Source organism: Brachycentrus maculatus, unplaced genomic scaffold (genome assembly GCF_059751285.1).
Source record: "Brachycentrus maculatus isolate JH-2025_06_01 unplaced genomic scaffold, ASM5975128v1 h1tg000077l, whole genome shotgun sequence".
NCBI lineage: Eukaryota > Metazoa > Arthropoda > Insecta > Trichoptera > Brachycentridae > Brachycentrus > Brachycentrus maculatus.
In genome coordinates, this window is record NW_028280831.1 from 21,457 (window position 1) to 297,500 (window position 276,044).

General features: G+C 31.1%; 3 protein-coding genes across 16 annotated transcripts in view; 1 reads left to right on the plus strand and 2 right to left on the minus strand.

Annotated features, from left to right (window-relative positions):
* Positions 1-26,458: 26,458 nt before the first annotated feature.
* On the plus strand, positions 26,459-233,876 carry bru3 (CUGBP Elav-like family member bruno 3). Of its 7 annotated transcripts, none has more exons than XM_088257255.1 (14): positions 26,459-26,850; positions 41,227-41,275; positions 77,196-77,321; positions 144,177-144,256; positions 214,843-214,956; positions 216,101-216,244; positions 219,017-219,212; positions 220,166-220,315; positions 220,416-220,625; positions 221,396-221,521; positions 226,680-226,757; positions 230,052-230,228; positions 231,923-232,117; positions 233,007-233,876. In XM_088257255.1, the coding sequence occupies exons 1-13, from the start codon at positions 26,791-26,793 to the stop codon at positions 232,048-232,050; spliced, it is 1,638 nt and encodes a 545-aa protein (XP_088113381.1). In that variant the 5' UTR covers positions 26,459-26,790; the 3' UTR covers positions 232,051-232,117; positions 233,007-233,876. The 7 variants fall into 7 exon arrangements, with proteins under 7 accessions (XP_088113381.1, XP_088113382.1, XP_088113383.1 ...); XM_088257256.1 differs by having other exon boundaries at positions 230,070-230,228; XM_088257257.1 differs by having other exon boundaries at positions 219,038-219,212.
* An 11,456-nt stretch (positions 233,877-245,332) lies between these two features.
* On the minus strand, positions 245,333-268,046 carry LOC148311068 (poly(ADP-ribose) glycohydrolase-like). 5 transcript variants are annotated; one of them, XM_088257250.1, is made up of 16 exons: positions 267,755-268,046; positions 266,930-266,984; positions 266,661-266,839; positions 265,712-265,864; positions 265,109-265,215; positions 263,043-263,186; positions 262,885-262,964; positions 262,007-262,172; positions 259,841-259,971; positions 259,199-259,386; positions 258,608-258,848; positions 257,617-257,723; positions 256,802-256,982; positions 253,193-253,856; positions 250,225-250,319; positions 245,333-247,950 (listed from the first exon to the last, which is right to left on the minus strand). In XM_088257250.1, exons 2-15 carry the CDS (start codon positions 266,943-266,945, stop codon positions 250,310-250,312), a joined length of 2,367 nt encoding a protein of 788 aa, XP_088113376.1. In that variant the 5' UTR covers positions 266,946-266,984; positions 267,755-268,046; the 3' UTR covers positions 245,333-247,950; positions 250,225-250,309. The 5 variants fall into 5 exon arrangements, with proteins under 5 accessions (XP_088113376.1, XP_088113379.1, XP_088113378.1 ...); XM_088257253.1 differs by lacking the exon at positions 253,193-253,856 and having other exon boundaries at positions 256,787-256,982; positions 267,755-268,038; XM_088257254.1 differs by lacking the exon at positions 253,193-253,856 and having other exon boundaries at positions 247,812-247,950; positions 267,755-268,038.
* Positions 268,047-270,228: 2,182 nt separating this feature from the next.
* LOC148311069 (poly(ADP-ribose) glycohydrolase-like) overlaps positions 270,229-276,044 on the minus strand; it is a 24,333-nt gene continuing 18,517 nt past the window's right edge. For 2 of the 4 annotated variants that reach the window (XM_088257263.1, XM_088257264.1), the window contains one exon: positions 274,918-276,044. In XM_088257263.1, the coding sequence (XP_088113389.1) occupies positions 275,845-276,044 (200 nt within the window). In that variant the 3' untranslated portion in view covers positions 274,918-275,844. Of the gene's footprint in view, positions 271,594-273,798 lie in introns of those variants that run through there. The other 2 variants (XM_088257266.1, XM_088257265.1) reach the window with 2 other exon arrangements.

Genomic DNA, 276,044 nt, shown 5'->3' on the forward strand with positions numbered 1-276,044 from the left:
GATCGAAACCTTTGCGACAGTATCGCGCAGTAAAGCGTTTATTTTTTTATGTAAAAGATGTGTTTTGTTAATTTTTAAATACGTGGTTGTTCCTTGAAAACCGAAATAAGCTTTCCATTTTAAATGTATACACAAATTTGTTATATTTAGATAAAACTGTTAAAGTTTGAATAGGTAATATTAGTTTTTGTTAATTAAATTCTTCATTTCAATTCAATTCAAATATTTCGTTCTTATTATCAATTCTTTTCTTAATAAGTTTATAACCTTTATGTTCCAAAGCATTTACGTTATATCCTTAGCTTATATGCACGTATGTGTACATGTTACTAAGAACAAAATGGGAAAAAGAAAGAAAGCCGTAAGAAGTAATGATGATGCTCCCATAAGACCGTTTTTTTCTATCACAGAGCAGAGAGGTTGGTACTTGAGAGCAATCGCTATTAAAAAGAATTGCATTTCCGTAATTAAGCTAGTAATAATAAAAACGAGCGATAGAGACTAGAGCTCCCTTAAATTGAGGGCGGTTTTACACAAATTTTATTATTTTGTATACAGTATGGTGTTTATCAACGTGTGTATTTGACATAATTGGAATCAATGTTTTTATTTTTATTTTGTTCCTTAAAAATACTCTAATATGATACAGAAAAACGATTTAATGCGATTATTTCTTCGGTATACTTTTTATGTAATTAATATTAATTTATCATTCAATTTTATACAAATTTAGTTTACAAAACACATGTGTTAAATATGTAAATGTACATATTATTTACAAATTTTTGAGTAAATACTTTAAAAGCGTCATAAATCGACAATTGTGTTTTATTTCAATTATTTATATTGGCTTTTTAGTAGTTTTGTTGTTATATATTTATACAATCGTGTTTGAATTATCATGTCAGTTATTTGAAATAGTGTAAGTTGACTGATTTTTCTTTTTATATAGGTAGTCATTTATTTAAGTTTTTTTCATGCATCATCTTTGATTACTTTTAAAATGCCAAAAACATTTGTGTCGCAGTTTCATTATTAACATTTTGCTTATTAATGTATAATTTGAATCATTTTTACAATTTTTTGCAATAATTTTAGTGCAGTTTTTAAATAAATTAATTTAATAGTATGAAATATTACCTTGATTTACTTAACAAACATAAGTGTTCATAAAAAACAATAATTATATGAAAAACTAGTTCAACATAAAACTTTCAATTGTTTTGACCGTGGCTTTGTCAAGTCATCAAAATAAATGAACGGGTTTTACAGTGTATTTAATTTTATGTATTTTTTACTCCACCACATGAAGCTATAAAGTAAGTTTTTCACTGGGCGTTAATAAAAGTCGGAGTTCATCCCTACTTACCCCTTCCTTCTTGAGATCTCCTCTGCACCTTTAGGGTCTCTTTTTTGAGTAAATATGTGAAGACATATTGCAGGACGTGACGAACCAGTGTGGTCCTAAATCACGGAGTGAAATGCTTACAAACGGGTGTTGTGGAGATGGGGGAAAGCAATACGTTTTCCCCGACATTTTAAGGGCAACAAGTGGAGATTTAGCTCGGAAAAATAATCGCCAGAAAGTGAAAACATTGAGACTACTTGCACGTCGTAAGTAACACTTAATTGAAATAATAGTAACTATCTATATTTTGGTAAATATCAACTAAAACTAAAAGTTACCCTTACGTCAATTCCCAAAAGTATAGGCAGAGAAAATAGAATGCCACACCAATCTGACTTTGGAAACAATCAAAGGCTCTTTTACTTTCTTGCATTTCCTCATTTATAACCGCTGATTATTCCAACATCTGAGCTGACCACATTCAAATATTTTTCTAAGAACATAATCTTGACAAGTTTTCTTCGCTCTTCTTCACATGATGCATTCTAAATTAATTTTGTTTTTTTTTTTAATAAAATTAAGAATTAAAATGATCATATGAAAGGATAATGAAACAATCGAAACATCAATATAGGATAAAAGGTAAACCTCTACTTGTAAAATTCCTTTGAAAATCGTATTTAGGTGACCGATATAAACGAGTAAATGGGAATAACTTTTTGAAACAATGAGGCAAATTGTATTTGAGGAACGTACTGAAGAGAATTAATTACGAATTTGGTTGGTTTGATATGTATTTTATTACGAAAACGAGTAAAATGGATCTTTATTGAAACTTAATTTTATATTTCTCTGTGATTTATGTCGTTAAAATAATATATAACATTATTTTAATGACTTTATACAGAATTATATATTTTTTTTAAGTAGAGATTTTTTAAATTATGCACGTTACTGGTGTAAAATTTTGTCGTATTCTTCCTTAAGGCACTCGCATATTGTAGTAAATCACGAGGCAATACCATTTTACACAGGCGTTGAGCATTGTCAGAAGATGTTTCCAGCTTTATTGGGCGAAATATTTTGCGCTCGCATATGAAAGATATTGCGTATGAAAGTGGCACTAGGTAAAGCAGTAAAGTGTATTGATGTAATTTGAGCACTCTCTTGGCTTTGGCAGAGAGTTGAGCTTTCCGAACGTGACTACGTTGTACCGGCAGATCACTCATACAACACGGAAGACACGAAGCTGTTGAGTTTAGAGGCTTTCAAAATTACGCCGTGTGATATTGGCTTTTCAACATCCTCGTAATATATTTGTGACAGTTCATGATGATCCCTTGTATTAAGTTTTAAAAAGATATATTTCAACTCAAATTTTAAGTAAAATTATTTTGTAAAAACTAAACAACAATTGCTTTGTGTAAAACTAAATAACAATACGTACTACCTCAATTAGTTATTTGATTAATCTCAGCGCTACAGTGTGGTAAGTTTTATTTTTACAAAATACGTATTTTGGCCGAATCGTGTCAGATATTATGTCTCTCAGATTGGTGATCCTGTACTTTTCCTCACTTATTCTACTCTTTCGTTCCCCCTCCCTAAAGTAATAGACCATGATCAGTTCTGAAATACGGTCTCGACAACATATTGCGTTGAATATATTACTCATATGTCGAAAAAAATCAATGGATTTATAAAAAAAATTATGTATTTTTTATAATAGATTTTATCCGTGCTAAATCGTATCATAGCAGTTTTATCTTGGACGTTTATTTCAAAAACGTAAGGTGACCAGTCCTGCACATCAAATGCTAAAACCTGCACATAAAAATAAAACAAAAATCACAAATATTTATTTTAATCATCCCTGGCAATTGAATTTAGAACCTCCAGTGCGGTAGCTGAATACGCTAACACAACACTTTGGAAGCAGATAATAATTTAATTTGATTATACCTTATTCAATATTTTCATGTTTTTGTTCACAATTGGAAATTCAACGATTCACACCAGCTTACATCTGGTTCTGAAAGAGAAGCGGAATCCGCTTCCCCATAATCGCTTGTTGAGTAATTACTTGATCCACATAAAATCTACCCTTTCTCTCCTTATAGTGGAATACTACTCAGCTCTTACATACATTACAGGCTTTTGTTCTAGAACCCCTAGAAAATATTACGTTGATAATTTTCAAATTATGTGAATCTAAATCAAATAAAAATTTAATTCTTGAAAAATTAATTTTTATCATTGTTAGTTTTTCTCTTCATATTTTGACAGCTGAGATGTCTTCGAAAATCACTATAAGAACATTTTTCATTATTCTTTCAAAGCAAATCAAAAGATGTTTTCTCAACTCAAATGAAGATCTATCGTACCTTTTTGTGTATATTTTATGCATTAGTACACTTCCTCATTCCAAATATTTTATTTTTATTTTTAGTAAATTAACCTTCCTAAAGGTATTTTTCCGCAAAAATACAAAAAATAAAAAATTACAAATTCATATGTTTTTTACTGTACTTAATATTACAAAACATGTTATACTAACCGATTACAAATTGATTAAAAAAATAAAAAAGTCTTTAAATTTAAAATAAAAACACAAATGAAATTACATTAAATATTTATGTTTTACACGAATAATTATGAAATATTATTTGTTTTAATTATAAGTGAAATAAACGTAATCCTTTTTATTGTTTAATTTTAATAATAAAATAATTATATCTTGAAACTTTTACATTTTATTCGCATAATTCACACTCGCCTAAATATACGAGTATGATTTGAATATTTTTTAATATAATTTCGTATTTTAAATTATTCAATAATTATTTATCTAGTAAATAAATTCAATATAACGCAATCAAATGCATGTTTGATTTTTGTTAATATCATCAAGTTCCTTTATTTCTACATTTCAAATGGAAAGAATTGTGTTATTTTATATTTTGAATCAATACCTCGTCAAAAAATCCAACCCTCCCCTAAGGTAACATTTTATTATTCTGCGCAGCTCACTTCCTCTTTCATTATCTTTGAATGCCTGTTCTAGATTTTCCTGAGCCGTTATTGAATGGCCCTTTGTAAAGGTTTATCAGAATTTAATGAATTATTTAATAAAATCTTTATCTATGTATATTCCGAGAAATTTACCATCAAAGTGATAATTTAATCATATTTTAAATACGTTATAAAAACCAGTACAGAATTATTCAAGTGTAAATAATTTTGATTGGTCGATTTGTGACCTCGTGATTATCGGCGTGGGATCTGAGTCTAAATTTCTAGGTCACTAGTAGTTCTTCTCACTTCTTACCCTCATTTCGTCTAATGGTGCATAGAGCGCTAAATCAAATTGATGCCATGTTAAGTTGATCGTTGATTATATGAAGCCAAAGCGACCAGTTTCACGATCGTGGTACCAGTCGAAAGAAGTATGAAATAAATAAAAAAACGTTTTTTTTACCCCCCCTGGGAATCGCACCTGAGATCACCCGCACGGTGGTCAAAAGCAGTAACTATAACACTATGGAGGCGGACGAACAAGTACTTTTTGATTCTTATTTTTATGGCAGGCTTTTTTGGCCTACGAAAAAGTATCAAATGTAATGCTCTGTGAATCAAGTATTTTACAAATATCATTTATTTAACTTTTAGTATTTTGAAATATATTTTAATGATTTCTATAACGTACTTATATATTTGAACCTTAGAGGCTGCACACTCCGCAAGGTTTGAAATTCAAGTAAAAATATATTGAAACGTCGACAACGTACACACTTTTAATACACAATGTTGACTTTCAAAATCAACATGAAACTATTTAAATAGCAATTTACTTTTATAACTCCTTTAATTATGATCATACAGATATTATTTCATGCAGTGGGAGTTTCGGAGTGAGAATTGAACAAATCCTCGGAGATTTTCCGACTTTGTATATAGCCAGGTTCGGGCCGGAATAAGGTATAGGTCAGCTGGATAATAATTATCTACGGCTTAAAAATATCCCCTCGCCTAAGACCCACCATTATAAGTCATTTCTCTCTCTATCTCTTACCCAATTAAATCCTTGGCAAAGACCCTCTACTAGCGTTGTTAATTGGCTTCCCTCATATGCCAGTTAGGGGAATTAACTAGATAGCTTCATCCTAGTTAGACCTTCTTATTTTCCATTGAATCGGTTTTGCAGCCCTTCTGCCTACCCCCAATATTCATAAAGTCGGTAATATTCGCTCATTCATTAAAACGGCTCTAATGATAACGTCATCTTAACTTTTCCCTATATAACTAAATGGAGCTTTTGGCGCATAAAAGAAGCTCGCTAGATTGAAGATTAAACAGACGTATTAAATAGATGAGGGGTTAAACAAAGACTGAGAGTAAAAAGAACGAAAATTAAGTTTTCCGCCTTAATCAAGTATGATGCAAATGTAACATGCTTTTTTATATGATACCGTTTACCTCAATTTTCCTTGGAACGGGAATTAATCTTATAAGGGGCTCATAAGTAGGTACAGGTACTCTAGGATCCTCACCTAAGTCCACGTTCTCTTCGAACTATCTAAAGTGTCTTAGTAATAATTATAAGAGGGGCTTCATAAAAATACGTAGATACGAATGGATCCTTAATACATGACAGTAGTCTTTCTATTCATTTTATTCGTTTCAAGCAAAAATATTTATTTTTAATAAAAACAAAATATTTATTGAAGAAACTGTCCATTGTTTCGGCTGTAACTTTGTTAAACTTTAACTATTTATTTTCTACTCCGAAAATGTATGTAAAAAGATTCGCAGCAATAGTTTTTAGAGGTATGAATTAAACAAATTTTAAAGCATTAAAAGTGTATTTTAGTAAATAGATAAAGTCGTAAAATATTAACAAATGAAATTTAAAATATTGGGCTGATATCACTGCCAGTAAAATTAAAAGTGAACAAATTATTTTTATGTAAACTTTCTACATTCATTGACGGTTTTTAAAATATTTTTTTAAAGAAAATATTCCCACGATTTTTATAAAAATAAAAACCGATTATAGATTTGTATACATTTTCACATTTATACACATATAGACCCTCATACATATAATACAAATAAATAAAATATTATATTGAGTATATTTTTTCTTAAATTTTGTAAATAAAATATGTATTTACATCGTAAAAAAGTATTATTTTCATTGAAATTTTAAATTGTCTATTAAAAATATATAAATAATATCATGTTTATTGGCACATTCCAATTCAAAACAGTAATCAAAATCCTATTTCTACATTTCACGAATACAGGGTTTTCAGGATAACGTTACAAAAATGAATGCATTTTGCGTAGCACTATATTATGGCTCGCATGCGTCAATGACTGGGTTTGCTTTATTGGGGATTATTAAAGGGTCGAATATACTTTTTGACCGCGCTCAAATTTGTACATCCACCACCTGAACGCCCTCGCGGCAGGTAGGTATGTACTAACGTAAATAAATTGTACTCACGTTCAAATTGCAATGGTTTTATTCGCGGACACAGAAAATACAAGGGAACTGTAAATTATAGGAAAACCAACACGTCATCAGTGGACGTGTTATATTACGACAGTTGAAGAGGATGTTATTACAGTGCCGAATGTTATGCAACCGAATGTTTCATACAGTGTTCTTTGTTCTTATTATGATATCTGCAAAATTGAATGTGATATCAGTGTACAGTACTATCATTAAATATTGTGCGTGTATTTGATTTTTTTTTATGATTGTTTTTCTTTATTTTTGGGCTTAAAATGAAGGGTGCAAATCCTTTGGGTGCATATATCGTGTAGGTTATAGAAAACACAAAACTCTGCTCTTATTTTCAATTACAACCGCATTTTAAGTTTATTTTACAGTTCTTTCCTCACATATTCCTGTCACATGTCCAAAACATCTAAACACGCCTTAATTTTATCGGTAATGTTTATCTCTGCCTTCCATTTTTTCATTTAATTAAATCATTAAATTAATATTTTCAATTCGTCTGAAAGATTGTATTTTGGCTGCATCCAGTCTACTTTCATCCTTCTTTTGCCAACTCCGCGCTTCACTTTCGAACTGTTAGTACCAGAACTACATTTTGTACTGCTTGTTTAGCTTTCGCAGTTAAGTTTTTTGCTTTAACCAATTTCATATGTTAGTTTTAGCTATTAAAAATGGTTTATCGTTCGAATTTGCCTTTGGTAAGGTAACTAGTTTATTAAGTATCGTTACTCTACTACACGATTTGTTTTTTATTCTTTTTCTGTAGTTTCATTCTTGTGGATTGGTTTGCAGCAACAAATGATACCTCCTTCGCCATTCTGGTCTATTATGCACCACCCTCTTCAGCTCTTCATACGTTTTCGATCAGATAAAACAAATCATTCTGTAAAGTTTATTTAGATTAAATCAATTAAATTAATAAAACAATTAAATTAAAGTAATTGATTGCAATGATCATTAAAAGAGATAGTTGTGTGTGTGGCATTGGATTGTTTGCAACAAAACCAATTTACAACCCAGATTGACCGACCAATTTTTCAATTAATAACTGGTAAATATTTCGGTCCACGCCATAAATTTCAATCAGCGTTAACGAATTTACTGCGAACAGCGCTCTGTGTTTTCGGTTGTCTCAATTTATCATAACGTAAAATATTACTAAGTATCGCACTCAAAATCTCCCCCATCCCTTGCTGGGGGTTTGTTTAAAACTTTGCCCATCAATTCCCAGAGGTGAGTGCGACTGTTGCGAAGATTTTCATTTTTGTTTATGCCCGCAAAAGTGGAAACAAATAATGCGGTCGTAATTTTCGGTTGCAGTCAAACTTAAAAATGACATTATGAACTCCCTTCAATTTTACTGCTGTCATCAAATTTATATTGTATTATTTATGCGTTTTGTTCTTCCCTATTCTAGTCAACTCTATAAGTTTCTTAAGTTACTAACTAATCTGAATTTGCAAAACAATCTTCGGCTCATCCGCATTCATGGGTCTCTTCATACATATCCTGACCTGATTGCATTGGAAATCATGCTAAGTTTTCCTCGATCTTCCTTTACCTCTATAACCAACTACAATTGCCTCATAAATTTGTTTAATTTTTTTCTTCACTCATTCGATTCATATTCTCGAACCATCTAACCACATATATTTTGTATATTGAAAGCATTGTTTATTAAAGTCGTATTACACAAAGTGAACGATAGATGATAGAAAGAGTGTCATCTAAACACACTTAATTTTATCGATAACGCTTAACTCAAATATGCATTCTTATAATTTCTCATCGCATAAAACTTTTTTTGTATTAATTTATGTAACGTAATAACACACATCTATGGTCCTACACCTCAATTATGATCCCGCACGATAAATTCGATATCGGAAATATGAGCGATATTCAGTGGCTCGTTTAAATGTATTCTGCGAAACGGATAAAATATTATTGATGTGGAATATAATTAACAAATACCTCTTTTGGTCAAAAGAAATTTGATTACTATGCAATAAAGTTGTGCAACCTGTTTCCATTATCAATGAATTCATTAAAAAGCTAAACTTAATGTAAAAGAACTGTTCATTAATAAATATAAGTGGATAGATCTGAAATAGATCGCATCATTTGGCCATGTCGTATTTGATTGCATGCCATAAACTATTTTCATTCACTTTATAAAATTAAACTTTGTTTTAACCACTTTTTTGTTACAAGTACACTTTAACCTACCGGTTTCGACAAGAACCTTGTCATCGTCAGAGTTTATTAAATTCTAAAACATTAAAATACTCATAGTACTCCATACACCATTTGACAATATATTTTCATATGGTGTATGGAGTGTGTGGAAGTTTTTGGTAAGGGAATGTAATTAACTTTGAGTATTTTAATGTTTTAAAATTTAATAAACCCTGATGATGACAAAGTGATTATCGAAACCGGTAGATTAAAATGTACTTATAATAAAAAAGTGGTTAAAAGAAAGTTGTTTACTTTTATAAAGTTTATAAAATGTGTCTCAAAGCATCTGCGAAAAACATTCAAGAAAAAATATTTTCATTCATCTAATTTTACAAGTAAACACATTATAATTTTTAATTTATTATTACGTTTTTGATGAATTTTTTTAAAGCTATAAATTATCCATCTCCTCTTCTTTTCATAGTTTACATAGTTTCTTAATTTGATCAATAATCTGTATTCTTTCCTTATTCCACCATTCAAACATCTTTTATGCATAGTTTTGCCACACATTTATCTAAGAGGTTGCATTGACTGCATTAAGTATACTTTTACCCTTCTTTTACCAGCTCCATGTTTCATTTCCACAAATTTTGGTTATTACCAGGACTCCGTTGCGTACTGTTAATAAAGCTTTCACTTTAGGCTTTAATTTACTATGACATTACTAATTTTATTGTACAATTCACTATTTTCCAAGATTCAATTTCTTCTCGCCATCTTCATATCTCTAGAAACCAGTATTTCGTTATAAATTCCTTGAAACGTGTAACATACTACGTAATAAATTAAGCCGGTTTTATTGCTGAAAAATTATTATAATTACGACGAGAGTATATTATTTATTCGAAATGTGGTGATTTTGGTGAATGCGGAGCCAAATTATACCCCTATTTCGTGAAGTAAGCTAATTAGGTACCTACTCCTGTAACACAGTATATTAGTTCAAATTACCCTTGTTAATACCATCTATAATGTACCATTTCCAACCCGGAGACCATCATTGCTCATAAAAGTTAATTTGAGCTCACTACCGGATTTGCTTACTTGATGTACATGCTGTCAATGAATGATAAATTGAGATTGATTTCGCAAAACCGAATGCTTCATAATGCCGAGAATGAAAATATCACCTTTATATCCATTTGAAATCTTTTTTGATATATTTTTTTTGGATTTTTAACTGATGCTGCATTAAATTGGTGCAGAGTAAGTTCGATCTTGATGATTGTGATAAAACGAGATGATGGTAGATATAAAACGATGATCTCTATGGTAGTGATAATAACGAGTGATAAAACATAATTGTATTAAAAATATTATAATTATACTTATTCGTATAAAATTGACTCTATATAAATAAGAAACTAACTAACTTGTTATCGCATATTTTCATATGTTGTATGGAGTGTGTGGAAGTTTTTGGTAAGGGAATGTGATAATATATGAGTATTTTAATGTTTTAGAGTTTAATAAACTCTGATAATGACAAGGTTCTTGTTGAAACTTATTAACGCTCCGCTTTCCCGCATGGGTAGGCAAAGAGAATAAAAAGCCACAGCACTCTGTCTTTTTAAACAATCTTCGCCTCTTTGACATTCACTCATCTCCTCATACACACCCGCTAATTATTCTAACTCCAAACCTGACCACATTAAATAATCATCGAATAAAATAGTGATAAAATCTACCGATCTAAAACACTGAAAATTCGAATTAGTTACTATAACAATACTTTGTGTTACAATTTTTGTTCACAAATTCTAGACTCGCTTCACTCATGTTATTTACCACTGGTGTTATTTACATCAAGATTTTTATATTATTTATTGATTTATCTACAAAACTGAATTATAAAATGTTAATAATTATCTGGGCATTCACTGGGCTCACGATCTGTGAATGGCTGGTTCAAAACACATTTTCCCTTAAACCAGTCAACGACAGGTTGAAAAACCCTGAAAAATTTTTTTCATTCGTATTTTTCTTCGGCTATTTTGAGATTTATTTTTTATTTAAAACTTGCATAAAATCGTATTTCCTCGGATACCCACTCTCCTATAATTTTGTATGTATTTTTAACAATAAGCCCCTTAGGCTATCAAAAAAGTATGAAATCGAAATATTTACGTTTAAAATAAAAACGAAAATACCAATTTTAATTATACCAAAATGTTATTATAAACTTTTTTAAAGATGACTATTAATATTGTTTCGTATATACGTAGGTTTATAATATGGTGTTTCAGTTTTTTTTTCATTACACGTTTTGCGATTAAATGCGAGATGAAATCGGTCCAATTAATTTAAATTTCCAAAACAATAAAATAAGGTGAAATAGGTCCCAAACCGTCACTCCGCGATATTGTCTTTCCTCTGTACGTATCCCTTAGCGCCTATTTACTTTACGCTTAGTATCGCAGTCCTCTGAAGCCCAGAAATTTTATTTTTAAACAAAGTTCCGCTTTCTAAATGCATTCAAAAAACACGACCAGTCGTAAAAGATATAGAGAGATTATTTTGTATTCTTTATACGCAGATGAAAGGGTTGATTACATTTTTATATGACCTTTGCAAACATTATGCATAATGAACCCCGATTTTACGGACGAAGATAAGAAAAGGTTATCCAAAAAGCGATCTAAGTCCACCGTTAGATTTAATTATACGATTCGAAGGTGGCTAGCTTTCAGCGAGTTTCAAAGTACAAAATGGTTTATTCCGCTTTTTTGCAAACGGGGTAAATATTTTGCCAACTTATTAAATTAAAGCATTCTTCTAATAGTGAATGCCATAACTGTACTTCACTTGGTGAAACTACTGCTAGTTTTAGATTAGATTTGTCCCGTCATTTCTCGAGAGAATTCTAGAAACAACTACGTCATAAGCGCTCCCTCCGCTATTTACTGAGGCATGAACCCTGGATGGGATACCTTCTCCGTCTTCTCTCTCCCTTCTGCGCTGAACAATTTAGGCAGATATCCCTCTCTTACCTGAACCAATTTTCGAATCTCTTTTATGTAAGTCATTCTCCATTTCACGTAACTCACTGTTCTCATTAAGCCCGCCTTCACGATAAAATATTGCAATTTTCTATTAACTTTTCTATTTGTAGAGAAATAATCGAGTCGAATTACTTCATTCTGTTTTTCAACATCGTGCTTAATGGAGTACTTACAGATAACGAATTCATTTTTTATCTTTGTACTTTATATAGGAACCTGATTATTTGATATACGAGTATATACGAAATTGATACTAGTATTTTTATTCTCCTGATCATTGTGAAAACTCAGATCAATAGACAGTTCTAGATTAAATGCAAAAAAAAGGATGAGATGATTTGTCACTGCATTATCTAATTTTTTAAAAACCTAATTGTATGAATCGTTTTATTTCCGACTCTATAATGGTTACACATTTTTCAACCCTGTTGGAGGTCCCGAGTTCGATTTCTAGGAAGATTTAAATATACATAAGTATTTTTTTACTCTAATATTTGAATTATACTACCCTGGACTGATACGCAGCCTGAAGCGCAGAAATAATGATTATCCTGACTTCCTTTAATGAATTGCTAAATAAATAGTTCATTTATTTGATGCAGTGCCCTATGCACCATCGGGTGCAAACGAGGTTCAGTAGTAATATGATTTTTTATTAGTGTTAGCTTTAAATAAATATATATTTAATCATAATCATATTTCATTACACATTACTAGATTCTTCGTCGTACTAACAAAGATGTATTCAATCAATGTTGGACTATATTTATTCATTATATACATGTACTTCTCTAATGCCTCCAATAAAAGTAAAAAATCTTTTAAAAATGTTTTAATGTCTCTATAAAATGTATTTATTTTTAATACAGGTTAAACTCAAATCAAATCAAAATTATTTACATAATAATGATTTAAATTTGTGTCACGGAAACAATTAAAGTGTTTTTTTGTACCGCCAGCAAACAATCAATTTTATTTTGCATAATTTATTCAAATACCGAGGTTCTATTTATTGATGATCATAAAATTAACATTCATTGTTGATCGGAAACTCAATTTGCATTAATTAAGCCTGAAGTAGATCATATTACGCATAAATAAGTAATTACGAACTATCAAATATTGTGTACAAAAGGATTTAACGGATTTAAACCTTTCCGATTTTTATAAAATAACGAAAAGGATAAAATAATAAACAATCTCAATTGATTAAAATATGAATTAGAGGTAAACAGTTTGTTTTTCAAACACCATCTCCATTTTTTCACCTCTTAAGAAAAAAAATACTTCAATTAAAATTTAATATACTCAACTATACATATATATAGAAAAAAGGATACCACCTTTTTTGGCTGGTAAATTTGATCAAATTTTAGCGACCGTCTGTACCCTAATAAATGATTCCCAAACATTTTAAATATTTTGTTTATTGTTAACAGCGTGCCATCTTAAAAAATATTTATACTTGTTTTAATTTTTTTTTATATTCAAGTAACAAATTTACCATAAATGTACTGCTTATGTGTTTTGATGCATTCAGCCTCATTATCAAATACCGCATATACAGTTTAGTCTTAATTTTAAAGTTGCACCCTTGGGACATTGAAATATGAATAGAGGTGGAAACAGTTTCTCCTTTTTTATCAGTTGGAACGTGGACATCTCTCTTCTTTTGGACCCTCTTCATCATTTCTTCATCATTAAACATCCCAAAGGCCCAAACCTAAAATTTAAACTAAGCTTCATATACGGTGTTTAAAAATAACGCTGAATTCGTCAAATCACGTGCCACGATAGATTTTAAGAAAGAATAGTATTTGTTATTTAAAAAATTTAAATAAAAAGGATAAATATTACTGCAAAGTGACTGCTGATTGAATAAATGAGATTAGAAAACGTTGTCGGGTTGTGGTCCCGTGGTTAATCTTGCGCACTCTTAAGTCGGAGTTTCTGGGTTCAAACCCACTCTCCTACAAATTAAAACATTTCCTTTTTAAATGAGCCGCTTAGGCTCACAGAAATAAGATGAAATTTAAGTATTTTCTTAAACACAAATATTTATCTTTTTATTTAAAAAAAAAAAAAATATATATATATATATATATATATATATATATATATATATATATATATATATATATATATATATATATATATATATATATATATATATATATATATATATATATATATATATATATATATATATATATATATATATATATATTTATATATATATATATATATATATATATAAATATTATATATATATATATATATATATATATATATATATATATATATATATATATATATATATATATATATATATATATATATATATATATATATATATATATATATATATATATATATATATATATATATATATATATATCTATATATATATATCTATATATATATATCTATATATATATATATATATATATATATATATATATATATATATATATATATATATATATATATATATATATATATATATATATATATATATATATATATATATATATATATATATATATATATATATATATATATATATATATATATATATATATATCTATATATATATACATATATATATATACATATATATATATATATATATATATATATATATATATATATAAATATATATATATATATATATATATATATATATATATATATATATATATATATATATATAAAATAATATCCGTTTTTTATTAAATAAAGAATAATAACTTTTAAAAAAACGACAAATGTTTTAATAACTTAATAATAACAATAATTCTTTGATGAAATTTATGAAAATATATCTTCTTCACTTTTTAAAAAATCCTCAAAAACGATGGAAGATAAAAAAAAGTTTGAAAACTACAGGGAAAATATGAGTCGGAAGGGTAGAAAGAATGAGAAATGGAGTTAGCCATGATAGAATGCAAAGGGGGAGCCCTTTGACACAATTTTCATTTTTAAGTGTCGTTTAATTTTTTAAACCCCTTAACTCGGCTCTGCTGTGAAATCGCCAACCATTACTCTTTCTTCTTTTACACTACGGAGACATTTGATAATTTTACACCGGAGAACCACCCTTAACCAACCCACCCCCTACATCCCTATACAAAAGCTTTCAAACCGAGATCAAGTTATAATATTGCTCATTTTGAAAAATCTCTTTGCCAAACTGTTTTTACGTGAAATTTAAAAAAAATTCTGGCAGATTTTATTTTTTATTTAAAACACAGTGATTTCATGATACAAGTAGCTTCTGAGTATTTGTGAAACATATTTTACAATAACTATAATTTCAATTATCATACAAACTTGTAAACCATGTCAATTATGTTGTCAGAATAGTTAAAAATTAAGATTCAGTGGAATCCATAATTTAATTTAACCTTTAAAAACACGTTTCGATTTTCATCGCCAATACAGTATTTTCCCCACAAACCCAAAGTAGGCGATAAAAAGTTTTAATTTTTACTCCTATTTTCTCCTATTCTAGGGAGTGCATGTGGTATTGTTGATCTACAGGGTGTTTACTTGATAGTTATTATATGTAGGTTAGGTGATCAGTCTTACAATTTTATTTATCTCAAAGTAAAATTTATTAGTGAGATCCAGATTTGTTAAAAAAAAACTACAATATGTTTTAAAAAAATTAAAAATACTGTTCATCAAAAATAAAACACTTGCATTTGACCACTCAGTGAGTTTTATTTTATTTCACACAACTAGTTTCAAACAATGTAGATATTTTCATGTACAGATGATCACAACTTTTAATTTTTCAAAAATATGTTTTTCTGATTATCTGTCGATGGAAACATCTGTAGTTTTGGAAACTAGTCATATAAAATTAAATCAAACTAAATAAGTGGTCTTAAACAAGTGTTTATTTTTAATAATCAACATATCATTCCCCAAAGTTAATGCCAAATCAATAAATAAAGAAAAATAGTTCATCGGAAAAGCACTAATAGACTCATAAAACCGTACTCGTTCTAGCGAATGTACGCAAAGAATAGTTGTCAATATTTTAAAGTATTTTATTCTTCTCATTTGATTTTTATATTACATAACTGGATGGATTTAATTAAAAAATAAAATGTTCAGATTAAAAAATGAGGGTGAAATTGTGTGTTTCACGAAGCCTTATTGAAATGACCTCCCTAAATAATCTAATAGTAACAGCTTGTGGAGCCTTTGTCAAGATGTTTTGGCGGTGCTACCCTTGTTTACTACTCAACTCTTGAGAGAGGAGCCACTACATTTGAGGCGGGAGAACTGTAAACGAAAAACCGGAAAGGCTGCAACGATAATTAAGATTCTGAATTGAAAAGACAACACGAGCTCGGCAACCCACCCTTCCGAAAACATTAAGTATTTTTAAAATTATTTTTGTCCATTTGCATTTCGCTTTGACTGTAATTTACTGTAACACCTTCCTCAATATTAATTTGTATCTATATAGAGTAATTTTTACTAAAAGTATATATATTTTTTTACCAATTAGATAATTGTTTTAATTGATTTTATAGTGTTTTATATAAAGTACAATGAAATAATCTTTCGTTCGTATTAACTTTGTACCATTTAAGTAAGTGTTATAAAATGAATATTTTTTCTCAGAATAAAAAATTGGTAGGATAAAATCTTTTTAATTAATTACTTCGGTGACTTTCACAAAATACGCACAGCGCGCTGAAATCTTAACAGTTTAATTTGGCTTAAATATTTGTTAAAAATCTTTTCACCCAAATTATCTTTTGTGGCTAAGAGTTGTCCAAATGACTCTACGCGCTCCCCTCCGACAATCATGAATATTCTAATTGGGTCCCGAACCCTCGCCAGCACCCGAAACCTTAAAAAATTAAAATAGATAATACTGTACGGCGGTTGTTATAATTACGGTGTCCGTACACCGTATATTAATATCATTATTAGATGGCGGACTTCATGCATAAACATCATGTGTGCTCAAGGCTCGGTACGGGCCCTAATAGCTTCATACAGCGGCATTGTACAAACACCTGATATCCTAATTCTCTTCCCACAGTTATCATTTCGTAAACCGCTCACTTACTCTTTTTGCGTTATTTCTCCTATGTTTTTCGGTTCAAATTTGAATACGGCTAGGACATTTCTACTCCACGCACGTCAACATATTACTGTATCATTTCTGTTCTCTTATAGAGATAAAACATGTATTACACGAGCTTATATGGTAATGATAAAAGTGAATTTACTGAATTTTTTCTCGTTATATAACGCGCCAATTAATGTTATCTATATAATTATATATTAAAAATGTCATTGCTCTCTAATTGAGATTAGAAAACCATTGGAATAATGAACCATTTTTCCTTTTCACTACTGCCTGAATCGAGAATTCGATAAAAAGTTTTGAGTTGCGGTTTTAAAATTATTGACATGGATCTTCCATAATCGTGAGAAGCGCCGAGATTAATTATTTTTGATAAAACCGACACCGGGTAAGGGATTTTCTTCAAAACGCAAAGTTTTCGAGATATATAAAAATAAAAGCTGGTATTAAAACTTTTTGAAGTAAAAGATGACATATTTTATGATGAAGATAGGAGATTTTTTTAATCTCCTGATTCAATAAACCGGCAGGCTAATTGGTTTCCCGAACTTTACGAGTTACTTCGTTAGCAGAATCTTTATTTTTTGGAAACAATACATTCGGAGTATAATTTATCGTTGACGTTAATGTACTCAAATTCAGCAGAATAAAGAAGTTAATCGGTTTTAAAACTTTTGATATAAATCTTCTTTTCTAACAAAAATTAAAAATCACGTTTCCGAACAATAACAGTCACAAACTTGAAATAACGACAAAATAATCCTCAATATTTAAGGTCCCTTGCTTATTCATTTTTATTGTAATCTGTGCATTGGATTGCATTTTTAAAATGAACTTCATTATTCAATTTGAGAGCATTCTTCGATATTCACATTATTAATTGGTATGAGTGCATACATGTCCATTCATTATGAGTGCATTTTTCTATGTACTAAGTCAACATTGGTATGAAATTCTGCTTGAAACCTATCCGAGAAAATTTGATTTCACTCATTTAAAGCAACTGGAGTAAATCCGGCCCAAAGTTATCTAGAAAAAGGGGAAAAAACTGCAATCGAACTTCTCACATAAGAATCCTTAGAAAATGTTTTGAGGGCCGAAGTTCGATTTTATCCGGGCGCTCGAGTGGAAATACAAGGGGCAGAATCAAACTTAAAGACGTTTATTACAACAAACAGCTCCCCCGAACACATAATGGCTATAGTCAGTCCCTACCATTGGCACTGCGCAGTGTAAGAAGAGGGGTGCGGGGGTGTGTTGTTGTATCAAACGTACACGGTAAACAAACGCCATCTTTAATCACATTTTCTCTCATATAACTAGGAGGAATCTATAAAGGAACTCTTTGTATTATCTTATTAGTGCCAAGATAACACATGCCGAAAATACTCGATACGCTCTCGATGCATACGAGCGCGTGTCATCTATAGCCTTGTGCAAAAGTCGAGCAATCGCTTATCTTATAATCAGTACCTACTTTAAGTTATATCATTATTAACAATTGAGAATCAAATATACATACATATCGTAGTCATAGAGGAGAATGTGACCAAGTGCATTTTATTTTTACAAAAACGTGATTTATACCATTTGATATCTTACTAGCTTAATATCGCCTTAATTTTTTTTGTATTTTCTAAAATAAATAAATTTTATCTGGTGAAAGCTACATCAGTTGTTATATAATTATATAAAATGGAATTCCATCAAAAAATGTCAGTCCAAAGCATAAATCTGATAGCATTCCAGTTAAAAGTTTATATCTACATATGTATTAACAGTGTGTTTCTACCTCATCGAGCAATGTAGGCGTTTAATTTATAAATATACTAAACCTCTCAACTGTATATATTTCAAAGCACTATGCACAATTCATTAACGCGAACTTGTAATGTCTAATAACACAGAATTTTGTGTTTAATTAAGTCATTTATTTCCGCTTTATAATCCTTAGATTCCCTGTAGAACAGTAGATCTCTATTTTAGTGACTACAACAAATATGAAACCCTAAGTAAGCTGTAGGGTTAATCTAGGTAAGTATCTAGTGTGGGGGTACATTGGTCGGCTGTATTTATCTCTCCCAACCCAGAGGGCGCTGAAAGGTGAAACTACCTACCTGCCATTTGAAGCACATTTCAAAATATAAATGAAATATATAACTTACGTTTCTTATTCGAACTTTTACTGCATCCAATGCACAAAACATTGTTTAACGCATTTTTTCTTGATCAATCATTATATAAAGGCAAATGAATTATTTTTCATTAACTTGTACAGATTTTATTTTAAAAAGACGATGAATAATACGTTTATACACAAATTAAGCTTGATTTTTTGTTCAGTACACTGAAATGATTCAACATTTAAATTAAATGCTTTAAATAAGCAATAAAAAAAGTTGCGTGACATTTTTTAGCAAATGTTTTTTCATTATGATTTGGGCATGCGTATTAATATTCTTATCTGCAGGGTGTATATGTCTTCTTCTCCTAACCCTTATATGCACCCGACGGTGTATAGGGCTCTGTATACTATAAACGGAGTATTATCTTGATCGTTTACACATGAAGGAAAGGTGATCATCCCTCCGCCTCAGCTACCAGTCCGGGGTAATAAAAAATATTAGAGTGAAAAATCACTTATATTTATTGGACCCCACCCCCCCTAGGAATCAAACTCGGGACCTCCATTTTGGTTGCCGAGTGTGCTGAACATTACACTACGGAGGCGGATAACCAATAACTATATGTCACTGCATCGAATAGATACTCTGTTAACTTGGTAATTATGTACATAAAGGCAACCGGACTCATACAGCACTTCAGGTACTAAAATAGTTAAGAGTAATATTTAACAAATATGAGAGTAAATATTTTACTTATTTTTATTATAACCACACTGGGAATCGAGCCCGTGACCCCATGCATATTAGTTCAATGAGATACCTACATTCTTTAAAGACAAAGTTAACAACGTATTTATAAAATGTCATTTGTTTTATTGTCTTTTTTTTTAAATAAAATAAATAAAACTAAAAATGTAACTGTAAAACATTCAAATATAACTGCAACATTATATGTATCTTTGAGTGACAAGTAAACGTTTTGAAAGATTGTTTTAAAATTAACGGATTATATCTGCGATATGGTTCATGTAAAAAAAAATTTTTTTTCAAAATATAATTCTCTTTTGAATACAAACTGTCCCAAAACTGAACCGAAAAATCTCCAAACATTGTTATCTACCAATACTTTGAATTTGGTTCGGGGAGCTTTTTCATATTATCTGTTGACGACCCAATTCGTCGCCCGAAGCTCCGTTCCTTTGAGTTTCATAGACAAGTTTGTCTGGGGTTTCAATACGGGTTCATTTCGGTTGGACATTAGTCGATATTACGTCAAATATTTGGTTCCTTGTTTACTTAGTTTCGCCAGTTATTGCTTTGGATATCGAACATAATGGGTCTATTGAAATATTGGATATTTCCCATTCGGTATTAGTCCAGAACTTAGTTAGGAAAAGCTTAATCATCACTGTACATTAGAAAACTCAGAATATTTGAATTTTACTAGTTAAACAACTAATTTTCAAACCTTTGGTCGTCTTTATTTGCGAAGTATACTATTCCTAATAAAGCATTAATATACGCTCAAAACCCGGAACTCAATAAAATATTTCAAAGAGAACCACAATAGTTAATAAATCGAATGGACTACAAATGTTGATTGAATGTTCGTAATTATAATACATAGTATTTGAAATCCCACATTCGAGTAAACTTCTACGAATAGAAATCTACCTATATTTTTAAATTCTCTACATCTCTCTTTATTGGTTTTCTCATTCATTCCTTCTTGTTCCCCTCCAAGATTCTAGTAATTATTCCTTTGTGGTACAGGAAATGACAATCATCCCTTTTCTATTTTCGATTGTTTCTAATATGGTAAAAATCATATAATTTATATTTGAAGCACTAACTTTGTGATTTTCCATTTTATAATTAAAATGTTATTTTGTTTTAAAATTACTATAAATATTTTATTATAACATAAGTATAATGTCTACCGGTTTCGTAACTAACCGCTTCTTTATCGAGACTAATAAATACAAGTATTAATCAGCAATATTTTTCTGTAATAAAGAGTCCTATCTCTTATTTCTTTGTTTTATTTTACAAAGGGATAAAAAATCTCTCTAAGAAATCTTTAAGGTCTCTTATATCGAGGTTCAACTATACATATTTCAAACATGTAATTTTTTCCTCGGCTCTTATTAATTTGCAGTGGCTTGTATGATCAACGTATAAATGGTTGTTTAAATACGGGTATGCAACCCTAAGTACATTAGCTTTTGCTATCGTTCTTCTTTCCTGCCATTTTATTTCCAATATACCCGATATGTACCTCACCCTGCGCTCCTTCTCTTACATTATATGTATGTGTACTTTTTTGCATGTATTAAGAAAAGGACAGATTACCTTAAATTATCGACGTATGATACAATACATATGATACGATCCCTTATGAACCATGTGAGTGCAGATAGAAAAAAATATATATCATCATTCTTCATACTTTTGGCATAATTTTTAAGCCTGATTGTAATAATTCAAATAATAAAGAAAACGCTTACGTAACAATATTAAAGGCTTAAGGCTTCTTTTATACCGGAAGCGTAAGCAGTATTAAATGAAGGGAGATATATGTAAATCGTTTTAAAATGTTTATAAAATAAGAGATGAAAGCCACTTTCGGTATTCTGAAGGATGAGATTTGGCTGACTGGAAAAAGTGTATCCATAAAACATAAAATATTCGGATTTTCCGATTCCCCTAAAAGCGTGTTAATATGAAACGAATTTTAATATCACCGACATGACATATTCTGTCGTAAAATTCCAACCTCAAATATATTTTATGATGAAATGAGATCTCCATAAATTGAATCAAATAGCAGTGGCGTACCAAACTTTTTATGGTGTCGCCATTTTCTATCACATTATTATGATGCCCTGGAAGTTATTATGGTTATTAAATATATTTTTTCCCGTGGGCAATCGTCAAAACTTATTATTGAATCGATTTTAGTCACAATGCAAGATTTTTTTAAATAACACTCTGTCGATACCATTGCAAATACATTCAATTTGAGAGTACTTTTGCAATATAAAACAACTATTACGAAAAATCAATATATGAAATATCTTGAATCGTGTTTTGATAATATATGGAAACTTATAAAAAAAGGTCTTTTAAATTATTCCAATACAATATTTTAAAAGTTAACGTAGAATGTGAATATATTTTGTAGTGAATTAAACGAGTATGTTACTTCTTTAAATCCTTATTCGCACCCTATGGTGCATAATGTACTTTATTGTATCGACCCAGTGTTGTCTTGACCTTTAATTTCGTGAAGACAAGGTGATTAGTCCTGCGCTTTTTGTTCCATTCCAGAGTGATTTTAATTAAATATAAGAGTAACAATATTTATTTAGACTCCTTTGAGAATTGAATCGAAGAATTGCTACAATTCTACAAAGATGCACAAAATATAATAAATGAAATAAAAATGAAAGCATGAATAATAATTGAATATAATCTAGAATAATAATAAAATATAAGCTTCAGTAAAAACAATAATACAGGGGATTATCACCCATATTTATTTGATCCCTCAACTGAACTCGGAACTTCTAGTACGGCATTTAAACGCATTTACCACTACAGTATGGTTAAATGTATAAGTTAATGTATAACATGTATAAGTTAATAGATTGTTGGGTAATATTTCTAAAATGAAACACGGTTTTTGTTGGATTAACGCGTCACCTACTAAAATATACATAAATAAATGTAGAATTCAATCCAACAAAAACCGTGTTTTATTTTGAATATATTACCCAACAATTCAATATGGGATTCCGCCAACTGTCTGCAGTTACAATAAATAAGTTAATAAATCTTATTCACAACATTTTTTCTCATTTGTGCAGGGAAAACATATTTATTAATCCTTTGTTCACCTTTGAGGAAATAAATTTCATAATTCGATCCCTGCACCCGTTCTGAAACAAGTATAAAAGTTTGTACAACCTTTGTTTTGTTATGTGAAGTAGTAACGAGAGGGGTAGAGCCGAGTATTGCAGGAGTGGGGGGAAGTCCCTCATGCCGCCTTCACCTACCCCCGCTTGCCCTTGGGGCGACCTCTTGCTAAGCTTATACCGAGTCGATAAGGATAAGGAAGTCTCCTCGTCTGCATATGATGAACTTCGACAATTTTGCAAGCGTCGATAATGTAAATATAAGCTTAATTAAAACGCTGTTAATCACTTATAGTTAGTAAAAGACATAACACTATTCGTATTTTTATTATTAAATGATAAATTTTCACATTTGTGATAAAAATTAACCAACTTACTAACTAACCATCACGCCGCTCCACCGCAGGGGTAGGCAGAGAGAATAGAACGGCACACCACTCTGTCTTTGCAAACATTCTTAGCCTCTTCCAAGTTCATGCATCTCCTCATACATACTCGCTGATTATTACGACACCTAAACCTGACCACTTTCAAGTATTTGGCATACCTGATCTCGGTCTTCCTCTACAAGTTTTAAAATAATAAAAATTACAGTGACAAAAAAATCTATTTTATTAATCGAATATTTTTCGCTTCGCTTCGGATTGACGCAGTGTTAACTTTAACTTCAACTCCTTAAAAACAAGGTGACCAGTTGTGCGCTTCAAATCATCGGGTACAGGAGTAGAATAAATTTTGAAGGATACTAATGGATCAGATGAAGGATATTGCTTTTATACAGGAAAGAAAATAAACATGTGATGGTACCTACTTTTAATAAAATAGTTATATGGGAAAACCAGGAATGTTCTTCAACCTGTGCTCGTACAAGCTTGTGTTCATGTCGTATAATTATTTCATTATTTTTTTGCCTTACATGAAATTGTAATTATTAAAAATACTTTTAACTTAAAGAAAAAGGCAAAATAGTACTAAAATATCAACTGGTTCACAACATGTTTTAGATACTTTACACGATGAAATAAATACAACAATAAAAATATAAAATCGTACTTGGCTAAAATATCCATTTTAGAAAAGTGTAAACTACTTCTTTATGTAAAGTGTAAAATTGTAAAATACCACTATTGGTATCCAGATGGTGCATAGGGTACTGTGGATCCTAAGATCAATTTGAAGAAATCAATGTGATCATTCTAATCATAATACCAGTCCTACACTCATGATTCAGGGATAAAGACCTGGATTATATTTGAAGTAATACAAATGACGCGTGCATAGAAGCAAGGGTAAAGAACATTACAATTACTTGTCTTTGGAAAGAAAACGGAGGTGATTTATTAGTTATAACAATGAGAAAATCAGTTATAAATAACTAGGATACTCGGGGTCGCCGTAGGTTACCTACCCGTTGCTAATTTATCCTGATAGTTGCTAAATTTGTATACGTCCCTTGATGTAAAATCAATTTATGTACCTTGAAATTTTTCATTGTATTGTTATGCAGTATATCTTGTTTTTATTACACTTTATGTTGTATTATCAACAATTCTTCGATATAAATATATATAAATATATGCTTTAAAATAATAGCAACTTCGAAATATTCCCATTATATTGTAATTGGAATAAAATAATATGCATAATTAAACGTCTAATTATTCTCAATACTTATTATGAAATTCAATCTCTTTGATTGTTAAAGGATGAATTTCGAGAGCTTAATCTCATTAGATAAACAGTAAGACATTATGTAATTAATATGTAGATACATTATAATATATGCTTCTGAAAAGTAAATACATAAGTGCGGAGCAAGTCAATATTATTGTACGTAGGATGTAAGAAATAATATTTTGAATCATGTAAGATAATATAGCAAATACATGTACGTAAGATGTTTATATATGTTTTAAAAGAGATATAAAATATTTAATATCAGATGAGTTCGTGTTTATAATATACAACTACAAAAAATTTATTTTGCATAATTTTTTTATTTAAAACAAGTCCTGTAATTTTTTTTACACATAATCAAGAAAATATAATAAATTCATGTACATAAGATGTATTTAAGTAATATTAAATTAAAATTAAAATCTGGTGGTGTCAAAAGTCTGCGTAATTGGAGGGCATGTATGACTAGATGTATGGATGTATAGGAAGCTAAGAGTGTATATCAGGACGGAAGAATGTAGCGCTCCACCCTCTCTGCTTACCCCTGCGGAGAAATGGCGTGATTATAGTAGTAATATAAAAAAGATGTCTGCCATTTTTAAGTCCTGAAAACTAAAGGTCACCAAAGTAAATATCGTCAAAGAAAACTCTCTTACCAAATTGTTTTGAAAAGTGCATTTTTTATTAGGGAAATAAAATAGCTGTTTTGCCGTTAATCAACTTTAATTTGTGACATTGTGTTAGATTATATGTAAGTGAATTCAATGTTTTCAAAGTGTCAAATAGAAGGAAAATAAACAAAGCCCAACTTACCTACTTGTTGAGCGTGGAATAATATCATGTGCTTACTCAAGCCGAATTTTCGTTTTCCTGTTCTGGGCATATAATTATTGAGAACGAAACCTTCTGTATTATTTAAATGCAAAGCATATTTTCCACATTTCCAAAATTGATAACTAATTCGATCGGATAATAAAAAATTCATATAATTCGTGTGATTTATTTTTTATAAATATTTAATACCAAACTAGAATCTCGGAAAACAATGTGTATTCTTACTGCGTGGGGTAGAAGAAAGTTAATTGTAGGGTTTAGAATATAATTGAGAGTCGAACATTTCGTGTCTCGACGTTTGAAAATTCCGTCAATCCACCGAAATAGCTGCAGTACAATTTATCCAATTAAAAGTTTTAGTAAAATCCACGCCTACTCCGGCACTTAATAAATTATGAGAAATTACACGGCCACCTTCCGTTATCATTGCGTGTTTCCTAAATAATTAACGCAATATACAGGCCATCGATTTATCTGTTGGGCTGGCGGGCGGCGGGTGGGGGGTGGTGCAGGCGGCGGGGGGGATCAGGGCAGCGGGAGAGGTGGGGGATGCACGCACGCGATTGGTCCGCCGCTCACGCAGCTGCGTGGCCCCCGCCTCCTCCGCGCGCTACCCGCGATCATCCCCTAGCTCTCAGTTCACACGACGCCCGAGACCAGAGCGCCGCGTCGCCGACGTCTTCGCCCTACGAATTCCGAACCATACAACTGACAGCCGTGCGCCGTACAAACTAACACTTTGCATTTCAAAACTCATACAAACTTTACAAAAAAAAATTAACTTCTTTTTTTAAGTATTGTCGTCGACTTCTCGGGTGTTTGTGACTTATTCGAGTTGATAATTTAGCTTTATTTAAGCTTCGCGCTTTCGCAGTTTTCAACTTAAAAACTTTTAAAACAACTGTCAAAATTCAGGAATCAATTTGTTGCCGTTTCCTCCGCGAAATTAAACAATCCCAATTTATTTATTTTCACCAGGAGTGCACAAAAGATATCCATATGGTTCACCTGGTAGAAATTTACCGATCGGCGAAAGTTGAATACTCGCCGTCGGTTATTGTAAGTACATATTTTATAATTTCTAATAAATTTTAGAATAGTTTCAAAAATATAGGAACAAATAAAAAAGGGTTTTTTCTTTTATTTTTTTTCTTTAATTTCCAATATCGAATAAATAAAAATTTATACAAATATTTTTTGTATATTATCTTTTTAAGGATGCATATTATTTTTTTTTTAAATAAAATTAAAATAGTTTTTTTTTTGTTTTTCTTACAATAAAAAAGTAAAGTAAATTTTTGTTAATATTTATTTTACCATTTGATATTTTTTAAAACCATCAAAGAAGGTTTTTCATTTCTTTTTTGAAAATTAACACATATCGGAATGGGTTTTATTCATTTGAAAAACCGCTCGTTTCAGTTGCGCTTGTAGTTTCCCAGAACCGCCGCACAGTTGCGATGGCGCCACTTGATGGAAAACTCAGGTGCACTGAATTCTGTTAAATAATATAAAACCAAATTCAACGAAAAAAATGCGTAAATGAAGTTCCAGAAAAAACTATTTTGTCAATAATATTATTGTTTAATGATTATTTACTTCTACGTAAAAATTATAGGCATGGTAAAAACAAAGACTGCGAAAAAATTTCTATTTCTTTTGAACATTCACAACTTTTAATAAGTATCCCTTAAAATGAGAATAATTAAAATTACACAAAGAAAATCTCTATTCTTGATTAAGCTAATATTATTTGAAAGATTTGATTTCAATAATTTTTTTTTGCACATTCATCAACGAATGATAAAAAGTTCTAAATTTTTAACACAAATTTCAAAAACGAGGATATCATTACAATAAAAAAATACTCTTTACAAACTAAGGTAGAAAAAAAAAGTTTTATTTTTTTAACGCATTTCTCATAACTATGTTATTTTATGCATTCTTGGTGTATATTTTAATGTTGAGTTTAATAAATTTATGATTATTTTCAAGAAATAACTGACGTATTTTATTTTGTAGTGTTCGTTTTTCCCATTAAAAAATATTATTTAACCAAAGCTAAAAGATATTTGTAAGTAATAATTATTAGACATAAAAATTAAAGTATTTAATTTATTGTTTTGTCATTAACTTTGTGGTAAGACATGTTACAATTATTAAAGAAAACACTTGTTTTTTACCACTTGTTTTTTTACTCAAGTGGTAAAAAAACAAGTGTTTTCTTTAATCATTGTAAAATTAAAGTAAGTCAAGAATAATCATTTTTATTAAAAAAAAGTTAAATCTATGACTTATTTGGTTTAATCAGTATGCTTTGTCACTCTTTATTATTATTTTACATTTCAAAGCTATCTAGACAATATATTGAATAAATATAAAGAACAAAGTAATTGTCAGTTTTGTTTGTTTTAATATTATTAAAAAAATTACTTCACTCTTTTTTTTAAGGATATTCCAACTGTTTAAAATATCTTATTCTAGATACTCTGTGCCTCTTCAAAAAAAAGACTTAACTTTTGTGCTTATAGATAGACAAAAAATATTTTTGAATTACATATAGTCATTTAAAGATGTTTTATAATTAAAAAATGGTGTATTAATTTTTATTTTAAATTTTTCAAAAAAAAAGGTATTTAATTTTTGTCAATACACAAACCCTTTATTTTTTTATATCCGCCATAAAAATACTTAATCAAAAATATTAAATTATTTGATATTTATTATATTGTTAAAATGACTAAGTTTTGCATTTTGAAATTTTGAAATCATTTGGGAATATTAATGAAGAATTTTAAAAAAGTTATAAATTATACATATAACATTGATGATTTATTTTGTTATTAAATTTACGGGTTTAAATGTTTTACACGAGTATACTTCATACAACGGTTATTTTATTAACCTCCTCGATAGATAATGCATCTTTTATCTTTGCGGAATATTTTATTTTACATCTTTAAAGCTGTCTTCCAAAACTGTTACTAAACAATGAGTATTTTATATATAAGGTGGATTATAATGCAAAAATATTTTTAGTGATTTTTCAAAACAGGGAAAAGTCGATTTAAATACTTCTAATATCCTTTGAATGTGAAATATTTTATTTGACATCTTGAGAGTTTGTTTCGAAAACTGTCAGTAAAAAAGTGCAATCCATATTTTTGGTAGATGATAATTTTATATGATTTTAAGTGATTTTTTCAAAACAAGGAAAGGTAAATTTCTACTGTTCGTTAAGACTTTTTCGATGAGCGCTAGTTTTGATTCGTTTGGCTTGATTCTTTTCCTTCTAACCCTTGTGCTAGTGGTGTTGGATTCAAACTTATGTGTGCTCGTAATTTTCGGCTATACAACAATGGGTTTGGCTAATCCGGCACGTTTCGAGCTAGAAAGACGCAATAATGGACGGTGTAACTCGGTCTCGCCGGCCCAGCTGTCTGAATGATTGAGCTTTTGGTTTTTTTCTTACTTTTTGCCGTTTCCACCCACTCCCGCGACTCGGGGTGAGTAGCCACCGGCGCAGCCCTTATCGAATTAGTGCCTCCGCGGCCCCGACTAAGTGCTCGCGCTCGACCGAAGCTCAAATGCAATTTGCAGGCAAGTATTTTGGGACCGCTTTACCCCGCTTTCGGTCAAACCCATCTTCGCCCTGAAGTTCTACCTAAATATTACGCCATAATTACATATTCCGTCTGGTCTTATTCCGCTGCTTGAGTTTAGGTTTAATCTGTATTTAAAAATAATTTCCTAACGCATCTATTCAAATTCGTCGGGAAATTATGTTTAGCTTTAGTTGACGCTTAAAACATACCTATAGGCAACGTGCGCAATCACATTTAAAATGAGTATGAGATAAACACTCCTCGCTCGTTAAACTTAAATCTTCCTCAGTGTTGAAAATACAACAAAAATAGACCCAGCACTTCTTTATCACATTGTATACAAATGACTACTTAATGGGGCCCGTTTGGCTGAGTCACCCACTTACAGGGTAGAAATAAACGGCGCGAATTTGCATTGAAATTTTAATTGTTTGCCGTAATCGTAAAAAATCTCGTTGATTTATCTTTACAACTCCGACTTTCCGTTGCCCCAACATGCAAGTGCTTTATTCCGAGAAATTAACTTATATTTTGATAAGAAGTTAATCAAAGAAGGTTTCTGTATTAATGCTTAAATTTTCAATCAATCAGCATACGTAAACTATATAATTAATAATCTCCATAACTTTGAAATTTTATTGCCCCAGTATGCAAGTGTTCTATTGATATTGCATAAGAATTCAAAAAAAGAAAGCTTCAGTACTAGTGCTTAAAACTTCAATCGATTAGTACATAAAAATAATCAATTTGTTTTATCTTGAAAACTTTACTGCCCCAACACACAAGTGTTCTCTTCTGGGAAATTAAACTTTTATTATATTAAGACGTTAATCAAAGAAGGTTTCGGTGTTAATTATTAATATTCAATCGATAAGATATTTTTTATGTTAGTATAACATAAAAAAATCTCTTTTATCTTAAAAACTTTCATAAGCTTTTTATTACCTCAACATGCAAGCGTTTGCATCTTAAGCCAATAGAAAGTATTATTTTGTTAAGATCTTAATTGAAGAAAGTTTTGGTGTTAATACTTAAATTTTTTAATCGATAAGCAAACATTAATGTTACTCGTGCTACTATTTTTCCCGAAATAAATTTTTAATACATCAGTTATATCAGTTTTCTTGTGAGATAGTAGTCCGTTTCTTTAACTAAACAAATCCCTCCTCTACAATTATTGAAGAGAGTTTAAAATACTTTTGATTACTCGAGAATGGTGGTGTAATCTTAGTGGATTTCTCTGTAACGCTTCTCCACTAGTATCCTCAGCAGATGGATGAGGAGAAGAGAGGCTGTGTTTGCAGACCTTAGAAGTATATTAGCGACGATGCTTTCTGCTTTCCATACTATGTGGGTCGTTTGGAATCATGAATAATTCATATCATCGGTGGAAGTAAAAGCCTCCTAACGCACTGCGTTACGTGATAATGGAATTGTGAGCTTCTGTCACTTCAGGCTTGTTGAAAACTTTAAACAGAGGCTTCTAAAATGTATTTTATACTTATTTATTACACTTTTTTTCATAATTTAAGCAAGGTATATTGCTTTAATTCAAATAAATTCATGTTTTTATCGTATCAAATATTATAAATTAATCAATAAAAAATATCGTATTCTTTTTTTTCAAATTTATAATTGCAATATTTTTTCATTCTAACTTATTTTAAAGGATAAAAGTAGACTAAATGGAATCAAAATGCAATTTTTCAGATAAATGCACGGCAAAACGATGTATGATACCATACATTTTTAAATTGTGAAAAAAATGCAAGGCGGATAAAAGCATTATCAATAAAATTAAGATAAGGATGTTGATATTATTTGGGCATTTGAATAAAATGAGTGAAGAAAGGACAGTAATACGAATGTATGAGGCGAATGTTGTTTTTAATAGGAGCAGAAAAAGACCGAGGGAAACTTGATCAAAATCTATTATTTCAAATACACGAAAATGACAAGGTCAATATCAGGTCAAGTCAGAATAATTAGCGGCTATGTATAAACAGATATATGAATGTCGAAGAAGCAAAGATTTTTGAAAGAAAGGTGTAGCGTTTTATGCCTACCTCATTTTACCTCATTTTATGCTCTCTGCCTACCTCGTTTCATGCTCTCTGCCTACCTAAATGCGAAGCGCCGAAAAAGTTAGTTAATTGGTTAATTAGAAATATCGCTTTTATAAAAAAAAACTTTTGATTTAACGACATTAAAATTGACAGGTATAAATTACTCAATAGGAACATTAAGTACCATTATTAAAAAAATACATGACTTTTTTATCATGTTTTACCATACTTCAGGGTAAAATGTATTAGATAATCATTAAATACATTGACCAAATTTTCATATAAAACTTGTATAAAGCCAAACTCTGTTTACGTAATTTTCGTATGTTCAGTACATGCCGCCAGATTGTATGAGAATGTTTGGAGTAGTAGTGGAAGTTTTCCAAAGTTGCAATTTATTTCGCCCTTTTGCCATCATGTTTCAATTATCCTTTTGTGTAAATGTAATTAGTCGGCGGCCGCTGGTGAAATATCGTCCAGAAACTCCGCGCCTTACGTCATAATAAATTTCTCCAACACCGCTATACTAGATCACATTTGAATGTGTGTACCATCCCTCGCTCACAATACCCAGATATCAAAGACTAAACTTGGACAAATCCACTTTGTAAAAAAGTTCTCAGTTTTAAACGCCAAATTAAGTTTCACGAAGTTTTTTCTAAAGCACATTTTTAAACTTTTTTTCTCTGTGCCCTTATATTCAGGCGTCGTGTTTTGTAATCATTACACGGTCAAAAGTAGACTTAGACATATGAATACCGAATACTAATACTGAAACACTCCTATTTAAGTCATTGCTCATTGGCTGTTCCCGGAAAACCAAACACCTTAATGAGTGTTGGATATAGTGCATACGATACAACATGACCTCATTTCGTTGTTTGTTTTTTTTTTCTTTTATACTTTGAAAAACGAAGGAAAATTCTGTGTTACATATGCATCGAATATATGGTTTAAAAAAACTATTTGTTGTCATTTTTTATAATATTCTGAATGTCTCCAAATACTTGTTCACGAATATGGGTTTTCTCCACTTAGAGTTATTTTTTTACTCTTTATTCGGCAACTCGGCATAGATGAAGAAGAATATGAATGTCTAGGTGTTTGCTGTCATTGGCTGGTTTTGTGTTATTATTTATAGTTGTTTGGTAAAAATATCATTTTCAATTTTCGATTCAAGCTTTCCGAAAAGAAATTAAATTGATTTTCTTGGTTTTTAGCTGCTAGCCATAGTAACTACAATTTTTTAAATAGTTTTTGATGGACATTGTAATCTTATTTTATTATTTTATAAAACCCTTAGCACACCCCAATGGCGCATAAGGCACTGCTTCATATAAACGCAGTGTTATCTCGATCGTTTACACATGAAGGAAAGGTGATCAGCCCTCCACTTCAGGTAGCAGTCCAGTGTAATATTGAATAAATATTAGAGTGAAAAAATCACTTGTATTTATTAAACTCCCCTGGGCATCAAACCCGGGACCTCCAGAATGGTAGACGAGCATGCTGACCATTACACTACGGAGGCGGACGTCTTAAGTCTGTGAAAAAAAATTATTTGCGCAAGTCGTTTTATATGCAAAAATACTGTAAATTGTTAAGCGTCCTTGAAGTGATTTCTCATGAAAACAGTGTTTTATAAATTGTCCATTATAAATTATTATTCTCAAACAGTGGAATAATTCAATAATGATTGTGTTGATTCTGCATTTCTAATTGAAGAAATAATTATGTAGCATTAGTTTTATTATCTTCCAGCTGAGATAACTTTCTGATTTCTCCGTATCTCTACCAGAAACAATTTGAGTAATGAATCGAGTAAGCTTTCCATCGAGTGAATAAATACTAAAATGAGATCTTGCTTCATTTAATTTTTGAACGCAGCCTACGAACCTTTAGTAAACGGCGAATCAATTAAACACAAACATTAATTTGTGATTCTAGTAGATTTTACGTCTAAATGCTCTTTTATCGAGCCTTTTCAATTAAAATAATACCCCATTAAAACATAAACATCGGGGAATGTTCCATTTAGAGTGTACACAACGCATTCTCCCCCGTTGCCGAGAATTAATCTTTGAGGTAATAAAAAGCGGTCCGCCTCTCGCCCAATAAAATTTTGCTTACATAACCAAACAGGAAAACGGGGCAATTTTTTAACCCACATATTTCACAAAAATGTGGCTGTCCCAAAAGGAAGCGTATTTAAAAATGAGCCATACACATACATGGGTATCCCTATATACTGTACACTGTACATATCCTCCCATAGCTGTCGTCAAATTCGCTCGAGCGACTCTCGCTGTTTGTGTCAATTTTAATTTGCCATTTTGACGACAACCTAATTAAATGATGTAACTTCATTTGATGGAAATCCGTAGTCCCCTGGTATAGTGTTTTACTGAAATATCAATTTAAAAATATTATTTTGATCTTCTCTGATTATCTCAAATCTTTAAACGAAATATATTTTTTCGTGGCGGGCTGTAATCCCGTGGTTAGTGTCGCGGACTCAGAGTTTCTTGGTTCGAACACACTCTACCACAATTAAATACCTATTTTTAATAATGAGCCGCTAAGGCCCACAGAAATAGTATTTAATTGAAAATAATAAAAACACAAATATTTCTCCAATTAAAAAAAAATAATGATTCGCGTTAAGTAAATGTAATGATTTTAAGAAATCCTTTTCATTCAAAAAGAATATAAACTTAAAAAATTTGCAAAAAGTAATCTATTTAGAATCCTATACTTCTTTGAAATTTTCACTGCTGTTCAAGAGTTTTTTTTCTTGTTTATTATACCATATCGCTCACTCCTTTCAAGAACGTCATAAATCAAAAATCGCCAATTTTGACTTGTGCATGTTTTCGGAATGCCCAGAAAATGTACTGTATCCCAGCAAAAGAAGCATATTTTTAACTTAATGTTTACCCGCTACAGGGCAGAAAGTGTTGTTTTTGCATTTTGAAGAAAAGGTATTGTTTCAAATAAACTAAATATTTTTCAGATGGAGAAAAAACCTTCAGGATTTACCTAAAAAGATATGTTGCATAGTTAAAATTTCAATAAAAGGCTTGATATTTATTTTTAATACATTGTATTATATTTTTTAACTTTAAAAACGTTCTACTGAAAAATCAAGTTTTTTTTATTATGACGTTCTTGAAAGGAGTGAGCGATATGTATTGACCTACCATATTTTTCTCTAACGTGTCGGCCAGCATTAAAGATCATTTAAATGCATTACACCTATGAAATTATAAGATGTGAAAAAAATGTCTCTTGTTAAAATAGCTAATTCCTTGATACTTGTACTTTTACAATCAGTATTTTAACTAAAATATTAGTTTGAAAACAAAAAAGTAATCTTTACTCTGTCTTTTTAAAAAATTAAACGATATTGGCTGTTATAGCGTATCTATATAATTTAAAGATATATATACATATTAACTATCTACATGTACAAACACACCATTTAAAAGTTAAGTATATTGAATAATATTGTAGATAAATATAAATTATAGCTTCGGAACTACCATAAATTACGTGCTAAATAAACTGAAATTCAGAATTCTGAAATCGTAATTAATTTCTTAATACTGAAGTTAAAGCTTGAAAGGGTTTTTTTCAACCTTATGCTCAGCAAAAAAATTGTGTTTTTATCCGAAATTTCTAAACTTATGTTTTCATGAAGTAAGATGTTAATCTTGAGCATATTTGTCGTCTTGATTACATGAAAACACTGTAAAATAAACTGTTATTTTTACCCACCTTGCTTTGTGTTTACCACTCAAATGCCAGTCGCCTTTACAAGTGACATTTAGGGGCGATTTCAAATCATAAATCTACCTGAAGTTGTATACGGACTTCGCGAGCAAACCTTTAGGGTCTAAGAATAGCTTAATATCGATCAATTAGTCTTCTAAGTCGAGTAGAAATGCAATCTTACAATTTAGCTCTCGGATCCGGAGACGGGTCCCATTTGAGCGTGTCTAGGATCCATTAATCCCCATAGTTGGGTTTTCACGCTGCATGACCACTTACAAATTAAATGCAAATACGGCCACTTTGTGTAATGAAATGCCAGGCCAATATTCGGGTGGCGTTCGTCACATGATACGATGATTTTGTACACTACATTGCCTGATTAAAAATATTTAAATACATCCCACTTTAAAAATATAATTCATCCTTACATTATCACCAAATCTAAGACAAAATTACTGTAATATTCATAACATAACGTTATTATTCATAAATGTGTATGTTTTATAAGTTATAAGCTTTAAGTATATCTTGCTTTTAATTTGTAATAACTGATTTTTTTTAGTCACTTAGTGTGTAAACGTTTATAATTTGTGGATTTCAGATGAAATCCTTTTTTTTAAGAAAATATATTGTAAAAATTAAGTAATTTTCGTATACAAGATGTTTATTCCTCAGACACTAGGGTGTGTTTTGGGACGGTTTTTCAGGCATTTGACTGTTATGGTTAATCAAAGTAATTGCTTACAATTTATATTATTCCTTCAAGTTATTGAGTCCTTTCTATATATGTTAGTTTTTAAATACTTTTAAAAAATTGGCAGTTTTTAACAATCAAAAATATACTGTGTATCTGTATATATATTTTTTTTAAATCCACACCTTTTCATTTTCTTATCAATTTTATATATTTTGGATTTACCAAATAAATTTCAATTTCAATATTTAAGGAACGTATTTTTTTCGATTAAAAATTAAGAATTAGGCGTAATAGCATTAAAATGAAAATGTCGTGTCTTACTATCTGTAATTCCTTTGATTGTACATTTTTTGTGAGAAACATGCATTTTAGTTAAAATCGTTTTAAATTTTAATTTTGAAATTTTATTTAATTCAATATTTTTCAATATTCCAAAATGTATCTTAGCATCATTTTTAAATCAAAATAAACCTTTTGATAAGTAAACCGTATAAGAAAACTAGAAAGATTGCAATTTTAAAGGATTAAAAATATTTTTCAATGCCTTGAGATGTAAAGAGTCATTTCCTGGCATTTCATCAATATGTCAAGAGTAGAAATTAGAGTGTAACCACTGAAGGGTTCAGGGGGTAGTTCCGTTCCATTACACCGGCTGGGGGCGGGCGAGGGGCCCGCCCGATGATGACACCACCATTGTCCGGACATGGCTGGCATCGCGACACGACTCGGACATAAAGGTTTCTACGGCAACAAAGAAGGACAACAAACCTTACTATCCACCCACCTGAACCCACCCTAACACCTTGGCTAGCACCCCCTTTACATCCACTCGTCCATCTAGGATTCTGCCCAATTGTTCAATGCCAACTGGTATTAGAACAATTCTTAATACGAGAACGTCGTTTGAAACTTTTCCTACCGTTTTGTTCAATACTCTTTTATTCTTCGTACTTTCTTAATGTACTTCCTTTATAAGAATCGTAATTTAAAGGGCACAATTTTTATCTACTTTTCATTGATCTTTTAAAAATAAATATTTAATATATACATATTACAAATATTTTAAATGTATTTCTATATATGTATATATATATATATATATATATATATATATATATATATATATATATATATATATATATATATATATATATATATATATATATATATATATATATTTATATATATATGTATATATATATATACATATATATATTTATTATGTATGTAAATATATGCAGTAATAAAATTTACGTTCTATTATTTATAATAATGCTCATTTGCCTGAAAATTATTATTATATTCTCATTTGAAGAATACGAGTTTTTTACAAATATGAAGATAATTAATTTTAACCATCGTATTTGTAATACCGCCTCTGTTTTTGTTGAATCTCATATTAAAAATACTCGTGTGATAATTTTGAAGAAAACAATAAAACGTGTCCCATTCAGTTAGTTCAGATATGAAAATAAATATTTATGGCATATTTATTCATTTATGTCGCTATTTTATTCTAAGCGTTTACTAAGAATTCACAATTAATTATGCGCCGGGAATTCAGGAATGTAATTTTTATGCTAGTCCCATTTGAATACCAATTTCCAGCAATCGAAATATGCATATTATAACTTTGCGTTGCATGAATGCAGTGACATTACACAGGGACCTCCCCCTTTTCGCGGTTTGATGCCCCTGCCGCAAATATACAGCCCAGGATGGGAAAACCGCAAATCTGAAATATTCATTCAGACATGGTCGCGTAGTGTGAATCTTCAATATATTACGGATTAATTCAATCGTGCTGGATTGGAAATATTTTACCTACAATTTCACAGCATTCCATTCCTTTAGGGACTACTCAAATTATTATAAATTATGGTATTTCAGTCACCGGAATGGATAATTTGATTATGAACTACATAGCTGTAACTGTCTACGCGTTTCTGTGGCTCAATCTACTTAAATGGAAAATGAATCATTTAAAATCCACAAATATATTATATATCTTTATCTATTTTCAGAAAGAAGCAACCAAAATATAATAATCTATTAAACAACTTGCAAACAAAAACATTGAAATGGTTTAGTGACAGAAACTTTATGTTTTATGTGTATTACTGTTACGTTCAGCAGGTATCGTTTTTTCGAAATTTAGGTAACGAAATTTTCAAGCAATCGGTGAATTCTTTTTAGATATTTAAGATTTTAAACAAACGTGTATTTTCATATATAAAGCAGCACAGCTGAATTTAACATCAAAGAACGATAATTATTTTTTCGGAATGATACTAAGTAAAAAAATATGATTAATACTTTTCCCAAGATCTCGAGATTAAAATTCATTTGAATAAATTTTTGTGACGATTTTTTTAATTTATATTTTTAGAAGAAATACGAAAATCTTGAAACACCGCAAATACATATATTTTCAAAAATAGTATTTTAATATGTAATAGATTTCTTCTTCAATTTCGCCAATTGATTTCCGTTTAAGGATAACTTCATCATATGTATAGACCGTTGAGAAATTTATGTTCTAACGCCTACCAGTAGAGCAATCAGTGCAACAACATATGTATAACATGTATACTATAATATATACACTACAAATTGCATAGTGTCTGATGGCAATTCTATGCATTCCTACCCTCCTAATGTACATCCTCTCCATAGACAATGCATTAGGGTGATTTCATTATATACTCACATATTATGTAGTCACATACATACACCAACATCAATATTTCAATTAATAATATTATGGCTAATTTTGTATTTTATAACTTGTAATAAAACTGAATACTCTGCCACACATAATTATTTTTATAAATATAAAACAATAATTTGTTGGTATGAAATACACATAATAATAGATAAACATATCATATAATAATCTAAATAAAAAAATTCCATACATTTTTGATTTTTAATCTGAAAATTTTACTAATCTAAATTATGAAAACGTCATTATGAAACATTAAATATTCTGATTTAATTATAATGCGCTTATAAAATGACTTTTATAATTTTAAATGTTAGTAAAAAAGTTGTAGGGTAAAATTTAAAATATAATTATATTTAGGTGAATACTGTATTCATGACAAATAAAAAATATTTCTTAAGAGTCAAGTGTACTATTTAAATTTAAATACTATACATACACCTTCATCGAGGTACTCGTATATTATCATTATGTAATTCGAATCTAACCGAGAGGTCGATTTTTGGTCAATATCAGCAATGTTAGTAAAAGGTCTAATTATGAATAGATATCCAATAAACCTAATGTCAATCCCAACAAAATAATAATTTATTTACAACATTTTGAGTGTGTCCAAACACTTGTACACAAATCTGGATTATATCCAATTATAGGAGTTATTTTTCGTATAATGGCTCGGATTATTAGCTAAAATAATAAACTAAAATCATATTTGGCGTTCCTCATGTACTCGTATGTGATTATAATCCATGATTCGGACAATACATACAATCGAAAGAGTCTCTCCTCAATATTCTTTTCATCTCACCAAAAGATGTCTCTAGTGAAATTTTAACGATTCAAAAACAATGTTTCGAAATTGGATCATACATACACATAAAGAACTTCCAAGAATTTGAGCAGTGTGCTTGTCAATCAAGCGTGCAATTGGTGAATGGATTTGGAATGGAATTGGAATAGGAAGTTTGGTTGTCAATAATGGGTAAAATTGGTGAATGCATGTAAAGTGATCACTTAAACCAGCCTATGACGATCGTAAGCCCCTTAAATGCCCGGACTTCCACATTCTTCTTCATCTTTGTGGAGATGTCAAAAAATAATATAATTAATTATTTAGTTTATAAAGCAAGTTTTTTGTTTAATTTTAGAAAGCATATTTTTTTCATTAATTTCCAAAAGTCTTATTCAACATTTTTTTTAATTCAAAAGTATTCCAAGGATCATTTCATAATTTTACATAAAAATATTATTAATTATATAAAATGCATAAATGAGCAGTTTTCATTTTGCAGTCATAAAAATCAAACAAATGGATTTCTGAAAATTAAAATTCCAAAATTAACTTTTAAAATCACCCTCAAGTCATTACAACCCATAAATGATTTTTTATTTCTTTAAATCAAGAAGCATATAAGGTGTGTTTGTTAAAAATTTTGACTTTACTTAATGCTCATGTACCATACGTATATAGGTAATTAAATTTTGAATCTGTTTAAGGTAAGTTACAATATATTACCCCCATATATGTTTGTGTCTTTCCGATTGTAAACGGGTATAAAATGTTATTTTTCTTGATATAATACAATAGCAATAAAACGAAAGAAAATCGTATTTAATGTAGGTACGTGGTTTTTCTAATATATTAATTCAATATACATTTCATATTTACTGACCATCGTCCGAATTCAGAATTATAACACTTTTTACATGTTTAATCGAATATCACAAAAAATGTTTTATTTATTTCATGTAGGGTCAATTTAGTATTCTATATAAATGATGTATTTCCCTTAATGTGTCGGATAACCGCCTTAAAATCTAGAATTCTTGTAAAGGGTGCGTTCCCTGCGAACTATTAAAGGTTGCGTGTTGATGAAAAAATTCTCTACTGCATACCTGACCGGCTACTTTTATAAAATAGAGGCTATTTTCTTGAGTATCGCAATAATTTCCTTTACCATCTACATTCTTCCATCTCTAAGTTGATAAAATAACAAAAACATACCCGAATGTTATTTTTACCAAAACGATTCATAAATTTTAAAATAACCACTGAGTTGTTAAAATCATATAAAAAAACACCTAAACTGAGATTTAAAAATAGTTAAAAATAGCATGGTTAGATTTTTTGTATTTATTTTATTTTTCTAAATATATTTATAACTTAATAATGTTTTACATACCACAGATAAATTTGACACTTACATATCTTATTTCATATAATAATTTCACATCCTCAACAATTCAAAATCTTATTAATGCTTTATTTTTGCCTATACAAATGCCAGGTCACAAACTCTGGAATGCTTAGGCTTTTTTCGTATAAGAAAGTTAGATTATTTGTCTTAAGCTGAGATACCTAATAAGCGTTGATAATCCATAGGGTAGATAATCCAGTGTCTGAATAAGTTTTAAAAATTGTGTTATTTCAAATACTTATTATCAAATCACAATAGTCATTGAATTAAATTTGTTGTATTTTTGTTTTTATTTTAATGATGCCTTGAAAATATGTTTGGTTTTTCTCTTTGGTATTTTTAATTGTTTGTTTGCTTGTTTTTCTTTCAGATGAACCGAGCTATACAAGTGAAACCAGCGGACAGTGAAAACCGCGGAGGTAGGAATTTTCTAAATTCTACTTTCTCTGTTCATTTCATTAATGTTTTAATTACAAATCCAGAACAATTACGAATTTAATCCTTGCAATGAATTTAAATTGCTCGTAATGAATTTGTTAATTGGATATTATGTTTGATTTAAATCTGGGTATTTATGCATAGCAAACAAAGTAATTTATCAAATAATCAAATTGTAGACAGTTTATTTTTTCACACATTTTGCGTGTATCCTTATTTACAAACCTGAATTTGTCTTGCATAATTTAAATAAGGATATGTGCTAAATAAAAAGCTTACTCAAATAAATCATAGATTCTGACACGAGCTCACATTTGAAACGACTTGTATGAATAAGTATGATACCATATGTATGAGTTCCAAAAATTTTAGTAGTGTGATTATTAATGATGAGTAGAATCTTGAGTGTTACACATGCAAAAAGCGATCACTTAAACCAGCCTACGATGGGTGATAAGTCCTGTAAAAACCTCAACCTCTATGTTCTTCTTCATCTATGTTGAGATGACATTGTTTTTTTTACAAATAAATCAATTTTAACATATAATTTGAAATGAAATTCAATAACGTTTTTTACTTGTATTACTATTTAAAATATTTATTAGTATTAAAATAAGACCACATAAAATAAAAATAAGAAAAAAATTGAGTTGACTCATATGTTTAATTTAAAAGAGATAAGAGATCGAGAAAACTCTATTTTAAAGGTAAATTATGTGTTATGTGCATAAAATTAACCAAAAAAAAATTAAATTTATAATAACATAAGAGTTTCTTGTAATAAAATAATTAAAATAAATTATTCCAGCTTTTATCGCATTTTTTCTCTCCTAATTTTATTTGTATTAAAAATGAATGAAAATTAAATAAAATCGATAAAATAGATTTGAAATAATCACCTGTATACTCATAATAAAACATTTGTAGTAACTGATATTTTTGTTATTAAAAAATAAACAATAGTCATTTAGAAAATACCAGCATTGAAAAAACTTTATTGCGATGATGATTGCGTTCTGTGATACGAGTTATAATAAAATTCTCATCGGGAACATTATTAAATATTATTACTACCTAGCATTCTTCGTAGCTATAAACCCAAATTATGTTTTGTCCGATATCATGCAACACCGACTTATTTATGTTACTACTGGTTCTCTATATATATCCGATACACATGCACAAAATACATGTATCGTAAACTGTTCCACAGAACCTACAAGGGTAATAAAATACCCCATTTTGTTTTATCCCCATAATGAACGGGTGAGGACAGCCCCCAAACCCAACCCCTATTCTCTAACCTAAAAAATCCACGCAAGATTAAGATCAAGTAACAATAAAGTCAACATCCGACAGCACTGCCATCTAATCATAGTATCGCAAATTAACACGAATTAATAACCCAAACTTTGCGTTAAACATGTGTTTTTATTTAAGCGGCTTACGCTGATAAAAATAAATTCTAATACAAATATCACGTGTTTGTGTGCGTGAGGAATAAGAATTTTGCTAACAGATGTTTATTTTTAGAAGGACATTAAAACAATTACTTCTCCGTTTACAAATTTTAAGGCAATCTACTCGTATTAGCACTTTTTTATGAACCACATTAGGTCGGTTTTATAATATATTTACATTTAATAAAATATTTCGTAAATCATTATTCTGTAAAAAAAAAGAACTATAAAGTTTTTGCCACTTTTATTTTATTTGACCAATGACCGGGTTTTGTCATTAACATTGAATTTTGTCAAGCCTCCCACCAGTATGGTGATGTCGGTAACGACAAAAGCCGGTCATTGGTCAAATAAAATAAAAGTGAAAAAAAGTATACAGTTTTTGTTTTATTTTATAAAATGCAATAACGCTTAAATCATTATTCGTTTAAAAAAAAAATAAAACTAATACTTAAACAAATAATAAATCTAATACGAGATTGTAAAATGATGGTTATTACTTAACTGAATCCAATGACATAAAATTGTAGAACCTAATTCCAAATTTAGCTATAATAGTTAAATTAACCCCAAATGATGCAAAACAAGACAACATTCACAATTCCAATTTTCCACCTTTGTCATTTTATATTAAAATTTAGGAATTTTTATAACAATACTTCTATTATTTTTAAAACTGCTATAATAACATTTTTGATATTTTTACATAGAAGTTTTGTTTTAAATTATACTTAATAAATATACGTTTCACAATTCAGAAATAAATATACATATGTAAGTATGTGAAATTAAATTTTTAAAAAATTTTAAAATTTAATGAATCAAGAATAACGTTAAAATAATTATATGGATTGTTACGAAAAAAAAACATAAAATAGTACTTCTTATTGATTTTAAAATTGAAGAGAATAACAAATTATGATATAATTCTAACTTAAAAATATATACAAAATTACTTTAAGATTCTTTATTTTTAACTGTGTTTTTTGTATCCGAACACTCGTTTTATTAACCGTACACCATACATATATTTGGCGTACTTGAATTCCTGTCATCGTCCTAGCGATGAAGCTTTCTACATGTTTACACATCGTATGTTTGACTTAATTAGTCTAATAAAGCCTCCAACCCCCGCCAGCAGATAATATCAAACAGTAATACCAATCCTCACGTACATTTCACAATTAAATCTAAGGGAAAACGAATTTACCAATGCTCAGCATACATCGTTTGATTGAACATGTTAAGCCATAATTTATTCATATCCTCAGAGACGTTTAAATACACTAATTGCTTGAAAACTTATATGTAATGTTTCGTGATATTCCACTAAGTAACCAAGGAAGGTTGAAGTTAGATAGTTTTAGGTTAAAATAAACTAAATATTGAATGATAACTTGAAATTTAATCCATTAGGGCTTCTATTACAATATTTATACATTAGTGATATTTCATTTATCTTTCAATCTATTAACGATATCGGTTCACAAAACACATGTATAATATTTGGATAACGATCGTAATAATACGCATAATTTTTATTTTGATATGTAAAGTTGTAGGATTATTTTACATGTATTTTGGTTTTCTAACCGCTTTCTAGATAAGTTTTTTTTTTGTGAAATAATAAAAACAAAAACAAAAACAACAAAAATTGCACCGTTATTTTTTTGCAAAATGAGTCGAATCGCTTGTCACACTTAATTTAAAGACATAATAGCATCTATAAATTCAATTGGAATTTTAAAATAAATCAATTTTGATTTTGTGGAATCCGTATCACTTTATTAAATTTAATCAAAAAGTATGTTATTAGATTAGTTTAAAAGCATATTTTTTTGAGAACGAAAAATCATTTTTTTCTCTAAATAAAATATTTATTTAATATATATATATATCCAGAAACGATCACATCGCTTTTGTGTAATCATACAATGCAATAGTAGCTTATGCATCATTGGATTGATATGAGAGTAAAAAGACGAGTAAATGACTGCCTGTCGTCATCACCCACATTAAATAAGTATATGATCATACCAAGCTTTTCTCGGTGTACTTCTACTTCTATTTCTTGCAATAATTACTTTACATTTTTGTAATATTTCCACATTTTTATTGTACATGTTCATACCGTCTCAACACACATTTCGTGGTTTTATCGATACCTACTGCTTATATTATCCTTTTATTTTTTCTTATTGCACCATTTGATCGTCTATCATACATTACATGACTTTAATTTATGTGAGTGATTCCTTTTTAACTGCATTAAGTCTTCTTTTATCCTCTTATGCTATCTCCATTCTTTGATTTATAAGCATCGTAAAGATGATAGTAAATAGAGCTAAGGCACTTGGGGTTGCATACCGATGCTTCTTAAAGCTACTGTATGGGGTAAAAGCTTAAGTGTATATGTCCATCAGGATAAAACTAAAACTTTGGTTAATAAAACTTTGAGGTAGTCAGGCTTTTTAAAGTGAAACTTCTTGGGTGGCGATTTAATCATAGATAAGTGGACGAGAATTGAGAGTGAAATTTCAAGTACGCGTCACGTTTACTAGACGCATTTCGTTATATGAGAGAGAAGAAAAATATAACGTAGATAGAAGGAGAAAGAGTGTTATACATTCCACGCCAATATACAGGCATTGAGATTTGCTTGCGTATGTCGATTTTTTCTTGGTGGGTAATTCAAAATGTTGGAGTAGGTAATTCAATTACCCTTGGGTAGTAGGTTCCCGACCACTGGTGTAGATCATATTATTTTACGACATTAAAATTCTTTTGAAGTCTGTTAAACATGACACCTTACAAGAGCTCAGAGCAGACGTGTACTTAGCTTTGAGAATAGATGTTTGCGAAGAATTTTTGTAAGAAACGAAGAACGTTTGACTTTGTAAGAAATGAAGAGATAAGGCGTAGGACGCAACAGATCTTGGTCACGAGTGTCGTCAAGAAAAGACTATGTACTCCGCATACCTTCCGGTAGCCTAAATTGAGCCTGCCTCTTTTACAACGCATCGGGTACGCGCCGCTCAGGACGACCACTGCTGACAATTCGCCGGTAGGTCTCGTCTGAATTTCAGGACGCGGACCAGGCTTAGTAGGATGCGCCTGACAGAAAAACCTTGAGACGGTTTCGTAGTTATACAGGAGAAAGTGGCCAAGTGCATTTTTTACAAAAACGTGATCATTGACTATTTGATATCTTAATAGCTTAATATTGCCCTGAAAAAATCCCAAAGCGATTTTAAACTTGGAAGTATAATATATTTACTTGTTAAAAATGACTAACTGCATTGATGTATATTTTGTTGCCAAGCAAAAGTGACTTAAATGGCCCTCCTGAACATTTAACGTGTTGTCAGTTGGTCACTTTCTCCTGTACGACTACGGTTTGTAGACTACATACGTTTCACATAGGGAGCGAATATGGTATAAAAATATTGAAATTCATTTAATACCAGGAAAATTCTGTATAACATGAAAATAAAAATACAAAAAAAACTAACTAACCATCACGCCGCTTCTCCGCAGGGGTGGGCAGAGAGAATAGAACGCCACACCACTCTGTTCTTGCAAACATTCTTCGCCCTTCCACGTTCATGCATCTCCTCATACAAACCTGCCGATTGTTTCGACTCCTAACTTGACTACTTTTAAGTATAAAAATACTTTTTCAGACATTAAAGTTTCCGTTTGCATAATTGCCGTGGAAAATTAATTTCACATTTAAATTATTATCCTGATGCTGAACAACACAGTAATTTGTCGCCAAGTGACACACGAAACACTTACTCGGTAGTTTATTGTTATTTCCCCTAAGTAGCGGTTAGCCACTTCAAATGCGCGTATTATATGTACGTTACATTTCTACAATAATAAAGCATGTTGTAGATATTCAGCGCACGGCTCTACTTACAAGAGGGGGTGTTGCAATTCGAATAGTAAAAAGTACAAGAATGCGTTTAAATTTATTCTATTTTTATTGTTTATGGCAATAAACATGGTTATACGTCACTTTTTTTTAATTAAATTAAATTTTTTTACTCAATACAGTGCATGTAACGTATGTATATCACACTCAACACAGTGCATGTAACGTTTGTATGACGAAATGAACTATTTTTTTCTTATTTTTATACTAAAGGTACTTTAGGTTAGTAAATTTACAAATAATGCATATAAACGGAGTGATTGTTCGAATAATTTTACTCAAAAATTTATTAAAGTGGTTTATATTTTTGTTTTTAATTTTAATAAATTGCATTTCAATTGAAATAATATTTAAAAGTCGTCCGTATTTTTTTAAACTAATTTTGCTCCAGGTGGATGAAACTAAAAATATACAATTAAAATAAAAATATTCTTTGGTCAAATGCGTCTAAAGTTATAACCGATTATTAAGAAATATATTTTAAATATTTATATATATATATATATATATTTATATATATATATATATATATATATATATATATATATATATATATATATATATATATATATATATATATATATATATATATATATATATATATATATATATATATATATATATATATATATATATATATATATATATATATATATATATATATATATATATATATATATATATATATATATATATATATATATATATATATATATATATATATATATATATATATATATATATATATATAAATATATATATATATATATATATATATATATATATATATATATATATATCCTTACATCCAAGTCCACTATCTATCTAAATAAATAATAAGAAGTGAGAGTCAAAAAAAACTATTATTTAATTCAATTGCAACGCCCATGACACGTAATACTAAACACTGATCATGGCAGACACAATGCTTCTTCACAGCCACTATTACTTAGCATTTTCAATGTTTTCGATTGGATTGGACTGTTTCAAAGATTTTCAATACTTTAATATATTCACAAGCTTTGTGATATACCTATTGGATATGTGTGCTTTCTTTTCCATTTAACCAGACTGAACCACAGCAATGCAAAGATACGATAAAAGTTTAATAGAAGATATAATTTTTGTTGTCCATTATATCATGTTATGTTATTTATGTAAATTACGATCAAAGTAGAAAAACGTATTATAGCGGCTAAGTAAATATTTGTTCGTTGTTGTGCGTGTGTTGTAGCAATAGTTTTGACGTGTTTATTTAAGAGTGCGAGACATAAATGATACACTATTATCTCAAGTGGCAAAGAAAGGGCTTTCGTTACCCTTTGCACGGATTGCATCCATCTCTCACTCCCGCATAAGTTAAGGTCCCACAAGACGGAGATAGCCTTAATAATATGAAAACGTTCTCTAACAAATGACAAAGGTTGCGTGTCAGCAAATCCGCCCTCTCGGTTTAAGGTCGGTGTGATCAATGTCCTATTTATAAGCTGAGCATAACGTGTTTCGCGTGATAAGGTATAAAACATGAGAGTGAATTTATCTAAGTCGCCAGCCACTTCGCGGGGATAGGTACTGTGAATTAGGGTAATATTATTATGTACAGAATTGTTTTTTGCACCCCCCTAGCCAGTGTTGATCCTTCGATTATTCTCACAAACTTTTTACGTGCATTCCGTCGGCATTCAATTATTGTAACCCACGCGAGTTTTATTTGAGTTTTTGATGAAGCAATTAAGGGTTAACGATCGTGTTTGTTGAATTTTGGTAATAAAGATTAAATAATAATTCTGACCCAAAACTTCTACGACAGTTAAACGCTTCATTTCGATTTTAATTACTAAAGAAACAACAATCTTTTTAAATCGTTATCATTTAATCAATCATAGCAAAACCAAAAATACTGTCGATTTTAAATATCTGTTGAATTCTTTAATTTTTTCTAGGTAAGAAATAATTTTTACCTCTGCTATTTGTTGATATTGAACAAATTGTGTTTCCAAGACGTTTTCTCTGAGAATTTAATATCACTATTTATATGCGGTTTCTGATTTCAGCCTAGATACATAATTTGTCTTGTCACATACAAGCTTCGTGAGGCATCTTCTCAGAATGATCAATTAGTGTTCCAGAACTCGACTGCGTCGCAACCCTCAGTCACATGCTCGCATTAACAATCACCCAATTATCTGATGAATCACACGAACTTTGTTCACCAAAAATTAATTAACCTGGAAGGCTTCCCGGTAGCGTCCTTAATTTGAATAAATTCGTTACTTATCAGATAATATAGTGTTCACAGACTTAAAAACTTGATCCACTAGACAGATGATGTTGCGTGTTTCGGGGGCAAAACAAAACCGAACGGCTTTAACTCTTAAACAGTGAGCTTTTTGGTGATTTATTTCCCCAATAAAAATTAGCATATTTTTTCGATGCGGTCAAACAGATAAAAACGGGCGAGTAAATTAACGGTAGAAAATGAATTAAAACGAAGGCAGAAGGCGGCAGGCGGCAGGCGGCACTTACACCTTGGAAGGGTTGAATGCGGCACGTGGTGTGTGCCGCGCAGTAGGGCAAAGCCGCAGTGGCAAGGAAGTGGGCCGAGGAGAGTTTTTACGAACGCGCTTTATTTATAATGACGCTTTCCGCCAGGAGTTAAGGAGACATTTCATGTTTGGTCGCCGTTATATCCAAAGTGTGAGCCGGCTATGTAAGGCAGTAAAATTTTACGTTTGTTAAGAGATTCGCGAGAGATAGGGTGAGAAAATGAAGTGCCGCGCTTTATTGTACTTTTATAAATTAACTTACTTTAATGATGACTGAAGACATTGAATATCTTACACACACAAGGTTTTGCTTTTAATTTTACGAGCAATATAATAAACTTTATTGCCAACCTCGATCTCTATTTGAAACCCGAGAAAACGAATGACATATTTGGCGAAATCCTTGCTTGCTATATTCTTTTACAACAAAAAAAAACATTCTTACTACGGCAAACACCTTTATATTTTTGAGTATTTATATATTTATTCAAAAAAATTGAGTGGGTCCAAATACTTGTTCACAAATCTGTATTATCTCCAAGTAGGCGTTATTTCTTACATTCTTTTTGACATTTCAACAAAGATGAAGATGTAGGTATGTTACGATGTCAAAAATTAACAATTAAATTACCTTCTATTTGGAGATAATCCAGATTTTCGAGCAAGTATTTGGACACACTTAAAACGTTGTAAATAAATAGACTGATGAAATAATAAAGTGAAATAAAATTTAAAATGATGGTTGCAAGCGTTACTCAAGTATGTGAATATAATCCAGGATTCGGACCTGACGTACAAATGAAAGAGTCTCTGCTTCGTAAAAGGTTTCTCATCCTGCCATAGATGGCTCTAGTGAGAATTTGTGTGGTGTTGTGGTCAATTATGGGTATAATTAGTGAATGTGTGTAAAGTGATCACTTAAACCACCCTATGACGGACGTTAGCCCTGTAAAGGCCCAGACTTCTATATCATTTTTAGCCTTTGTATATATGAATTAGACTTTTGAATGAATTAGCTCTCCTTAAAAAAATGCAATTTCTCTAATAACTTTTAAGAAACTTCTGAGACATTACTATTTATCATAAGAAGCCTAACTGTCCATCAAACCTCCTCCCTTAGTTTTTCCCTCTACTTCCTTCCTTAAACTCCCAGTTTTTTTTATATATTTTAATTTGTAACTTTTTAGCAATAAGCCCGCCAACATACTTATTTTCTTTTTTTTTCTGTATATATATATATATATATATATATATATATATATATATATATATATATATATATATATATATATATATATATATATATATATATATATATATATATATCTTTGCCGATAGAAATCAAAAAGTTTGGGGTTCAGATCTCATTACGAGTGAGCACGATTCTCTGAAGACGAAGCGTCCCGTCACAGGGGAGTTTCGGAGGCCTTCGGAATATTTGATATTTATATAAAACACACATTCCACAGAGCGGGGCATCCAGCCGTGAAAGGATTACCTAACCCTTTTCATCCATCAGAGGCCGTAATTAAAGTTTCGACTGACGCATTCCCAGTGGTAGGTGGGCACTGTACCAAGTACCGGGCGCGCATAAAGGACTAATTATTACAATCTGATCAGTGTTGTCAATCAAACGGACCCCCGCTAATAATCCTGATATTGGATTTATATTAAGCCTCCGATATATGGGGATACATTCACATACACGGATTGCTGAATCTGCGGTAGATAGCCATGTCGCTCGTGAGTTGTAATCTGAAACAGTTGTACGAAAATTTTTATGTAATCCGATGATACGGTTTTATGAATCGTATTGATACATAGAATAAAATAAAAAATATGTTATTTTTTCCACATTAATTATATCATCAAACTGGTCTGATGAAGTTGGTTACGACGAAACCAGGCTTATCAAATAAAATTCGTTTAGAAAAAAAAATAGTTTTTATTTTATTACATCAAATGCATTTCCCCCAAGAAATGTCAGTGTAAAACTTAAATCGTATTAATCAACTCAACATTTTATGATTTTTTATATGTTAACAATAAAAGTTATAAAAATATATTTTTATTTTGTCATAAATAAATGTTAGTAATATTTGTATATAACCACTCATCCAGATTTTCTTAACTACCGGTTTCAAGACGTACCAGTCTCTTCGTCAGGATAATCACTACAGCAGCATGCAAACAATACTGTAGTATTATTTACACGTCATCACTATACCACTATTCACACACTTACAGCCAGGAGTGGGCTGCAGGGGGCTCGGAGGGGCTCGCGCGAGCTCCTTGTTAAGTTTGACTTGGGCCGGCGAGCCCCTTGTTAAATTCAGAGAAATCAATATTCTCTTTTTAATTCAGTCCATAAATGTCATTTCTGTGGTTGGTTTAAATGTATATTAAGGATTTTTTATTATTATTATGAATTTTGGATAGTTAAAACAAAATTACACACACCCCCCCCCCCTTTTCTAAGTACCCGCGAGCCCCTTGTTAAAAAATTGGCTGCCTACCCCTGCTAACAACTACACAAAATGTTGTTCATATGCAATTTTGGTCTACCCGAGTACCAAAATCGGCCAAAATCGCATGTGATCAACATTTTGTGTCGTTATCGGTAGATCTCGGTAAATGGTTATACTCACATAGTAATATTACTAACATTTTTGTAAAAAAATATACAAGTAAATGACTAACCACAAAGTAGACGCTTTAAATATTTATAATATTGAGAAACGCCATACTAATCGGTGTTTAAAAATAATCTACACCTCTTCCACATTAATGCATTTATTCATGCATACCGCCGATTATGCATGAAGAGACGCCTGACCTAATCACTTTCAAGTATTTTAAGTATTTCATCGTGCTTCTATTACCAACAACATTCGCCTCATAAGTTTATTTTTCGTCGGTTAGTTTTCTAATTGATGTAAGAAGTAAAGACGTGCTTTCATATTTACAATAAATAATGTTATTGGATATAACTGAAGTAGTGTCAGATATAATAGAGGAGGCAGAGCTCCTTCGATCACAACATGAATTAGCGATACGCCAACTAAATGGCAAGAATAACAAAAACTTATTCCAAGTTGGTAAACTCGACAGGTGAGCTCTGAATTTGGGATTTCGTCGGTAATTATTGATTTACTCTGGCTTTGGGGTAAATTTGAGCGCGCACTCCTTACTAAGGGTAAAACATTAATTAATATCTCAGTCTTGGGTGAATACATAATATCCTGAACGCAAATGAAGAGAGAAGAGTACTACGCGATATAGAAAATGTAAAATCTTATGGTGAACGATGTGCTGAAATAAGTTAAAGTAAATACAAACCTATCAGCGAAAACTAAACTAGCAGTACACAACGGAGTTCTGGTTTCAACCCTTATGTATATTTAACCTAGTGAAGCGAAGTGGCAATAGGAGCATGAAAGTAGATTGCATGCAGCCGATATACGTTCGCTCAGACGAATGTGCGGCAAAACGGTCTTGCGTGAAAACATAATATCCTGAACGCAAATAAAGAGAGAAGAGTACTACGCGATACCGAAAATGTTAAATCTTATGGTGAACGATGCGCTGAAATAATTTAAAGTAAATACAAACCCATCAGCGAAAACTAAACTAGCAGTACACAACGGAGTTCTGGTTTCAATCCTTATAAATATATTTAACCCAGTGAAGTAAAGTGGCAATAGGAGCATGAAAGTAGATTGCATGCAGCCGAGATACGTTCGCTCAGACGAATGTGCGGCAAAACGATGTGTGATAGTTTTTCGAATTGTAATATAAGTATTTTTTTTTTTTTTTTTTTGTTTCTGCATTAAATAATTTTTTTGCCAAAAATCCTTATTTAAAAAAAAATATAACGTCTTGATTTGGGAAACTTTCAATTTTAATTAATTATTATTTTAAATATATAATAGTCATTTAAAATCATAAAAAATAATGTTAATAGAATACCCGTTTTTTTAATAAATTCAAATATTTGTTAAAGTCAGTAAATGCCTTATTTAAATATATTAACTAAAGAAACGACGTCTAAATAAATTTGGGTTTTATTTGTGTATAAATTGAAAATGGTCTATATATTGTATTATTTGCTTTAAAAATGTTACGACGTAGACGATTCCTTGAAAGTTTTACATTATCAAAACGTTTCGTTAGCATTGTGCGTTTGTTATTCCTAAAACGTGACAGTATTTACCGTTTTGGGACTCGTATTCGAAAAGTAATTTCAGCGATCGCAAAGTAAACAGTTTGCACATACAATAGTAAACGCCTCCGAAACGATCATGTGGAAGTAAAAATGTTTAGAAAGGCGATTTGAGTCCGGAATGGCCTACGAAGATCGAAACCTTCTGGCAAACCTCCGCTCGGTAGGGTGACTTGTCTTAGGAGGTACGTATGTGTCGTCTAGGTTTACAGCCTCCCTTTATGACGCCAATATACCGAATAGGTAATAAAAAACAATATCGGGCCAACGGATATAGACCGTACACATTCAATATCAGATCCTCTTCCTTACACGCGTGTTTTAAATTTATTTTTCCAAAATTTTGCGCCAGGATCTCAAGTCTGACTTTTTTGTCATTGAAAAAGGGAGACAGCGTTAACCATTTCACCATTCAACTAGTGATTTATGCTGGTCGTTTACGTGATAAAATGAATTTGAATTTGAAACCTTCTTCATAACTTATTGGCACTTCCTCTTTTATCGAAGCAGGTACTTGATATTATTCAATATATTAAAAATTTATTGTAGTTTATCTGCACGTGTTGAATGGAGTATAATTTACAATGTTAAATGTTTGACCTCATAACTTCATTTTTGTTACAGAATATTTTATGCGTCAGATGAAATAAGATTTTTCTCTTTTGTATTTTCTAAAAAAAACTTGCCTTTTACAATGTTAGCTTAACCGATAAAAATATTGAAACAAAAAGTGTAAAGTTTTGCTATTCTTTTTGGCGAAGTTCAAATAAAATTTCTCGGGGAAACTCTCGGAGATATGTAGTCTTCCACACTTCGGAGTCGATACAAATTCCATCCCTTCCATCCGAAGTTTTCGCATCTTATATCGTTATCATCGATCTCCATTGTTCTGGTGTTAAGTTGTTTTGTTTTCAGAGGTCTGAAAACGGCCCAGTTGAAAAGTTGTCCAAGTTTTCCAAACAAGTTAGTGTATCTGCCAGCCGCGGCGGGATTCTGAAATCCTGGCCGAGGTACCGCTACCCAGCGGATAGTACGTACGCTCGCAGATCTTCTTCTGCTAAATTGTTTTCCTGAATTCTCCCGACACTTCCCTTTATCGCTCATCGCAAAGTGATTTACAAAATAGATATCACCATCACCATGATTCTTTGTAGATTTATTTTACCTAATTACGCACTTAATTGATAATATAATACAATATTGATAAGTTCCTTGCAACGAATATTTTGTCAAAAATTCAGATTTTCCATCAAATTAAATTTGTAATATATTTTGTATTTCAAGTATAAGTAACTTTGTGGTGTGGTCATATAATATTGTCATTAACATTCATCGTTCGCTTTGTATAAAACCATACAAAAACATTACTTTACGACTACCGGTTTCGGAATAACCATTATGTCACATATAACACAAGTCAATTTGAACTATAAGTTTAAATGAAACTGAGATGGTTATTCAAAGAAATATCCAAGTATTTTTAGTTATAAAATCAATACGTAATCTCAACATTCATATTTTGCTTTGCGTTGCCTTAAATAAAAATAATAATAAGAAATGTACACATTAAATTATTTTTTATGTACAATTTTTTAAGGGGTACTCGATAAAAAACGTTAATTTATATATTTAAAAAAATTCACCCACTCTTCATTTTCGACCGACAAGATATTTGTGGATTTACTAATATATGTAATTGTAAATATAATAAATATTATTTAATTAATTTTATCAATAATAAATAAATTATCAAAAAAGTGCTTTAAAACTTGGTGTTTACAGGATAATATTTTTTGTTGTTGTTCTTTTTGTATTAGTCGATTTTATTTTTAGGTTCATTTTGCACCTGAGAAATAAACCCTACGTAAAGAAACACATTCACATATATCATACAACCCACACATTGATCATCATGCCGGCTTAATTGGAAGCCATCTTACCTTTCAATAAAATAACAACCCTTTGCACATTTCTGAAAATAAATTTAATATAAATGTGAAGGGATATGTCTATTTCATTATTTATGAACAGCAAAATCTGCTGGACTCGAACAAGCTTTAGCACTTAGGATACGGTGTCAATAAATTATAACCCTAAACTTTATATCAAAATGAACACGCCCGTCTTGAAGGGGGATCTAAAAATGGTTCTTTTCCAAACCATAAAATTATTCTTGCTTTGTGTTTGATGCGAAAAATAAAAATAAAATTATCCTCAAGAAACTGCTGACACGTATCCAGATAATCTTGTATTCGTGTCCCATATGTGACGTTTACTCAAATATTTGATCAGTATACATTTTTGATCATTTTGTACAATATAAATATTCAACAAAATAATCTGTCCTAATTCTACAATGAAGTCGCTCCCAGTTAAAGGGTGACACGAAATTTTGTGTATAACTCCGCTTTAATAAAAATAAATTATTGCAAAAAGTTCCCAACTGTCGCACTTCATAGCGTTACAGAAATTTTACGCATTTCCGTTTTTGACGGTTATTATCATACATAATTAATCGCCTCCCGATGACGTCTTCTTTGTAGGCACAGCCGACGAGGCCCGTTCAGAATTTAATACGATCGACCTAAAGTTTGATGCAATATTAACCGAATAAAACATTTTCCGAAACACGAGACTTCTCTTCCTTCGCGGCGGTAAGTTTATGAATTAAGCGGAGTATTAATTTTAGCCCTCTCCCTCCGAAGCTGCCATGACGCTTTGCCGGTCGGGTATTACGCGGTAATGCCGTAAACAAAGATGAAATTAATGATGCGCACAATGAAAATCCGTACTAAACCGAGTTTGTGTTTGGCGGAAAACAATAGGAGCTTTGCACCGCTATTTAGATGAATAACTAATCTAGACGCGTTCGTCTTGGAGACGGGCGACCCCAGCAGTCGAATATTAGCGACAGGCGCCGCCGCACACTCCCTCGGATTGTCTTGCCGGCCAGCGACCACGCGGGAGCGGTCTGGAACCATCTTGCGGCATCGCTCACCATTTATCGCAATATCTTTATCGCCGCTTTTTCATACACTCACTGAATCATTTGACATATTTTCTGGAAGTATGGCACTCGCCCTGTTTCACGGAAAACAATAAAATATCGCCCGTTATGAATGCTAAATACCTTCCGGGGCAATAAAACGCACTCGTTGCTGAAAACGTTGCCTAAATTTACCCGTTTTATTGAATTATGACCTTTGATTCTATCTCTATTTGGGATTTATTTTAACGATGGATAGGTACCAAAATAGTTGCAATACTTATTTGCGGTCATTAAATTATATTATATAAACTTGTACAAATATATATTTATAAACATACAAATGTACATTATTTACATCTTAAAAAATGTGCCTAACAATAGTTTTTGTTATGTGCCCTACTAACTTTCTTCAAAATTCAAAATAAATCATTTATCGGACGATAAAATATTGAAAGGTTCAAGAATACTCGTATGCCCTGAATAGGATACGATAAATAAATAAGCTTATTCTTAAATACGATTGTAATCTGGGAATATGAATACCGAATTATACCGCTTAACCTTAGGTTATGAGTAAAGAGAGTCGTACATTACGTACCCGAGAGGTCAAAGTTAGATTGAACCATGACCCCTATTAGCTGTGCATCCAAATCGAGTTTAACTTAGGTAGGTATACGGATTTCGGGACGGGAGCTTTTTTCCAACAAAGACCGTCGACATACCATCTGTGAAGGTTCACTCCAAACGAGGGCTCAAGGGTCGTACATTCGTCAATGTCGAATGGATCACAGTCACTAATGCGAGTTTTTTGTTTATCTGGTTAAAGTTTTAAAGGGGACATTGCGGACAGTGAATATCCGCGCTGTGACATGTCAATTCCGAGATTCCCTCTTTTTACACAAGGCCTTAATGCAAGAATGGACAGCGAATCTAATATTTATGTGCTTGTCCGGATTTTTCCTAAAATTTTCACTGGTTTTCATCACAAAAGCTTTTAAAACAATCGAGTACTAAAAGTAAAATGATCGCGGTGATTTAAAAATAAGCGGCGCTCATAAATCCAATTTTAATAAGGATAAGAGGGGAAAATCCTCGGGTATATGACAACTATGTGTTTGATGATCATCATATATCAAAAATATAGTTTCTCGTAGTTTAGGTACGTGGCGCTGGTAAAAGCTGGCCTCGTAAATTATACGCAAAGTACTTCATTCGCGGGTGTATCGCTGCACGGTAATAATGCAAACCAAAATATATGGCAGCACTTAGAAAATTAAAAGGATCAGCTCATCCCACGATTTCTATTGTGTTTCTGGCTCCATTATAACACTGGCATATCATATCAGCCGAGTGCATTGATGGACACAACCTAATTGCCTAAAAATATCTATTCAGTTGAATTACAATTAGTTTAAGCTCTAATCTTCCCATAAAACCCCAATTAAATGATACGGATAATAATTATTATAAGAACTAAGTAGTTCAGAAGAAACCGAAACATTAAAAGAATTCGAGTGAAAATGTATATGAAGAGAAAAGGGTAATAAAGAGGAAAAATGGGGATTACCTTTAGCCATTCAACCCTTAGTGGATTCAACTAATCCACTAAGTACTGCCTGTCTTAGAGTAGCCTATAACTCCCGAAAACGACGTAATATAAAGTTATTTATCATATTAAAAAATGTATATATCATACTAGCTGTACCCGGTCACGCGTAGCTATGGCTCAGTCCACTTGGAAAAGAAAGCATTTTCAATGCCATAACAAGGCGAAAGAAATGTCACAAATTTTTTTTTTATGTTTTTAATAATAAAATACAATTAAAAGACACTTAAAATCAGTGCTTGATTTTATTATTAAATAAATAAATTTAAATGGAGTTCTACAGATTAAAAGCCAAATCTTGAAATAAAATATAAATACAAAAATAAAATACATGTTCAATTTTCCTGTAAAGCTTCTGATTATGTCCCAGAGAATGTACGTAATATTTGGCAGTTAACAAAAATAATAGATCCATGAATTCAATGTTTACAGCCAACATTTTCAGTACTTCCCGAAATAATATTATTATATTGTGACTAAACCCCTGGCGGAGGGGCAGAATGCGTATTAAGTATGAGAAATGTTAGCGATAAACGGATTATGAAAGAGTCATGCAATTTATTTTACTGCAAATGGCACAATATCACAACAGCTCATCATAATTCTAAACTAAACGCCCCATTTTTATGTAATTGAAAAAAATAGGTAGAAAGGTATCAGGAAATATTCTTAAACATACGAAAATATAAGATTGAATAATACATACAAATATGTAGTGAATAAAAAAATATACGTATATTAAAACCAAAATTATTTTGTTTTCCCACATATATATTTTTTTTAAATATAGTGATTTTAACAGATGACAAATAAAAATATGACCATAGAAGCCAAACTTGCGGTTCACAACGCTGTGGTGCCGACACCATAGATTTCTCTGGTGAATTTTTAGTGATTCAAGCACTATGTTTTGAATTTGAAAATTCCAAGAATTAGAGTAGCGTGGTTGTCAATCATGGGTTAAATTGGTGAATGTTACACGTGTGTAAAGTGTTCACTTAAACCAGCCTATGACGGTAATAAGCCCCGTAAATGCCCAGGCTTCCATTGTTTTCTTCATATATGTTGAGATGTAAAAAAATAATGTAAAAGTATGTTAATAAATAATGAAGATGCATTATTAAATAATTCACTACACCATTATATGGCTCGGTTACGTTTGGATATCAATGCCGAGCAAAATTTGAATGGATGAGAGTTTTGACAGCCCCATTCACAGAGGTTTGGTGTAATTATTGAAAATATTTTTTGCTGACACGAATGATGGACGATGATGGATCGGAGTATAATGCACTTTAAAATAAAATTCTGTAATGAAATATAACGATGTAGAGTGGGACACACTGGTCCATTAACTGAGAGTCTGGAATACGAACTTCAGTGGGATAATTCGTTTTTAGCCAACATGATGTTTTTAATGGATATGGATATATGCGTACGAATACATCCAATTATGATTACCCCTGCCAAATAAAATAAACGCAAATTTTCAATGTAAAGTGTGTTAAGTATTTGATTAAAACATTTATTCCCAACCACGCGTCTCTGTGGCTCAGTATAGTTTGTTTATTTATTTATGGTTCACAAACAATGAAAAACAGAAAACACGAAATAAAATACAATGCAATACAAATCGTTTAAATGTTTTAAATGAATTAAATAAGAACACAACAAAGTAAAAGAACAAGTCAAAGCACAGGTTAAATACATATATAAGGATACTTAAATTGAAATTAAAATTAAAATTAAAAGAGACATTCCTTATATGTTTAATGTCATTATACTTGTAGGTATTCAATATTTTATCGGCTTTCCAGAAACACGTTGCTTACTTTAAGCAATATAAAATATTGCGTGTATTACTGTTACGTTCAACAGATGGCGCTGCCATTCGCGGCTTAAACAGTTTTTTTCCAAAACATACTGTTTTTTTGTATCCCACTTTTGATTATCCCAATTTTTCACTCACATTTTACGTATTTAATCAGTGAATATGAACGGATCAAATATAGTACAATAGTTTACGAACAACCAATATTAAATATGAATATACAGCACAAATACCGCGTGTTTGCTATACAAAGTCTTGCAGTATTTGTAACACCTTATATTTCGTGTAAATATTTAAGTAAAAACCCATTTTTATTACTATCTAGCAACATACGTACAACATTGCGTTGTACGTATGTTGAACTATAAATTTACAATTTTCCGCAGAATAAATAATTTTAAAAATATTTATATGCTTATGCATGATGAAGAAAATATAATAAAAAAATGTTATGTAATAAAAGTCATTTTATCATAGCAGTTGAATATAAGATCTCATTTTTCTTTATAAATTTAGTTTAAAAACGACCAAAACATTTTCCTTCAACCTGTCTATGTTTTCAAATATTTCATTTTTGAGAGCTAATTTTGCGCATATTTTTGTGCATGTTATGTACAAGGAATTTAATGAGACGGGAATATTAAAAATGAATGGCAAAGATGATGAACAGAGCAGAAGGCACGTGAAGAATGGAAATATTTGCACCGGTGAACAATATGCGATAAGCGCACGTATAACGAGTTTTTCTCTTCATTCTTTACGTGACTATGAGCTCACTGAAATAATTCCGAAGGTTCAGGTATTTTTTTCCCTGCTAAGAAATAATGATTTCAGATTCCATGTACTGCCTTAATAATACAATGAAACTGAAATCAAATTAAAATCCGTTAATACTTCTTAAAACATATGCTTGAATCAAAATTCAGCGTAAAAAATATTTTTACACATCAAATGTGTGATGTGTACCAAGTTTTAACTGTCCCCGAATTTTAATTATGATGGAAATAACAATGATGTGAAAAATGCACTGATGAAATATTTTGAAATTTACTTTGATTTAATTTTTATTAAATAAGAACGATTACTGTTTTTTAATCTCTTTTTCATGTATTACTGACACAAGTCTTGGTAAAGTTACATAACGTAAGATGATTTTTTTTTTATCTCCACACAATCCTACGATACGCAAACTTGGTTACTGATCAAAATGTTTAAAGGTGAACTTTGGTATTAATTCCATAAAAATCTTGATTCAAATGTTTTCAGTTTCCATAATAAAATTAAGTTTAATGATAATATCATTTTTTTAGGTTCCAGAAAAATGTGCGTAACTGTTAGTATGTAAAAATTTACGTCCATATTTTTGGTTGATTTAAGTTAAAATAATGGTTTTAAAATTGAATATGATATATATTGTATATTTTATTGAATTTTTTTTAAGACAAAGTTAACGATTAATGATAAGAAGGGTGTTTTAAAATATATCTTTTAAAAGTTAATTGAGTTTTCGGTGTTAAATTTTTAGAAAATTACTTAGTTTTTATTTCATTTATTTTTCCTTCAAAATTTCTACATACTTCAAGTTACGTATTTTGAGATGCATACAATGTATTAAAACATCACGGTTATGTTCTAACAAAATGCATCTTCCCGTCTCTCGTAATCCTTGCTCCACGAAATACGCTGGTCTAATAATACTTCCTACGTTGTTCTTCCATCCTTACGGCAAATTTGAAGGCTAAGTGCGGATGCTCCCGGTATGGTCCGCTGAAATAATTCCATCCCATTGTAAGAGGGCGCTTTGATAATTCGCAAGAGCTGGAGAACATTCTGCCATACATTTTGATCCCCTGGACTTTGACAAAGTTGTTCTCCCAAATTGAGTGCGCTCCGCTGACGTTGAGATCTGTTCCGAGAATGCAAACTTGTTCTTGAGAATTAACTGAATCTACCTTCTGCTACATACGAATTAGAAAATAAATCATAATTAAATTATTTTACACTTTACCGCGCAATTCTTTTTAACCTAGCTTTAACCAAATACAAAATAGGACTAAATTTATATGAAGGAAATTAAAATATCATAAAAGAAAACAATACGGAGTTAACACATTATAATTCACATTAGGCTTTAGAAAATACTTCAACAGTCATCAATTTTTCAACATAACCTCGACCTATCTACAAAGAAACAAAACTAACAACCTCTTTATTTGAATAATACTTCATCCTTCCATATCTAAGGTATATATGGTTATAAATCGCTTTTCCAATATGACTATACTGTTTTTAAAACTAATAAAATGTACACTCTCTCTACACCAAATAAATCTTCATTGCAGTTTCGAACAAAGTAATGATATTTATTCCTAAATGTTATAGGAAATAACGTATAAAATATTTTTTGTTACGGTTGATACTAATTAAAACGTAGATACATTTGTAAGAAAAAATGCCAAAAATTAGTTAAATGACAGAGTCGTGACTTAATTATAATCATGAAGCACTTTTTAATTAAATCATCTTTTATTTCTCGAATTTCCATTTCACCACGTTTGTAATGAAACAAATTGCCCAAAGGACGTGTTTTGCATCCTTATTCAAGTAAAAAACTCATCTAAATTTTATAATAGTTTTTCGTCTTGTAAGAAAATATTTCATTTCAACATTCAATTCTTGTTCTGCGAGAAATGAGATTTTGATAAAAAAAATGCTTTTTAATAATGGCGTGTTCATTTTCAAAACATAAAGTAAAGATGTTTCAAAAAGTGTCTTATATTTGGAAAAAAATGTAACTTCTTTTTAATAATAAAAGAACGAAATTCGAATTAGTAAAAAAGTTAAAATCAGGAAAATTCATTAAGTAAACTTACTTTGTTTAAAACTGATATCTTAAATCAGAAAAACTCAGTTAATAAAATAAAAAATAATTGAAAATAAATAAATGAAAATAAGAAACAGCTCTTACCCATTCTTCATCCTCCAAAGTCCCAAGGACATAAGTCTTAATTTTAGACTTAGCTTCACACTTGGTGTTTGAAAGTGATGCAGAATGCATCGAAACATCGATTCAAAGAAATAGTGGTATTTACCAACTAAAACTTAAAAATGGATTGATTTTACCACAAAGTGACCACGAATCAATTAATAAAATAAGATTTTATTTTCATTTTATTTTTATTCATTGATTTGGCGTTTAATTTGTAGAACTCCATTTTAATTTATGTATTAATTTTAAATCAAACACAGATAAAAAAAATTAACATAAGGACCGTAGTCCATTTGATCTTCACATTCGTTTGATAATGCCCTAACAAGGCGAAACAATCGTCACAGTATAATTTTTTGATGTGTTTTTGTAAATAAAATACAACTTAGTAGACTCAAAAAATCTGTGTTTGATTTAAAATTAATACATAAAATATGAAAAACTCAGTTAATAAAATTGCTTATATTAATACAGACTCTATGCTTGGTATTTAAAATGCTAATCGCTTAATGATGGCGTACAATTTTTTTGCTGATAAAAAATAAATGCATGGCCAAAAATATTATGTGTGTACTTATTTACATTCGGTTTAAAAAATCTTTAAACGATGATAGCATTTTCGATTCCGGAAACGATGAAGAATTTCAGATTTCGGTGTGAGATTTAAGTTAGGAATGGCTTTATAACTCAAGAACCTACCTACCTACCATAGGTCGGCACTGCGAGGGATTGGAGGGGTAGTGGAGGGGGGAAGGGCCACACTAAGCCTTCGATAAGGCCCACACATAAATTGGAAAGTTGCCGATGTCAGAGCTTAAATTTTGTATTCCCAATCCCATTTGGTCGTTGAAACTTCAAAATGAGTCGATTTCAACGCATGTAACTTTTTAATTTACATAATACTTATCGCAGAAGTTGGCTTGTAACAAATTTTTAATCAACTTAGTCAGTATAATTCCCCTGAGAAAAAGTGATTCATTTATTTATTTATCCTTTCTCCAAACCTTGATGTAAGGTGTGCAAGACTCTAAGGTTCATTTAGCATATACATATTTATTATTTTTTATACACACATCCTTTATTCTGAGCAGGAGTGATCACCTTACCTTGAATTAACATCAAGTCAATCTCCTATACGGTGCCCTATGCATCACTGTAGCCAAAAGTGGAAAATCAGAATTATTCTTAATTTAACACACTATTCATAAAAAAAACATTATGATATTTATCAATTTGTGGTTAGTGGATTTTCAAAGTTATTGAATATGTACTTTATATTTTACAATGGTTTAACGTGTATTTTCCTATATTTATAAATACCTTATACCGTGTGTAAAGAAGATAAAAAATAAAACATGATATTACTATCGAAACAATAAATACACATAAGTAAATTCAATTCGCAATCCACGGAACTTAACTTAATTTCCCAATTACGAATCTCCTCTGAAGAAAATAAATCTGTAGAGAAATGAAATAAATGTTTGGGATATAAATCCGAGCTCATATCGAGGAAAGTGTTCAGAAAGACAATATCCCAGTCAATCTTGCCGTCGCCATCGATCCAAGCTGCGGGTGCTCCCGTAATATGCCCGAAACAAGAAGTAAATTGTTCGGTGCCGTTTCGCAAGTGGTTCATGAATCCCTCATTTGCCACGGAGTTCCATAACCGAGTGTCGGCATATGTACGCAAGTTTGAAGCATTTTATGAAATAGAATTAGACGTCTCTCCGCCCCGGCGGTAGGGAGTTAGTACAAGAGCGACGATCCTTCTAAGCCTTAATCCCCACCAGCCTAACTTAGTTTAGTTTCTTCCCCCTCTTACCCCTGGCCGCCCTTGCCGCTTTTCCTCTTCTCCTCTTTCAATTATCCGTTTTTATCCCAGCGCCTATCTCGCGAACGGCTAAGCGTACTAGAATCTTGGAGAAAGTATTTATGTATGTAAGCTGGGATGGTTTAGTGAGAGGTATATTAGGTCACGGGGAATTATAATCAACTTACGTGTAAAATATGATACTGAAACTTTATCCTTCCTTAATTCAGCCGTTTGTTAGGAAAAAAGTTTATTCTGCATTAAGAAAACTGTAAAAAACATCAGGCAAATAGTGTATTCTACTTTCACAACATTTTGAGTGTGTCCAAATACTTGTTCACAAAATCTGGATCATCTCCAATTACAGGAGTTATTTTCATATTATTTTTTGACATATCATCAAAGATGAAGAAGAATATGGAAGTCTGGGCATTTACGGGGCTGACGACCGTCATAAGCTGGTTTAAGTGATCACTTTACACACTTTTTTTTTGTAACATACACCAATTCTACCCATTATTAATTTATTATTAGATTAAAACCAATATTTTTAGCTTTTCCACTTTTTTATTTGACCAGCGACCGGGTTTCGTCGTTACCGACATCATCAGACCAGTCTGATGATGTTGGTAACGACGAAACCCGGTCGCTGGTCAAATAAAAAAGTGGAAAAGCTAAAAATATTGGTTTTAATCTAATAATAAATTAATAATGGGTAGAATTGGTGTATGTTACAAAAAAAAAGTGTGTAAAGTGATCACTTAAACCAGCCTATGACGGTCGTCAGCCCCGTAAATGCCCAGACTTCCATATTCTTCTTCATCTTTGATGATATGTCAAAAAAATATATTTTACTTTCATTTTTTTATTGGAAATATAATAAAATAATCTCTCTCTTTCTCTGTTCTTTAATATACTTCACAACCCCAATGCACCTAAACATCTCGTTGAAAACTTAATGTTTCTTTCAAATCGTGATTTGTCACTTTGTTCTTCTCAGGAGATAACACTTTCCATTCCTTGTCATATCACACAAATTTTTCAGTAATTCATTTTCTGTCCAAGTGACCAAACTATGAAATGAATTATCTGTGATGAGTTTCAAGAAACGCCTGAAATAACTTTATCTATCCTAGGAGCCCTAATTGTCCTTTACATAATTATTCCTTAATTTTCTCTACCTCACCCCCTTAACTCTTTATTGCATTCTTCTTCTTATTCTTTTCCTTTTCTATATTGTTCAATTTAGACATTTAAAAAAATCATAAAATGTTAGTTCTGATTAAACATTAAATAATAATATGATTTTCTAAAAAACATCACCATTATTATCTATGTTCCCACTAAACAAGGCCCATCCACCTCTTGTTATTACTACACCCACCTCTATATACTCGTTTACTACAATATTTTTTGCTCGTTAGTTTTTGTAATCACCTGTTGATGAAAAAAACTATAATTTTCAAAACTAGTCACTTGTAATGAAATAAAACTCAATAAGTGATATTATACAAGCGTTTCATTTTTAAAGTAATTTGCTTTTGGTTTATTGGAAGATATTTATTCTAGACAATTGATTTGTCAATGTTCATATATTATGTTCAAAAAGTTTAATAAATAATATAATCGTATAGAATATTATATAATTTTTTGACATCTCATCAAAGATGAAGAAGAATATGGAAGTCTGGGCATTTACGGGGCTGACGACCGTCATAGGCTGGTTTAAGTGATCACTTTACACACGTGTAACATTCACCAATTCTACCCATTATTGACAACCACACTACTCAAATTCTTGGAAGTTCTATATATATGAACCAATTTAGAAACCTTGTTCTTGAATCACTCGAACTTCACTAGAGACATCTATTGGTGAGATGTAAAGAAGCTTTTTTACTAAGCAGAAACTCTTATATTAGTATGTGAGATCCGAATCCTGGATTATAATCACACACATGAGAAACGCCAGAAAATACCATTTTCATTTTTATTATTAAGCTTATAATTTGACCAGATAATTTATTTACAACATTTCGAGTGGTCGTCAGCCCCGTAAATGCCCAGATTTCCATATTCTTCTTCATCTTTGATGAGATGTCAAAAAATAATATGAAAATAACTCCTGTAATTGGAGATAATCCAGATTTTGTGAACAAGTATTTGGACACACTCAAAATGTTGTAGAATATTATAAGTTTAGTTACAAAAATATAGCAATTCAATTAACATACTTGACATTTTTACAAAAAACAAATCTTATCCTCTTAACACTGTGCCTCTCTAAAAATAGACTAAGCTCTTGTGCTTGGAGGAGAATTAACATTCAATGTTTATTGATAATACTTTATTAATGATAAACTAGTATTTTTTCTTTAAATTATAATTTTGGGTTTTTAATTTTTTTTACTAACAAAGGAACGAGCCTACAGTTCATGGCCCTGTAAATACTCAGATTTTCATATTTTTCGTCATCAATATGAAAATGCAAACGTAAATTAGTGAGCTTATCATAACCTTTAAATTTTAACATTTTTTAATTAATTATAAAACTAAATATAATTTGTATTATGAAATGTGTTCTTATGTTACGCTTAAGCGTGGTGATTTTTCTCAATTTTTCGTTTTTAAAAAAATATTTCCCTGAAAATGTAATTTGTATGATTAAGGTTTCATTCAAACTTTTTAAATAATGTCAGCTTTCACCCCGGTAACTAAAAACTTGGACGCCTTTCGTCAAAAACTTTTGTTGGCGAAACCGTGCTGCTTGCCCCTTCTTTATGCAAATAATTAACTTCTAGCCTTCCTCTTATTACGTGAATCTTCTTTTCAGACTTTTGACTTCTACCGCTGAAAGCAACGAATTTTGTGTTATGAACCCTCACAAATAGTTCGGTAGAAACTTTCACAAGACTCGAAGGAGTCCATGTGCATAAAGCTACTTAATTAAGAAACGTCATTAACTTAATGCAATTATAAGTTTAACTAACTAACCATCACGCCGCTTCCCCGCAGGGGTAGGCAGAGGGAATAGAACGCCACACCACTCTGTCTTTGCAAACATTATTCGCCTCTTTCACGTTCATGCATCTCCTCATACATACCCGCCGATTGTTTCGACTCCTAACCTGACCGCTTTCAAGTATTTGGCATACCTGATCATGCCAAGTTTTCCTCGGTCTTCTTCTGCTCCTTTTTTCAATTTCATTCGCCTCGTGGATTTGTTTTACCTTTCTATCCTCACTCATTCGTTCTACATGTCGAAACCATCTGAACACACCATTCTTAATTTTATCGAAAATGTTTATCTCAGCTTTACATTCCTTCCTTATTTCACTATTCGAACATTTATCATACATTGTTAGTCGCACATTCTTCTGAGAGATCGCATTTCGACTGCATTCAGTCTACTTTCATCCTTCTTAATGAAGTTCATTATAAGTTAACTGCTCAACAGTGTGAGATTGATATCATTTACACGTAATAGTTATAGAAGATTGATAAACGGAAGTGCGTTCCACTGAAGGTTTCAACGGTTATCAAAAATCCTTATTCCTCATGTAATAGAGTTTCCAACAATTAAATTTAGTTAGCAACATTTTAACTCCGGCGAATGCGAGATTTCAACTCAAAATTTCATAAATGTTTTAACATTTCATTGCTATGGCAACTTTCTCTTCAAAATAATTTTGAAATAAGCGTTGATTACAAGTTATTGTTCCGTCGTGCTTTTTGCTCGGCAATTCAATTAATTTGTTTCCCTGTTTCTGGGAATATTTTGTCGCTCGTCGGTATGTTTTCTGCGTAAAAACACCTACCTATAAACAAGTCAACTCAACTAAAAGGGTTTATTTCCATATATTAAGGGATGTTCGCGCATTATACAGCAGCAAACGAAACTGTTTTAAAGTAAATTACGGACATAAACTAAGGGGTAGGCAGTAAAAATCGCGGAGCGGCTATAATTCTTCTCGGACTACAATAAGCGGGAAAATGTATACGAGTTCTTAATTTCTCTGACTTCCTTGGCGACATTTCAAAGGCCGCAGTATTGGTGCTTGTGGCGTTTATACGGGACTTTTATTTTATTGTTTGTTTGATCTACGAGTTCCAAAACTCGTGAAATGGCAGTTAGGGGGTTCAGATCTAAATGCATTCACATTAACAGGCGGGGAAAATTGGAAGACAGTTATTACAGATGACATAAAATTGTATTTCGTTTCCTTAAAAATATCGTAATAAATTCTATAAATAAATACACAATTTTTGTAAATAATCATCACGAAACTTATCAAAATAAAATATCGATCAGTTGTCTGTATTTGTGTATCTCATTTTTATATATAACTATTAGATAACGCAAAAGATCTGATAAAAAAAACGCAAAACCAATAACTAAAATATATTTTTTATTTTTCTTAGACAATAATTTTTTTAAATATTCGAGTAAAAATACATTTTGATATCTAAAAATGATCATTTTTGACATTGTGCAAAATAAACATTTAACATGAAAAACAAATAAATTAAATAAATAAATAATGCGGTGAAAAATATATATTAAAATCGGTTAAAATTATGGTGCATTTCAAGTAAGAAGATACAACAGAACCCTTGGTATAATTTAAACAGACAAAAGGATGAGTAGTAATTGAAACAGTGAAACTCCTTCATTCCTGTACATGGCTAATCAGTATAAACTCTAAGCACGCAGAAAGTCAGGCCACCGGCATCAGGAGTTAGTATCCGAGTGCCCATCAAGAAGTATTATAGTACCTACCCTAAACATTGCATACATCATCCACCGTCCAAACAATGCTAGGCGCGAATACATCTCCCACATTGTGTAATATACGATGAACAGGGAAAGTTTCCTGTGTGGACCAGAGCTTCCTGAATCTCCACTCCAGTGTAAAATTATCTCAATTTACGGAGTCATTAGTGGCGCTCTCGGGGGGTAGATATGTCTATCTATCGCGTGTATGTGAAACTGAAGGGTCGGCATTCGTCCCCTTGAAGTCCAGGCTCGTGACGAAATATGCGAACTGGGCATTTTTGCCCAACGACGCATTACACCATCCCTTAGCCGTTGTCTAATTGAAAGGACCTTCAAATAAATGAGAGAATGATGACGAGATTTATTACCACCCTGGCTTTCCATATATCATGGTAAATTTATAAGTTATATAGAAAATAATTCAATAACATTTTTTGAAGAAAAATATTTGTGTTTTTATTATTTACAAAAATATTTCAATTTCATGCAATTTATGTGAGCCTAAGCGGCTTGAAAATAGGTATAAAATTATGGTACAGTGGGCTCGAATTCAGAAACTATGACTCAAGAGTCCACGACACTAACCACGGGACCACAACTCGACACAATATTTTATTGTTTTATTTTATTTAAATGTATATATATTTATTTATATAAACATTTATATATATATATATATATATATATATATATATATATATATATATATATATATATATATATATATATATATATATATATATATATATATATATATATATATATATATATATATATATATATATATATATATATATATATATATATATATATATATATATATATATATATATATATATATATATATAATATATATATTATATATATATATATATATATATATATATATATATATATATATATATATATATATATATATATATATATATATATATTATATATATATATATATATATATATATATATATATATATAATATATATATATATATATATATATATATATATATATATATATATATATATATATATATATATATATATATATATATATATATATATATATATATATATATATACATATATATATATATATATATATATATATATATATATATATAATATATATATATATATATATATATATATATATATATATATATATATATATATATATATATATATATATTATATATATATAATATATATATATATATATATATATATATATATATATATATATATATATATATATATATATATTATATATATATATATATATATATATATTTACATATTTATTTATATATTAAATACCATGATCTAATAATGCACCGCTTAGGCTCAAAGAAATAGTACAAAATTTAAATATATGTGTAAATAATAAAAACAAAAATATTTCTCCCTATAAAAAAAATAATATTTCGAAACCTTATTTGATTTATAAAATATAACATATCCGTGATAAAATTAATTTTTAATTAATTATAATTAATAAAAACCAAATTTATTTTAAAATACTTAATTTACAAGTGACATATTTGTTTCTCTGCATGATCTCACAGAATCAGTTGGTGAGAAAAATTATAAATGGTGGACTTTAATGGAGCGAAAAATCGAATTTCAAATTTGAAATCATTGCCGAAGGTAAAATCTTATGTGCACGAAATTATCATATTGGTATATTATACAAGAAATTATGTCAATAAATGTTTTATAATTTTTTTTTCAAGGAAAAAAAATGTAAATTTGGTGCCATGCAGATTTATGTATAAGTGTGTGTAAATGTTACCAAGCTCTTTCTTTTGTATATTATCACATCAATAGTCGTTTTTGACGAAAAGAAAAGTTTTTCACAAAAAAACGTCGATTACCTTTTCGTGAATGGTAAAACACGTCCTTTTTTACTAAAATAAGCCACATTTGTAAAAAATAAACAAACAATGATGTAAACATTATAAAACAAAACTACTTTGTTCGTAAACACTTTTAATTGGTACTTTTGTACAACCGGTTTCGACAAGAACCTTGTCATCATCAGAGTTAAACATGTAGAAAAGAATCATGTAGATTAAGTGAATATAAATATATATATATAACCCTTATCAATGGTGCATAGGGCACTGCATCGTATTGATGGACTATTATCTCGATCGTTACTAACATGAAGGCAAGGTGATCACTCATGCGCTTTAGGGACCGGTCCAGGGTAATATTAAATAAATTTGGAGTGTAAGATCGAACCCGGGACCTCCAGCACGGTACCTAAACACGTCAAAAATTACACTACCTAGGTGGACGTAATTAAAAGTGGTTAAAAACAAAGTAGTTTTTTTTATAAAGTAGATAGAATGTAACAAAAAGTATCAAGAAAGAATTATGGGATTATTTTAATATCCGAGGACACAATTTAGATTGATTTGTTACTTTATGTTGGTGATTGTTCAAGACGAGAGAGCTTGGTAGGTCTCGGGCCGCTGGAGGAGGCGGAGAGCCAAGGGCGGCTGCAGTTGTGCTTGTTGTTATTGCAGGGCGGGAGGCGGGCGCGGACTGCGCGGGGGGCGAAGGGCGGCGAGGCTAGGTCCCGCTGCGCCACCGACGAGGAGTCACCCGTGGTCAAAGTAAGACCAAGCGAAGCGACAGCCACATGCCATGGAACTTCACAGTTTCAAGTCTCGCGTCACTGTCAGCTTCCGCTTATACAGCGCGACTTCTCACGTATATCACCTCAAAAAACAAAAAGCATGTAGGTCTGAAATGTCAATAAGGAATTTTAGTGACGTTGAAGGTTGAGCGAAATGTTAGTTATGTTGGTATTTGAAGATTTACAAACTCTCTACATTAGATCAACTGCAAAATCAGCATGCAAAGAACATTTTACATCAAAACCATCAGAAAAAATATATTCTTATGCATACCTCATTTCGTGGGTGTAACGGCAAAAAATGAAAATATGCAATTTTCACTTAATGATGCAGTATTATAAAGTTTTCAACGTTCTATTAGCTGGCAGAATACACTTATTAATTTAGAAATGTCACATTTATGTTAGTTTAAATGTAAATTCAAATTAAAGTTTAATAGCGGGTTTTTTTTTATTAAGGCTAAAAGCTTTAAATAAAAGGGATTATTCAAACAGGGATTTTAATGTTAACACTTTTTGTCAGTATACCCACGATTTGTTCACGCAATATCACTATTGCGTCGTTGTCTTTTGACCGTTAATGAGACCTCAATCAAAAATCAAAGGCGGCTTTTCAAGGTGATAGTGTATTTTTTATCGAGTCTTCTTCTTCTTCAAACCCTTATCCGCACCCCAATGCTGCATCATGAAAAAGGAGAGTTATATTGATCGTTAAAACATGACGGAAAGGTGATCAGCCCCACGCTTCAGGTGCCATTCAGGGGTAATATTGAATAATTCTTAAAGTGAAAAATTACTTTTATTTATTTGACCTCCCTCTGGGAATCCAACCCGGGACCTCCAAAACGGTATCTGAGCATACTGACCGTTACACTACGGAGGCGGGCAATTTATTGGTAGTAAAACTATAACTTTTAGTGACAAAGCAGTAACAAAACAGTAACAGGCGCCTTGGTGTAATTGGGTAGACGTTCGACTGCGAAACTGGCATCGCGGGTTCGATTCTCGCTAACACATTCAAGAAAAATTGTTTTCAATTGGTCTGGGTATTTGTGATGTATATTTTCATTTTAACCTTACCTATCCTTACTATCCTACTTGCAGAAAAGCCTATAAAAGAAGAGGTTTTGCAGGATATTCCTAAACCTGATGACCGTCGGTATACGGTAATTTATGTCTGTCATCACGGTTTAAAACATTTCAATAAGTAAACAAGAGTATTCTGAAAAGCGTCGTTGAATTTCTTTGCCTTTAAACACTTTTTTTAAACTGTTTGATAACAATGCAGTAAGTCAAGTATTTTAAGATTTTGTTTCACTTCTTATAATTGAAATATGCTATACCTCGTTTGACATATTTATTCAATGTATTATCAAGTTTCTTAGGAAAAAATAATCAAATGAACTTTTTCTATGTAAAACACTCTGGTTATCAACCATTATTTACATTGTGTAATACTTCTTTTTTTAAAGTAAACAATGGATGATAAGGAGAGTATTTTATTACCATACCACAAAAGTTATCAATGCTATTAATATACAAAATATCTTGTCCATGTATTTCATAATATATGGTATGATCAGAAAATATATTTGATGGTGTTTTTGATGTAAATAATTGATGTTTATCGCTGAAATTCCTTATTCGATGTTATCGTATGGTAAATTGGCTGTGTTAAAATTGGACCAGTTATTTGTCTAATTAAATGTTCTATTGTCGTTTAGTCGTTGTTCTATGTCCGGAAGATGCATTTATTACGGAGCTGCGATTAATTCGGCCCGTCGGCCGTTTGGAAGTCAGCTCATTTGTTTCGCGATGTGTTCAATATCTGCGGTCGGATAAATCAATGTCGCTCTAACCTCCGCCATTAGCGGCGCCTCAGTATGCCCTCTCGTTTGATTTTGGGTTTTTTATTTAAATTCGAAGGAGCGAGGAGGATAAATGGGATCGTTCGACCGGCCATAAATCGATCGGTCCTATTTAGCTCGGCGCTGCTCTCGGTCAGCGACGGACACGGGAGACCTGAAACTGTGTCGGCATGCTGTGGTCCACTGTGTACTCCGTGTCGTGCGTGCTCTAGGTTGTTGTTCGTGGTGTAGTGATACGATTTGTTTTATCATGTCAATATTGTTTTCTTTGTTTACATTATGAATTAAGATTACTTTACTATGTTGTCTCACCGGCTAAGCTCGAACGTATGTCGATGTTTGTCGTACAATATTTTGTTTCATTTTTCACTAGACATTATGCGCTTTATAATTTACAACTTCACATCATCACACAGGGGGGCAATTTTTATTTGACTGTTTTGTATGTTTTATTCGGCAGACTGTTTGCCGTAGAGTATTTTGAGTGATCTAGACAGTATGCTAATTTGTGTGTATTTACCTAGGGAATCCACGCGACTATTCATCTCGCGATGGAATGCGAAATTAGAAAATGAGCGAAAAGGGTGGTTCCGGATAAACCTATCGAAACACGACGGAAAAGATAATCATTCGCTGCAAATGAAACGGTAAAGGCGCTTGTAATAAATGAGTAGACATTGAATTCGGCGACAAAGTGCGCCGGCCCATTGTGGAGTAAAGCCACTCGGGCTAATCACTTTTGTAATGTAGGCACTCAAAGGCGGGAATAAATGGGAACACGCCCCACACAATCTCCAACTAATGTCGAGATTTTCGTCAAAATAATTTTAATAAAACTTCAACTCCATCTGTGCGGACAGTAATGACGCTCCTTTGTAAATATTAAAGATTATTAAAGAACAAACAATAAACTTTTGACGGCAAGAAGTGAGTTGGAAACAAAAACGCCCCGAGCGTATTCTCCTTCCGCCGCCCTTCCCCGATCATACTGAGATTGGATGAAGAAGTTTCGCAAACATTTACCGAATTACTCGGGTCCATTACTTTACCGCCAGGTCCCGTTCGCGATCTCTCGGCTGGGATGAGGACCACTACACCGCTTCTCCGTCGGACCACTACGCTAAACGAACGTCCGACTAGTGTCTGCGAGGCTGAAGACGACGAAACTAATGCGGGTGTCGATTTCAAATCGGCATCCGTAGACTACAATGACCCATTCGCTTATTTATGTACGGGTGGGGGTGGAACGAAATGGAAATCTTCAACATATTACAGTGGAGAAGTTTGTTCAACTCGAAATATAATTTGTCTACATTAACTGCTTCGAACAACACGCCAAGTTTATTGCGAAAACCGCAATCGGAGGAATATGAGATGCGGCCCAGATTGCTCGGCACTCGGCGTATGGCGCGCCACAATAATAATAATTATAAGTATGGCCGTTCACATTTAAATGGCATTCCCTCTCAGTCATGTTTCCCCCGCCGTGGGAATCCATTATTCATAGTTATCTATTCGAAGTTTCTCCTTCGAAGTTATGAATTTATAATTGCTAAACTCTGTTCGTTCATCCATCTCCGGCAGTTGTCTCGCAGGCGTGAGGCGGAACATCCACACCCCGTGGAACTCCCGCAGTCTACTGCTGGTCTTGCGCGAGTGGCCCATATTAGCGCGGGAAACTTCGCGGACCCTTATAATGTTTGGACAGTTCGGCTCGAGAACCATAAACAAAATATTTATGCTAAACTAAAAGCGTTTGTGATAGGAACCAAATTTCTATATGGAATAAACAGTTTTACAAAATCCTGAATTCAACAGATTTCTTTTGTAAAGAAAACATATATTACCACCTTGCATAGAATGATAATGTCCCAAAATAAGTATTTTAACTACTCAAAAGACAAATTTTGGAGAGAAATCGTCACCAACAAATCTGCCCGAACACCGCTCGGGTTAGTTTATAAACAAATACGTAAATTCCATTTCAATTCCAAAAATACAATTTTCCCGAGCAGTACTCGGGCTCATCATTACATTGTAAACTCCTCACCCAAGTCACACTCAAACTGAACTGGGAACTGCTTAGTAAACAATTTTCCTTTATATTAATTTCCAAAGTTAGTAATTTAAATATTGTTGTAAAAGTGTTCTTTGAATCGGTTGTTAATAGCTATTAATGATTATTTTTCATTTTGCGCTATACACGCAAGTCCCGATACTAATTAATATTTTCTTACTCGTCTCGATAAAACAAATATACATTCCCCCGTACAGTTATTAAGGTCTCAGTAGTAAAATGTTATTTATGTAGGCCGGGGGAATGTTTGCCTTCCCACACTTGTCCCCAGTTGTCAATATTGCCGTTGAGATTGTTATCGCCCTTCACATTATGATCTTCTGTCCCTCGAGACTACATATTACATAGTAATGAAGACATAAGTAAACAACTATCAGTATTTAAATGAAGTTCGAGAAATAAGCCACCTATATCATTTTCCTCTAGAAACACGATGTCATTGGAACCGAGTGTCGAGTGTATGTTTGCTCCGTAAACAATGTTAATTATTCTGTTACTTATATTCTAGATTCTTATATCTAAGAATGCTGATTGTGTTATCATTTGCGCTTTACAATTTTAGAACCTGTTTTCAGAATATTATTTTTTAAGAATATGAAACGCAGAGTATTACCACCCGATCAGCAATAAATTGGGATTTGAAGATTTATGCCAAAATTTGCTACGTTGTGAACATTTCAAAATTCGTCCAACACTCCCTTCATTGATTCCCCCATGAGTATTCAAAATTATACCTCTAATCGTGTGTTTCATGTTCTATAGTTATTTTTCTATATTGCAACCCACTAGATCAGTTATTAATGATTTTGTTTTCCTGCATCTGAGTTTGGTAGTATACTTATAACACTTACAGTTTGCCAAAGGTCACACAATGAATATTGTTTCATCTCAGCCTCACTTTCAAAATACCTTCATGTTGTAATAACAATTCATCACATTCTCACGCCATATTAACACCCTTTTATTTTCCAAGGTTCCACTCTCATCACCTCACAGAAAGACCCGTTCTACTGTCAAACCCATCGAGCTTGAATGATTATTGTCTGTAAACTTGTTTGTTTGTTGATTAGAGCCAGAACTGCGCCTATTGCGATGCTCTAATACCTGTTTGGTTTCTTTCCCTTATGTGCTGGGGCCGAGCAGACAGAAAGCTCTTCGTTGGCATGCTCAGCAAACAACAGACCGAGGAAGATGTGCGCCAACTCTTTGCTCCGTTCGGCAGCATAGAGGAGTGCACCATTCTGCGGGGGCCCGACGGTACCAGCAAAGGTAAGTCCACTTCCTCACTTCTTTCCCTACAACAGTCAAAAGTAAAACGAGGTATATTAACCGTCCCACTCGAGTTTGCGCATCGTCGTAACAACAGAAGACGCCCGATAACAATTTGGCAGAATCCCTGTCTAACTTATTCATTAGGACGAGTTTGTCGAGATCGTGAAACGTTTCTCGACCGGCTGAGAGCGCCGTGCTTTGATTACATCCTAGCCGCAGTTTAAAACGTTAAATTTCATCGCATTCATGCAAAATTAAGTGCTCCTAAAGTGATATCGCAGCGCCATCTCGGAATTTATTATTCACCCAAAACTACCCCTACGAAACCGGGATGAACGCTCACTCGGGACGGCTAAAAGCGATACGATTCCACCAGCAGGTAATACGATTCTACGTAGCAACGGTTAAGAGAGAATTCTTTTTCAATTCATATTTGAATATGTTTTTGCAAAGCGTACGGAAATATTTGCAAGAAAATTCCAATAAATTCAGATAGGCGCTCCAGAGATCAAATAGAAATGCAGAATCTCCAAATTCTTTTATAATCGTTCGAGTGAAGAACTACTTCTCCATACGAGGATAATCATAGTATCTGTTTATATTTTGACAGATTTTGAAATATTCAAATACAGTTAGCTTAAATATATTTTTTTTAATTTAATATATTTTCAAAATGAACAAACTACTAACATTTACCATAAAAACGATATTTTGTAAAAGAATACAGTAAAGGATTTAATTACATTTTCATTTTTCTAGTGTAAAACGTATCATAGGTTTACTTAGCACAAGCATCTAGGTACTTGTTTACAAAGTAGAGAATAACGATACACCTCTTTGAATATGCAAACCTGTGCATTGCCGTTCTTTTTTAGTAAATGACCGGGCGCTACATCCCATTAGATCCAGTTCTGCATTTAACATAATCTTTGATGATTACCTGGCCATATATTATAATATATATATATATATATATATATATATATATATATATATATATATATATATATATATATATATATATATATATATATATATATATATATATATATATATATATATATATATATATATATATATATATATATATATATATATATATATATATATATATTATATATATATATATATATATATATATATATATATATATATATATTTATAAATATATATATATATATATATATATATATATATATATATATATATATATATATATATATATATATGTATATATATATATATATATATACATATATATAAATATATATAAATATATATATATATATATATATATATATATATATATATATATAAATATATATATATATATATATATATATATATATATATATATATATATATATATATATATATATATATATATATGCACCTATTTTTCGTGTTTATGTTTTTTACAAAAAACATTAATAAAAAACAGCAATCAAAGTAAATGCAAGATTTTTAATTCATAAAATTTCTTGAAATAAATCTAGACGAATTTTAGTTAATGTGTGTTAGTTGACCGTAAATTAAATAAAATAATTATATGTGTATTTTGATGAGAAAATATGTTACTGAGGCCTCGATTTTACATTTTCTGTATTCCACGGTGTTATATGTAAAAAATGTATATAATAATATAACATACGAGGTTTTTATTTCTAAACATTCCTGAAATAAATCAAGAAGAATTTCAGTTAATGTGTGTTAAAACTGAAATCTAAATACTTAATTTTATGAACAAAGGAATAAAGAGTAGCGAAATTATGTTATCAGCCCAAGCCATCGCATTAATATTTAGGTATAATAAATATTACGAAAATACCGGGCAAATTTTTCTAACGGAGCTCCAATAAAAAGACGGACGATAAAATCTGTTATCGCGCGGTTTTACTGTTCGACCAAAACACAATACTCGCAGGGCCATCCCACATTTACGGGCATTTTATTGCACTTTTAATAAAGGTATAAAATGGAGCAGGTGCACGTCATTTGTGCACTTGCTGTAAATAAAGTAGCTTACTCCGTTTTATCGCCAAAACAAGCGCCGAGAACAGCGTGGCCGAGTAGGATTTGTAATTCGGATGGACAACATAAAATGTAGTCTCGTTAATTATCAAATTAGTGTCGTCGTCAAAATGCGGCTGGCATTTCGTACATGGAGAAGAACGTTTCATTAAAATATATGTTTTAAATCATGAATTTCGTTAGTATAATAATTTAACTGTCATTATTTTTACGAGTATTTAAAGGTAGGTAGATTTTAGACTTCGATTCTTATGTCCAAGATAAAAAAATCTTGTTTATCACGTTGACTGTGAACATTAAACAGAAGGTTTTTTTGTTTCATTTTATAAACGTTATAAATAAACCTCAAACTTTGTTTCTTTGCACATTTATTTCTGTCGTTATTTCCAACCGGTTTCGATAAGTACTTTGTCATCTTCAGGGATGGATATACTAAGCTCACAACCGAGAAATATTCATAATTAGATGACTCACTTCTTTATCCCGCTTACTTATCTTACAATTAATATTTCTGCGTTTTAAATTGAGTACATACATATTCATGAAGGTGACAAGGTGCCCTTCAAATATCTTACACCAAGCATTGTAACTTTTTTTTTTCATCTCACGTTCGCAACAAAAAAAGTTCTTAGATAAACCAAAGACCTAAAAATAAATGCAAAAAATAATGGGATGTGACGTATTTAATGTCTTAAAACAAGTTTTTTTTTTAAACTAGTTTAATTGCGATTTTATTCACTGGTTGTAATCATCGTTCCGGAACGTTCGACAAATCTCTCCCTTACCGCCTTCCCCCGAAAGTGATGAGAATTACCAAGTTAATTTAGGAAAGCGATCGGCTCTAGAAATCGGCTTCGGATAAGAGCTTCATAAAAGTAAGGACCTGTAATATTTTACCCGACCCACCCCTAGCGGAGGGGAGACTGGCTCTATACTCCATGCGGACCCAGTACGGGGTTGGACTACAGCCTCTGAACAGCCTTTCACTACCTGTCACTTGATGGGTTTAGAAGTTAATCGTCCGTGTCCTTACGACCACGCAATTATTATTTTAAATTGAATCCGTAATACTATTATTATTATTAGACACATTAATACAATACCTGTGTGTATATGTTTTCGTTTAAGGATCCATTTAAAGGCTTTAAAATTAAAGGAAGTATACTTATCAATAATTAATCTCTCTCAAAGCTCTTAATATTTTTTTGGGATTAATTTAAAACTACGACACAAATTTTTGTAAAATATTGGCATACAATTCTAAAAAATATGATATTTTAAAATATAAACCTTATATTGAATCCTAGAAAAACATCACTATCTTTTTCTTTTATCGTTTATCCATAACCAGTTGTTCATAGGGCACTGAATCGGAATAATTAAATGTTAACTTCTTACTTTTCTTTTACTCCCACCTTAACACACACACACCCTCACATACATTTACACACACTCACCCTCCCATTTTATAAATAATTTTCTTTTATGCAACAAATTATTCATTTATGTGAAATTATTTAATTGGCTTTTATTATTGACAATGGAACTATGTTTCTAAGGATATTTTTTAAAAGATTAAATTGAACAAAATCACTATATCCCAAATTAATAAATAAATACTAGATTGTCGTATAAAATCTATGATCATTCTTATGCTTCAGTTACCAGTGATTTATTTTATATTTATTTAAACCCTCACTTCATTAATTGAACTCAGAACTCATTATTATATATGTATATATATATATATATATATATATATATATATATATATATATATATATATATATATATATATATATATATATATATATATATATATATATATATATATATATATATATATATATATATATATATATATATATATATATATATATATATATATATATATATATATATATATTTATATATTTTATTTTTATATATTTACATATATATATACATATACATATACATTTTATTTAATATTTCACAATAAAATTGCTAATTTTTTTTTAAACCACAAAACTATGTGAATGAATATTTTAACTAACCATGATGCATTTACGGGCCAAAGGACAGCTGGTGCAGGCTAAATAAAGGGGATTCATGGAAATAGTCACGTGGTCACGGGATTATCCAGCACCATACCGCTATACCACACTATTTGGGGTCAGGTTCTGAAACCCTTTCTGGGTTCATATTGATGCCATTACTCAGTTATTGCCTCAGTAATGCCGAGCCATAAATCCCGTTGTTCCTCTCTGTATCACACATCGCGTCCAGGTCCGGATCGGCGAATTCGTTCTAATGACGCTTCCTATAATTTCACCTGCCCTTTTATATATTTGTTTATTTTGATTTAACTCATTAACTTGAACAGAATATGTGTACGTATTTATATAACCGAGCTTTTTGATAGGAAATTATACTCGTATATTCCATCCAACCAAAAACAAACTAGATTGTGAGATTTGTCAACGTTAATACCTTTTTTAAATACCTTTGATTCATATTTTATATTTATCTATTATATTCTGTATTTTTTACGCTGTAATTAGAAATAAACAATGGGTAAAATTCGTAAAAAATTAGATAACATTTTTAAAAAATATTAACCAAATTAAAAGAAGATTGGGTTTGAACCTAAAAATTCTGACTAAGAGTTCGCGATACTGATTCCGAGACCAAAACTCAACTCAATGTTTTAGAATTTTTAAAATGTACTATGTAAATATATGATAAATTGTTAATAGGTAGTGTTCTCGTATTTTTTTTTCATAAAAATAAGAAATTTGTATCTTTTATTTACCTCTTTGGAAATGTTAGGAAATTTAAAAACCATTCTTCCGATGCAATATCGCTAGAAATAGTATGGCAAGATCGTTACACCGTCAGAAAAAAATAAATTTTACCTATTTTTCCCAGCAGTGGACTTTTACATATAAGAAAACATATTCCGTTTGGCCCACTAATTTTTAGCTTAATTAATTAAAGGACATATGTGTTCAATCAAATTGAACGCAACACATAATCAAATAATGTAACGAAGCTTTGTACGCACACGTGTCGTTGATAAAACTCAAAACTTGACCAGCATGGTCATATTATGTTCGTATTCGGCTACCGACAACGGCAAAGGTCAAACAAAGAGACCGTGTAATTTAAGCTTACCTAGTGTATAAAAAAGGATTGTTTAAAATCCGGCTACATCCATTTACTGATCACGGCCAGAGCCGGCCACCAACAGGATTTACGAGAAAATCCAAAGAAGTTTTTATCTATTCATTTCCGAGTGCTAAGCCTGACATTTGGTCATTAACAAACTGTTTCACAATCAGCTTTATAAGGTTGGTTTATGTTCTTATTTAAACCCTCATACTCATTTAAAATGCATTAGGCAGTTCATCAAATCGATATATACCCAATGGGTCGATGACGGCAGAATTATTGTCATATACCTACCTTGTACAGATATTTTATATGATATTATAATAGGTTAGGCTACATATATGTATGTATGTACATATATGTATAACGGTTGAATTTTTTTGTTGTACTCCATGAATTATTGTGTGCATATAAGTGTTATAAGAAGAAAATAGTGAATTTTATAACCAATTAATAAACATATTATGTATAACCAACGTTCGATAATAAAATCGCACACTCTTTGAGGCAGGTAGTTACACTATCAAGCAAAAAGTAATCAAAGCTGACGTGCGTTTAATCAACTCACCTGTGCAATGATCTATTTACTTGAATATGGTGCAAATTATATGATTGCGATTATTAATTACACGTGTAAATTTAGGTTTCAGTAAAAATTTTAACTAATTTTATATTTTTTTTAAATCCCGTTCCAACTTCAGATGTCGTCTGAACTTTTTGGTGACCCAGTTGAGAAATGATCTTTATTTATTATGGCGAAGAATCGCATGAGACAATAATAAATACGTATTTATTAGACGTCGTAGGCCATTAAGGGTTATATCCGTGTTCGTGTCTTAGAAAAATATTTACTGCGACCGAAATTTTCGGAACAATTTGTGATTCCATCCACACACGTCGTTTGTCTCTTTGACACTTAATGAAAAAATATACAATACTATAGATGGCGTTGTCTTAAAAGTATATTTATTTTCGTCTCGGTTGTATTAGATGTTGTCTGTAATAGCTTGTCCCCCTGCAACGAATGACAGGTGAGTTGCTAAGCACGCGGCGACAATATTAGGTATTAGGTAGCACTCCAATCTCGAGTCGGGCACAGGGCCTACAGTTGGCATACCAACTACTCGCTAACGAAATGCCGAGCAGACTCTGCCATTGTTATCCGCCCCTCCAGTTTATTTTCAAGGGGTGACAGCAGTGTGTGTATCTCTTCAAAGTATTTGTTGTTCCCTTCAAATTCGAATTTGAAAAGCTCCTTTCCCTTTGTGGGGCAGATGAACCTCTACAGCTCTACAGCACACTTTCAATTCAATTTAGATAAAATATTACAAACTGAATTATGAATAATGCTCTTGTAACCCTTTTAGTGGATTTTACGCGATAAGAAAACAAAAGGACCTCTCCTAGCTAAGAATACGTGGCTAAGTAAAGGTCTACTAGCTAAGTAAGGTAAACCGAAGACTATTTTAAAACGATTTATTTTTTTTATAAGGAAGATATATTAAATAACTTGATTTTTCAGGAGATCGTTTTTAAAGTTTAAATATAAAATAAAATGTAATAAAAATAAATATTAAGCCCTTTATTGAACTCTTTACTATGCATCAGATCCTTTTTGTAAAACCTGAATGTTTTTTCTTCATTTGAAAAATATTTAGTATATTTTAAAAAATACTTAAACAATAGCTTTCTTCAAAATTCAAAAACAATACTTTCTGCCCTGTAGCGGGTAAACATCTATAGATATTCATTATATTCATTCAAACCCTTATCCGCACCCCAATGGTGCATAAGGCACTGCATCATATAAACGCAGTGTTATCTTGATCGTTAACACATGAAAGAAAGGCGACCAGCCTACCGCTTCCGGCACCAGTCCAAGGTAATATTGAATGAATATAAGAGTGCAAAAATCACTTTTATTTATTTGACCCCCCTGGAAATCGAACCCGGGACCTCCAGTACGGTAGCCGAGCGTGCTGACCATTACACTACGGAGGCGGACAAATATACTCGTATATAATTAATTTTTGAAACCTGTAGGTATATAAACAATGGTCTCAGAACCTTCCACATAGGGGTAGAATTTTCGATAGGTTTTGATGTCATGAAGCAAGGTGATCATTTCCAAATTCAATTTTTCCATCAACCTTCAAATTTTATGCTTTTAAGTTTATAATTATGAGAGAAACATTATTTGTTGTAAAATTATGTAAAGAGACTAGTCTGGGATTCTATGTAAACTTTATGTGCATCCAAGCAGAGGAGTTACGGAGTAATTATTCTTCGCAGGGAGTATAATTCATCAGCTTCGTGTGCAATCTCACCCTTCACCTACGGGGATGAACAAAGTTAATTTATTTTCCTCTACGCCCTGTAATTTCTTAAACTACTCATGATGCGCGGTTTGTTACACTCCAAATACAGCTTAAATAATTTGTTATATGAATTTTACGTACCTACTTTGGGATGAATAATTATAGTTATTTGTTTTGTCGTAGCAAATTTTAACGAGCTGAATTTTACGTTTACGTTGTCTCCTGTACTTTATAAAGTTTATAAGTTTTTGAGGATTATTGTCTGAATTTTATACAAATAATTCGGCCTACATAGCGTAGTGATAAGCTCATTAAGTTATTGTGCTGGAGGTTCCGGCTTCGATCCTTAGAAGGGTCAAAATAATTAATACTGATTTCTCACGTTGTTTATATTTATTTAATATAAGCTTTACCCGGAATGGAATGTCATGACAAAATTTCGACGCAATCAGAGAATAAATCTATACACAGAATAAAGATTTTTTATTTATATAGATTACCCTGAACTGGTACCTGAAGCGCATGACTGATCTTTCTATACGGTTCAAGGACCTATACGTTATTGGGTGCGAATAAGAGTTAGAAGAAGGAGAAAATAATAATTTAATAAAAAAGAAATAAAATCATATTTTCATTTTTTTAAACCGTAAATGCCCAGACTTCCATATTCTTCTTCATCTTTGATGAGGTGTCAAAAAAATTATACGATAATAACTCCTGTAATTAGAGATAATCCAGATTTTGTGAACAAGTATTTGAACACACTCATAATGTTGTAGAAATAAAAACCACTTATTTAACAATGCTTTAATGTACAAAAAAATAGATAATTGTTTTCAAAATAGTGGAATCAATTTTGATATTATTTTATCCAGTATTCAATACACGAATACTACAGTATATTGTTATATATCGAATCGTAATTTCCGTTTCTCTTCTTTTTTCGTATTATTATTATGAAGAATATACCTTTTATTTTCCCCAGATACCAACCGTACACATTGCTCTCGACAAAATACCAATTTGACACAAAATGGTCGGGCTCGGAGGTGACAAGTAATAGATGTTGTCAAATTATCTTGGCGGCAAGCGAGGCGTCTTCTCGCAATACTGTGCCAAATATGGCCATACATAACCTGGCCAAAAGCTAGAAACGCCTACATTATCCTTCGGGTAAGGGGCATAAAAAGATACGCCGTGTGCGTTTTATTGCAGGAGACAAAAGGAACGATGCTGCTGACGGCAAAAGGGGTGGTTTTTCAACTAATACCTAGGTATTATTATGGTTATTCGAAAAAGAAAACGATTGTTGATACTATATAGTTTATTGATTTACCATTATTTTTGCGGAATGGCATTGTAATTAAAATATAAAAATTAAACACTTGTTTATGACCACTTTTGAATTTATTAATGTAAGCACGACGAGTTTCGTAAAATATATATATTTATATATATATATATATATATATATATATATATATATATATATATATATATATATATATATATATATATATATATATATATATATATATATATATATATATATATATATATGTATATATATATGTTGTCCTCAACAGGTGAAAATACAAGCTTTAAGTTGAAAATACAAACGTAAATTAACTCAAAAATGGTCTTATACAAATATTTTTTTTTTCTTTATTTTAAAATCATTGTTGATAATGGCAATTATTTAATTATCGTCGTTTTCAAGCTCCACTTTAAGTTATTATGATATATTTAAATTATAAATAAACAACATTTAGATATTTGTCCTCCTCCGTAGTGTAATGGTCAGCACACTGGACCACCATTACAACTGAAAGTCTCGGGTTCGATTCCCAGCGTCAAATAAATTTAAGTAAGTTTTTCCACTCTAATGTTTATTAAATATTTACCTGGACTGGTACCTGAAGCGGAGGGCTGATCACTTTCCTTCATGTGTTAACGATCAAGATAAAACTGTGTTTATATTATGCAGTGCCCTGTGCATCATAATGGTGCAGATAAGTGTAAAAAATATATATTGTTTATTGATTTGGCACTTTCTTTATGATTTAAATATAAAAATAAAACACTAATTAATGAACAATTTTGAGTTTATTAATGTAAGCACGATGAGTTTCATAAAATACATATCTTCTCATAAACAGGTGAAAAAATTACCTTCGTTAAACTAATCTTAAAAATCGAAAACAAAACAACAAAAAAACAAAAACAAAAAATACATATACTAAAAAAAATGTATTACCAACTAACATAAATAACAAGTGTAAGAGAACTCCGTTTTTAATTTATAGATTGTAAATAGAAATGTTTAGGAAATTAATTAATATTAAAAAAAAACCTCTGTTACCATAACAATAATAATAAAAAATAAAAGTCGTGATAACATTTATCACTCAGAAGTGATCCTATACAAATGTTTTATTTATTATTTTAAAACATTATTGATACTGTCAATTTATTTCTTTGTCGTCGTTTCTAAGCTCTATTTTAGTATATTGTGATGTATGTAAATTTTTTGGAAACAATACTTTTTTGTGTGTGGTAAATAATCTGATTTGTCTAGAAAGAGATTTTATCTTTGCGATTAGGTAAGATGATCGCATATTAACGAAATATTTTAAATGGCTTATTTGTATCTCTTTTGAATATTTAGACCAGATCTTCTTAAGTTTAGATTTTGCCCAAAACTTAATAACTGCGTTTTATTTTTTGAACTCATGCGCTTTTCGGATTATTTAAAGAAATATATACGAGTATATCAGCCGGATCGGTTAATTTTTTAAACGATCACTGAAATCCATAAAAAAATTTAATAATAATAATTGAAAACAAAAACGGTGTTGAAATTGAATGTTAAAATGTTGGACTTTCAGATAGGAATTCCCTTGTCAAATTCAAATGAAGCTTTTCCCCTTTGTAGGCGGCATTAGTCACAATATAAGGAAAACAGTTCGATTTCCCAATAGGCACTCTGATGGCTTAACATGGTGTGGAGAAGGCATAAAACACGAAACCATGCGGTGATTCCAGACAATATCTGAGGGAAGTACTTTCTCTTTTCTTGCGACTGTTTTTCTCGTATAACCTTTGGAGGTAAGTCCCTACTCCTAACTTTTTGTTCCCCACAGCTAAGAGATTCGTCGTTGTGTTTTTACGTCCACGATAATCGTCTGTTTTGAAGATATAAAATTTAACGTTTTCAGATTACGCTTTTATTTTTTTACAACTCAATTGTATTCAGTTTTATTGTGCTGAACGCTGGCGACGTGATTTTTTTACAGTACTAATAATTATAATTTTTCGGATTCGCAGTACTTTTTTGAGACTTTTTTCTTGTTTACACTTGAATAAATTTTAAATACACCATTTACGAAAATTTCCTTTTGTAAATCGTAGAAATTATTTTTTTTGTTGTTCTGAATACAATTTGTATTGAAAATATTTCCTATTTAAAGATGACAGCAATGAAAGTTAATAACCGATTTTTGTAATAAAATTGTCATCAAATATTACGGAGCTGTTTTTATGTAGGTGTATCAATTTTAATCGACTTCTCAAAATGTTGATAATATTAATATGTATTAAATTTTAATATATTATGTTCAGTATTCTAAATATATATTTTTATTGTAAAAAAAAAAAAATTATATAGGTAAATAAATCTAATACATTTTCATTTCGCAAATTGATCACATATTAAAGTTATAATTAATATATGTGTATGGAACTTGTTTTACAAATTTCTAAAGTAAATAAAATAAAATTTTAAGAAGTCGTTATTTTATAATAAGGGTAATTTCAGAGATAATAATAGTTCATGTTGTTGAAGTTATTTCATTCTAAAAGTTTATGATATAAATTGAACGTTTTGATATTACGCAATACATATTTCCATACTTATATCATTTCCCAGGACAAAGGAATCGCGTATCGTATTGGTACGACGATAATAACACGTAATCATATCCAACTTACAATTTTGTTGGCAAGAGTAATAGTCTACTGATTGTATAGCTTCTACATAATTTTATTTGATTGACAGTTGCAAAGCTAGGGGAACATTATTGTCATTCCGTACATTGCAAATTTACAAACACAGCAGGACGTCTTTAATCCGAACCCCCGCTTATCCGAACACCTCTGTAATCCGAACGCCCACTCATTCCTTAAAAACATGCCTAGAATGGGCTGATCAAGTGGATATTCATGTGCTAGAGAATATGCGTTTACGTAAATTGAGAGACAAAGCTTTTTACTTGTCATTAAATAAATCTCGACCAACTAAATATTTTATTTCTTTAAAAAACTTTAAGACGCACATTTAAAATTTCACAATATATATTTCTTTTAATGGATAAATAAAATTCCTACAGATTCTCTGTACTGTAAGCCGAACGTTCGCTAGTCCGAACAGAGGATACATTTTCGGCGTTCGGATTAATGAGGTCCTGCTGTACATATTTCTGCGGTTCGAATTTGCGACCCTTATGAACGATTTTTTTTAATCTACCTCTTGGTATCTGGGCATCAACCCCGTGAATGTGACAACGTTGCTCATAATAATCCTTTTTTTGTTCACACCCCCCACGTGGCACGTGACTGCAACGCGTGCTTATTCAACGTGACGTCATGCACTGCGCATGCGCCGGGTGGGTCTCTTATACATCTGTTTTATTATAACAAAACGTACACCTAATAAAATTTACTGTCCCCTAGAACTGGTCATTAGTAACGGCTATTATGGATTCTATAAGTCCGGGGTCGTTTTTGTGGGTAGAATATTATTCCTCAAGCGACAGAGCATTTTTGAAATTTAAAAAAAAACACGTATTCATAATTTAGAAACTTGTGTCTACACTTTCCGAAAGAACAACAAGAAAAAACAATGTAAGGAAAAGGCATAAACAGTGAAACAGTTATGTCTCTATCCCCTCCTCGTTATTGTAATAATAACCATAAATTCCGAGGAATATTACACAAACTCAGAAAAATAAGCCAAGTTATTTTGACGCTATCAATCTATCTCCCCGCATACACGCGGGCAATGTATATAAACATAAACTGTTTACAATACAGTTATTCTATTTATACGAAACACAGTCAACATTATAACCAAGATGACAATAACTCGCGATGTTATTATTTAAATGCCGCTAACCGCATAAAGGAAAAATAAACGGGCGATACAAAGACTAGTGTGAAGAAAATAAGAAAAATGACAAATTATTCGGGCACGGAATGATGTCATGTTATTTTCCTTTGGCTGTAAAGATGAAATCACCGAATTGTTTTGTGAGTATCTTTTTCATATGTATTTTTTTATATTCAGATTTATAATCCTTTTTATTGAGCGGCGCGCCGGAGTACATAATATACAGCGAGGGGTTTTAATTTTCGAAATAGGGTTGTGATTACATTGAATTTTTCAGCTTGTTAAAATGTCTGTTTTTTCAACTCGTCTGAGAATAAAGCAACAATTAAAATGCTTTACATTAAACCTCATGTCAAATAAATTAACTTAGTGTATGAAATCATAACTGTGATAATATTAATTCATCTCGTCGCAGTAAAAAAAAGTACATTCTTTGTTGGACGATTAGGTATATCCATGAAAGCTAAACCAAGCATACTTATGAAATCCGAGATATCAACAATTTTTTATTGTCAATCTGATGTTACGATCTCTATCGTTAACCAGATTACTCAAAGTTCTAATAATTGTATTTATTCTTCAATTAAAAGCATCAACTATTTTGATTTACCAACGGCGTCCATGGTTTAAATTTGTACAAAAAATACTAACAAAAACCTTAATGTATGTATGATATTTTCCGAATACATTTGATACTAGGAGACACATGAAAACATAATATTCAATATTACTATGCTATTTTTATTGGATCACATTTTTTATTCATCATAAATCTAGTATGTGTCAACCAAAATTTCGACACCCTCAAAATATTGTTAAACTTTGGGTATTCTGTTTGTTTTTAGTTTTTTTTTTACAAAGTGTTTTAAATGTACCTACTCACTTTAATACTTTTAGTTAGCCACAACGAACTCGGTATTTTTTTCTTGGCTGGACGATAGTTAACATAATACAATATAATACAAATTTAGATAGGTAATATACAGAGTATACTATTTTTAAGCTGTCTTAAGGTAGATGTATTATAATAATTATTATTATATATTCCTGGTGACAATTGTAATTGAACTATCCCTCTAGACAAAAAGTTCCCAGAAAGGTTCATAATAGTTGTGTATTGAGTTGTTACGATTCAGCTTTGTACCAAGTAAATAATGTTTATGATTCAAGAGTAATTTTTAGGGTTCGTAGAATGGTTTTCCCCCTGTTAGGAAACCGCCAAGGGTGAATCGTTCCCCATTGTGTCATTATAATTGAACGTGAATCGATTTTAACTAGGTGTATCTAATACCAGCTCAAAATAGGCCAATGAACCGATGTTTTGAATAAATAAAATATTCGATTCAATTGGTGTAAATTTACAGTTTTGAGATTAATAGAATTTCATTCAGTATTTCTATAAACAATCACCCATTTTTTTCATAGAATAAAACCAAGTCTGTTTAACTCTTAATTTTAGCTTTAATATTACTCGGAATTAGTTTATTAAGTAGGTATATCACAATGCAAATGTAAAAGTATGGTACTGTATCAAATTGATGCAATATTAATTTAATCGTTTACTACATATTATTAATAAATATTTAAGTGAGAAAACAATTATATTGACCTCTTTGCTTTGATCCGCTCGGAATGAGACCCGAGACTCCAAACTTCAGCATGGTAGTCAAATGGTAGTCAAACTACTACACTATGAAAGCCGACTAAATGTTTACCCTAAATAAATATTTATTTAAGTGTTTTTTTCAAGCGTCAAAAGACCAGAATATTTATTTTGTCTTACAAATAATAATTCACGAGATCTATTAAAGCCAATCCTCGCTGAAATTGCAATGCGTATTTTTTTTATACAAAATATTACTAATACCATTTTTTCCATTTTCAATTTTTTTAAATATATGAATTGTTTATAACTTAAACAGTAGAGATTATGAAAAATAATGCAATAGCAATTCTAGAATGAACGTTTTCACAAAATTATTGAATGCGTTTATGTAAAATTTAATCCGCGACAATCCATACTAATCCCACTGAGAACTTTTTAAATAATTTGTTTGTATCTCTGTTACGCGCTTGCACATAAACTAGGCTTAACGGTCCCCACTCGAAGTGCATAACGCATTTACCCGCAGCAGTGTTTATATTTGTTCAGGGATTAAAACCTCAAATTTCCATACTATCATTTTATATCGTCTGTTTAACAAATCTGCGCCCGCTAATATTTCTCACAGTATGATTCCATTTGGGATCGTAAAAATGTATAATTTGGCCTTCGTTTATGGCTCGTCACGTTTCTACCCCGTAGAACTCCGTGAGTTTGAATCAAAATAAGTAAAATCAGCATTCATTTAAACCATATACAAATACGCTTTGCAAAAACACATCGGTTGAAATCATTTGTAAATACCGTGTTTTGCGCTAAAGGAATAAAATATTTACCAGGACTTCATTTCGTATTCCCTCATTTTTATATCCTTTCAAAGGGGTAAAGGAAAACGTTGTATAAAGCCATTTACAACTTGAAATCGTGGATGAAAATATTTTATTATGTTTGAAATTCTTGTATTATTTTTGAGCACGGACGAAAACAAATTAATTAGTATCTCCGTAGATTTTTTTCTTTCTGTTAACACAAATAAATATTAAATAATTAATTCAGAATAAATACGCAATTACCGATTTTTAAACACTGTAAATATGTATACATTGATGTAAAACAACTCAAGTCATTTACTTGTCATTACTTTTAAAAAATAATAATAATAAACAGTGCAATCATCTAGATCTGGCATCTAGACTACCCTCGGTTGCTCTGCCCCTCTGGATATCGTTTTCAAAGTTTTAATTAGGTACCAGGTTATATGAAACGTAAAGGTAATCCGGTCTGCGAAGGATGAGATGGTGCAAACTACACCCCTGAGGGGGTAATCTAAAAATTATTGTGACCCCACCGCCCAGGGGCGTATCTACCCCGAGTTTTATTACGCAGGTAAAATTTGTATTCAATACACCGTATTCTTTTCCTAAAATTATTAACTAGATGAATCCGTTCTTGCCGTGCACGTGCTTTAATAAAAATGAACTCTGCTGGGAAACAAAATAAGGAAACAATATTCATCAAGAGTCACTCTATAGACGAGGCACCAGAGGTGCCTCGTCTATAGAGTGACTCTTGATGAGTCTTTGGTATGCATAAAAATCGATCACCGCACTTCGACAAAAGATATTATTTTATTTTTATGTATTTTTTTTTGGAATTTTACACAAAAGTTACATCAATACTTTTAATATAGTGGTCAAACTCCTGAAATGTATTAATGTTGCACATATTTTTGTAAATATTGAAGCGTTCATTTGACAGCGACGTACATATGTACAAAATTACGAATTTAAACATATTTTTTATATTGCAAATAAGTAAAGAAAGAATGATAAAAACAAATTTGAGAAAAAGGTAGTCTATAAAATCTAATACTTGAAAACGGTCTGGCGTGAATGTGAAAGAAGCGAAAAATCTTAAAATGACAGTTAATGTACTTGTGAAGCTACATTTACCAAAATAAACCATATTTACATATTTAAAAAAAAACAGTTATAAAGAGCATCATAAAATAAATGGGATAAATTTACATGTACATGAATTTTGTATATATATATATATATATATATATATATATATATATATATATATATATATATAATATATATATATATATATATATATATATATATATATATATATATATATATATATATATATATATATATATATATATATATATATATATATATATATATATATATATATATATATATATAAATATACATATTTATATACGAATAAATCATCGCATACATAAAAATATGTTACATTTGAGGTCACATCATGCAACAAAGTCATACCCATTTTTATCTCAACTTCCTACATACGTACATGGATGTTTTATACGTCATAAAAATTAACGTAACGTTTTGTACCTATACGGCCTTAAAAATGGTATCTTTAACACGAGTTGATTCTACAATGTAGCATTAATCACGCGCCCTGAAACTTCCTGCAATCCCTAATGTCCCTTAAAATGTAGCAAACGTTTTATCACTTACGGCTTAAGTTATGGAGTTGTGCCGAAACATATTGCGCCAAACTGCCTGGAATCCCATTAAAGTCACACTGCACGTAACTTGCTATCATATTTTTAACCCCTTTGTTTTCTTTTGTTGCGAAAACATTATTATTTATCTTTTCAGAGAATTTGATTAAGATACGCACTCTTAAAAACGAGAGCCCAATTAAATATAATTTTATAAATCCACGTTTTTGTTGTTAACAAATAATTAAGAATAATAAACATTTTGAGATACAATCTTAACCCACAAAAATAATGGATTTTTTCCATACATCTCTTGCATACAAAAAAAGCGACTCAGCTAAACAAAAGCTTTTCGCTATGTAATATAGTTGGCTTTTGTAAACTCATGTGTACTATGTCATAGGATTGATAAATACATCTTAGAGAACCAAAAATTTGAGTAGTGTAGGTGTCAATTATGGGTAGAATGGTGAATGTTGCACATGCGTGAAGTGATCACTTAACCAGCCTATGATATGTCATGAACCCTGTAATTACCTAGATCCATAACTTGTTTCATCTATATTGAAATGTGAAAATAACTCTGGAGGAAATCCAGATTTGTGAAAAAGTATTTGGAGTCACTCAAAATGTTGTGTTTAAAAATAACCTCGTCAAATTATAAACTACGAAAAATGTAAATGTTTGTTCGTTAAAACTTGCTCACAGATTGCTTTTGAATTTTAACACAAAGTTACATTCAAAAACATGTATTTTCACATATTTTTGACAGTTAAAAATACAATTTTCAACCGTAATCGAGAATGCTTATCTCAGCCTTCCATTTTTTCCATATGTCAATTCGAATATCTATCTAACATCGTTTTGCCACATATTTATCTGAGATATATCATTTCGATTGCATTTAGTCTACTTTCATCCTTCTTTTGACAACTCTATGCTCAACATCCATACATAAGGGGTTGGCACCAGGACTTCATTGTGTACTGTCAACTTAGATTTGATGGTAAGGCTATTATTATTCTAAATATGTTATAAGTATGTTTATAAATAAAAATATATAGAACTTGGTTGGTATAAATGTGGAGGTTCTCATCAAAAAGTTACATTTCCAATATTGCACAAAAAATCATTTTATCAAAATATAAATAAGCAAATCGGTGCAGTTTACTTACTATTCTATAGAAATTTTAATTAAAGTTGTAATAAAACATGACCGATTCTGTGTTCAACCAATATGAAATCATTAAATCGCACCAAAACCTAACAATTTTACAATCCTGATTACTTAAAATCATTTAAAATTGAAATGTAACGATTTGGTGAGGACCTCCACAAATAATATGTTAAGTTACTAAAACTTAATTTCAAAATCCGTTCACTTAATGCAGTAACTACTATATTTAAAGAAAATGCATTGCACCCTCAAGCTTAGACATTTTTCATCATCGAAAATATACGTTTGAAAAATCTTCAAATTGATGCGGAAAAAAACCGGCACAGGACCCAATCAAAATAAAATTTATCCTCAACAATCTTGTGTAAGCAAACAGAATTCGATTCGCGTATAATATTCTCCGGCCGCTTTGGGCTCTCCGTAAAAACATCAGAATTTCAGAAAACGAAATTTTAATTACTTTCAGGCCGAAGGCTATGAAAAATTTGTCTGTAGCCCGTCTCATTTTTTACAGGCGACAGCGCTTGCTCCGTCCTTTTTTTACATATTTTACTGAAGATACCCGCTTTGATGTGTACATGAGTCTAATCGACGGTAATTAAAAGTTTTTCATTAAATGAAAAATTATGAAGAATGAGCTAATAAGGGCATAAGACCCTTACTCTCATTTCACCCATAAAATTAATTTATCCTCTGATTTCATAATAACTATGTACAAAATTATAATAAAATTTTGTAATAATCAAAGTTATGTATTTATCATTATTTGTTTCTATATTTTTTGGTAAAATATTTTACGAAATATTATTTTTTTATTTTAACGTTTTAACGTATATGTTCGTCAATATTTGAAAAACCGAGCTATTACTTTTTATTTCAGTTGAATTCAGTATCAAAATAATATTGGGAAATGCTATTTATTTTAAAAACGCATTATTTTTAGTAATTTTTTTAAAACCCATTAACCTATGAAAACGCTTTCATTCAAATATAAATACATACATTTTTATTAAAAAATTAGTATGTGCAATAAAATAAATATTTAAAATATCTTCACTAACGTTCAAAATGAATTACAATCAAGAACAGAAAAATAAGGTTTTTTGCTAAATAAAAAGCTTACATAAACTAGGCATAGATCCTGACAAAAACTCCACGTGAATGAACGTGAAATTTTTGACGTTAATATAGTTGAAATAGGAGTAGAAGACGACCGAAGAAACCACGGCATGATCAACGATGTCAAATACTCAAAATTATTATGGTCATTAACTAGAATTAGGGTATGAAGATACATATGAGGAGTTGAAAGAATGTGGAAGAATAATGTTTGCAAAGACATAGGGCTGTGGCGCTATTTTCTCTCTGCATACACGTGTGGAGAATAGGCGTGATAGTAAGTTAGAATCGTATTCATTTTATAGGTTTGCACACTTCACCTTAAATTTGAAAATTGAGATTAATCAATAAATACATACGTATCACATTGATTCTAAATGTGATCATATTTTTTTATTGTGATACTTTACAGATAATCTGCTTTTTATGTTTTTTAATGTAATAAATCTGAGTATTTCAATTCCCATTACTTATTCTTTACCGTTTCTAAAATGTTATTTTCGACGATCCTCAATTTTTAATATCCTCCTAAACGTAATTAAATGCAATATATTGTTTCTTAGACTCTCGAGTACTTTCTCATTTGTGTCTTTGAAATTGGAATTAAACGTTACACAAAGCCAAAAAGAAGGGATCCTTTCTGCCTAAAACTTTTCATCACGAGTATTGTCTAATTACAGTCTCTTGTAAATAACAAACTGACGAAGGTTTTGTTCGAGAAAAGTATTAACCGTGATTCGTTTTCTTTGTGATACCAGAACTTAAGGTGTTGCAAAAAAAAGCTTAAGGTCTTTACAAACTCTTTTGACAAAACCTCTCTCACATGAGCTAACAATGGGTGCGTCGAGAATTCAATCAAAGTTAATGTAACAACTAATTTAATTTACGTACGAACCTTATTAAACAATGACGAAATTTAATTTCTTTTACAATACCCATTAACTAACTTACTATCTAACGACCTGTTTTGGACTGGTTCAAATGATCACTTGATGCTTAATAACAAGCTAACTCAACTCTACCATAGATGTTGCCGAGAACTCACATATCAAAGCACTAATCTTTTATGGGATATATATACAAGTTCCAAAATTCGACTAGTGTAGTTGTCAATCATGAGTAGAATGGAACGTGTATATAGTGATCACTTAAGCCAACCTACGATAGGTCGTAAGCTCTGTAAGTACTCAGATTTTTTAAAAATTTGTTTTACTTATTAAACAAAAAAAAATAACTTACCATCACGCCGCTTCTCCGCAATGGTAGGCAAAGAGAATAGAATGCCGCACTAATCTGTTTTTGCCCACAATCTTCGCCACTTCCACATTCATAAATATTCTCAAACACATACGCTGATAATTCCGACTCACCTGACCATGACTTTCAAGTACTTGAAATACTTTATTTTGCCAAGTTTAACTCGATCCTTCTCTGCTTCTATTACCAACCATATTTGCCTCACAAATTTGTTTTACTATCCTTTCTTCACTTATTCGATTCAACACCCAATCAATTAAAATGGTTTATTTTTATTTTTAATTAAAATATTTCTTATACGATTTCCCTTCATTTTTAACCTGTTCACATTAAAAAAAATTAAAAATCTTAGAAACATGAAAATTTACCAATTAAGGAAAAAAACTGCTTATAAATCTGTAACATTTAAAGTTAGTCAAAATATTTGCTCACAAATCTGCATTAATAATAAAGTAACGAGGTTGATCAATATATCTAAGAGTTCCAAAAAATTGAGTAGCGTGGTTGTCAATCATAACTTGTTGCTCGTGTGTAAAGTGACTAACCAGCCTATGACGGGTCATAAGCCCTGTAAACACCCAGACTTCCAAATTCTTCTTCATCTATCTTAAGATGCCAAAAATATTATTTTAAATCAATCAAAGGCAATGTTTATTGGAAGCAAATCATAGGAAAGTATTTTTTTATAAATAGTTGACATTCTGAGTCAATATTTGAAATATTATCAGAGCTCTCTGAGAGGGTGAACCGATCACTTTAGTAACGGCGAAAAAGGGATGTGATGGAAAGGAGGTTGCAAATTTTGGATATCTCCTGGCTTTACCACGAACCTCCCCCCCAGCCCCCGCCCCCCTCGCCCGCGTTTGAGATGAACACATTTATGTCAAACAAACGCGACGATAGAAGAGGCTTAACTAAAGTTTTGATGTAAAAAGTTTCATTTTTTTTATAACTCGGAACATAATAAAATTGGCACGAATATAAACAACAGTAGGAAACAGAATCACGATATTACAGATTTTTTTTTATTCCCAGAACTCAAAGAACAATGAAAGAAACGACAGCAATAGTATACTTATAATAATTTAATTTTTTCAGTGTGATACTTAAAAAAATATAAAATAATAATAAAAAAATATGTATGCTACGTTTGATGGTCTCATAGTAAATTATAAATAAAGCACTTGTTTTTTACCACTTGAGTGTGATATTGTATCGACTAGTTACGGAAGCTATAGATGCTTCCATGTACGGGTTTGAATATAAAAGTTTATATTCTTACCCGTAGATGGATGCATCTGTGGCTTCCAATTAGTTGTAACAATTATTTTTTTTTTTTGACATCTCATCAAACATGATTGAAATCCAGGATTTGGACCTCACATACTAATAAAAAGAGTTTCTGCTTAGTAAAGAGCTTCTTTACATCTCACCAGTAGATGTCTCTATTGAAGTTCTAGTGATTCAAGAACAAGGTTTCTAAATTGGTTCATATATATAGAACTTCCAAGAATTTGAGTAGTGTGGTTGTCAATAATGGGTAGAATTGGTGAATGTTACACGTGTGTAAAGTGATCACTTAAACCAGCCTATGACAGTCATCAGCCCCGTAAATGCTCAGACTTTCATATTCTTCTTCATCTTTGATGAGATGTCAAAAAATAATATGAAAATAACTCCTGTAATTGGAGATAATCCAGATTTTGTGAACAAGTATTTGGACACACTCAAAATGTTGTAGTTGTTACAATATAATATTCAAGTGGTAAAAAACAAGTCTTTTATTTATAATTTAATTGTCCTACCACAGAGTGAATTCCGAAACATTCAAAGTCTCATAGTTAATTTTGTAGATTATATCCGATTATTCAGAGCTCCTTCAACAGTATGAAGATGGTCTGAAGATAGAACTCTTCGTAGAACAATTAGGGAATCCGTTAGAACAATTAGGGAATCCCTGCTTTACACTTCTTCTTATATGACTGTAAAACATGGCACCTTGCAAAAGTTCAGTTAAATTGTATTCTTGGCTTACGAATAGATATCTTCGACGAATTTAAGGCGTGATGTTATTTGACTTTGTGAGGAACGTGAAAATAAGATAACGCACGCAGAAACCAATGGTTACCACTGTCGCCAAGAAAATGAGATTCAGTTGGCTGGGCCACGTACTCAACATACCCCCCGTGAGCGTCAATCAAGTTTGCCTCATTTACAAGGCATCAAGTTCCTAGGGGCGCCGCCCAGGACGTCCGCTGATGATAATTTGTCGGCAGTTCTCGACAGAATTACGGTACGCGGGGACGACTCGGAAGGGTGCAAAGAAACTGCCTCCCGACATAATAAAGGCTAGAAACAGGTTATAGATTACGTTTGCTCTACAAAGGGATCGGACAAGGATTAAGTAAGCATATCCGATTACGAACCGAAAGCATCTTTTTGTTATTCAGTGTTTTTTGAAAAGGAATTTTCGCAAAAAAAAATATCGTAAAGTTTTGCCTCTCTTCTATATGAACCGTTTGTATACGGGCTGAGCACACACGAGGATTATTAAGTATGAACCAAAAGTTTCCCCTGTAAGAAACCTCCCCTATTACCACCCTATTTGTTCTCCTTCTCCCATATAACAGATAATTCCGTTCATATCACAGTGCCTTCATCTACGTTGCGTTTTTATATTGACGAGATCTCACCCAAATTCTTCCTCTCGTTAGTATTAAATATTTTCTCTTAATTATAACTGAAATGGTCTTTTGATGAAAAAATGAGGTTCAGAAAATTTTCCAATGCCATTGCACTTGTTTATTTTTTCTTTGTTTCTTAATAATATAAATGCATGGAAATGGTTAAATTATTTTTTTAATATCCAAAAATTATAAGCGATCTTAAAAAGTCCTACGTCATATTTTTGTTAAATAGGTACTCAATTAATTTTTGTTTAAAAAAAGGCTTACAGTTTTAAAAAAGAATACGCAATGTATTATGGAAAATAGTTTTCTTTATAAGTTTTCCAACGAATCAGATTATTCAGTGAAAACTTTTAAATAGGATGTTAATATTTCGGAGTTTTTCCATCCCCGTTGCGGACTCGGGTCCCACTGAAAGAATTCGAGAGATTTATCAGACGATGTAGCACCGAAAGTAAAAAACATACGAAATGAGGCCGATCTGATATATTCTAACATTTTGTTCCGACCCTCTCAGTGATCCGGAAGTTAGAAACTTTCTGAATGGACGAAATTAGGTGGCGGGATGTTGGAATGTTGTAAACTGAAGAAAACCTTTTTGGGGCGGGAGTAGGGTATCAAGAGGGTTGAGGATATACGAGAATGGATGAGGAACTCCGCAGAAAAACTGTGATTGGAAGAATTTTTGTATTGATTTGAAAGACCAAAAAGAATCTCGCAATTGGATCTATTTTAAATATCAAACAATAATTTATATTGTGTAATAGACTGTGTTATTGGATGGCATATAATGTGTGTGAATTGTTACACTTTATATCACGGTCATTGAATGAATAAACTAAGTCATGGACATTTATTAAATATAACGATTAAAATAAGACATTTCTTCCCCTCTCCCAAGGAAATGTACTGGAAATGAAAGAATTATTAATTAATATATATTATTATTAAAAGAACTTATTTAAAAAAAAAAAAACAACTAATTTATAATTGTATTTCAATTTTATGTTAACGAAGAAAACAGTGATGTTTATTTCCACATTTTACTAATTTTTTCTCCTTATAATTATTTTTCGGCCAAACTCTTAAAAATGAATATTTTTAAAATTCTTGTATTTCTCAAAACGCTTTTAAGACTAAAATCACATGAACTGCGTAAATAAATGATTATATCAAAAATTGTTCGCTCGTGGCTCCTTGCTTGTGAATCTGACATTATGAGAGACACGTTTGTATATGTTGATTGTGTACACAGGCACATCCCGAATTTTAATTTCCGTTTCACTCAAAGCCTCCATTTTCAGTTTTCAGGCGAATTCAACATTTTTTTATGAAAAGTCTCCCGGGACCATTAGCTTATATAATTACACCCTCTTTATAAAGGTCGGCTACTCACTTATAAGTGTTTGAAGGCTTTGCATTATTCTAACGAATTTTAAAATGGAAAATAGAAACGTTTTTCCAAAATGTTATAAAGGATAAATGATATTTTATTTCCATATTTGAGGCGCACTTGAAAATTATGTTTTTCAAAAATATCTTTACCGTACTTAATTAGCGCAAGTTTTGTTTTCAATATCCTGAATATCTATCTTATAATACTGAAGGTAATGTTTGACGAATTCAATTCAATTCTTTATATCATATAATTATAAAAAAAAATGATGATAATTATATCCAAATACCTAAAAATTTTGGGTGATGTGTTTGAAATATTTATTTAAAGAATTGTTTAATTTATTATTAAAGAATAAAGATTAAGTTCAACTTTTTTTTATATATTTGTAACTGTAATTATATAACGCCGAAAAATAATTCGCGATTCGACAATGGTTAACAATTCTGCCTACAAACAGCTGTCAGACAAAAAAATGAGTCACATTAACTCGGTTTCCTTTAAGATATGTTACACAGCGGAAAACAGTTCAATCATTCATTAATAATCAATTCTCTCGCGTGCTCCGCTCCCTCAGAACTCCTCATCCATCATCGTGGTTGTACACCATTCAATATTTCAGGGAAAGTTATTGGCACACCAGCTGTTCGTTTACCCTTTTAATTATCGGATTAAAAAGGCGATTTCCATGGAGAAACAAAGAAATCGGCCGCACTTTGATGTTTTTCTTCCCCCCAGCTCTCGGGATCGATGTTGCTTTATCGAGTACACAGTTTGTACACACTCGACCTTATAACGTCGGATAATGGATAGCGTTTGGTACATTCAGGACAGACACTCATTAACTTCGAGTACAATGAAGATAGTTTTTTGTGCTTTTCCGGAGACTGCTATAAAAATTCAAACAAAAAATGCGTCTTAGCTTATTTTTCTATTGTCGCGCTACATACTTCTACACTAATTGAAAAATAGTTTTTTTGTATTAATGCGAATCATTCATAGAGATTAAAATATTTATTTCAAAATTAATAAAGATATTTGGAACATCGTATTTTAAAAAAAAATCCGTATAAAATTTCAATTAATTTAAAAAAATACTACTCGCATAACAAAACAGTATTCAGTAAATTTTAAACACTTCTGTTAAGCCTATTTAAAGTTATTTTTTCTTATGTGCGATACGTACTTGATTTTTAACAGATTTTATTTTCCTTTTTATTTCTCTCTCACTGTAAAGGCTTTGACACCAACACATCAAAAAGTTTAGTGTGTTCTTTATAAAATATTAAGCTTTGTTACATAAAATTGTTCGTTTTCATAGTGTAGTGGTAAGAGTACTAGCTAACATGCTGGAGGTCCTGGATTCAATACCTAGATGAATAAAATAAAATTTTAGTGTTTCTTCCCTCTAATATTTATTATCACCTGAAATGATACTTGAAGCGCAGAATTGATCACCTTGCCTTTATATAAACAAGGCTCAACATAACATTTTATCAATACGATGCAGAGCCCTATGCACCATTAAGGGTCAAAAGTATATTAAATTTTAGAATCACAGGTTATTATTATTTATCATATGATCATTATATGTCACATAACATCAACACAAATTTTAACAATATAGGTCATAATATAACAATTCACATGTTATAATAAAATTATCATCAATATTTTCGAAATTGTTTTTAATATTAAAAACAAAACATGATATTAAAACGTTATTTTATGCATAATACATATATAAAAAAGATTTTTATAAAATGTGTGTTTTCTAATATATCCTTGAATTAAATTGCTTGTTTTTAAAAGAAATCTAGATATTTTAATATTAATGTTGAATGACTGGATAAACATGAGTAGGCATCATGTGTTGTTTGCTACACGCGAACACTAAAACTGACAGCTTTTTCAACTTCCATACTACGCGTGTTACGAGCTTTTAACAGTTTACAAATGCTCCACATTATTATTTAATGAATTTAAATGCCGCACGATTTGTTAAGCTGTTCTCTTGTTTTCTTTTCATATTCACAACTAAATGACGATTTTATTTAATTCCAATGCCATACCACGCATTTTTCCTTAATTATTAATGTTTAAATTGTATATTTGTAAATAATCACAGTATTTATGTATTTTTTTTACTAAAATGTAGTCTTCCATATTTTTCTTCATCTATGTTGAGATGTCAAAAAGAAGTCTTAATTACTCTTAAATGGAAAAAAACACAGATTTGTGAACAAATATTTGGACATACTAAAAAATGTTGTGATGAAAAATTAAAAGATGAAAAAGGCATCGACTAGACATTACTAAATAATTATTTGTCAAAGAAAATGATGTTATTAAAGGATATAAAAATTAAAAAAAAAATCGCCGCAGCACATTCAAATACGTATTTGAAATCCCGTAAGTTTTTGAAATGTTGTTTTTCGTTGGTAAAAACTGCTTTTTCTTAATCTTTTAAAAACCTCACAAAACCCAAAACAAACCTGTCAGTTCGAAGATTAGAAACATGAAAATGGTACCTGACATACTTATAAAGCGTAATGCTTTAATCCTCAGACGAGGAGATAGGTACAGAGGAAAGAGACAAAGAATCTTCCTTTCCGGAAATCTTATTAAATTTAAGGAAACAGATTCTCCATCTCCCTCTTGGTTTTGGTTTGTACGTCGGGATAATACGAATGAGTGTCGGGAGTTTTTCTTTGGATTATTTTTTCCTTTGTGTAACCTCCAGCGGCTTGGAGGAAAAGCAACTTGCATTTTTATACGGCCCTGCCTATTCGTTTTTCGCATAAACACGTCTCCGCCATTGTTGGATTTATTTTACAGCCGGAGTTGGAAATTTGTCAAACGGGAGTACTTTTATCACTTGAGAAATATACCGGAATCATTTGGACTCTGCTAAACAACGGACTTCAAAGGGAAATCAATAATATTTTTTATTTATTATCTTTTTTATTCACCTATGGTGTATTCTTTGTGTTTAAGGAAACTTTTAATCCTTGAAAAACTTTTAAGTTCATGTAAAAATAACCTTATTGCAGTTTACAAGAACAAAGAAGATTCAAACGAAACTAAAATAGATTTATATTATCCACTGACACTTCGTGATGGAATTGCATTTTTAATTTATTATTAGATTAAAACCAATATTTTTAGCTTTTCTACTTTTTTATTTGACCAGCGACCGGGTTTCATCGTTACCGACATCATCAGACTGGTCTGATGATGTCGGTAACGACGAAACCCGGTCGCTGGTCAAATAAAAAAGTGGAAAAGCTAAAAATATTGGTTTTAATCTAATAATAAATTGAAACTAAAATAGCTTCATTTTTATTATTATTACAATTAAGTTGATTGAGATTAACATACTTCATTTTGAAAAGCATAACAATATAATTGTAAGTTTTAGAAGGCGAAGTCTTCTGTCTTCTCCTAATTACCCTGTTTCGTACCCTCAAATGCATAAGGTACTACATCGTATAAAAGGGGTGTTTACTTGATCGTCAAATACAGGAAAAAAAGATGACCGGCCCTGCGCTTCAGGTACAGCTCCAGGGTATAAGAGTGAAATTTTTCATATTTATTTCAACCCTGCTGGGAATTGAACCTTGAAGCTTCAGTCTGAATGGTATTGCTAACCACTTCACTACGGAGACGGATCATAAGCGGTAGTGAAGTAGCGAATTCATAATATCCATTCATTTCAAAACATGTGACAATATACAATATATAAAACAATAAAGTACAACAATACCATGTTTAATAAAAAAAAATATTTAAGCATGCATGACTAAGATATCTGATATTTTAATATTAAAGCTAGTCTTATGTTACAACTATAATAAAAAATCACCTGTTTTCATTTTTAGTAGTAGGACTTTGTGTTTTATATTGTTCCTCTATCGTGAGGTAAGTCTGCTTTAAACGTGAGTTACTCTGTTCTAACAAGGTCATAAATCTTTTTTTTTTCAAATCGTCATGCATTATTATTTAATATTATGTAAGTAAAATCTAGGGAGCCAAATTTTTTGCTTGCTCTCACACTTATTTTGTTTCCTTTTTGTCCATATTACGAAATCTACGCAAAGTATATTTAAATCCTCCGACGGGGCCCTTCGCAGATTACGCACAACACTCATCATTGTCGGCCCGGCTCTGTATACTGGAAATTCAAATTTACCGCCCTGAGTAAGCCGCGTGTGTACCCCGGCGCCTTGTAGGAACGAAAAAATAAACAAACTCCCAAGGGGCTCTAAGCCTATCCAAAAGATCCTAACAGCGTTTAAGGCGCTCAACACTCGCCAACATGTTTATTTATGCTGTTCAATCGCGAGATAACAAGGAATGAATGTTAAGTTCCTTTTTATTATGTACCGCCGTAAATATTATATATATTTTACATGTAAGTAGCGAATTTGAGTTTTCTTTTGGAAAAATATATATGTGACGCTTGAAGTGCTCGACTAAAAGCTTCTGTGCCTGCTGCCCGTAGATATAATAACGGTACAGTTTAAAAATGCAACATCTCCTTAGGAAATATTATGAAATGAATTTATGAAATGATCATTTTATGAAATGCTCTATCTGTTAAATTTTTGCTCACCTGCGGGATGATTTTCGGCATAAAACAATTCATCAAAAATGGAAGAGTATAACTTTAATATTCATTTTATCGATATTTGTTATCTAAATACACGTGAAAATCATTTCATCACATTTATTCATCTGCCAACAAATCAATGGTTAAAAATGCTTAAAATTTTACGCACAATTTTTTTAAAGAAAATTATTTTAAGACCTTTGTATCATCAAACTGATCTTATTTGTAGGTTAGCTATCGAAAAATGTATTTACATATTTTAAAATGTGTTTTTTTGTTGGACCACATTCGGAGCCGCGCGTAATCGTCACTAAAGCAAAGAAAGACACCGTTTCGCGTTGCTTTGCTCTTTTTATGCAAAGCGTGTGGCGTTGTTTGGTCCGCCTCAGTGGATCTTTTGTTTTTCACTTTATGTGTACACCGTTTTCAATTGAGTGTGCTGAACTCTTCTTCCCCTGCAGCTCCTTTTAGGAATCTCAACCGTTCCGTCAAAGGGAGTCTGCTAACAAAAAAATATATAATATACCTTCTGCGCCAGATCACAAGGTACAGTTGTTTGATGCCTTTCTTGCACGTGTCTTCCTACAGAACTGAAGGGTGTGACCCTTTCGCCTTTGTTCCCGAAAGGTCACTGTGCCATGCTAGTTCTATGTTCTCCAAAAAGAAAGGACCTAGTGATGCTGAAATTGGATGTCATTAACTTGGAAAGACGTGGATACTCTAAATTTCGAATACATATTGGATTTTTATACAGTGAAAACACTGATTCAGTGATTGTAGCCATCAACGAACTTCTTTATTTTCATTATGTTCTAAATATTTCTTGTTTTTCTAATAAAAAATATAAATCACTTTTTATTCATACAATTCAATTTTCGTTGTTCAATATTTTATTAACTTTTGAGTTGGTAATATTTTTTACATTTATCAAATACTACTAGGAAAGATGAAACAACAAAGGAAGTTTCTGATTGCTTGATCAGCAAAATGAATGCAAAATAGGATGATCACATTCACATTTCTCACTTTAGTATGTTATGCATGGTATGTATGAGTTTATATATAAATATATATATATATATATATATATATATATATATATATATATATATATATATATATATATATATATATATATATATATATATATATATATATATATATATATATATATATATATATATATATATAATATATATATATATATATATATATATATATATATGTATATATATATATATATATATATATTTATATATATATATATATATATATATATATATATATATATATATATATATATATATATATATATATATATATATATATATATATATATATATATATATATATATATATATATATAAATTAAAGGCATTAAATTTTCATTATTTTTTGTAGAATATCCAACGTTAAATATTTGTTATAAAGGTTCTTAAGGCCTAGAATGATTTAATCCATTTTCCATTGTTTACAATCAGAAAATTTGTTTCGGGTTACAAACAATATAAGAAAAGGAATAAGTTTGTAGCCCGAGGTTCCACTACAATATTTGTAATCAAATGACATATATATTTTATTCACAAGTAACAATATAAATCTTTTATTGCGTACATCATGCGTTTAAACTATTATATTTTCAATAAATAGGACATTCTATCATCTGTCAGCTTACCGCGTCACATACCGAATAAAAGCACTTAGGGGACAACCTGTATGGTAAAAGAATACTTGAAATTATCATTTTAAACTCTGAAATGAATAATAACATGTAGATTTCAATGTTTTTCCTATGACATAAAATAATCCCAAAAAGACGAAACACCGTTGCGTGAAATACTCCCAACTGCCAAGCAGATGACAATCCTTCATACATTACGTCTCACTCAATAAAACACTTGGCGTTACTTTTGTCGGAGTGCTTTGTAAATGGCGCTAGATTATTGCTTTGAATTTTAAACAGCAAAGCCCCTCGTTCTGAAAAGCATTCATCTTTCTCAGCTTATATTGCTCTGTTTTTTCCCTAATTGAAAATTTTCTTCCTGTTTCTTTTGTAAAGCTGCTTACAAACAGAAATAATCATGCGGCGGATTTGTGAAGCAGCAATTGTGAGATTATTTAATGCCTTCTTGTATATGATGTACTCTAGATGATTGATAATTACGTTATTCAAAAGATGTTGTTTCAACTCGAGCTTTTTTGTTTTTACGTAAACATACATTTAAAAGCGGTTTTTTTAAATTTAGAAAAAGATGTTCAAGAGTTTTTTTTAAAGACGTGTATTACTTATGGCGAAATTCATTAACGTTTCTCATGAAAAACATTTATGTCTAAAAGATACATAAGAGCTTTGTATTTTGTCCATTTCAGTATCTTCCTATAAAGTCTACTATTTTGCCTTGTTTTTCAAATCTGCATTACTTCTGGTTTAAATAACATCACCGCGGGAGATGTAAAGGACATTCTCTGTGTTATGCTACGCTGTCTGTTTTTTTAATGGTGCCTATAAATTCCTTATCTTTTCGTCTCGCTGATTTTTATAATAATCGAGACTCGTCGCTTTCTCCGTGTAAATAGAGCTTAATGGTACATGTCGACATCAATTTGGAAGGTACGAATTTGTCAGGTGTAAATGTAGTTCTTAACGACCTAACAACCCGTTTTGGTAACTTTATGTCAAGTTGAAAATTGTTTTTTTTTATATAATTCTTATTTTTCTCTATCAAGAAAAACTAATTAAAACCAGTGTTGAAATATTAAAGCCGACTTTATTTATTTTTTAGCTTTAAAGTAAAATGCCGTAATGGTAAAAAAAATAATCTTAATGTGCTTATTATTAAAAATATTTTAAGTACCTATTTCACATGTTTGTACTAAAAAAAATTGATATATCAGAAGAGACGAAAGACATTTTCTGGAAAGAAAATATGAAAATCGGCGCACTGAAACAGTTTACGATCTATAATCAGCTTTTTTATTACCGTCCAAAAAAATCTTCGTCTTTGTCGAGATAGCTATAAAAAAATCTCAATTGACGGTAATTTAAAATACAAAAGTAGAGCGGACACCGTTGGCATAAAAAACGCGCTTAGAGTGTCAGAAATGAAGAGTTTACGAGACGCCAGGATAAGGGAAATATGCGAGATCAAAGATGTCGTTAGGTGGGGAAGGCAACGAGAGAGACAATGGTATGCGCATGTGAGGAGAATGGAACCATCCAGACTCCCTAACATTGCACTGTTCGGCCAACCCCAAGGTAGACGACTCCTAAGCAGACCACCAAAGAAATGGGTCGACAGCTGGGAATCGACATCGCAGGAGGCTAATCCCTCTTAAAAACCGGCCACAAGAAGAAGAAGAAGAAGAAACTCTTACAAACGTTACCTATAATATTGTTTTTTTTTAATCCTTTTTATTTCTCACTTGATCTCACCTGACAATAAAAAGAAATGGAGCGCACTTCAGCCTTCGGTTCCGGCGATATATATCCACTATTTTCCGCTCGAATGAGGATGAAAGTGCATTGTTTTGACATTATTGAGTCGGGATCTCTAGCAGCTAGTATCGAGTAACCCACCGCCCCATGTAAATCGACTGCACATTGCAAACCGTGAAGCAGCTGAATAATATTGCGATTCGGAGCAAGCGGTACTTATAACTTTAATGTCTTCATGCTTGGATGAATCATATTATTGGAAATATATTGCTTTTATTTTCTTAGGTAGGTACTGTATATTGTCCGTACCGAGTTGTAAATAAATTAACATGCATTTGGAATAGAAAATATATTATTTTGCATAAAGTTAAAAAGTATTGTTAACTTTGTGGTGTGGTAATATAATTTATTGATTCGGCATTAACTTTGTGGAATGACATATTAATTATTTTTTTAAATTGAACACTTGAATATACCAATTTAATATGTTTTATTTATATATACGACTAGTTTTGAAAACTTACAGATGTTTTCATCTTCTGGTAAAAATTAAAACTAATTACTGATTAAAATAAAACTGATTTAATTTATTATTAGATTAAAAACAATATTTTTAGCTTTTCCACTTTTTTATTTGACCAGCGACCGGGTTTCGTCGTTACAGACATCATCAGACCAGTCTGATGATGTCTGTAACGACGAAACCCGGTCGCTGGTCAAATAAAAAAGTGGAAAAGCTAAAAATATTGTTTTTAATCTAATAATAAATTAAAAATGCAATTCCATCACGAAGTGTCAGTGGATAATATAAATCTATTAAAACTGATTTAATTTTTACCAGAAGATGAAAACATCTGTTAGGTTTCGAAGCTAGTCGTATATATAAATAAAACTCATTTAAGTAGTTTATTCAAGTGTTTAATTTTTTTAAATAATGGTAATATAGCATTCTCCTTATCATTCAAAGTTAACAAAGTGAACGACGAATGATAAGGAGAGTTTTAGAAAATATGTTCACACCAAATTTTCATTCAATAATGGGAAATTAACACCATTAGTTAATGAAAAACTTCAAGCTTTGACGATAACAATTCAATTTCTACTCGTTTTTCGAAATAAAATTTCTAAATGAATTTCCAAATTATTTGATATAACTAATAATAGTAAAAATTACAATATTTACTTTTTTAAACATAAATATGAAAAGAGGGTATAATGATAAAATATGTCCCAGTCTGATGATATGTACCAGTCTGATGATGTCGGTAACGACGAAACCCGGTCGCTGGTCAAATAAAAAAGTGGAAAAGCTAAAAATATTGGTTTTAATCTAATAATAAATTTAAAATGCAATTCCATCACGAAGTGTCAGTGGATAATATAAATCTGATAAAATATGTATATCAGTAAGCGTCTTCTGTCACATTATACCATATTTAGTTTTCTTGTTAATTTAAATATTAGGTGTATTATATCGATTTCATTAATGTTATTGAGCATAGATGAAAAGATTTTCGTTGTGAGGATATATAATTATGTTTTTATGGATTTTATCATTTGCTCGTTTAAGTTATCACTTAGCAAATTGTGAAACATTCACCACTATACCTAGAATTGACAAGCAAATTGCTGAAATTTGAAATTTACTACTATCTTGAACAATGCGTAACTAACTGAATTTATCGTCATTATTTTTCATTGTAAAATTTTATGAAAATTTCGCAGTTTTCTTAAATGAATTAACATGTTATTTCTTGAATGTTTTTCGCAGATGCTTTTTGGTACATTTTATAAAGTATATAAAATAAAACAACTTTGTTTTAACCACTTTTTATTGTTTTTTTTTACCAATAAAAGTGGTTAAAACAAACTTGTTTTTATTTTGTACAGTTTAATTTGTTGTTGTTATTAAATACTTGAAAGTGGTCAGGTTAGGAGTCATTATAATCAGCGGGTATGTATCAGGAGGTGCATGAACGTGGAAGAGGCGAAGAATGTTTGCAAAGACAGAGTGGTGTGGCGTTCTATTCTCTTTGCCCACCCCTGCGTGGAAGCGGCGTGATGATTAGTTAGTTAGTAAGTTATTCTAAAACAATGTTTCGAGATAACTACAATACATAAAGGTTTTGTAGGTTTATGTTATTACATATTATATTCCGTTTACTTTTAAGACACCAGCTTCCTTATTAGTTTACTGGGCGAATACATTATGTAAGAAGTGCGGTTTTGTTGCTAAACTGCTGTAATTTTAATGAACGTTTCCGACATACGTACATATATAATCCAGTCCTTAATCATAGCGGCAAAACTGGCGGCGCGGCGCAAATATAAACACAGGGTTTTATGCACCCGGTAGCAAACGATTCCACCTGAGGGGTCGTGTTGCAATTTCCACCCGAGTATCGCTAACGAGGCCGAGATATTATATTTATATCTCTAGACTGGGGATACTCAAGACTACTCGGAGGTCTTCTGCTCTCGCAACTACGAACTTCCTAATAGACGAGGACCGGTGTCGGCCGAACTTTGGGTGTAATATAAGATGTCTGCCGTTTTCATTACAAGAGATCTGGAGGGTTCCGCCAGTTGACAAGTGAGCGGTGCCGCCGACTCGGTTCAATTTGTTGTTACAATGGAGACGGCTTTAGCTCGGTGACATTTCTGAATGTAAATGACAAATACCCATTACTTATCTAAGTACTATTTCACATTTTCATATTTCCATAATAAAATACTCTATTTTTATCAAGTCTTCGTAGATATTAGCTGAAATATCTACAATTATTCATAAACCACTAAACAAGAATTAACTATAACACTTTTTCAAACATATCATATATTTATTAATTTATATACATCGCTCACTCCTTTCAAGAACGTCATAAATCAAAAAACTTGATTTTTCAGGAGAACGTTTTTTTAAGTTAAAAAATATAATACAATGTATTAAAAATTAATATCAAGCAAGTTACTGAATTATTTACTGTGCAAAAGATCTTTTTAAGTAAAACCTGAAGGTTTTTTCTCCATTTGAAAAATATTTAGTTTATTTAAAAAAAAAATTAAACAATACCTTTTCTTCAAAATGCAAGAATAACACTTTCTGCCCTATAGCGGGTAAATATTAAGTTAAAAATATGCCGCTTTTACTGAGATATAGTACATTTTCTGGGCATTCCAAAAACACACAAAACTGACAATTGACGATTTTTGATTTATGACGTTCTTGAAAGGAGTGAGCGACATGTTCCATGACGTCCGAAACTCAATTATAACAAAGAAAAACGGTATCAGTAACTAACATAATTGTTATCAACATAGTACTTTGAAAAAAATCTAAATGACTAAAAATTCCTATAAAGTCAACCATTTCAATGTAACTTAATAAAGGATTTGTAGGAAAAAAACATTTTTTCTATTTTGAAAACATGAGAACCTAACCTGACTAAAATAAAAAAATGAAAAACGCATAAACAATTAATGGATTTCTACATCTCGATAATCTAACTTTAACCTATCCTAACCCATTTATGGATTTTTAACACGCATGAAGTTATAACCAATTACCTCATCATTTATCTTACACAATAAATAAATAAGGTGTATATTCTTCAAATCCATGGCTTCATATTAACTCGAAATTCAAACTTTTAGTATAAATAATTAAGCCTGCTACTAAGAATTTTCGAAAAGTCGACAGTGACAAGATCTTCCCTTTTGGAGGATGTTATCCGCTGACTCAGCCCTGACTTGATGGAGACATTCACTCTGCGGGTTTATAGCCAATTTTTATCTTCCATCTTCCCCTGTCATCGTCTTGAGCGCTTAACTGTGCTCGTTCTTAGATCATCTCTTGTCTTGACAAATCAGCATCGCACTCCTATTAAGATTTATTACTGAATTTAACTTTAATTTGACAGTTATTTGGTAATTATAAATTATTTCGATAAATATCCCATGTTATAAAAGCTTCAAAATGTTTAAAGATAAATCAAACAAACAAGTTAGCATCTATAACATTAGTTACGAAAATTTACTAATTCGCTCGATACAAAACATACATCTTAACTTAAACGCAATGGACTGCAGTCTGATTGCAAATAGGCATCTCATCAAAATAAGTCGACTTTAAAAATTAAATTAAATATTTTTTTATAGACTCAACCGCTTACACGAAGTTAATAACTTTTATCAGCTATGTCGAAAATCAAAGCCCCTACCACTATATTTTCCATATTTTTATATGATTTATTTAATAACTTATTTTTGTCAGCATTAAAAAAAATAAAAATAATTTTTTTTAAGCCACTGTGGTTTTGTAGACTCGAGGGAAGTGACTATTTCTCAGCGATTTTTAAGGTCAAAGCACCTACATCTATATTCTCCATTTTCGTATAGGATTTTTTTAATAACCGATATGTATAAGCATTAAATAATTTTTTTATAAACAAAAACTTTAAGGCTCTACGGTCTTATATACTCTACCGATTACTTTAAAAATTAATAATTTTTTCAATGATAAGGCACTATTACTATACTTTCCATATTTATATATAATTTCTTTAATACGCGATATACATAAGCAAGATGGCGCGCAATAATGAGGCAAATAATGTTATGGATATTGATCATAATAACAACTGCGTTATGAACTTATTTCACCGATTCGATTGAAATGAGAAATATTAAATCGCCAAAGTTTTCCTCGTCGGGTCGCAAATTTTTAATTTATACCGTCAATATTAAATCCGGCCATTAGCTTTCAATACGCACAGCAACGTTACACAGAACGCAAACATTAAACGTAAGCAACTGTAGTCCAATACTTTATCCATGCTCCATTTACCTAGAGGTGGGTAGCTGTACGGAGTGCGTCCCGCCCCCAGCCGCCGTACGTGCTCCACCCACTCCGCGGGCCTTCCGGCTACATTCCCAGAAATGCCCAATCCCGCCTTCCCTTATACATATTCCCGATTCTCTCCCGGTCCTCAGACCGGGGAGGTCATAATAACAAAAATATATTGCCTCTACTTTTTTATAGTTATCGGGGACAACGCAGCGACGGCCCCTTCGCAGACACGTTACAAAATAAAGAATACCGAACACGCGGTGAATGTTTTATCGCTCATGTTTCGTGTTCCAGCGCTCATTGACAGTATATGGAGCATTCGCGGGGCATTTCTAGTTCATTGAATTTCATGTTATTCGTTAGAGAAAACGATGCCACATCCTAAAAAGGAAACCCATTATCCATTTTTATAGGTTGCGCTGTTTTAACGCGACCTCTCTCGGGGCGCTAAAAATATCGATAGTTTGAGATGCTCGCGGTGTTTCGCGTTCACGACGTCGAGTTCTGAAGAGTCGCTATCAGATTTAACGACACAGTTTTGTCGGTACGTATTCGACGCGTTTCACTTTCGGGAAGGGATTGTCGATTTGCATTTAGTCGGCACTTATCCGCGAGCGGGTTGTTTCAAGCGGCGTTACGCGTAGGCACAAACATCGGCAAGAGATGACTCCGCACTTCCTCCAGTCAGCTGACGGCAGTAGGCGCGGAGGGGTGGGGGGAGGAGATAGGGAGGCGGCAGCTGTTACCATCCGTCGGCAGTTTGTGTCAGTAATGTTAACAGCAAATCCAGTTTAAAAACCTTAACCGCCTCCGGGAAGGATGGATGCCGGAGAGCGGCACGTGCCGCGGGAGCCTACGACGCCAGGCGCATTACGACCCGACTGCGGAAGAAGAGAGCAGAGAGAAGAAGCAAACGTCATTAGCATACCCGAGCGATAGCAACTTTTAAAATCGCGTGGCTTTCGGAATTTACGACACACGGGGATGCGTATCCTGGGAAATATAATAAGCTTAGCGCTGTCATGTGGCTCAGCGGCAACCCCTAATTGAAGGAATCGTGCGGAAACTTTTCACCATTGTAATAAGAAAACTAAATAGTATACGCGACTTCGATAAAAGTTATCTTAACCGATTAACGCGCTGATTTAATGCCGGAAATATGACGTGGCATATTCCGAATGACCCTCGAATCTTGATGAGACTCTCCGCCGACCGATAAACATTGAATAAAGCAATTATGACCATTATTACGCTACAGCCATAACGTTTAATACTTTCATAAATTTCTCTTATCAACACCCACTAGAGCAGAATGGCTAACCCCTTAACGACGGTGGGGTCTGGAAACAATTTCGATTATTTTAATCGAGCCTATTTGAGGCACGCTGCACGCTGACAGACGGATACTTTATGAGCCCTAAAGAAACCTTTTGCTAAATCTATGATGCGAGAAATATTTCCAACAGAAACAATAAAAGATACAAGCGAAATCTTTACATTCCCAGTTTATTGAACTTTCGTATTTCCACCCTCGGTGTTTGTGTTTTACACCACAAGTATAAATCAGGTATCATATCATTATCTCTTTTTTTTATTCCCATTCGAATAAATTCAATCAATAACTTTGCACAAATCCTTTGAATAAAATTAAAACATTAAAACTTCTACCTTAAAATGAAATTTGCACTTTGAAACTACATATTATTTTGTTTTCAATAATATTTATAATATGTAACATATATACGGTTTAATTATTACATTTTGAAAATTTTACTGAAAACTAACAAATACATACACAAATAGATATATGTTTATATATATATATTTATATATATATATATATATATATATATATATATATATATATATATATATATATATATATATTTAAATATATATATATATATATATATATATATATATATATATATATATATATATATATATATATATATATATATATATATATATAAATATATATATATATATAAATATACAAATATTATATATGCACTTAAATAAATTCATGTTTGTATACATAACATATCAATATGTATTCCGAAACCACAATATACCGCATAGATCTAGAGGCAAATCTATCTCTGACTTACAAACACTCATTTGCCATACAACCCTCAGTGCCGCAGGGTTGAAGTATACCTACAGCCCTTACACACGTCAGATACATGCGCACCCCCCGCGTTGACGAGTGCATAATTTAGGAATATCATATATATTGCGTGCGAAAGATTTACCTAAGTAGCCTAGCTAATATTTGGACGGATATTAGAGGCAGATTTCCTGTAGAATTTCCATGCAATCCTAGAAGTGTGTCGCAACTCCCAACTCGCACATAAAAGAAGGTGTTTCTCAAAACAAAAAATGATTCTGAAATGAAATAAAAATAAGTACTTTTCTTAATTACACAATTTGCAAACCAAATCCAATGCAAATTATCTACCTGCTTCAATGTTCTATCTTCACTTGTTACTCTTGACGCTTCATTAATTAAAAATTCATTAAAAATCAACCGAATGAGTACTAGTACTACAAACTTTTATCCACACCCAATGGTACATAGGGCACTTTATCGTATTGACGCAGTATTATCTTGGTCGTTATGAAGGCAAAGTGATCACTCCTGCGTCCAGGGTAATATTTAATAAACAATAGAGTGTAAAATCACGAAAATTTATTTTTACCCCCTCCCCCAGGAATCGAACATGGGACCTCTAGAACGGTAACTAAATATGTTTATCATAACACCACGGTGGCGGACAAAATTAATGAAAAAACGATATATTTTAAAATAACAGGTGCCGTGTCGTAGTTGAGTAGACGCTCGACTGCGAAACGTTCGATTTCCGCCAAGTGCAAAATAAATCGAAGAAAGATTTATATTCAATTGGTCTGGTATTTGTGATATTCATATTTACCATCCATATCCTTACTATTCTATCCGCAGACAAGCCTCTAATAGAGGCTTTGCGGGTTATTCATTTAAAAAAACTAGTAAAAAAATAATTAAAAAGTTAGTTATTTTGGTAAGAAGTTTTTATTATTACCAAAAAATGACTGCCGAATCAATTGATGAATTTTATATTTCACGTAGTTATCCTGATAACACAATATTATTTTATGTTTGTTCTTACATATACTACTTACTTCATCGTTGAAATATTTTAGCATATTTTGTCCGCCTCCGTAGTGTAATGGTCAGCACGCTCGGCTACCGTTCTGGAGGTCCCGGGTTCGATTCCCAGGGGGGGTTAAATAAATGTAAGTGATTTTTTCACTCTAATATTTATTCAATATTACCCTGGACTGGTACTTAAGGCGGAGGGCTGATCACCTTTCCTTCATGAGTTAACGATCAAGATAACACTGCGTTTATATGATACAGTGCTCTATGCACCATTGGGGTGCGGATAAGGGGTTTGAATATATTTCATTTTAGCCATGTTAAAACAATTTTCCAACGAAACGACTACGAATGTGTTAAACATTTTGTGTAGTTTTAAGTGTATAAATGGTGCTATGGTGGTGAAGGGTGGTATTGTTTGCATGCTGTAATAATGATTGTCCTGACGAAGAGACGGGTACGTCTCGAAACCGATAGACATAAAAATCTCAGTGAGTGGTTATATACTAATATTATAAGGTAGAAACGACTACAATTATCAAAGTAAAAAGCTTGAGAATCGCACATCTCTCCTACGAAGTTCCCTAAGGGACTGCCACGAAAGTACGCGCGAGCTTATTGGATTCAACTTTGGATTCAACTTGACACCTGAATAATACATCCTTCGTTTGGTGTGCGTACGTTCTGCGTTCTGGCCCAATCTCAAGAAAGTTCCATCATACCTACCCGAGTACGTCTCCCCCGTATTGCCAGCGGCGTATTAATCCAAAGAGCGTATTCAAACGAGATTTTTGGTGAAATTTAAATTACAACTTTATGCATGTGTCGAACTTTTTAATTATTTTGCTTGGTGGAAAAGCGATTGTGTAACGTAACTCGATATTTATTTGGTTAAAATTTACCTAATCGCTTTGATCTTATTTAATTGGCAACGTAATAAATCCCTTACCGCACTCCAATGGTGCATAGGGCACTGCTTCATATAAACGCAGTGTTATCTCGATCGATTACACATGAAGGAAAGGTGATTAGCCCTCCACTTCAGGTACCAGTCCAGTGTAATATTGAATAAATATTAGAGTGAAAAAATCACTTATATTTCTTAAACCCCCCTGGGAATCGAACCCGGGACCTCCAGAACGGTAGGCGAGCATGCTGACCATTACACTACGGAGGCGGACAAAAAAATTGGCAAAATAATTAACGATTTTAAATATGCAAAGTGAACTACAATATTTTGAGTGTATCCTTGTCTACACATTTTGAGTGTGTCCAAATACTAGGAGTTATTTTTATAATATTTTTTGACATCTCATCAAAGATGAAGAAGAACATGGAAGTCTTGGCATTTACGGGGCTGACGGCCGTCATAGGCTGGTTTAAGTGATCTCTTTGCACACGTGTAACGTTCACCAATTATATTTTTGACATCTCATCAAAGATGAATAAGAATTGGTGAACGTTACACGTGTGTAAAGCGATCACTTAAACCAGCCTATGACAGTCGTCAGCCCCGTAAATGCCCAGACTTCCATGTTCATCTTTGATGAGATGTCAAAAAATAATATGCATCCTGGTCCCCAAATCTGGTTTTCTTCACTTAGAAATTATTTACATAGATATCTTATTATAGATGAAAACGAATATGGAAATCTGGATGTTTACAGTTCTAACGACCTGTCATAACTTAGTTCAAGTGATCACTTAATGCTAAGTAAAAAGCGTTTTCATCTCAACCATTATTGCTGCCGAGAATCCAAATGTTAAAAAAAACTTATCTATTTTAGAATATATAAACAAGTTCCTGAATTTGAGTAGTGTAGTGCTCATGATATGACCAGCCCATAATATGATCTTAAGTCCTTTAAATACTAATATTTTTTCTTCTTTGTTAAAATGTGAATATACACTAAAAAAATCACCTAACCACCACGCCGCTTCTCTGCAGGGGTAGCCAAAGAGAATTGAACGTCACACATAAATGTCTTTGCACAAAAAATCGCCTCTTCCGCATTCATACATCTCATCATACACGCCGATTATTCCGACTCTTGACCTCACCACTTCATACCAAGTTAATATAATCTGAATCAAATTAAGTTTACGTAATCGGATATTTAAATGGCAATGAATTGGAGCACTTAAAAAACTTTGCATGCGCTGTTTGTTCCAATGAATAAAGAGAAGCCGGTCCGTGGTACGTCACGTTTACTTTTCATTGCAGCGACCCCGAGAAAAAATCCTGCGGGAAGTCGCTCTTCCTTTTTCCAATATAACCAATTAGACATGTCTCCAGTAATTTATGTACAATCTCCGGTCTCACTTAATCCTCTAATCCAGCGCGAGGGATTAATCTAGCGCATGATTCGTCGCTAAATTTCCCAGCCCTTTTCGTTTTGTGCTTTCTTTTTTCGCTCGCCTACATCCCCCACCTAACTGCGATTAGTTTTACATGCCCGAGGAATAAAGGAGCCCGAGTTTCGAAGGAAACTTGTGTCACGTATCAATTCTACGGTCGGTACGAGTATGCAAAGTGATTTAACTTTAACAAATATCTTCGAGGATATATAGATAGCTTCAGAAATGTTCTTTTAGTTATTATAGAAACAGTAAATATATATACAAGCCTTCAAACAAATACTTTATCACGTACATTCATTTTCGTTACATGTTTTTTTAACAAATGGACATCGTAGAAGAAATTCATTAGTCTACATGCCACGCTTTAAATAAATCAAGATTGGGGATTTTGTCGGACAGTATCTTTGATAATATATATTTATATATATATATATATATATATATATATATATATATATATATATATATATATATATTTATCTCGTGACATAGTACATGTGAGTTCACAACAGCCATCTATGTTGGAAGAGGGAAAGCATGTATTAAGCAAAGATTCTATGTGTTTGTATGTATGGTCCAAATCTTGGATTAATTCACATACTTGATCCCCACCAGATTTTTTTTTAATTTTCTAAGCATATAATTTAACCAGTTATTTTATTTACAAAAAACACCAAAAATTTAACAATGCAACAAATACAATTATATAATAATACAGCAATTGTGAACATTCAATGTATTTTTTTGTTATTCTCTAAATAATGAGAAGTATAATTGGTTTGATATGTAGGTCCATAAAATATTGTACTTTCTTTATTTCTCTAGAGATTTTATTTCATATTTTAAACTTACCTGCGCGTATATTCTCGGAAATTAAGCTTCCATTACGTTATCAAAATTATAGTTACAAAAGTACATTTTTGACCCTTCTTTAACTTATGTCTCGATGGTTCTTTTGTAAAAGTTTTCCAGCGCCGCTACCAGTAGGTACACGCTTTAATATCCGCTCCGGGGTCGTTAGCCATGCAAATTTCTCTTTTCCTCCGCGATCCTCCGACCTCATCATTATTCGGCCTTCCATTGTCAATATTGTCGGAAGATTTTCCGCCATTTTTCAGCCAGCCGCTCACAATGGGCCGCGACTGTTACAAATGGCCTCCGGTCGGACCGCCAATTGGGCCATATCGCGGGGACTTTGGGCCAACATTCTAGATTGCATCTCGACCCGAATTATTCAAACCCTCTGGAGGATGGTCAGATTGCAATCGAACAAACCTGACGCGTAATGTTTCAATGCTCCGTATTGCGTAAAACGTACCGCGCGTAACTCCCGACTTCACCATTTGGACAACCGATCATCAAACTTGATTTGGAACTGATACCCAATGATAAATAACGTATACTAACGTAAATTGCTCTGCAAAGACAATAATCATGATAAATGATGATGCCTTTCCATGCACACTATTTCCTTTCACACCATATTTCAAAACAACGTTTCGATCTCTTTATTTGAACCATTGTGAGAAGAAATGTCGCACACAATGAAATAGAATACATATTGATTGTACCAATTTATTTGTAATTATTTTTGTTGACTTTATTTTAAACAGTTATGGTAAACAGGTCGCTTAGAAAAAATGTTTTGATCTATCAGTTATTCTTCTTTCAAATGGTTACATTTACGAATGATAAATTTTATAACCTTTAATTTTCAATTCTCATTATTAGTAATGAATTCATATTTTAACTAATTTTTTTTTGTACGTACTCATATACGTAACACGTTGTATGTATTGTATTACAACTCCAAGTTATATACAATAATTATTTTATGGAAAATAAAAGTTAGTTTTAATCGGTCATGTCGTATTTGAATGTATAAGCATTTTTTTTAATAATTTAGTCAATAAATATTGTAAAATGTGTTCACAGCACTGAAAAACTAACATTATTGTACATTGTAATTTTTTATCATGTAATAAATAAAAATGTCCCTTTAACTTAGTAAAAAGTTGTCTGCTAGATAAAAGCTTTCTCGATCTATCCATAGATGGCTGTTATGAACTCAATTGTGAAGTATAATGAAATTTATGATAAATGTATGAGTTCCAAAAATTAGAAGTATGGTTGTCAATCAAGGGGAGAATGGTGAATGTTACACGTGTGTAAAGAGATCACTTAACCAGTCTATGACATTTCTTTATCCCTGTTAATATCATATTTTACTTCATCTTTGTTAAAATGTCAAAAATGTACTAAATAAAACGTTCCTTACTTTTATGAAGTAACCTTATTAGCGGAGCCAGTTTTAGGACAACTATGAAGACTTTTTATACGTTATAAAAATGTTCATCAGTGGATTAACCTTTGTGCCGGTTCCCAATATCTAACGTCGGGGGTGTGATGTACCCATGTGATGCAGGGCGGGCGGGGTGTGGGGGTGTGTGATGGCAGTCATTATTTTCACGGTCGATACCCTTCCGATGTTTTGCTCGTCTCATGTTGGTTCTAACCCCTCGATCACCACCCACCCTAAAACAAACCACCAGTTCCTCCCCGGGGGAAATGTACCTTGAGGGACTAGGCACGATCGTAGATTCAATTTCAGGTTTTAGCTTTTTTGGAGCGCCCTGTATACATTGCATCATATAAACCGAAGTGCATCTACGTACATGTGAATCTACACATAATATATGGTAGAAAAGATACGAAGTGAATATGTGTTGGCATATAGAACGGGGATATATGGGTCCCAATATTTTAAATTTATGGTAAGCATCGTAGCTACTAAGAGATTCTTATAAACGGCTCCGAATATTTAAGTATTCATATTTATCTTCCAAATTCATTATATTTAGAAATTATTTTTCTAAGATATTTTTTTTTTAATTTCAATATGGATTTTTATATGTATTTCATAAAGTTATAAAAAAATACAATTCAAGTCATTTTCTGGCTTCTATCTTAACATAAAAAAAAACGCTGTTCCCCTCCAAAAAAAAAGACACGAATAAATAGATAAAGAAGATTATGGAATTCCGAGCATAAACAGTGCTTACGCCTTAGAACGGTGAATATTACACAGGTGAATAAAGAAATCACTCAAACCAGCTATTGACAAATTTTAAACATTAAAAATATACAGACTTCTGTATACTTTCTTTTCTGTGTTGAGATACCAGTAAAAGAAAAAATATATCGTAATTTAAAATTAATGCGAATTAATTTTGTAAAATGGTTGTTTTGAAATAAATAAACATCCTCGTATATATATATATATATATATATATATATATATATATATATGTATATATATATATATATATATATATATATATATATATATATATATATATATATATATATATATATATATATATATATATATGTATATATATATATATATATATATATATATATATATATATATATATATATATATATATATATATATATATATATATATATATATATATATATATATGTATGTATAATAATAAATCCTTTATCGCACCCCAATGGTGCATAGGGCACTGCTGCATATAAACGCAGTGTTATCTCGATCGATTACACATGAAGGAAAGGTGATCAGCCCTCCACTTCAGGTACCAGCCCAGTGTAATATTTAATAAATATTAGAGTGAAAAAATCACTTATATTTATTAAACCCCCCAGGGAATCGAACCCGGGACCTCCAGAACGGTAGGCGAGCATGCTGACCATTACACTACGGAGGCAAACAAAAAAAAAAACAAAAATAAATATATATATATATATATATATATATATATATATATATATATATATATATATATATATATATATATATATATATATATATATATATATATATATATATATATATATATATATATATATATATATATATATATATTTATATATATATATATATATATATGTAAACATATATATTTTGTTAAATCTATGAATAATGTGTGTCTAATATTTCATAATAATAAAAAGTTGAAACGATATTCCTGCTGGATCGTTATATCAAAGAAAATTAATTAATTTATAATTTTCTCATACCAGTTGTTTTCTTTGGGAAGTAAACATTAGATGCAGGTGTGCGAGCCGATTGAACGATCCGCAGAGAGGAATAATAATTTATTTTGAATCAGGATGAGCACAAGGCGATACTGCGATATCTCGATTGGCAGTAATAAACAACTCACGCGTTATGGTTTCCTTTTAAGGGTTGTTTGCTTTTTATTGCCTTTTTTATTTGTTTCCGTAAATTGTGATTTAATAATATATTGTTCATAAACTCAGTTTGTGATTATTCAACATGTAATGCAAACATAAAAAACTGGGAAGATTGCATTGATTTATTTTTTAACGCAATAACCTGCAGACCCTATTTTACGTATTGAGAGTTTATCTGCTGGAAAGATATTAATGATGCAAAACGGAAATGTGAAAAATATACCACAGATACCTAGACGAATTAAAAATAATTATTGGTCTAATTTTCTTAAAAATTGAGGCCGTGACTTTAGTTTCTCAGTCGAATGCGTATCCAACTACGCCGCAGCGCTTCTCTTTATTATATTTATTTTGGTGACACCATAATTTACTGCTTCTATCACTAAATAACTAATAAAATTTGTATATATATTCCATAATCTGGCCAAAGGATATAGCTGTACTTGCAGTACTTACTTAGTTTTATTTTCCTGTAATTGGAGATAATCCAGATTTTGTGAACAAGTATTTGGACACACTTAAAATGTTGTAGTTTTATAAAGTTATGTTTTTATAAAAATACATAAAACAAATGATTTATTTAATTTCACGAGTTTGTTTTTGCTCTCCTTTAAAATTTGGTCTGAGACAGATATACCCCTTTGCCTTTACACTACCGATATATATATATATATATATGTATATATATATGTATATATATATATATATATATATATATATATATATATATATATATATATATATATATATATATATATATATATATATATATATATATATATATATATATATATATATACATATATATATATATACATATATATATATATACATATATATATACACATATATATATATATATATATATATATATATATATATATATATATATATATATATATATATATATATATATATATATATATATATATATATATATATATATATATATATATATATATATATATATATATATATATATATATATATATATATATATATATATATATATATATATATATATATATATATATATATATATATATATATTTATATATATATATATATATATATATATATATATATATATATATATATATATATATATATATATATATATAAATGTATATATATATATATATATATATATATATATATATATATATATATATATATATATATATATATATATATATATATATATATATGTGTATATAAATAATGAAATATCTTAACTTATGTTGGCTGTAAAGGTGTTACTAGAAAATATTTTTACTCATTTAAGAAGCAACAACTCGTGTAATAACTTTTTTATCATCCTTTTATATGTGCATATTAGCCTTTAAGTCTTTATTCCACGAAAGGACCATATATAATGTTAGCAAATTTTGAAAGCCTCCAGCTAAATGGGCAGTAAGATGTGGTAGTTTTATATTCACACGCCCGAGAAGGGAACTGGCGAATGGGAAACACGTGCCTTATCAATAAATTTGCCTTTTTAAGCTAAAAGGTTCGCGAACAACGCAGTAAATTCCATGATTTGTTCAAATACAGATGACTTTTGGGGCTACCGCTTTCAATCCAGCGTGGACCGGGATATTGATTCCACCCTAGATCGTTACGCCCTTACACAAGGCATTAAAACTTTAAGTGTAACGTAATTTTATTGCGGTGTTTGTTTCTGAGAATCCGCATATCCATAGAAAAGTTTCGTCTATATAATTTTCCTAAGGTTACATTTTATGTCCGTGGAATAACACTTTCCCCGCAACAGAAATGTGAGAAGTCAAAGCTGAATGAAGAAGTCGGAAAAAGTTTTTATGTATAATCAATACGTGCGGTGGTAGTTTATTTATTTTGCATCAAAGAGCGTAGCCTCGTTCTTATTCCGATGTTTGATAGAATCTCCGGATGACTGGTTTCATTAACTTTCGCCGTCTGAAGTATATTATATTTTGTATCCTTACTGTATTTGAATATATTAAACCTTTTCCAAGAAATGAAACATTTCTTAAATTAGAGCAAAGATTGTAGTTTCTTGCTTATTATCTTATATCTTTGCTATTTAACGAAATAATTATTTTCAAATATTAAAAAAAAAGTAAACACTGTTTTTTTTATTTTAATTCTTTATATCATAAAAAACATTCAAACTGTAAAATTAAAACAATGACATCCATAAATTATTTCTAATGCATAATACCAAGCAATTTCAACAAAATTATAAATGTTTATGTTATTCTTAATAAAACCAACAACAATATATTTTTCAAATTTTAATTCTCCACGTGGAAACCAATTCTGCAATGCAATTCCTTAAAAAGTTAAATTTAAATCTAAAATTGAAAAAAGTATATTCCAACGATATTCTTAGTATCTTTTTTGAAAAGACAAAGCGTTATTATAAAAAGATACAAATTTCTTAAAATAGTGATGTTTATTTAATATTTTTTGTAAAAATATTATTATTCAAATAAATGGATTTAAATTAATAATAAAAAATATTTCATATTAAAAAAAATTATGTCGTTTTTTCCACATTTATTTTATTTGACCAGTGAGCTGTTGTAAAAATATGTAACATAGAATTTTGTCTAGCTTATCAGTCTGATGATATCCGTAACGACGACACCTGGTTACTGGTCAAATACAATACATGGGGAAAAAAACTATTTAGTTCATTATATAAAGTGTAAAAGTACAAAATTTATATCTATCATTTGGCAAAAATCAGTTGGTCGTATATCTAAATATAGAGGAGATCAATTTTACACACTTCCGTGGTCCGGTTTGCACCTTGCTACGGTGGATGTGTGGGTGGGGACCTCTTCCGGAACACTTGTTCCATTACGATCCTTTATCCAGCCCCATAGCAGCGATATACGCCAGTGAGGCACAGAAAAGGACGCTGCGTTATTCCGTCACTTATAGCATGCCTTCATCCTCTCGTTAACGCACATCTCAATGATCTTCAACATCCGATCGAACCTCTCTATCGTAGTATAACGGGAATGCCTCTTAGGGCGCATAATTTTAATTTCATTATCATTAAATTTAATATCGGTAATCAAATTATAATTTTGATGACGAAAGCTGTTTAACGTGAACTTGTTAACATTTTCAGAAAATCGAAAAATTTAATATAATCATTTTCTATGCGTTAGGTAAATAAAAAAAATTAAATGTAATTAATACTGTTTCTAAATTTTGTAATATTATGATTTTATTAATTAATTTATTTATTTATTGAAGTAGCTTTTGGTTTAATAACCTGCCTTAGTGTGACTTAATTGTCTTATATGAATGTCAAATTGGTAGTTTTGTAGTCTCGTAGTACGTCATGGACTTCTAATCTTTGTCCTTATTTTATTCCCCCCACCCTTTGTCTGACTCCGTAGTATGGTGGTTATCGCATTTGACTATTATGTTCCGAGGACTGATTTTCAGTTGATCAAAATAATATCAGTTTTTTTATTCCAATATTTATTTAATTTATACTGACCATTTTTCCTTCATATCAGCGATCAACTTAATATATTGTCAATTTGATGCAGTGCCCATGCATCATGGGTGCAAAGAAGAGGAAAAAAAAGGAGATCTCTGAAATAACTTGATTCGATTTTTATTTAGTGTAATAAATGAAAAAAAAATATTTCAAAAACATTTTTCCCTTAAATAATATAAGCACATTTTTTTATTATATGTGTTTTGAATAGTAAATACATTGCAATTTTTTCATGTTTAATAATTCCCAAGAGAAAAATACTTTTTCTAAAGCAATTGATTCTGTATGTTTATTTAAATAAAATTATGGACAAACATTTGAATTTCAAACAACATTTTTTTTAAAATACACATCCGTTTATTATAAAACAACAAACAAATAGTTTTTTACCACTAATATTTTATTTGGCCAGTGACCATTTCATAATTTCCGACATTATTAGACCAGTCTGATTTGAAACCCGATTACTTGTTTAAATAAAATAAAAGTGGAAAAAACTATGTACGTAATTGTTGATTTATTATATAAAATGCAGTTCAACCAAGAAATATCAGCACAAATCTTAAATACTCACACATATCGCTAACTCCTTTCAACAACGTCATTTATCAAAAATCGGTCAAAAATTATTTATCAAAATTTTCAGTTGTGCATGTTTTCGAAATGCCCAGAAAATGTACTCTATTTTTACTCAATATTAACCCGCTACAGGGCAGAAAGTGCTGTTTTTGCATTTTGAAGAAAAGCTATTGTTAAATAATTTTTTTAAATACATTAAATATTTTTCAAATGGAGAAAAAACATTCAGGTTTTACCTAAAAAGATCCGTTGTCACAGTAAAAAGTTCTATAAGTGGCTTGATATTTATTTTTAATACATTTTATTATATTTTAAAACTTATCTAAAAAATGATCTCCTGAAAATCAAGTTTTTAGAAATATGACTCTTATGAAAGGAGTGAGCGATATGTCATATCTCCAACATTATGCATTCACCGGTGTAGAAGTTTTATAAAACAAAAAGCATAGAAAAAGTCCAAAATAGTCAGATTATGTAAATTGAAAATATAAATTGAATCAGTTTGTCAAGATCGCCCCTTGCCCTAAACTTCCTAATGAAGAGTACATGCCCCTACTAAAATAATCCAGGTCAAGTGTTTTCATGGCGTCCTTTCCCATTACGCTGCATATAAACTGAATGACTTGTTCGGATTCTTAGGATTCTAAACGTTGACACAGTGACTCCGTTCTTAATATTATATTTGGCATTCATAGGTATATTACACTATATACTAAGTATGAGGTCGAGCGGGTATAAACCAAATCACCATTTAAAACACAGATTTGATATGTATATTATTCAGAATTTTCAATTAACGCCATGAGTATTGACAGAACATAAGTAACACAGCCCACTGCCTATAAACAGAAGGTTAAAAATAATTATTAACCCTATATGGCTGTATGGATATACAATTTAAACACCAGTACGTTTTTTATCAAATCAACTCTGATGATAACATAGGAAATACAGTCAAATAAGCCTTTTATGTGATCACTTAAACCAGACAAGTCGTAAACCCATTCTTCTTCATCTACGAGCACGTTAACATTAATTAAAAAAAATAGATAAATAGTGGAGTGAAATCCAAAATTTTTGAACAAAAATTTGGAAATATTCGAAATATTTCCTATGGTTATTTATTTATTTTTAGCTACCTTTTCATTATTTAAACATATTGTCGAATGAATAATAAAACTATCTTCTATGATAAGTTTTTTTGGAATACTAGACTTTAGAAATGTTTACACATCAGATAATGTAATTGATCTTCCTTCGTGGTGTCCCAGCAAACTGAAAAAATCGCAATTCTTTCACGGACCAACGTTTTAAGTAAAAATATTCTAAAGTTTTAATTTGCGAATTCATATAAGTTTCCTCATTTCAATTTATTCCAATAATAAATATGTCGTAAAAACAGTTGTTTTTTTTATTTACGAAAACAATCAAATTTGGTTGGTTTAAAAATAGAATAACTGTTTGTAAACAAAGGATATTTTTAGCCAAGACACAAACCACGAGCAGCGTATTTAGAGACACGAGTCGCCATCTATCTCTCGCCATCGCAAACCATTAAGCCTGCCTTGTCGGTTTCCAGTGATTTTATTTACATAGAACCGTCGTCTTATCGCAGTACACTTTGAGGGGAGAGAGACTTAACTTATGGCCGAGGGAGACACTGAAATAACTTTGGACTGCGCTATAAATTTGGTTTGACCTTTATTAAGTTTACACGCGGTGAGTGCTCGAATGTATCTCCTCCAAAGTCCAATTTACGGCCTCGAAGTTTCCTAGTATGCATACATCAAAAGTTCACGCAAACATTTCGTCATACGTATATTGCAAATCCTCTCACTCTTGAGGGGAAGATTGATACACCTAACTTTTCATTGGCCCTTCATGCTACATATTACATGGTACACTAATATCATAAATATGTGTTCTACACACATACCAAGTCATTGAAACATCGTGCGTACAAAATATCTAAGTCGGTAACTATTGTACATACTATATTCATTAAATAAATGCCATATGTGTTCATCATTTTGTGAAATCAAAAAGTATTTTTTTATTTTTTTATTTTAGTGATAAATGTTAAATAAGTTTATAACACGCTTTATAGAAAATTTACTTTTTATTAAATTAATAAGAAGTGAAGGTTTGTGTCCTATTTTTACTACAGAAGTTATTTTCTTTATTTTTATCAATGAATCAACTCACATATTATTATTAAGTGATTCGTCATTAACTTGGTTGAATGACGTAGAATTTTGAATTTTATTTCATTACACAGGACTAGTTTCGAAAACTACAGTTATTTTTATCGACAGGTGATCGTTAAAACTAACAATTTAACAGTTTAAACTATCATCTGTCGATGAAAACAACTATAGTTTTCGAAGTTTTATTTTTTTTAAACAAAGGTCAAATTTAATAACAAAATAGTCAGCGTTCTTAAAACTTATTTAATTTGAGTGATACGATTCATCTATTCTTCTGGAAAAATAGAGAAGTCTTACATCACAGAAGTGTCCTGAGATACGTTTTTACGCATAATATAGTAAAAATCCATCCCGTATATATATTTTTGCTATAATTTTGGCACAGGACGTCGCTGGATACAAAAACAAAAGTTCATATAAGTTTACGAAGGCCACCGCTGCGTTATTTTCATCCACTCAACGCCAATGGGGTGTATTTCGCGCGTCCCCATATTTAATTAAAGTCCGAATGGATTCCCTCTCCACCGTGGACCCATCCTACCTCGTAGATTGTGCGATCGAGACTCGAGTAAATTAGGTATCTGGACACTATATTAGAGGAGTTCTACCCATTTAATGGTCGGATTAAGAGTCATAACTTACCACCCCATTACACATTATAGGTACGTATTTTTTGTTCCGTTTTCAGCGTACTACAATAACGCTGCCTATTTTGCGCCTATTCATTAAATTTATGGAAAAAGTTTTAATAATATATTTTTAAATGTTTTTAATTTTTAACATTTTGTGTGTCCAAATACTTCTTCACAAATCTAGAGAATTTCCAAGAATCTTCCAATTAAACTACCCTTTTACACTTTTTTTATACGTTTTCAACGTGCTACATTAACGCTGCTTTTTTATGCCAATTCATTAAAATGATGAATAAACCTGTAATAATATTTTTTAAGCGTTTTTGATTTGACAAATGATTTTTTTCATTTAATTTTCGTCTTAATCTCAGCATGTCACAGCCCTTTATCGTTTTTTTTCCTGGATAGAGATAATTGCATTTTATCTTCTTTCTGGATGCCACATTTGGGATGTAGTAAAAATTAACGTTTAATGTTATTCCATGATAATGGGTTGATTCGAAATAAATCATATCATTCGGCCATGTCATACATGATTGCATGACAATTTGGTTGATGAAATAATTTAATTTTTAATTTAAGTTTTACTAAGTAAATACCACTATTAATCAAGGTATTTACAAAATAAGACCTCAATGTATAGATTTTTCCACAAAGTGACTGCTGAATCAATTAACGAAATGAATAAAAAAAGTAAAACACTACCTCGCAACGGAAAAATCCAATGATTACATTATCGTAAATATTCCTGACTATTTAAGCACTAAACAAAATAAGTGGTGTGTTTTTTTTTATCTAATTTACTGCAATTAATATGCCAATAGACCAATTTTATAAGAGTTCAAAATTCACCTTTGATTTATAGATTACATATCGCTCACTCTTTTCAAGAACGTCATAAATCAAAAACTTGATTTTTCAGGAGAACGTTATTAAAGTTTAAAAATTTAATACAATGTATTAAAAATAAATATCAAGCCACTTGTTAAAATTTTTATTGTGCAACAGATCTTTTTAGGTTGAACCTTAAGGTTTTTTCTCCATTTGAAAAATAACTAGTATATATTTTTTTTTAAATTAAACAATACCTTTTCTTCAAAATGCAAAAACAACACTTTCTGCCTTGTAGCGGGTAAATATTAAGTTAAAAATATGCCTCTTTTGCTGGGATATAGTACATTTTCTGGGCATTCCAAAAATACGCACAACTAAAAATAGTCGATTTTTGATTTATGACGTTCTTGAAAGGAGTGGGCGATATGTATATCAAATGTCATATAGTCAATATGGCATGCATTGGATTTTATTTTCAAACCTACAACATTTTCAATAAATATGTACTTCTATTTTCAGGTACATTTCGATCGTAGAATAAAATTAACGTGTCAAAAGCTTGAATTAAAAACCTTTTTGCCGTGTTCAATATTTTCCCCCTCTCAATGTTGCCATCATTTCAAAACGTCTTCCTTGTTAGATCGGACACGTGATGTGTGGGTTAGAGATTGAGGTGTTTACCTGACAGGTGGGTATAGGGTACAAGAGGGTTATTTGTTACGAGGGGTAAGTCGAGGCCTGAGTTAATTTTACCACGGCAGTACATTATGTACTCATACATATGCATAGAAAAAATAAAGTGAAGTTGTAAATTTAAAATAAAACCTATTTTCTTTAAAAAAAATAACAAATGTACGTTTTGATATTGCAAAAAACTGTATTTGTTTTATAGTATACTCGAACAATATTCGTGAAATAAGTTTATCATCTTCATATTGTAATATTTAATGACATTTTTTAAATATTCATTCTGTCAACCACTGAATTTTTTACCTTTTGGATGACATATTAATATAGGTATCTCAACTTGAGATAAAACATCTATAATTTTTACACGGAAGATAATGTAAGTCCTAGAATCTCATGGCTTACAACCTTACATTTGGCTGGTTTAACTGATTTTTTATACACTTCTGTAACGTTCAACATTCTCCCCAGTATTGAACATCGATACTGTATTTATTTTTGAAAGATGAAAATATTAAATATTGTTGGAATACTTTGATTTAATTTGTTATTTAAAAGATGTGTTAGTATGACTGACGATGAGTTGAGCCGAACCTTTGAGTTGAACCTTTAGTTGAGAAATTTATGAAGTATACTCATATAGCTTACTGCAATTGAACATAGGAGAGATGGATTCCGAATTACTTTACGCGTATTTTTTTGTAAGAATTTAATAAAATTGAGTAGTTAATTTCTAATGTTATCTAATAATGCGATAAAACTTGTAAAATATGCACAGATAATGAGAAGATAAAGATATATTTTTTTTACATAATTCCTCGAAATTTACCGGTTTGTTTTTAGCATCATTTGATGGAAGGAGTTTGTAAAATAAAAGGCTAATGATATGAGCCTTTTTATTTAATAGCCACTCACCCCGAATGAACCTCGTGTTGTGAATTGGTTTGTACGTAAAGGTGAAAGCGTTTGTGTATTAATGGCCACGTGAAAGGCGGAATCTTGAGAGTTTGTTAGGAATTTACGATACGGGAGAAAACAGAACGCCTGCTCAGCTCCTGTTGTAACCTCTGAACGTTGGCAGTTAAAGTTTACGCGCTGCCATCAGCTATCTCTTCCAAAGTCAGTAAAAACTTCAAACTTCAATGAACAAACAAGCTCACACAAACCTTTCCGATATATAAATCTGGGAACACGAGCATTTTCGGCTCAGCCCGTCGCTGTTATGCGTAGATTCGCCCCAGTTAACCCCACTTTCCTACCTGCTGGCTTTGTTTTCTTTCAAACCTTTATATGCTTTTTCTCTCCCTCAAACAATGGCATATAATACAAATCAATTATACGGTGAAAACAACAATGGTACACCTCAGCTCCTCGACGTACAAAACAATTTACATATAAACCTTATTTGAAAAACAAGAAAATGACATTATCACTGCGCAAAACATTTTTAATTCAACATGAACAACAACAAAAAAATTATACAATTTGTATTGAGTAATTTTAATGATTGAAAAAGCGAAGTGCAATTCTCGGTCGAAGCCGACCATTTTTCATACAGCGACAAACGTCCGGCAAAAAGTTGTTCAAACTTTCCATCCGAAAGCTGCAGTAAATAGTTGTGCAACACTTTACCCCACCTTCGTCCAGACGACCTGAGCGCATTCAAAGCAATAAAAGCTCGCGATAAAAGCTGATCTGTGAGCTTTTTTCATGCCTTAGAAGGCGCCAAGTCCAAAGACGGGAAAACAGAACTTTGGACCCATGCCAGTTTACCTGTCGACCACCCTCGGTAACAAACACGCAAACACCTTGGTCCTCTTACTCGGCGTCAACTCATAGTACTTCATTAATTCCCTCATTCTGAATCTTGACAATTTTTCGAAAATTAATCACAAATATGTTGCATTATTTTATGTATCATCCAGTTTATCATCTGTTTTACATGAACGATACATACGTTACGTACATAAACCATCAGGAAATTTGGATTTAAAACAACCGATTAAAAGATATCGGTAAAAAAAAATTATATTGGTAGCCCCTTCTTAAATTGCCAAACCTAATTAGAGTGCGACCAGTAACTTAGTGTGTTTATAGCAGCTCTTTGTAATAGGCGACCTCCAGTGTGTGAATTTGAATATGGAAAAGTAGTGGAACAACGCGTTTCTTTAAAATTTTGTGTCGTAAACGAAATTTTGTGACATATTCATTGGAAATGTTAAATATGGCCTTTGGTGATTCGTGTAACTCCAAAATAAAGGCTTACGAATGGTATAAAGAGTTCAAAGCTAGCCTTGAAATCGTCAAAGATTTACCTCACTCCAACGTAAGAGTGAATTTTAAAGCAATTTAAAATAGGATATGATAAAAGATCTCAATAATATATAAATCGAAGCAATCTCTTTAATGGTAAGATTGTAAAATACTAACACCCCAGAATCGTTTTCTTAGCGAGAACTTCGATCTGTAATGCGAACATAGTTCTATCGAAAACTTTGATTATTCTTGTTGTTGTTGATGTACATATATATAGAGGTATGTATTGTTTGCCTTCACTGGAGCCATTTGTCATTCTGCCGGCCTGTCCGGGAACCATTTCGTCTATTGCCTTTTGTAAAATCAATAAACTTTTATGGGTTCGATCAATCATACTGAAGTATTTATAAAGTCATACTCTAGCCATTATATGCGGATCAATCCTTTTATTTATTATTTATTCAGAGTGAGTTATATGATAAAAGTTTGGCTTTATTTGCTAATACAAATAAACTTGCTTGATCATTTTGTATCAGATCTCGGTCAAGAAAACTAGGCGAAATGACTATTTTTATAATCAAATTTAAATTATATCTGGGATCAACATGAACTCTTATCTTTATTGAATTATTTGGTTAAATGATTTCATTATTTTTAACGGGCTTAGAATTCCCTTTTTTGGGACTTTTTCCTTGCTCCGAAGACCCACAGAGGCATCTTGATTTTGTTCAACCGTTTCGTTTGTTCCCCCTTTCAATACGTAGCCCTGGACGGCTTCCCGCGTAAATTGCTCCCTTTGAGCAATCTTCCAAATTATTCTTTCCATTCGCCCTTCTTTCCCTTTCTCCCTTTCTCCCTTTCTAGCTTTCTGTATACGAATCGAGTGTTACGGTGTCCTTTTCTTCTAATGTTCATTTTCTTAAAAATGACGTATGACATTTCCGAATATTAAAAAAAAACTCCAGAACAATGATTTAAAAACATGAAATGAAAACAAATAATCGTTTGACTTATTTTTATTTTCATTTATGTTCAGTATGAAAATGATTGAAGTAATATTTTCTTTGAAAATTTCTGAAGGCCTTTATGAATGCTTACTTAAAATTTCATAATCATTCAAACATAATATTAAACATACACATCTTAAACATAAATTTTATTTAAAATATCAATAAATCAATAAGCTTTGAAAATCCATTTGCTCTTATTGAATGGGTGTTTTTTGGGCAAGTTCAGAGGTAATCCGCTAGGAGCGCATATTTCAAATAGGATCAATGTCAAAGTTTAGTATAATCTATGGTCAAAATTTCCTTTACCGAAACCAGCCTGATTTTGGCCATTGAACTTATGCATACTTTTATTATTTGGCTGCGTCTCATACTATGTTGATGAGGAACAATCGACTACTAATTGATGATAATATTATTGTTTGTAATATATGCGACCGAAACAGCCCATTTTTTAACTACATAGGGAAGTGATATTTCAAACATATTTTTGAAATATTAAAAACTTAACCCGAAGTGTAAATCTTTATTTTGATATTAACACTCAATTAAACGAATAAACATAAATACACTTCCTTCTATGTAATACTTGTTTTAGTATTCATTAATTTTTGTAGTAATTGTGCTTTACACATGAAGTTTAAACTTTAAACTTCATGTTTGAATTCAGAAAAAATGCAATATCTGATTCAAGGGTAAATATTTACTTTCTGAAAGAACAATGACTTAATTTGAGAAATGATTACGTTTTTTTTCAACACCTTAACAAATATTATGAAGGATATGGAAGTCTTAAAACGGCTTACAACCTTTCATTGACTAGTATGTGTGTGATCACTTATGGTACACGTGTAATATTTACCATTGTACCTATGATTGACCACCACTCTTCAAAAGTTGTACATATATACTCGTACATTCTTGTAGTATCTCTTCCATACGCGAGTTCTCGGCAGTATCTATGGTTAAATTGAGTAAGTTTTTTTAACTTGCTGAAACCTCTATGAAATGTATGTTACATTCTTCCCAAATTATTTTACACCATAGGACACGCTTTGAAAACGTAATTTTTATTTTTTACCAACTTATATTTTTGCTAGATATTTTATTCACCATATGATGTATTAATATCCTCACTGATATCTATGTAAGGAGATATTATTATGAAAATATAGCTCCTATGTGGACCAAACTCAAATTTGTTAATAATGATTTGGAAACGCTCAAAATATTGTAAGACTTAATTGATAAACAAAACTTTGTAACGCTTCTGATGAATAATTGCCGTCAAATAATTTAGATCTGCAATAGTCTCCCTCTGAAACATCACTAAACGTCTCCCCAAGCACTTTGAGTTGAAACAATCTTTGAAGGGTCATTCTATAGCAGGTGAGAAGGCCCTTCTCAGGATATGAAGTGTCAAGACAAACAATATTATTTTTCATGGAGAGAAACAGGAAGTTCGATACAAAACAGTGAGGGGAGAAGGTGGAACGTTTAGATAAGAGACTTGGAAAATCTCAATGTAACGAAAACTTTTTCTTGTAATTTGTTGCAAACAATGGAAGCAACGTAACTTTATTTGAATGATATGTTTTTATTTGCGTTTAATTATATTAATCACGGGTAATTACTTTATGCATGTGTACATTTGTGAGTGTGTATGTGTGTGTGTATATGTGTGTATGTGTGTGTGTGCGTGTGTGTGAATATTTAATTGTTTTATCCTTTTTTTATTGTATCATATGTTTCTCCACCAAATTAATTTAGGAGAATATTTTAAATGTGTCCAAATAATTTTTCAATAATTCTGGCTTATGTCCATTTAGAGATATTTATATTGAAATCTCAATATAGATGTGATAGAATATGTAATTTTGAATATTTACACAGCTTACCACCGTTTGAGTTAATTTGATGATTTTTTTGCAAATTATCTTAAATAAATATTTTTTTAAATAACTCTACTAGTGCCGAAATGTAGCGTGTGAAATAAGGTGTCAAGCGAAGCATAAAATAACTTTCGAAGATAAAGTGGTTAGTAGGAATAGTTGGAGAACTTCCTTTTAATACAATAATTAAGTATTTTTTAAATTGAAATAAATTTACCATTCAAAAATATGTTTATTTTTTTTTAAATAAAGTAATAACTTAGCAAAATGTGCTTAGCGCTTGAAATTGAAATTAATAACACTTGAATAACCATTCATTTCTTATCGAAATCAATACTAACTAACTAACTAACCATCACGCCGCATCACGCCGCATCACGTAGGCCCGTAGGTAAAGAGAATATTTTGAAAATTACTTTTACTGCGGGTAAAGCGTAGTTTTATAAAGCATGTTTTAAAAAAAGGTTTTGCTTAATTGTTGGGTAATCAAAATCAAACAAAGTTTATTTGGTTGAATTCTACATTTATTTATGTACATGTCATTACGTGACACGTTTCGTCTTCTTAGGACATTATCAAACACTGACTAAAAATATTTACAAAATATCCTTATCACTTACAATAATTGCTATTATTAGGTCTAGGAGAACATATAATGGCGGGTATTTTGGTAGGTAATGTGGATTTCTATGAATGTTAAGATAAGCAATGTAGTTGAATGTCAATTAGGGTATATGAATACAATTCGTATGGCTTTAAAATTAATTTAGTATTCCATGTATCTACAAGAATTTATTATATAAATATAATATAAGACAATTTTATGTACATATATATACATCCCTAAGAAGACGACATGTCCTAAGAAGACGAAACGCGTCACGTATTAACATATACATAAATAAATGTAGAATTCAACCAAATAAACCTTGTTTAATTTTGGATATATTACCCAATAATTCATTATGGAATTCTATCAACTGTCTGCAGTTACAATAAATAAGTTTTTCTCAATATATTTTTATGCTTTCTGCATAAATTGAAGACCACGGCTTTGCCACTTCAGAATCAAACGTCACAAGTAAACCGGTTCACCTCAAACGTGTACAAATAGCCCTTCTGTTGAAAGTGACGGCTTTTGTAGTGGCACCCTTGTTAGGCTCGCCGCCGCTCAAACCGTTTTTTCCCATTCTCGACAATTACGATGCAAAATTTTCGTAACAGGTGCTCGCCGTGCAACGCCTTTGTTGTTCCTTCAGAAACTCGCGGAACTTCAACCGTAAGTAAGGGTTTTCCACCCCAATTAAGGAGAGATCCGAATAAATTTTGTAAAACTTTTTTATTCTTTCAATCAAATCAGATTCACGATTGTTTTCATTAAAATATCAGAGCGTTATTTGATTTTTTTTTCTAAATTTTTAATTTTAGTTTCTTAGTGTAAGTAATTTTTCAATAAAATAGAATTCAATGCTGTTTTCATAGAAATATCTAAGCGTTGTATGATTTTTTTTTTAATTTAACTTATAGTTTGATGTGTAACAAAATTAACCTTAGTGATATTTTTCTTTAATATTAATTTACCCTGGACTGGTACCTAAAGTGAAAATCAGTTCACCTTTCCCATATGGATTTAACGATCATGGAAACACTGCTTCTTTACGATGCAGTGCCCTATACACCATTAGGTGCGGATTATTTTTACAACTAGATTATTATTAGTAATACGATCAATGCGACGCAGTACCCTATGCACTGGTAAGAATGTTAAAAATTATAACAAAGAATAAGATAATATAAGGTATTTGTAATAAATAATACTGCTTCAATAAGATGAAGTGCACTATGCATCAATACTTGCAAAAAAGGATAAAAAATGAATAAATCTATATTTAAAAAAATTATCTATATTTAAAGCATTGTTAACTACGTTCTGTGGTAATGAAACACATTTTTTATCATTCATCGTTCACTTTGTGTATTAATGGTATTTCACAAAGTAAACGATGAATGATAAGGAAAGTTTTAAATAAAAATATGTCCATCACTTCTGATATTTAAACTAAGAAGTCGATGTAATCAAAGGATACGAATCAATTTTGTATACAAGCCTCTTAACATTTTCCGCTCTAAATAGTATTAAGTTGAAAATTTTACCGCGCTGTCCATCCTGAATACATAGTTTTATGCAAATGGAATTTTGAAATATTTCACGGAATTTTGAACTCCGTTTTTGAGTCGTGGAGTGCGTGAGCTGATATAAAGCGGATTATTAAGCCAGTCCGTTGTTTGAATGCAATCAATTTAACGGTGTTTGATGTTAACGCCTGGTACACAATAAATCCAGCCTTCAGATGTAAGGGCGCGATAAAGCTGATACGCCCTTCATGCACGCAATTAAAGCATTACTATGCCAGATATAGCTCATTCAGGCAAGACAAGAGTCTTCTTCTGTGCCTTAATCTAAACAATAGCACATGCGGAAGTCCCTTTGTTCCACTTCGCTTTGCACTTCCTACTTATTGATTTCCTATTGTACTGAAACGCCTCACGTCCATTTATCAACTTACCTTTTTCATTCATTTATTTCGTCAAATACATACATAATATGTTTTTATTTACTTTTTAAAACTTGAGTATTTCAATTTTTCTTGTAGAGCGGGTGAAAATGTGTCTGGTGACTTAACAGCACAAAAAATATCGTCTGGCTATTTCTTAATACGATAAAACATCTTTTATAATAAAATAGTGTCTTCTTTTAAAAAAAAGTATTCTAATTATGAAAATAATGGCATGAACAAGTAGTAAGAAGACTGGTGTTGTTTTATTTTTAATCCATATGGGTGTTTTATATATATTTCATATCGTCCTTGTTTCTCATTTCTCTTTAACCTGAATAAAGATTTTTTTAATTAACCAAATAAATCATTTTTTATAGAAGTCAACCTACATAAAACGATACTTGATTCAAATTTTGATTTCACAATAATAAAGGCAAGTCATGTATTAACGACAGAATTACACTTCCGTTTGAAATCCAATATCAACACTCGATTGTATAAAGAAAACCTAAGACAAATATCCATCGCTCGCTGTGAATCTTTGCAAAGGATATAAAGCTTTAAAAGCTTCCAAAACAAGGCCAACCGTTCTTGTACAAGTCGAGATACGTATATGTAAACCTTCCCGCGGCAACAGACGTAAATAACATGTCAAACACACGGGGCTCCGGTTCGTTTTGTTTCGGTCCTTCAATGAGTACTTGGCCGGCAGACAATGGCCCTCGACGCGCGAAAAAGCGGTCAGAGATTTTGGGAAATAAATTCACTCATCTTCGCCTAAGTCCACAGCTGGGGATGATGGAAAAAACCGGGGAGGCGAGCCACGGTTGGAGCACACACGGAGAGCCAGCGAGCGGCGTGACCAAACAAAATCCAATCGGATTCATCGCAGACTGTGTCAATATTCCCTTGCCTTGTTTATATTGATGGTAACCTACTTCCGAAGAGAGATTTTATTTTATTAAAAAAGCTTCTTATAATATCAGGAAATACGATTTCATATCAAAGCTATTTGTAGTATCTCTTTCACTAGAAATTTAAATTTTTGCAATAAAATAAAAATATTTACTCATAATGGAGATGAAATTATATTCTCATTAATTGAGCCACATTTCTATCCATTATTCATTTAAACTTCACTCCGTTTATACCACTTTTCTCTGTATTTATGCATTCTGCATCAATTAAAGGTGTTTGAAAATTATTTGAAGTCTATCGAGACACGTGTTTCAATAGATTTTTAAAACTTATGCAATCGAAAACAATTACAACAAAATTATTATCATTTATATAAATGTATATTTATATATGTAAATATATATATATATATATATATATATATATATATATATATATATATATATATATATATATATATATATATATATATATATATATATATATATATTTATATATATATATTTATATATTTATATATATATATATATATATATATATATATATATATATATATATATATATATATATATATATAAATATATATATACATATACACATATATACATATACATATATATATATATACATATATATATATATATATTTAACATTCTGTTCATAAAAATGTGAGCGCTAGCTTGGTTCTCAAAGAGTAATATTATATTACGAGTGCGCTTTTGACATCTCCATTAAATGCCTCGCTATTTCCGGCATAAGTCCATTACTAAAGCTGGCAATTCAACTTTCTGCTCCTCAACTTTCTCAGCCGCGGCTGCACACACGAGGAGAGGAAATAGGAAATACATACAAGGAAGGAAAAGTAAGTGGTTTTAGTCACTCGGGTAGCTGCACCTACATCCGGAGGAAACACAATCTCATCGTCTAATTGAAGGATTTCCTGTTTCAAGGCGCGCCCCTTTCCTCTGGCAAACATTTCCAACTATACTTTAATCTCCCACTATGTGGACCTCAAAATGTGCTTTACTAATTTTCATAATAATGTTTATTCAATTATGAAATTAACTCTTATTACTTTATTATTTACGTATGAAATGTTTTAATTCCTAATGTTTAAATGTTTTACCTTACTCCCAAAGAATATTTATAAATCCTTTTTGAAAGAGTTTTTAAAAGTAACACTTTCATTTCCGGATTGTGGAGTTGGTTATTGTCGCGGACTCTGTATTTCTGAGTTCAATCGCACTCTATCCCAATTTTTTGCCTATTTTCAATAACGCAGGCTGCTCAGGCCCACGAAAACAGGATAAAACTGAAAAAAATGTGTTTGTGAAAAAACACAAAAAATTCCCTTTTATTTTTTAACAACATTGAATTTAACTGTAAGGGTAACTGAATCTCCCACTCAAAGGATTCATTTGATTTTAATCAAAGCAAAAAAAGAGATAAGCATTTTACATTTTTTTGTAATTATGCTATAATATTTATCAGCGTCAAAATAATCTCAACAATGATGATCTTAACGCGCAGCAAAATCTAATATACTCAATATTAGATTTATATATATTAAAAAAAAAAACACACAAAAAACTCAACGCACTGAAAATCCCGTTTTATCTTCTTAACCCTTCTTTTATTCACTCGGTGCAAACGACATTTCATTGTATTGACGGAACATTATCTAAAACGAACAAACATCACATCAGCTTTGCACGTCAAATTGTGATACAAGGTTAAATGTGGACCATTTAAAAAAAAATCTTTATAATTTTTTAAAATGTATATTCATTATTCACTTTATGAAGTCACGCAATTCTTCGTTTGCTCCTTTAAAATGTACGCGTATGTATACTGCAACGTTTTGATAACACGTACAAACATATCTACCATCAAAGGAACATCCATACGAAGTGTCTATTTTCATTAGAATACGAACATATATGCAAATAGAAGATATAATATTATCCCCAAATGATATTACAGCATAATTCTCATATATTTAATACGCCCAGACCCTTCTCGTACAAGATAAACGTTTCTCCTAATAATATACTCCTATTCGCCTCATTACATGAAAGGAGTCGTATTACAAGCTTCTCGGATATAAGCAAATGCTGTTTTTATGCTAATTCTAGAATCTTTCTTTAAACATAATATTTTACCAACATATTATACCACTAGATATCACAAATAAAGGACTGTGTAACGATTCAACATAACAATATTTTCAGTACGTCTAAATTTTTTTAATTCTCCAGAAAATTTTAAGTTCAAATATTTTTAAAATTTATGAAAATACAACCGAAAATTATGCCGAATGCATGGAAACACGTGTTACAATAGATTTTAAATAATTGTGGTACCAAAACATATTTAAAAAAAAAGATGGATATATTTTACCACAAAATGACTGCCGAATAAATTAATGAGATAATATTTTCATTTATACCCTGCGATAAATTGTAATAATATATTTTTTACTTCAATTCGTGGTAAGAAGAAAAGTATTTTATAGCAAGTAACCACTCCGCCGATATCGTAATGTCAGATCTGATATTATTTCATTATTCACTGGTCATAAACATCCCTTATTAGACATTAAATGATTGATTTATAGGGAATCGGGCGGTGGAGGTTCGATGCAATTTCCACCAGACGGCGCCAGCGTCATTATACCTCCGAAATGCTCCACAATAAACATTTTCAATATCTGGGCTTACACTAATTGAAATATTTTATCGATTGTTACAGGGTGTGCCTTCGTCAAGTTTAGCACTCATCAGGAGGCTCAGGCGGCCATCAACACACTGCACGGGAGTCAGACTATGCCAGTAAGTGAAGACTATAAATAATCTATGTTCTAAATTATCTATGTTCGTATTTCTACCACAGAAATTCGCCAATTTTGCCAAATCCTATGAAACGATCCGATACTTTGAAGTTTGTAATAGTTTAAAAGAATTATTTTCATTCAATATCTTGAAATTTTAGGTATCAAAAACCTGCTACATTTCATTAAATAAATATTTATGTTTATAAATAAACAGAATAATATTTAAGCTTTTAAAAATCGCTAGCATATTTTTTGATGATTAATTAATGCATTATTTATAGTGCTTAATTTTAAAATCGGTTTTCTGAGCCTTTCAAATACCGTTAATATTAGCATTTTAAGTATTCAGAAATTTTATACGTTTTTACAAGATTCTTCGTCTGAATAATTAACGCTAAAATGCAGCGAATAACCATTTTAATTATACGATATGGATAACACGATATTAAACGGGTTATTATAATTTTTTTACGCAGCGTACTTTTCTAGAAAAAGAAATATTAACATTGTGTATTAATTCGTAATATTCAAGATAATAGTGTTCCTTTGAAACTTAATCTCTTGATAAAGATTTAGTTTTTGTCGAGTTGAGAAAAAAAGGATATTATTATTATAATATTTTCGTCAAAAGCCTCCATTGAGGGGTAAGAGTAATTTTCTATCATTATAGCATTTGGGAGTCAGCCAAAAAAACTGTATACTTTGCTTTCTTTATTACTTTCTCAGAATGTTAAACCTTTTTCTGCTTGGAAATTTTACATAAATTTCAATTAAGGTGGCCTTGATATGAAACAAATTATTTTGTCATAATAATAATGTGTTGGTGTAAAACAATAAGGTACCGGTCTTTATGTATGCATACATATATGTTAAATAAACGTATTTTAAAGAAAACTGCTTAATATTTCAGCTTCTAAGACAAATTTTATTCGAAGTGATGATAAAGTCTACATTATTTTTTTACTTTTTTTATATTTTAAACATAAAGCTACTGCTTTGAAATCAATTTTAAAATATCTTTTTTAATCTTAGAAATAAAAATTACTGCTTAACGTGAACAACACATCCATCGTAATTAAATCAATTCATCCCAACCCTTTATCTAATGAAATGACCACACTCGCCTGAGGCTTTCTCTACCCTTTACGGTAACAAGTCGACCGCCATCATCACTTAGTAATATTACACCTACTAAATATCTCTGAGAATATTTACATAAAATAATATAAAGAAATTATAGCTCTGTTTATCAAAGTATTTGGTTTTCGTACGAAGTTTACTGTATCTAAGGAATAGTGATCGTATTGGCGTTGCTATCCTTTGCAGATGAGAAGAAAATTCTTGTCTGAGTTTGACAAAGAAACTGGCTACATTATGAGCGCATTGGACTTTGGGGGTAGAGAAGGGTATGTAGGTTCTACGGTCTGGGTACGCACCAGGGTAGATATATGAAGCCCTCACAAGGCTGGTGTTGTGGCCACCTCCCTGAGAGACGAAAGGGAGTTGCACGACCTACCTACGACGTAGTTACGGTGTCACGCTTTTGTAATGGAAATCTGCGAATGTGTAAAGTTTCTTATTTCACCCTGTCGGACTTTCTTCTCGGTATTTTTCTTCGTTTAATCTTATTTATGTTGGCGTGTGGCTCTACTCTGTGAAAACATGGATTCTATCTCTTGAAAATGTGATTTTTAATGTAAGCTTCCTACAAGACACGCGTTCATAAATATTTATTTATACTGGGTAACACAATTTGAGTTAATTAGGCTCCAAACATTATCTTAAATTGCGAATATTTTTTTTTTCTTAGATTTTTTTTTAACTTTTTCGAAAAGAATCAAGTTTCAACAATTTGTAAATACCTCAATTATTTGGCTTCAATTATCATTTGCCTATTCTCTCCATACATTTTTGCACTTTAAAATCATGATATAAATAATATATCAACACTTTATTCAATAGCAACAAAAAAATCTATAATTTTGGAATGATTACCTACATAGTTCAGTGCTTCATACATTTTTTTTTCAAGGTAATGAATGAAAAATCTTTTGATATTTATTAAATATGAAAAAAGTACTGAAAATAAAACAACATAATATTAGTGTTCTCGATATAATTTATTTTTAACACTTTTTACGTTATTCCAAAAAGATCACTAAATAAATAAAAATCCCAATTATGACGTTTTTTACCAAAGCTTAGCGGTATGCGGCAGTAAAAATAGTTTTTTTTTTAAATAATCGTCGTACGGTCGAACGGTATCTTTATAAATTGTATAAAATCATAAAACTATAGAGTTCTCTTTCTCTTTTTCTTGTAAGAACAACAATATAATATTATATTTGAAAACATAATGTTTTCATTGCCACAAAGCATTATGAAACGTAGTCACACAAAGAATGTAATTTCCTTTGGTAAATAATAGTTTCCTTTCTCCGTGAAATTTATATATATATTATATATAAGCAAGGTACAATGGAGAGCTCTTGTGACCTATTTCCGATTTTCATTTCCAAATGCTGCCTGCTTGTCACCAGAGAGGAGGTTGACACGTTTATACATTTGTGACAGAACAAGGGAGGAAGGGCTCCTACAGTTCGGCGATGCGTGAATTCCGATCCATTCCTAACAACTTCCAACACCGGCCACTCCACAAATCAGCACTTTGTCACGCTATGCAGCGCAATAACCTACAGCTTTCCTCTCCGCCATTTCTCCCTTGTGCCACCACAAAGCTTAAGGAAATAATGTATTTAATAACTCGAGGTGTATTATAAACATTCCAAAAAAAAATCTTTATCTTACATTATGCTTATTGGAATATTATATTTCATAACTCCAGGTGTATTGTAGATATTTCTTTAAAAAATATATTTATCTTATCTATTGTGATTATTGAAGTATTATATTTGATTACTCGAGGTGTATTGTTTTCCTGAGAATTTTTTCAGTCTTGTGTTATGCTTATTGTATTGGAATATTATATTTGAAAAATCGAAGTGTATTGTTTATATTCCTGAGATTTTTTTCTATTTCTTATATTATGCTTATTGAAATATAATATCTGATACCTCGAGGTGTATTATATATATTCCTAAGAATTCTTTTTGGAAAATACTTTGTTCGAAATATGAATCATTTTCCTTTATAACGTCACAATATATTATAAAACAATATTAACAAAACATTAAAAACGGATAATTTTTTATGTTTGTATAATTTTAAAGTTAAGGCTTATTCAAACTTATACTATGATTTCAAGGATAAAATTTAAATAACAGTTAAAGTTTATATTATCTCAACGAAATATTTGTTATAATTATACTAATTGAAATTTATCGAGGGCTATTATTGTAAATTATTACCTCAAGGGTGCTGTAAAAGAGCGTAAATCTAGTTCTTATTTTAGCTTGCGATGTTAAAATGATTCATCATATTGCAATAATAATAGTAAGGATAAAAGCTTAGCTCTCACAGAGATCTTTATCCACCGGTTTTGAGACGCACACGTCTTTTTTTTTCAGAACGATCATTAGACCAGCATTCCAACAACCCATACACTGCAACCATAGCACTATATCACACATAGCACGATTCACTATTTATATTGCATTTTGGCTTTCAAATAGACCAACAACGCATGTGATTAGTATTTTGTGTAGATTCAAGTACGAATAGTGACTGTGATGTCTAGATTTATTTGTCCCGTCGATGAGACGGGTACGTCTTAAAACCGGTGATTCGTTAAGTACTAACATTTGAATATAATATCTAACCGTAAATAAGATTATTCGAGTATGAAAAATATACTAATTTTATCAATTTTAAATAAAATTCTTTAAAAAATTAAAAATTCAGTTGTAAAAAATATTTTTTTTTAAAACTCATATTTTCTTTGGCAATGACGTTATTGAAACTTAAAATTTTGTACCTATTTATTTTTACTAGTTAAAGTTCCTAATTGGAATAGTCAGCACGCTTGGCCACCGTGCTGTAGATCCCTGGTTCGATTCCCAGGGTGGGTCAAAAATATAAATAAAGTAAATTTTCAGTGTAATATTTATTCAATACAAATAACCCTGGACTGGTCCTAAAGTAGAAGGCTGATCACCTTTCCTCCATGTGTTAACGATCAAGATAGCACTGCTTTTATATGAAACAGTGCCCTATGCACCATCATAAGGGTTTGAATGAATGAGTGAAATTTCCTTACACGCAAGCAATACACACAAAATATAATTTCGTATCATAGTAATTTGAAAATAACTTCTTGGGATGGACTGGACGGATCTCGAAAGAATGGAGGTTGCACAATATTTGTGGCACAAAGAGGCACTCTCATCATAATTCCCGATTTATCATCATTTTACATTGCACATTTATCTCCCGTTCCCCAATGAAGAAGTACTTCCCGAGTTGATACCGCTACACGTAGGGCACACAGATAATGTCCTTAATACACGCCGCGGATATAAATTCCCTTCAGGCCAACCGAGAATTTAACAGTCTCGAGAATATCCCGAGTAAGCATAGTATGGGGAGAAACATAATTTACAAAACAAATATCTTAAAATTATTTCGGTTTTAGGCTGCTTTTAAGGGAACATTCGCGGTCTAATTAGATGAGAAATGAGGTATTTTAAATTATTCTTTCATTTTCTTTGTGCCTTACTCCCGAATGTTTTAGTAACATCTGCTCTGAGGTCTTTCGTCTTATCGAATGAATTACTTTCTGTTCAGGTACCATTTCCTTCATAAAATACTGTTTAACGTTGTATTAACAAAATATATTTAAATTTAAAGTTTCTCGAGGTCACTTCAAAATTATATAAATATAATATTATTTTTATAGTGAGAATTTATGACTTTCATAAAACTGTTTTTTTTATTATTATTGCTTGCTACTAACGAAATGAAAAATAATGCAATTTTATTTATTGCTAATATTATTTTTTCACATCTCATCAAAAATTAAGAAGAATATGGAAATCTGGGTATTTACGGGGCTGACGACAGTCATAGGCTGGTTTAAGTGATCAATTTACACGCGTGTAACATTCACCAATTCTACCCATTATTGACAACACTACTCAAATTCTTAGAAGTTATATATATGAACCAATTCTCAAACCTTGTTCATAAATCACTAGAACTTCACTAGAGACATCTATTGGTGAGATGAAAATAAACTTTTTACTGGGCAGAAACTCTTTTATTATTATGTGAGGTTCTATAATAACTGATTTATGTGATATCTACATCCATATATTTTTTTAATTTTTAATCACAAATGTCACGAAAAAGAGTTACAGAGACATTTATAATAGTTTAAATTCTGATACCTACCTGTCCGGTAAATATAAGAATTAAATCTTATAACTGAGAAGTGAACCTGAGACATCCAGTACGATAATAAAATCCACTAACCACTATATTTCGGAGGAAGGATAATATAATAATACCCACATTTAATACAAGCCTCGAATATTTATTTTAAAATGTGGGAATTTTTGATGTTGTGGGTTTTTTATTTCACCCTAAACGTATTTTGGTAATCACCCTTTGGCAAGGGACAAGCTCTTCGTTTCGGGTCGTGCCCTTTTACCTTTTAAACGTCTTCATAAAAGGATCTAATAGAAATACTTCACGAAAAATTCTTTTGATACCGGAATATCCTCATTTTATTGATTTACTAGGTACGTTTTCCTACATACCAGTATCGGAGAATTACCTCCCATATATTACGAGAAACGAGAGCTTTAATTATTATTACCTGTTCAAAGCATTAAAACAACTTTCTTGTACAATGCATAATTCACGTTTTGAAAGAACTTTATGTTTTAAATCATTTTATTATTATTGATATTTTAATAAAAGAACATTTATATCTGAATATTTATGATACCATAACATCCTTATTTTATTCATTTCCAAGGTCCATTTTCTTTCATACAAGTGTCTGAAAATTACCGAGCATATTTTACATGAACTTTAATTATTGTTACCTTTTTGAAGAATTTGAACTACTTTCTTGCAAATCACATAATTCGCGCTTTGAAAAACATTACTATTTTTTAGCGAACTTATATTATGAATATTCAAATAATATTTTATATATTTTTTTGATATTGCCCCTTCTAAATAAACTTTGTTGGGTATTCTTAGTTTGTGAGTGTTTATATTCATTATTTTAAACCACAAACATTACAAGAGGCCCCTCATATATTTTTATCATAACATATTATATTTATAAGAAGATATTTTAATAGGGGAGTAAAAAATATTCATTAAGTGGTTTCTCAGTCATTTAAATAATATCTACCCATAAAAAAAATTAAGTTTTACTTGATAACCACCAATTTTTCTTAAGTATATTTTTTTCGTACGGTGTTTGAAAATCATGCGCAATCCATCGAAACACGTATCAGAATAGGTTTTGATACAAAGTGATATTTATCAAAGAAAACTGAAATGAAAAGTGAGTTTTTAAAAAATCTGTAATAAAAATATATGAATTGTTTTGTATTATATTACCTGTCTAGATTTTAGGCAGGTGCCCTTTGTAATTACTTTGTAGCATGATTATTAATCATAAAACAATTATTATTTTAACTCGATTTTCATCAATCTAGGAACTCCTTTCAAAACCGCCTTATTTCAATTTAACTTTAGCCGAAGCACGTCAAATTTCTTAATCAAAATTCGTCTTGTTTTGGGTGTTTCTTATTCCATTCCCAGGTCAGCCGCCATCTTAGTGACTTTGACGCGCCCTCCACCCTTTTTCACATAACCGCTCCCCGCCCCTCGCCCACACACAACACTTTGCCAACTTATTTTTAAGCTCGCTTTCTTATACCTCTTAAAAGTAGAAGTCTTTATACTGTCAACGGCTCTTCGTCCTCGGCTGACATTAGCCACTTCTGCAGCTAATGTCGTAGCGGTGTCTCTTAGACTCGCGCTAGAGAATTACAGAGAAGCCGAATGGACTGTTATTTTTGATAGCGTCATAAGATGCACCTGCGGAGGGTGCCAATTCGTGTCTTGATTTTCACGACGCAGAGCCAAATTGTTTTTGTAAGCCCTGCCGACTCTGTTATTATAACATCATTTAGCAAATTATGTCACTTTCCACTCACGCTGCACTTTTACGTTGTAATTTGCACCCTCGGATGTAACGCCGGGGAGGTACTTAATGCACACTAGATAATACATAAGTACGTGCACACTTACTAAGGTTATTATTCCATTAACATTAACAATTTGAAAATCTATAATAATTTGGCTTTTACTTTATGGGACAACATGACGATAAAATACAATAATTAATGATTTGTATAAATGCAGATTTGAATTTATGAATGTAAACTCGACTAGTTTTACAGTCTACAAATGTTCTTTTGAAAATGCTAACTGAAATTAAAAATATATGTTTTTCTGGTACTTTTTGAAAGATACTCTTAATAGCATAAAATTTTATTCAAGTCGATTTATTGATTTTTTTTCTCAAAAAAAAATAATATTTGTGTTATTATTATTTACACCAATGGGTATTTCAATTTCATATTATTTCTGTAAACCTAAGCGGCTCAATATTAGAAATAGGTATCAAATTGTGGTAAAGTGGGTTCGAACCGAGAAACTCTGACTTCGACACTTTACGCGACAATTAAACTGGATATTTGTTTGAAATTAACTAGATAGTTTTTTTTAAATATTTTTATAATTACTATGGGCTAAATTTAATGAACTGCAACAGTTAATCTTCAAACCTTCATTTGCACTCGATGGTGCATAGGTTATTTTGACCTATAACACATGAAGGAAAGGTGATCAGCCATCTGCTTCAGGTATCAGTCCAGGCTTATATTGAATAAATATTACAGTGAAAAAAATCACTTATATTTATTTGCCCCCCTCCTCCCTGGGAATCAAACCCGGGACCGACAGTACGGTAGCCGAGCGTGCTAACCATTACACTACGGAGGCGGACTTTTTATGTGCGGTAATAATTAAAATGTAAAAATTAAGACAAAAGGTTAGGTTAGTATTTTATAAATAGTTTTAATAGTATATTTTTACGCGGATGGGTCAGTGCATTTAAATATATACAAAGTAAATATTTTCAATATAACTGTATAAAATCCGCCGAGTATGGAAATGATCCGCCAAAGTTTTGTGAATACGGCTTCCCGGAGTTCAGGTGCTCCCCGTGCAGACTTCGTGTTTCTCCGGCACTTCATTTTCATAAAATAACAAAAGCTAATTAGCTTACAAGTTGAATTTAAAATCCCCTCCTCGGCGCTGTCGAAAAGTTCAGCGTTCAAAATATGAAAGTTCGGAGGATAGGAGGCTCGGAGGCTTGGCTTGTTCACCGCGGCGGACGTTCATTAGGGGATGTGTGGGACCCGTTCGGGTTGTAAGGCCCCGGGGTCGAGATGACCCCAACGCAAACATCCCGTCTCGCTAATGCTTGCACAAACAAAAATCTGCATACCATCCGGGGTCTTTTCAGACCCTTCGCACTCACTCTGCCCCCGCGCTGCACTCGAGCGAACAGTTTGTTATGGCGAGCCTTAAATATTTCTAATATTATTCCATTTTCATATTCACACAAAAATACGGTCTGAAATTCAGTTTACATCTTTATTTGGAATATATTATGGAGGACGTGATCACCCAATATGGGGAAATGTGAGTTTGCACTAATTACGTGCATCCACGTCTCCATTTAATGCTCCTCAGAAACTGGGTTTAATTAACCCTTCACTGCATGACTTTTTTTTGCATGACTGCATTGACAGTTCGTCTTCGAGAGACATGTGAAGTTATTATTTTGGCGTTCATAGCGCGTCTTTTGGCTAAATTATAAACTATATACTTGAGTTATGAATGAATCTAATCAGTAACAACAAAGGATGGCTGCTTATATTTGTAAAGAACGTTTTAACACTAACTTTTGGGTATGTGACAAATTTGATACATTATGCAGTGAAGGGTTAATAAATGAAAATTTAATAAATAGACTCACTTGAATGATTCACGTTTTTATATTCACAAAATTAAGTTTACAAACAACTAAGATTACAAATTTTAGTACTAGGTTTATATTCACAAAAAATATTCAATGGTACAAATTTTATAACGACGATGCACTGATGTAGAATGTGGCGGCAGTTCACACTGCTGGTGCGGTGGCGAGAGAAAAGGTACTTCACCTCGTCATCGCTTTTAAAGGCGTGGTGACGTCATGCTGATCGCGATGGCACGGTCGTCTATGGTTCGTCATCATCAGTTCGTCTATGGTGGTCGGGGCCGAAAGAGGCACCATAATATAAATGCCATACTTTTCTCAACTTGATATGAAACATTTATCATCCATCGCTTTTTTATGAAATAATATTTTTTTCTTCCTGGCTTCATCCCAACTTATCGTCTTTGTAGACTGCTGGGGTCAGCTTTCCTCGTCCTCAGGTTGTAGGTCCTTCTGTCATGAACAACGTCACCTAGGCAATTTCTTCGAACCATGTTCTCTCTTTGTTGCATCCATGATTTGTTTTTGGTCTTCCTCTAGATATCTTTTGACGAAGATCCATTGCTATTGATTTTTATGAAAGAATATTGACTTGTTTAAAGTTAACGCCAGTAAAATTATAATTTTAATTGATTTTAATTTGAAATATGATATAAAATTTTCAATTCATTGAAAAATAGAACAAAATCCTTTGTATTTTATTTTCATTGTATCAGTGCAATTGGATAATATCTCGGAACGTAATCAAGCATCAAGTTATTCAGTAAAATAAAATGAAAATAAATATTCAGGAAAGAGCAACTGCTACCTTTGTGACGAATAAATTGTCGGTAATTTCGGGGCAGGCTGAATCCGCGGCGGCCGCTCCGTTCATTTGCATAGAATAACAATTGGCGAGTGCTCCACGGCTCTGGCGGCTCCTGCCGAACGCCGCCATCCCGCCATCCCGCCATCTACGCAGAACCCGGGGCTATATATGTATCTCGGAAACTTTCGAACCCGCTTCTTTTTGGTTTATCAATAACACCAGAGGTACGGAGCACCGCAAACTTGCCAGATTTCTTCCGAGCAGTGATTTCAGAATCCATATAACTCCCATTTTATGGAGAAACATTATTCCCAACTCCGTATCTCACTGCGAAGGTAAAATATGAAACGATTTTTATACCCCGAATGTTAAATTCGAATGATTCGGTATGTTATGATATATCTTATTACGATATGTGAATGTGCATCGGAGATAAATGTGGATATATTACGGCTTCGCAAACGGAGATATAAACGCGAATTTATTCCTAAAACTTATCTTCGTAAATCAAATCAGGAAGCTTCGTATGAATTATGTAAAAGAAATAAAGTTTTAATGATATATGCCCATACTAGAAAGTTATCAAAGGAAACGGAATTTATTACAGCACCCGTACTTCTTTGTTAACAAATACGTTATTTCCGATTTCAGCCCCTATTAGAGAAAATATATCATGATTTTAAATCCCCTTAAGGTAGTTATAAGTAAATTTTTGCGAATTTATTTATCATAATACGTCTAATGAATCATGGAGTAATAATAATAAGAAATTTTCTACTGCAAACTTCCCGGCTTAATTTTATACTTCGGAAATTATTATGGTTTCTTTGTACAGGGGTGTGATTTATTTGGACAAAGTAAATAAATACTTAAAGGTAGCTAGAGAAGAACGCTCGGAGTAATTTAATAGAATGAAATACAGGAAATAATTTATTCTAGGGGTTTGAAAATGAATACGAGCTTAAGGTTTTGCTTTAAATTATTGTTTTATATGCATTCATTTTGGTTCCAAATTTAATGATATCACTACCAAAACTAAACGTCATGATAGATTTGAATAGATAAACATTGATCTTTTAATTAATAATTCTACGCACCTTTTATTAAAATCCTTGTTCTTTTAGAAACTCGAGAAAATGTTAAATGCTTCGGTTTTTAAAATGGTGTTTTAATTTAATATCCAAAATTATAAGACTTAATCAAAACTTTAATGTTTAACAGTGTTTTGTTTAGCATTGGATTTTTTACAACGTTTTTCTTGTCTTTATCAATATCTAGCATCTTTCCCAGTATCTTAAACAAATAGTTCAGGAAAAAGTAAACAAGATGTTGTTAGTAAATCGTATTCTCAGTGGGCTAATTAATGGCAAAGAGAAACAACCGTATATTTAATCCATCTATAAATATGACGCTCTTCCTCCCAGGAAAGCTTTTCAGCTCCCTTTTTGGGCATTAAACTGACTTCTCTTCTTTGTAAAATATTCCTCGTAATCCGGCGAGCATGAGAAAATAAGTTTTTACCTCATTAATTTTCATTTTCATTTTTACACCCCATCTTCTCCTGATAAGTTTGGTTATCTTTGAAGGTCTGAGGAAAAAATCTCAAGGCTTCAAATACGTCTATCTAAGTAGATATTTATTATGTTTTATTTTGTAAAAAAAATATATTCCCTTGAGATAATAATCCGATAAAAGGGTATTTGAATATTTCAGTAAAATTCACAAAAATATACCAAATTTGACCTGGATTTAAATTACAAATATTCTTTAAAACAGTTCTATTATTTATCTTTTTTAAAAATTGAAAAGTCTCCTCACTTAAGATACTCGTATGTCGAAAAAAATACTTTATAATTCATTTTAAGCTTAGGAATAATCACCTTGTTTGCCTTGCAATTAATACATATTATGATAACACTGTGTCGATTCGATGCGGTATCCATACACCATTGGATAAAAAAAAATATTTTCAAAAACCGTAAATGACAATTTATTTTTAACTATAAGATAACTTTTTGTTCGTTCTCGTATCTAAAAAATATTCAACATTTTTCTCACATAAGTTTATTAATCCGTAATGAGCACCCTAATATCGTAGTCTTGTAAAAATGTAGAAATTTATAGGGAGCGCGGTATGTCTTGTGACTCCGAGAAGGCTACATTTCATCCCCCGCTCTTCCCTTCGGGGCTTTGTGTAAAACAATTTAAATTCCCTCAGCAAAAGTAATTAGGGATATTAATACCCCCGCTCCATCTGGATGAGCGGAAGTCTGCACTTTCAGATGTCTGAAAGTAGTGAGAATATCCTGAAAATTTTCTCATATTACAGTACGCCCGGGAACAAGAAAGAATCCTTATCCTTTACTAGATCAATATACCTACGCATTAAAAATACCTTACGGTTCAAGAATGTACTTTTTAATAGAATCTGCGTAAAGGCTACACAAGAACACGGAGAACAGCCTTAAAATCAATTACGGCAGTATTAAAAGGCCATAGATCGTTGCTCAGAATGCTCGGGTACTATAAATTTCTACATCTACTTTAAACCGACTATACAATTTCAATGTAAATATATTCTTAGTCTTTATTTTTTTTAAATGGATAGGTTACTATGTACAAACACATATATAGGTCTGATAGCATTCAGCACTAGACCTTTTTTGTGAAATCGTTGAAATACGAGATATATCCGTATTTTTAGGTTGTATCAAATTTAGATTTGGCACATAGTTTACGTTTTCTTCTGTAAGAAATATGCAAATATATGGCTTCATTTTCATTGCATATCGTTACCGAATAAAGTGCTTTTGAGGTATCAAATTATAAACATTAAAACCATGAAAGACTTTCCAACGCAAATTGAATGGTTTCCGGTCGCAGCATAAAAGATTCCCCATAAACGATATTTCACCCCGACCAATAGCTCCATTGAGTGTGTCGCTAGTAAAATACTACATCCCGTATATCAACTGGTCGTTGTCGTATTCAGTTATGCTTCTTTGGCCTATACCGTCATATTTTCAATACCTTTCTGGCCTAAAAATAAATTTGAGATATTACATGTTTAATATATTTATTTTTTTGGTATTTGCGTAACGTTATTTAGTCAATAGTTGATTATGTTTATGATATTTTCGTTAGTTACTGGGTTGGAAGATATTTTTATCGTAAATTAAAATAATTTTTTATTTTTAATTATTCAACTTTCTGATAAATCATTGTTTTTTTAAGATAATTATTTAATATTTTATAACTTCAATCCTCAAGGATATATAAAATATTCTTTTCCAAATTTCAATTTAAAAATAATATTTATTATATTTGAAAGTTTAAATTATTATTAAAACTACAAAAAAATGTGAAGCTTCAAAATTTACATTGTATACAAAAACATGTAGCATTAATATTAAATTATTTTGTTTTAATATAATAATATTCAAAATTATGGGTATGTATGAGGAGATGCATGAACGTGGAAGAGGCGAAGAATGTTTGCAAGGACAGAGTGGTGTGGCGCTTTATTTTCTCTGCCTACCCCTGCGGGGAAGCGGCGTGATGGTTAGTTAGTTAGTTTTAATATTCAAAATTCGTCTATTCTATATCTAGAGTTTTTCTAACAACAAAAAAATGTAACCTGTCCTACCAAAATTCCTTTTTTTGTTTTTATTCCAATCAAATTTGATATTTGAGACTAAAACAAGTAAATATAAAAAAGTGTTTTGAACAATGAAAAGAAATGAATTATCAAAAATTTACGTTATTTTAATTAATTTTTTCGGTTCATTTTTTTTCGTAATCATTGATTGTAAAATAATATTTTTGTTAATCCGAGTAAAAAAAATAATAAAAATGTATTTTTGAGGAGATATATGAATTTTTAAGAAGGAAAGATTATTTGCTACGACAGATTGATGTCCCGATTTATTTCCTTTGTCTACCTTTGCGGGAAAGCGGCTTGATGGTTAGTTCATTAATTAGTTAGATGTTTGAGTAAGAACATATCCTAGTCGTACAAGAGATAGTGACAAACTAAAAAAACCATTAAGGCCATTTAAGTCACTTTTGCTTGGCAAGAAAATGAACATCAATGCAGTAAGTCATTTTAAACAAGTCAATATATTATTTTTCCAAATTTAAAATCCTTTGAATTTTTTTCAGGGTAATATTAAGCTCGTAAGAAATCAAATAGTCAATGATCACGTTTTTGTAAAAAAATGCACTAGGTCACTTTCTCCTGTATGACTGCGATATATGAGTAAATGGTTATTTAGGTTTTCTTTTTTTGTTATTTTGAATCTACTAAATTTAATTTCAAACCATTTAAATTCATACATTGCAATGTCTACGGAAATCCTTTATTCTTTATTTACCGCTACATCGTAAGTCCACCATAAATCCTAAAATAAATCACGAAATTGATAATAATTTGTCCTCGATGGCTTCTATTTGACAACGTGGCAATTTCCTATTTTTATCGTAGCACTTTTCGCTACGTCACTTCCGCCACAGTGTAACATCGCTTGGCGCTCAACCACATGCGGAAACCACGTGACATCGGACCGCAAGTACCGCCGTCCCGAGCCAGAGTATGCACAGGCACATATACCAACACGTACCATATATGCATTGTAACAATGCAACGGTATATTCGGCAACTGAAAAATTAAATTGACGTAAATGACATATCCACAAAAGATAATCACATTAATAATGTGTTAATATTTAAACCAATTATTCAGTATTAAAAGTAATTAAACCAACCGACATATCGTCCCACGTATGTCCATTACATTTAAGCTAAAAATATATATATATACCAAACTTTACTGTGTATACAATGGTTTAGTTCTTACTTTAAAAAAATATATATTTTTTCATTAATTTATTTGGCAGTAACTTTGTAGTAATTAATACCTAACTATTTTTAATTTTCAATTCAAATAATATTTTGTAGCTAAATTATATACGAGTACATAAAGGAGGTCGACATATTATAATACTTTGTTTAACATGTATTTATTGATTTTGATATCAAATTTAGAATTCAAAAACAATATTTTTTTCATAATTCAAAATTTTCATTTTTTTTAAGTATTTATTTTATATATAAATGGTTAAACGCGTTAACGGTTTATAAATATACACACATTTAAATATACATGTGAAGTAATTCTCAATGAATCTCATCGCGGTCTCTAATTTAGAGTTTTAAGGTCCCTTGCCCACTCTACTTATAATTCCCATTTTTAATAACGTTCCGAAAAATATGATTAAATTTTAAAAAATTACGTTCACGTATTATACAATAGAAAAAATATTTTGAAAATAAATATGATTAATCAAAGGTAAACTAGCTATCAAATCGTAAAAAAACGACAAAAAAATAAATTATGAGTATTTAAAATTATGTTGGAGTTTAAATTTTGTGATATATTTTTCTTACCTCGTATTCCAACCCCTTATTTCCAACGTGCTGATAAGCCCCGTTTTGTGTTTTCCCTTTGACAAAAGTAAAAGATTTAATCGTGCTATACTTATGAGTAGATTTAACGCATGACTAAATTATTTAGTCACAAAAATACGTTACATTGAAAACGTATCATAAATTTCAATTTAAAGCAGGCTTGTTAAAAATTATACACGTTTTTTTTATTTTACCCCTACCCAAACCATATGCACGCCGATCGTATAAGATCGATGCGTTGACAACTAGATCATTGTTATTATATGAAGGAAGTTCTGTGCCCTAGATTTTTGGATTCTGACAATTTAGTGAATCAAATTTATTGTTTTAGCATTCACTAAGTGGAAACACATGATTAAATCATAAATAAATTGCTAGTTTTTTACCAATTATGTATTATATTGTTACCACTAGTTTCAAAAGCTACAGATACTTCCATCTATTTGGGTAAAAGTATTTGTAGCTTCCGTAACTATTCGTAACAACATAATACTGAAGTGGTAAAAACAAGTGTTATATTTTTAATTTAGTGAATGAAATATTTACAACCGCCATGAGACAACTATTTTTACTTGTTTTTTCTGTGAAAAATCTACAAAAAATTCACATTTTAAAAACAAGACAAATGTCAGAATAAACAACAATATTTGAATACAATTATTTTATGAATTGATCAAATCTAAGATGAGTTATAAGTGATAAAGACAATAGTATAGAATGAAAACTTAAATGTTTATTTTGTATACGGCCTTTGTAACATTATTCTAGGTGATTTAGATAAGATATAATATCATGTGAAGTCCGCTAGTTTAGACATTAACCTAATTGCGTGTTATGTATCCACTCGTGTAGGCCTTACGCGCACTAGTGTGTCGATGTATGGTTGTTGTTCTATATGCCATACACCCTTCATACCATATACCGTAGAGCCGAGCCTACTAGCAGTGTGTCACCTCCAATAAAGTCCATGCGTCACTGAAACAGCCTGAGGCTATTGGAAATAGTCACAAAAAACAATCCACCCTCGCAGACAATCCCCGGTACGGGAGTAATTGGGTACACTACCCTCCGTACCACTTCGTTTATTTTGCATTTTGCTACTGATGTTTTTATATTTCTGTTTTAATGACGTCGTCACAAAGGCTTGTTATTTTTGGCGGACGAATTCGAAATGATCGACGCACGGTGCGTACGTGTATGTGTGCGTAAATATATAAAGCCGAAAAACTACGGTCAAATTTCGACGTCATTTGGGTGGCTGCCAATCGAAATGGGCTTTTTCTCCTGTGTGTGTGCGGCATTGACTTTCTTGCGTGTTTTTTCCGGTGGGTTATTTTTTGGTCTTTAATATGCGTTGACAATTTGTCACAAAATTTATCGATTCCAATTTATTTCACCCGAATGTAAGCGTCCCATAAATTCCTTCATTAGTTTTTATATTTATATTTATCATCTTGAAATGGTAATAAAATTCCATTTTTTTTATTTTCCTTTAAGACCGGATATTTTGATGAAGTTAACGTATACATTTACGCTTTTTTACTACAAAACAAATATCCTTATAAAGAATTTATAGTTTACTAAAATATACAAAATACATTTCAAAGCAATATTCTTTGATATTTTGTTTCACCGTTGAACGGAACACCTCACAAAACTAGATTAATGCATAGTCTCGTTCGTTAGTCGCTTTTCTCCTTCTTTTTTTCTGAGCCCTTTTCATTTGTTTTAAAGAAAAACTTTCTTTCAAAAGGAACTGAATATAATTGGCAATTTATTTTCTTCGTATCTTCTTCGCCTTTGTCAGCAGTTTTTGAACCATTCGAGAGTAAAGAAGTAGAGAAGGGGTGGAGGTGATCGGCGTTGTTTTGAAACGATCAAAAGTAAACTGAACGAGATCGGGGACCTGTGCAAGGAATAAACTAACTCTAAACGGAATACCACTACTGGCTCCTTAGCTAACTATACATTCGCCTTCGTATTTATCCATGGACTTGTTTTTCAATACTAGAGCTTTCTCACAGGTAACTTTACTTTACATAAACTTATTACTCTTTTTTTAAACATTTTCTTTGAGAGTTTATAACTAAATATGTTGTAAAAAATATATATTTTCAGTATTTTCTTTTGTATTAAAAAGATACTTCTTTGGACAAGAGTTTTGTAAAAGCTGTTTCATTTCTGGTTATTTCTTCTGCTTTTCCGAAGAAACCTTTTCAATGAAACGAAGCAGACATAAAAAATGATTTCTTGTCTTATGTTTTGTCAAAAGGCAAATAAACTTGTGAATTTTGGCGAAAAACATAAATTGAAATAAGTATTCCTCGTTATTCAGTAGATCCAATAAAAATATAAAAGTATTAATATAAGGGTAAATTATTATTCCGATTTATTCGACTAAAGAATTGTTCTACTACTCATCCCTTGTTTAGATGAGATAACTGGTATTTGAAAGCATACCGAAATCCTTTCGTATTGTATGTACAACGATTTAGTGAGAGAGCTATCCCATTCATCGCTGCATCGGCAATAATGTCTTTAACGACCAATATTTTCCAATATATGGCGCCGACCCGATAAATCTTTCAGCTGAAATTGGCTACTGCTGTTTCCAAGATTACTGCAGTCGCTGGGGCTTCAGCTTATAACTAGTTTACTAAGAACACAAGCAGTAATACTCTGACATATTATCAGTGCAGAGATAAGGGAATCCCTTGTTAGTTGAAGTCGCTACAATTTCTACGGGAATAAAATGTAGTAGGGAGAAGGGGTGTACTTACACATAGAGAGGAAGGCATATCTCTACAATGTGGCGATGTGATGTATGGTAGGAGAGGTCCTCGGGAGCTTTAACGGCCGGTTTTGGTACCTTTTGAATATTTTATGACGCATTATCTTCCGAAGATTTAACGTGCTTTGTTAGCTAAACGAGGTGGTTACCTGTTTTGGGGAAGCCTTAGTAGGTAATAAACCAAAAAAAGCTTGATGCAATTATGGTCCATGTGATCTATTCAATTACATATGTACCCCAACTGTACTCTTTTAATTTAACTAGCCAATTTTACGTTTTTTTGACGTATGATTACCTTCAAATATTGTCCTTGAATTATAATATAAAGTTTTACTATTTATTGATTCGGCATTAACTTTTTGGAATGAAATGATTATTTTATTAAAATTAAACACTTGAATAATCCACTTTATCGAGTTTTATTTTTATTTACGACTAGTTTCGAAAACGACAATTGTTTTCATCTTCTGGTACAAATTAAAACTAACGAATAAAAATATATATATGTAGGTTAATAAATATAGGGAGGGGGTTAAGGAACAACATTTTTTGTAAAAGGAAACATTGATAATAATGGTGACGTATTTTGAAACAGTATATTATTAATTAATGTTTTATCTGAATTAATTTTTTTTTGAATTTCTAAATTTTCTAAATTATTCATGACTTGACCTTTATTTGTAACAGAGTGTAATGATTTAAGTGTATGAGAGTCAAATGAGTAGTTTTTTTAGTTTTACAACATCTTCCGTCTGGCTGCAGAAAGTAGTAGGTTTCTTTACCTATAATTATTTTCCTATTCCATTTAAATTTCCAATTCCACGTAGGCCGCGTAATTTACAAATGGTAATTTCTAAGCTTCCAAATTTAAAATACATAAAATTACCAAACAAGGCACGGCCGCCATTACGGGGCCAAAAGTCGGACCGGCAGATAAAAGTTAAACGACAATCATAACAATATCGGTAACTGTTGGCCGGGTAGTACGCACTTCCGACGGGAAAGGAAGCCCTTATCGCCCGCTGCAATACCATTCCTGTCGGCCGTTCGACCAAGTAGGTACCATTCGAAGCCGACAATACCAAAAAATATCCCCACATTTGGGAATAAACATTTTTTCCATCTTTCTTTCTGCTGATACAGTCTTTGCCCTAAGTATTATGGGATCTATGTATTGATACATTTTCTACATGTGAAATTTGGCTGTCTCCTAATTCCGATAATATATTTTGGTTTCGTTCTATTTATGTAAAAAAAACGACTTAAATAAATATACAATACATCTTCATGTTACATTATACATTTTTCTTTATAATAATATAAGTACTTATTTATTATAGCTTATTTATTATAGCAAAATTATTTTTTGTCATACACTCTTGGTTAGTAATCAATATAACATAATAATATATTATTTTGTATTATTCTTTGATACCTCATCAAAGATGAAGAAGAATATGGAAGCCTGGGCATTTACGGGGCTGACGACCGTCATTGGCTGGTTTAAGTGACATTCACCAATTCTACCCATTATTGACAACCACACAACTCAAATTCTTGGAAGTTCTATATATTTGAACCAATTTTGAAACATTATTCTTGAATCACTAGAACTTCACTAGAGACATCTATTGGTGAGATGAAAAGAAGTATTTGGACACACTCAAAATGTTGTAAACATTATTTTATATTTAAAAAATATATGTATCTGTGGCAACCATTGGTATCTAATGGTGCATAGGGCACCGCATCGGATCATTGGTATATAAATTTGATGGTAAATAAGGGTAAGATATAGTAAATAAGAAAATATTCAGCGCCCTTGAGACTGTATTTTGTAAAAATGGATAAATATTATTTATAATATTATTTGTGACGTCAATGTGATCAGCCTACTCTTCTGATGCTTGGATGTAATAAAATAATATATTTAACCCTAGATTACTAAACTTAGACGTTGTTACTAAACGTTCGTAAAAAATCGACTTATAAATAAAACGGGAATAAATAATATAATCAAACCTTTTATTATTTTAGAAGGAAAAGTATCATTCTTTGGGTTTAGGAGATTGCGTAATCATGAAAAAATGAAGGTAAATTTGGAAGGTATTGTGAAACAGAGGGCAAAGGAACAACTCGAAGATTGTTTTTATTCCAAGAATCGTCATAAGTGGGTGGAAGCCATAAACTGGTATTTGAGAAAGGAAATGGATACATGAACAAGTCATTGTATTTAAGAAAAGAAGAACAAGAGAAGTTATCAAGGCAAACTTTAAACTTGTGTTAGTAGGACACTGCTAATCCGTGTGTTACAAATACTATGTGAAAATACATTTTACTCTTTTATCATACAACCTAAATATTTATAGTCTGAAAATAATTGTATTATGTACTATCGGAGATCTTAGGGTTTTGTCATAAAACTCGATTCAAACAAAGTAATAAAACAAGATTATCCAATAAAAGTAGTTCCCAAAAACAAATTAAAATAAATTTGGTACATATTGGGGAGAATTAGTGATGCGTGGGCCATAAAAACTGAGTAAATATCGGCGAATACACCTTCATAGCTACATTACACCGCACGCTCTAATTCTCGAAGGGACAAACATCATTATTTACGATGCACGTTACAGATCTGCCTCGTATATCTACTCGTTAGGGTAGTTCCACGGCTTCCACTGACCGTAGAGGATCGATTGCTGGACGAGAAAAAGCGATCGTACATATTGAATACCTCCTACAACCGACCGAACTTTTCTTTTTTGTCAGGGATATTGCCTCAAAGTCACCCTCCAACCCCTCTTCACCTACCCACGTTAGCACATTTACAATCGCAGATATTTTCAACTTTATTACATATTTTTTAAATTATCGATATTTTTCAACATCACAAACATTTAATATTTATTTTAATCAAATACAATATTTATTTTACTAGCTCGGAAGCGATATGGCTCTTCGTAAGGTAAATTGAGCATTGAAAATTTATTACATTTATTATGCAAATAATTTGAGCTTAATGATTTTCCTATATATCTTATATATTAAATAACATCAACAAAAAGCGGAATTGCTATTTCAGTAATATTTATTATACAAACAAATGTTTATTTTAAAGAACGTTTTTATTGTTATTATTATCTAAAAAGTATACATTCGAAAAAAACTCTCCAACTTCCATTTCAAAAATCTTCATATAGTAAACTTGCAAGTAACTACATTTATATGTTTATTCTCATTTTTTAATCCAATGTTTCTTTCGACCCGACAAAACGATAAATGATATCAGTGGAATAAACAAACAGTAAAACCAAACATTGAATTAAAACACAATAAAACTGAACTTTTCAGAGGCAACCCTGAATTGGATTCCTTCAAAATATGAAATATTTTGGCGTAAGGCAGATTCTTCCGAAGATTCTTAAGATACAATGTTGCTTTGATGTAGAAGGAAAATGAATATTCCGTTGAGGAACCCTGCAACACCGCGTAGTTATACGTCTTTGGGCATCTACTCAATTCAATTCAGTACTTATCTATAACGAAAAGCCCGACTCGCTCGTAATTGGGTGATGAATAAAAGAAGAGGGCCATTACTGGAAAGGGACGGAGATATGGACCCCTGGACTGGGGACCCTGAGCGGCCATTAAGGCTCCCTTTCTTCCGCGTTTTATGCAAAACCCATCTACTAAGTTATATTAAAAAAATTCGCGGGGAAAATCAAACGGCAATGTTTCATTTCAGCTCGGGGAAATCTGAGTACCCGCAGCCTATTTTATTCTGCAATTTTACACGCTTTTGAGTTGAGATGTTATTTTAATTTTATTAGCTTTTAATAATATTTTCCGTTGGTTTGCATTAAAGCGCGAGTACCTAAGTCCCCGATCGCTACCTGCGCAGGTATCAAAGACATTCTTACCTTTCTCCGGCTTTCTTGAGAAGAAATTTACCTATTTTCTTTGTGTCCTAAACAGTAAAATAAAAATTCATTACGGTCGTAAAGATAAACAGTAATCGCACCAGAATCAGGGTCTTATCATTTCAAATAAAATGTTTCATATATTGTTCTTAATATTTTCTATTTGGTGTGTTAAACAAAGACCAAATTCACGTAGTCGAAGCATATTTAACCACAGATAATTTTTATTGTACTCTGTACAGGTATCTCGCGATAAACATATATTATATTCCTTTACATGATGTAGGGATGTTGTCGGGTACGCGGTTATTAAATCTGTAGTATAATGATTCATTTCCCGGTGTCAGGTGCTCGTAAATCTCACCTGTGTGGATCTAAGAAATTACTTAACTTGCAACAAACAACAAATGGATCATTTTGTCCCAGAGTTAACAAACTAAGTTTTTCTCTTTTTTGTCATACACTACGCTTAAGTGCATTTGAAACTTTGCAGAGAACTTTACCGCAAGACGCTTACCATATAACAACAAAAGACTTTCACTTTTTTTTCTCCTGCATAATTGCATGCCTTGAAATATGAAAAGGTTCCGAGAAATTTAAAACTTTAAAATTCTCTTTATTGAATTTACTTATACATTTGTAGCTGAAACTAGGATTTCAGTTTTATTATGGCCACGCTTTTTCCACCATATACGACAAAAACAAAATAGGTTCATGTACTATTTATGTGTTATACATACTTTCGACACCCGCTTTCACGAGTTTGATTCCTATAGGTCACCTAATAAATTTTTCATATTCCTTAGATTCCAAATCCAACTCATATCAATGATGCATTAGTTTATTTTTGGTGGTTTTATTTTTATGTGAGTTCGTCGGTCAAAATGTTTTATGTACTTAAAATTTACTTGTATTTACTATACTCCGTATTTACGTTTTACTTTACCCAGGTAAAAATCGTATCCTGTCTTTATGCATCGTAGCCGTTTGAAAAATAACTTATTTTTCTATTTCTAGAACTTAAATGACAAAAAAACGTTAGCAATGTTAAAATTTGACCACTTACCGTTTAAAACATTGATAAGAAATGAGTCTTGATTACAAACATTATTTTATTCATTAGGCACCTGTTCCAAAGATTTCAATACGTCTACCATACGTCATATTTTGCCATTTTATACATTTGATGTAGTGTTTTTTTTTTAAACCGCAAAAATTTTTATATACTTTATTATTAAAATATTATTTATGTTAGTATACAACCATTCACCGAGGTTATTTTTTGTCAGTTTCGAGATGTTTTGTTTGCTACACTTCACTTAAATCTCTACACTACACATCACTTAAATCTCGGTGAGTAATCACTCATGTATTAATTTATTTAATATTTGACTCAAATGTTCGACAGCAAAGTTAATGTGAAATACATTTAAAATTATCTACTTTGTTATTTAAATAATTTTTTTAGTAATTTTAGACCTCTCAGAAACAATTCACGCGAACACGTGGCACTGTCACACGCAGGATGAGGGTTACATACTTTCAAGAAATAAGACACATAATCAGAATGTTCTTGCAAAGTTGCCGAGTAATAATTACCATGAAACTTACGCTCTCGACAATTAAGGGCGCGTTAATTTTATAACAAACTTAAATAGTTTGGCCCCTTAAGGTAAACGAACACGAAACCCAAGTACCGACTCATGATATTATATATTCACACAATCAATTGCTCACCCCTATTGTTTGATCTAACCATCCCTTCTGAAACCGGCCTACATTTCCCGCCATTCACCCGGACGAGATGGTACGAAATGTGATCTTCCCATACAATAACGCCGTAGAGTTTTCACGCCGAGATTAGTACTGATAAGAATCCACCACTTCCAAATGCGCCGAAGCAATTTTGTAGCGAAATCGTTTTTCTACGCTTTGTATAAGGTGAATTATGTGCGTTTGGAATAGATAATATAATAAAGTAACCCTTATAGGCTTCTTTAGTGCTCTTACCTGATCATTTACATATAAAGGGAGACACCTGAATTCATGCATATTACAAGACCCGTATTTGATTAGTGCGAAGATGTTTTTAGCTCCAATTTTAGACAAATTTACATAGCTTAATCGGCCCCAGGTACTGTATCCTTATACATGTCTAAGTGTTTATTTATTTTTATTAAATTTTTTACAAATTACTTCTTCAATTCCATTACCATAAATACACTACAATATATTTTTTTACAATTTTTTTCGTCGGTTTAAAAGCTTTTGTATTATAATTCGTACACGTCTTTTAAACGTAGTAGTTAAGCTTAAAATGGAGTAGAATACCTTATAAATTCTATAACGATAATTCCGTAATATACATTTTTAATAATATTTTTCAGTTAATCCGAATAATCATTTATTAGCGTAGAACATTATTCAAAGCTATCCACAATACATAATGATCATGTACACGTATGCCAGTATGACGTACACATATCGTGCGGTAATGCTCTTGAGTTTGATGGATATCTTATTAAAACTTTCCCCATCTTCTCAACAGTATGAAGACCGAATCCAGGACTGTTTTTCATGCTATGATGTCAGTTTTGAACGATTCGAAACCAGAGTGATAAGTTTATTAAAAGTTTTCGCATAACATTCGTTCTCTTCGGGAGTGGTTTGTTAAACATAAAACAATAAACAGTGGAGTAGGTGTTGTGATAACCTCCGAAAATATGTCTTATTTTATACGTTCTTGTATTTACAAATGCGTTTATTAAAATGTATATTCATTCCGTAAATTAATATTAAATTCGAAAAGTGAAAACGTAAAAAAAATATATGCTTTTCCGTATATTTCTACGTTTTCGTACATTCATTTCAGCGTAAAAAATTCATTCGAACAAAGGTACATTTTAGGATACAAAGTGCGTTAGGTGTCACAATGATAATTATTTTTGGTGTGAAATTTGGCGTGATAATACTTCAAATTTCTTTATTGTTAGTTAAATTTTCATGTTTTAAAAATATTTTTTCATATTTTCATAAAATGTCTGTATTTATTTTATCTGTAGGCATTATTAATACTAAATATGTAATAAAAATTCTGTATTTTATAAAAATAAGTAAATGCTGCCTACCTCAATACAGGTGTTTACTGTGCTTAATATGAGAATAGATAGTGATTTTTTTTTATTTAAAAAAATATATTTATAGCATTTACTTTGTAATTAGTCACTATGTTTTTTTTACGAAATAAGTTATTGAGTGGTTATACTCGAATACTAACATTACTTATATTCTTGTAAAGAAAAGTTAAAATTTTATTGCTAACAATTTTAACTATTTTTTTTTTAATTTCAATAGATCCTTAAACAATTTAAAACATTTTGTGTTATTTATCGTATTACTCGCAGATTTTAGGCACTGAACAGATAATGACCATTAAATTTATTAAATATTTTAACGCATTATGTAAAAACTTAATATTTGCATTCGAGAAACTAATTTTAATTGTCTTTTATTGTGTAATAAAATGGTAGAAAGTCGAAATCTTAAAACGTGTGTACTATAGTAATTGTCAGAAGAAGAAAAAAACATACTCATCAAACTTAAAAAATGCTACAAAAACATTTATCAAATATACTTTCACAAAATGATTTCTGTCGACAAATTATTTAAAATGAAAAACTTACCCCATTTACTTACATTTTATCTGAAAAACAATTGGGTTAGTGCGATTTGCTATACAAATTTAAAATAAAACAGTCAAATGAAGCAATTCCTATTTTTGAAAAATCAAATAGTCTTTTTCATTGACCCCAAAATACTCGTATGTTGAAATATGAATGCACATTCGCTGTGTTCTTTCTCTCACGAAGTAAATTCATTTCCTTGATTGCAGAGTACACATTGTAAAGCCGCTCTAGGTACACGAATAACAGCAGTTCTGGTGAACTTAGAGCTATCATCTTTAGGTCGAAGATAAGGAATAACATTCCTCTCTTCGTGCTGTAATCGAGTCAGCGCAGTTTCACTTCGGCTAGAGAGGGTCGGTTGTGTGATGGGCCGCCCCGATAACAGGTCGGCGGGGAATAAATAAAGCCACGAAGGGATGGAATAAAACACTGTCAGAAAGTGCTGGAGGCAGCATTTTCTTAGCGAACCGAGACAAGATTCGTATTCACTATTAACAGAATTCTGCGAATTTGTCTAAATGAATAATTAAATGAAAATTCTTGAATTTACCCTCCGTCGTTTTACTATTGTACAAATGTTGATAGAAATAAGTAAGTTTTTAGAACTACATATTATGTAGTTATCTTTTCTTTATTTAAATTCGTTTATTCTCGATATATGATACAGAAAACTCGAGGAATATCTTTGGGACATCAAATCAAAAAAATTACTTTTATTTTTTGTTGATTTGTGATGAACTATGTGGAGTACCATGATGATTTAAATATAAAAATAAGACACATAACACAAATAAGACCACTTTTTCTAGATTATTATTAAAAACATGGCTAGTCTATGAGAACATCTTTCGTTCTCAAAACTAGTATAGTTTTTTTGGTATATATTTTAACGTAGCTACAGTTTCTGGGCTCGAACTTACTCTACGATTTATCATACAATGTATTCTATGTATTTAAATAATGGGCTGCTAAGGCGTACAGAAAATGATGAAATTGAAATACTTTTAATATTTGTAGAAAAAAGAGTTTTTTTTTGTTTTTTCCATCACAAGAGCAAACGCGGAGAAGTTCCAAAATAGTCACTAACGATTCTTAAACTATACTCGTATATACAAACGAATAATTAAACAAACTTTTGAATGTTATATATATGAGTATAAACCTGAATATAAATTTGATTTGGCAAAGTTAAAGTATCGATCAGTCATTACTGTTTAATAAAATAAAAGTGGAAAAAGCTTCATAGTTGTTATTTTGTTCTCTTAGTATAAAATGCAGTTCCACCAAGAGATGTCAGTAAAAAACTTAAAATATAATTCGTTTTCATTATGATTAAACCTTTTTTTTTATTTAAAATATATTATATATTTAAACTTATATTTTGTGCGCCTCTGTAGTGAAGTGGTAAGCGTTTGACTTCCGCGCTGGCTGTCCCGGGTTCAATTCCCAAGGGAGTCAAAATAAATATTTTTCCTTAATTTCATTCAATAAGAAATCAAGATAAGTCTGCGTAAATACAAAGCAAAGCTCTATGCATCAAGAAAACCTCTCACAAACAGTTCAGCTGAACATGGGACACTATCACACATAGGATGACAGTTACGTACTTCCAAGAAATAAGACACATAATTAGTCCTGGAATCGATTCCCAGGGAGTCAAAAGAAGAAAAACACCCTCATATTTATACAATACGAAGTATTAACTAGTACTATACTAGTACTATAAGACTAGTACTATAAGTGCAGGACTGATCACCATACTTTCATCATAAACCATCAATCTAACACTGCGTGAATATGATACAGTGTCTAATGCATCATTGAGTGCGGATAAGGGTTTAAAAATATTAAATATTTTAACTAATCAGTTATTTCCACGCCCTCGTATTAAAATTTATCCGAAATAATATTTCACAAGCATAAACTGGAGTAAAGTAATTAGTTTTGAAATGGATAAATAAGACAATTATGAAAACTTCGAATTCTGCGGTGTGTATTACGTTAAAACGCGTTTATGCGGACAATAATATCAGTTTCAGTCTGTGATCTGACATTTTTATTAGTTCTGTACACTTCGGAAAGGTCACGCCAACAAAGATTAATGAAACGTCATCGCTTGTTTGCTTTCACCTCCTATCTCAATTGTATTTTTACCTTAATTATAATTACTACTGTCCGACATACGCCGTCAGGGCTGTCAACCGCCCCATTTAGGATATTAACGGTCCGTCACACCCTCTCGGCGCCACGTGAGTCTAGTTTGATCGCCATTAAAATACTGTGCACTTAATTAAGCAAAGTAACAAAACCCCTGGAACGCGTGGAATGGCCTGTCCGCCGCAATGGTATGTAGTTCCCAGTATAATTCCGCCATCAAGGCTATCCTATGTAATGATACCGCCGGACGCGGAAGCCATTTTGAAGATTTGAAATAAATAGTAAAAATTAGATAAATAACTCTCACAAGTCAAATCATAGAGCTAAAATCATATTCACAGCATTTTGAGTGTTCCATATACTTTTTCACAAATTTGTGGACGCAATCAAAATATTGTGAATAAAATAATCTGGCCAAAGTACAATACATATAAACTGCATAAAAATTAAACACCTGGTTTTTTATTATTCTACAATAGTTCTACTTATAATACTTATACCCTTATACCCTTTACTATGACCTAAATTATATTGTATACCCACATACAGGCCATGCCTTTGTGGGATCTTTTTTTATTATTTATATTTATATTTTATTCATATTTTTTCTGTATTTGATTTATGTCATGTAGTGCAAAAGAATTTAAAATAAAAAAAGAAAAGTTTTCAGGATCACGGATTAAGAAAAAAATAAACATATATTATGTGATATGTACTTATCCATGAGAAAGAAAATTCAGAATAAATAGAAGCGTTTGAGTAGCGACATACAATTAATTGATAAGATTAATTCAATGAGAAATTATCAGGAAACTTAGTACAATTTTATTACATAACTCAGAAAATGGGTTTTCAATTTTTTGTAACCTATTTTTTAAAACTTAATTAGTAGTTTTTCTTGCACATTATGTTTTAATATCAAACTTCCTTTTTTATATAAAACGTTATTGAAATGCCACTGGTGAGGAACTTGCGAGTATGACTTGAGTTTCAAAGGGAAAATGTGAGATAAAATGGATACATACATGTATATGTATGTGTATATATACATATTTGTTTATTTTTATTCGTTTAGAGTTGGTAAACTGAAGAGATATTTTAAAAGCTAGTAGGGAAACGTATTTCCAATGTTACTCAAATTGTACAAACGTTTGAAAATAATTGAAAAATTTATCAGTATTTGATTTTTTAATCTTTCGTCTTTGCATAGACACTCTTTATCATGTTTATGAGAGTCGTCAGAATGATACCGATTTGAACTAGAAGGATATGTCACCGTGGTCAGTTAATATTGTAAATGTGTTTCGAGTTTATACTTCCCTCTTGTTGTGCGCCACTCAGAGTGAGGAATGGTTAAGGTACATAATAATCATTATGCGATAAACCTTAAACTATAAAAATTTACCACTTAATACATATTTAGATAATATTTAATGTATGAGCGATTCATTTTTTCAATCTATTTCAATCTATAAATCTTTTCAAGAAAATATGTATTTAATCACTTTTATTCTGAGCCATGTATATTTTATTATTAGAAGAAATACATATCGAAAATATTATATTTTAAAATATAAATTTTAAATGTATAAATATATACGTATATGTATATATATATATATATATATATATATATATATATATATATATATATATATATATATATATATATATATATATATATATATATATATATATATATATATATATATATATATATATATATATATATATATATATATATATATGTTTATATATATATATATATATATATATATATATATATATATATATATATATATATATATATATATATATATATATATATATTATATATGTGTGTGTGTGTGTGTGTATGTATAAAGTACACAATTTTTACCTGTCACTTTTGAAAACTTATTTACTTAATTAAATCCAAATTTTACCTCGTATATTTTTCCATCTCCTATTGTTTATTTTTGAGATTTATCGTTTTCATTCAATCAACAACAAACTATTGCATCCGTGGATTGCACTGAGCTAATATCATAATATTTAGTGTTGCCGCTGCAGAAATACAGTCCTGACACTATTATGTTAATATGAACATATAGTTATACATCCGTATTGCAAGCGGATAGCGTTAGTTCATTTATAACGAGTATTCTATGGCATTGTGTCAAGATAAGCTTACCGGAGCGCGAGTAGCAGTGCCACCCGTTTCGGTTTCCGGAACCAACCGGTGTGGAGCCGGTGTTGGGACAACCCTGATTCCCACTTAATCCGTTTTAAGTTAGATGAACTCGAAAAATATAAATAACTAACCGTTTGTTTATTATTTTAATGAAATAAATTGTGCATTTTTAAAAAGTGGTCATTAGTTTTTTTTTAGAAAATTAAAATTAAGAAGTGGTGAAATCAAAGTTAATTAATTTTATAAAGTCAATAAAATGTGCCACCAAGTATCTGCGGAAAACATTCAAGAAAATTGGTCATTAGTTTTATACATTCACAATGGATTTATTCCGATATTATATATAATCCAGGGTAAGGAAAACAATCCCGAATATCATTTAAAATCCCGGTATTTCAGAATTATAATAACTCAATCCTGAAATAGCTGGTCTGGTCCCAATTATTTTTTTTACTATTTCCTATACCTACTAATATCAAGAGACAACAGTTGACAGACAGACATTTTGGATAAAAAAACTGTAATTTCTGAAGTATTTGATGTTTTTTCTCTTTTTAAATATATATTTAGATCATTCTTGGCAGTGCATGAATAAAATACTATTACGTATGGAAAAAATAGTAAATAATAGGCCATACCTATTCCTTTACTTCACATTCTTACTTGGTAGTCAAAAGACAGTAGTTCATTAAGTAAAAAAAACATTAATTTTCAAAATATCTGATGATTTTTCTTATTGTAAATATAATTCAAGATCATTCTTAGCAGTCTTCCGTGTCACATGATTCTGTCAGATTTAAAAGGGGGTGTGATTTTGACGGCTTTGGGGATATCGGGGCGCTTACATCCGGTCGGGGGGTGGCTCTATAGATTGTATAGCCTTACATGAAGGGGTTGCAGAGGCGCCGGGGGGCACGCAGCCTGCCCCTGACATGTTTCCAATCTGTGCCGCGAGGGGGCGCCATATTGTGCCCCAGAGCCAGCATGCCGACGAATCATCTTTGAAAAGAATCTGGAAATAGAAAACACTCGTCAAATCAATGTAAATTCAAAGAAAGTATTCTGCATAGAAATTTTTCAAATTAGCTTCCTTGAACTCTTTTTTAAGCAGAAATGGAAATGAGATTTATGAAAATGTCTCTTAACAAAATGTTTCTTACTTTTTCTTTTAGTTTTTTTTTTCTTCTTGATATTTTATTTAAACATATTGATTGTATATTTTAAATAAGAGTAATATAATAAAATCACCACTATGTAAGTATATAGTTTTTTCCAATCAATTTTTAATGACCACTAACCCGGTTTTGTCCTTACCGACATCACCGACGTTGGTAACGATAAAACCGAGTCACTGGCGAAATAAAATCTATGTGGGTAAAACTGTATATATAAAAAGTTTTTATTTTATTTAATAAAATGAAGTTTCACCAAGAAATATTAGTACAAAACTTAAATCTAAATCAATGTCATATATCATTATAATTTAGTTATCAAATTTTTAAAGCATTACCCGGCTTAGTGTTTCTGCGGCTCAATCTGGTAAAATGGCAAAGGAGGAAAATAGAAAGCATCACTCATGTGCTTATTTTCAGTTCCTGGCACGCAATTAAAATATTTATAATCTTTTAAAGATCAATGCTGGTGAAAATGCTTTGTGACACCAGCTGTCAATAAACAAGATGTCCGCCGTGAGCGATACTTAGTATTAAGTGTGTGTCTAAAAAATATCGCTGCCATTACGATCGAAAAACTTTTTTTACAATGTTTTCACCTGTCATTTGTGTATATGAGTACAGTCACATATTAAGATGCAAGTTATTGCAAATTAGTTTGAAACGAAAATAAGGAGGATATCCAACGCATTATATAAACTAAAATCTAAAGTATGTAAATTAATAGTGTATCAATACAGACACATTTTAAAATGCAACTTATTACAAATTATATGTTGTTGTATAAAAACGAATATTCTAAAACGAAAATAAGGGGGATACCCATTGCGTTATTTAGGCCAAAATTTGTGTTTGAAAATGTTCCACCGCTTCAGTCAAACGGTTCGGCCATGATACGATTCCTTTAAAACTTTGGACTTTATTTTCAAACGATTTCCGAAACAATTACGCAAGAAGAGTTCGCACAATTAAAGCCATTACTGCCTTTAACACTTTGGCAGCGCTTATCTTTAAACGGCGCACTCCGTGCCCGGCCTACCGATAGAGATAATTTCTAGAACGAGATTCGCCGTTATTAATTAACACCTGAGTTTACGGGCACAAAGGATTTAAAATTATGCGTTTTAAGCAAAATATTAAGGCAAATGACAGTTGTGAATTATTAGGTATTATTCTAACGAGCCGGGGCCCGCGGCACTTATCTAAATTTGCCGGTGTAATATTTTAAACCGGTGAGGCCCTTTCCAGCGCCCAGCCATAAACAACACATTGTGTGGGAGTATTAACACCGCCACCAGTGGATGCTGGAAAGCAGATACTGCCACTAAGAACTGAACCGAACTAAATACACTATTCACTACGCAGGACTCGCTGATACCTGGGCATCGATTCCATGGGGTAATTCACGTTATGACCACGTAAATGTTGTATTATTTCATATTATTTATTGTATCCGCATTTATTTTGCAGACTAAATTGTTTTTTTTTTTTTATTTAACACTTGTATAATACCACGTTTTGAGTTTTATTTCATTACACACAACTAGTTTTGAAAACTAGAGTTGTTTTCATTAATAGGTGATTAGTGAAACTAACGGACAAAAAAATATTCAGATATATATATGGACTGGTTGGATAATGAATAAAGAGGGGGGGTAAGCAATAGAACTTTATGTAAAAGGAAACATAGATAATAATGGTGACGTATTTTGGACAGCATGTTTTGTAATTAACTTTTTATCTGAATTAAAATTTTTATGTATTTCTATTTTTTTTAATGTTAACTACTTAACCTTTGTTTGTAACTGAATGTAATAATTTACATAGTGTATGCGAGTCAATTTAGTGTTAAGTTTATTTTATTCAATCATTTTATTACAGGTATATATCACATCCTCAATAAGTGTAAGCGTAAAAGTATAGGCAACAGAATGAAAAATGAATTGGCTGTAATTTTATGTGCATAAATGGTCAATCTCTTTTAGAGAATTGTTTTCAAAGCGTGTGTAAGTCCTTCGGGAGGATTTTAATTAGTCTGAGAGGAAACCCGGACCTGGAATTGTCCCGCGTCCGGATGACAGTAATATTATCACCTGTCCCCTGCACATGTTCCCTATGATCTTCCTCTGCTCGCTCACAACACCGCCTCCGTTATTTATCACCCCCTCCCACACCCACCCCATGCACACCGTCATTATTTTGGGGGTTGAATTAAGGTCGGGTATTCATTTAAAGCGGTTCGTTTATTGTCGCCCGAACGGCAAACTTATACATTTTCCTCAAAATGCAGGGACGCTTGGTATTTTTATCGGTAGGTAATCTAAATTTCGTTATATTTTACTATAAATAACTTATTTGCATTTTTCGATAAAATTTGTACTCAGAATAAAATAAACAATGATATTTGTAAATTAATTTTAAAAAAACACTAGGAAAACACACCATCCGGTTAATTACTTATATTTTCTTATGAATTTAATTGACGTTGAAAATATATTGATCTGAAAAAGATACTTAAAACCGTACTTCGTTTCAAACCCAGTTTTATCTACAGGGATCTTTATAGGTAAACTAATTAAGATGATAGTTTTTTTGTTTTAAAGTTGCCTTAATTAAATTTATGTTTTGTTCTGAAATTTCTTGCATTTTATTCAATAAAATTTCAATTTCATTTTTTTTTCCATATATATGATATTTTGATTTCAGGAGTTCCGAACTCACCCATATATAATTTAAATTAACATACGACAATACATTTGTACGATAAAATTTTATAAATCATGCTCAAAACTTTTACTAAAACTTAAATTCACTCAATTTCAAATATTTTTAACAGAAAAAATTATATTAAATCATGGTTTTTAACCCCTGGCTTATTGTGTATATAACATAGAATTTTTCGTAGCCTTCCAACAGTATGATGTTGTCGGTAATGACAAAACCCGGTCACTGGTCAAATAAAATATACGTGGAAAAAAACTACACAGTTTTTTTTAATTTTTTAATTTCATTATTGCCTAACTAACTAACTTATTAATACCTAACTAAAATAATAAAAAATTGAAATATGTAGTCTACTAGTCATATATCGCTCACTCCTTTCAAGAACGTCATTAATAAAAAATCGACAATTTTCAGCTGTTTATGTTTTCGGAATGCCCAAAAAATGTACTATAACCCAGCAAAAGTGGCATATTTTTAACTTAATATTTACCCGCTACAGGGCAGAAAGTGTTGTTTTTGCATTTTGATGAAAAGGTATTGTTTGATTATTTAAAAAAAAAAACTAAATATTTTTCAAATGTAGAATAAACCTTCAGGTTTTACCTCATAGGATCTGTTGCACAGTAAAAAGTTTAATAAGTGGCTTGATATTTATTTTTAAAACATTGCATTATATTTTCAAACTTTAAAAACGCTCCTCTGAAAAATCATGTTTTTTGATTTATGACGTTCTTGAAAGGAGTGAGCGATATGTCTACTGTATAACGAGTTAAGTTGAGTGGGTAAGAACTATGACGATTCAATCGACAAATATATGTTTATTTTTTAATGACAAAGTATAAATCATAATATTTCGATTTCGAGGGAAAAAACAGTGTCATCTTTGACTCAATGTAGCCTCACATAAACCTCATTTGTTTTTAGCAAATGCAATGCAGTTATTTCAATATTAATGCTTTTTCTAAGTTTTCATTATATTGTGGATAAAGATAAGAACAATTATAACAAGCACACGCTAGCTTGATAGTATTATTTATAAAATAATATATATATATATACATATATATATCATAATCGATCGGACCATGATCGACACTTTCCAACCTCTGGCGTATTGTGTTCAGTACTTTAGTAATTAAAGTAGTTCGGTAAATGAAAGGCCCGAAGGCATTGGATATGCCCTCCACAGACACCCTTATATAGCGCTCTAGTAATTATCAACCTGAACGACAGACTCAATCTACGTCGAAGGAAAAGTGCTGTTTTCTCTAGAGGTATTAAGTTAGGAATTTTCTCCATTTCTTTAGCCAGATTCTTTAGCTCGGACGCTACGAAAAAAAAAAGCAAAACATGATTTATCCGGTATGCAAGCATAATACATACCTATTTTATACAACGGACATTTTCATTTTAAAAATATTTTAAAGTTATATGTACAGTTAGTATCGAAAAGGAAGTAAAAGTCAGTATTTTATAATATTTTAATGAAATCATATTTATGTAGTATTTCTTATACGAGTAATTTAGTGAATAATGATGTTTCAGCAGTGAAAAATTGTCTTCGCCTAATTATTTTGAATGTTTATGTGTGAAATAATAAAATTTTAAAAAGTCGAAAGCATGTAAAACATTTATTTGATATTTACGTAAATCACTCGCATTTAGTTTGTAAATGTATAAATACATTTAACAACAACAACACAAATTAAAAATATCAAAGCAAGATATCAGATTTATTGAAATGTTGTCATTTAAAAATTAAAATAAATTGACGTCTATCAATACGATCTTTATAAAAAAATTACGAATTTTACCCCTTCTTTTATGAGCCCCTATAGTCATAAATTTATTAGTTTTCATTTTTATTGATTTATTCATAATTTTGGGTCTGTATCGTTATTTGAAGAATAAAGATAACAAAATAAAATACGAACTGATCCGATTTGATCGTTATATGTGCCTCAGTACCTTTAAAAGTAATCTTTTTTCCATTTCAATTTTCTCGATATTTGATTACAATGCGTGTTTTATACATAAATTAATTAAATTTTGAGATAAAAGAATAACGTGATCAAAACTTGTTGGAAAACGTTAGAGGAAAACATAACCTGCATAGATTTGAAGCAATACTATTTTTGTACTGAGATGATCAACATTAAAAATGATGTTGTGATCGCGGATCTCTATTCTAGAGATTCAGCGTATGACTTCGGAAAATTTCAAATGCCATAACGATATCGGTTATTAGCCATTAAACCAATGGCTATACCGAACTATTCTTGCACGATCTTCCCAATGGAGATACGAGACCAAACTTGGAATATTAGATAACCAACTTTCCCGATATTTCCAAATACACCACTTTATTACTTCTTACTAAATCACCTATGAAATAATGCGTTGTTTATACGAAAAAGTTTTCTAAAACCTATAACATCACAGAATTCAATATGAACTCTCGGCAATCTCGTGTTTATTGTGATTAAAGTCTAAGATTACAATAATATGTATGTTTATCTAGACCATTTACAACATGTTTTGAGATCATCCCTTACTTTTGAGATCCGATTTCCAGATGAATGAAAACAATTTTTTTGATTAATAAACACTCTTCTTCAAAGTAATATTACTAACCCTGCTATTTTGATATTTGTTTTGTAAAAAGAATATCATGCTGATTTTCAATATTTTTGTATTGGAAAAACCAATAAAATACGATAATTATCAAAAAAATTCTCTAGAAAATATGCTAAACCAAACACCAAAATTATGGTTTTCAGCTATATGTCTAGTGATATCAGTAAACAAATATTATGTACAATGCATATAATATGTGCATAAAAATATAAAATTTGTTTTATATAATCTTTTTCAAACCAGATACTAGAAGTTTAATATTCCAACCATAAAATCAATGTTTATTTTTTACACTGATGTACTAAGTTTTGTACAGACAATTCACGGTAGAGTTGTACTTTTATAATAAATCTTAAATCGTATAGTTATCGTTTTATTATATAAATGAAATGATAAGTGTGTTTAAAGTACGCCTATGTGTGGTTGATTGATATAAAATACTTAATTTCTATGCGATGTATCAAATTTAAATCACAAATTAATAACGATGTTACATTTAATCAATTACACTGATATTTGTATAAGCCATAGGTCGGCAAAGTGTGGCTCCGGAGCCGTATGTGGCTCTTTGAACTTTTAAGTACGACTTTGAGGCTTTGTTACTCATGTAGGTATTCATGCGAACAATAATTTTGGGGCACAAACCTTGTTAAAAGAAAACTGTGAAATCGTTTTAATGACAAAAACATGGAAGCTGACTAAAAATAACGACATGCAAACCTAACTTGATTGAACATTCAAAGGAGATGTAAGGACATTATTCGTAATAAGTAGTATTCTTATAGGTACTTTACGTTTAAAATATTTTTTATAAATTTATGAAATCCATATTAAGTACGAAATGTTTTGTGCAGTGTACCCGTAATTTAACAAAGGCCTAAAATAATAATTAAGATGAACTAGAATTGCAAAACAAATTTGGCTGTAAAGATTATTTTTCAATCATTATAATATGCATTTTTGGCTCTTTGGCCGATAAATTTTCCGACCACTGCTATAAGCAAATGTATTTGAGAATTTGTGCTCGCATTTACTTAAATGATATTTAGAAAATGTTCGGAATTTAAGTAATTACTTTCATACCCTTACTTTATCGCGCCCTCGGAATTCCGCCATCCCTGTTTAAGTATTTTGACTCGATTGTAGAGGAATGTCATCAATCAATATTTGTGAGGAATTCCTAACATTCCGGTAGTCTTTGCTACATTAATATTTTTTTGTGAATCTCAGGATCGTTTCTCAAAGCGCCCTCGGGCACTCGTCGGGGCAAAAATCCCGAGGCCCGTGCCCGCGTCCCACTAATTTAAATATAAGTACGGTAATATGTACACGGGTGGAGCATGAACGTTTTGCTTCCTCCATTGTGAATGAGATTGAACAGATATTTCAATGTCACAAAATGTTTCCGTTTCTGCTGGCAGTGCGCGGGGCGGCTCTCGCACTAATGATGAAAGATGGGGCTAGATGGCCGGGCTACGTGTGTATGATATTAAATATTTAAGAAATATGCAAATAAATGCAAAAACTTAGCTTTGGCGCAACAGTCACAAACACAGCTTTTTCAGGAAGCATTTAAATTCAGCTTTTCGGAACGAATTAAGTTAATAAACCAAAAGTCTTCTCGTATAATTTTTAACGCTTTTCTTATTGCGATTTTATTTTTGCTACTGTAAGCTATATAAAATATAGTCTACAGTATGATTTTTTCTGTTTTTTTTTTTACTGACTATGTGAATACATTAAATTTAAACATGATAACACTTTAATGTCATACTTTTACTATTTAACATTAAAACATCCCCTCCGTAATATAGGCGTTAAAATATTGGCGTAACATGCGTAATATATCAGGTTCAAGGGGGGCAGGGTGTATATAATATCCATGACTTTTCATACTGAAGAAAACTTGCAAGTGGCATGATCAAGTTATTCTAACATCTGAAAGTGATCAGATCAAGAGTCGGAATAATCGGTGGGTATGTATGAAAAGATGCACGAATGTGGAAGAGGCGAATATTATTTGCATACAGATTGGTGTGGCGTTCTAGTTTCACTGCCTGATGAAAGAAGCACCAAAACCTGTGTTGTTATAAAATGTTCCTACTAAATGGAATATATAAAACTTTTAGTAGTAGTCAATCAAGGGTATAATGGTGAATTTTACATTTTATATACATAAAATACTGAAACCATCAAATGACTTCTACATTCCCATTTCAATAACTTTCCATCTCTGTTGAAATATGAATAATATCATATTTTTATTCGTTATAAATCAATTTAATATTTTATTTAATATACACAAAATAAAATCGATTTAAATTCTAAAAGGCCAAATTAATTACGTATTTAGTAACAACAATTTAACGCGTAATACGTACCTAATAAATCTATTGTCTGGTAAGTTTAGGGAAATTATATTTTATGGCTAAATATTAAGATGTTATGCATCACATAGAACAGGCGAGCATTATATGGAATATCTGATGAGAATTTGGGTACCAGATTACCCCGAGGACATCCGTGGGGTTGAATACTTTGGGTGATGATATTAATGGCTTAGTTGTGTTTCATTGTCCGCTGTCGCCACTGCGACGCACTATGACTTCACGAGCAGAGGAAACCGAAAGACGACGCCGACGTCGGTCGGTTAACGATGCCCATAAAATGATTTCATCTCTACGTAATATTCCGAATTAACCTTTACTCAATACAGCACCTAGACAAAGTAATATACATAATTTCCATCATTATTAACAATGATTAAATATCAAAAAATATCTGCCTCCGTAGTGTAATGGTCAGTACGCTCGGCTACCATGCTGGAGATCCCGGGTTCGATTCCCAGGGGGGGGTTCAATAAATGTTATTTTTCTTACCTTTATCCACATCCAATGGTGCATAAGGCACTGCATCGTATTAACGCAGTGTTATTTCGATCGTTCCTTCCATGAAGGCAAGGCAAGTAAATAAATATAAGTGATTCTTTCACTCTAATATTTATTAAATATTACCCTGGCCTAATACCTGGAGCAGAGGGCTGTTCACCTTTTCTTTATATGTTAACGATCAAGATAACACTGCGTTTATATGATGCAGTGTCCTATGCACCATCGGTGCAGATGAGGGTTTGAAAAGAAGAAGAAATACCGAAAATGGTTATACTTTCGACAATTAGTACTTTTTTTTAAATGAGGAAAAGCTATGGGTAAAATATAAATTGTAAGTAAGGACTGCTTAAACGTTACAAAATTTTGACTACGGTTACTTTTACATCATAATAAGTGCATTGTAATGTACGTTACGGTTCGTATCTGACTGCCCAGTAGGTAATGTAACAGTGAATCAATTTTCGCATATTTTGTAAAATTTAACCGTGTTTTTAATTTAGAATTAGTTTACTATTCACGAAATAAATCAATTCAACTATCACGGAATATTTAACATAAACCGTACCTTATGGCTAGCATTTAGCATTTTTAAATCCCCAAGTCGCAAAAATCCTCAGGGATGGACCGTCAATAATAATAAACGGTAAATCTCTGACAACTTTCCTTTCATAAATTAAAGCTTATTAATAAATTAAAATCCTCCCTTTCCCCCAAAATCTTCGCTTCAAAGTGTATATCTTTAAGCTTGGTTTCGTAAGCTTTCCCAACTTTGCATATTTTATGTACATTCAAGATTTTTTGAAAAATTTACTTACAAAAAAAATAAATCCTATGTTTAACGCTGAAAATGAGATTGTGATTACAGCATTTTTTTATATGCACAAGTATAATTATGCATAGTATAAATTGTATAAGTTGATAATTTATTACATAACATTATATTTCTCAGGATATACTAATTAATACTTCAATATTACTTTAAATATCCAAATCAAAGGTTTGAAAAACTTTTAAAGTATTTTTTTATATTTATCTTCTTCTACTTCTAACCCGTACCTGCACCCAATGGTTCATAGGGCACTGCATCGTAAAGATGTGTTATCTTGATTGTAAAGTATACGAAGGATCAGCCTTCCTCTTAAGTTACCGGTCCAGGGTTACATTTAATAAAGATACTGAAAAATCAATATTATTTATTTTGACCCTCTTTGGAACCCGGGATCCCCAGCATGGTAGCCTAGCGCGCTAACCACTACACTTTGGAAGTGGATTATATATATATATAAATATTTATATATATATATATATATATATATATATATATATATATATATATATATATATATATATATATATATATATATATATATATATATATGTATATATATATATATATATATATATATATATATATATATATATATATATATATATATATATATATATATATATATATATATATATATATATATATATAAATATATATATATATATATATTTATATATTTATATATATATATATATCTATATATATATATATAAATATATATATATATATATATATATATATATATATATATATATATATATATATATATATATATATATATATATATATATATATATATATATATATATATATATATATATATATATATATATATATATATATATATATATATATATTTATATATATATATATATTTATATATATATATATATATATATATATATATATATATATATATATATATATATATATATATATATATATATTTATTTATATATATATTTATATATATATATATATATATATATATATATATATATATATATATATATATATATATATATATATATATATATATATATATATATATTTATATATATATATATATATATATATATATATATATATATATATATATATATATATATATATATATATATAAGTACATATAAATATGTAATAATAGGCTGGTTTAAGTGATCACTTTACACACGTGTAACATTCACCAATTTCCTCAAATCTCAAATTCTTGGAAGTTCTATATATATGAACCAATTTAAAAACCTTGTTCTTGAATCTTTACAACTTCACTAGAGACATCTATTAGTGAGATGAAAAGAAGCTTTTTATTTAGCAGAAACTTTTATATTAGTATGTGATGTTCGAATCCTGGATTATAATCACACACATGAGAAACGCCAGAGAAAATAATTTTCATTTTTATTATTTTAGCGTAAATGCCCAGACTTCCATATTCTTCGTCATCTTTGATGAGATGTCAAAAATTAATATGTTAAATAACTTCAATAATTGGAGATAATCCAGATTTGTGAACAAGTATTTGGACATACTCATAATGTTGCAAATAATTCAGTATCCGATATATTAATAATATTAATATTATCAATAATGTTTATTTTATTAAGTAAATATAATTATTTTGTGTAGAATGAGAATCCGGAATGAAGATTTTTGTTAACAATTCATTATCGTTCTTATTGAAGAAGCTGGCAACATTCTTCCTCCCGCCGTTCCCACCCTTCCAGTCCTCGGGCGAATGTGGGGCCGGGAGACGAATCGCTCCTCTCTAATTACAATTTTCTCATAGGAAACCTATTAGAACGAGACAAAGTAAGGCAGAATTAACGTTTTGTAGCGCGTTAGGAGGCGTTCCGAGCTCCGAAATTCGATTGGAACGATGCGTTTATTATCTCAGGTGAGACTTGCGGTTGTGTGGGTAGACTTTCCAGATCGCACAACTATATGCGAGGGACAATTAGCTAACACGGCTCCATATGCAAATTTCATACCGAGGGGGTATATGCTCGCAATTTAGGCGCCCTAAATCTTATTATTGAATTAATTACCAACGTTTGTTTTGAAGAACAATGTTATACGATTGCGCATTTAAGTATGTGTACACACGAAACTTCAAACATGATTTATACCTCACGTATATTATTATTATACGATATTACATAACCTATTTGTATGATAGTGCTTCCATAGTGTAATAGTGAGTACATTTGACTACCATGCTGGAGGTCCCAATTTCGATTCCCAAGAGGTTTAAATAAATATATATGTTTTTTCACTCCAATATTTATTTTATATTTCCTTGGACTGGCATCTAAAGAACAGAACTGCTCGATCACCTTGCCCTCATATAATAAACGATAAAATTAACATCACATTAATTTAATGCAGTGCCCTATACACCATATGATGTTAAAAGGGATCAGTAAAAGTATAATCCATTTATCAAAAAATAATTTAATTAATTGATTCATTAGTCACTTTGTGGTCATGTCTATTTATTATTTATTTAAATTTTACTCGATAAATGCTACGATTTATACAAATCTATTGACACGTGTTTCGATGCATTACGCATCATTTTCAATCACCGTATACGGTGCATGCATCCAAATACGTACCCCAATAGATTTTAAGAAATAGTGTAATTTATCAAATAAAACTTAAATAAAACATTATACTGACATACATTATGTACGTTTTGTAATGATTTTACATAAAATAATGTGCAGCGCTCTAGACAGGGTATGGATTTTGAAAAACATACTCGTTTACCAATAAAATACCCTTTATGCACTTTTTGACGAGTTATCGTCAAATGTTTATCTATTCTCTTTCAATAAAATGTCATATTCTAACGGTAGTATTAGCTGACGCCTCAAATCATATTCTCTTGTATTTTTTTTTAATTTTAATGAAATATTTAAAAAAATACTTAGAAATTCCTTTATTTAATAATTCCTCTTATTCACATATATAGAGGTGGATATGGAGAAATAAGGTGACACTAAAGCATGTATGTATAGTTTAAGTAGTGAGTGGGTAGCAACAGCGGATAACACCCCGCTCTACTTAGTATCACAGTTCCCGCGTTCCTGTATCACGCGTCTATTGATTACCGACAGATCACACACTTGACGGATTTTGGTCTCTATAGTGAACGTAATGAGTTTCGAGATTTACTCGAGCGAACTTGGAAACTTTGGATTCCACTCTTCGGGTACATATTATATTCCCGTAATAACTTCCTATACACGTTCGTGTGCTCCTGTCCCCGAACGTGTCGGCGCTTTATTGTTACCTCGAGATACCTCCTGCGAAAATATAATATTACCCGAAACCTTCACAACTTTATTTCGGCTTAAAAACGTTTTCATGTATCGATAACATCGTGAGTGTTATATGATTTAACAATCCCTCGTATAATACAGTTCTGAAATGTTTGTACGGCCCCGGTGAGTTATTGATATTTTTGAACTTATCTTATCTTTCGTATAAAGTTTTTGATCCTTGAGAGTTTGAAATTTGAACGCTTCATCAGCGCCGCCTAACTTAAATGATTTCCAAAAAACTCCATGTATGTATGATTTTTTTATGAATTATGAAGCAATAACGATATGTGCTATAGCAGGCGCCGTGGCGTAGTTGGATAAACGCTCAACTGTGAAACTTACGGGTTCAATTTCCACCTATTGCAAAATGAATTCAAGAAATATTGGTTTTCAATTCGTTTGGGTATTTGTGATGTATTTTTTTATTATCTTGCCTGTACTTACTATCATATCCACTCCTAAGTCTCTAATGGAGATTTCATAGTATGTTCCTTTTTTAATCAATATATATATATATATATATATATATATATATATATATATATATATATATATATATATATATATATATATATATATATATATATATATATATATATATATATATATATATATATATATATATATATATATATATATATATATATATATATATATATATATATATATATATATATATATATATATATATATATATATATATATATATATATATATATATATATATATATATATATATATATATATATATATATATATATATATATATATATATATATATATATATATATATATATATATATATATATATATATATATATATATATATATATATATATATATATATATATATATCTAAAAATGAAAGTATGCATGTTTGTTGTCTCTATAAACTATTATATCATTCGATTGATTGCGTTGAGACTTACAAGAGTTATTGTGTGCATGGCCATGATGGGTTTTGTAAAAAAATGGTAGCAAAAACTTAAGAAATAGAAATATGCGTAAAACTATTTTCATATTGCGATAGTTTTTTTTAAACCATGTTGACATTTGGAAACAGAAATATCTCACTTCATTTGTTTGTCAGGTTTTGTTCCAATTTCTTTTTTTTTTATGTGTCCTGTTTGATAGATTTGAAAGTGCGTAGGTACCTTTATCGCTCAACCTAGGTAAATTAAATTTATTAATGCGATCGTCAAATAGAACGCATTTTTGTTTTATTTGAACAACTTTGAATTTAAAGCAAACGAAATCAGTCTCATGCCAACCTATAAAATAAGATTATTTTAAAGTTGTTAATAATTTTTAAAGTCAAAATACTCAAAATAAGGGTGACCTAAAATACATTTTGGAATATATGCAAATCTTTTATTTTCAATTGCAAATAAACTGGCATATTTTTCAATCCTTGCGTAGGTACTTACATTTCAGAGTCAAAATCTTTTTCATGCATGATTCTATTTTATCATAACTCTGGTATACCCCATTCATTTGCTTTTTCATAAATCTGATCCATCCATATATTTTCAGTCTTCCTCTTCCACGACATCCATATATATTTGAACAATACACACTCTTCGTCAGTATTCTGAAACATGCATTGCAACACATTCCGGGCTCACCTAGTATTAAAATTAAACTGGTGTTAGGTAATTTATCTCTACTATATTGGGAAAAATTATTTGACTAATTTTATGAAAAACCCTCAACTTAGAACGTATAATATAATATAAACTCGGTTTGATTTTTTACGCACACTCGGTGCTAGAAATTTCGATACAATAAAACTAAAGTTCCCGCGCTTTTTGGCGTTTTCATTATGTATCGTGGCAAAATGGCGGATATCCATTCCAAACCGTAATAACGCAAATTTTGAGGCCATTTCCTGTCTGATTAAACTTTCCTCCTCTTGCTGCTCCTAAGGCGCACTACATAATTATAGGGCGCTTCCCTGAAGACCTAAATGAGGGTTCTCGCTTTCTTCCTCCGTTCTTACTTGCTTCTACTTCTATAACTTAACACGTCATGTTAGCTAATTAAAATATGTTCCATGTTATTACGAGGGCTTTTTTCATGAATTATTTACGTAATAAAATAATTCATTTATTTGGCATTTATGTTTACTCATAGAAGGCGTTTTTTTAAAAAAAAAAAAGCAGTATTATTAATTCAACGGGTAGGATAGAAAAAACTGTAAAGACTAATATCGAAAATATTTTCAAATAATTAACAATAATAAAAAAAGTGATATTTATTTTTATAGTCCATAGAAAAACAGTTTAAAATAAATTAAAATTTAAAAAATAAATATAAAATAAACGGTTCTCTACTTATTTCAAAAACATTTTAAAGCAAAAAAATATATCATGAAACTCTTCCTTAAAAATGTATTAAACTTGAGTTTAGTCAAATTTTAAAAAATATATCCATAAAAGCGGGAAAATAAAATTATAAAATACAAAATTAAAGCCTGGGGAAATTTTTCTACCCTAACAGACCTTCAGATTTCAAATAGAAATATCTTTATTTAGAAAGAATTTGTTTTTCATTAATGTTTTACTTAGTAAATACCACTTTAAAAAAAGTGGTATTCACTAAGTAAAACATTGATTAAAAATGGATAGATTTTACCACAAAGTGACTGCCGAATCAATGAATGAAAAATGAATTTGTTGTTAGAAATATATAATTCCTAGTTTGCGTAAGACCTAGATCAGCAAATTATGTTCGATCGGCTATTCTTTTAATTCAATCGGTCCATCAACGGTCTAGTTCTTTGGGTAATTCCAATTCAGAGTTAATGAATTGTAGAAATTTGATCTAGCGTTCGAATGCGAATTTTATTTAGTGGTGATCACAAAACAAAGCGGTATTTGATTATTCTTTTTGAAAATGCGATTAAGAAAACTCTAAAATCTGAATTTTGCGAATTCTGCAGATCTCAACATGAAAACCAGCATTTACATCGATCTGTTCAAGATTTCTTCTATATGACTCAAAAGCAATGTCACATCAAAACTATCCCAAGATCTCGATTATTTTTAAATTTAGTTCTAATGAAACGAAATGTTTTATATTAATCCATGTTTGGAATACATCAATTAGATTTGCACCATTCATCTTGTATATTTTAATAAAACTAAACCAGATGTCAAAACTCAAATTGTTGTGTAAATAAATATTATTAGACCTACATTAATACTATGTGTATGTTTATGTGCATATATATATATATATATATATATATATATATATATATATATATATATATATATATATATATATATATATATATATATATATATATATATATATATATATATATATATATATATATATATATATATATATATATATATATATATATATATATATATATATATATATATATATATATATATTTATATATTTATATACATAGATAAAACATCTGTGAAAACACAGAGCGATGTCCCGGAACCTCGTGAGCACACCAATGCCGAGGAAACCCCACACGAAATTCAAATTACGTTTCCCTCCCTTTGACACGTCTTAATAGGTATTCCCTTCTCATTTCCATCCACCCCAACCCTGCAACCCATCTCTCTCACGATCCACGGACCACATCTTATTGCGATTCATATGGGATATAAATTATTAACTTTGGCATTGAAATTTTATTAGTAGACACTCACATGCTTGCATGGTTTCCAAAGCGATCCATCGAGGATGTCAATTGGAAAAACGATTCACCCTTTAAACTAGCTCCCTCCGGACATCGAATCGACTCGACCATAGCATCGTGTCGTGTGAAAGATTTTCAAAACGAATCTAATATCCTTCTTACATGATAAGCAAATGCTTGAATGTAATCATATAAATCGACTTTAACTTTATATTTTAAATAAACAAATACCATTTGTATATTTTTTACCTCCGTATGGCGCCATAGATTCAACTTTTGTGTATTCCTCAGTACTTCAAATAATACTATGTTATATTAAAGGAGAAAAATACTTTTTCATTTATATGCGGCCGAAGTCAATTTCACATTTAAAAAATGATGTAACATAGTCAACGGATAGTATTATATATAAAAAATACATACAGTAATACATATATGAGTAGCAAGTAAACAAAACGTTGATTTAGTGAGCATGCCAAAGTAATGAACACTTTATCTTGGCAATGAACTAATGAAAATGAATTGTGATGTAGATTGCTGCTCATAATCGAAACGGTAGAAATGTTACATATTTTAAGTGCATTGCAAAAACTAACAGAGTAAATTGAAAACTGAAATAATATAAGTAATTGTTTTATAAATTCTGTATCATGCTTGTAAATATACCTGATTTTTCTTTCGTAGTTTGCGAACGATGTATGATGGATTGTATTAGACTTATACATGGTTAAGCAAGGTTGTCACCCACCAAATGTCAGCTCAAAGGGACAAGGATATACAAGTTCATATTAACCCGTCCTCTTTCCTATGTCCCGTTTAAATCGAGTAGACAGTTTTACTATAAAGAGAACGTTATAATAAAGATAGTATTACGAAACATAATATTTACTTACATCGGGAACACTTATGTTTTAACGGACCTACAAGACAGCCCGAATCGCTGTTGAAAAGGGTAGGATGTAATCGTCATATTTCACTCAGGATGATCCAAAAATGATTCACAAGTCAATCTCTGTCTCTCGAGACAGATCATCGCGAGGGTCGGGTTCGGAGTACAGGGCGTAGGGCGTCGGGTACTTGGGACTAGGGCAGGGTTGCTTTAATCGGATAAGGAAACACGAGGCGTCGGATTAGTGTTAGTCGAGCCCTTTGCTTGTCGGCCCGCCCCGCGCACAATACAGCCTAGTTTCTCTTGCCTGAATAAACAATCACCCTTTAAATGGAATCCAATTTTCAATTACCGCCGTTTTGTGTAAAGTTATGACTGTGGTCTGGGTAAGGAGAGTCTGGGTAAGGGAGTGGGGGTAGGACATCCCGATAGCGCCTCGAGATGTATAAAAAAATATATAATAAAATGGCGCCAGGCGTTTCTGCATAGCAACCGCCTTTCAGGTTAATTATTACAGAGTTTGGGGAAAATGCCTTTGATCCGAAAGTCTTCGCGGAACGATTTGTATATTGGAAGGTTTCCCAAGAAATCGTTTGATTCCGCGTTTTCCATCTTGAAATTTTGGCTCAAACATATTGATTAAAATATTTCGAATTCCACCTTAAATTCGTACCCAAAGAAGTATCATAGTGCTTCAGGTGAATTTTCGAAACCCAAAGTATAAACGAATAATGAATTCTCTGTAACGTTATTTCGTAAAATTTACATTTATTTGATCAGAATATTAAAAATATAATAAATAAAAAAACAGAACGTAAATTATCATTTACCTTTTTATTGATTTTTTTACGTTTAATTTAATGATTAAGTACATACGATTATATTATTTTTATGTATCCGATCACTTAACTCAATAGATTCTCAAAAAATGGATCAATTAATAATTTTACATGCACAAAGACTGTAAATTAATAGTAAATGTATATTTAGGTTTAACTGTCGTTAGTTGAATATCAAAACAACAATGCTATATATAAATAACTTAAGTTTAACAGAACTTCATCAAAGTTACTTATTCTTCTACAAACATTTATAATATATGATAATTCGGAATACGAACATTTGATTTGATAGAGTTACCTCAACCATTGAGCGATAAACTCTATCCAACTTTACTAGGACCAGCTAGAAGCAAGAACAGCTGTGGAGCACTTACATATTATTAAACAATTTATTCGCACATGTAGATATACACGTATTTTGATATTATTTTCATGTTAATAATAAAAATAATAAAACCCTTATCCGCACCCCAATGGTGCATAGGGCACTGCTTCATATAAATGCAGTGTTATCTTGATCGTTTACACATGAAGGAAAGGTGATCAGCCCTCCGTTTCAGGTACCAGTCCAGGGTAATATTGAATAAATATCACAGTGAAAAAATCACTTATATTTATTTGACCCCCTCTGGGAATCGACCCCGGGACCTCCAGGATAGTAGCCGAGCGTGCTGACCATTACACTACGGATTATGTTGATAAAATTAAAAGCAATGATTTCTTTATTTTCAGTGAGTATTTATTTCAATCGATTTATGCTGAAAACGTAACTACACGCGTACATATTTTCGTTGAATTCTTATTTCAGATGTTTTTGTTCAATGCAATATTTTTCTCATCCGCTTTGAAAATAACGGTATTCTTACCTGAGTTGGTCTTTCGTTTTGTTAGCAAAACTTGAAATTTAGTTTGTATTTCACAAAATGCATTTTTTTTAATTGCATTCATTTACGCAACCAACATATACTATTTATATCTTTGAACGCATATTCGTTCATTTGTAAGGAAAAAAAATAACACGTGTCTTTAAATAGTTCTACTCATTTGCCAAATATAAAATTAAATCTATAAGGAAAACACTGCGTTAATATGGTGCAGTGCCCTATGCACCATTGGGTGCGGATAAGGGTAAGAAGAAGTATATTATTTAATAATGTTTTACTATTGTAATAATTTATTATTTTTTATAGATAATTCTTATATTTGAATTAAATTAAGAAAAAAAATTAAGGATGATTGATCCTCATACTTATTCATAAATATGTAAATAATCTGAACATGTGTAGCATAAATGATTAAATCCTCTTTTCATACGAAATGTGGGATAAAAATACAGGCAAACAGTTGACACACCCGCCTCAGCAGCAGTGAGATTTTTATAGGAAAAACATAGAAAAAGGTGCTGGAGGCAGGGGTCAAGTAGGCCGGGATTAATTGAAACTCTATGACACTTCTATCTTCATCGATTTATTAATTGAAACAAAACAAAAAAAAACCCACCAGTATAACCTTAAAACTAGACACTCTTAAAAACTAATTGTCCTTTATATATAACTTAACCTACACTAAACATAATTATAACTGACTTAATTAACGCTTAAAAATTACCTTATATCTAAACCACTTAATGTCACATCGACGACACTAACACTCGCGGGGCGGCGTCGGCAGGACGACGCGGCCAAGGTTTCCTGGAGACAGGCCCGCGGAAGGGGGGGCGCAAGGGGCCGTGCGCGAGGCCGCGAAAGTGGCCCAACACGGGGGCGGTGTGACATCCCTTGTGCTGATGAGGCGGCCGGCGGGAGAGAGAAGAGCGGCGATCACGTCGAGGCGCTGGGCGTAATCCGCGTATCGAAGAGGAAATACCGGATGACTCGCCCCAGGTCACCTACGTGATGCGCTGCGGAGCGTCCTCCTGACGGTCCGCAAGAGGCCGGCAATCAGCCACAATGATGCACCGCCCCGTCGTCACTTCACAACATTCACTTACACTTGACAACTTAGTTTAGTTTAGTTTGAACAACAACAACAATTTAATTTTATTTGAACTTTACCTCCCCGGTTTCAAACCGGGGAGCTCACGAAGCAACACGTCCAGCCGCAAGGGGCTAATGACGCCGACGTTTTATTTAAACTTAGCCTCCCCGGTTTAAAACCGGGGAGCTCGCGAAGCAATACGTCCAGCCGCAAGCGGCTTCGGACGCCGACTTTTTGCAAAATCGGCCCGAGGATCGTCTCCGGGCTGAGGGCCATAAAAACGCCTAGAGGAAGGGGAAGATAGTTGCCAGGTCGACCCCTGGCATGGAAATCTCCATCCGTCTGGCTCGACCCCGTGGGTCCTTGCAGACAATGGATCCGATACCTGAGCTGACCGTGACTTCAAGCTTCAGGTATATTCGTTGCAATTCGTTAAACAATATTTATTTAAAAAAAAATAATAATTTACTTTTATCTTTATCGCAACTGAATTTTCGGCCAGACTAAAAATGCCACACATCACAGTTATCCTGAAAGAGTTTTGCATTAACTGTTTTCGTAAATACATAGATAAAATATGATTTGTAACTGTTCCAACATTATGTATACAAATTCACTTTATGTATGGGTGTAAAGTGCATCCAGAAAGGATTCTTGAGAAAAAGCATTTCTTTTGTGCCTTGTTCACTTGAGACATCTTATAGAAACTATATTTAGACAAGTACTTCCACTCTTGAAATTTCCTGCAGCATTGCTCATTTTTATGTTCCACAACTTCTTATAATCCATCTTACAATATTCATTTAAAAAATATTTATCTTTTAAAAAAATACTTTGTCAAGAATCTTAAATTTTCTAAAATTTTCCACCGATCGCTTGAAATTTTGACACAATGTTGCATTCAAATACGTACGTATTTATTTGTGCACAACGTACTTTTTACAACCCCTTTCACATAACAATTTTCAATGTTTTCGATCGCATTGTTGTTTCATAGATACTTAATATTTTCATTTTTTCACAAGTAACGATGTTGAGGCTGCCATTTATAAAAAAACTACAATACTTCCGAAAAATGAAAGTATTTTAAAGTCATGTTTTACTAGTTAAAATTATTTAAATAATAATAATTTACTGTATCACGAGGTTAATTAGTGAAACTCAAGTGCTTTTTTTAAGCAATCAACGATGATAAAAATAAAAATACATTTTTTAGAAGACTTACGTAATTTTCCTTTTTCCTATTATTTATCCTACACAAGACTATTTCACGTATTTTTTAGACGCTTAAATGAAAGGGAAAATGAGAATTAGTTTGCCTACGTATAATGTATGAGGAGCATTCCGTTCAAGGTGGAGTTTGTATCTTTTGAAATATGAATTGCATGTTAATGAAGCTTTTAACACATTTACCCATCTAGGTATTTACGCTCAACACAAATGATCCACTTTACGAAATTGTTTCGTTCATTAGGCTTTCTGCTTTCGGCAGTCTGCCTCGTGTAATTCCGGTGTATGTTATTATGCATAGAATACTCGTATAGAGGTATAACGTGAAAGGTAAAGGTTTCCAGGTGTCCCGTGTAATATAAACGACCCAAAATTCTTTTAAACTAATATATGGTATGGCCATTTCCCTACTACTCTTTTAATGTTTTAAAGCATAGTACATAAATATAGTCCGCCTCCGTAGTGTAACGGTCAGCACACTTGGCTACCGCATCAGAAGTCCCGTGTTTGATTTCCAAGAGGGGGCAAATAAAGTGATAAACTCAAAATTTTATTCAATATTACCCTGGAATGGTACCTGAAGCGGAGAGCTGATCACCTTTCCTTCATGTGTTAACGATCAAGATAAACTGCGTTTATGATGCCGTGCCAGAGAGGAACACTGAAAAGGAAGAAAAAACAAACATTTTCTTACAAGTTTTTTATTATTATTATTTTGTATGTTGAACAAGGCAACCTTACTTAAGCAATTATTATTCAAACTTCTAAATCAAAATCAATATTAACCAATACTGAAGTCGTTTTGGCGAAAACAGCTCCAAATATAGCAAACTCGAGGTTCTAATTAAGAGCGTTCCTTGTAATCCTAATGCATTTATAATAGGGAAATACATTAGAGGCTGTTAACGGGATAAGAGCATTAATGAAACTTCTTGTTTGGTACCTACTTCGAGTTGCTGGCAAGCTCAATGCTCACAGCTCCGAGAAGGCGTTCACTAAATATTTCAACACTGTTTTATTAAGAAGTTCCTTCACCTGTGGCTGTTATTCGTTTTAAAGTACCTACTTACGCACATCAAATTCAACTACGCCAAACGTCTGTGGAATATATCTTCTCCTAACAAACTTAATCTTTCCGCTTTTATTCCAAGAAAAAAAAACCCGCTTAAAGCTTTATTTTTCTGTATGGCAATTAAATTTAATACTTTCGATTGCATTGTGTTTTTGAAGATTTTTAATAGTTTCATTCCTTCACAAGCATGTCTAGTATGTTTAATTCCTTTCATTTGCTGTTGTTTTTTTTACTATTTAATTTCTATTTCATTTGTTTTTATCTAACCAGATTGAGCCACAGCAATGCGATGCCTATTACAGATAATATTTCATAAAATACAACGTAAAAATAAAAACGTAACTTAGAAATTATATGAAGAAATAACGGTATGCTAAAAGTATAGGAATTTGAGTCCTATACTTTAAGCATACCGTTATTTCTTGGTTGAATTTGATGTGCGTAAGTAAGTACTTTAAAACGAATAACAGCCACAGGTGAAGGAACTTCTTAATAAAACAGTGTTGCTCAATAAAAAGCTTCTTTCATCTCTAATAGATGTCTCTAGTGAAATTCTAGTGATTCAAGCATAGTGCTTTCGAATTTGAACCATATATATTGAAGTTTCGAAATTGAACCATAAATATAGAAGTTCCAAGAATTTGAGTAGTGTGTTTGTCAATAATGGGTAGAATTGGTGAATGTTACACGTGTGTAAAGTGATCACTTAAACCAGCCTATGACGGTCGTCAGCCCCGTAAATGCCCAGACATCCATATTCTTCTTCATCTTTGATGAGATGTCAAAAAAATAATACTTAAAGTAAAATGAAGTCATATTTAAGAAACAAAAATATTTACATACATACATACAAACGTTATTATTTGGTTAGCGTGTTTTAGCTACCGTGCTGGAAACCCGAGTTCGAATCCCAGGGGGGGGAGAATAAATATTAGTAATTTTACTCTTAAATATTTATAATATTACTTTGGACTGGTCCCTGAGCGTAGGAGTAATCACCTTGCCTTCATGTAAGTGACGATCAAGATAACAGTGCGTCAATACTATGCAGTGCCCTATACACCATTGGGAGCGGATAAAGATAGAAAAAGAAGAAGACGATGCATAAATATTTTATTTTTAATTTCATTAATTGATTCGGCAGTCACTTTGTGGTAAAATCTATCCATTTTTAATAATGTTTTACTTAGTAATTACCACTATTTCTTAAAATCTACTGTGACACGTGTTTTGATGCATTCCGCATCATTTTCAAACACCGTATGGTACGGTGTTTGAATACAGTGTTTGAAAATGATGCGGAATGCATCGAAACACGTGTCACAGTAGAATTTAAGAAATAGTGGTATTAACTAAGTAAAACATTAATTAAAAATTATTTTTTTAAATCTGTGAATCTCGTTTGTGCACAACCTCGCGTGTAACTAAGTGTGTTGCAACAAAAAAACATCTAAACGGTTTATCTCCATTTAAAATATTAATGAACGTAAACATCTATGCAAAACACGTAAACGTAACACGATGCGGCAGCGTATGGAAATAAACTTCGTTGAAAGATGTTTATGTAAGAGGTGGAATTCAAGTATGCGAAGGGGTACAAACCCTAAGTGGATTGGACATGTGATATGTCGAACACACGTAATATTGTTTTTATAGGAAATTTAATCAATGGCCTTCATTTTTCTTTTCCACGGATGCTCGGATAGTCAAATGAAATGGATTTTTTATCATGCCGTTCCTCTTTCTGTCGTAAATTTTTCACGTTAGATACCATATATCTTACATTTTTCCGCACCATACTGAACCGGACTTTTGGGGGTGTCTGTATCATATGAGTCACTGGCTAACACTCAAGAAGGGTGAAAAGCCATTAAATAGAAGAAGAAAAAGATGAATATGAGTCACTGTATCGACATGTTTAACTAATCATCTTCTTCAAACCCGGATTCGCACCCCAATGGTGCATAGGGCACTGCATCACATAAACACAGTGTTATCTTGATCGTTAACACATGAAGGAATGGTGATCAGCCCCCCGTTTCAGGTACCAGTCCAGGATTATATTTGAATAAATATTAGAGTGAAAAAAATCACTTGTGTATATTAATTTGACCCCGCCCCTACTCCTGAGAATCGAACCTGGGACCTCCAGTACGGTAGCCGAGCATGCTGGCTTACGTTACTTACATTACGGAGGCGGACAATGTGTTTAAGGAATGTCAATGTGAAAAGGTGGTAAATACCACTTTTTCAGAATCACTACAAACACAGTAAGAAAATTATGTTTGACAATGATCATTGCCACATATTTTGCATTTTTTTCCGTACCATACAGTACCTTACTTTTGGGGGTCTATATCATATCAATCACCGTATCGATATATCTAACTAATAAAGTCAATTATATATTGAATATTGAATTTTGCGCTGTATATTTTACTGTATCTTATAATCTATAGTAACACGCATGTCGATTATTTCAGCATCATTATCAAACACCGTAAAAAAGGCTTGTTTGAAAATGATTATGAATGCATTGAAACACTTTTCAAAGTACATTTTAAGAAGTTGTGGTATTTACCAAGAAATTTTAATAAAAAATAGATAAATATTACACAAAAAGACTGTAAAATCAATTAATAAATAAGTCAAATATGATGATAGTTATTTCTATCAAATTATTGAACAACTATAAAATTCAAGTTAATGGTTGTTAATTTTCACATTCGTAAAATACAAGAATAAAACACACCTGTTTTACTACGTGTTATCGGAAATTTCGTAATTCATAGTCATTCCCCAAAATTCTATGAAACGAATACAGTTTTCAGTAGAGGTGTGACAAATGTGACTCAATAGGTTAAGTGTTCATTAATTTTTCAAAGTTCATATTTCTTCCTAGCTTTTGATGTCAAATAGACAAGTACTCTTATATTAAGAGCTAAATATACGATTTATGCAACAAAATGTGTGCACAGATTATAATTTTTGGTTTTAAATAGTGGAATCCGATAACAAAATTCATTGTCTAATTAGAATCAATAGACAAAGTCATCCTTTTTATAATCCAGCACCATCAAAGAACTATTTGAAAAATTCCTTTATTTATCGAAGTTGTGGGAAATTCAATGAATGTTGTACCCACCTTGATATGTTCTACTCCAATCTTTCAAACTTTAAACCTAAATTGTTCGAAATCTTATAAACCTAAAAAGTTAATTCTATTCCCTGTCCTTTCCTTTTCTTCTTTTCCTATCACTGCCATCTCCTTTTCTCTTTATCCCATCCTTGTCTCATGTCTCTTCCTTTATATAGACCTCTCTTATGCATAGTTGTGAAGAACTGTAATTGGTAGTCATAATTTTATTTTTTGTATTCTGATGTATCATATATTGTAACTGTTGTTCTTCCTTCCAATAAAATCAAAAAATAAAATAAAATAAAAAGTAATTAATAACATTTTTAATCGATATTTGATTCGGTTTTTCAATTCGATCAACCATATCTAGTTTGTAGTACTGTTTATTGTTGCAAAAAATAAGAATATCAAGTTTCACATCACTATGCAAAGCAATTCCGCAGATCCAATTTTACTTATTAAATTTATATTTTCCTTTTTTATTCGTTTATACTCGAGTATTTTATTTGTTCGTTTTATATGCAAAGATAAATAATGAACTTTATTACATTTGTGAGTCATATTTCCTTTCATTTATCTGTTGCGAAATATAAGACTGGAAATAATGTAAAAGGTGTTTTGGAATGAATCGAATGAGTAAAAAAAGAATAGTAAAACGAATTTATGAGGCGAATGTGGTGCGTAATAGAAGCAGAGGAAGACCGAGGAAAACTTAATCAGGTTTTTCAAATTCTTGAAAGTTCTCAGGTCAGAAGTTGGAATGATCAGCGGGTGTGTATGAAGAGACGCGTGACTGTGGAAGAGGCAAAGATTTTGTTCAAAGATAGATTGGTTTTCTCTCTGCTTACCCCGACAAGAAAGTGGCATGATGTTGAGTTCGTTAGTTTTTTATTAAAACATTATTTATTCATTTATTATTAATGAGAAAGTTAAATAAAAACAGCAACACCATACAATTTTCATTTCGTGAAAACATTAGATTTTTTTTACGATAGTAGTAACAAATATAGGTGTATGTATTAAAAATAGTTCTCAGTATCCGAAAATAGCAAAACTATTATATTACAGTCCCTCGCTCCAAAAATCAACTCCTTAATGACGGTAAGTTTGTGGACAATCGATAAGCCGACACGTGTCCAGGCCGCGGAGGTCACTGAGGTATCATTCAGTATCCTTCAGTATCCTTGAGTACGCGCGCACTTACCGAAAAGCGGCCAATCATCTGAAACGGATCGCCGCGACCTGACCGCCTAGCATACTCTAAAAGCTGTATATATGTAATATGTACACAATATCGAGTCACTATTGCCACGAGTAATGTAATTTCTCTTGGGAAGAAAAATGGTGCGGATAGTTAGGATAAAGTTACAATAAATTCCAGTGAAAACATCAACAAAACCTTCATTTACTGTTATTTCTAACCTCTTTATATCCTTAAAATTACATTTCTTTTAAAAAAGAAGTATGAATATGTGTATCTGTGTAATATGTACCTACATTTTTAAATTCAATTCGAATATAGTAAGAATTTAAAAAATTTACATCAGTGTCTTTCACTCACTTTTAGTTTTCCCTGCAATATAACCCTTTTTTAACTATTAAAATTTTACTTCATATTTCTTTGAATCTATAACACCAACATTTCTTTGATTCTATAATGACACGCTTTTCGATACATTTATTGTATCATTCGAATGCATAAGTTTAAATATAAAATGTCTCGATATTACCAAAAACTGACTGCCGAATCTATTTATGAAAGTTTTTATATCAAGCACAAAGGACAAAATTCTTTATTAAATTGAAAATATAATATTTTACTAATAATCATCATTACCACAAGATACCTTGATTTGGTTACAAAACATTTCTCATAAAAATTTATGCTTGAACATCGTATAATATTTTTCAATAAGTGAGAATTTTTTTACACAATGTAGCATTAAAATTATATGATTTTATTTATTGAAAAAAAAAAAAAAGTAAAATATAGCCTCTGACAAGTTTCTTATATAGAATGTTAGTTGGTGTTGGAGAAAAGAATGATATAAGTCAAAATTTGGAAAAAATAATTGTTAAAAAAATAAATGAAAAACAATGGTTTCGCATGAGCGGGAGTTTTTAATCTCAGTTTGGTTTAAGTACATAAAATATTAATCATATTTTTGGATAATTTACCATGTAAAATATTTTTATGCCCACTACAAAAAAAAACACGTAGGTATGTTATATATTACTTTCTGACTTAAACCTTTCTTCTCCCGCTCCAGCAAATTAGTCAGAAACGATCCAACTTAATTGGATACCTTTGTGTTGTTAATGTCTTCTTGGCGAATCTGGAATAGTATTGCCTAATTTACTTTATACACTTTGTATTAACCTCCGCTTCTAAATGTTCTAATCTAAGGCAAAGCAAGGGTATTAAAATCTCTATACTATGTATTTAGATTATATTGTATCTCTAAAAATAGATTTCATACCATTTATAATTTAAGAAATTAATCAAATAAAATTAAAATAATACTTTTTAATTAAATAAATTTATCTTTAACTCATACGTTGGGCAATAGTTCGTGCCTAGATGCTCAAAAACCCTTGACGTTGAGTAGCTAACTCTTCGACAGCGTCGAGAGTTTCAAGTACCTGGGAGTGTACATAACGTAATATTGCAGCCTTCGTTTAAGACTTGCAGGCACCACATTCAACATTGAAGTCTGGAGATTGGATTTGTACTCGATGAAGACCAAACACCGCCCATGTAATCCCTGCATTACTCTTATTCTCAAGGTCCCAAAGCAGCCGCATCTCAGCTTTGAGGATAGATGCCTGCTAATAATTTTAGATATGCGGTGGTTTGACTTCCTAAGGAACGAGTAAATGCAGCGTGAGACAAGGAACCTTTGGTTTTTACCGTCGTCAAGGAAGGAAATTAATTTGTCCAGACCATGTACTCCCCATACATTAATCAAGTTTGCCACTTTTATAAGGTATCAGATTCCAACCCTCCAAAACGTCCATTCCTGATAATTCGTTGGTAGTTCCTTTCTGAACTTCGGGACATGGACATGACTTAGGAGTATGCAAGGGAGCTGACAGAAGAGCCTGAGATAGTTTTTGAATTCTATGTTCCCCACATAGTGAAGGAATACGGATAAATGATTGATCAATGAAAAATTAAGAAATGAATTATAGACATAACACCCTTGATTTCTTATTTGTAGAATATATTTTAAAATAAAATCGTTTATTTTCACACTTTTGTATTCTGCAATATGTATTTTTTTATCTCACTTATATTCCTACAAGATTCCATTGCATAGACTTTTCACCAAGCGGAAATTGGATTGTCATTTCAATCAAGAATTCAGATCTACTAGTACAAGCAGTAATCCCATTGTCCACTGACTACTATACCAGAGGTCAGAATTTAGATACGTATACTTAAGGTTTATTACGATATAAATCAGTGTTGTCATAAGAAAGTTTACTTGATGTATTTTAAATATGATCCACAAGACAAGTAAAATCAAAAGAAAAACATTAACTAAATATCATCCGAACGATTGCGCGTATATGTTATTTATTTATATACGTGTATAATTAACAAGGCAAACTCATTTAAAAGAAATCAAAAATAAATATGAAATACCAAACAACGTAATCAAAATTATGGGAAATAAATTAGATTTTTAAAAATCAATAAATTTTAGAAACAAAATAATAAATCATTTTAATATATAAAACTCTTATAAAATACCACTTTTGAGTTTATCAATTTAAATATGCTAAATTAAAATTACTTTTGCAATATCTTTGTAACACTTGGAATCATCAATGCATATTTTTGTACCCTAAATTAAACTTTTTTCATACACATTATTTAACGAGGTTTTTAAATATTTATTCATGATTAACAAGTAGGGATGGAATCAACCCCTATGTCCTGAAACAGATGACTATGATTATAATAGTAAGTCAGGTGCCTCAAACTTTATGGGTCCTAAAAATGCGGTGAGAACACAGGATATTTACGGCAATACACACTTTTATAGCCCCCATTTAAAAAGGTACACACGTTTTATTTTTGGAAAAGTCATATCAAACTTAATTCTCGTTTTATAAAGAACATTGTCCTTGGTTTACCTATAACTTATCCAAATAATTCTACGTGATTATCCTGTTAAAAAATTGGTTATAGCGCCCTTACTAAAGAGTATTTTGAATTGTTAAGTATGTATAATATAATAAATTATAAAGTAAAAGTATTTTTACATACACATCGTGGCTATATACCGTCAAAATATACTATATATTTTATATCTGTAAATGATTTGTGTCATAATAACGTTAAAAGTAACAAGATAATTTCTCCCAACTAGAATAAGATTAAAAATGGCTTCACATTGCTAATCCGAAATTCAATCTTTCTACCAACATTTTGCAATATTAGGTTTAGATTAAAGTAGGAGAAGAATATGTACATACATTATTACGACGGATAGGTATGTTACAGATAATCGACCTCCCTGTCTCGCTAGAGCCAGTCGCAACCTTTACCTTCGTATTAAATTATATCTCCATCAACCTTTAGTACTGATGTTATCTGACGTAAAAAATCTCATTATTCAAAGCTTGCTCCGGTGCGAGAAGTAATCTGAGGGCTGAGCGGAGGCTCGCGGGCAGCCAAGTAAAACTAACTAGTGTTGATAAAACGACCTTCCAGTCCTCTCTCTTAGCATTGTGTTTCCCTTTGTCTCGGAGAGCCAGGCCCTCGCGTTATGCTTTATATCGCGTCAGATCACATCCCATTTGAGAAAATTCCGAAAGTGTAGCGGCGGATAAATTGAATTCCCCGCCACGCTGCATTCCCTCGACGTTCGGAAATGAAGGTTCACCTTCCGTGACTCGGCGGAAACTGTCTTCTTCCGCTACCCCGTGTTCCCATTACTCATCAAATATTAAATCCGCAAATTTTAAGGCACTCTTGTTTCTCATAAACAAGAAACAGCGGGTACCTATCTGCTCATCTTTTCCTTTTTACCGGGATATTTTTTTATCAAGACGCATTCACCGTATCATCCAATCAAGGAGGAGATACAACCTTATTTACTTTCTGGAATATTTATATGACGAAGGTATCGGGGTGTTTGGAATGGCAAGTACAAAGTATCATAAGGAGCTTTTTTGCCGAGAAAATCATATTTTATACGCTACTATATTAACTCTCTTTAAATCTACCCACTTTCTTTATATTATAACTCGACTATAATTCAACACATTTTACCAATTATTTTCTAAATTAAAGTTTTTGTCAAGTGCCACAATACTAGCCGAAGCATTTAATGCTTTATATACACCGTCGGTTAAACAAAGACAGAGCTGTGGGAGTAAACGGGACGGTTGCAATAACTGACCACCTGTGGAATGGCCTCATTGAAATGTTAACGCCGTTACCACCATACAAAGAACAGACAGAAAACTGTAAACGCCAAAACACATAAATCCCCAAAATTCAAAACCAGCATTGAAAACTTGGTTACTAACAAAAAGGCAAAATTAAGGGATTTACAATATTATTTTGAGATATAATAATCCTCGATTTCAACCAATCTTAATAAGCACGTACTTAAACATACATAAACGTGAATGTGTATATAAATATTGTATATTAAAAGCATTGTTAACTTTGTGGTATGGTAATATAACACCCTCCTCATCACTCATCTTTAACTTTGTGTATTATCACTTAAAAACACTTCTTTATGACAACCGGTTTCAGAATAACATATTAATATTTCACTCTGTATTTTTATTAAAGGAACCTATTTTCTATCACGAATTTCATGAAAACAACTAAAACTGTCATCGGAGATGATACGACCTATTATTTTGTTTTATTATATAGATTTTGTATAAAATAATTTAGTAAAAAGAAAACCTAATTTTGTATGTATAAAAATATATGATTTGACGGTATACTGCTTTTAAAGATAACGTGTAAGAGTATTTAAAAATAATAATCAATATTTGTATTAAATCAAATACAAATAAATAATATACCCAATATGACCTTACGTGATTTTGTATACCCAATATAAACTAACGTGATTTAGAGAAAAGAAAGAATTTTTATTCCACAGATGTATTTCTCAAAGTCCACAAAGTCCACACGAGTAACTGCCTGTTACAATGTTACTTTAATGACAAAGTTGAAATAGTCTACCTTGTCACTAAACTGTTTTACTCTTGTCCTGCATCTGTGAACAATCCGAACATCCTACCTCTATTGTGCTGAGCTAAATTTTTATTATTTTGTACTTGTTACATTGCAGTGATTTTATTGGACCAAATGCCATCCAGAAATACTTTAGATTCCGTTAGATACAATCTAAAATGGTATACTTACATTTTTACAAGTCGATGTAACATTTATTCGTGTAACATTATCGGATTTAGTTATTTTGCTTTGTTTTTCAGATACATATTTTTTTTTACTCTACGCTTTTCGCCGATGTTATTTTTAATAAGCTATATACTAAATATGTTTTTTAGAAAAAAATATGCTGGAACATTATTTTATTTTAGACATTTGAATATATACAAGCTCAAAGCGGAAATTACTAAAAAATGTACTTATTAAATTGCCTGCCTACATTCTTGAAATATTTTTGAAATTAAAATTTGAATGGCTTATTTTAAAACACTAAAAATTCTTTTTACGAGAATATTTCGTAATTACGAAAAATTCTTTTACGTGACTAATATTTTTGTCAAACAAAAACGTTAAGAGCTCGGTGACATTAAAAATTGTCGATAAAAGCTCTAAAATAAGTTATGAGCCCGTACATTGTCAATTCGAGAAAAACATAAATTTCCATTTTATAAAGTTTAGAAATGGTATCTAGATATATTTTTATTTTTACTAAAGCACTTTCATATTCTAGGTACGTGTCTATGAAATCTCTGAAAAAAATTTACGTTTTAAATATTTTGTTTTATTAATTAAATTTGAAAATTCCCAACATTGCCATTAGTTAAAGAGTAAATACTTTTTACAGTATATAACTCGTATTTTGTATGTACTTTATATCACTCATCCTTATCCATCCTCATCCATCCACTCATCCATCGTTAGGGGGACATTATTTGTCAAATTATGGTGAAAAATATAAATTTCCTAATTTATGTATTTATATATATATATATATATATATATATATATATATATATATTTATATATATATATATATATATATATATATATATATATATATATATATATATATATATATATATATATATTTATATATATATATATTTATATATATATATATATATATATATATAAATATATATATATATATATATATATATATATATATATATATATATATATATATATATATATATATATATATATATATATATATATATATATATATATATATATATATATATATATATATATATATATATATATATATATATATATATATATATATATATATATATATATATATATATATATATATATATATATATATATATATATATATATATATATATATATATATATATATATATATATATATATATATGTATATATATATATATATATATATATATATATATATATTTATATATATATATAAATATATATATATATATATATATATATATATATATATATATATATATATATATATATATATATATATATATATATATATATACATATATATATATATATATATATATATATATATATATATATATATATATATATATATATATATATATATATATATATATAAATGTAGGGTTAAGGCTTCCCTCGAGTGTTTTGTATGCTCTGTTTTCTCTCAACAATATTTGTTTGCAATCGAAAATATAAATCAGATTATTTACGATATCATTTATTCTAAAACATCCTATGAAGATATTTTATTTTTATCTATTATAATGGGTCTCATTCCGTGGAATTATTTTTGTTTTAAGAACATTGTTAAAAAAGCACTCACGGAAAGCTTCAAATCAAAGCCTTTGCCCTTATATAGGGTATTTGCTTCCCCCCTGGCCCATATTTCGATAGACGCATTTCCACGGCCTTTACTTACGTGAACCGAATGAGCAAACGCAACAGGAATGGGGGTACTCTCCCCCTTCCTCCCAGTCTCTTCCTCCTACCGCAACACCGGGTAGTGGTCGAGCATTCTTAAATTATTAAATACATTTAACTACAAAACTGTGCAATTCTCACTTGGTGACTCGGAAGATCACTGGATTCACAAACAGACTGTACAATACCCTTAAATACGTGGCATTCCATAAAGATCTCGTGCTCTTTTACGTAAAAAATTAACTGAAAGTGAAAGTATGTATTTTTTACCAAGAAAGTGAGATAAATTACCCCCCTGAAAATGGTCGTCTGAAAACTGAATAAAAGTGAGTCTCGGACACGAATATTTAAGCTTTTATTTAAATATTTCAATATCCCTGGACAACAATATATAAATGTTTAAAGCCTTATTCACACTGGAGGCCGTTAACAAGACATTATTGATATCTCTCAACACATGAAAAATAAATCATATTCTAACAACCTACTTATCTATTATGAAATATATATTTATTTTATGTATAAATATTTAGTGGGTACATTTTGTTTTGACCAAATATCTTTTCACACTCTTTATTATGTATTTTAAATCAATAAAGCGTATGAAATAAAATAATTTAACAAATTAAAATGATAATTCACGATACATTAAGTCAGCCATATATTTTTACAGTATAAAATGTACTACTTTGTCCGTTTTTTGCTTGTTAGTAAATTTAGGAATATCCATTTCCAGTAACGTACATTTACATAAATTTGTTATAAGTAAGAGCATAGTGACCAGTGTTTTATAAATATATTTTTTCTTTAAGATACTGAAACATAATGTAATTCTCAACATTTTTTGTTCACGTTTTCTGTGTATCAATAGAGAAATGCCCGACGGTTATAAAAAAAACATCAGTCCCTTAAATCTGGACCAATATATAAAATTTGTCCCTTTTAAAATTCTTTCATAGTCAGCCGACCAAATGCTCAGTCGCTGAATCCTCGTGAACAAGTGAGTGAACATTTGACATAAAGTTGTTTGAAATGTCAGCGTTTGGGTTCACCAGATATGGCGAAGTAGAGCCTTCAAAGCGAGCCTTACTTAATCCGTTCTTATTGCTAAGGTCAGTGGGCCGTGTAATTTCTCCACTGCATTCTCGTACAACCTTCTCGGGCTTTGAACTATACAACCACCTCATTGTATTTAATATTCATAGGATATGTATATTAATCCTCACTCTTCGTGTCTGCGACTGGTAACAGTAACATTATATCGACATATTGCATATTATCCACAAACTTATTATTTATTTCTACCGACCACAAGTGTGCGCTGAAAGTAGTTTGAAAAACATTGATTTATTGAAAGATTATTGAAAATAGTACAAAGGTAAAAATCAGTAAAATAGATATACACATATTTTGTCCTTGCAAAGCGTCAAGCAATTGTAAATTATGGCTACTAAGATACCAAAATGCCCAAATTATCAATTGGTTATCTTAACGAATGACTTTAATTTTACTACTACAGTATATGTACATGTATTAAATACTATGTATATTTATATATATATATATATATATATATATATATATATATATATATATATTTATATTTATATATATATATATACATATATATATAAATATATATATATATATATATATATATATATATATATATATATATATATATATATATATATATATATATATATATATATATATATATATATATATATATATATATATATATATATAAATATATATATATATATGTATATATATATATATACATTATTATTCATGAAACTCGAACACAACTTCCCATATTATACAATCCAGTAATAATAAAAATTATTTGGATGATTTATAAAGCGTTATTTTTGTAAAATACTTTCGCCTTTAATGACTAAAACATGAAGATAAGATGGGTGAAAAAATTAAATAAAATAAAACGTCGTCAATCGTCGGTCTCGGGGCGTCGAGCGGGCGAGGGGGGAGTCTAGGTACAGTTACGGGTATGTATCTCCGAGTGCCCTAGCCTGTTTCTACCCAGTTTTTCCTACCTACTGCTTCTTTGCCAGAGTGAATTAATGCAAGACTATCGTATTCATGCAATTTACCGATCGAAATAAAGCTATATATGTCTATCTTATCCAGAGGAAAGTTTTTTTTTAATTACCTAGATTCTTTGCCTTTTTTATTATGAATTCTCAAGTTAAGTATCATTTAGCATGCTATTTATTGGCTATTAATACTCTTTACATATCGAGCTTAGAGTACACATTTGCCGAAAACATGAAACCAACAATTACCTATGAACAAAATCTGAGATTTTTATAACAGTCTGAGATGTGACGCAGTCACTTACTAAATCTCCACGATTAATCAAATTCGCGGGAATTTCCGGCCTCTGAAATCTTTAGTTGGTTTAATGACTCCAATAATTCTCATATTCAGTAGAGCTATTTTTGAATGAAAACGTAATCGACATCCCAGGGGCGATCAATCCGCGCGACACTTTCTACGTACAGTACGTACAGGTGCTCAATTTGACTAACTTATCTCTCGGATGCCTTCATTTCATTTACATTCCGCCTATTGGCTTGCCTTCGGGTCCTCGATTCAATTTGCGCCCCAAAGCACCGCTCCATTCCGATTGTGAAAACTCGATCAAGCAGGTTTGACGGTAATCACCCCGAATCGTCCCAAAGCTACTCCCATAAAACCAACGAATGTCACGTGGCCTGTCATCAGTTGTTCTAACACCTCGGAGGGAGAACCGAGTACACCGCTAGCAATGAATTACAATGCGAAAGTTTAAACCCGTCAATTCGGATTCGAGTGTTTGCCTTATGGCTATTCCTTTAATGTTCCTCATTTATTCGTAACCCACAACCGACGCTGAATTTCCGATTAGATTTATACACCTGTTTAATTGAATATTACAAAAGCAGTAACAAATCAATGATTCCCAGAAATTATATCATCACAGACATACATGTTTTGGTTAATGGTTTCATATTTGTGGAGGTCCTCACCAAAAAGTTACATTTTCAATATTGCACAAAAAACATTAAAATTCAAATCTGTTCTTTTAACTGTATTTTATCAAAACATTAGTTAAAATTGCGACAAATGTGACCAATCCTGTATTAAACCAATATTAAATCATTAAATCGCAACAAAACGTAACAAATTTTCAAGCTAGAATTCCTGATTACTTAAAATCATTTACAATGGAAATGTAACCTTTTGGTGAGGACCTCCGTATTTAATTTAAGGACACATTTGTTTGATAATGGTAAAATAAATAAAAAATTATTAAAAACACCACAATAGATTTTAAGAAATAGTAGTACATACCTGGTAAATTTTAAATTAAAACTTGAAAAATTCTCACTATTTTCCGCCGCATATTACAGGATTCGTATGCATGGGTAAAAAATACTTTGGCATAGAGATTCCCAAAATGTGCGCCGCGGCGCCCTGGTGCGCCGTAGAAAGTCAAGAGGGGCGCCGTGAGCCTCTATTATTATCCGAAACCACAAATATTCTCGGGCACCTTTAAAGCAACAATTTTTATTTTGAGAGCTAGCATCTTTCTACGTATTTACTATTATTATTATTATCATATTTTTACTATTATTGTAGGTAACTATTTCTTCGACTATAATATATTTATATATATAAATATATATATATATATATATATATATATATATATATATATATATATATATATATATATATATATATATATATATATATATATATATATATATATATATATATATATATATATATATATATATATAATATATATATATATATACACATATGTATATGGTTATATTATCTTTTCCAAATATCTTACTTAACTTGTAAGTGCGCCGCGGGCTGAAAAAGATTGGGAACCCCTATTTTAGCATATTCAACGACCGATGGTAAAAATTACATTCTCCGGGTCGGATTGGAGGCAAAAAGTAGACCATTATCCGGTATGAAAACGAAATGAAGCTAATAATTCTCCTGCGGTTTCGGCCCACTGCCGCCGAACTAGGTCTATCTCCTCATTTCAGGCGCTGAGAAAAGCGTGTCGAGAATTTAGGACAACTTTTAAAACGAACTTCTCACTATTCGATAAACTATTAACTTCTTATCATATTTTTACTAACCATAACAATTATTAACCATAACCATAACAAGTAGCATAACATTAACAGTGCATTTTTAATTTATCAGTTAGAGGTCAAAATAAAATATGGAACAAAGACAAAATAAAGGATTGGGTAAATGATCAAGAGTTAATTTTATGAAAATTGTAAAATGTCTATATTTTTAATTTTTCTCTCTTTTTTTGTGAGTATATTAGGTTAAAATCGTTAAAAACAAAATAAATGTATTAAAAAGAACTCCACCGACAAGACACAGAAGGTGTTCTCACTCTGCTCTGCAAAAAAAATGTTCTAAATATGTAAAAATTATGATTTTAATAAATGTATACAAATAAAAATAATGATTTTAAAAAATAAGTGTAAAATGAGTGTAAGTCCCTCTCCAAGCACAAGAGCTCAGTCTTTTTTTTAGAGAGGCACAGCGAAACTAAAAAGTTTGCCATAAAAATAAATGTATAGAAATTGTATCAATTTATATTTTTTTTAATGTAGCTTTATTAAATAAATAAATTTTAAATTAAAGAAAAATAACACCCACAGGGGTAAACAGAGAAAATAGAACGCCACACTAATCTTTGCAAACAATTTTGCCTCATCCGTATTGATGCATCTCTTAATACATACCCGCCGATTATTTCAACTCCTGACCTGACCACTTTCAAGTGCTTAAAATACTTGGTCACTGCCAATTATTACCCCACAACTTCTACCAATACTGAATGATTTTTTCCCCGTTAGTTATTGTAATCAACTGTCGAGGAAAATGTAGTTTTGGAAACTCGTCGTGTGAAATAAAACTCAATAAGTGGTCTAATGCAAGTGTTTAATTTTTAATATTCAACATGTCATTCCACAATGTTAATGCCAAATCAATAAATAATATAAAAATACAAATTAATGACGAAATATTTGTACGCCTTCACTCGTGTGCGAGTGGTTGTGAACCGTAAATCGGTTAGGTAATAGTACTCGTACATTAAACGCCTGTACCCAATTTCAGTCTATACATGAAGAAAGTTATTAAAAAACGATCAGGTTTTATTTTATTTGGCGTTCTTATTGGCGAAAACTTTATCGAATTTTAAAATACGAGCCCCGCGGAGTAAATTCCAGTATTATTTCCTTCGCCGAGTAAATTCAATAAAGGAACAAGTTCAGTGATAAACTACAATCACCGAGGCAGTCTGGGGGCGCCTACCCGCCTGCCCGCCTTCCCGCCCTCCCGCCTCCCCCAGGCGCCTACTTCCATCTGATCCGTATGCCTTGACAAGGGGCTTTATTCTTCCTCTCCCGTCCCTGAGGCCAGATATCTATTAGAAATCGTTAAATCCAACCTCAATTGCATCGCATTCTCTACCCTCCGCTGAAGCGCAAAGCAATCGATGTATTCGGTACATACCCCGCGCCCCCGCCCCGCTCCTCTCCGCCCGCCCGCCCAGCTCCTGAGGGCTGTGTCAAGACAATCGATCTACAGAGAGGTCTATCCATCAACGCCACATTGTTGCACGTTCGCCAATTTTATTGTGGCTCACTGATTTTGCGAAACAATTTTTTAGCGTCAGGTGTAACCGTATAACGAATGTTTTTTCTCGTAATCTTATTTAATGCCTAAAAGATTGCGGCTCTCTTACATAATCAAATCGAGCGATAATATTAAAGAATAAGTATTTTACGCGCTTTTTGAATTTGTCTAAACGGTGGAAATCCCTGATTTAAATTACTTTGAATGGAACATATAAGGGGTGTTGGAAACCTTTCGAGTTGGTTATATTTAGTAGAGAATACGCGAATAGGTTGGTCATTATGGCAAGCACTAGTGTCCGAAGCACCACCATTCCATAATTGTTTGTTTCCATCAGCTATTCCTTGTCCCGCGGATGAAGTCAGCCATGTGTCCCGTTTTGCCAGTACATCTGCTCGATGACGCTGTTCCTGGATGGTCGGACTGCGTACAATGTATTTACAGCCAATCGGTAGGAGAGCTCGAGGGCTATTGCTTTATGGCCTGACTATTGCTTGTTACATTAGTTTTCCTCCCACAGTTGCTCTGTGTTCAAGCGTTTTCTACTGATCTCTTCCTTACCTTTGAGAAAAATCTACCTCAGCTCAAAGAAAATATTTCATCATTTACAAACGTTTAAACGCCTTTCAATGTTTGTGAGTAGAATGCGCAGTTTTCAAAGCACTTATGCACGCCCTATTCTTACTTACTTGTAAACATTTTTGTAGATTACGATTTTTATTCCTTTGTTTCTCTTTACCGTTGTATTTTAAATTGATCATTTGTTTATGGCAACTTTTTTTAAGTAGACGTTGTTTAGCAACCCTAGAGTAATAATTGTCGGAATAACAGGGTGGAATGGAGAACATCTGTACTAATATATCCTCGGGTTCAGTACAAAAGAATCTACGAGCGAATTGTGGATGCTTCTGAAATCCTCTTCTTTTTTCCTGTCGTCAACCTCTGTTTGTCAGCCCATCCCACCCACTCACCTCCCTCGTCATAGTGTATCGGTAATGTACTCCCGGAAACAGCAAACTACACACGAACGGGCCTCTTCCCCCATTTGCAAGTGATACGCATAATTGGCTCTTACAGTAGGAAATGTCATGTCTATATTATATGATGATTATAACTTCTAACTACTCGCAAACTATTCAGCGGAAATTATTCCCTCCGTTAAGGGTAATAATAATAAAAAGAAATCATTAAATTGCCTCTTTTCAAAATTCATATTTCACACTGTGGTTTGAGTTTGGTTGAGATTTGAAAACACACGCATTTGAGATACTTCAACAAAATATAACCTTCATCCAGTGTTGTTTGTTAGCGCATATTCAAAATTTTCATCAAAACATTACAACACGCATCAACACTAGATATTTGATTTAAATCTCCGTACATTTCATTTCTTTTTAAACATGTATTCATACATAGTTACCTCTTGTTAGTTAAAATTGCTATATTTTATTTATTAGCTGTGTATATAATTATTTTCACCCTAGACTTTTATTTAAATTTTTAAAAGGATTAAAATGAATCTCCAAAATATACATTATTTACAAATCTAACATATTTATTTTGATTAATGTTACTAATCCTTGTATTTTTTTCAGGGAGCGTCATCCAGTCTTGTAGTAAAGTTTGCTGATACTGAAAAGGAAAGGCAACTCCGTCGTATGCAGCAAATGGCTGGTAACATGAATCTGCTTACCCCTTTTGTCTTCAATCAATTTGGAGCCTACGGTGCCTACGCCCAGGTATGAAAGCATGTTTACAAACCCTGTTTTTTATTTATATTTTAGATGTCTCGACTTGATACGAAGCATCCATCGTATTTATACAAAAAAAATGAAAAACTGAGCATACTAGGCACCTACGATTTTTGTTGGATTAAATAATTACTTAGGCTAATCCCTCTTAAAAAAAAACAGGCCACAAGGCCTACAACAACAAGAAGAAGAAGAAAAATAAATGATTACTTTTTTCACTTGTCTAACGTTTTCTGATCATTATTGAACATTCAATTTATTACATCAATAACATTTAAATTTTTAGATAGGTATGTACTTCTATTTGACTAATTGATTATTAACAGCAATAATAAAAATATTTTATCAGACACTGGATTATTCACCATACCGACGATATAACAAAATGTAATATGGTGTACCTACCTATATTGATATATCAACTGCAGGGTGAAAGATCTAGTATCTGGTGGAATAAATAATAATAATAATTAAATATTTGAACATATTAATCAAGGTATTCTGATATTTATAACTTTGGGTATTACGAAATCTGCATACCAAAATATAAATCAAAATGAAACTTTTTTGGGAACAAAAATTATAAAGCTTTCATTGGAAAATTTCCTATCCCATAGAAAATGAAACATTCCGGAAGTAGTCAGTTTCGCATTAAAAATACACTGGGTTATGAATTGAAACTTCCGCCATACGTTAATTTGGGGTATTCTCTTAAATATAAATCATATCTGTGTAAATTTAATTAAATAATTTTAACCAGTAAACGCTTCTGAATGTTAAGTTTGTCAGATTTCCAGTAAAAGATAATTACAGCCGCTGCAAGCAATTTGAATTTCAGTAAACATTCTCCGACGTTGAAAAGGGGATTCCTAGTCTCATTTTATAATTACTTTGAATTCAGTTTTCAAAAGTCCCTTTGGATATATGAAATTTACGTTTCAAATTTTACTGCGTTTAATAATAATTTTATTTGTAATTTTTGAAATTCACAAAAAACAGATGGTTTATTCAGCATAGTAAAGATAATGTTTAGCCCTTACATAAATATTGTAAATAAAAAGTGTAACTTCCTATAATACTAGAACCTTAATAGTGTATTAAGTGTACGAATACCAAAAAATAATATTTTTACTATTGGAAATGTGTTATAGAATCAAAATCAATACAAATTGGACAAATATTGGAAGGAAATAGGTTTCAACCCCCTACGTTTTAATCAATATTAAAATTTCTCAAACTAGCAACTGGAAGTTTTCAATGTTTTATCGATTTTTTTTAAATCGATCAATCGAGTTTAAAAAAAATTACAACACTTTGAGTGTGTCCGAATACTTGTTCACAAAATCTGGATTCTCTCCAATTACAGGAGTTATTTTCATATTATTTTTTGACATCTTATCAAAGATGAAGAAGAATATGGAAGTCTGGGCAGTAAACGCCCAGACTTCCATATTCTTCTTCATCTTTGATGAGATGTCAAAAAATAATATGGAAAATATGTATTTACGTAATGGATGGCGCTTTTAAAACAATAATTACACTCATATTTTTAAAAAGATTTTTTTATGAAATCTCACTGTGACATTGTTGAATTATGTAAATTGACGTTAATTTAAAAATGTTGCTATGTTGAATTGCGTTCATCGGCTTCTTCTTCCTTGCTCCATCCTACTTATCCTCTATTTAGACTATAAGGGTTGGCTCTCCTCATCCTCAGGTTGTGGGTCCTTCTATCATATACAATTATAACGTCACCTAGGTCATGCTTTCAAATCATGTCATCTTTCTGTAGCATCCATAATTTTTTTGGTCCTCCTCTTGTTGTTATTCGAGGACGACCCATATCGATCGCCTGATTTACAATATGTTCAGGCTCTCTACGTCCTATCTGTCCAATTAATTGCGTTAATTATCGTTAATTCAATAATGTTGCACTGTTAAATTGCGTTAATTGGCATTAATTCAACAATTTCGTCAAATGTGAACAATTTATTACAATAATCAATATCTCGGAGAATCGAAGCGCTTGTGTGTCTATTTGTGCGGATAATTCATCGCCAACACTGCGCCCAGAAGACACAAGCTTTATATTTTGTATATTAAAAGCATTGTTAACTTTGTGGTAAGGTAATATAACACTCATTCATTGTTCATCGTTAACTTCGTGTAATAGCATTTTAATAAACACTAATTCGTCACTGCCGGATTTGGAATAATCATTCCATCACCAGGCCATCAAAATAAAATTAATACGGTCTGACAATGAATAACGATGGAAATATATTTTCAAAGTGGACTTGAAGTTAAATTTAGTTGGTTATTTATCTTTAAAATTTTATTTTTGTACAAATGTCAGACGGAAATAATTTTATTTTAATGACCTCATGATGGAATGATTATTCCGAAGCCAGTAGTCACGAATAAGTGTTTATTAACGTGGTTAAGTTAAATTATTACACAAAGTGAACGATGCATGATATGGAAAGTGTTTTATTATTTTGATTTGTGGGGTCAAGGGATCTAGCATCCCCTATGTCACTGCGACCATATTAGGTCTAATGTGACCTTCCTCTGTATCATAGCTCACTCTCAAGACCTACATGAGTCATGTAGCTCGCGACCTGTCTTGGTGGTAAGAGCTTCACCTTCTCGGAGTTTAGTAGTTGTCCTCCAAGGATGTGACTTCGTTTACGAGCGAGTGCGTCACAACCATAGGGAGTGTTACACAAGTTTTATTGTGTATTAATTTTGAATAAATAGGGTTCCTCTTCGTGCCGCCAGATGCCGCCCAAGTTCAACCCCGACATGTGTGACGAGGCGTGGCTGCAGCAGCAGGCGGCGCTCATGGCGGCCGCCACCGCCCAGGGGTCTTACATCAACCCCATGGCCGCCCTCGCTACGCAGCTGCCCCACGCCCTCAACGGCATGCCCAACTCCGTGGTGCCGCCCTCGTCAGGTAACGCCTAACTCCCCGTGTGATACATACTCCTCGCTCTTCAACACTTGATTGAGAATGCCTTCAGAAAGCGATGCAATCGTCACTCAAGGGGTAACTCGCAACCTGGATGATTCAATAAGTAATCCGTGTTATCCGAAGCTTTTCTGCTCTTTTTTTTTAAATGTGTATTAGAATTAGATTTTTTTAGAATATGCGATATATTGAGAGAATTTTTTTTTTTTTTTTATCAACTCTACCTTTCAATGACTCTTTTCTTTTCAAAAAGATATATTTATATAAAAAGAACTTGTTTTTTCAATACCAAAACGGTGTTTTAAGAAGAAAAAATCAATTACGTTCAATGTTACCTGGGTTTCAAGAAAAATAAGTTGCGGGCTATTGATTACTGGGCCTTAAATAAATAAAACAGATTAATTTAATTGTTTTTTCTTTGTTATTGTAAAGTTTTCAATACAATATGGAACCGGCTCTCGGTGAAGCACTAGGTCATTCAAATAACGAGATCACCTCAAAAAAACCTGTCCCCACCCCTCTGACGAAAAATATTGGGATTTTTTTATCGTCGTCATGAAAATTGGATAAAAGTTGGCACCTTTTCGGGTGCTGGAAAAAATTGCATCAAGGCGTCATAAAGCTATTGCCCAGAACCAAAAATTGAGAGAATAGTTACTTATTCAAAAATAAACCAAGCAGAACTCATTAATCGCTTTTTAGCTATAAAACAAACATTTTAGTTTATCGGTATTTAAAAAGATTTTTTAAAACTAATAAATCACAAGTTGCAAGAGTGAGACGTGTATTTGCTGAATACCTACTGTATGTATTTGCCTACTGGTCAACATGATACTTTATCACCTATAACAATTTATGATAAATATATGTAGATAACAGGTCTTTAAGCGATCTCACTGTTGTGAATTCTCACCTTTCCATTTTTGTTAACGTTTCAGTAATGGTTCACACACAAAACTGTACAAAAGGTTGTTGTCTGTTTTCCGGCGGTTCATGGGTGACTCTGGAAGAACTACTACCGAAAACGTGCAGAGAATCCTCCGAAAACGGACAGCAATTCTGTGTACAGCTCTGTGTGCGAACGCATGGTGAGTTATAAAGAAAAACAAACAAAAATGAACAGCAAAAAAACGTTGATTCCAGCCCGAGATAACCATTGCTAAGATATTTTTATTATTCCCGGTGAAGGATTCCCGAAAAGGAAGGCTTTTGACTGGATCGACGACTGCACCGGTTTGGCGATAGGTACTGGGGGTGGTCAGCCACTGAACGGCGCCCTACCTTCCCTCCCGTCCCCCACCATGCCCACCTTCAACATGGCCGCCCAAACTACCAACGGACAACCTCCTCCTCAAGAGACCGTCTACTCCAACGGCATCCACCAGAGCTTCACTGGTCGTAAGTATAATAAACATTATGGTCCTTATACGTCACGGCTAGAATAATACAATAATACTATTGTATTTTTTTAATTTATTGGCAAAGCACCCAATTTTGGGTGATACCTGAAACTATTGTATTTAACCATGCATGATATGAAATTTATACTCATGTTATTTTTTGACATCTCATCAAAGATGAAGAAGAATATGGAAGTCTGGGCATTTACGGGGCTGACGACCGTCATGGGCTGATTTAAGTGATCACTTTACACACGAGTAACATTCGCCAATTCTACCCATTATGACAACCACAATACTCAAATTCTTGGAACTTCTATATATATGAACCAATTTTGAAACATTATTCTTGAATCACTAGAACTTCGCTAGAGACATCTATTGGTGAGATGAAAAGAAGCTTTTTGTTGAGCAGAAACTCTTTTATTAGTATGTTAGGTACGAATCCTGAATAATCACACACATGAGAAACTGGCGTTTCCCATAGTTGGGTAGAAACTTGACTGTGAAACTAGCGTCACGGGTTCGATTCCCGCCAATTACGAAATGAATTCAAAGAAGATTTATTTTCAATTGGTCTGGGTGTTTGTGATGTATTTTTCACATTTATCTTCCCTATCTTACCTGCAGACAAGCATCAAAAATGGACGCTTTGCGGGTTATTCCTATTAAAAGTTAACCTTTATTCTTGATATTTAGCACTACGCTTATGTACACATAATTCCAAATATGTTTTTGAGAGCAAAACGAAGACTAACGAAGCGAAAGTGGTGGATTTCGCAGATCACCCCGAGCTGATATCGGCGGTCCCCGTGACCGCCCAAGGACTTCCCAACGGAGAGGCCGCCTTGCAGCACGCCGCCTACCCCGGCATGCAGCCGTACCCCGGAGTCGGTGAGTCCGCTTGGCCGCGCCCAGTGTCGCTTACACGTTACACGTTACCCTCTACACTGCCTGCTTCCTGCTTCTGCTCCCCTGATACCCATCCGGTCCCGCGGCTGGATTACTATGGATAATTTTTAAAACCGTTGACATCCAATCACATCGCAAACTGAATTTGAAAAGTTATATTAACCTTTCCGGGAGTGTAGACGTAAATGAATGTCGGTGCGAATTTTTTTCAAAGGAGTATCGACGTTAATAAACGTCGAAGTCTATATGTCAGTTGGTATGATGTAATTTGTAAAGTAATGACATCTGTGGATACTTGTATTTAACTTTGTCATAAAATAAAACCTAGAGATGGTGAGCTATATTTTTTTATTTATATTATTTTTACATGATTCCTATTTTCATAATACAAAGACTTTATTTTTAAAAAATACATATTTAATGTATAGAAAAAATCCACTCCCCAGAGAAAGTCGGACATTAATTATTGTACTCCTGGAAAGGTTAAGGATGTACTCCCAAATGTAGAGGTCCTCACCAAAAAGTTACATTTCCAATATTGCACAAAAATCCTTTAAATGCAAATCAGTTCTGTTTATTGTATTCTATCGAAATATTAATTAAAGTTGCGACAAAACGTGACCAATCCTGAGTAAAAACAATATGAAACCGATAAATCGCACCAAAACGTAACAATTTTACAAGCTAGAATTTTGATTACTTTTTATTTATAATGGAAATGTAACGTTTTGGTGAGGACCTCCACAAGTATACAATTCAGTACGCGACGGGCTGCGCGATAACCCACATGTGTTGTCATATATCTCTATATATATAGACAACAACAAAATTATGTTTACAACATTTTGAGTGTGTCCAAATACTTGTTCACAAAATCTGGATTATCTCCAATTACAGGAGTTATTTTCATATTATTTTTTGACATTTCATCAAAGATGAAGAAGAATATGGAAATCTGGGCATTTACGGGGCTTACGACCGTCATAGGCTGGTTTGAGTGATCACTTTACACACGTGTAACATTCACCAATTCTACCCATTATTGACAACCACACTACTCAAATTCTTCGAAGTTCTATATATATGAACCAATTTAGAAACTTTGTTCTTGAATCACTAGAACTTCACTAGAGACATCTATTGGTGAGATGTAAAGAAGCTTTTTTATTAAGCAGAAACTCTTATATTAGTATGTGAGATCCGAATCCCGGATTATAATCACACACATGAGAAACGCCAGAAAATACCATTTTCATTTTTATTATTAAGCTTATAATTTGACCAGATAATTTATTTACAACATTTTGAGTGTGTCCAAATACTTGTTCACAAAATCTGGATTATCTCCAATTACAGGAGTTATTGGAGATAATCCAGATTTTGTGAACAAGTATTTGGACACACTCAAAATGTTGTAAATAAATTATCTGGTCAAATTATAAGCTTAATAATAAAAATGAAAATGGTATTTTCTGGCGTTTCTCATGTGTGTGATTATAATCCGGGATTCGGATCTCACATACTAATATAAGAGTTTCTGCTTAATAAAAAAGCTTCTTTACATCTCACCAATAGATGTCTCTAGTGAAGTTCTAGTGATTCAAGAACAAAGTTTCTAAATTGGTTCATATATATAGAACTTCGAAGAATTTGAGTAGTGTGGTTGTCAATAATGGGTAGAATTGGTGAATGTTACACGTGTGTAAAGTGATCACTCAAACCAGCCTATGACGGTCGTAAGCCCCGTAAATGCCCAGATTTCCATATTCTTCTTCATCTTTGATGAAATGTCAAAAAATAATATGAAAATTATGTTTTCTTTAAATTTCCATAAAGAAAATCAAAAAATAACTTTACCTTTCAATAAGTTTTTTTTCAAAACCATATATTTATTTCGAAGAAAAACATAGTTTTAAAATACAAAAACAGTGTTTAAGCAAAAAAATTAAATCCGTTAATTGTTAGTTGGGTTTAAAAAAAATTAAGTTGCGGGCAATTGATTATCCCGACATAACCCTTCGACATATTTTTTTCGCATGTTAAAAGCACATAGGGTTTTATTGCAAATATCAGAATTATAACAATTATGGGTTCTACGAATTAAAATGATTTTATTAACTAAAAATATTTTGTGGATATCTTATACCATATGGTATATACAAGTAAAAACTATACATCCTTGCTTTGCTTTAATAAATTTCTGATAAATCCTATTTTTCACATTAAACAAAAAATTACTCATATTAACAGTTTTTAATTTACGGTGATTTTAGTACCATTTTTTGTATTGATATTTAATTTATATTTTCTTGGCCAAAAATAATTTTAAATTTAATTTATTATTATTTAGCTTCATTTTATTCGTTTTCTCAAACTTATTAATTTACAACAAATAAATTCATTGTAATCAAAATTATTAGCATTAGTTTATAATTTATAATTAAAACGCACCTTTTTGTTAATGATTTATATTGATTAAGCGAATAAAACGTAGCTAAATAAAAAAAGGTCATCGTTATAATACCCTATTTAAATTTTCTTTTTATTTTATTAAAGGTTGTAAGTTAATATATATGGTTACCTACAAGCAAGGATTTTTTTAAATCCGAAAAAAAGTTTGTTTTTTATTATAAAAAAAACGTTTGGGTTTTGAAAAAATACTATCCATAGTAAACCAGATCGTGCATTTTATTGAAACATCTCAGTGCTTATTTTTTCCTCATTTAAAAAGCAACGTTTATTAATAAAATTAACAATACAAAAATTCTAAATATCGAGTAAATTTCGGGAAAATATCACCAATAATACAACTTTAGAAGATTTCAATAGGTTTAGCAGAAAAGTGGCATATTTTATCATTATGCGGAAACATTGATAATATTAATAGCGCTGAGATGTATTCACGTAGAATAACATGTTTTCCCGTTTTATTCCACATAAACTTTATGATTTTTTGAGATTTTATTATCGTCTCGTGAATCGTCATAAATGTTCGACATAAATACTACACATATATTCTATATTCATAAAAATTATGTAAGTGTTTTGCACTCATATTTACGTTTCGGTGTCGTAAACTCAGTTTATATGGTTGTATTGCTATGAAGCACAGTTGTAAATGGCGCAAATATAACATAAAAATACACGACCTTATTGATATTTTGTTTAGCTGCAATAACAAGTGAGATTTCACGTAATAAGATGCCGATATGTGCTATTTGCCGTTAAATCTATAGCTGTTATAATCCAACACGGATTGTTTGTTCCGTTTCCAAATTAGTGACAAATAGATTAGTAGCATATATTAAGTACTGCATGTGTCTAAAGTACACAATGGCAACATTGCAATATCTAGATATCGGCACTCGATGTTACAGAGATGATGCCATTTATGACGTCTTCATTTGCATGTTCACTGTCTATTTATTTTATATATCAGCAACATGTTTATGATTTGAGATGTTTTAGTGATATCGTGTTTAGTGAAAACTATTTTAATTTAATTTGTACAAAATATTATCGTATTGAATCTATTTTTAAAAAGTCAATAAAAACGACATTAAGACATGAAAAACACAATATATATCATTTTTCGTTAATTTTCATATGTTACTGGTTTTGGAATAACTCCTGCGCTATATAATGAAAATCATACTTTTATTCTTATTCAAGGAGCTATGCTCTTGTTGGTATAGCAACTTCCAATCCTTTGTTTTCTGTGGCATATCTTATACTTCTTTACACAGCACAACATTTCACTTTGTGGTGATATCTATCCATGTTTAAATTAAATTTAACTTAAAAAGTACCACTACTTCTTGAAATCTATATTGTAACACGTATTTTGATGCATTCGGCATCATTATCAAGTACCGTATATGAAGTTTAGTCTAAATTTTAGAGTTGTGCCCTTGGCACAAAGATCATTTTGCAAAAAGTATTTGAAAATGATACAGAATGCATCGAAACACGTGAGACAATAGAGTTAAAGAAATAGTGGTACTTATCACGTGATTTCTCCCCCTTTATTTGTTGGTTTCTTCTCGGTTTAATTCTGCAGCTTTAATTTTTCCACCTCCGTTAGTTTTTTATTGAGTATTTTTTTTAATTAACGAGTGACCATCATCTTCCTTATAAAAAAAAAACTAAGTAACCAACATGCCACTTCCCGACTCCTAGCCTAACCACTTTCGAGTATTTGAAATATTAGATCATGTCAAAAGTTTTCCTTCTCCTATTTTAAAATATTTCAAGCATACTTCGATTCTAATATTCTTTCCAAAACCTGATCATTGGTCACCCAATAATTATGAAAAACCTAAAAACAAACTAGTATTTTTAAAACCTCTTAATAATTACACAATATTATTTAATAAGTGTTAAAAATATGTAAAGCCATTAATTTTTATTTTCAATTTGATACATTTATCAAATAGGAGTATTAAAAAACCAATGACAAAATACTTTTTTAATGTTATTTAAAAAAACACAAATGCTTTTGAGTATTTTATGCATTAAATAACATATAAATGATATGGATGGCTATTACCGCCAACAAACTCGTATTTCAGTGAAAAATGATAATAAAAATGATATAAAAAAGTTATCTTATCCGACATTTTTCGACAAATATGATGTTTATCGTTTGAATGTACCGATTGATCTAAATTAGGGTTGCCATTCGTCCCTTTATATATTTTTTTTATTTTGAACGCCGATATCAAAGTTACATATTTGTCCCGGTAAGATTTCGGTAAGGCAACCCTATCATAGGTTCTCTCTTTAAAGATTTTTTTTTCTAAAAGTATATCTATAAAAATCATACAATATTCGATTCTTAAAAATCACTTATTTCTCTTTCTTAAGATAGATCAACATATTTTCTTGGTAATTTATATGTTAATTTAAAAACTTCTAATGTCCATCTAGTGTAAAATTTATAAATATGTTGGATAAGATAATTTTTCTTGATACTAAATATTTCAATAAATTAGCCAAATAAACGTAATTGACTTTAACCTGAGCTAGTTCTCGCAGGACGTTAAAGGTGTCAAAATTTCTGTGTTATTTGTATGCATTGTGCACGATGGGATGAGTTCCACTTTTGTTATGGTGTCTTGATTGTAATAATGTTCGGCAGCATATCCAGCAGTATACGGACAGTTTCCGCAGCCCATCCCGCCACCCTTATCCACGATCGCCCCGGCGCAGAGAGAAGGTAAGTTGAAGCCCGCAACATCAACGTACTCCTAACTGAAGCCCGTAAAACTCAATATTTAACCCAAAGCTCGCAGCTATATGAAGCTCGTGATAAACCACACACGCGCTTTAAACCTCAATAAATTATAAACATGTAATACATGTTCAAACACACATGTATCACATCTTTCAGGTAGGTAAAGATTGTGTAAAAGCTACAGCATTTTACAGTACTTGTAATCTGAAGTCACTACACTTGTACACTTAACACGAGTATTAAGAATGAATAATATGTATTTTAAAATCCACAATAAGTACTTGTTTATCTAGAAAATCTACAAACGTTGATATGTTTTTACATGATGTTTATAAAATTCACAACACCAAAAAGTTTGTCTTGAATTCCTCAACACTAAAATTATTTTACACTTTTATACACCTTCACATGATATTTTTTTTTCAATTTTCACGTTAATTAAGACAAACAAAATTAATTAACGTTTATCGATTCTTTCACCTAAACGGGTTTCTTGTGGGTTAATTACATACAAAACTAATTAATTACTTTAACTTTACTTCTGGCCTTTTATTTAAAACGACTCTAGCAGCAGTGTTAGGACCAATACGTTGCTGATACCAGAAGGAAAAATAATAAATATTTGTTTGTTAACAAATTTAAAACAAGTCAAGGCTATCTTTATTACTTAGTTAAAATCTTTCGTTTGTAATCGATACCCTGATGGTAAATAAAATCGTATAAACTAAAATGAAAACTAGTTTGATTTGTGAATCATTTAACATAAGAAAAGCGAATTATTTGTTAATAATATTAAAAGTTATAAAAAAAGCATTTTAGTCACAATGACCACCGTTTTTTCTAGGCACCGACATATTTGCGTGATTCGGTGGGATCACGCAAATATGTGGGACACCTGCTTATTTATCAAAATAATCATAATTTATTATTGATGTTTGGTGTTTAACTTGATGTGTCATGTATGCACTCTGTCTGTATTAAATGTTTGTATTACATCACGTATAACTCACAGAAAAAAAACATGAAACTTTGTAATTATTTCAAACTCACTTGTCTACGATTCCTTTATCACGAAGGAGATACACTTCTCATTATGAAAATACGCTTTTTATATTTCAAAATTGATCTGCTAACTAAAACACGTGTTTAATAAAAAAATTATAAAAAATAACCTAAATTACCAAAGTCTATATAAATGTTTATCATATTTTTAGGTTAGACCAAGTAAAAATAATCATTTCATCACAAAGTTTACAATGGTTAATTGAAATTACATATAAAAATAACAAAAATTAATTAAGATGTATTTTGTATATTAAAATCATTGATAACTTTGTTGTATGGTAATATAACACTCTCCTTATCATTCATCGTTTACTTGGTGTAATACCACTTTTATAAAAATGGTATTAAGTACTCAAAGTAAACGATGAATGATAAGCAGAGTGTTGTATGTCCAATTTTGAATGAATGTAACATACATACTTTATGTTTGCAAACTTGATCATTTAAACTGAACTATTAAGTGTATACCTGTAAAATTACATGTTCCATGTTTTTTGCTGTGATTCGTGTGCATTGATAAATGCTCGTATAATGTGACTATATATTGTTATGGTATCTTATTTAAGTGTAAGGTAAAATTGTGTTATACTTAATGAGCACCTGCCAGGAACTTGCATCAAACACCTAGACATCAATTGGATTTTTGTTGTTTTAAATTGTCTGTAATAAATGAAAATAATAATAACTCTATTGAACATTCCATTAAGATTTTTCATATAAAAAAAAAACATATCGACTTTGTGTGAAATTTTAAATATTGCATAATATTTAAGCATAATGTAGGAACCGCTTAAATTATATGTAAGCACTCTTGGGACCGTAAGTATTTTTTTATGTAAAGCTGTTTTCTACTTTTTTTTAACCAAAAAAGTTTTTAACTAGGTATATAATAAGGTACGATTCAGGTAAAGTCAATTCTTCAAATAATCTGACCGGAAATGCTGCAGAATTTTGGTTAGTTGAAATATACTGGTTATTATTGTAAAATTATTTTCAAGTCAGATTTTTAAATAAAACATATCGCTCACTCCTTTCAACAACGTCATATATCAAAAAACTTGATTTTTCAGGAGATTGTTTTTAAAGTTAAAAAATATAATGAAGTGTATTAAAAATAAATATCCAGCCACTTATTAAACTTTTACTGCACAACTGATATTTTAAGGTAAAACCTGAATGTTTTTTCTCCATTTAAAAAATATTTAGCATATTTAAAAAAAAAGTTAAACAATACCTTTTCTTAAAAATACAAAAACATAAATACGTTCTGCCCTGCAGGTAAATATTAATTTCATTAATTGATTCGGCAGTCACTTTGTGGTAAAATCTATCCATTTTTAATTAATGTTTTACTTAGTAAATACCACTATTTCTTAAAATCTACTGTGACACGTGTTTCGATGCATTCCGCATCATTTTCAAACACCGTATACGGTGTTTGAAAATGATGCGGAATGCATCGAAACACGCGTCACAGTAGATTTTAAGAAATAGTGGTATTTACTAAGTAAAACTTTAATTAAAAATGGTCAATATTAAGTTAAAAATATGCCGTTTTTGCTGGGATATGGTACATTTTCTGGGCATTCCGAAAACATGCACAACTGAAAATTGACGATTTTTGATATATGACGTTGTTGAAAGGAGTGAGCGATATGTAAAAGGCCCGGATAGAATAATGCTTCCGTCAAAATTTAAAATTCAACAAAAAAATTAATAAATGAAATTGTCGCAACTTGCTTTAGTTAAATCTTTTGTGCACTTGACATTCAGTGATGATAAATTAGGATAATACTGAATACTTTATTTTTTATTTCAAAATTGCCCGTTATTATGGCACACCTGTACATTTCAGTATTTTTTTAAATAGTGAATAACCCGCAAAGCCTCTACTTTTAGAGGCTTGTCTGCAGGTAGGATAGTGTAAAGATAGGGGAAGGTTAATGTGAAAAATACATCACAAACACCCAGACCAATTGAATATAAATCGGCGACGCCAGTTTCCGAGTCGAGCGTCTTCGCAACTACGCCACGGCGCCTTTCTTATATAGTTACAATATATAGCGCTGCTTGCTTTCTGGATAGAAGCGAAGAATGCGTAAGCAATAGAAAATATACAGCAACTCAATACTCAATAATTACAAACCCTTCCCAATAGTTCGTAAGTACTTCATGTTGGTTTTCTAGACGGATCTTGTGAGTTCTTTAAAGATTTTCTTATGTTCCCAGGCTGTTCGATCTCTGGCCCAGAGGGCTGCAACCTGTTCATTTACCACTTGCCCCAGGAGTTCGGAGATGCGGAACTGATGCAGATGTTTCTCCCGTTTGGTAACGTCATCAGTAGCAAGGTCTTCATCGATCGAGCCACGAATCAGAGCAAATGTTTCGGTTCGTTCTTGTTTTAACCTTTTTACACTTATATTCACTTCAATAACCTAACTTACATCTATCGATTCCATCTCCACAAAGCATTCTTAAAATGAAAATCTCAGATTTTGATTTTGTAGTATGTCAATTTGTGTTAGATTTAATTTATTTTCAAAACGCATCTGTATAGATTTTTTTGTGCATTAAAACGTAGGTAAGTCGACTAAAAAATTACATTCTAAGGCAACTTTTTTCTTTGGTTCTTGATGTGTCAGGTTAGTAGGTACATTCAGCAAATGTACATACATAAGTATATAATGAATATTTAGCAAATATAAGTTAGTTTATTTATTGACTTGGCGTTTAATTTGTAGAACTCCATTTTAATTTATGTATTATTTTAAATCAAACACAGATTTTTTGAGTCTACTAAGTTGTATTTTATTAACAAAAAACACATAAAAAATTATATTGTGAAAATTGTTTCTGTTGTATATTGAAACAATTGTCACAATATAATTTTTTATGTGTTTTTTGTTAATAAAATACAACTTAGTAGACTCAATAAATCTGTGTTTGATTTAAAATTAATACATAAATATAAGTTAGCTTTTTCTGTGGGCAGCTCTCTTTGTGATGAGACAAACTCCTCAGAAGTATACGGATATTATCACTTGAATAATAACGGTCTGTGTTCTAAGTGATTTTAGATACTTGTGACTTTTACAACACCTCAAAATGATTTCTTTTGAATTAACGCTAATATAACAATAATTTTAAATATAACTTTAAAAAACCGCAACCAGTTATCCACTTGTCATCGTATTTTCAATTTTCAATTTTTTAGCAAAGTATCGCGTGTGTTAGATATTTACGATAAATTTTGATCTAACATTAGTTAAAAAAGAAAAAAAGTAAAATAAATATGAATTATTTTCACTAATAACAAAGCCAACTCTCAAACTACCGTATGTTGAATAAACGAAAGCACAGAGAAAGAAAAAAGATATGTCAATTTATTGTCGTTGGAAATTTCGTTAAACGTAACGATACAACTGCGCTGCGTTTAAATTGATTTTAATCACATAGGATACAGAGCGATATAAATTTACTAGGAAAATAAGAGCTTTAGCCGGCTGAGGATAGAAAGCAAGGGATGAGGATCGGTCGAAACTCCTTTTTATGAACTTTTGGTTACAAGGTCAAACACTATTGGAGTTTCTGAACACGACTAATGTTTTTTTAAGAGAGCCTTATAATGGTGTTTAAATACAGAATTTTATTTGTACCATTGATTAATTCAGCTATCTTACTATTTATGTCAGGCAAAGAATATTTATCAAAAGAAAAAAAAAAACACTATCAAGAAATCTCCACCATTTACACCAAGTACAGTACAGTACTTCAACAACTTCCACAATAATTTTACAAATTTTTAAAACGAACATTGACAGATGGCGTCGCAGAAGGAAGAATAAACAGAATCATTATTTTGCGATTCGCAGTTCCTTTCCTTTCTGAAATTCTGAGAATCCGAATGGATAATTAGCAATTCAGATAGTCGGAACTCGGATAATTAAAGTTCTACTATACAGTTTTTGGTTGAATCTTTGTAGTAATTTGTAGTAATAACCCGGCCAGTGTAGAAACTTAATATACAAACACTTGTGATAAGTAGATACCAGTATGTATTAACCAAATGTGTAAAAAAACAGGTTTTGTCTCATTCGACAACCCCGCATCGGCCCAAGCCGCCATCCAGGCCATGAACGGGTTTCAGATCGGGATGAAGCGGCTGAAAGTCCAGCTGAAGAGACCCAAGGATGCCAACAGGCCCTACTAACCCCATCCCCCTCCCCCGCCGTCTGTTGGATCGGCACAAGCGCAACAGACAGATTTTCAACATATAGGTAAATATATGACATCCCATCGAATATTTGGAAACAGAACAGTCTACAATTCCCTGTTGTATTTGGTTTTGGATGTAACCAGGTACAGAAAGGCAATAAAGACTAAATCAGCTATTCTTTGTTGTTTTTATTTTGATTGAACAGATTGACCTCAGTTGCTTACAGCTGCTAACCTATCATAACGAAGACACCAATGTCGTGCACAAAGTACACTGATGTGGGCAACCAGCTAACCTGCTGTATGCCGGTGCCCTTTAAATTTACCAGGCCTTGGGAGGCCGGCCATTTTCTGTGCCGCAGCATGAATGGTATAAGCATTTAATAAAACACACAGCTCCTGAACTACTTGATATTTTTTAATTAAATTTTAAATGGATAGATATTTTATTGCAGAGTGTGGTATTGTTTAAAATGTGACCCTCTATGGGGTGGAACACAACAAAATCCACAAATAAAGCGGGTTTCATTTCTCTATTTCTCAACTGCACATACTCTACATGGTCTCCGAGGAATTTTCTTACTCCCAGCACCAACTTTTCTCTCTACTTTATGTTTTTCATGTCTTTGGAAAGTCTTCCTGGTGGGTCCATCTTAGATGCACGCCTTGTAGGAGAAATGTGAATGTTTTTTTCTCGTGAGCTTGAGATGGGCTAGATGAATACATATTAATATGTACGTGAGCGGCCACCTCATACTGGTGACAAAAACACTTGCTAATATGTGATCATACCATAAAGTGTTCTTCTAGTGGATTAGCAATTTACAGTTAATTGAGAATGAGAGAATGGTGTGAGAATGGTACAATGCAACCAGGAACCGATACAATTACGAATATGTGAAATATTATACGTTGAATTGATAATTAAATAATGATTTTGCTTTATTTCAGATAATCGAAGACCAGCTAAGGAGAAATCGAGGTCAATATTTTAAAAAAGAAACTTATTATAAAAATGTACAACTCGCACACATGCTTCTTGGCAAGTGTGACAGTTACTGAAAACTGCCGAATTAAATTCTATTTAGTAAATTTTGTCGGCAGGTGTATTTATAATATCACTGACCTTAAAGGAATTTTAAATGGTAATTAAATTTTAAAAATATATATCAAGTAAAAAACAGGCCATTTTGGTAAGTATACTAGTTAGATATAATACCAAAAAGCAGCTTGTAGGAAAGCTTCATTCTTATCATTATTATAAATTATTAAACTATTATATACATTTTATTACCATTAAATTGATTGATTATTATTATCACAATATATTATTATATTCTCATAATTATTGATAAACATACTATTATATCTTAGTAATATTGTACTTCTTGATTGGTTATATAACACTTGCTCTGCGAAGTAAGTATTTTCTTCTACGTAAGCCAAACTGCTAAACATAATGAAAATTATATTATTAATATAGTAAAGTGTAATATACATAAAGGGTTTCTAGTCAACTCATAAAACGCTGTTGTCTCCCAAAATGGTGTATGTACAATATTCGGTTCATTGAAGTGTGTGTTTACCCTCCAATAAGGTTAAGTTCTGATAGACGTTGACTTTGTAAATGTTCGTCAAAAATATCACATTAATGAACTGAGCTGTTTTTAAATTTGGAAATAAAACAAAATGGACTTTGAAAAAGAGCATCTATTTTGTTAAGTATTATATAATTATTGGAGTAGTAGATTCAGATGGCTGAAAACAATTTTGTACATGTATGTCTTAGTACAAATTTTGAAAGATTTCGCTTTAATACCATGTTTACGTCCTAGAAGTTCTCATTACACTCCAAAATGAAAGAAAAACACTCGAAAAGTAACCTCTGTGTTTTTTTGTGTCCATTTTGGTATTTGGCACGGCCGAACTCGCCGCAAGTGTCGGCGGCAGTGCGGGTTGCGGGCCCGGCCCCCGGTCCTCGAGCAGCGCCCGTTGCTGGGGCCACGCCCGCCAGCCGACGCCTTGCGGAGAGAGTCACCCGGCCTTGCTCGAGAAATTCCAAATGTGCTGTGATAAACCAAATCAGTTTATGTGTCAGTAATCGGACATAATGTCTTCTCGTCTCTGTGTGAATGTTACATGACGCAGTCAATTGTGTCACCTCTAGGCTCTAGGGGTGCCACTCCTAATGTTATTTCCCTTACAACGTACCTTGTAAGTGTCTATATGTATTGTTAGTCATTCTGTAAAAACGTTATACATTGGATTGCGTTTCTTTCAGTATCACTCGAGCCACTCTTAGCCCGACAGAATGTAATGTTCCTATGTCAAATACTACCTACTATATTACTGCAATCCTCTCGGTTACCTTAAGGGAGCAACAGTGCGCGGTTAGGGGTGGAAAAGGAGATGCAACGTGTTATTATTTACGTGAAACAAAAATAGTATAATATTTGTACTAAATTTTAGAATCGTAATCAACAAAAGTACCAATATTATAATGTAATACAATTTAACGTTATGATAACAACTAACGAGACAAAAGAACTAGTAATTAGTCAAAAACCGTAGATGGTCTTGAATTTAATTAGAATTAACCAAAATTTTAAAAAGGACTAACCATTATCGAAATGTGATGGAAAAATCACGATAATTTTAACACCGTAAAAAAATTAGGTAATATAATTGGATAAGTGCTGTCGGCGTAGCGATGAGGGCTACTGAGAAGCCACGAGATGGGAAGGGTAGTCACGTTACAGTAACACAGGCGAGAAGAGAGAGCTAAGTGTAGTTTTAGGAAGAGAGCAGTCGAAGGACGGGAGTAGAGCGTAGACCGAGCCTGCGATGGCGGTGAGTTGAATCCACCCGACAGCTGTCAGTGAGCTAACACCTCTAGTCAAATATTTCGGCCAGAGATAGTAGAATAGATTATATAATTTCAAGTAACAAAAATATATAAAGTATTCTAGTTTTATTAATATAGCTTTAAGGGGATACATCCAATAAGACCATTGAGAATTTAGCATGACAAAGCATTTACAGGAACAACCTATCTTTTGCATCGTTGAAAAATGATAATAGCACAGTGCAATATGTTTACTTTAAAAGTTCTATTTAGCGTACTTAATAAATGATATAATTTATTTGCTGTTTGTTAATTTAAGTGACAAATCATAAGAGGAATTATTTATTTTCACTGTTACGATGAATTGATGTCACCTATGGTGATGCATAATATTTACTTTTACTAACAATTAGGTAATTAGCATTCCAAGCTTACTAACATTCCTTCTACGAGTCTCATCTTTTTATACTGCTATAAATCTACCAACAGTATGAAAATTTGAAATCATTTTACATATATATTTATTATCTATTTCGATTGTAGAAATTTCTCTTTGTCTACAATTAACTGAACTAGATATTTCTAGTAATTAAATTATATGCTAGGCTAGGTCACTAATATTTTCGAGGCCAAATGTTTTAGTAACATATTTGAAAAAGAATTGATAGCGTGTGCGCAAGTAAACATTTAAACGGATTGTAAGACGCATAGCCGCTTATCTGCTAAGGAGTAACTGCTGGAAAAGATTGTTTTAAAAATACATTGAAATACCCCAAGTGAATACAAAATCGCGCAGTGAAGTGATTCTAGGATACAGGGTATGCTTTGCAATTATTTATGTGTAAATGTTTTTCATTCAATGGGCGTCATTAGAGCGTGCCCGAGGTCTATATGCTCCACTTCTAGATATTAATTCATTAATTACGCATTTTCATACATTGGCTATGTTGTACGTATGCCAGGAACCAGACGGAGAATGCTCAACGAGCTTTGCCACTACATAATCTGTTCACTAAGCCATTCACCACCGGAAGGCCACAATCGTCACAACACGAGCCTTTGTTAAGACATTACACTAATAAGCCTCATTGTAATATGACATTCATTTTTGTACAGATTTTGTTAATGTAACATACAACATCATTATTAGTAAGTGGAACAAATTGAATATTTTATCAATGTAAATGTAAGGAAAGTAGGATTCAGTACAATGCTAACTGAGGGGACTGAGCTTCTTGTACTAGCTAGGACTTGTATCTCCAATCTCTAAAGTCCATGTGCTCTTTACTGGAAAACTTGGCACTAGCCAAGAACGCATGTACTTACTAGGAGTCATACAACCTCTAAAACCTATTCTCTGGGCTGTATAAGTAACTAGGAAACCTGGCTAGTTGTACTAGCTGAGAATTCCTGATTCTACCAACATGTGTAGGATGTGCAAGAGGCCAGGAAACTTGGCGATAGCCAAGTAAAAATATGTACTAGCCAGAAGCTTCTAAAAGTTTCACTGACGCGTATATCTCTAACCTCTAGAACATATTTAATAGTACATGCATGATTTCAGGAAATCTGACGACTTGTACTAAGAGCTTCTAAAACTTCTACATATACCCCTAACCTCTAGACTCTAGAACATAGTCCATAAGATATCCAGGAAACTTGACTACTTGTACTAGTCAGGAGCTCCTGCAATTTCTACTGGCACAATGTCTAAAACCAATTCTGTAGGATATGCAAAAACCAGGAACCCTGGCCGACTGTATGTGCTAGAGATTCCCAACTAAGAACACGACTTCTACTGAGGAGTACCTCCTACATTTAAAATGAACAACTAATCATGTGGAAATCTTTTATCTAAATTTAGAGATATAACTTGAAATATTATTGGAGGAGATGGATGTAGACTAAAATAATGCATAAACTTATAGAAAAATTAAAGCTTCTAAAATAAATTGAATTTAATGTTATGACAAATATCATTGATGCTAATTTTGTATGAAACATAAGATAACATCTCATTAAGAGGTGAGTATATTGTACCAAACACGCTTAAGGTTACAAAATATTGTTAAAGAAATTATTTGAATTCAACTGTCACATACAGATTTATCACTTAACAAGTTAGCATAAATAATTAAACATATGGAATGAATGTTCTTCGTTTATCCAAAATGCAAACTTTAGCAGGAATAATGTTATCCCTACAATTGATATGAACCATAAAATTAGAGCTTTTTATATATCTCTAGACAGATTTAATGTATCGATAATAAGCCAAAGTTTATATCTAGTCATATTTATTTTCATATTAAATTACATTAATGAATAAGACGGTTCGTTTTGCACAAACTTATTTTATTGATGCACAAATTAATTGATTGTCCAGAAACTTGGTTTACTGCATTTCAATTGTTTTTTGCTTGGATTTGATATTAATTTATATAAGATTATTAGGTTGTAAAATAGAGTAATAGTGGCAAGGTATCACACATGAATTGTAAAAATATAATCCCATTTATAGATTTCTATTCATACAGATTATTTTTGATCGAGTTTTGTTAAAAGAAAATTATATACCAGAACATGTTCCTGTTTGAATTATGTAAAGTACAGTGCAATAAAGAGTGACAGTACTTCCTCAATGTGAGTTCCGAAGCAGGGCTGGAATGAACTGGAGCAAACCAGAAGGCTATGCCGGCTAGAGAAGTTGTTATCGCAACTATAACTCATGAAACAGAAGAAGCGCTCTGATTTCCAGCCCTGTGAGTGAAACTCAATACCGACTATTCTCTTACCCTTTTATTCTATCATATTCTTATTACCTCTGTCATTATCTTTGCTACTTGTCTTTAAAAATCAGTTTAATCATGTTAAATTTATAATATTTATTACTTATTCTACTCCATTTTCATTAAAAAAATATCTTAAATATTCTAAATTCATAACTGCACAATTTTATTAATATGATGTTTTCATTGCTTTTGTAGTTACCGATTAATTATTGAATTGAGGGTAGTTTGTTATTAAAATATAAATTGAAATTAGGGGACAGGGGTGTAATTTATTACATGTTTGAAATTTTGCATGCCCATTTTTATTTAATTAACCTTGTGTATATTTGAACCTTTAAAAAATAATTGATTATTTACATTATACAAACACTAATTTATGTTTAGCAAGCTAGAATTGTAATGAATGATAATAAATAATTTTAATTATATTACAAAATATTAATAATGTTTTTCTTTTTTAAACCTTCCCTCCAATACCACAACCGGTAGAATAAATTAGAAGTCATCGCCACACTCGCATTGTACATAAGGAATACAAAAGCAAAAATATTACTTCGTCACAATTTTGCAGTTTTTAATACCCAAAAATTTACCACTTAAGAGAATAACAATGGTTGATTGAGTATACTTAATATGTATTCATTGTTTCCATGTCAAGGTGGATTCATCTTATAGACAAAAGCTGCTACTTGCTAGACAAAAGCCTTCTTCATCTCTCAAAGTTGAAATAATTAGAACTTTGCTTAGATTGAAATACAAAAGTATTGGTAAAACTTTATCACTTCTAATAATCATCAAAACATTAGTATATTTAACAAATAAAATTCACTTTATGAACAAAATGAAAACAAAAACATATGAAATATTTAAGTAATTATTTATTGATATAAAGATCAAAGAAAAGTAAATACATTTAAAGAACTGTTCTAAATATATTGCCTTATTTATAAATAGAAAAATATAAAAAGTTAGAAATTTGTAAATAATAACATTTTATAATTGTAATAACTTTAACAAGTGAATAATTTTGTTAAAAGAATGGAATGGTATATTATTATTAATGCAACTTAAAATGATTGGAGTTGTTCAACATTTAGTTAGTCATAGCAATGGATAAATTGCAATTTTAAAATAAAAAAAACCTTATTTAACATAACCACTTTGTTTTTAATTTAAGTTTAACTTAGTAAATACCACTATTTCTTAAAATCTACTGTGACACATGTTTCGATGCATTTCGCATCATTTTGAAACATCGTAAGATTTTAAGAAATAGTGGTATTTACATACTAAGTAAAACTTAAATTAGAAATGGATAGATTTTACCACAAAGTGACTGCCGAATCAATTAATGAAATAACTTATTTGCTTAATTAGAGTGTCAAATGACAAATAATAAAATAAGATGCTAAAAACATGTTCATTCAAACTTTAAATTGGAAATATAGATATGCAGTAATTACAGTACTCTTGCAGCTATAAGCTTCATCAACAAACAAAAAAATCAACAAACTAATAGTAAATTTTAAAACGAAATGACCATTAACAATAATAGTCAACGTAAAGATATCTGAAAATAATTTAACAGTGATAATGATCTCTGGGTTCTCCACTGCATGGAATAGAAATATTGAGAAAATAAAGTAATATTGCGAGATGGTGCTAAAGGCGGATGCTATGAATTCCATGACCAATTATTTTCTCTTACTTTGAGCAAATTGCCAGGAAGAATGAGACTGCTGGTAACAACAGGTAAGCAAACAAGAAGACACAAAACAATAACAGCAAACAAAAGAGTATAGTTCCTCTCTAAATGCTGCCGTCAAATTGCTCCTTTATTATTTATTGATTTGACATTAACTTGTGGGATAGCATGATGATTTAAATTTTTAAATACAACATTTCTATCAGACCACTGTTCCTGCTAAATTAGGCGACACTTGTACAAATTCTAATCGGTCATAGCATACATTGTTAAAAGAGGAACTGAAAAGGATCTTTTTATGGAAATGCACGCTTTACAAACCAATAAAAGTGGATTTAAGAAATACTACTAAAGTCCGAAAAGATTCTATGACATGACACATAACAATTCAAGAAATCCTATTAAAGTCAAGTACCATACATTTAACTATCTTGATTACGAATGGTTACCAAATTTTTGGTGCATCTCTAGTGTTCATCAAAGTATGAGCTGGTTACTAAAATTATATATATATATATATATATATATATATATATATATATATATATATATATATATATATATATATATATATATATATATATATATATATATATATATATATATATATATATATATATATATTGAAAACAGACCAAGTCGATTGAGAAAATTAAATAATCTAACTTAAATGTTGGATAACAAACAGGTTTTGTAAACTTGTTTATCAGATTTGTTTATAATTTTCTCAAACATTTTAATATATGGTTCATTATGGATCGCAACGTAGTATTTTGATAGATATTTCTTTTACAATAAAATCCTTACATACAAATGATACAGTTAAAAAATTAAACTGTAAAAAACTTAAGAAAAATATATTAGTGTTTGTCAAGTTACATCAACATTATTGTCATAAAGGAAATATGATAATTTTTTACTATTTTAAGACATTAATTTAATTAAATTAACAGTTATCGGTTTTTCGTCATTTTTACACATACTGTAATGATACCAAATGTGCCACAAGAATCCATCAAGTACTCAAACAACAAATAGTATGCAATTTTGGAAAATACCAATATCACATGTGATTTTGGGAAATCTCAATAAAACCATGAATTGTTAAACCAGCGCTAAGCAGGGTCTTACTGTATATATGAAAACACTTAAGTATTTCGATACCCCTTTTAAAAAATCTTGGTCTTGAATCAAGACTGAATCAAGATTTGTTAAATATTTAGTCAATTAAATTTTTTTATTTGATATTTGTTAACTTGAATTGAGCACTAATAAATCAACATTACAACTTATAAAAAATCAAATTAAAAGCAAATAAAAACAAATACAAACAACCATTATGGTAAATTATTTATGGATTTTTTTTTAAATCTACTATGTAATAACTTCATTATATGTTATTTTTTTTACTCTCCTTAAGGGATAATAAACATAGATTGAATATATTTACTTATAAAACATAATAATTTTTAAGGAATAAGTATAAATATTTCAAAATTAATATTAATAGATAGTCAAAAGCACTGTGTTTTAGAATAATAATAAAATATTTTATTATTTTTTTAGAATAATAATAAAATATTTACATCACTATTATTTTGCATCTGGAAAAAATTTAAAAACAACTGATTCATTCACAACTGAGAAATGTATACACACAGTTATTATCCAATGAACTGTGGGAAATTGATCCCTTTAATAGAAAATTTATATGTTGGAGAAGATGAATGAACCGTATCATCAAATCAAAATTAGTTCAAAAGGGGTGTATTGCATTTGCGCTTACGATTATTTAAACATATATGTTTTTTAAGGGAATTATAGTAATATAAATAGACGGTATAAAAATAAACTTAATACATCATTAAATGTATGAATAATATAATATAATTTACTCTTTAGTATAAAGTATAAATAAACTTTGTTTCTTAAAGTATTTTTATCTCTTATACAAAATTAAAATTTTAATAAAACATCTCTTTTTTAACATGTGTTGTTATCAAAACTGCAAAAATCCACTAACAGTTCTTGATTTCATCATGATTATAATTATATTTAATGTTCCTCCCAAATCAGTTACTTATTACATACTTTTGTGCAAAATTCTAATCAGTCATCGCATATATTGTTAAAAGTAGATTCAGGAAATCCTATAAGGTTCAATTACATTCTCTACCATACCACTCGAACCCTCAAAATTGAATAAATGGAGCCTCACACTTCTCGTTAGTTAACGCCATGGCCTCATCATCCTGGCCCCGTCTCTGCACTACATTCTAAAGTAGTCAATGTCACCAACTAAAGCGTACCTGCTACACCGCTGCGCTACATTCTCAAAATCTGGCCTCAACACTGAACTTCTCCCTGCATTCAAGATTCTCATGGCCAAAAAACGACCACTGAATCTATTTGCTCTTCTTGTTTTACAATGCAAATTTGTTTAATAAATCTTTGCAACTGAGCTGATGTGTTTTTGTCTTCCCTTCATCATTATTGTGTGATTCTGATGCCATTAGAAGAAACATTTACTATATTATTTAATTTTTTATTGTCTTATGTCAAGGATGCCCAGCCAAAAAATCGCAAAGCAAAATTTGATGTATTAAATTTTTGCAAATTTGTAAAAAAAATTTTTTTTTGGTAATGATTGGAAATGCAGTGTATTGTTACCCCGTCCCTTTTTTTGTTTTGCCAGCTTGCAGGTGTAACAACATAAAGAAATTTAGCATTGTTTAATAACAACAGAATGTCGGACTAATTTGGCAGATAACCACCCCAATGACTGCGTGCGCTTTGCGACAAGTGGGTATCGACAAATTATTAACACATTGGCAATTCGTTTGATAATGCCCTAACAAGGCGAAACAATTGTCACAATATAATTTTTTTTATTTATTTTTTTTATTTTTATGTATTTTTGTTAATAAAATACAACTTAGTAGACTCAAAAAATCTGTGTTTGATTATAAATTAAAACATAAATTCAAATACAATGTTTGCTTCATTAATACAAAATTGTTATTTTTTTTGCTCCCCAAATATAAAATAATATCTCATAAACTATAATTGAATTATTTTGTAAGTACATATATTACATTTACATATCAATGGCCGAGTTCCGTTTTTATCAGGAATACGACATTTAAAGGCACTTCTTTTCCATTTGATTTTACGCTTATCTTTGGCATTTCGGTACTACATAACATTATTTAATATTAGCGTTAAAAAAATAAATTAAAAAATCACACATTCACAAAAATTGTCAGCAGTGTATAACTGTATTATTGGTAGAATTTAATAATTTTTTATTACTTCAAGTTCAAGGAATTTATATGCATTGCATGTATAGGGGAGAGGACCCTACCTTAGACAGGTCTGTACCTTGGTCAATCGGTTCCCGTCGGCCATCTATGTAAATATTCGCAAATCTTTTTTGATGCCAGAAGGTAATAATGCTCTTTAGCCATTGCATTATAGTTGTGGCGCGGGGAGGCTACTAATATTTTTGTTAAAACTAAAAAACGATTTTTGTGCATCAAAAGTAAATTTTTAAGCAACACTTTGGTAATTTTTGAGTTTAAGGTGAATAATTTGTTGTTACTTATTTGCATGCATCTGTTTACTGATTATATTGGCTATTAAAAAATATCTTATAATTCAAGAATAATGTACCCTCAAAAATGTGACAGCCAATTTAATTATTTTACTGTATGTCCCGTACCTTGGGCCATCTCAGGGAACATGACCAAAGTATGTAATTTTAATTATGTTTTCATACATTGTTTTTTTGTGATTTAAGGATGCCAAGGAGAAAAACAATATGTTTTCTGTGGAATACAGTTAATACGCAGTGATTGGAGCCATAGGTTTATCGGGTTTTTTTATCAAAGAAAGCTGATTGATTTTTATGATTTTTTTTCACTCTAAATGGTTATAATAGCATTCAAAAAAGTTGTAGGCCTTCAATAATAAAAAAATTAAAACATTATAAACTACATAAATAGTTTTACTGAACGATTACTTTATATGACCAAGGTACGGGACCATACCGTACCTTGGGCCAAGAGAAGAGGTTTTGTAAAATTTAATTCCTATGTATACTATGCATGATAAGCATTTGATATCTTCTAACAATTTGATTATAAATAACCGATCTAATTGGTTCAATAAAAAAAAATTATGTACTTTGTCAATTAATCACTTTATGAGACTTTGAAAAAAACGGCAAAAGGTGCGAACCTCTCCCCTAAATATTGGGTTTTAGATGACACATAAAATATACTCAATTTATACCCTTTGCAGAAGAAACAAGTACTTAGTACAAACATAGCACTTTAATAAACTTTAGCTGTGCAGAAAAATGTGTGTAATGTGAAAAATGTGTGTATTATGTATAACACACATTTATATAAACACCAAGTTTTACTTGTGGAAGTTACTGCACATCATCTGCAATAGGCATCAATTTACTTAGGCAGTACACGGTACATTTATGCACTAAATTATATAAAACTAATGTCTCATACCACTTAAAATAGACCACAAAAAAGTTTTTTTCTTCGTCGATCTACTGATCTAACAATATTTTCAGGTTCCTTGTACCAAGTGCATGTACCAAGTGCAGAATGATGGGCACCTGTGTGACAATAAAAGTATTGAATGAGAATGGCGGAGCATAAAGCGTAAAATGCAACAACAATCTTCTTTTTTTTGACACACAATATCACATATTCCGTATGATTTATCCATTATTACACTAAATAGAAAACATCTTGCTACATTTTTTTTTGTTGAAAAAAATTTGAAGACGAGTGTCCCCATTTTTTCATCATACCAAGAAATGTTAAAACATCAACAGAATTATCAGTCATTGTTGCATATCTGTAACCTCTAATCCCAAAATGTTCAACATTCACAACGAAGCAAATACTTGTAAATACGAAGTCAATAACTTCGCGGTTTTGAATATCATTGTTAATAAAAGTTAGCTGAACACAGTGAAAAAATATCTCGACAAACACTGTTACCTACCCCCGCATCATATTACATTATTGCAAAAGACAGTATGAATCTAACAGATATGTAACAAGTTTACAAACAGCATACAGGTGATTAAATTATATAATAAACAAACACTGTAACCTACCCCCTGCCTCATATTAAATTATTTCAAAAGACAGTGTGAATCTAACACATATCGCTCACTCCTTTTAAGAACGTCAATGTTACCTGAAAAGATCTGTTGCACAGTAAAAAGTTCAATAAGTGGCTTGATATTTATTTTTAATACACTGTATTATATTTTTAAACTTTAAAAATGTTCTCCTGAAAAATCCAAGTTTTTTATTTATGACGTTCTTGAAAGGAGTGAGCGATATGTGAGTAGTCCACTTGCAAAAATTAAGTTTTTTTTAGAAAATGGCTCCTAAACTAATAAACTGTCAATCGACATAGTGAGTTTTGCAAGAGTATTGATTTTTCTATTCCATTTTATTCCTAACTTAACGAGTTTTGGCAGATTATGTTGAATATGGACTTTGATATTATTAATTTTCTACCGACGGAGCCATTTTCCTAAAAACTTATTTTTTAACATAACGTGGTTTACAAAAAGACTACTCATGTAACAAGTCAACAAGCAGTATAGAGTTAATTGAATCATATAATAAAGTGTTAAAAGTATTATCCGTATAATATTGACATATGTTATGATTAAAAATGACTTGTGTGAGTGTTATATTACCATACCACAAAATTAACAATGCATTTCATGTATAAAATATAAATAATACTTGTTTACATTACTTATTATTATATTTGGTAACTGATATTTTAAAAAGACATGGATTTATACAGTGAAACCTCAGATTATGAATGCCTGTAGTTATGAATGTACCTATTACGGGGCTCGGGTATAGGTAATAATAACTCGTAATTAGGATGCAATCGGTTTATTCAACAGGTCGCCATGATAGTACAATGACAAGTGTGTGCAGCATCCCCTGCATCCATCTCATAAGGGATATAACGTAAACATTCACCGCGTACACCCCGCCCTGACCCTAGCGGGCGCTTGGGGTCATAGTTCATGTTGCTACAAATATTGCGCCATAACATACCAATGAAAAAATGCCTCAGTTTGTGTACAATATTTTAGGTGATGAGTCGCATACTCCCAGGACAAATCCAAGTCCATTATCCATCATAGAAAAACTAGAAGAGCTTTATAATGAGCAATAGAATCTGGATTCGATTCTCAGGGAGGTCAAAGTAAATAAATGATTTTTAACTCAATATTTATTAAACACATTAAGAAATGCTTATAAGCGTCTTTTACATACTGTTGGTAGAGAGTGAGAGACGCTTATACGCATTCTATTTGCTTACTTTTGGTATAGCCCGAGATGCCAAAAACATTGTACAAATAGGAATTGGGCTTGCGGTTACTTGTAATTAGGTACAAGTAATTAATATCACAAGCGATTAATATACAACCTAATTAGTTTACTAATTAGGGTAGGGTTTAATAAAAAAAACCGCCTGACAACAATGTGTTAATATCACCCTAGACTGGTACCTCGCTTGCGTATATTTACTATCAAGAAAACACTGTGTCGGTATAATGCAGCGTTTTATGCACAATCAGGTGCATATGAGGATTAAAGGAAGATAATAATGAAGAAAATTATATCTTCAGAGACAGATGAAACTGGGATTGTTTCTTGTGGAAATATAAATTTAAGTGGAAAGATGTTACCCTCATGAAATTTTATTAAGTCATGTTAGAAATCTCAGTTCAAGGATAATGATATGTCGCTCACTCCTTTCAAGAACGTCATAATTCAAAAATCGACAATTTTCTGTTGTGCGTGTTTTCGGAATGCCCAGAAAATGTACTACATCCCAGCAAAAGAGGCATATTTTTAACTTTATATTTACCCACTACAGGGCAGAAAGTGTTGTTTTTGCATTTTGAAGAAAGGGTATTTTTTTATTTATTTTTTAAATAAACTGAATATTTTTCAAATGGAGAAAAAGCATTCAGGTTTTACCTAAAAAGATCTAGAGCACAGTAAAAAGTTCAATAAGTGGCTTGATATTTATTTTTAATACATTGTATTATATTTTTAAACTTTAAAAACGTTCTACTAAAAAATCAAGTTTTTTTATTTATGACGTTCTTGAAAGGAGTGAGCGATGTGTCATATTATATCTCTCCGACACTCTGTTTAAAAACTGGCGTTATGACTCATAACATAAAATTATTAGTAAAATGTGCAATAAATTTTTTTGATTCACTTAACCAGTTCCCAGTTTAGCCCGAGCATGACTCAGGCAAGGCTCATGACTATTGCATTGATGAGTCTGAGTGTTGTTCTGGCAAATTTTATTCCAACTTAAGGTATTAATTTGCCCGAGCCAAATATATTTATGTTTTAATTTTTATTGACTAACCAGAGTAGTGTTCGGGCAATCTTGTTTCGACTTGTTGGTAATAATTTCCTGCACTAACAATTTTCTTGCCAAAATTCAACTGAAGTGGTTAAAGAACCATATATTTTTATAGAACAGTTCCCTTCCAAACAATAACACAGTTACATACTGTGTAAGATACAAATTAAATTAAATAATATTTGTATTTTTTTAAAGTGATTTTTAATTAAACACAATAAAACAAGAAGCTTATTTATTGTAACTGCAGACAGTTGGTAGAATTCCATATGGAATTGTTAAGTAATATATCCAAAATTAAACAAGGTTTATTTGGTTGAATTCTACATTTATTTATGTATGTGTTAATATGTGAGTGTTTGATCATGTCCTAAGAAGACGAAACGCGTCATTTATATTAACATATACATAAATAAATGTAGAATTCAACCAAATAAACCTTATTTAATTTTGGATATATTACCTAACAAAACAAGAAGCGCTTAAATTAAGGAACAAAGACTTAAAGCATGGGTACAGAGCGACTATAATGTACTAGAAAAGTTATGAGTTTACATTTATGAGGGTAGGATATATGGTGTACAGTAAAGGGATCTGATTAATCTATTTTTTGTAACTTAACTTTTAACAGAATTTGTAAATAGGGTTACTTATCGTAGCTAAATTCATAGAATTGTGGATAATTGTTTTAAATGGTAATTTTCCATGGCTCAGGAAAAGATTCTTCTGAGAACTATTATTTTGGGTTACAAGGAGATTTATGGAAGGAATTCAAAAGTAAGGATCCACTGTATAAAACTTTCATTACACTGTGATTAACTACACACACACACACATCTGTTTTTCATAATTCTCTACTGTTTTGGATAGCTGACACCCTAGATATTTAAAACAATTTAAATCGACTGCAGAATAAAATTATTGAAAAGGCTATATACAGTAGTATTATATTAAGAAAGGTCAATACAACAGCTGCTTTCATAAGTAATTTCAGTGTGTATAGTAGAATCGGGAATAGGCATGTTTTATCCACCAAACACTTGGAGAAGCTTTTGAAGAAACGCCATAATCGTTTAAAGCAGCCTTCAGAATTTGAGCCATCTAAGAAAGATATAAATAATTATCGTTAGTGATCAATATCTGTCCCCTGATACATTGTAACACATTTCAAATAGTAACACATTTTAATTCTTTTCAAATTATATTCTATATTACTTGAAAATCTTTTTTCCTGTAATTCATTCCTTTCTTTTCTTTTGAAAATAAAAAAACTAAATTACCTCAAACATTGCTTTATTTGTGATATAATAGTCACCTTAAAATTTCATTTAAAAAAAGGCCATTTGGCCATTTAAATTCAGTTCAATTATTTATATTCACGCATACATGTTTTATAACAATATAAAGTGTCATTTATAGCCTTTATCGAATCATATTATATTGGTGTAAGTACAAAATAGATAGGCATTACACAAGGACAATGAAAGACAAACAATAATAGATACATACATCATCCTTGATATTGCAAAACAAACCATGTTAATAAGTCAATTATTTGTATTCTTTGTTTTATAATAGGCGTTTTTGTAAAATTGGGTATTAAACTAGACCGTATTGCAATATCACCAATGATATGTATGTAAAACATGTAAAATGATATGTAAAACAATTGAAAAAAAAGGCAAGCATAGGCTAGAAACAAGCCAGTGACTGTAACTTTAAAACAAACTAACAAAAGAGACCAAATAAGGGGAATTCAGAGACAAGATAAATTACATAATTTTATGCAATGAAATTGCAGGATCAACACGGAAGAACGGGAACAGCGCCATAATGAACAGTAGAAGCAGTGAAGAAGAAAAAACTATCTTTAGAGACAGATAAAGGATGAGATAAAAATGTTCAAAAAAATAAAGTGATGTTCAAAGTTTCAATGCAAAATATCTCCGATAAAACAAATGATAATGTCACATCTCATTTCTGTAATAATAAATCATTGTATTGCTATTGTATAACTGCTAGGGTAAAATAAAAAAAAAATAAAATTAAAAAAAAAAAAAAAAAAAAAAATATATATATATATATATATATATATATATATATATATATATATATATATATATATATATATATATATATATATATATATATATATATATATATATATATATATATATATATATGAAAAGAAAGAAAATGACCAACTGACAAAATGTAAAATGTTCAGGAGGGCCATTTAAGTCACTTTTGCTTGGCAACAAAATTAACATCAATGCCGTTAGTCATTTTTAACAAATCAATATATCATACTTCCAAGTTTAAAATCCTTTGGGATTTCTTTCAGGGCAATATTAAGCTAGTAAAATATCAAATAGTCAATGATCACGTTTTTGTAAAAAAATGCACTTGGTCACTTTCTCCTGTATGATTATATATATGTATATATATATATATATATATATATATATATATATATATATATATATATATATATATATATATATATATATATATATATATATATATATATATATATATATATATATATATATATATATATATATATATATATATATATATATATATATATATATATATATATATATATATATATATATATATATATATATATATATATATATATATATATATATATATATATATATATATATATATATATATATATATATATATATATATATATATATATATATATATATATATATATATATATATATATATATATATATATATATATATATATATATATATATATATATATATATATATATATATATATATATATATATATATATATATATATATATATATATATATATATATATATATATATATATATATATATATATATATATATATATATATATATATATATATATATATATATATATATATATATATATATATATATATATATATATATATATATATATATATATATATATATATATATATATATATATATATATATATATATATATATATATATATATATATATATATATATATATATATATATATATATATATATATATATATATATATATATATATATATATATATATATATATATATATATATATATATATATATATATATATATATATATATATATATATATATATATATATATATATATATATATATATATATATATATATATATATATATATATATATATATATATATATATATATATATATATATATATATATATATATATATATATATATATATATATATATATATATATATATATATATATATATACATATATATATATGTATATATATAATAAAAATAAAATGACAATGGCGTATGTGATAAACGTAAAAAACAAAAAGAAAACTGTACCATTCCAATTTTGTAGCCACATGAAGTTGATCAGCTTCCCATTCCATTTTCCAGGATATACTATTTACAGCAACAGCAGAATATTTCAGCTAATGCTACAAAAACACCATTACACACCATAAAAACTAGTGCAAAAAAGAGAGAAATTATTTTTCATCTCATTTTGCGGAAGAGAATCATAATATTTTTAGCAGTTTTTTTTTTCAAGTTTCACGATGAGTATGCCATACTAGACTATTTACACAGCAAAAGCTACCTCCCAAATGTCCACCTATGTATGAATAATTCCAAATAATATTTGTATTTGTCGGCCTCCATATTGTGGTTACAGCGTTTGGCTACCATGTCGGACGGAGGTCTTAGGTTCGATTTCCAGGGGGGTCAAAAAAATATAAGTGTTTTTTTCACTCTAGTATTTATTTAATATTACCCTGGACTGGTACCTGAAGCGTAAAACTGCTCACCTTGCCTTCATATAATTGATGATTAACTTGACATTGCATCAATTTGATGCAGTGCCCTACGCACCGTTGGGTGCAGATTAGGGTAAGAAGAGTGATTGAAAATATTATGACAATATTTAAAGGAAATATTATTTTGTCCAAAAAGCAAAACTGTCTTTGCCATTATTTTTACATTGCTTAAGCAAGTTGTATGAAAATATTTTCATGAGAAAATATGTTCAATATGCATGTCTAGAAAGTCGGTTAAACAAGTGGCAAATCAAATGTTACTACATATTTTACGGCTCTAGTATTTTTTTAATGATTGCTCTGTATTATATTTAAAACCCCGAAACCAAACATAAAAACGGAAATCAATAAAAACAGGAGACTGATAAATAAATGATGGTCATTTTTTATCACTAACATACCAATATTTATATATTTTTTTAATTACAAAATGTGATTTGTAACTCTATGTTGTTGTTAAACTTGACATTTGCACCAAGGAATTGAGAGCCTATTTTCTCGGGAAAGGTTTTTCCTGCGTATCGTATGTGTCAAAACAAATATTCGTTTGAGATATGACCAAAGCAAAAGCATGATGACAGTATTGAGAAGGAATGCTGATAAAAAATAAAATTAAAAAAAAAAGCAAAGGTATTTTACTTGAGCAAAGCAAAGTAAAGTGCACATTCAAAACTCAATGGCAGTATTAGGGCTAATTTCACAAATGAACCGAGTGACCGAGTTTTAATAAAAATTCACATTTTGCCATGCCGTACAAAGTCTATTAGCTGTTTTGGACTCTATGCTAAGAGTCGTTTATTCGATGTGATTAAATTTTCGAAAACCGCTTATCTAGGCTTACAATCACAACACTCAAATTCGTGTGGAAGGTAAATTTTGTACAAGGCCCGGATGGCAGCATCCGCCTGAGTGATAAGCAAGCTAAAACTAAACTACTAAAGAAAACATTGGTATGTAGGTCACATATATCAATAGGGACAGGGTAGCGATCATCCAGACGTATCCGGATTAGTAGCCGAGCCGCATTATCTTACAGATCAGAAGTACGACATACTGATCATTATGCCATCTTCTTCTTTATACAATTACTTGCCGGGCATCTTTATATTTTTTTCACACAATATTTACAGTTATCGCTCTAACCTACGAATTAAGAAACAACGACTAAGAGTTTGGAAACATATATTTTTTTTTAACATCCTAATATCTCTTTTCTTTTATGAATTCCTGCTTTTAGAATATATTTACTACTGAGTTGATCACAGACAAGAGAATTTCTAGAGATTTAATGATCACGGGGATGGCTAGTACCTAGGATTTCTGCATTACATATGTTAACACATTTAGGGTAAGATGTGAGGTGGTGAAGCCTACTTGAGTCTCAATGATCATGATCTATTCAGATGTACATAATTCCAAAAATATTGAGTCAACTTCGCAAGGCAGATGACAGAATAGGTGTACTCTAGTATGTATGTATATTTATAAGGAATGAGGGGTATCCGCATGTTTGGGAGAATGAAAGCTTATTTTCGTGCAATGAAAAAATACTAAGCAAAGATTTTTTTCTAGAGAGAAATGTGTTTAATTTCCAGAAGTGTACGTAATGTTATTAAAAAAATAACTACTTTGTTGTCTTGGTAAAATGAATTTTTCTTCCTTATGTTTACTGAAACCAATTGCACATTCATAAAGAAATGCATATTTAAATTATTGGGAATGGATATAATTTAATTGTAAACATTATATAGTTCCGTCATTTTATTTTGTAACTACATGCTAGAATTCAATAAATATCATGTGAAATGTTCAGCCATTGTGAGACTTGACAACTGAGAATTTGAATTAACCAATAGGAAGTTGACACCTACAAAAATCTGAGTTAGGGTAGGGTATTAACATTAACTGAAATTACCATAATAAACATTGTCACCTTTAACCAGAATTTCATTTATAATGTCACTATACCTGTCTCCATAGCCATGTATTGGTTCTGGAAGCTACTTTTAAAAAATCTTGATTTTCCACAATGAACTAAGCAACATGCTGTTCACTGAACAATTTATATTGGCATATCCAGTATGCATATTATTAAATTCACCAACTTATCCTATATACATATCGTAGTCGTACAGGAGAAAGTGACCAACTACCAAAACGTAAAATGTTCAGGAGGGCCATTTAAGTCACTTTTGCTTAGCAAGGAAATAAACAAAAATGCAGTTAGCCATTTTTAACAAGTCAATATATTATACTTCTAAGTTTAAAATCCTTTGGGATTTTTTCAGGGCAATATTAAGCTAGTAAGTCACATTTTTATCACGTTTTTGTAAACAAATGCACTTGGTCACTTTCTCCTGTATGACTACGATATTAGGTACACGAAAGTGAGCAGTGTTTAAAAATCATGAAAATAACGCATTTCTTATAACCACAAATGTTTGGAATGTGAATTCATAATTAAAAATATGGAATGGAATTAGAAGAGAACCTACAATTTGAATGCCCGACGCATTGTGAGATCAAAGTATTCACTTGTTGAGATAGAATCACTGACTCCAATATAATAGTTCATGAACTCTTCTAATGTTACCACTCCCTGGCTATTCTCTTGTTTAAAGTCCTTGAGAAATTCGTCCTTAAGATCGTCTTCAGTTTTCTCCCCATTTATATATTTACTGTTATCTTTCACATTATATCCAGCCCGCAAAACATCCAACGTGATGACATTGTGCCTTTTTGTATCTAACTTTTCAAAGGCGCTAAGTACAATCTCTTTCCTAGAATCGGACATTGTTGGGCGAACATGGTCGATAAATGTATCCAGGTCCACTGATCCCTTTTCATTGGCAAAATGTTGAAACAACAAATCAATATCTTTTGTGTCTAAACCGGTGTCCTTTAGACCAATGAGAAACATTTTTTTGTCCAGCACATTACTTCTGTTACTATCCAAACTGCGTAGGATTCGACCGAGTTTCATGATGCCGGATGGAATTTGTGCCAGGCACAGGCGTTGGAGTTTCTCCAAGGGATCTTTTATATGCTTCAGCTGTTGGGATGGATATTGCTCCACTCCTGATGTCACGTCCCGGATAACTTCCCTAGTGGCCGAGGAGGGTGTGTAGCATATCTCTGATATTGTTGAATCGGGCATTTCTGAAACAAATCTCTTCTAGCACTAATCTGATAATAATAACTATATAAGAAGAAAAAACCAATAATGGAAGAACCCTGCCATCTAAAACCGATGATTTATTAGGTATGTAGAGTTTAGCTTAACTTATGAAATACTTAGATTACATTATTCAAATGGCGTACACATAACCAGATGTTTTTTATTCTTTTCACACTTGAAACTCTTCTCTGCTGTACAATCTAAATAAATCAAACATTCAAGAAGACATGGTGGGTATGAAAAAAAAGAAAGAAGAAAAAAACTGCTTCATAACTACTAATTAATACACTTAATGGATCCATAAACTATGATACACTTTTCATTGCATTTCTGTAAGACCCAAGATGGCTGCTGTTGTGTGGATGTTAACAGAATCTACAACTTCACCGCATTCTAGTAACTCTATCAATAATATATGCTGTCTTGTTCATCAATTTACTTGACAGAGCTAAATGATACACAAATATGTTAGCTTTTACATCTGATTCTTTTATGCTGCATACTTGATGCAGATGCTATTGACGCAATTCGTAAGCTAGGCACACAAAGATATAAGATATCCAAGTTACACCATTGGACTTGGCGCACTTTCACTCAATAAACAAACTAAATTAAATGGAAAATTTGTTTCTAAAATCACTTGTTGTATTTGATCACTCAAAGCTAATCAGCCAACCGATGCACAAATTCGGTTGATTGTTGCGTATTTCTAGCTTCTTATATATTTTGTCTTACTCTGTAATGTAATAGTTAGCGCATTTAGCTACCGTGTTGGAGACCCCTGAAATTGATTAATTTTTTACTCTAATATTTTTTATATTACCCTGGACTGGTATCAGCGCAGGATTTTTATAGAAGTAATGGTCAAGATGGCACTCCATCAATACAATGAAGTGCCCTATCTACCATTGAGTGAGGATAAGGGTTAAAAGAATATGTTTGACATTTAAAACTAAAGCTGAAAAGAAATATAAGCCGAGAAAAAGAAACAAATACCTTCCCGATCAGGTAACCAAAAAAAATAACAGTTACATACATATTAGCCATATCTACATTTCACCAAATAATCTAGATAAATTATTTTTCGCTTTATAAAAAATAAATGTTTTAACCCCAGTCTTAAACCGACTACAGCCTGTACTCGAAGGTAAATGAGTTATTTTCAGTGTCACTTATGTGTATTACAAACACAACCACTGTAGGCAGAGACGCTATGCCAAAAAAAAGTAAAAATCTTATTTTTGTCACAAAATGATATTGCCATATATGTATTACAATATTATGGATAAAGCCCATAAAATGATCAAAAAGCTAATTAAATCATAATACATGTAAATATATAACTCGTTTAGAGTGCTGTAAATATTCATGCATTTAATGTGTAATCCTTTGAAGACAATTGCAATGCCAGTCCACTGGGACATTCCAGAGATAAAATACATGTGAAAAAAGTCATTAATAAAGACGATTTGACTAAATATTAATGTTGCCAGTGTAATTATGGCTGTTGAAAATCAACTTTGCAAACACTACTCAAAATGACATGTCAGAAATCCAATTTGTTTAAAATCACGTGAAAATCAGTTTAATTAGTCTTTTAAAATTAGCCATCTAATGACATAATGCAAAATTAGATCAGAAAAAGAGAATCAGAAACGTTTTTCAACTTGAAATTTTTTTAAATCACAAACAAATATGTATTTGATCATTCACAAGAAAAATGAGACAGATAATATGTTTGTTTTTTATATGTATTTCCTTAAATAAATAATGCTCGATGAAGCGGTCGAGAAAAGTTTTAACTAATTATGTGCTATTTTCATAACTTGAAAAATAAAAGACGTTCATATAACATACTGATATCAATATTACAAGTTCTGGAAGAAAATTATTTTTTATCAAAATGAGTAGCTTAGACATAAAGCTGTGTCACATTCAATTTATCGTAAAAAACAGTAAAAATAAAAACAACAAAAACCTATAATTTTTTTGTAAATATGTTCATAATATACCTTACAAAATGTTAATAGGTAAATACATTACAACCTCAAATTAAAAACTTAATTAAATTAGTCCATTATTCCATAAGTCTATTTGAGACTCAAGTAATTTGTAGCCCAAATTAAAAATGCAGTAATCCGACTTATAGTGTCTTCATTAACTTTGTTACACTTGATTTTAGGGGTTTTACTGTTGGGATTATAATTAACAGTACTAGTTTTGGGAGAGCAGTCCACCCATCGATAAGAATTTTAAATCACCCGCTCTCCCAAAACAGCATTCAGTTAATTTAAAACCCAAATTTCTATCTACTTCAAGATCGAAATCATATTAAAAAATAAATAAAATCAGTGTTGAATAAAAGGAATGTTTTAAAGTAGTATTATTTTCTAGTAAGGTCTATTTCTTTCCTGAATTTGATTTCAAGGCAATGACACATGACATTATCATCTTTACATGAAACTTTGCATCTGCGCCATCCACCCTTCATTATCTGTCTTTCAAAATAGTATTTCCTCACCATAATTGGTGGTAATACCATGTAATAAATGACTCCCAGAACATAACTCTGAATTTTGTAAGCTGAAACTCAGTTTGCAAACCGAGGCATTTCCTCAACGGATTTTCGTTTGTAATGAGGGGTTATTCATAACCCGAGGTTCCATTGTAGTTACATACTTAGTTCTAGAAAAGAACCATTATAAGAAGGGGAATTAAATTGCAAGATTAGATTTTGATATTGTTTGTTTGGAATGAAATTCCATTATTTAAGATGAAGAATTATTAAAATGGTAAATGAAAATTAATCATATTTCAAATCTTTTTATGACAATGTTTAGGTGAAAAGATCCATTATTATGATTAATTTGGGATTTAATTTCAACATCGTTTTTTACGGTTTCATATGTACTTGTGCCTGAATTACCTGCTGGGCGATCATAGGAACCATATTGATATTGGTTTTGGTTTTCTGTGGGTCTGTGGAGTCGTGGCTGTTGAGTTGTGGCTGTTGTTGGTGGTGTTAGGTATTGCGACTGATAGCCATGTTCCGATCTTTTCCGTTGCGACTGATGGCCTTGTACAGGCTTTTGAATCTCTCCTTGTGGCTGTAATTTAAATTTACATAAAATATAGTTACTTGATTAAAAAACACTAACAAATAAGCACTATCCCATCTACATACTCTATTCTAACCTTATCTGCGCATAGGTCACGTCATCGTTTACAAGCAGTGTGATCTTTAATGTTGAATACAAAAAGGAAAGGAGTTAAGTTAATTGTTAACTATATGAAGGCAAGGAGATCAAACTTACGCTTCAGGTCCAGGATAATATTAAATAAATGTGAGTGAAATAATACATACAACTCGGGACCTTCAGTATGGTAGACAATTGCGCTAACCACTACACTGCGGAGGCGGACAAATAAATAAATATAAGCATTAGAAGAGAAAGCATAAATAGGGTCCTACAGCCTTTTATGACTAACTTTTCTTACAATAAACTTTTTATACCACGAGCTTTTCTGATCATATACTTTTCTACCACAAACTTTTCATGCCATGATCTTTTCATAATACAAATTTTCACACCAAAAAGTAATTTTTCATCATTGCACTTTCCTAATCACAAACTTATCATACCACAAACCTTCCATATCGCTAAGTGAAAGGCACTAATCTTATTGTACAAGTTGCCATTATATTTACTTTGACCTTATGCACGGTAGACAAATTCCTACCTTAAAAGGATGATGTTTTCTTGATACCATCATTCGTATGTACTCATACAGGCTATCCTCAGGGAAACCAGAGTTACTGAAGGAACATAAATGCTGGTAAAGGTCTCCTGGAAAACAAAAAATAAATAAAAACAATTATAATTATAATTGTTAACACATGGATACATCTTATAATTAAATCCAAAAAAATAAATTGATTTTATGTACGCATTATCAGAGTATTGAGATCTTAATATGAAACCTATACTTTCTTATCAAAATCAACCACAGCCAAAAAGGATGAATCGAGAAAAAAAAATCAGTCATGAGGGAAAAAGGGGGTCATCGTACTGTAAAGTTTAATAAATAATGACCAAGAGTTTAAACCAAGGGTGGCCAATCCGCGGCCCGCCGGGTGTCTACTTGCGGCCCGCAGAGCAAATCACACATTTTTTTTCCTTTAGTGTACACAAAACCACCAAAAGAACATTCCATCGTTCGTAGTTAGTTCATATCCCATATATGTATGGGAGTATTTCACTATCCTGGAAATTTCAAAACCCAAAATGGCGTCAAGTAGTAAAAACGTTGGACTAAAGAAGAGAAGAGTAACAGAAGAAATGAGAAGTTTTTAAGACAATGGACTATAAACATTTTTTTTGTGGAATTTAAAAGAAAGCCAACATGCCTGATATGCAATGATTCTTGTTGATCTTGTTTGCTCTGAATAATAAAATAAATTTTGTTTTACAGCCCTGTAGGATATCTCATTTCTAAAATCTGGCCCGGCCACAGAAAATGTTGGTCACCCACGGTTTAAACCGTTTTATTTATAACTCTTGTCTCGCGATTGTTTATATTTATCTATTTGCTAATAATAATGAAAACATGATTTGTAATACCTATAATAATTAATAATTAGATGATAGCATAATACTAAGGTCAATTTCATTATTTTCAATAGATATTAATCAACATTAACACAAAAAATATATCTTCTATTAGTTCTTACCAACAGTGACATGGTTTTTGCAGAGGAACTCATACATTTCAAACATTTCTTTAGTTAGGTTGTTATCCCCGAATGTATAATATACCATGGACATGTTGGCTTGGCGGCAAGCCATAAGCTGCAGGAGAGACTTGAGTTTGGCGGAGCCACCGAATGCTCCGCAACCCCAATTGCCGGTGGCAACTTTACAAGGTTTCGAACACTGGTCATCAACCTTTTGAACGGAAAATCCAACCCATGCCTGTGAACAAAACAAAATAACTTTAAAAAGAGAAGTCTAGTGTCTACCTACCGAATTGTCGATTACAAAATAGGGGCAGGAAAAACAGACAAAATGTTTAATTTTGACATTTTTTATTACAATAATATTAAGATACAAAATAAAAATGGTAGCAAATAAAAATGTATTCTAATACAAATTTATGAAGAAAGTTGTCATTCAGTTTTAATGTAAAAAATCACTATGTCATTTTTACGAATAAAGTTATTGTCATTCAGTTTTAATGCAAAAAAAATCACTCCAAAGACAAACCGGCGAATCGCTGGCTTTGTAAATAATTTCATGTGTAAGTAATTGAAACACCAACAAACCTTATTTAACTCCCTTCTTATAAACTTCTCAAAATACTGATTACTAGCATTTTTAAAGGGATGAGCATCAATGGCAATAACGGCACATCTTCTTCTGTGAATTGAATCGAATTCGGTTGTGTCAGTGTAAGGTCCTGCCCAACGGAAGCTACGTGCGTAACCCTCAGAGCGACTGTAGCGTTCGCAACCTAATAATAAAGCAATATTAATAAGATTTTATGCACAGCTTATGGTCAATACACTGTATTTGAGGACTGATATTCTTCTTGATAAATAAAAGTGGAATTCTATGTATTTAAATGTTTGGCTATATCGTATACAAGGGTATCTATCTTGCTATACTGCATGGAAGGGAATGCACTCGAGCAAACCACAACTGCTGATGACCTCAGAAGCATGAGGTTTGAGTAACACTCCATAGTAACATGGGCTGATTTGTGATAGTGTTCATAAAACCTTAGAATTTGTTCACCGAATAGTGAAAGTACTTACTGATACCCGAGGTGTTAGAACCCTCTACAGCTGGTAAGTGCGAACTAGGCTTGAATGTGGTCAGTCTCCGGTTTGAGTGCCCCACAATTGAAAAATTTACTTATGGAGATGGTTCTGATCACTGATATGTTAGCGGAAATTAGAACTCACCGATCATTAAAAGTGCTTCAGTATCGCTTAATTTTTCAGTAAATAACATCGAGACCAGTAATTCTGGATAAACTACAAATCTTATTTCTTCTTGGACACATCCACTACCTAAAACACCTCCTCCAAGATATCTTAAATAAAAATAATATCTTTTTGTAAAAATTGCATAAACAATATATCAAAAACACCATTTTTTATATTTGCATATTATTACAAATTTCTAAAGAACTAATTAATATTTTGGGAAAAAACCAAGTATGTACATCATTGCTTTTGAATTGTACTTTAATTTACTACTATATTTAACCTCTAAATGAGAAACTGAAGTTTCTCAGGACAGAGTATTCGGATCTTTAAAATATTTCTTGACGAATAAACGATAGTAAAATATTATTTTGTGCAGATAAAAGATAAAAGATAAAATTTGGTTACATATCTGCACAAATACAATATCAGTGCCCAATGTACACATTGTTAATTAGATTGTTAATCACATGAAGATAAGGTAATAAATCTTTTATGACAAAATTTAATAAATATTAGAAAAAAATCACATCATTTTTTTTACCTCTACCCTAGGAAATGAACCCAGAACCTCATGCACAGTGGCTAAAGAGCTAACCACTACACTACAGAGGCAATAATTTTAAATGTTTAAATTCATAAAACAACATATTGAAGCATAGTTATAACAACTGTATATACCGTGGAACCTATCATAACGAGCACAATTCGTTCCAGAGTCTTACTCACTAAGCGAAACACACACTTATCTACTGGGGCAGGAGTCCCGGCTCACAAGTGAATGTCGTAAAAAAGGCAAGTCCCTTTTGACGACATTCACTTGTAAGCCCTCTCTGTAACTCGTTATGCGAAATATCGCTCATTAACCCGATGGTTGCCAGAGACGAGATATCTCGGCAAATGGCGGAGTGCCCGTATTGCCAGAGACGAGATATCTCGTCAGTACTTTTGATGACGTATTACTCCGCAGTTTTAACTCATATTGACATTGACAATCTGTCAAAAACGGAACATACATTGCCATCTGTTGAAGTTCTCACAAAATATTTTATAAAGTTTTTAAATACTTTAAAGCGATTTATCGGTATCACTTTCAGCTGACAGTTGACAGATGTCATTAGGGCTACCACTCAAACCACTTGAAATATTGATTATTTTAATCGATTGTTTTGAACGCCAGGGGTTTTTATTTTGCTCAATTTTTTTGTGTTTTTCTTATTATTTTAAAATATTATTATGAAAATATTTGTTTATTTATACCTTTCGCGTTATATTTACTCCGATTTTATCAGTGTTTTGCTAGTGATATTGGTTTCTTTTCACAACTTTTTAGTAAATAAATTATTTCTTTGTGCTAAGTTCTTTGTTCTTCTTCGTGCTAAGTGAAAAATAACAACCCGGTACTTCTCATGGCAGAAAACGGAAGGCAGAATTTCTATCGCGACTTACAGCTTTCTGTAAGTCTTTACATTTTTTGGAAAAACTACCACGGACCGAAAAAAATCATCCCCGACTGCGAAGTGTATTGTGTGTACTAGCAAAAAACTAAGAAAAGAGTCTAGTTATAGGTGTAAACAATGCAAGATGGCTCTTTTATACCGTGCTTTGAGAAGTACCACACAATGGAAAATTACTAATTTATCACATTTCTAACTAAACTTCATTCTAAGATACCTGATAAATAATAGTTGAGTGTTAATATTAAATTTACTATTTTTTTTACATTTCAAACTATATTCCATTGATAAATAATAGTTTTGTGTTAATATTAAATTTAATAAAAACTTGCGTGTGCGACTCAGTGTGACAACCCTGTCTGAGATGAAAATTTGAAACTGGTTTAACTTCAAGAATAAAACTCTAACAATCGATGCGGGATATAATATTTGATAAGTAAATTATAATTCAATAAAAACAACAAAAAAAAAATTCTTTAGACAACTTTTTTTTTTCAAAAAAATACTTGGCCTGTTGAGCACTGCGGCGTAATTTATTTGCGGCTATGAAAAGGTTAAGGGAGCTACTTAATCACTTTTTTGCTGGTTATGTGAATTACTCGTTATGAGAGGTTCCATTATATTCTCTTAAGAAATTGATTGATTTTATGATAATTGAAAGAATGTTAAAGGATATTAAACTTACTTGTTTGCAAAATCTACCTGCAACATTCCAATTCCATCATCGTCAATAGTACCTTGAATTCGAACCTCTATTGGGATGGAAGATATTATTTCTTTACATGATCCCCATTCGGGACAATCCTGTGGTTTCACCATCCTGCGTGTGAATGTTAGAACACCACACGGAACTAAAAAAAAATATTCATATTATTGTACATTATCAATCAAGAAATAAATAACGTACGACATACTTGTCTGTCCTGATATACACTCTTACCTCCCTCTACATCCATACATTTATTCATACATCTCTTCTGGTTACAAAGACTATTGGCATAACCAGGTTTAGATTCTGGTTGATTAAGTCATCACAAACATTTCTTAGCCATCCTCGTTCAGTTCTCTCATTCACATTTGCCAAATATACTCTCTGAACACACACTCTCATCATCAAGCCAAACAGAGAGAATACAATGCCTAAATTTTATTTTTTACATCAATGTGTTAATTCTTCTATATCCATGTATCTTCTCAAACACGCACTGATTTTTCCCATTCCTAACATACCCGAACAATATGACATACATACTTGATCATGTCACACCTTCCTCGTTTTCTAAATATATCAATATTTTCAACATAAATTTTATTTAACAGTTTCTCCATTCATCCATTTCACATTCCCAAACCATTTTATACGCACCATTTTTTTTTTCATTAGCTATACATTCTTTCTGCATTTTCCTGTTTGCGAATAAAATTTATCTGAGAACTCATTTTCCTTCCATTCTTTTTTACGACGCATCATTACTTTATGTTAAGGTCTGTACCAGGACCCCATTACAACTTTAAGTCTCAAACTTTTGTTCGCATTTAGCAAAAGTAGAAAAAAAATCTCACCTTTATAGGTGACTCTTTGGAAGTAGTGACAAATGCATTTCAGTTTCTGTATCACAGTGGGTGAATCAATAGAAAACAGCCTGAAAAATTAGTTCCCAAATGGTTCAAATATCAATATTTCACTGAGCATATCAAATCATATGTAAAAAATAATATACTTATTAAAGTTTATCAAAGGATAATCAGTAGACTCCGAATGATCCCTGTTGGATTTTCTTTTAGGAAAGGTGCAAAAGAATGCATTGGCCAACAATGATGCAATTTGTTGCTGAGAAAGGGACACCGATTTATTCATGTCTTTCCTGAAATAATATAACTAATTATAATTAAATTTATCCCTTTATCCGTTTTAGTGCTATGCTTATTCAGCAAGTATGTACATAAATTGCTACAGATGTTTTGCGTATTTAGATAATAATAAAAAATATGTATTCAATAAAAATGCAAACACTCAATTCATTTTGCAACTATACAAGAAAGGAATGATATTTATATTTCTTACACATACACATTTCCAAAAACACATTTCCAACACATTTCTCAACACATATCCTTTAAAAAAAAAACAAGATTATGCCACATCACTTGTGTTTTACTGCGCAAAGTCCATGTGGTCCCTTTTTATAGAAGATAAATTCGGTGATTCACTTTTTATTTGCAATCTTTTATTTCGATGAACAATAATGTTCCTTCCGTCGTCACAGTCTCCATTTACCGGAACAAAGATCTCGTCGCCCACAGTGTCGCTGTCATTTGTTACATTGCGATCTGCTGCAATAGAACTAACTTCCGAAATGGTCAAAAATACTGATTCACTTTAGGGCATGGGTGGCCAACATTTTCAGTAGTCGGGCCAGATTTTAGAAATGAGATTTCCTACCGGGCCGTAAAACGTTTATGTTAAATGTTTAATGTTACTATTTCAATATAGAAACAGAATCATTGCATATCAGGCATGTTGGCTTTGTTTTAAATTCCACGAAGAAGTAGTTTATAGTCCATCTGTCTTAAAAACTTCTCAGTTATTCTGTTACTCTTCACTTCTTTAGTCCAACGTCTTTACTACTTGACGCTATTATGAGTCTTGAAATTATCACGATAGTGAAATACTCCCATATATGGGATATGATATGAAGTATGCACGGTGGAATGTTCTTTGGGTGGTTTTGTGTACACTAAAGGAAAAAATGTGTGATTTTCTCCGCGGGCCGCAAGTAGACACCCCGCGGGCCGCGGGTTAGCCACCCTTGCTTTAGGGTGTATATTTTCAACAGGATAATCATTAAGTACCGTTATCAAGAAGTGCCAACCGCAATATAGCGCAGCGTAGCACTTTACGTAAGTAAACCTTACAGCGCAATGGCACTGGGCCGCATACTAATGGTTATACAGAATCTATCAAACTCCGATAAATATTACGAGGTTGTAAGTATTTGTGAGCAAAACTAATTGCTTTGTTTCCTTTGCAATAGTTTTTAAATTATGTAACTGTCAACGCACATCATTTTAACAATGTTATATTTTTAGAGCAATGTCTTTGAAAAATGTGTTCGTCGAATAAGCCTGAAGACTTTGACGGTCCCTTTTTACTACTTTTTTTTTAACCCTTATCCGCACCCCAATGGAGCATAGGGCACTGCATCATATAAACGCAGTGTTATCTTGATCGTTAAAACAAGAAGGAAAGGTGATCAGCCCTCCGCTTCAGGTACTAGTCCAGGGTAATATTGAATAAATATTAGAGTGATAAAATCACTTATATTTATTAGTCCCCCCTCTGGGAATCGAACCCGGGACCTCCAGAACGGTAGCCGAGAGCGCTGACCATTACACTATGGAGGCGGACATAAACTATGTACTAATATATTTTGAGTAATAACACCCAATCTTATCTTTTCGTGGCGTTTCAATCACCATTGCAGGGGTTATCCTCAGAATGACCCCTACAGTGGCAAAATCTGTAGGGGTTGAAAAATTGAATTCTAAAAATAAGCGATTGTCAACAGTCACGTCGTATATGCTTGCATGACAGACAAGTAACAGACAAATAATTTAAGAAACAAGTATTATAAAATATGCCCTCGATATGGGAAAACCCAGTGAGGACACATTATTATAAATTTTTAGTTGTTAATATGTATCCGATATAAAATCTAAAATATCTGATGTAAAATAAATGAATTAAACACTCACTTGAAACATTTAAAATAAGAAGAATGCTTACCTCAATAATGGTATCGGCGCAGTTACCAAGTTTGGCAAACTCAAAGCCAAATCGATCATACTTGGAATTGTGCGTTCAAAAAAATCATTCCTTTTATATGTTTCCATCTGAAAACCATTATGTAGATAACAATAAAAACATACAATACCTCAATACAGAAAATTAAACATATTTTTCTGCTATGGTCATTCAAATGTTTTTTTTTTATTATCATAAGAATAAAAAGGATTTTTTTCAAAACAGTCCTGGATACCTATTCCTTTCCCAATAACAATATTAGAGGGATTAAACTACCCTGAAATTTTTTTTAAGAAAAAAAAAATGGCAATATTCAAAACATAAGCTGAGTTATACAAACAGCACAGCAATGAATAGATTGTCCCGGATTAGAGACGTATCAATAGCTAATGCAAGAGTATAAAGGGCAAGACTCGAAAATCATAGCTTGTAACTCAAGTATTTTTACAAATTTGGTAATGCATTACATATTCACTTTCCAATTAATCATTGATACCGATGTCTATGGGAATAAGAGTTACAAGTTAGTTAGAGAGGGTTATTTAAACATTTTTGGTTTAAAAACTTTGGCTCTAGTTTACTTACCTCTTGACAGAACTTATGTAAAGCAATGAAAGGTTGCGAAAAATGGCCATACTGGAATATAACGTCTTCTAAATCCTGAGAATCCTGAATAGTTTTAGATTTTAATGCTGTATTTATCAAGTTCCATCTATTAATCATGCTTTTTGAAGAATTCTGAAAATTAGAATTTACACATACTTTTTAAAAAAAAGTGAATCAGTGACTCATCATACTTGTAACTAAAGCAAATATTTACGGATTTTCATATAATTATTTTTTTAATAGTTCTAAGAACTGTGTTCAGTGTCCAAATAAAGTAAATAACTGTTGTTTTCGGATTGCCAACGCTGTTTTTCTCCCCCCCCCCCCACTTCCGTTTTTCTATCTTCCCAGGAAGTGCAAGCTGTTCATAATAGATACAGTAGTGAATAGTAACATTCGCAGTAAAGTGCTATGATATCGTCAAAATTAACAGATGAATCGCCATGTACAGGAAATATTAACTCCTAACCTATTGTGTGAATTTCAGAAGTTGTATTTATCCTTCAATTGACACATTCTTTCACATGCGAGTTCTCAGTACCATCAATGGTTGACTTGTTGATTGACAATTTTTTTAGCAGAGACCTTCACGAAATGTATTCCAGAATTATTTTACATCCTAAGAGACACTACAAATTGTGATTTTCAATTTTTATTAAACATATATTTTGACCAGTTAATTTATTCATAGCGGGGTTGTCAATCATAGATAGAATGGTGAATTTCTCACCATTTTATCCATGTTAAACTATTAAAAAGATCATTTAACCAGCGTGTGACAGGTCATAAGCCCCTTAAATACCTCTATATTGTACTTTATCTTTGTTTAGATATCGAAATATTTAATTTTTTTAATCAAATGATTAAATATTCTTAGTCAGTAGCTCACAAATCATAAAAAGTTAATTTGAAATAAAAGTTCATTTACCTTTTTCTCAGAACAAATATTTTTCATAGAAAATGGCATCCGCACATGGTCACTGTCCCACATATCTATCCCCGGGATGGGCTGAGGGGGAGAATCCATAGTTTTCCGAGGGTAAAAGAGAGCAGAATCTTTGTCGAACGGGAACTCGAGAATATTTGGAGGACCTCCTCCATTTCTGTCTGAAAATTATTATATATATGATATTTTTTAATTTATTTTACACTGCCATTTACTGTATAAGTTTAGCGAAATTATATTAAAATTCATACCTGTGTCCATCTGCATTCTGCGCTAGATCACTCGGTAAACTATTTCTTGTTGGTTCTAAAAAAATATATATAAATAATTTATAATGAAGAATTATGAAACCAAATGCATTGAGTATTTTTCATCAAATTCTCACATCTGCAAGAAAACCTGAAGCCTGAAATATCAAAAATATAATAATGATTTTTAATAATAATCATTTGCCATCATCACCTTTCGAAATATAATATTAATTTGTTTTAGTAATAATTTACCATAATGATCATCTACCTTGGAAGTCGACCATAAGGAGTCGCGCCGAAATTATAACACCATTTTTTCATTACTCTGATGATTAAAGGAAAGGAAAAAAAATTGTCATCAAGAATTTTAAAAGCAAATGAAAGGTTTTGGGAACATCGGTGACCTTTTTTGTTGGTCTTCTCTTAATAATTTATGACGAAAATTCTGCGCCCTGCCCACTGAACGGAAAAAAAAATTCACTCAATCCAGGTTGATAACGATAACACTGATCTATTGGTCGCGACGACATTTTCTAAAAAATGTATCCAAAAAGAAAATGCTTCTGCTCTACATGGGTGGAAATATAAATTTAAAAACATCCAACCTCAGGTTTACTGATTACACTAATATTGAGAAAGTATGTGTAAATGTTGGACATGTAACTGCCTGATTTTGCACTTTCAATTCACGAGAGGTTTGGATGGTTGCATAGTGAAAATAGATTAAATGTATTTTTGATAACAAGTCTATAATTTCGCGTAAATTTTCACAATTAAAAAATATATTTCTTTAAACAAATAATAATACGAACAAATTTTACATACCTACAAAAACCATAAAGCACAATTGTAAAACTAAATATTAAAAACTTTACAGAAAATAAACAAAATGAACCGTCTAAATGACTCGCAGAACCATTATGGATAAAAACATTTTTTACGAAGTGGTTGGTATGTCAAAAAATAACATAAGGACGGATAACTCATCATGAGTCACGTAAAATTGTGATAAGATAAGGATTAAATCGACCAATCATAATATGAATGCCAATCTAAAATAGCTGATGTTATTTTTTGGACTAATCTTAACGTATAAAACTTCACATTCGTACTAAATTTAAAACTTGACACATTACAATTCTTTATCGATTTATTGTTGATAATTTTTATACGGATGAGATAATTATTTCAAATCATTATCTTTTGACGTTACCATTTGTTTTAAGCGCGAAGTTTTTCATTATGTATTTTATTCTTGTTAATAAATAATACGAATTACTAAAATTAATGAAAACATCGGTGGCTTTCATATTTTTCTTGTAGAAAATACCTAATACCTAGCAACAAAATGGAAATATGTACGAATGAGAAAAAATGCCAAAACAGACAGTTGACAGTCAAAATTGATTAAAAATTCATACTTTTGAAATTGGCACATTCGAAAACCATAGACAAACCACACGGAAACAAAGATATGGGATATAGCGAGCGGATTCTAGTTTTCAGCTCATTAATTACTCATCGATTGTCCCGCAGTAATTCGAAAATCAGCTTTCATGTTTTCATTTAAAGTTTTAGAAAACAAACAGTGAGAAATACCTTATTACCGTATTTTTAGTTCACCAAACCGTCTTTTTCTACGAAACCGTCACTATGACCTTTTTCAAATGAAAAGATCCTTTTACATTTGCCAGAAAAAATCTGTAACCGTTATTAATAAATCTTGGAAATTTTAAAATCTTAAAATTGATTTTAAGGCATTAATTCTGGCATTAATCCTCCAAAAGACGAGTTTTAGTAATGAGTTGTAAAAAAAATATTTATGTACCTTGTCAGGTCCCCCCAATATTAGCAGCGATCACTCTGGCAAAGGTTTTGCGGTCCTGCGCCGTCCAGAACAATTCCTTTACCCCTCTTATCCCGGTCCAGTCACAAAAGTTTGCTTTCTACCAGCTCCTCGGCGTTCTTCAATTTTCCCACCATAATCAAATGTAAAAGGTGGTATTTCTCTCCACAGAACACATGACTCAGATATGAGTCCTTACGAACCTTGATATTCGACAAGAGTTTTCTGTCTGATTCAGCTCTTCAAAGAACTTCTTCATTTGTGACCCTATTTATCCAGGGAATACGAAGCATTTTGTGGTGAAGCCACATTTCAAACACTTCTATCGATTTATTGTATTCACCAGGATCCTAGGCTCGAAGCCGTGTAGCAATACAGACCACACATAACACTTTATCAGTCTCTGTCGAAGTTTTATGCTTAGGTTATTATTGTAGAAGAACTGTGCCACCATGCTGCCAAGGTATGTATAAATTATTAATAAAGTAAATAATCCTAGTAAAATAAAAATTAATATAACAAGACCTTTGGCTGGTGTCCTATATATTTAGCACAAATCATGTATTTTGTGTACATTCAAGTCACAGCACAGCATCGATAATGACTTTTCTCTTAATGATATTAGTATATATATAGTAATCACAACCGACAATGGCCAAACAAGAGGTACGGAGAAGAGTACCATTACAAATGAGGTGAATGATTATTCATTAACTGTTTACTTAGATCAAGAGGTGTGGTGGGCCCTTTGTGATGGTAAGATGGCAAAAAAAATTAAGATTTATATTTCGTTTCCTTCCAGCATCTTATACAGTGAAAGCTCATTCTTGAGAATATAAAAGCCCATTTTTCATAAACCAAACCTGGTTCACCAGGAAAAAGCAATCGTTCAATGCCAATAAATGCTGAAAAACTTTTTTGATTCATTAAAATATACCTGTATTCAACTTTAAGTATTAAATTTGTAATACATTATTTTTTATTATTGATTAGTATACTTGTGATTCAAAAGTGGTTCTTTTGATGAACCACCGAATCTCAGGTTATTTTCCATGAAACAGGCAAAAAAATCACCTTTTTTCTACAGAATTATGAAAAAAATATTTGTTGTTAATGTTATAACAGGCAAAATTTTCACATAATAGGTGCATTTAGAAAACCGATGTACTTCCTCATTATCGCGTCCCCTCTCTCTGTCTCGTCCGAATTTGTATCCGGTGCGCATAAATATTTTTTTATCGTGACACAGGTTAGCACAGAATGGTGCAGAAACGCGCATATCACATACCCTCGTATGTGTAGGGTGGTTAATTTAAGTGTCCAATACTAAAAAATATGTACTACTGGATAGTAAATAAATATCTGTTAATTAAAAACACATCTGCCCTAAAGTTTTATAAAATTTTACCTTGTGGAGTCAAAGATTAGGTCAGTTTATCTTAATAAAAACACCTTTCAAAATAAATTCCACTTTATTTATACAATTAATTTGAAAAGCATTATTAAAACACAACATTAAGAAAATATGGATACATAGTAAACTTAACACTAACAGCTGTATAAATTTTAATCACTCGGTAATTTTCAATTCATATAATTGTAGGTACTATTTTTTTTAAATATTGATACCCACATATTTATAACAGGAAACTAAAAGCTACATTTTTTTACAATACCTAAACAAAGAAAATTAAAATTAATACCATCACGCCGTTTCCCCGCAGGGGTAGGAAGAAAGGATGGAATGCCACACTCTTCTGTCCTGACATACACTCCTCCCCTACTTCACACCCATACATCTAGTCATACAAGTCCTGCGATTACGCAGACTTTTGACACCACCAGATTTTAGGTTTTGATGTTAATCAAATTAATATCGCTTTTCATTAATTGATGGGAATTTTTGTATACATAATATTTCAAATAATGGCAGATCAAAAATATGGAAGTTTTCGCCATGATGCAGATCATTATAACTACATAATTTATTTTGCTTGCGACTGTTAATGTCAACTTTTACCATCAGCCATACAAATTAAGAATCATGTACATATTTCATTAATTTTACACACATACAAAGAAGTTATTAGTATTACTATGTAAAACTAATGTAATTATATCTGGCAAAGTGAAAAATACTGTATTTCTTATGGGACTACCTATTAATTTTTTTAGAAATTTCTTTATTCCAAGAGTTTAATATATATGTAAAAGTAAATTGTAAAAAAGTAGATTAAGGATTACAATTGTTCCTACATGCATTTTGGAACAAGGGCACTTCAAGATAAATGCGGCATATAAGATGATTTACCAAAGATATTTTATTTTATTTATCTATTCATACACACATTTACAGCAATATGTCCTCACCGGATTTTCCCTTGTTGAGGTCATATTTTACAAAACATATTATTGAATAAATTTGGTCAGTTATTTGTCTATTATGAGCATTACTTGATCTATTTTGTATGTATCTACCTCCATTATTCAATTATGAATAGCTTATTTTTATAAATAGTTTCATTATTTAAATTATAGTGGGTGCAGGTTAAAGAGCTTTATTGCATACAAAATACTCAAAGCTCATTTGACTAAATGTTGCATATGTTTGATGTGCATCTGATTTTTGTTCATTTGGTTGTATGGTAGTAATTTTTTGGGGATTTGTGTGTTTAGGTGGTTGATTTACATGCGTGTTATGGTACATTTTATGCACTAAATTAGCCAAAAATAAATGATAGTATCATCTCTGATATACTCTGCTTAGGTTTTTGTTTAGGCTTATTTTTCATAATCCTTGATGCGGAACGATGAACACCTGTGTGACAATCAAAATATAAAGTAAGAATGGGAGCAGAAAAAAGAAAGAGTACATTTCAATTAATTATTTTCTTATTATTCCCCCATACTTATACACTCATTATGCTCTTAGAATGTATATATTTAATTTTAAGTTACCTATGGATTCAAGTATCAACATGTCATTTATACCAACCCGTCATTTATTAATTTGTAACATTCATCCCGTCAATTGTATCAACCCATACTTGCACCAACCCATCTTTTGTATCAACCTGTCATTTATAGCTACCCGTCATTTAATTAACCTTAAATTACATTACCTCCAAGAAATTTCTCTAACTAAATAAATATTTACAAAACACGTATTGAAAATTTATAATATGCAGTAATTTTAATTTAATATAAAAACTAGAGATATTTTATATTGAGACAACTATGTCGGAGTATTTCCCTGCTAAATTTTCCAATATTGCAGGTAATCATTTGATTTTTGGGCACAAAATCACGTTTGGGGTAAAACCACTAAATCTTCTGAACTAAGTTATATTTATACATATCGCTCACTCCTTTGAAGAACGTCATAAATCACAAAACTAGATTTTTCAGGAGAACGTTTTTAATGTTTAAAAATATAACACAATGTATTAAAAATAAATATCGAGCCACTTATTGAACTTTTTAGTGTGCAACACATTTTTTTAGGTAAAACATGAAGGTTTTTTGTCCATTTGAAAAATATTTAATATATTTTTTTTAAAAAAATTAAACAATACCTTTTCTTAAAAATACAAAAACAACATTTTCTGCCCTGTAGCGGGTAAATATTAAGTTAAAAATATGCCACTTTTTCTGGGATATAGTACATTTTTTGGGCATTCCAAAAACATGCACAACTGAAAATTGACAATTTTTGATTTATGACGTTTTTGAAAGGAGTGAGCGATATATGAAAATGTTTTTTACTGCGTAAAATTATTATTTTTTAAAGTAATTAACATTTTGTTGTATTTTTAGCTCACAAAATTCAAATATGCAGGTGAATGTTTTTTTTTAAACTCTCATTACATAAAAAGACATTTTCAAAACATTTATCGAAAACAGGAAAATATTTTTGACTAAATTATTAAAGAACCATAAATTAATAGAACAAATTCAAAAACAAAATATTGTAAATAATATTTATCAACGATACATTTGCCCTAATGGTAGAGATATGATTCAGTTGTGGGTGAGAGATGTTGTTATTTTTTTTAATCCTTGTTTTCCTTTAATGCATAATTCTAAGAATCGGCAAGTAGGTACAGTCCTTGATTTGTGATACTTAACAGGTACATATATATATGGTCCATGTTTAAAAATTTCTTGGACCCTGTCGCTAATTGCAAATTACAAAATGAGTTTTGTCGGCTCCCAATTTTTACTTATTTTTCCGACAAGAACGTGTTAAGAAATGTCAACATGCGTTTTTCAACATCACGGCAGATCCGCAACTAAATATGTATAAAATATAAATATTCTGTGGTAAAAAAGAAGAAAAAAACCTTTTAAATGAATAATGGGTAAAGAATAAATAGCTAATAATATGTAAATGAATAATGGAAAATGAAGGAATAAATGGGTATAAAAGCAATTATATAATGAAAAATTTTAATAAATACAAAAAAGAATACTTTTTTCACTCTCTTTTTAAAATTCATTTTCTTTCTTTATTAAGAACTCTTATAACAAATGTTTTAACTTTTGTAATTAAATTTTGGGCAAATACATATTACACAATTATCAATATTCAACCTGAAAATATTCTTTGTTACAAAAAGGCATTTTTCTTTTAGAGAAACAATTGTTACATTAAACTTATTATTTACTACAATTTTTATTGTTATATTGAATATGTTATTGGCAAACCTCTTTTATTTGCTCTACTGATTTCACATGTCAATATTATCTCATTTTGAATTGTATTCACATTGAAATTTTGAGTAGGGGAAAAGGAGGCACATTCTGCCATGGGGTACATTCAACCAGGGTAGGTATCTACCTAAATTAAGAATTCTAAAATGGGATTTTTTTTGCTGGAATACTCAGTTTGCTGTCACTATGAAACGTTGTGGGTTATTTTGTTCAGCGATAATAAAAATATAACTACATTTCTATTTCAACGCTTAAAAGGTAAGATTTTTCATGAGTCATATATATATTATTCTCGAACAATACCCATCTATTTTTTTCTTTGTTTGTTTATTTCGTTGTTGATTTATGTTTAACTCAATGTCATCAGCAACATAACTCTACTTTAATCTCCTTACATTACTGATGACATTTTTGTAAAAATCTCTGTATGTGGCACATTCAGACATAGCTGAATCTACCGCTACTTAAAATTGATGGAAAAAATGGACATTTTTTATTATTTTATAGATGGTACGTACATTTCATACAAAAAATTTTGCAAAACAAAAAATTAACAAGAACCGCGGCAACTCATTACAATACAAAAAAAGGTACAATACAGTCACGTATTAAGAAATTAAACAAAAAGTATTCATTGGAGCAACAAAAAATATGTTTAATTTTGATTCTGGGAACGAAAGTGATGATGAAGGAGTACCTAACAATTCAAATATGTTTTCAAACAAGTATACAATTCACCAAAGAACAGGAAAAATGTTAGTAGACTACATCGTTAAAAGTTCAGATATGAATTATGGACTAACATATAAGCAGATTAGAAAATTAGCCTATGAATATGGGAAATAGCTACCAGGGAATATAATTCCAAAACAATGGAATGAGAATGCTATTATAGCCACTAAGATGAATCAATGATTATGCGAGAAGACATGATAGTGAAATTGCCAAAGCCCAATTCACAACTCACAACAAGGGACAGGACGAACAATGTGCATAAACACATTTAAATAAAAAATTTCCACTTGAATTGATTTAATAAAGAATATATTCAATAATACTTTTGTGTTTGTTGTTATTTCCTTAAAAATGCTAATGGCTGAATCTACCCCTCCTGGTGACTGAATGTACCTCATGCATTCAGCCATTTTCCTTTTATTTTTCAAACAGTATTTTACGCTGAATGTATTAAAATATAAAAATAAACTTATTTGTATAGGTGTGAAGTAGTTTAAACTCAAATTACAGTATAGCGTTACTCAAAAAATTCCTCCCTTTCCTCTACACCATTTTTATGTCATGAAAATATTGCCAGCATTTTTTGTGTTGTTTTCTTATTATATACCTACAAAAATATTTATTTTTTAAGCTATTTTCAATTAACTTTTCCGGGAGTGAGTTTTTGTGGATAAAACTGTACCAGGGGATTTGCTTTTTTTTAAACTTTTTGTAATTTTATATCATATTCAATACTTTAAACAACAGCTTTCTTGAATAAAAAAAATATATTTACAACAGTAAACATGATTTATACTATAATCAATCATTATTTCCACGTATCGCCCTTTAAGGAAATCCTGAAGGACGCAGACCCCCAGGTAGACATCCAAAAAGGTGGAAAAATAGCAGAGTCAAAATCCCAAGAGCGACAGGCGGAGGCACAAACAGATCCTTAGGATCTACAAAAAGAAGAAGATTATTTCATGTTTTTTTTGACAGCGTCATTACGATGACGTCATACAAACTTTGTTTGAAGTAAAATGTCGTGGGTAAAACAGAAAAATAATCTGAACTGTGGTTTTAGTGTTTAAATACAACCACAGATGGTAGTACAAGTGCTACTTTGGAAATAAATGTCACCAGGCTTAGTTAAAAGCGCGGGTGTTCATGTACACCCAGACACCTTTGCGGAATGTTTCGTTTGGACGACCATGTACGGCCATACAGACTAAAGAGGGGGATCGAACAACAGACCTCAGGATCAGTAATCCAAAAAACTATTTTCTTATGCATTTTTCCCTGGATACGTAATACATTTTTTAAATATTAATTTAATGCATCAAAATATTTACGCAATTCTTGCATCATTTTATCAATATTGGAAACATGTTATTTTATCAAAATATATCTTGCCAACATCAATTATTATTCTCCGAATTATCATAAGTACAATAATTGATAAAAGTAGACATTTTTACAACTCTTTTTTATCTCAAAAAGATAAGAAAATCCAAGAAAATGAAAAAAATAGTTCATAATAAACTGAACATTACACTGGTATAACGAGTGGATTAATTGTATATCAATACTGATCGAAAAATCAGCTCAAAGTGTCAATAACTGGAGTCTTCACTCTACACTAAAATAATCTTAAAATACCTGCGAGAACTAAATTGAAGATGACTATAAAAAAATAAATTAATATAACAACTATTTTTCCAAATATTATAAATATGTGAACTAGTGCAGGGATTATGTATGTTTTATCCACTAAATACTTCAAAGACTTTTTGAAGATAGACCACAATTGTTTCACGCATCCTTCAGAATTTGGGCCAT

What these genes read in the sequence shown, in the direction of transcription:
- bru3 (XM_088257255.1), top strand. Translation starts at nt 26,791, where the DNA reads ATGGTTCACCTGGTAGAAATTTACCGATCGGCGAAAGTTGAATACTCG. An exon ending in AATGTATTTACAGCCAATCG is followed by an intron (nt 214,957 to 216,100) that starts GTAGGAGAGCTC and finishes TATTTTTTTCAG; the next exon opens with GGAGCGTCATCCAGTCTTGT. An exon ending in CCACCAGAGCTTCACTGGTC is followed by an intron (nt 220,626 to 221,395) that starts GTAAGTATAATA and finishes ACGAAGCGAAAG; the next exon opens with TGGTGGATTTCGCAGATCAC.
- LOC148311068 (XM_088257250.1), bottom strand. An exon ending in CCTTTGATAAACTTTAATAA is followed by an intron (nt 262,965 to 263,042) that starts GTATATTATTTT and finishes CTAATTTTTCAG; the next exon opens with GCTGTTTTCTATTGATTCAC. An exon ending in TAAGAAGGGAGTTAAATAAG is followed by an intron (nt 258,849 to 259,198) that starts GTTTGTTGGTGT and finishes TTTTGTTCACAG; the next exon opens with GCATGGGTTGGATTTTCCGT.